Source organism: Callithrix jacchus, chromosome 15, assembly GCF_049354715.1.
Source record: "Callithrix jacchus isolate 240 chromosome 15, calJac240_pri, whole genome shotgun sequence".
NCBI lineage: Eukaryota > Metazoa > Chordata > Mammalia > Primates > Cebidae > Callithrix > Callithrix jacchus.
The window spans coordinates 67,119,422-67,401,349 of NC_133516.1; the positions used below are offsets into that span (position 1 = coordinate 67,119,422).

The window sequence follows — 281,928 nt, forward strand, 5'->3', positions numbered from 1 at the left end:
TAATGGGTAGGATGCAGCCTTCAGACAATGAACCTAAAGACTGGAATAGAAGTGGCCAAAAGCAGGCTGTGAGGCTACTGAAAGGTGGTCTAGATTGAATTACAGGAGGACAATAACAATCTCAAGATGCCTTGACCTGGTAGATGTGCCCCAAACTTTTTTTCCAGTGTGTGTGTTACCAAGGTGAGGGCTGAAGCAGTTCAAATGCTCCATGAGGGGGAGGAAGCTGTGGGATGATGGGGAGGGTTCCCACAAAGATGAAGCCTCGTCAGCCTTTCTCCAGCACCGGAAACCACAGGAAACCAGGTCAGTGCATGGGGCCCACTCCCTCTGCTCCAGGGCTCAGCTATGAGTTCTGGGGCTTCCTGATCAGGCTGTAGTGACTATTAGGTCCTTGAAGCTAGAGGCCCCTTTGGCATGGAGCCCTTTGCCTAGAAGAGCTGGACCTGGCTCATGGGTAGAGAGAGCTCGGTTGTAGTCCTGAGAGTTAACCAGGTGGGAAGCCCAGATACATATGGGGTTCATGTGCATCCTAGAGTGCTTTTTTTCCTCCCTTCTCTAAATGGTGCCTCAGTCACCTCTGTGTCTCTAGCACCCAGAGATCTGTTAATTCTCTTAGTAAAGGGGTTAAGCTCATGTCCATGGGAGACACAAGTTCAGGACTGTGCTAATGGGTGGGTCAAATCTGCAGTGTGTTTCAGGAGTAGGAGGGGCTAAGAAATGGGTGAGCCCCCCAACTTGATGCTAGCACCTTTCCTGTTACTTCTCAGCCACAGCAGGAGCCCCTTGTCTTTCAGGTGGGGGCAGTAGGGTTTGGGGGGGCACAAACCTCCTTTAGTCCTTCCACTTGGAGGGGAAGGAATGTGGCCTGGCTGGGTGGTTAGGATAGAGGAGGAGCTTTCGGGCAGGGTGGGGCCAGGGCGGGGCCAGGGCAGGCTCGGGCAAGGGCTCCAGCTGGTTCTGTGTTCTTTGCTGCTGCACAGCAAGGCCCTACCACCCACCTTCAGGCCATGCAGCCATGTTCCAGGAGCCTTAACTGCATAGAAGCCCATGGGGAGTTCCAGACCAGCAGCCCTGCTCCTGCCTCTCCTGATATTCATTCACCTCTCTGACTCTGCTGGGATTGGCTGTCCCCACCTGCCCCACTGGAACACCTGGGGTCCTCTGGCCTCCCACATGGTAAGGTGCTGCTGCCAGGTAGGGACACCTGCCTGGCACAGCCATAAAGCTCTCTGCTCCCCTGCCTGCCCTGTGCTACCTACCCGGTCCCTGTGCCACCTCCCCTGTCCCTGTGCTCTGGTGACAGCTTTGGTGTATCCTCTACATAGTCTCAAAGGGGTAGCCAAGGTCCTTTGTGCTGAAGGCCTGGACGGGGTGGAGCTGGGAAGAAAAGAGCCAGAGGGTATGGGCTATTAGCTATGGGGCTCAGAATTCACTGATTTGTGGCAAAGAACCCAGGAATGCTCCTTTTGGGAGTCCCTCCTAATAATAGCTCTTTCCTTTCTTTTCCCTGCTGGGCCCTTTGCCTCAGGATGACAGTTTCACTGGTGAGTCGCATTTCCTGCCCCATTGCTCCTCCACATACCCGCTGTTTTTCCAGATGCCCAGCAAGCCCTCCATTCTAATTTTTGGTTCCCAACCTGGGAAGTTGGGAAAGAAAAAAGTTTGGAATCATGACAAGCCTGGATTTACATTGCTGTTCTGTCAGACTCCCATGTGGCCTTAGACTGTGCACCTACCCCCTCCAACTGACCCTCAAGTTTCTGAGAGGTAGCAGCATAGTAGAAATGATTGTACACTAAAATATAGTGTTGCTTCTGATTTGTAGGGAGGATTAGATGAGAGACATGGGTAAATCTCCAGGCACTCCGTAAATGTTGCTTCCTCCCCTTAAGTGGTCCCTCACTTCTATCAGTAATACAACAATAATCCTGTTTTATGGTATGTTCTACTTCACAAGACATTTTCCCATGCACTATTTTGATTTTTATAACAGACCTGCATTATGAATGAGGAATTTGACCCTTAGACAGGTCCTGTAACCCCCAAAGTCACACTTCCAGGATGTAAGTAACAGAGCTTGGCCTCAAATCCAGCTTGTCTGAGGTAGGAGGAACCTTCTTAGACCCTATCATTTGCTTTCCCTTCCATCTTTCCCAGGAAGTTCTGCCCATATCCTTTGCCGCACCTGGTGGGCCTGCTTCTCCACAAAGCGTTGGTGTACACGAGTCTGGCACTGTTCCCGCTGTTTGTGCCAACATCTACTGTCAGGTCACTCAGGTATGAGAAACAGCCCCTTGGACCATTCTCAGTGAAGAGATGAGTTGGTGACATTCTGAGGGGCCACCTAGGCTGAGGCAAATGGGACTTACTAGAACAGGTATTTTTCTTGTTTTAACCTCAAAAGGGACTTGGATCATCCTAAAATAACATGCTATGACGGATATTCACAAGAGCAGTCGTACAATTTTGTGAAGGTATTAATTTTTTTCAGCTGAGATTCTTGGAATTAAAAGCTATGAATTTACTGTTATTACCTTCTATTTGTAAAGCAGGATCTTCTTTCTTATTCAACTCTATATTTTAATTGCTCAGCTCAGTGCCTGGTACATACTAAATGCCCTTGCATTCTTAAGAATTGGCAGTTTCTGGGCCAGGCACAGTGGCTCATGCCTGTAATCCCAGCACTTTGGGAGGCTAAGGCAGGCAGATTACCTGGTTCAAGACCAGCCTAGCCAATATGATGAAACCCCGTCTCTACTAAAAATACAAAAAAAATACCAGGGTGTGGTGGCAGGCACCTATAATCCTGGCTGCTTGGGAGGCTGAGGCAGTAGAATCGCTTGAACCCTGGAGGCAGAGGTTGCAGTGACCCGAGATTATCCCATTGCACTACAGCCTGGGCAACAAGAGTGAAACTCTGTCTCAAAAAAAAAAAAAAAAAAAAAGAATTGGCAGTTTCTGGGCTGGGTGTGGTGGTTCATGGCTCTAATCCCAGCACCCTGGGTGGCCAAGGTGGGGAGATCGCTTGAGTCCAAGAGTTTGAGACCAGTCTGGCTGACATGGCAAAACCCTATCTCTACAAAAAATAATACAAAAATTAGCTGGATGTGATGGTGCACACCTGTGGTCCCAGCTACTTGGGAGGCTGAGGTGGGAAGATTACCTAACCCCAGGAGGCAGAGGTTGGAGTAAGCCAAGATAGTGCCACTGCACTCCAGCCTGGATGACAGAATGAGACCCTGTGTCAAAAAACAACAACAACAAAAAAGAATGGGCAGTTTCTAATTTTTCTCATTGTTGCTGTTAGAAATAATGTGATAGGGCTGGGCACTATGTGGCTCATGCCTGGTAATCCCAGCACTTTGAGAGGCCGAGGTGGGCACATCACCTGAGGTCAGGAGTAGGAGTTTGAGACCAGCCTGGCTAACATGGTGAAACCCCATCGCTACTAAAAATACAAAAATTAGCCAGGCATGGTGGCACATGCCTATAATCCCAGCTACTTGGGAGGCTGAGGCAGGGGAATTCCTTGAACCTGGGAGGTGGAGGATGAAATGAGCTGAGATCACACCACTGCACTCCAGCCTGGGCAACAGAGCGAGACTCTGTTTAAAAAAAAAAGGAAACAAATAATGCTACAGGCCAGGCGTGGTGGCTCACACCTGTAATCCCAATGCTTTGGGAGGCCAAGGCAGGGAGATTACTTGAGTCCAGGAGTTCAAAACCAGCCTGAGCAACATATTGACACCCTATCTCTATGAAAAAAATGCTTTTTAAAAATTAGCAATGCATGGTGATGCTTGCATGTACTCCCAGCTACTTAGGGAGGCCAAGATGAGAGGATCACTTGAGCCCAGGAGTTTGAAATCACCCTGGACAACATAGGTAAACCCTGTCTTAACAACAACAACAAATTTAACTAGCTGGGTGTGGTGGCACATGCCTGTAGTCCCAGCTACTTAGGAGGCTGAGGTGAGAGGATTGCTTAAGCCCAAGAGTTCAAGACTGCAGTGAGCAATGATTGTGCCACTGCACTCCAGCCTGTGTGACAGAACAAAACGCTGCCTCCAAAAGAAAAAAAGGAAAGAAAAAAAGAAAGAAAAAAAATGCTAAAATGAATATCTTTGTATATCGTTTTTTTCTATACTTAAGAAATTAATCCTTTCTTGATGGCATCATAATTTTCAAGACTAAAGAACTTGACACCCTTACCCTCCTTGATTTAAAATGACTTGTTGTCTAACACTGGGCCACATCTCCAGGTAGAGGAGGGGTAATGGGGGCTAAATAGTAAATATGTCTCCCTGCCCCCCACACAGGTCTTAAGTGGGGCTTCTTCAGCCTCCTGGTGCAGAAATCCAAAAAGTCTTCCGAATTCAAGTTCTGTAGGAAACAGAAGATCCCAGCACCTGCTCAGGTACTCTCCCTGTCAGTTTCAGCCCTACCCAATGCCCCACAGACCTTTGCTTTCTGGCTTCTCATTTTGTTCTCCAGCCATGTGAGACAGTATGGAGATAAAGTATTCTGTCTATTACACAGCTAGGGAAACTGAGGCCAAAAGAGTTTGAGCAACTTGCCTGCAGTACCTCGGGTTCCAGAGGCAGAAACAGAAGCCAGGTTTCCCAGTTCCTGGCCTGAGACCAACCTTGTTCTCTGCCTTTAGAGGAAGCTGCTGCGTAGTCGTCGCCTGTCTGAGAAGAGCCATCACATTTCCATCCCCTCCCCAGATATCCCCGGATTTCACTCTAAAAGGACCCAACCTTCGGATCCAGAGGCATGGAAAAGTCTTTCTAGATTGGACTCACAAAGGCACAGAGGTGGGGACAGGGTGGAACAGGAGATGGGTTCAGCTGAATGGTACCGATGCTAAGATCAAGAGATAAGGCCACTGAGTCCTTCCTCTCCCCAGGTCCTGAGTTCTCCTTTGATTTGCTGCATGAGGCCCGGGCTATTCGGGTGACTATACCTTCAGGCCCCGAGGTCAGTGTGCGTCTTTGTCACCAGTGGGCACTGCAGTGTGAAGAGCTGAGAAGTCCCTATGATGTCCAGGTATGGCGTGTCATCCCCCTATAAAAAGCCCGATCACACAGTGCTGCTAGCAAGAGAGGCCACCCACTGTGCAAATGGGGAAATTGAGGCCCAGAAAGGGAAGGTAAACTGTCCAAGACCTCCTTACAAACTGAAGGCTCTATCAGTAAGACTTATTTGGACCTGGCATGGTGGCTTACACCTGTGGTCCCAGCACTTTGGGAGGCCAAAGCAGGAGGATTGCTTGAAGCCAGGAGTACAAGACCAGCTTGACAACATAGTGAAATCCTGCTGCAGCATTAAAAAAAAATTTAAAAGAAAGACTTCCTTGGACTAGACAGAAAAGGCAGAGGGCCTTTTCACCTATAAGAAAAGGAAAGGAGGCAGAGACCTGGAGCAGCTATGAATGACCATAAATGAGCAGAGAAATTAGTATGGTATTTACCCCCAGTAAGAGGATCCTCAGTGTGACTCAGGCATTAAGAAGCCTTTTCTTGAGCTTCAAGTTAGTAACAAGTAAGAAAAAGGAATTGTAATTAAAAATTTAAGGTCAGGCACAGTGGCTTATGCCTGTAATCCCAGCACTTTGGGAGGCCGAGGCGGGTAGATCACAAGGTCAAGAGATGGAGACCATCCTGGCCAACATAGTGAAACCCCACCTCTACTAAAAATACAAAAATTAGCTGGGCATGGTGATGCACACCTATTGTCCCAGCTACTTGGGAGGCTGAGGCAGGAGAATCGTTTGAACCCACAACGCAGAGGTTGCAGTGAACCAGAATGGTGCTACTGCACTCCAGCCTGATGACGGAGCAAGACTCCATCTCAAAAAAAAATTTTTTTGAAAAGCCTTTTTAGTTCCCCTAAGAGGTTGTTCCCCCAGAGAACATAACAAAATGGTCACATCTATCTTGGTACCCTTCCATCTCCTTCCCTTTGTTCCTGTCTCTCAGAGAATGAGATGTCCCCCATTCTTCCAACCTGGGCCCTAGCATCCCACCTCAACCTCCCTTTCTCATGAATGTCATTGTATACAGTTGGTACCATTTGCAAGGACTGCCGCTGTACCCCTGAGCCCTCAGTTCTCTACATTTTTATAACAGTGAGGATACTTCATAAGGTCACTGTGATGCTAGCATGGAATTAATTGATTTAATGCTTCTAGCACCCACCACACTCCTTGGCATATAGTAGGGCCTCAATAAAGGAATGTATTCCCAGTCTCCTTCCCCCCAGCTCCTCCTAGAGCACCTAGAGCTAATGATCAGAGAATCTTTGAGAGGAGTTCTTCGTACAAGTATCTCATATAAGAGGGAAAATATGGTGTGTTTTGACCAAGATCCCAGGTCCCTCCTGCCCTATCTATGTGCTATGATCTTTCTCAGGCATCTTTTGTCTTCCTTTCGTGCTTCATCCACAGAAAATCGTGTCTGGGGGCCACACTGTAGAACTGTCTTATGAATTCCTTCTGCCCTGTCTGTGCATAGAGGTGAGCAAAGGAAAAGGTGTGGGCTGTCCATGGCTCTGCTCCTAGGCCCCAAGGTAGTACAGTTGGTCAAGCATATCTCTAGTAAGTCGGGTTTTAAAAGGACTGGGTGTTGCTGGCATGCTTAGGAAGATTGGCGCCAGCTTGGCTGTGAGCCACGTGCTGGGTCAGAGGTGGAAGGATCCTGCTGAACAAACATTGGACCTTCTTAGGGTGATTCCAACCTCAGCCCCAACCAAATCCAGCTTTCCCTGGCTCAGACCTGGCCTCAGCCCACAGAGCCAGAATAGACAGCTGTCATCGCCGTGTGTTCTGAGGAGCCAAGGAAGGAGTGTGTGCATGGCCACTACAAGGTTCTATATGTCCCCCAGTCCTCCTTCTCTCTTTACAAATCTAAGGAACATAGCAGGAAGTTTTCTCTGGACTAGACAGAAAAGGCAAGGGAGATTGTCACCTGCGAGACCTAAGGGAGGGTGCTGGCAGAGACCCAGAGCCATGAGCGATTGCCAGGGTGGATAGCAGGTAGGCATTTGGGTATTCCAGAGTCAGGAGCTGACACAGAGCACTGGGTACCTTGGGGATGGCTGAGAGAGGAGGTCAGAGGAGGCCAAAGCTGAGAAATGTGACTTCAGGATTTCCCTCTTTCTGGGGATAGTTCTCTTTAGGAGGAAGAGGAGTCAGCCCCTCACTTGCTGATCTCTCTCCTATGTTCTGGAGTTCCTCCCCACCCTTGTCCCCACCCGACATTGCCCACCTTGTTCAGTGCCTAGCCTGCTCAAGCAGCTTGTTTCACAATAACGTAAAGCCGGAATGAGTTTTAGGTCTGAGCGAGATTGGAAAAGCCTTTCCTCTGACCCTTCCCACCTGTTCCCCTGTTCCCCCAGGCATTCTACCTGCAAGAGGACACTGTGAGGCACAAAAGATGTCCCTTCCAGAACTGGCCAGAAGCCTGTGAGTGTGGCTGACATGCACCCTTGTGCATGTACACACCCTCTGTCCCTGTCTCCTACACACACACATAAACACCCTTCACACCTGTGTTGGTGGAAGCCCCCAGAAGGTACGCAGGTACTTTCCCTGGAGTCAGTGGGGGAAAAGGGCTGCCAAGTCTACCATTCAGCTTGCCAATAGATCAGAGAGTGCTGAGCACTGCAGCACTGTAAGAAGTTTAGAAATCTGAGGCCTAGGAGATTCTGCTGTCCTAAGAGGATGGGCCAGAAGACCCGGTTCCCATCCCAGTTCTGTCAGTTGTTCTCTGAGCCTCACTTTCCTCATCTAAAATCTCAATATCTGCTCTGCCTTCAAAGTTTTTGTGAAGCTTGAGTTAAATATTACATGTGAAAGTGGACATTGATATCTGAAGTGCTGTATTCAAGTTGTTTTTCTCAAGGAGAGGCAGGACACTCAGACACAAGTGATCACACAAAACAGCTTACAAAACTTACAGGGCAGGGTTATAAATAAGGATTAGGCTGTAGGGCAATAACTCAGGAAAGGGAGAAGCCTAAGAAGGGCCATTGTAAGCAGAGAAGACCTCTTAGGGGAAGTAAGTGGCACCTGAGCTGGGGTCAGAAAAAGCAGGATTTGGAAACAGAGAGATAGGAGGGGAAGGCATTCCTGGGTCTGAGAGGACCCTAAGCAGATTTCGAGTTTGGGGAGAAGCAAGGAGCTGGCCAGAATGTAGGCCTGGGAAGGAGAGGAGAGAGACAGCTGGATAAAAAGATAATGAGGCCAGACGCAGTGACTCACACCTGTAATCCCAGCACTTTGGGAGGCTCAGGTGGGCAGATCATCTTAGGTCAGGAGTTCAAGACCACCCTGGCCAACATGGTGAACCCCCATCTCTACTAAAAATAGAAAAAATTAGCTGGGTGTGGTAGTGCATGCCTGTAGTCCCAGCTACTTGGGGGGCCGAGACAGGAGAATCGCTTGAGCTTGGGAGGCGGAGGTTGCAGTGAGCTGAGATCAGGCCACTGCACTCCAGCCTGGGCTATGGAGTGAGACTGGAGTGAGAATCTGTCTCAAAAACAAAAAACAAAACAAAACAAAAACAGAAAGATAATGAAAGGAGGCTGGGCACGGTGGCTCACACCTGTAATCCCAGCACTTTGGGAGGCTGAGGCAGGTGGGTCACGAGGTCAGGAGTTCGAGACTAGCCTGGTCAACATGGTAAAACTCCGTCTCGGCCGGGTGCGGTGGCTCAAGCCTGTAATCCCAGCACTTTGGGAGGCCGAGGCAGGTGGATCACAAGGTCAAGAGAACGAGACCATCCTGGTCAATATGGTGAAACCCCGTCTCTACTAAAGATACAAAAAATTAGCTGGGCATGGTGGCGCATGCCTGTAATCCCTGCTACTCGGGAGGCTGAGGTAGGAGAATTGCCTGAACCCAAACCCAGGAGGCGGAGGTTGCGGTGAGCTGAGATTGCACCATTGCACTCCAGCCTGGGTAACAAGAGCGAAACTCCGTCTCAAAAAAAAAAAAAAAAAAAAAACCCGTCTCTACTAAAATTACAACAATTAGCTGGGCTTGGTGGAACATGCCTGTAATCCCAGATACTGAGGCATAAGGATTGCTTGAACCTGGGAGGCAGAGGTTGCTGTGAGCCTAGATTGGACCACTGCACTCCAGCCTGGGTGACAGAGTGAGACTCTGTCTCAAAAAAAGAAAAGAAAAAGAAAAATAATGAAAGGGATGCTCATTGCTTGAATACCTGTTCAGGCCAGGAATAGTGCTGGTTACTTTTGCAAACATCATCTTCAGCTGACCCCAGGATGTGGGTGGCAAGGTAGGGCTGCAGCAGGGCTGATCCTCACCCACTGACCCTGACACCTTTCCAGATGGCTCAGACTTCTGGAAGTCAGTGCATTTCACTGACTACAGCCAGCACACTCAGATGGTCATGGCCCTGACACTCCGCTGCCCACTGAAGCTGGAAGCTGCCCTCTGCCAGAGGCAAGACTGGCATACCCTTTGCAAAGACCTCCCGAATGCCACGGCTCAAGAGTCAGAGGGGGTGAGGATGCCTCCTGCCCCCCACAGGAATAGGGTGGGCAGGGCTGGGGCCCAGGGATTTTCTCCTTGACAAATTCTCCTCTCCTCCCACAGTGGTATGTTTTGGAGAAGGTGGACCTGCACCCCCAGCTCTGCTTCAAGGTACAACCATGGCTGAGAAAAGATGTGGGAATACTGGATACTGCCTGGACTTGCTAACCTGTGCTTTCTGTATTTCTCAGTTCTCTTTTGGAAACAGCAGCCATGTTGAATGCCCCCACCAGACTGGTGAGCCTACAAGGGACATCTGCCAGGAGCTCCTGCCCCATTTCATCCTCACCCAACTGTGACCAAGCTAAACCCTAGCCCAGTCCTGAATTCATCACCTGAAGCCCAGCTCCTATCAACCTTCCCCACTCCACCCCAAACAGGGTCTCTCACATCCTGGAATGTGAGCATGGATACCCAAGCCCAGCATCTGATCCTTCACTTCTCCTCAAGAATGCATGCCACCTTCAGTGCTGCCTGGAGCCATGAAGACTTGGGGCAGGACACTTTGGTGCCCCCCGTGTACACTGTCAGCCAGGTATGGCCTCGCCCTTACTAGGTCCTATTGCTCAGAGCACAGCTCCCAATTTCCTTGTCACCTCATTGAGATGGACCCTGGAACGGTAGAAACAAATCCCTGACTCCTACCATCTGGTTACTTTATTTACATAATCAGCCTTCGTTCTGCTGACTTGCTGACAGTTAGTGGGGTCCTCAAGGAAACAGTTCCTAATCCTTTCAGTTTCTGAATTTATAGGAATAACAGAGGCAAGGGACTGGCCCTCCCACATTCAGGTATTCTCTAACCCAGGGGTCCCCAATCCCTGAGCTGCAGACCAGTACCCGCCTTTGGCTTGTGAGAAACTGGGCTACACAGCAGGAAGTGAATGGAGGGTGAGCCAGCGTTACTGCCTGAGCTCCGCCTACTGTCAGATCAGTGGCTGCATTAGATTCTCATAGGAGCACAAACCCTACTGTGAACTGCACATGCAAGGGATCTAGGTTGCAAGCTACTTAAAAGAATCTAATGCCTGATGATCTGAGGTGGTTGCATCCTGAAATCATATCCCACCACCCCTGATCCCAACCCCTTCAACCTGTATAAAAATTTTCTTCCATGAAACCAATCCCTGGTGCCAAAAATGTCAGAAACCACTGCTGTAGCCCACCCAAATAGCATTTTATATTGATGCCTTCCCTTGAACCCAGCTGTCCACTACCACTGCTCTCCTGCCTCCACGAGGCACCTGTGCAGATGTTCTCCATCCCAGGAGACAGAGCCCAAGCAGCTGACAGGCTCTTTGCACAATCCTGTAAACTATTGACAGATTTCACCTGTTTTGTGGACTAGGCGCAGTTTATCAGACTATCTATTCCATGTGTCTAATATAAAAACCACAGTCAAATACACCCTCAACACTACAGCACCAAGCTGACTAAGCATGACTAGCTCTTTCCAGTTCTTAATGCTCACTTGCAACTTACTTGTTTGTTTTACAGTGTATGAGCGCTCCCAAGCAGACAGGTGATAGCAACACAATATGTAAGACTAAATCATGCTTAAGATAGCCGGGTGCAGTGTCTCACTCCTGTAATCCCAGCTGAGGTGGGAGAACTGAGTAAGGCCAGGAGTTTGAGGCTGCACTGAGCTATGATCATCCCCCTGTACTCCAGCCTGTGTGATAGCATGAGACTCTGACTCTTAAAAAAAAAAAAGTTTTTAATTAAAATTCTATCCAATTCAGGATGCTTTGTGCCCACCCTGTAGCAGGCTCTGGGAGATACAAATATATAGCAATTAAGGAGCTCACAGATTAATAATAGCTGTTACCAATAAATGAATATACATACATTGTGTTTATTTAAAAAGACATTCATGTGCCTTTACCCATCTGATGCTCTCAATAATCCAGTAAAATAAAGATTACTACCCCCCATATAAAAATGAGGAAAGTACTCAGGTGCAGTGGTTCACACCTGTAATTCCAGCATTTTGGGAGGCTGAGGTAGGCAGATCACCTGAGGTAGGAGTCTGAGACCAGCCTGGCCAACATGGCATAACCCCATTCGACTAAAAAATACAAAAATTAGTGTGGTGGCATGGTGGCGTGGTGGCATGCACCAGTAATTGCAGCTATTCAGGAGGCTGAGGCAGGAGAATAGCTTGAACCAGGGAGATGGAAGTTGCAGTGAGCTGAGATTGTGCCACTGCACTCCAGCCTGAGCTATTGAGCAAAACTCTGTCTCAAAAATAAATAAATAAATAAAAATGAGGAAAGTGAAGCTTAGGAAAGAGAGGTATCCTGTCTCCCTGCAAAGACCACATAGCTAGGGAATACAAAGGCAATAGCTAAGCCTGAACCCAGGTCTCCTGACCCCCAAAACTTATGTTCTTTTTGTTGAGACACAATTTCACTCTTGTTGCTCAGGCTGGAGTGCAATGGTGCAATCTTGACTCACCGCAACCTCTGCCTCTCAGGCTCGAGTGATTCTCCTGCCTCAGCCTCCCAAATAGCTGGGATTACAGGCATATGCCATCACGCCCGGCTAATTTTGTATTTTTAGTAGAGACAGGGTTTCTCCATGCTGGTCAGGCTGGTCTCAAACTCCCGACCTCAGGTGATCTGCCTGCCTCAGCCTCCCAAAGTGCTGGGATTACAGGCGTGAGCCACTGTGCCCGGCAAAACTCACATTCTTTTCAATGTGATACCTTGTGATACCTTTTCAGCTGTGCAGGAGAGTAAAGTGAGGCAGCAGATAAATTAGCCTCCCAGGTTTCTGAGCCACTAGAGGACAGAGACAATGTCTGTACCCTCCTTTTTTCCTCAGGGCTTGGCACAGAGGACATACTCAGAGTCTGTCTATTGACAAGTGCTTGACTGTAGCAGGAGCTGAGCTCTGGGAAAGATCAGTGGGAGCCAGAGTGGCTGGGGAAGCCTTTTTGTCAGAGGTGGCACTTGGCCTAAGCTTCATAGGATGGTGGGGTTGGGGTGTGGTGGGGAGGAACAGCAGGGGCAAAGACCTAAGGCCGGACAGGGCCAGATCCGCCTCCCTGGGGACAGCCTTTCTGCTCTTTGTTTCTACAGGCCCAGAGCTCAAGCCCGGTGACACTAGACCTTATCATTCCCTTCCTGAGGCCAGGGCGCTGTGTCCTGGTAAGAAAACCTACCCTCACTCTACATACAGAGTCCTGGCTTCTACTCCCCCAGCAGCACCCACCCAAGGAAAATCCATTCTGCAAAAATGTTTGGTTTGGCCACCATAGTGATTTAAACCGAAATTGTTTACCACTATTTACCCTAACTATTACTAATATTACCACTATTACGCATATATAAACAAAGCTGGATTTCTGGCTTCTGTTGAAAAATCCGAAAACCTGGTGCTGTGTGTCCACATTCTGGAATGGCAACAATGCCTGGAGCTCAGTGCTGTCTGATTGTTTCAGTCAGGGCCTGTGCTCTCCAGGTCCTCACAGCAGCCTTGGTCAACTTTGAGTTTACTTTTCGAGTTTGGCCCCCTGTTTGGCCCCTGTCACACTGGAGTTTGCCACCCTTGACCTGTTCTGTGCCATGCCAGGAGCTGGAGCAGACACAAACCCATCCTAGAAGAATTCCCTAGCCAGTGCAACTCCCCTCTCCCCCAGCTCCATGCTTCACTTAGCTCCTCTGGGAGGAGAAGATGCCTGACTCACAGAGGTGTGGGGCTCTGTGCCCTTAGGTGTGGCGATCAGATGTCCAGTTTGCCTGGAAGCACCTCTTGTGTCCGGATGGTAAGTTCTTGGGGTGAGGGAGATAAGAGGGAGGTTGGACACTGAGGAACTGGATGGGCCTCACCCTACTTGACTCAGTCTCTAACAGACACCTGGGGCTTTTGATCCTGGCACTGCTGGCCCTCCTTGCCCTACTGGGTGTTGTTCTGGCCCTCACCTGCCGGCGCCCACAGTCAGGTAAGCTCACCAAAGTCATACCTGCCCAGCTCCGAGGCTAGCTGTTCCCTTACCCTCCCGTCTGAGCTTTCTGCACTCCACCCGGTCTCTGTTACCCAAGCAGGGAGCCTCTGGTACCCAAGTGGGCAGGAATGGTTAAGGTAGGGCAAAGGGACCCTTGAGCCGATTGTCACTATACGGAGTCTGTGGACAAAAGGCTAGTGGGGCAGAAATCCAGCCTGCGCTGTACTTATCTAGCCTGGAGCCCTGGCCCTCTCTTTGGAAGGGGCGTCTTTATCTAATTAGTCCAGGGGCAACCTATAGTCTAGGGCTGCTTTGTGTACCAACCGCCAGAACAAATAAGGGGTGAAGGCGAGAGGTGAGCACCCTATGGTATCCTGAGAGACTGGGGAGGAGAGGGCTGAGCTATCCCTCACCTCGCACCCCTTCATCTGTTGCTCCCCGCCACCAGGCCCCGGCCCAGCACGGCCAGTGCTGCTCCTGCACGCGGCGGACTCTGATGCTCAGCAGCACCTGGTGGGAGCGCTGGCTGAACTGCTGCGGGCAGCGCTGGGCGGCGGGCGCGACGTGATCGTGGACCTGTGGGAGGGGAGGCACGTGGCGCGTGTGGGCTCGCTGCCGTGGCTCTGGGCGGCGCGGGAGCGCGTGGCGCGGGAGCAGGGCATGGTGCTGCTGCTGTGGAGCAGCGCCGGCCTCCGCCCCGCCAGCGACCCCAACCCCCGCACCGCGCCCTTGCTCTCCCTGCTCCAGGCTGCTCCGCGCCCGCTGCTGCTGCTCGCTTACTTCAGTCGCCTCTGCGCCAAGGGTGACATCCCCCAGCCGCTGCGCGCTCTGCCGCGCTACCGCCTGCTGCGCGACCTGCCGCGCCTGCTGCGGGCGCTGGACGCGCAGCCTTCCGCGGAAGCCACCAGCTGGGGACTCCCCGGGGCGCGGCAGCGCTGGCGGAGCCGCCTAGAGCTGTGCAGCCGGCTCGAGCGAGAGGTCGCCCAACTCGCAGACCTAGGTTGAGCAGAGATCCACCGCAGTCCCGGTTGTCTGCAGCCACAACGTAACGGGAACCCCTGAATGAACCTTGGATCCTGGAATCCTTGGGGTGCCCCAGGGACGACTGGCCTTAAAGCTTTATTCCCTGCCTCCAAGGCCGAAAGTCCCAGCCCAGTCCCCGCGCGTGTCCCTCTTCCTCCTCATACTTTCCCTTGACAGAAAGCTCCCTAATCCCTGTTCTGATAGAGGAGGGCGGGCTTCCCACTTCCTCTCCAGAACTCCAGAAGGAGCAGTGTGCTTAAGCTCCAGTCCAGGCTGGAGAGGTTGGACCCGGGGTAGGTGAGGCAGGAGCCATGTCAGTTCTGAAGGAGGGTTGGCTGGGGCAGGTGAGAGAAAACCTCCTTGGGCCCCAGGGAGTCCCTTTCCCACACTGAGGCTCTGCCCAGAGGGAGAGAGGACTCCGGACCTAGGAAAAGAGGCTTTTGGCTCTGGGTGGTCAAGACAGTGGGGACTGGTGATGGGGTGGGTGGGTGCTGGCGGGGGACTAAGATCCGAAAAGATGAATAAAGAGAAACAAACATGACAAACTGGAAAACATAATGGGCCTCTCTATTGGGGCTGGGATCCACAGGAGACTGCCTGGGGGTATGTGTCAGTACGTGGGTGCAAATCCTCAGTAGCCACACTACATGGCATCTATCACATTCTTACAAGCAATGCCTCCAAAAGCAAAGGAGGATGGGGCAATCTCCTTGATCCCTCCAGTGATTCTTCCAAAAGGAGAGAGGAAAACAGAGGCTTTGCCAGGTGGTATGTCCATTGTCACACAACCCGCCCACAGCAACAGTACAGATGGGACCCCTGTCTGCCAGTCTCTGGGTCCTGGGTTCCTTTTAGCCCCCATACCACATTTGAGCCTAGGCCAGGTAGTGGTGAAAAGCCCACTTTCTGGTGCCCTTTTGGCTGTGCTTTTAGAGTGCCTGTCCCACAAAGGGTCACTGAGGCCCAAGGAGTGTGTGAGGGGACCGAGGGTGCCGTAAGGGGAGACCTAGTGGGCCCAGGACCCCAGGGCTGTGTCCTCCTTAGGGCTTCTGGAGTGAGTAAGAGCTCCCTTACTCAGCCATGATGCATTCACTGCCTTCTTCAGGGGCCCCTCCCAGCCAGGTGTCAGCAGAGAGGGAGGAGAGCCAAAAAAGGAGGAGGTACGGGCACCACACTAGTCCAAGGTTGCTGGCTCCCAAGCCTGGTGTTGGTGGGAGGGACAGAGGGGCGGGAACAGCCGGTTGCCTGCCGGGAACCAAAACGAAAGCACTCCAGGCTGGAAGTAGGACGAGAGTCTGGACTCCCAGGAGAGGGAGTGCACAAACTCTCCAGATCGGCCCCCACTGCCTCCTCTGGAGGCTGGGGAAGGATTCCAGCCCCTGCCACACACAGACACGGGCTGACTGAGGTCAGGGGTCAGGTGTCTGCCCCCCTTGGGGGGGCAGCACAGGACCTCAGGCCTGTCTGCCGCCTGGAACCTGGAAGATGCCTGTACCCTGGCTTTTGCTGTCCTTGGCACTGGGCCGAAGCCCCATGGTCCTTCCTCTGGAGAGGCGTGTGGGGCCTCAGGACGCTACTCACTGCTCACCGGTGAGTCTGGAACCCTGGGGAGAAGGGGGAAGGCCCAGAGTTCAGTTTTTGGCTCAGCAAAGCCCTAGCCTGGCTCCTGTCACTGGTGCCACTGCCAGAACTGCCCTGTCTGGTCTGTCTGGTGCTGATGGGAGAAGAGAAGAATGGGGAAGGGGCAAGAGCTGGGTCTTTCTTCTTCTGGGAGGGTCTGGGAAAACAGAATTCCAGAAAAAGATAAGTGGAGGTGTCAGGCAGAGAACAGTGCCTACATGTGGGGGCACAAACTCTGACTCTCCTTTCCCTCCTTCCCAGGGCCTCTCCTGCCACCTCTGGGGTGAGTATCCCTACTTTTAAAAACAATTTCCAAGGCTGGCTGAAGGAAGCAGAGCTGTCTCAGGCCCATGGCAACAGCCAAGGAACTTGGCTCTCCTGGGTATGTCAGGTGCCACCAAGTTCTGGGCTCAGAACAGCTTCAGCTGAGGTGTTCCAGGCTCACCTCAGCCCAGGAGAGCCAAGTCCCTTGGCTCTCTGGGTATGTTAGGTGCCACCAAATTCTGGGCTCAGAACAGCTTCAGCTCCCATCTACCCCTCCACATACAGACGATGACATACTCTGCCTGCCTGGGGACGTCATGCCTGCTCTGGGCCCCGTGCTGGTGCCTACACACCTGCAGACAGAGCTGGTGCTGAGGTGCCGCAAGGAGACCAACTGTGACCTCTGTGTGCGTGTGGCTGTCCACTTGGCTGTGCATGGTAAGCAAGTCATCCTGTGACAGTGTGTGTGTACATGTGAGCATGTCTGGGGTGGGCATGAGGGCCAGGGGATCTCTCAGGCAGTGCTGGGCATCCTCAGTGTTCTCCTGGAGGACACTGGGAGAAGGACCCCCAAGCCAACGTGGTCTCCCCAGCTCCTGCTTCCCAGCACTGGGCTTTCCAGAAGGAAGCCAGTGCCAAGACCAGTACAGAGCAGGGGCCCTCACCTGGAGCTTTGCTCTTGCGTCCTTCTAGGGCACTGGGAAGAGCCTGAAGATGAGAAAAAGTTTGGAGGAGCAGCTGACCCAGGGCTTGAGAAGCCTAGGAATGGTGAGGAGAACTTGGCTGGCCCAACTGCCCCATGCCAAGGCCTGGCCTGCCGCTCCTAGGCCTGACCGATCCCTGCCCTGTTGCCCACAGCTTCTCTGCAGGCCCAAGTCGTGCTCTCCTTCCAGGCCTACCCTACTGCCCGCTGCGTCCTGCTGGAGGTGCAAGTGCCTGCTGCCCTTATGCAGTTTGGTCAGTCTGTGGTATGCAAAATAATAACCACCTTCTAAACCTAAAATCTATAAAACACTTTCACATGCATTATCTCTTTGAGTATTACGAAAGAATTAAATGTATTGAACCCTCTCAGTTCAATAAATTACAGCCAGTATTTTACAGGTATCAACTTATTTAATTCTCAAAACAGCCATGTGAGGTAGGACTATTCTTTTTATTCTGATCAGTGCTGTGGGCAAGCCCCTTCAGCCTGATATGCCTCAATTTTTATGTCTTTAAGATGGGTATAAGAATAGTCCTACTTCGTATGCTTGACTGTGAGAAAACACCAAGCAGTTTTCCAGGGTACTGCTACTATTTCAACCTCTCCCAGCAGTGGATGGGAGTTCCAGTTGCTTTCCATCTTTGCCAACACTCAGTGATGCAATTTTATTTTGTTTTTAAATTAAATATATTTGAATTATATATATATGGGACCCTTCATGAATTTGCATGTCATCCTCGGGCAGGGGCTGTGCTAATCTTTTCTGTATTGTTCCAATTGTAGTATATGTGGAGCCAAAACAAGCATAGGTGTTATAATAGTAATAATTTTACTGCATATGTGCTGGTTTATCATTGTGGTTTTAATTTGTACCTCCCAATGACTGATGAAGTTGAGCACTTTTTTCACATGCTTATTGGCTGTTAGTGTAACTTCCTTGTGAAATATCTCTTAAATTTTTTGGGGGCCACATTAAAAAAATAGTCCCACCTCACATGGATGTTGTGAGAATTAAATAAGTTGAGGCCTGTAAAACACCGTCTGTAATGCCTGGCACTGAAGGGTTTCAGTAAATGTAATTCCTTTGTAATCCTTAAAACTACCTGATGAACTAGGCATTATTATGATCCTCATTTCCCAGATAGAGAAAGTGAGGTTTGGAGAGAGGAGATCTGTGGGCTGGATGCACTTCTTTGTACTCTTGGACCAAAAGAAGAGTCCTGCCATACATACCATGGTGTACATACCATGGTGTAAGTATCATGATGTAGGGTGTTGGGGCTTCTCCCTGCCTCAGGAGGACACATATGCTTGGAAGATCTATTTCCAACCTGGTCAAATCACTCTAACCCTCTGGCTTCCCCTCCAACCTCCAGCTCCCAGCTGATATCTTTTTATCTAGATAATTGTAGACTGGGAGAACATCTGCTTGGCCCATGTCACAAGCAGTTGTGAGGAACACTGAGGCACTCGGTCGAGGGTGAGAACCACTTCTGTGGGGAGGGGTGTCCCATGCTGCATTGGGGTGTCTCATCTCCTTGGCTTTGGCCAGGTGATTAGCACAACAGGGTTGGGGCAGGGATTTAAATGGCTAGGACCTTTTCCCACCCTGGTGACCACTGAGGACATGTGCTTTCGAACTGAGGCTCCTTAAAGGAACGGTGAATGGCAGATTCCAGCCTATATGGTATAAATACAGTCATTGGTTGGGAGAGAAGGGCAGTGAGCAGAGTGGTCCCTGAAGATGATCCCACAGCCTTTGGCCTGGATTCTGAGCCCTGCACCGCCAGCTTTCCCTACTGTCTCCTCACAGGGCTCTGTAGTATATGACTGCTTCGAGGCTGCCCTAGGGAGTGAGGTGCAAATCTGGTCCTATACTCAACCCAGGTACGAGAAGAAACTCAACCTCACACAGCAGCTGCCTGGTAAGTGGACCCCGAGTCCTGGCCCCCTACCCTCTGTCCTCTCTGGCCACTCCCCTCCTGCTTTCACCCTCTTCTAGCTCCATCAACACTCAGGCAGGGGTCTGAACTGATATCCTTCCCAGAGTCAGTCCCTCGGGCTTTCTCTCCCTGGGTGATATGGCTTTCCAGCCCCTAGGGAAGGTGTTCTGAGCATCGGATAGATGTGGGTGGTATCTAGGGGATGGGGAGCCCTTCCTAATTCCCCTCTGGAAGCCAGATTGCCCTTCATCTTTCTTTGGCCCCCAGCCCCACCGGAGGCTCTTCTGTGATCTCTCCCCAGACTGCAGGGGGCTCGAAGTCCGGAACAGCATCCGGAGCTGCTGGGGTAGGGGATAGGGCAAGTGGGCTGGGAGGAGGGAGGGGCAGGGTCTGGAGTGTGAGAGAACCTTGGAGTCCATTTCAGATATGGGCTGCCACAACTCAGAAGCTCATAGAACACATTCATTCATTCATAACACATTAATTGCAGTAGCTGCTACTCTGTGCTAAGCCCTGGAAATAGATGAATCTTGGGTCAGGCTCAGTGGCTTATATCTGTAATCCCAACACTTTGGGAGGCTGAGGTGGGAGGATCGTTGAGCTCAAAAGTTCAAGACCAGCCTGGGCAACATGGCAAAATCCCATCTCTACCAAAAATACAAAAATTAATTGGGCAGTGGTAGTGTGCATCTGTGGTCTCAGCTACTCTGGAGGCTGAGGCAGGAGAACTGCTTGAGCCTGGGAGATAGAGGCTGCAATGAGCTGAGATTGCAACACTGCACTCCAGCCTGGGTGACAGAGCAAAACTCTGTCACAAAAACAAAAACAAAAACAAACAAAAACTTGAAATAAAAGCTAAGAAAGTCAAGGGTCTGACTTTTTGCCCATGTGCCATTTGGATTTTGTTTGGGTTTTGTATTTTCTTTTTTATTGTGTATAACATAACATACATACATTAAAGTATGTAAAATGTACTAATTTTCATGTCCAGTTCAATTCATTTTTATATATTTATATATTTGCATAACTAGCACCCAGATCAATATATAAATACTGTGATGTTTTCTGAACTATTAAATTTTTTCCACTTCATTTTCTTTTTGGCTTTTTAAAATTAAACTTAGTCTGCATTCTTAGCAACTCAATTAGAGACACTCAACACCAGAGTTTTGAAAATACAGATATATATCATGCATTTCATTTCTTCCTTCATTCAGTAGACATTGATTCATTTATTCAACAGATATTTATTGTGTAATTTCTGTGTATCAGGCAAATCCCTCGACACTGGAAATATTAAGAAATCAATAAATCAAGATAACAAAAATCCCACCCTCATGGAGCTGGGTGTCAGGGTGAGGGTGGGGGTGAGCAAGGACATGACAAACACATAGAGATGTGAATAATGCAGTAAGTTAGACTGTGATTAGAGATAAAGAGAAAGTTTGCAGAAGGGGGAGAGGTAGGTTGGGAGTTGCAGAAGTCAAGGATGGCCTCACTCTGGTGAGCAGAGACCTTAAAGAGGTGAGGGAGGAGCCATGTATCTGAGGGAAGAGGATTCCATGCAGAGAGAATAGCCAGTGCAAAGGGCCTGGGTGGAAGTGTGTCAGGGGTATTTAAGAAATAGTAAGGAAGTCCTTAATAACTCTGCAGCAGAGTTAAGGACACAAGTGCCATATGCTGTGCGTGGTGGCTCACGCCTGCAATCCCAGCACTTTGGGAGACTGAGGTAGGAGGATCGCTTGAGGTCCAGAGTTCAAGACCAGCCTGGCCAACATGACAAAACCCCATCTCTACTAAAAATAGAAAAGTTAGCTGGGCACACCTGTCATCCCAGCTACTCAGGTGGCTGAGGCAAGAGAATTGCTTGAACCCAGGAGGTAGAGGTTGCAGTGAGCTGAGATCATGTCATTGCACTCCAGCCTAGGCAACAGAGCCAGACACCTCTCAAAAAAAAGGACACAAGTGGCGAAAGCTGAGGTCAGAGGTCACAGTTCTGACCAGAGGAAAAGGACTTGTTTTAAAGAGGTTACAAGATCTTTCTGGCTGCAGAGGGAGAAGCAGGGAGACGAGCTGTCCTCAGACCACATACTGGAGCCTCCTCTGGCTTGGCTCTGGGCAGTTACTAGAGACAAAGTCTGGTTTGAGATGAGGACACAGGCTCTGCCCTCCAAGAGCCTTCCAGTCTAAAGAGTTTGAAGGAAACTCCAAAGGATCAGTCAGGTCTGCAGAAGAGGTGAGGAAGTCTAAGCTGTGCTGTATTTGCCTCTTCCACCAGCCCTGCCCTGGCTCGACGTGTCTGCAGATGGTGACAATGCGCGCCTCGTCCTGAATGTCTCCGAGGAGCAGCACTTCAGCCTCTTCCTATACTGGAAGCAGGTCCAGGGTCCCCCAAAACCCTGGTGGCAAAAAAACCTGGTGAGGCCGCTCCCTTCCCAAGTCCATTCCCACTATAGGGTGATGCCCATGAAAAGGACTTAGTGCTTTATCAAAGAGGACCCTTGAAGAGGACTTATACCAAGCAAGGGAACACTGGTCGGGGAACTTCTGCCTTCCTGGTTTCCTTGACCTTGGCCTCCTCCTCTTCCTCCTTATTTTCTCCAACCTCCTTCCTTTTGCCTGTTCCACAGACTGGACCACAGATCATTACCTTGAACCACACAGACCTGGTTCCCTGCCTCTGTATTCAGGTAGGAGCAGAGTCCAGCTGGGTGACAGAAGAGGAATGGGAAGATGATGATGGGGGTGACCCCTGCCTTCCTGGTCTCACCATTCTTCAAACCTTTCATTGAGGTGGAGTCTGTGGCTCCCTGGGGTGGCTGGTTCTCCCTTGACCCTTGCTGTCCTATGCCTTCTGTCTGTTACATTCCCAGAATCCTCTCCCTGATCTTCCACAGAACTCCTATTTAAACTTCAGGCCCCATTCAAATGTCATCTTCTCCTTGAAGCTTTTCTCTACTCCTCCACTTCTGTCTTTGTGTTCCCCTGTGGGACACAGCATGTGCTATAAACAGAACAGATCCTCCCACCTTGGCCTCCCAAGTGCTGGGATTACAGGAATGAGCTACTGTGCCCAGCCCTGTTTTCATGTTTTAATGTTTTGTGGAGACAGGCCACCACACCAAGCTCAATCACTTCCTTTCTTATTTGGCATCTTCTTGTACACAACAGATGCTCAATAAATATTATGAAATGAGTGATTTACTAATTTATATACATATTTTATCCTTACTACAAGTGTGAGTTTGTGATTTCCTTGAAGGCAAGCAAAGCATATCTAATTCAAATGTAATAACTTTGCAAGAGCCTTGCACAGTGCCTGGCATATACTGCCTACTCATCGTTTTGTTTTGCTTTGTTTTTAAACAAGGTAACAGTATGAGGGTCCTCACTGTTGAATGGTGAATGAATGAATCTTACTGCCTAGCACAGCCATAGGACACAGCAGATGCTCATGAGATGTTTGCTGTGATTTAAGTGTCCTCATTGCCAAACACAATGCCTGCCACACAGCAGGTGTTTTTAATTAAAGGTTTGACGAATAAATTAATATATTATCTCTAGTGCTTAGCACAGAGCTATGCACATAATAAAAACATCTATTAAAACGTCTATTGAAAGAATAAATGAATGTGTCCTTAGAATCTAGCACATTCCCTGGCACATAGTAGGTGCTCACAAAGTGCTTGTGGAATGAATTCATATTAATTATCCACTGGGCACAGTGGCTCATGCCTGTAATCCCAGCACTTTGGGAGGCCAAGGGGGGCAGATCACGAGATCAGGAGTTCGAGACCAGCCTGGCCAAGATAGTGAAACGCTGTTTCTACTAAAAATATGAAAATCAGCCCAGCATGGTGGCTCGGGCCTGTAGTCCCAGCTACTTGGGAGGCTGAGGCAGGAGAATCGCTTGAACTTAGGAGGTAGAGGTTGTGGTGAGCTGAGATCAGGCCACTGCACTCCAGCCTGGGCAACAGAGCAAGACTCCCTCTCAAAAAAAAAAAATTAATTATCCAAGGTCCCTTGTGCCTGTCATACTGGTAAGACACATGGTAGTCATTCATTAAAAGTTTGTTGAATTAAGACATTGCCAGTGTCTGCCATTATGTTTGCTGAAAGAAAGGATGTGAGCATCTCCAGGTTTTGTAAAAGGCAAGAAGACCTGGCAAGTGCTTGCAAAATATCTGCTGAATGACTATGTCCCCAGTGTCTAGCAGAGGGCCGGGCACATGCCCATGGAGAGGTGGCTAGGTGGAACTGACCTGAGCAGACCCCCGTTTCCTTTCCAGGTGTGGCCTCTGGAACCTGACTCCTTTAGGACGAACATCTGCCCCTTCAGGGAGGGTGAGCTGACTGGCCTCGGGCTGGGCTTGGAGCTGTGTGATCCATGGGTGCCTGGTGCGCAGTGACTTTGCCCTTTCCTTGCAGACCCACGTGCACACCGGAACCTCTGGCGTACCGCCCGGCTGCGACTGCTGACCCTGCAGAGCTGGCGACTGGAGGCACTGTGCCCACTGCCTGCTGAAGCGGCACTGTGTTGGCAGGCTCCGGGTGGGGACCCCTGCCAGCCATTGGTCCCGCCGCTTTCCTGGGAGAATATCACTGTGAACGTAAGCAAAGCAGACGGTGGCTCCCGTGGTGAGGGGAGAGTGGGGAACTGGGATCCCCCTTTTGTGATCTCACCCATTCCTCTTTCCACAGAAGGCTCTCGAGTTCCCATTGCTAGAAGGCCACCCTAACCTCTGTGTTCAGGTCAGAAAGGGGTGCACAGCGTTAGGCTGGGGGCTGGACCTGGGCAGACCCCCAGCCAAAGGTGTCTTTGTTCTTGGGCTGTTAAAGCATAGTGGTTGCCAGCTTCCTCTTTGGGAGTTCCACTGTTTACTTTAGCAATGTGTGGGACCCTGGGCAAGTCACTTCACCTCTCTAAACTTCAGTCTCCTCATCTGTTTAATGCAGATAATACAGTAACTACCTCATGGGGTGGTTGTGATGATGAAATAAGAGAAGTGCTTCCCCTTAGGAATTGGTATAGACTAAATGCCCAATAAATGTAGCCACTTTTATTATTGCTATCAGTATGCTATTTCCATTTATGTAGGATGGGTTGCTCTACAGTTTCAAATGATGATTATAAGAATATTGACTCTTCAAGATGTTTTGAGCAGCATGAGTAACTGTTTTAGGCACTTGTGATAGATCCTCATGTCCCTACTGTCGGAGAACTTATCTTGTAATGGAGAAAGGCAGCCAGTAGACATTGTAAATAAATTATATAATATTTTTAAATTGCATACAAATACTATGGGAAAGGGATAGAGGATTGGGGTGTAATTTTTAGCACAGTGGTCAGGTGAGAAGGAAATCTCTTTGAGAAGGTTAGATGAAAGAGGAACTATGCTTTATAAGACATGAAAAGAGCTTTAGGGTCAGAGACCCTTTAGCACAGAGAAAGATGAAGTGACTCTAATCACCCAGCCTTGAACCCATATCTGCCTAAGGTCAGGTCAAATGTAGATTCCCAACCCAACAGGCCTCCTGTTGCCTGCACTGTTCTGGTCTTTCTGGCCTTGGCTTTTGCTTTCCTTAGTGGCCCTAACCATGGTCTCTTCCCAGCAGGTGAACAGCTGGGAGAAGCTGCAGCTGCAAGAGTGCTTGTGGGCTGGTGAGTGGGGCCTGGGGGTGGCTGAGGCAGGGCCACCTCCTAGGGGTGGTCAGGGCATAGGAGGTGGGCAAGTGGCCAATCCCAGCAAGGTTGGGTCTTGGTCAGAGTGGCCTCTCACCCCTTCCAGACTCCCTGGGGCCTCTCAATGATGATGTGCTACTGTTGGAGACAAGAGGCCCCCAGGACAACAGATCCCTCTGTGCCTTGGAACCCAGTGGCTGTACTTCACTGCCCAGCAAAGCCTCCACGGTAAGGACTGAGTGACTCTCCTCCACAGATCTCTACAGATATATCTCACACCTGGCCTCAAATTTTTACTCCATCCACCCTGTGCTGGTCTCTGGAAACATGGGGGTGACTCAGACCTGGGCCCTATTCAGTGGCATCATCAAAGTCTCCCAGTCCCCTCTACCCCATTCTACCCAGCTGTAGCCTGGTAGGTGCTGCCCTAAGGGTGCTGCCTCCAGGTAACAGTGCCCCCATCCTTTGGCTTGGCAGATGGCAGCTCGCCTTGGAGAGTACTTACTACAAGACCTGCAGTCAGGCCAGTGTCTGCAGGTGAGCAGGTAGCAGAAGGGCCCCACCTCAATGCCTAAGGGCCTCAGGCCTAAAACTAGCATTCATCTACTATCTATTTAGGTTTATTTTATGTTCAGCCCTGGGAGAGTTAAGAGTAGAAGCATAGTTCCTATCTCCAAGGAGCACATTGTTAGCTAGATACCCGTAAACAGATAACCATACCTATGAATGCTAAGTTTTGGATTCCAGGGAGAGCTCTGGGAAGAATTTCTTCCTATTAGCCAGGTTTGGCATGGAAGAAGTCATAGCCTAGGCAGTGGGCACAGCATAAGCAAAGGCAGAGCAGCTGCAGGAACCTTAGCCGGGAGATATGCATAGTTGATTATGGGAATTTGGAGATCAGGCCACCAGAGCTTGGTGAATGCTGAACACCCAACTGGTGCCCTGGATTTGGTTCTGTTTGTATCTTACAGCTGTGGAATGATGACCTGGGAGCACTATGGGCCTGCCCCATGGACAAATGTGAGTATTGTAAGAACTGCCTTTCCTTTCTGTACCAGGAGCAGGGATCTTGACAGGGACCACTCCTGGGTGCAGCACATGCAATGACCTTGTCCTTCCCTGAGATCAGATAAACCAGAGGGTCATTCCTTCATTCACTCAAAAAATATGAGAGCTTGCAGGGATCCCAGGAGCACCAAAAAATAAATAAAATCTCTGCCCACAACCCTTAGCAGACTAGCAAGACATGAGCCAGTCACTTACATTTAAAGTGTGAGCTACTGAAGCATGACCAAGTGTTCAGTGCTGTAAATGCATACAATGCAGACCTGACCTGGGAGGGGTGAGGGGCTCAGGAGGAAGGTTCCAGCAGAACTCTGAAACTGAGCTAGGGGAAGGGGGTAAAGATGCATTTTTGTGAAGACTGTGGGGTACTTTTTTTGTGACAGAGTCTCCCTCTGTAGCCTGACTGGAGTGCAATGGCACAATCTTGGCTCACTGCAATCTCCGCCTCAACTGTGGGGTACTTTTTTGAGGAACTTCAAGGTGGCCAATGTGGCTAGAGGGTCTTGGACAATGTGGCAGGTTTCTGTCATGAGATAAGGATGCAGGCGCCATGTAGGGAATTTGGATCTTACATTAAGAGCACCAGGAGCTATGATCAAATTTATATTTTTAAAAGATTTCTGAGGCTGCCATGTAGTGAATCAACTGGAGGCTAAAAAAGACAGGGCTGGGACACCAGGCAGGAGGCTGTTGCAGACACTCAGGACAGCAAGATCAAGGACCCAGCAACCCTAGCTTAGGAGAGAATAATATGAGCTGACATTTTAGCACTTAAGATGCTCAGCATTGTGTTAAGTGCTTTATATGTATTAACATATTTAGTCTTCACACCAATCCTGTGATGTAGGTACAACTTTACAGAGGAGGAAACTGAGGCAGAGGGTGACGTTACTTACTCAAAGACCCCTAAACAAATGGAGCTATATTCATCCACTGGCTCTGACACTGTGCTGTGGATTTTGCACAAATCAATTCATTTCTTTTTCTTTTCTTTCTTTTTTTTTCTTTTTGAGTGGGAGTCTCGCTCTGTAGCCCAGGTTGGAGTGCAATGGCACAATCTCGGCTCACTGCAACCTCCGCCTCCTGGGTTCAAGTAATTCTTCCGCCTCAGCCCCCGGAGTAGATGGGATTACAGGGGTGCACCACCATGCCCAGCTCATTTTTTGTATCTTTAGTAGAGATAGGGTTTCACCATTTTGGCCAGGCTGGTCTCGAACTGCTGACCTTGTGATCCTCCCGCCTTGGCCTCCCAAAGTGATGGGATTACAGGTGTGAGCCACCACACCCCGCCGTCAATTCATTTCTCTTAAGTCTCAGTTTTTCTTCTCTGTGGAGGGCGAGTGTAAGTTTCTAATTCTTCTTCCCTGGGTCTCCCAGACACCCACAAGCGCTGGGCCCTCGTGTGGCTGGCCTGCCTACTCTTTGCCGCTGCCCTTTCCCTCTTCCTCCTACTCAGAAAGGACCATGCGAAAGGTGAGCGCTTCCCGGCTCCCCATATTCCCTAGGGGCAGGACCAGAGTGGCTCTGGGAGTTCTACGAGGGAAGGCGGCAGGCGAGCTCACCAGCTGCCTCCACCCCTCTCCCTTAACAGGGTGGCTGAGGCTCTTGAAACAGGACGTCCGCAAGGGGGGTGAGTGGGCGCAAGCGCTGGGCGGGGGGCCGCCCCCGGGGGGGCCAGACCTATACCAGCTCACCTCTTCCCTCCCCGTCTCTTTTCTTCCGAAGCCACCCCCAGAGGCCGCGCGGCCCTGCTCCTCTACTCAGCAGATGACTCAAGCTTCGAGCACCTTGTGGGCGCCCTGGCGTCGGCGCTGTGCCAGCTGCCGCTGCGTGTGGCCGTAGACCTGTGGAGCCGTCGTGAACTCAGCGCGCAGGGGCCCGTGGCCTGGTTCCATGCGCAGCGGCGCCAGACCCTGCAGGAGGGCGGCATGGTGGTCCTGCTCTTCTCGCCCGGGGCGGTGTCGCTGTGCAGCGAGTGGCTACAGGATGGAGTGTCTGCGCCCCAGTGGCTACAGGATGGAGTGTCTGCGCCCGGGGCGCAAGGCCCGCACGACGCCTTCCGCGCCTCGCTCAGCTGCGTGCTTCCTGACTTTTTGCAAGGCCGGGCGTCTGGCCGCTACGTGGCGGCCTGCTTCGACAGGCTACTCCGCCCGGACGCTGTGCCTGCCCTTTTCCGCACCGTGCCCGTCTTTTCACTGCCCTCCCAGCTACCGGACTTCCTGGGGGTCCTGCAGCGGCCCAGCGCCCCGCGTCCCTGGAGGCTCCGAGAGAGGGCGGAACAAGTGTCCCGGGCCCTTCAGCCAGCCCTGGAGAGCTACTTCCATCCTCCGGGGACCCCGGGCCGGGACGCGGGGTGGGACCTGGGAAGGGGAACGGGACTTGAATAAAGTTAGACGCAGTTTTTCTACCCATGTGGCCCACACGTGTCTCCGCGGCGGGCGTGGCAAACGGCGTTCCCTAGCCCCGCGGCCCTTTAAAGCCCGGACAGGTGCAGCTCGGTGCTGCTTCTGGTTGGCTGGCGTGTGGTGACGCAATGGCACATGGCCCGCCACCATTGGCTGGGCTGCGAGCTCCGCCCCTTGGACTGCGGCGCGGGTGGGGGTTGTACGTTTTACGCAGGCTGTGGCAGCGACGCAGTGAGTAAACGGCCTACGGCACCCGCCGGCTGAGGCGAACGCTTCATCCTCTGTGGCCTACGAGGGTCTGGATCTTTCCCTGCCGGCTCATGGGCCGTGCCTCTGCCAGTCTGCGAGGCCCTGAACCTGACCCCTTCCCTTCCTAACCGGATCCGGGCTCCTCCCACCAAGCTCCGGGGTTCCGGACACCTCCCCCAAGACAACCCCTCTGGCTTCCTCTGCTTCATTACTTGGAATCTGATCTCTTCTCCCTAATTCTGCAGATCCGGCCCCTAGTGGCCTTTATTAGACCCTCAAACAAGAGGCTGACTTCTGCCCCCTTGCCAAGGAGCAAGGCCACTTTCCTCTTCCCACCCCATGCTAATGGGAATAACTTATCTCCCTTCTGGAATGGCCTATTATGCACCTTTCCCCGCCCATCCCCACAGCCCCGGCAGTACCCAATTTGGCCTCTTTTGGTTTTAATAACGCAGATCTGGGCTCCCAGCGCCGCAGCACCTCAGAACAAATCCTATTCTTTCTCACGTGGGGCCTAACTCCTTCAGTGAAGCCTCTCCACGCCCTCTATCTGCAGGTCCCCAGCCTGGGTAAAGATGGCCTCACGGCCCTCGAAGGGCCTGGTCCCAGCTGTGTTCTGGGGACTGAGCCTCTTCCTCAGCTTCCCAGGCCCCATCTGGCTCCAGCCCTCTCCACCTGTCCAGTCTTCTCCCCCGCCTCTGCCCCATCCGTGTCATACCTGCCGGGGATTGGTTGACAGCTTCAACAAGGTGGGTGCACCGGCAGCCTCATTGGAAGGGGACCCAGCTAGTGTAACACAGCGATTTAGAGTGGGGAACCCTAGGATGCAAATCTGTGTGGATTCAAGTTTCATTTTGGTCTCTTAATAGTTGTATGGCCCTAGGCAGGTTGCCTTTCTGTGCCTCAGTTTCCTGATCAGTAGAACAGTGAGTGCTATCGTATGCCAGGCACTGTACTTAGCTATTATTAATTTTCTGTTTCCAGGGCCTGGAGAGAACCATCCGGGACAACTTTGGAGGTGGAAACACTGCCTGGGAGGAAGAGAAGTTGTCCAAATACAAAGACAGGTAAGGGGCTTTTGTGGGGAGGGGTATATACCCCTCCCCACCAAATCTCTCCTCTACTGGTGGAGGGCTAGGAACTCTTGGGGAGCATTTATTCATTCAACAAATATCACTGAACTTCTAGCAGTAAACAAGGCAAGCAAAATCCCATCTTCCTGGAGCTCATATTCTAATAGAGAAGATAAGCAGTGAATGAGTAAAGTGACTAATACTAAGTCAGATGAAGAACAGTGAAGTACAGCAGACTGCAAGACAGTGGGAGGCAAGGTGTTCAAAGTGTAGCATTTGAACAGAGAGACCTGAAGTGAAGAAGCGAGCTATGTGACAATCAGGGAGGGAATTGGGCAGAGGATGGGACTGAGCTTGTGTGTTCAAGAACTGGCTGGAGTGGAGTGAGCAAAGGGGAGAGTGGTAGAAGGTGAAGGCTGAGGTTCAGGCCTTGAAGGCTCAGAAAGGTGTTTAGATTCTTTTTCGAAGTGTAATGGGAAGCTCTTGGAAGGTTATGAGCAGAAAAATGATACAGCCTTCTTTATACCTTTAAAGATTACTCACACTGCTGTGTAGCAAACAGACTGTAGGGGGCAAGGGCAGAGGAAGCAGGAAGTACCAGTTTGGGAGGCAAGTGCATTGTCTAGGCATGAAGGCAACACAAGCTAGTGTGGCATCTCATGGAGGACATGGTGAAGGGGTCACATTCTAGGTATATTTTGCAGAAAGAACAGTAGGATCTGGTGATGGATTCATTATAGGGTATAGAGAAACAGAATAAAAGATGCTTACTAGATTTTGGGCCTGGGCAACTGGGTGAATAGTGCAGCTGTTTTCTAAGATGGTAAGGCAGGGGAAACCGAGACGGTTTAGGGGAGGGGTGGGATGTGGTGTTCTTTGATCATATTGGGCTGAAATGTCCATTAGACATCCAAGTAGACTCCATCCAAGTCTGGAATTCAGAAAAGAGTAGGAATTGGAAACAGGAATTTGAGAGTTGTCTGTATATAGTCAGTATGTAAAGAAAGCCATGGGAAGGATATAGAAAGGCGAGCCCTGAGCCCTGAGTCCTGAGCCCTGCAGCTTTTCAAAGTTAAATGGAAGAAGAGTCAGCAGAGACTCAGAGTTAGACCTGGTTGTTGGTTCTTACAATTTGTAACCTAGGGAAGGTCATTTAATCTCTCAGAGCCATATAGTTTCTTCACCTATAAAATGGGGCTATTAATGCCTGATTTGCCTATTTCATAGGAGTGTGGAAAGGCTTAACTGGGATGTCCACTAGAAATAAAGGTTTTGTTATTAAGTAACAGTGGTTATTTTCTCTCTTCCCTCCATGGGCCTGAGTTTCCTTATTCAGGAATGAGGGGATTGGCCAAGACAACCCCAGTGGCACTTCTGGCTTTACAATGGCTCCTGCATTGCTTGGTTTTTAAAATCACTTCCTATATGCCAGGCCCTGTGCCAGACCCTTTAAATACAGGATATAAGGCATCAAATATATATATATTTGATAAATATATATATATATATTTAATTGTGGTAAAATATACAAAAAAATTTCCCATCACCACTATCTAGTTCTAGAACATTTTCATTACTCCCTCCCCAAAAAATCCCATACCTATTACGTAGTCACTCCCCATTCTCCCTTTCCCCCGGCTCCTGACAGTCACTAATTTGTGTTAGGCAGAAATTATGGATTTTCTGATTTCATTAGAATCATACAATACATGGCCTTTTGTGTCTTGCTTGTTTCACTTAGCATGTTTTCAAGGTTCACCCATACTGTAGCATGTATCAATACTTATTCCTTTTTATGGCTGGGTAATATTCTCATTTGGCTGTACCACATTTTGTTTGTCCATGCATCAGTTGATGGACAGTTGCATTGTTTCTACCTTTTGGCTATTGTGAATAGTGCTGCTGTGAACATTTGTATACAAGTTTTTGTTTGAACACCGGTTTTCCATTCTTTTGGGTCTGTATCCAGGAGTGGAATTGATGGGTCCTATGGCAAGTCCATGTCTAACTTATTGAGGAACTGCTTTTCCACAGTGGTGATGCCATTTTGCATCCCCACCTGCAGTGTAGGAGGATTCTAATTTCTCCACCTCCCTGCCAACACTTGTTATAGGATGTATTTTTAACCATATCAATCCAGCAAGGGTATTATATTCCATTACTCAGATGCAGGAACTGATGTATCTTAAAACAAACCTGCAGGGACAGTATTGTCCGCATTTTACAGATGAGAAAACAAAGAGGTTCAGAGAGGTTAAGTGACTTGCCCAAGGTCCTACCACTAGATTTGAACCCAGGTCTGTCTGCTTCCCAGAACCATGACCCCTTCCATTATACCTCATGGCCTCTCCTTTGATATTGTCATAGCAAGAGGAAGCGTGGAGAGAGATCTGAGGAGGGTGGTGGGTGGGGTAGAGCTTGTTTCCCACCAGCCCTTCCCTGTCCGGTCAGTGAGACCCGCCTGGTAGAGGTGCTGGAGGGTGTGTGCAGCAAGTCGGACTTTGAGTGCCATCGCCTGCTGGAGCTGAGTGAAGAGCTGGTGGAGAACTGGTGGTTTCACAAGTGAGTGGCAAGGGGGCCTTCCCTGGGAGTAGGTCACAATTGGGCCTGATGTTAAGGCCTTGGCTTGGCCAAGAAGGGGGGGGTGCATGTTGAGGGCCATGTCCTGGTTCTGCTCCTTCTAAACCCAAATCTGCTAAGGACTTGCAGGGGCACTCCACTTTGAGCCTCAGTTTACCCCTCTGCCAAATTGGGAAAGGGCATTGGTCAGATGGCCTTGTGGGTCTTATGTCCAAGCTGGGTTGAATCACAGATTCATGAGTGGGGGATTGGAAACAGCACTTGTGACACTATGTCAGCACCTCTTCCCCACCTCTGTCCACCCTGTCCCTGTCTCAGGCAGCAGGAGGCCCCAGACCTCTTCCAGTGGCTGTGCTCAGATTCCCTGAAGCTCTGCTGCCCCGCAGGCACCTTCGGGCCCTCCTGCCTCCGTGAGTTTTTAAGTTGCTCTTGGGGATGGGAGGGGACTGCCGAAGGCAGGGATCCATTGCTGGCCCTGTCCCTAGCTGGCTATGTTAGCTCAGGCTACTAAGATAACTTTTCAGGACCTCAGTTCTTGCCCACCTCACAGGGCTGGGGAGATGGGCAAATCAGTGGGAAAAGGCTTGGAGAAAGCACAGGGGCTAGACTGAGTCAGATGCAGTGTGGTTATCATCATGTATTAAAGAAATGATAGACCCCAGCCCGTTCATTTCCCATGCCAGATCAGACTAAGGTACCTTTCTAGGGAGGGGCAGGTGCTGCCCTGGAGCCCCCATGGTTGCCATCCATCCTCACACACAGTTCTGGCGCAAGAGCTGAACTTCTTCCAGCCTCTTTTAGAACAGTCTTTCCTGAAGCTGCAGATAAAGAACTAGCTACAAAGATGGCAAATTCAGTCTTTATAAAAGAAAATATTTGCTGCAGTGGCTCATGCCTGTAAACCCAGCACTTTGGGAGGCTGAGGCAGGAGGATTACTTGAGGCCAGGAGTTTGAGAGACCACCCTGGGTAACATAGCAAGACCCTATCTCTTAAAAAAAAAATAGTGGAGCATGGTGGTGCAGCCGTAGTCCCCCTAGGTTGAAGTGGAGGATTGCTTGAGCCCAGGAGTTTGAGGCTGCAGTGAGCCATGATCACATCATTGCCTGGAAAACAGAGTGAGACCCTGTCAATAAAATAATAAATAAAATGTTTATAAAACCTAATTGTTCCACAAGAGGAAACTGGTTAAGTAAGTTTCACAGTTTTATGACAAAATATGTGATTAAAATTAATTTTCTTCTCCAAAAATATTTAATGATATGCAGAGCAGAACATATTCTCTTGCATATCAAGGTTGTATAGATGACCTCACCTGGTTTGGTGTCTTCCCACAGCCTGTCCTGGGGGCACAGAGAGGCCCTGTGGTGGCTACGGGCAGTGTGAAGGGGAAGGGACACGAGGAGGCAGCGGGCACTGTGACTGCCAAGCAGGCTATGGGGGTGAGGCCTGTGGCCAGTGTGGCCTTGGCTACTTTGAGGCAGAACGCAACGCCAGCCATCTGGTATGTTCGGGTAGGTAGCCAAAATGTGTGGCACTGGGCCAGGGAAGATGGGGCACCTGGCTGCTGATCCTCATGCTGACTCCTTTCCGCCCAGCTTGTTTTGGCCCTTGTGCCCGATGCTCAGGACCTGAGGAATCAAACTGTTTGCAATGCATGAAGGGCTGGGCCCTGCATCACCTCAAGTGTGTGGGTAAGTGGGGCCCTAGCTAGGTCTGGGGAAGATGGGCAGGGGCCTGGGCTTGGTCCCTTCTTCTCTGCATTTGTTGAATACAGGCCTGGGCTAGCTTAGGCCTTCATAGAGATCTCAGCCTTGCTGGGAAGGCATAAGAGTAACCAGATAGTTACAGTCCAGTACACAGGTACTGTGCAGTACAGCCCCTGTGTACAGTGAGAGATACCTCTGATCTAGTTCAGTGGAAGCGGTGATGGGGAATCAGGAAAGGCTTTTTGGATGAGGTGTTACTTTGGCTAAGACTTAAAAATTGAGGAAGGGTTGGCCAGAAGAATTAGGACTCTGAACTTTGGGTCAGGAAACCTGGGTTCAAGACTTGGTTTGGTCCCAGCCTAGCCACTCATATAGACTAGAGAAAAAGCTAAGCTGCTATAACAAAAATCCACAAAAGACAGTGGCTTAAAGAATATAGAGGTTGGCCAGGCGCAGTGGCTCACTCACGCCTGTAATCACAGCACTTTGGGAGGCCAAGGCGGGTGGATCACCTGAGATCAGGAGTTCGAGACCAGCCTGGCCAACATGGCAAAACCCTGTATCTACTAAAAATACAAAAATTAGCCAGGCATGGTGGCAGGCACCTCTAATCCCAGCTACTCAGGAGTCTGAAGCAGGAGAGCAGGAGAATCATTTGAACCCAGGAGGCAGAGGTTGCAGTGAGCTGAGATCCCAGCACTGCACTCTAGCGTGGGTGACAAGAGTGAAACTCCGTCTCAGAAAAAAAAAAAAAAGAATCTAGAGGGCAGAGGTTTATTTTTTCCCTCATATCTCAGTCCCAAAGTGAGTGGTCCAGGTTGGCAAGGAAGCTCTGCTAGTCACAGTCATTCCAGTACCCAGATCATTCCTGTAACTTACTGCGCAGTCATCCCCTGGCGTGTTATCTGCGTGGTTGAGGCTGAGTCCTGGGCATCTCCATGTCTCATGTCCCAGCACTCAGGAAGGGAAAGAAAGTGCATTGAGGAATCCAAACCCATTGTTTTAAGACCAAGCTAACAGTGGAGCACATCACTCCTGTTACATCCTGTTCTCTAGAACTCAATTACAGGGCCACACTTAGCTTCAAGACAGGTTAGAAAATGTGTTCCCTGGCTGGGCAGCCTGAAGTCCACCTGTATGTCTGCTTCTGTGTTGTTGGTAGACAGTGTGCAGTCTCTGCCATATTTAATCCCAGGCAAGACCATTCCCCAATGGCTCTGGCCCCAGCTTGCCTATTAAATAGGGATTGAAATTCTCACCCTGCTCACCTCTCTGCAGACATTGATGAATGTGGCACAGAACGAGCCAACTGTGGAGCCAATCAGTTCTGCGTGAACACTGAAGGCTCCTATGAGTGCCGAGGTCAGTGTCTACTTCTGCAAAGGAGGGGATGTGAGGAGGGGAGGAAGCCGCCGCGGCCCCACCTGTCCCTCCAAACCTTCCCCTTCTCAGGCTTCAGAGCACCCCCAGGCCTCTTCTGGAGCATGGTTTCCCTGGGCCTAGGAGCACATCTTACCCGCATCTCTCTCTCCTCTCTCCAGACTGTGCCAAGGCCTGCCTAGGTTGCATGGGGGCAGGGCCAGGCCGCTGTAAGAAGTGTAGCCCTGGCTACCAGCAGGTGGGCTCGAAGTGTCTTGGTAAGTCTCCTGTTGATGGGACACAGGCACCACCTGGGAGTGCCTCACCCAGCATGAATGGAGAGGGGGCTGGAATATGGGCAGGCAGGGGAAGGAAGGGTGGAATGTTGCCTGGGCAAGGGCAGAGGGGAGTGTTGAGAGGTGGGCAAGATGGAGTTGGGGTGCTGGGTGGGGGGCCCTGGCAGAACTCTGACCCCTCTCTCCCCACAAGATGTGGATGAGTGTGAGACCGAGGTGTGTCCAGGAGAGAATGAGCAGTGTGAAAACACCGAGGGCGGTTATCGCTGCATCTGTGCTGAGGGCTACAAGCAGATGGAGGGCATCTGTGTGAAGGAGCAGATCCCAGGTGAGCCCTGGGGCAGGAGATGGGGGAATCCTTATTCAAAGAGAAGGCAAGCAAGTCCCTGCCCCAGATAGCAGTGGCAACTCCAGGCCCTGCCCCACTCATGCTGCCACCCAGCCCCCCAGAGGCTGCAATGAGACCGGGTTCTACATCTGATCTCCATGTTGGCTCTCAGCAGCCTTATATCTTCCAGGGTACAAAGGGAATCAAATCAGTCTGCCTCCCTAACGTATTTCCTCATCTATCCAGCAGGACCAGTGTTTGCCCTGGCCTGCTGAGAGCTGTTCTAGGCCGGGGCTGTGGTGAGATGCAGGGTAATCACGATGGTGACAGGGACCATTTCCCCAACAGTCACTGTGTCAGATGCTGTTCCAGGTGCATTCCTCATCTTTTTTAACTCCTGAAACAACCTGATGCTGGAGGTTTTATTCTCATCCTCATTCTACATATGTAAAAACTAAGATGCAGAGAGATGAAGCTACTTTCCCAGGGCTATGTGGCAAGCAAGTTGCAGAGCTGGGATCCCAATCCAGACAGTCTGACCCTGAAGTGAAACTGATACAAGTAATTAATAAATGCTCTGATCCCAACTTGCCCACCACATAGCCTTGGCAAGTCCAACCCCCTTTATCTCTCTGAGCCTCACTTTCCAATTTAGTGAGACAGGGATGATAACTTCCCCTTGCAGAGTGGTTTTGAGCAGTAAATGTGTGCCTGGCTTGCTGGGCAGGCCTGGTGGCCATGATGATCAGGTGTGTGGGAGTCCTGGGGAGGCTCCAAGAACTGCCAGGAACAGGGGTTGGAGTGCCAGGCTGCGTCTCTCCCTCTTCTGCAGAGTCGGTGGGCTTCTTCTCAGAGATAACAGAGGACGAGCTGGTGGTGCTGCAGCAGATGTTCTTTGGTGTCATCATCTGTGCTCTGGCCACACTGGCTGCTAAGGGTGACTTGGTGTTCACCGCCATCTTCATTGGGGCTGTGGCGGCCATGACTGGCTACTGGTTGTCAGAGCGCAGTGACCGTGTGCTGGAGGGCTTCATCAAGGGCAGATAATCTCAGCCACCACCTATAGAATCTCCTCCCACCCATACTGCCCCCAGAGCTTGGGCTGCCCTCCTGCTGGACACTCAGGACAGCTTGGTTTATTTTTGAGAGGGGGGTAAGCACCCCTACCTGCCTTACAGAGCAACCCAGCTACCCATGCCTGGGCAGACAGGCCCCTAGGGTAAAAAGTAGCCCTGAAGGTGGATGCCATGAGCTCTTCACCTGGGGGGGACTGGCAGGCTTCACAATGTGTGAATTTCAAGTTTTTCCTTAATGGTGGCTTCTAGTGAGCTTTGGCCCCTGTTCAGGATGAGGGGGTCCTCTGAGAGGTGGGGCCATCATAGCCCCCTCCTGCCAGCTGCATGCTGCCAGCACTTGTTCTGTGTTCACCACATCCCTACCCCCATTGCCATTTATTTATTCATCTCAGGAAATAAAGAAAGGTCTTGGAAAGTGAAAAGACTTCAGTCTTACTACCACCCGCACCTCGGGGAAATTTCCTAGAATTCTGGGAAATTGAGGGCTTCCCTGATGGCGAGTGGAGAAAAGAGAGCTTACCCCTGAAGTGGTGTTAGGAGAAGGAGGATAGAGGAACCAGCTTTAGGAGGGTTCCATGCCAGCTGTCATTTGACAAAGGACCCTGGAAAGATGACTTTTACCTCTGAACTTCACTCTTTCCTCAAATGGGCTTCATAATGCTTTCCAGTCAGATTTAAGGTAGAATTAAATGAGGTGATAAATGTGAAGACCTGGACAGTACACAGGAGATATTCAATAAAATTGTGGTCACCATTATGACCAGAGCCTCCAAGCCTCAAGCAACCTTTCCTTGAAGTCCTCCCCTCCCTCCAATACACAGGACTTAGAATGACCGGTAGGCGGGGCCTCCAATCTCTCCTTCCTCCTATGAGTACAGGATCCTGGCATGGCCAGAGGGAAGCATGAGCCAATTCCTAAGGGTTTATTTCTTTGGCACAAAGAGGACAGTCAATCTAGACAAGTGAGGCTTATCACTCCACATTGGAGAGTATGGGGCACCTGCTCCCTGTTCCTCATGCCCAAATCCATGCACATCCACCCTGTATTCCACATAGGACATGGCCTCTGTGCAAAATACTGGCTGAAAAAAAAATAGAAATATTAAAAACAAAAAATGGGGTGGGGTGGGTTCACACCTGGCTGTCCCTGGGAACTGTGGTCCAGTGGAGGACTGGGGATGCCTTTTATTTATTTATTTATTTTGAGGCGGAGTCTCACGCTTGTCACCCAGGCTGGGGTGCAATGGCATGGTCTTGGCTGACTGCAACCTCTGCCTTTCAGGTTAAAGCAATTCTCCAGTCTCAGCCTCCCAAGTAGCTGGGACTACGCACATGCCACCACAGCCGGCTAATTATTTTTTTGTATTTTTAGTAGATAGGGGGTTTCACTATGTTGACCAGGCTGGTTTCGAACTCCTGACCTTGTGATCCGCCCGCCTCGGCCTCCCAAAGAGCTGGGATTACAGGCATGAGCCAGTGGGCCAGGCCAGGATGCCCATTTTTTAAAGGCTCAACTGTCTCAGTAGGCCATGCCTTGTGTGCATCGTCAGGGTCCTGGCCCTGCGTCAGGACCGTTCCTCAAAGCTCGATGGTATCACTGGAGGCGCTGCGGGATTCCCCGGGCTTGCCGCGCGGCGGGACATCTCCCTGGCCGCCCCCGGGCCGAGCGGCGGTAGAGTCAGGGACTGGGGTAGGGGCAGGCAGTAGCTGCACAGTGCTGGGTAACTCATCTAGGGGCAGACTGTCCACCGATGACAGCCCATGGCGCCAGGGGTTCCAACTGATCTTGAGTGAACCCCTGGAGAAGCTGTCCAGGGAGCTGCCAGAAGCCGCCGCGGCCGCCCCGTCGGGCTCATCCACTACGTGCCGTGGGACCGGCCCGCGCACGCGCATATCACTGAGCGACCTGCAGCGGCCGCGGAGCGTGGAGCCCGCGTCGTCGAACTCGGCTTTGGGGTGGCTGCCCCGGCGCAGCCGCAGAGCACCTCCAGGCGGCGGGGAGGCCAGGCCGCGGAGGCCGCAGCGCTGGAACACACTGTCTCGCACCAGGTGCTCGCGGAAAAGTGCGGCGTCGATGCTGCGGCTAAGGTTGATGGGCGAGGGCGGCCGCAGATCCAGCTCGCTCAGCGATGGCACCGGACCTACACCGTTGCAGGACAGTCCTGGGCCACCCTGGGGTCCGCGACCCAACGACGCAGCCGAGCCCCAGGCGCCTGAACTGGGTGTGGCCAGCTGCCCACTCTCCGCCGGGTTGCGGATGAGGCTCTTGCTGATGTCCAAGCTGCCTGCACCAATGCCGCTGGGCCCCGCGTAGCAGTTATTGGGACGTTCCGGCACCTCGCTCTTTCCCGACGGCGCCGGGCACGCCAGACGCATCAGCTTAGCCCAGCAAGCGTGCTCCGTGGGCGGCCTGGGTCTCGCGGCAGCCACAGCGGCCAGCGCCAAGGTGAGCGCCCATGTCAGCTCCAGGAGGCGCAGCCAGAAGTGGACACCCCACCAGGCCCACGAGAAGCGGCCCACGCGGCCTGGGCCCGGGTACAGCCAGAGCGCGGCCGCCAGCTGCAAGCCGCTGGCCAGCAGCCCCAGCGCTCCCGCTACGGCCAACAGCCGAGGGCCAGGGCTGACATCCCAGCCCCGCGGCCCGTCCAGCAGGCGGCGACGGCACAGGCAGAGCGTGCCCAGAGCCACGGCCGCGCCCCAGGCGCACGACAAGCCCTGCGTCAGGAGGTTGAGTGCAGACCATGGGGACAGCAGGTCTGTTGCGAGCAAACCCACACCATGCACCAACGCCACTGCTCCCAGCAGGAGTGGGTTTTGCAGCGGTGGCGGCAGCCCCACGCCCAGGCCGAGCAGCGTCAGGGCGGCCAGCGCTGTGAGCAGCAAGGGGAAGGGCAGGTTGTAGAGCACCAGGCCAGCGCGAACGCCCAGTCGCGCCTGCGAGCCGTAAGGGTCGGTCAGCATGTAGGCGGATCGCAGCCCCGAAGCCACCAACACCAGCACTGCTGTCACCAATGCCAGCCGGGGCCCTGACGGGGCGGCTGCCAGCGCAGCCAGCGCCAACATCGCGGGCAGCAGAAAGAGCACCCCCACCCCGTAGACGTGCAGCTCCCAGGAGAAGCTCAGCACCCGCCGCAGGGGTCCCCAGCGTAGCGGGGGTGCAGTGGCATTGGCTGGGGGACTGGAGGCAGGAGCTGAAGCCATGGAGCTGGCTGAAGGCTCCGGAGGGGGAGGTTGGCCCAGGGCTCGCTGCGTGGTGACTCGAATGAGGCCCCGGCGTGACGTAGAGGGGGCCTGGACTGGGGGTGCTGGGGGATGGCTTTGGGGGCGCCCCGGCCACTCCTCGGCTTCATCTGCAATGATAACAACATTAAAATAGCCCTTTGAAAAGTGCTTTTGATTTTCTATCATCCTCTAGTGTGGTTGGCAAGTCATTTAACTTTTCCAAGCAAATCTGCAAAATGGAGATAACAGCACCTGCCTCATTGGGTTGTGGAGAAGATGGAATGTTTAGCACGGTGCCCAACACCCAGTAAGTGTTAAATGGATGTCAGCTATCATTTTTATTTAATGCTGCTATCAGGGAAGTAGTACCCCAGCAGTTCAATACATGGGCTGCATATTAGAATAATCAGGAGACCAAGGAATAAGAATTTCTTGGGACATGGCTTAGGCATTCGAATTGTTTTTTTTCTTTTTTCTTTTCTTTTCTTTTTTTCCTTCTTTTTTTTGAGACAGGTTTTCATTCTGTCACCCAGGCCAGTGTGAAGTGGTGCAATGAAGGCTCACTATAGTCTTGATCTCTAGGTCAAGCGATCTCCCACCTCAGCCTCCGGAATAGCTGGGACTACAGGTACACACCACCACGCCCAACTAATTTTTTTTGTTTTTGTTCTAAACATATCCATGTCACATATTAGAACATTCTAATCCCAAAAGGGCAAATGACTTCTCCCAAAATCCCCAGTGATATGAGTTTATTATCCTAGGTTGTCTGAAGGAAGCCCTGGGAGACTCCTTTAAGCAGGTGATTGTCTCCATTCATTCCCCGCCCTCCACCTCCATACACCCCCAACAAAGCTTCTCAGTTACTAGACAGAACACTCCCCTCTCCCCATATGCCAGCCATGCCCTCACCTGGCTGCAGGGCCCCCATGGGGCTCTCTGTTCGGTTTGCAGCTGGGCCAGGGTCTGAGGGACCAGGGATGAGGGACTTGGGGGTGCCTGGGAGCTCTACAGCTCCTCTCACCCGCTGTGGGGAGATGGGCTCTGCTCCATTCATTGCTGCTATCTCTGAAATGACAAAGCAGTCATCACCGTACCTGACCCTCCTACAGTCCCCAAAACCTAATCCCTCAGGATTGAGGCACAATCACCCTCATTTGCCACAATGAGGAAAATGAGACCTAGAGGGACCAAGGGTCAAACAGAACTGAGGCATCCAGTTGCCCCCAGAACATCATTCAGCACCTGCACTGATACCCACCTGGCTTGGACTGCCCATCAGGAGCCTCTGAGGCAGGAGGAGCCGTGGGCTGGGGTCCTGGTGAATCCTTAACGTCAGGGAGGTCACCCTGCTTAGGCGGGGGACCTGGGGAGCTGACTTCCCAGGCCGCTTCAGCTCCAGCCCTCTTGGGGGTCTCGACTGGCAGCTCCTCAACAGGAGGAAGGCTTCTGGCCAATGCCAAGTCTGGCTGGCCCCCTGGCTCCTGTGAGTAGGCCACCTCAGCTGGGGATACCGAGCCAACATCAGGGCCTGCTGGATCCCGCTGGGTGAAGAAGGGGCCTTGACCTGCCTCCTGGAAGTCTGGGAAGTACTCTGCAAACCCACCCTGTCCTTCCAGCACTGGCCTCTTGACAGTGCCTGCGTGGGGAACAAGGGTGTGGGATGGGCCCTGGTAGTCTGAGGGAGAAGTAGGTGGGACCCGGCTCTTGGTTTTGGCCTTCAGACCCTCATCTCTAGGTGGCCGCTGTCCCTCTTGGCCTCCATGCTGCAGGGAGGGAGGAACTGTGGCTACCCTGAGTTGAAGTCTGGGGGTTGTGGGGATGAAAGTAAGATGAGGGGGACCCACTGGGTGGGGAGCCACTGCTTCTTGTTCCAGAAGCTCTTGTGAGTCCAGAGGTCCTGTCCAGCCATGGGAACTTGGCCCTGGAGCCATCTGGAGGTCATCAGTTACTGAGAGTTGTTCTCTCTGAGCTCCGGAGGCTGCTTTGGGCACAAACAGGGCTGGGCCAAGGGGAGAGGCCATAGGCTTCTCAGGCAACTCTGCAGCAGGGGCATGGTGGACATCAGAGTTCCTGTAACTCTCAGCTCTGCGGTTCTCCTGGAAGATGTCTAAGTCCTGGGGCTCTGAGCCCACAGAACCCTTGGGGTGGGCTCCGGGGATCGTAGGGGTTTCAGAGTTTTCAAGTGGCCTGGGAAAGCCCCTGCCCAGGGCAGGGCCAGTCCCCAGAAGCGGCAGCAGCAACAACAGCAGGAGGCCACATATACAGCCCCATGGGCTGGAGGCCATGGTCTACTCCGATGCCTGGGCCTAAAGCCCCCAACTTCCAGTCCTCACTGGATGAGCCTAAAAAAAAAAACAGGGGGGATGACATGTGAGGGCTGAGGGTCTCCATGGCTTCCTCAAGGGGCTGGCAGGAAAGAAGAGCAACTCAAGGCAGCAACTTCTCTGCTTTTTAAAACTGCTGGCCGTGGCACTTGCCCTGCTTCAAAACCTTCAGCGGCCTCCATTTCCCTCAGGAGAGAACATAAGCTCCTCTCCTGGCCTGCCAAGACTCTGGCCACCATAGGCCATTCATCTGTCCTCCAACACCCACTGGACTGTGTGACTCCCAAGCCTTTGTGCTGCTGTTCTCTCAGCAAGGAATGCTCTCTCCCTTCTCCTTCACTTGCTGAAATCTTGTTCTTTTTTTCTTTTCTTTCTTTCTTTTTTTAGAGACAGAGTCTTGCTCTGTCCCTCAGGCTGAAGTGCAGTGTCATGATCTCGGCTCACTGCAACCTCTGCATCCCGGGTTCAAGTGATTCTCCTGCCTCAGCCTCCTGAGTAGCTGGGGCTACAGGTGTGTGCTACCACACCTGGCTAATTTTTATATTTTTAGTAGATATGGAGTTTCACCATGTTGGCCAGGCTGGTCTCGAACTCCTGACCTCAGGTGATCTGCCCATCTCAGCCTCCTAAAGTGCTGGGATTACAGGCATGAAGCACTGTGCCCAGCCTGAAATCCTATTCCTTAAAGCCCACTTCAAAAATGAGAGAGGTGGAGAGGGAGAGGAGGATGCATCTGCCTTTGGAGAGGGGCCTAAGTTTGAATCCCAATGTCTTCATTTCCTGGGGGAGTCATTTTACCTCTCTGCATTATAGTTTTTCCATCAGTAAAATGGGGATAACAAGCATCCCTAACTTGAGGAGTCTCTTACAAGACTTAAATAACAAAAAACTTATGGGCAAGGTCCATACCCAGTGCTTGAAAAGCATGAGAACCCTTTCACTTTTCCCTCTGTCCAGAAAGCTTTCTGTCTCTCCATTCCTCCTAATTCAAGTAATTTGAACACACACTATGTGCCAGGCCCTGAGAATGAAGCAGTGAACAAGACTGGCAATAATCTTATTACCCTCATGAACAGCATTCTAGGAGAGAGACAGACAATACATAATTTTAAATAAAATGTGCTATGAGGAAAATAAAATAGGGCTAAGAGATGTATGAGAGGCCATTTACACAGGGGGTATCAGGATGTCCTCTCTGAGGTGACATTTAAGCTAAATGCTGAATAAGAAGGAGTCAGCTGTTTGAAGATTTGGGGGAAAGGCATTTGTCAGAGGGAACAGAAAGGGCAGAGGCTCTGAGGTAGGAATGAGCTGGGTGAATTCGAGAAATAAGAACAGGAGTGTGGGCTAGGCATGGTGGCTCACACCTATGATCCCAGCACTTTGGGAGGCCAAGGCTGGTGGATCATTTGAGGCCAGGAGTTCAAGACCAGCCTGGACAACATGTCGAACACTCGTCTCTACTAAAAATACAAAAATTAGCCAGGTGCGGTGGCAGGTGCCTGTAGTCCCAGCTACTCGGGAGGCTGAGGCAGGAGAATGGCTTGAACCCAGGAGGCAGAGGTTGCAGTGAGCTAAGATTATGCCACTGCACTCCAGCCTGGGAGACAGAGTAAGACTCTGTCTAAAAAAAAAAAAAGAACAGGAGGAGTGTGGCTGAAGCACAGGAAATGAAAATCAGGAAGGCGGGAGCAAGGTCACAGGTGTCTTGTAGGCCTTGACACGGCACCTGAATTTTATTCCACATGCTACAGGCAGCTAGTGGGGATGGGAAGCACGGGGATGACAAAACCTTATTCGTGTTTTAAAAAGCAGAGAGAGGCTAGGTACTGTGGCTCACACCTGTAATCCCAACGCTTTGGGAGGCCGAGGCGGGTGGATTGTTTGAGTTCAGGAGTTCGAGACCAGTCTGTCCAACATGGTGAAACCCATCTCTACTAAAAATACAAACATTAGCCGAGTATGATGGTTCGGGCCTGTGATCCTGGCTACTTGGGAGGCTGAGGCAGGAGAATCACTTGAACCCAGGAGGTGGAGGTTACAGTGAGCCAAGACTGTACCACCATGCACTCCAACCTGGGCTGAACAGAGCAAGACTCCGTCTCAAAAACAAAAAAACAAAAAAGCCAAAAAAGCGGAGAGAGAGGCCAGTGTAAACACCCAGGTAAGACAGGATGGGGCTTGTTTCAGTTTGGCCATTCCTCTTTCCGCCTTCCTTCTCTTACCTTCCTGGGCACTTGTCACCCTAGCTTCATTCTATAATAATCTCCTGCCTCTTGTTTCAAACCTGCAGCCTCCAGTCTAGGTGGCTATCCCCCCAAATTTCCTGTTCCCGAGAGCCTCTTGTTGAGCCAGGGAGGCAGGAAGGGGCCCCACCACCAGGAGACGGTGCATGGAGGCTGCAAGAGCTGAAGCCTGCGTGTGTTTAGGGGAAGAGGTCCTGTTCTTTTCCTCTCTGGGAAGCAGGTGTCCCCAAAGCTTCCTGGCTCTTAACCTGTGGTGGCTCACAGACACCTTGAGAAGCCACTGAAAACCTCAGGTGCTCTCCCGGGGAAAAGATCCAGGCTCACTGAAAGTTGAGGACAATTTCAAGGAATTCAAAGATTTCTGAGGCCCATCCTCCAAACTCGAGTTTAGACTCTGTCTTAAAGCCTTGTAGTTCATTTCTCAAACACTCACGGAGCCCCATTGGCGGCTCCTGGTCTAGACTAGGTGCTGGAGGTCCAGAGACAGGGCTTAGCTCCAGGATTGGGAGTACGTAGGGGTGTGCTGAGAGGCCCCTAACACAGGTACTGGCTAAAAACAGTACTCCTGTGTTTAGCTCTCCCCTAGTTAGGCTCCTGTGCTAAGCTTAGCAACATGTCATTCCACCCCTCCCAATACGAGGTGTGGGAATAACTATTTCACAAGGGAAAGAAACTAGGGTTCAGAGAGGGTGAGCAACTCCCCCAAGGTCACACAGCCAGCTGAGTGGACGCAATCAGGGTTGTGATGCCCTCAGAGGCTCATCTTGTGCAGAGAGTCCAGAAATCGTTGCTGAGAAGACAGCTGAGTGGGACCTCTGAAGATAAACATGCAGTCTACCCACCACCGCCAACCGAAGAGATGTGGGCACCTGCGGACAAGGCGGGGGCTTGCCCAGCCCTGGACTCCCACTACTGGAGAGGCTGTGGGGGTGGGGGATCTCTCTACCGCAGGGACTGGGGAGAGGCCAGAATGGGGACAGGGCGAGGCCGCTGCAGGGGAGCCTCGGAGCTGGTCCGTCTCGGGTTACCTCTCCTCCTCCTCCTTCTCCTCCTCCGTCTCCTCTCTCCCTGGCTCCGCGCCTTCCCGCAGTGTCCAGGATGGGGGTGGGCGCCGTGTAGGCCTGGTCGCCCGCGCCCGCGAAGGGGGCAGCAGGCCACGCTCCCCGCCAGGGCCCCGCCATCGCCCCCCCTCCCTGGGCCAGCTCCTCACCTGCGCGCCGCAGCCCCCGCGTTCACCTTGCGCGCGTCCCTGCAGCCGCTCGCCGCGCCGCATCCTCCGAGATGCTCAGACTCGGCTAACAGAGCCCGGCGCTGCCGATCGCAAGCCCGCCCACAGGAGCGCAGCCCTGCTTAACTCTTTCCCCTTAGGGGTGGACTCTTCTCCCAGCCCAGACTTCCCCTCGCTCAGGGATTCTCAGGGCTCAGAGTGGAAGCGAGGTCACCTCTGAGGGATGTGGAAATGCCTTCTGCAGCATCCCTGAAAGCGAGGCAGCTAGCCTCTGCTTGCATACCTCATGGGACGGGGAGCTCACTTCCTCCTTATCTACATCCCTGTATCCTTTTAGGTAAATCCTACCTGCAGCTCGGCGTGTATCCTTCAGATCCTTTTCAATGCACAGTTACATATACATATTAAATAGAAATTACGTCATACTGTACACTTTTTTTTTAGACGGAGTCTTGCTCTGTTGCCCAGTCTGGAGCGCAGTGGCGTGATCTCGGCTCACTGCAACCTCCGCCTCCCAGGTTCAAGCGATTCTCCTGCCTCTGCCTCCCTAGTAGCTGGGATGATAGGCATGCACCACCACGCCCGGTTAACTTTTATATTTTTAGTAGAGGCGGGGTTTCACCTTGTTGGCCAGGCTGGTCTCCAGCTCCTGACCTCAGGTGATCAGCCTGCCTTGGCTCCCCAAAGTGTTGGGATTACAGGCGTGAGCCACCGTGCCCAGCCACTGTAATTTCCCTTTCTCTCTTTCACTTTACAATATATTCTGGCACATTTTTCATGTAAATATCTATAGATCTATCTCATTTCTTGTATCCACTGTTGAGAATCCCAGCATATGGTCAGCTAGTTCTTTATCCTGATCCCTGTGATTGGACACAGGTTGTTTCTAGCCTTTGACTAGCAGGGATAATGGAGCAGGGGCCATCCTTGCAGAGACATCATTGTGCCTGTGCACAAGTGCACCTACCAGGTAACTGCCTAGCTTAGGCATGGTAGTCAAATCTACAAGTCTGCACGTTTTCAGGGCTGGTAGACACTGTCAAAATGTTCCTGGTCTTTCTTTGAACATTTCTTGATATACTAAACATCCACCGCTAGGCTCAACTCATTAAGGGAAATCCACACAAGAAATATCTGTGATTATAAAAAATGAGGTAGGGCTGGGTGCAGTGGCTCACACCTGTAATCCCAGCACTTTGGGAGCCTAGAAAGGAGGATCGTTTTGAGCCCAGGAGTTCAAGACCAGCATGGGCAAGATGGTGAGATCTTTTTTAATTTTTAAAAACTAAAAAAAAAAAAAAAAAAAAAAAACTAGCCGGGCATGGTGGTGCATGACTGTAGTCCTACCTACTCCAGAGGCTGAGGCAGGAGAATCACTTGAGCCCAAGAGGTCAAGGCTGCAGTGAGCTGTGGTCACGGGAGTGTCACTGGAGTGCATTGACCACTCTGTCCATTGACCACAAGCCGTGTCACTGGAGTGCACTGACCACTGCCCTCCAGCCTGGGCAACAGAGCAAGACTCTGTCACAAAAAAGAAAAAAGAAAAAAAAGAAGAAAATTTGGCTTCTGTGATGGCTTATGGCTGTATTCCCAGCACTTTGGGAGGCCAAGGCTGGAGGATTGCTTGAGCCCAGGAGTTCGAGACCAGCCTGGGCAAAATGGCAAAACTCCATTTCTACCAAAAAAAAAATTAGCCAAGTGTGGTGGGTCCCAGCTACTCAGGAGGGTTAGGTGGGAGGATCACCTCAGGAGGCAGAGATTGCAGTGAGCCAAGATTGCACCACTGCACTCCAGCCTGGGTGACAGAAAGAGACCCTGTATCAAATAAAAACTTAAATTTAACTTAAAAAAAGAAAAAATTCTCTCCAGGTCTGAGCTAACATCTCCCTCCCAGTGGCTTTCTACCTCTGGCTCTCACAGCAAAGCGATACTCAGCCCCCAGTTGTGTCTGACGTGTTGCCGTTTGAAGACTATTCCATCCCTAAAGGCTGGTAAATGGTGGGGTCTGCATCCAGCTCTTTGACTCTGGGAGAGAGTGCAGGCCTTACCCATTTCACCACATCACCTGAGCAGCTCTGTTTTTCTTGTTGGAGCCTATTCAGAATTGTAAAGGCATCTCTCCTTTCTCTGGAGTCTTCTTTCTCCAGGACAAACCCTCCCAGTTTTTCAGCTGTTCCTTCCAAGACAGGTTTCTGGGTTCTTACCACGTGGGATCTCTCCTCTGTTTGCTTCTTATAAGCTCAACAATGTCCCCCTTAAAGTCAGACTCTTGGAAATGAACCTAGTTGGGAGTAAAAGCTGAACTTTCACCTCTCCTTTCCAGGATTCTACTCCATTCATGTGGCCTCACACTGAATTTCTAGCAGCAGTTTCACTTTGTTACCCAAGTGATTTAGCAGTATGGCCTTCCCATCTCTTCAGGTACAACTGGTTTATTGACTCTTAATGTAGGATTATACATGTCTGTTGCTTATCTTGTTAGATCTAGCCAGTTGTTCCAATCTTGTAGGAAGTGAACTGAATCCTGATTCTACGTATAATACCAAATTGACATTTTGGAGGGCTGTGCAATAACCATTTCCCTTCCTGACAGCATCCTAACGTCCTTTGGGGGACCTGTATCTTTTCCTCTGTGGGCAGTCTTGGCTGGAAGGCAGTCCTAGGGTACCCTACAGAAGCTAATGAGTCTGGATTCTTCTCACTTTTTCTTGTGAACTCTCTGGGAGCCTCCTTTGGATCTCCTCCACAGGCTCGGAGCTGGCTCAGTTCCCTTCCTCAGTTTCTCGTGAGGAGGGCGGGTGTGTGAGTGCCTGACCTCCCAGTCCATGCAGGGCCATCTGGCTGCTTGCTGGCTGCTGTCTATGGAACTAGGGGCCCCAATCTCATAGTGTTTCTAAACCATCAACCAGCAGGGGTTCTGAGATTCCAAACAAAGGCAAGAGAAATTAGGATCCCTTTGGCCAGAGGCCAAGGTGAAAGCTGATCCTATGAAAAGAGGAGACTGGCTGGGCTGAAGGTAAATGTAAGCGGGGAACACGAGGCGCAGGTGTGGATGGGGAGTATTTCAGCTCCAGATGGAGCTCCCAGCATCCTTCTGGAGACTGATACGGCGGGGATAAAAGATGACTCCATGTATACAAGGGGTGGTCAATATCTCCTGTTTACCAAGCACTTGGTCTGCCAAAAACTATGCTACACACCATTATTCTTTTTAAGTCCTCATGACAACCCTATGTGTTATGTTTTTCATTATACAACTGGCAAGCTGAAGCTCAGAGTTCAATCACTTGTTAAAGGTCATGCAGCAACTAAGAGGCCAAGCCACAGGTCTGACTTTAGAACTAGTGTTTTTTTTTGTTTGTTTGGTTTTTTTTGAGATGGAGTCTTGCTTTTGTATTTTAAGTAGAGACAGGGTTTTGCAATGTTGGCCAGGCTGGTCTCAAATTCTTGGCCTCATGTGATCTGCCCACCTTGACCTCCGAAAATGGTAGGATTGCAGGCATGAGCCACTGTGCCCGGCCAGAACAGGTGCTCTTAATAGTGATGACACCCTCCTACCCCTCTGAAACAACCTCGGAGAGGAAAGTGGGGGAGATGAAAACCTCAGGCCTTCCAGGTAGCCCTTACTGTATTAGGAGTTAATTGAGTCCATGAAACTAGGCCGTCCAGTTTGGATCTCTGTTGACTTCAAACCAACAGAGCTGGAAGTTGTTGTGACCTCCCAGGGAAAGAGACAGAAGGAAAAGGCAAAGAAGATGGGGCTGGCAATGGTGAAATCTCCTGCTCTGACAAAGCCCAGGACAGTTGGCTGGCATTTTCATTCTGGCCAGTGGCTCTGGCAGGCATGAGCAAATAAACAAAAGACAGAACAGGTAGAAGAGAGTACAGGCTGGCGAACCTTCTCTGTGCTCTGCCCACTGTCCTGAACTCTGGGGGTAAGGGAAGTTATACTCTTTTACTAAATTGGCCAAATTCGGCCTGAAGGGTTCCTGGAGTCAACCTATTCATTCTCACACTTTAGCTTCCACCAATACCAACTAAACAAACCTGATCTTCTTAAAGAGGTTTTTTGTTTGTTTGTTTTTGTTTTTGTTTGAGACAGACTGTCTCTCTTTTTACTCAGGCTGGAGTGCAGTGGCATGATCTCAGCTCACTGCAACCTCCGCCTCCAGGGTTCAAGCCATTTTCCTGACTCAGCCTCCCAAGTAGCTAGGATTACAGGCATGCACCACTATGCCCAGCTAATTTTTGTATTTTTAGTAGAGATGGGGTTTCACCATGTTGGCCAGGCTTGTCTCGAACTTGTGGCCTCAACTTCTGCCCTCCTTTGCCTCCCAAAGTGCTGGGATTACAGGCATGAGCCACCACACCTGGCCAAGAGTTGTTTTTTTGTGAAATCTGATGCCACTTTAAAATCAGCAGATCCTAATTCAAGGACATGCAAACAAAAACAGAAAAAAAAAAAAAAAAAAAAAAAAATCAGCAGATCCTTACCCCATTCCCTTTCACTCTCAATTCCCACTTTCTGGAAGTAATCATTTTCAACTCTTTCTGGTACTTCTGGCTATTTCTTCTGGTATTTATGACTATTTTCACGTCAGATTTATGCTGCTAATGTTAATTATTTTCAGTTTTGGGGGTTAATCTATTGACTACTATGAAGGTAATATGAAAATATAGCTCTTCTATTACTTTCCACACTTTTCTGTACTGTTTTTTGATATCATTAGTCTGCATTTACAATATGAGAACGGTAAAACAATTATTCACAGCTGGTTCAAGAAGTGTACTGTGAGTCTAAGAATTCCCTCCCTAGACATTCTGTTTCTCCTGCAGTAAGTACTACTTGGTTTTTCATTTGCTTAATTTTCTATACATCTGTCACTAATTCATTCCCCTTAATCTTTCTTTAAAGTGAAAAACAATCTGAAGATTTAATTTCCCATTCAGATAACATTTTCAAAGATTCACAGAATTCTACAGAGACAACAAACATGGTTTATTTGACAAATGAATGTCTTGAAAAAAAAAAAAGGGAGGGAGGGAAAACTGTTACATAAGAGATTTAAGAGACGTAGCAACCAAATGCCACATGGGGGCCTCATGGGGAGCCTCATTCAAACAAATCCACTGGGGAAAGGACATTTTAAGACAATTAGAGAAATACGAACACAGGTTGGGTCTTAGAATATATTAAGGTATAAAGCATGCTTCTATCAGGTGAGATACAAACTGCTTATGGGTTATGTGTGTTATGCTATGGGTCTTGTGGGGTATGTGTAAAAAATTCCGTTATACCTACTATTTATGTGTGAAATGACATATTTGTGACTTACTTTTAAATATCCAACTCCCCTGCTCCCTCCGCTCCCCCCACAAAAGTTATTTTGGGAGATAACATTTAAAAATTCTGGGCCCAGTGCAGTGGCTCACGCCTGTAGTCCCAGCACTTTGGGAGGCAGAGAAGGCAGATCACCTGAGGTCAGGAGTTTGAGACCAGCCTGGCCAACATGGTGAAACCCCTTCTCTACTAAAAATCCAAAAATTAGCCAGACACAGTGGTGCACACCTGTAATCCCAGCTACTTGGGAGGCTGAGGCACGAGAATCGCTTGAACCCGGGAGGCGGAGGTTGCAGTGAGCTGAGATCACCGGCCACTGCACTCCAGCCTGTTGACAGAGCAGGACTCCATCTTAAAAAAAATAGATTAAGGCCGGGCGTGGTGACTCACGCCTATAATCCCAGCACTTTGGGAGGCCGAGGCGGGTGGATCACGAGGTCAAGAGATCGAGACCATCCTGGTCAACTTGGTGAAACCCCGCCTCTACTAAAAATACAAAAATTAGCTGGGCATGGTGGTGTGCGCCTGTAGTTCCAGCTACTCGGGAGGCTGAGGCAGGAGAATTGCTTGAACCCAGGAGGCGGAGGTTGTGGTGAGCCAAGATCGTGCCATTACACTCCAGTCTGGGTAACAAGAGCGAAACTCAATCTCAAAAAAAAAAAAAAAAAAATTAAATAAATAAAATTCTGGCAAAATAGTGGTAATTACTTTATTATTATTTATATTTTTGAGACAGGGTCTCACTTGTCTTCCAGGCTGGAGTGCAGTGGTGCAATGATGGCTCACTGCAGCCTTGACCTCCTGGGCTCAAGCAATCCTTCCACCTCAGGCTCCCCAGTAGCTAGGACCACAGGTGTGTGCCACCATGCCTGGCTAATTTTTTATTTTTCACTTTCTTGTAGAGATGAGGCCTATGTTGTCCAGGCTGGTCTCCAACTCCCTGCCTCAGCCTCCCAAAGTGCTTGCAATACAGGCATGAGACACTGTGCCAACCCTATTTTACTGTTTTAGAGACAGGGTCTCAATCTGTTGCCCAGGCTGGAGTGCAGTGGTACAATCATGGCTCACTGTAATTTCCACTCCTGGGCTCAAGCAACCACCCTCCTACCTCAGCCTCCTGAGTAGCTGGGACTATAGGTATGTGCCACCATGCCCAGATGATTTTTTTATTCTTTGTAGACACAAGGTCTTGCTATGTTGCCAGGCCGGTCTTGAACTCCTGGCCTCAAGCAATCCTCCCACCTCAGCCTTCTAAAGTGTTGGGATTACTGGCGTGAGCCACCGCAACAGGCCAGTACTTGACTGTTTTTATTGCTGAATGACACCTCATTGCATGGATATACCATATTTTATTTATCCATCCATTAGCTGATTGACATTTGGCTTGTTTCCCAGTTTGTGGCTACTATGAATAATACTCTATGAATATTTATGTATATGTATTTGTGTGGACATGCTCTTTTCTTTTTGAGACAGAGTCTCACTCTGTTGCCCAGTCTGTAGCCCAGGCTGGAGTGCAGTGGCATGATCTTGGCTTACTGCAACGACTAGCCCCCAGGTCCAAGCAATTCTCCTGCCTCAGCCTCCTGAGTAGCTGGGACTACAGGAGGCTCAAACCAACTCGCCTCATTCTCCCAAAGTGCTGGGATTACAGGCATGAACCAATGCACCCAACCTGGACATGTGTTTCCTTTCTTTATCTCTTTTTTGAGATGGAGTCTTGCCTTGTCACCCAGGATGGAGTGCAATGGTGCGATCTCAGCTCACTGCAACCTCCGCCTCCCAGGTTCAAGTGATTCTCCTGCCTTAACCTCCTGAGTAGCTGGGATTACAGGCACACACCACCCATGCCCAGCTAATTTTTTGTATCTTTAGTGGAGACAGGTTTTTACCATGTTGGCCAGGCTGGTCTCAAACTCCTGACTTCATGATCCACCTGCCTCAGCCTCCCAAAGTGCTGAGATTACAGGCATGAGCCACTGCGACTGGCCAATATGTTTTCACTTCTCTTGGGTATATATCTATTTAGGAGTGGAACTGCTGAGTCATATGAAAACTCTACATTTAAACTTTTGAGGACCTGTCAGACTTTTCCAAGCAGCTGCACCATAAGATACCCTTGTGACTGATGGGTGACTGAGGCCCAGAGAGGGAAACTATCTTCTGCAAGGCAACACAGTGAGTATGAGAAAGCAGGAGCTAAAAATGGACATGGGTTCAATGCTCTGCCTTCTCCTCCGACGGCACTACCATCTCACTCTCACTCCAGTTCTCTCCATACCCATTTCTGCCCCTCCATCCCATTCCTTGACCAGCAGCAAACCCCTTCACACCAGTCCCTGCAAAGGCTTCCGGCTGCCACCATCGGGATGAAGTTCCGCCTCTGAAGAATGACTTAGATGACTGTCATCTGGTCCTAGTGCTGCCTCCTGACATTTTTGCAGCTTTAGTGAGTTATAATTCACACCCCACACCATTCACCTGTTTTAAGTGTACAATCCAAATCAGTGTCTTTTCATATTCTATACTGCAGTGTCATGCCAGGTCTTCAGTTCCATGAAAACACCAATGCCTTTGCTTCTAGGACTTTGCACACACCATTGCTTCTGTTTGGAACAGTCTGTATATTTTTTTCTGGCAAGTTCCTCATGATCCTTCACATCTTAGTTGAGACGCTTCTGCTGGAAAGCCTTCCCTGATTGCATGACCTGCAGGATGTTCCCACAGACTCCCTAGGATTGTCCCTGTCACAGCATGTTCTACAGTAGTCTGAGTTTTTAAGGTCGGTGACTACATCTTATTCATGTGCAGTGTCTGGCAACACTCAATTCACTATTGGTTGAATGAACAGAAAGATCTGAAAATATCTAGCATGGCCCTTAGCACACTGTAGAAATCCTGCAAATGTCTGCAGACCACAATTACCTTCAAGGACAGGGAGAGCACCTCCTATTGGGAACATTCCAGGTGGTTTGGGTGATTAAAGGTAAGATTTTTTTTTGGTCTGGTATCCATGCCACTTCTGGCAACAGCATCCCAGTTTTCCGTTGGGGAATCACTTCTATTCTACCTTCCGTTCTTGTAGTCTATTTATGAGAAGCTACACAGTTCCTGGAATCTGTACATGACCCAAGGCAGGTTTGTTAGATGCAATCCTAACTTATGCTAGATTTTTTTTAAAGGGGTGCTTTATTTTCATTAGAATTACTAAGCTCCCCTGGCAGCGGAAACCACACTGCAAGCCCATCCGGCGTGGGGTGCTGCCTGCTATTTGCCACTTTTAAATGGGCACTGCCGTGGTAGTGTGAATCCCATCAGTTCAGTAGCTGGGTAGGGAAATGAAGATTTCCCCCCAAACCCTTGGGCAGAAGTAAGTTTTTGATTGTTCCCCCCACCCCCCCTTTTGGCTTTCACATTTTAAATCTTAAATGTCAGGGGGGCAGGCATGACAGGCAATGAGCAGTGAAGAACCAATGGGAAAGTGTTCAAAAACTCCTGTGTTAGTAGCTAGCAGGCTTCTGAATGTATCGCTGTGGTCCACAGAGAAGGCTGGGGAAGGTAGCAAGGAGATGCTGTATCAGCTACTACAGCCTTAAAACAAAGTTGGTGTCTCTTTGGACTTTAAAATTGTTCCTATGCAGCTTATTTTATTTTTGTTTAATCAAATAAACAAGAGGGTTTTTCCATGAAAAAAAAAAAAAAAAAGAATTACTAAGCTTGTGCCTCTCTCTAGAAGAAAACTAACTGCCTGAGAAAAAAGCAGACTTGAGAACTCAACAACTGAGTCCTGATATCAGCTGGATCCAGCTGTGCCTGAAGCCAACCACTGGACATTTTAGTTATTGAGTCAATTTCCATTCCTTTTTAATTGCTTGAGTTCAGCTTGTCACCTGCAACTGCAATATTCCTAATCCAGTTAGTAACCCTCTTTCACATACACACATACCCATCGCACACCTTACAGACCAGAGTAATCAAGCCAACTCTTGTCCCTAAGCACAGGTTTACCTACTCACCTCAAATCTAAGTTGTATTTTTCTGAGTTGTGTCGTGTAGTTGACGATGAGTATTTAGCTTTCCTTGTATGGTACTTTTTATACCAAGCTTGTCTGGCCTGTGGACTGCATGTGGCCCAGGACAGCTTGGTATGTGGCCCAAAACAAATTCATAAACTTAAAACATTGCTTTTTTGTTTTTTTAGTTCATCAGCTGTTATTAGTGTTAGTGTATTTTATGTATGGCCCAAGACAATTCTCCTTCCAATGTGGCCCAGGGAAGCCAAAGGATTGGACCCCTCTGTTGTATACCATAATCAGCAAGTGGACATTTGCAGTGTCCTAAATGGTATCAGGTGTTAAGTCCAGGTGGCTAGAAGAGATGCAATTCTCATTTATAGCCTGGCCCAAATTGAACTCCAAGAACACACACAATAAGCACTGCTCCCTAAACCTGTGCGCTGGTTCTGCAAAGAGTCTACTAAAACAAACTTGGCTTTTCCTTTTGACTTGATGATGCCAAGGACAAGTCCGTGCATTTACTACCAGTACAATAAGGCAGGAAAGTCTCAAGCACTTTTTTTTTTTTTTTTTAGATGGAGTTTCACTCTTGTTGCCCAGGCTGGAGTGCAGTGGTACGATCTCAGCTCACTGCAACCTCTGCCTCCCAGGTTCCAGTGATTCTCTTGCCTTAGCCTTCTGAGTAGCTGGGACTACAGGTGTGCACCATCACACCTGGCTAATTTTTGTATATTTAGTAGAGACAGGGTTTTACCATGTTGGCCAGGCTGGTCACACACATTTTAACCACCCACCTTTGCTACAAGGAAAAAAGGCCCAAATCTTATGTGGGTGAAGAGGCAGACTCAAATGCTCCCGATGCACAGGAATGAGGGGCCTCCCACTCAATCACCAATTACCATTTGCATACTACCCAACCAGGGCATACTGGACCACTCCACTCCCTAGTTCCTTGGGGTGCAATGAATTGCAGACAGTTTAATCCATGGGCTTTTGCTGATTCTGTTTTCTCTGCTTGGAATGCCCTTCTATACTGAGGAAGTCTTTCAAGACCCAGGGCAAAGGTTAGCTCCCCTGTGAATCCTTGTTCCTTTAATATCTGGCATAAGCAGCCATTTTAACTATCTTTAAAGGTCAAGGTTTCTTAACTTGGGTCTGCAGGTCATTATGAATAAGATTTACAGGGAAATGTCTGTGTCTGTGCCCATGTATGTTACTCTAGAGGGCAGGGTCAGAGATTCCAGATTCTCAGATTCTGTGACCTCAAAAAAAGGTCTCTTTTGGCTAGGCACAGTGGCTCATGCCTATAATCCCAGCACTTTGGGGGCTGAGGCAGGAGGATGGCTTGAGCTCACAAGTTCAAAACCAGTCTGGGCAACATAGCTAGGTACTGTCTCGAAAAAAATAATAAAACATTTTAAAAAGCTCTCTCTTATGTGTCTCTCTCTTGTGAGATGAGGATAAGGTTCACATCTCTGTCATCTTACACTCTCCGGCACTGGTCCAAGATAGTCAAAACTGCTGGCAGAAGGCTGTTAGTGACTTACAGAGGCAACACTTTCACAGGCAGAAAAAACAGGATGGTTTAATTTGTGGAGTCAAGGGTTGTTTGTTCTTAATTACTGCACTCAACATGCAAATTATATTCACCTCAGTACAGAAATGGCACCCTGTCACTTCCCTGGGATCTTTAATCCAGACAGAATTATTCTTGGGCACCCTTCTCTATGTTTCTACCAACAACTACTGTCTCTCCCTTCTTACAGCAATATGTAAATTCTATTTTGTTCCGAGCAACTTGGAAATGAGGTCGTTCATCCAAAGGAGTAGCCATTTCCAGTATAGCACCACTGATCTGTCAATGGATTTGATAGATTTGATATACTGACATCCAGATCAAGATTTTCCATTATTTATAACCTGTCTCTGATGATCCCAAAGGCACTTTAGAATCTGGCAGTGCCTCAGGGTCCCTGATTTTCACTGGACAGAATTAAGGGATATAGAAGGTTTGCTGAATCTGTCCTGGCTCTGGGTATTCACTCTGAAAAGAGTTTATTTGAATACAGTTTTGACATATTTGCTCTCTATGTCTATGTAGGCTCAAAATGAACAATATAAGGAGATTCATTTTGTTCACCCATAGTTTCTAAACCTTTGGTAGTGGAAATGGTTGACTTGTGTAAAGAAAGTTAACAATACTAACAAAACTAATGGTAAAACAGAGGGTGTTTGGATCCCAAGAAAACAGGAGTTTCCTGTGGCTAGATGTCGGGCTGACTGCACATAATAATTAGTTATAATTAACGATGTTTCCTCCAAAGATTGGATTTCTGCTAAGATTTTATATATTATCAGTAGCTTGAGGTTTCCCCCTTTCTCTGCGTTTCATTACTAAAGTCACCAGAAGGAACATTTAAAACGTTTTTAAAATAACAAGTTGCCCACCATACTACTCCTATTTCCTCTAGTTTCAAACACAAAGGGGAACACAGCCCAGACAAGAACAAGCCTTGCTGCACCCCCGCCAGCTCCTGCATCCTCCTTTTTATTCTGAGAGGTGCCAACTCCAAACAAAGTTACAAGGTTAAGTCAAACTCCAAGTTCCTGACACAGCTAATCCCTGCTCAGTCTTCAAAAAATAGAAGTCTGTAATTCCTTTTTGAACATGCCTTCAAAGTGGAGGTCTTTGGCCATGAGCTCTTCTTCGACATCATCGAGTGCCCACTGGTGATCTGTCAGCTCCAAAGCTTCCCACTCTGTCTGTAATGGAAGAGAACACCCAGGCAGGGAAAGAGGGAATTGTTACTGAAACCTGTGGCTAACCTTTAGTGACCACTTACTATGGGCTAGAAGCTGGAGTGAGCTATCTGCATGTATAAGCTCATTCAATCTTACAAGGGAAATGCTATCCTCATCCTCTCCTCCCCTCTCAATGTATAGATCAGGAGACCAAGGCTAAGAGGTCAAATAATTTGTTCAAAGTCACTGGCACTAGGAACTAATGGAGCTGAGATTTAATTTTGGTCTGACTGCATAGTCCCTCCATCAGCTCACACTCACTAAGCAACTTTGTGCCCCACAGTACTCTTGAGGGATGTACAATAGACATATTAATGCTTTCTGAGTCTCAGCTCTTTCATCAAGCGACTTGTCATCTGGTTTAAATTGTGCATGCTCTGCTTTGACATAATGGCCTGGGAGATCTTCAGTAGGCCTAAGAACACTTCCTCTAACCTTATGTCCAGATCCACAAACTGCACTTCGTTACAGTTTGTGGAAGTCCAGTCATTTCTAATCATGGAAATAAAGACTTTGATGGTTTGAACTAAAACTATTTTGGCATATAATAATTTGCATGTAAACTAGTAATATGTTGAACAGAAATAAATTTGCAGAATTTTCTAAGAAATTACATTTCACAAATATTCTATTAATCTGACTACTTTGCCTTAAATTAGTGAGTGTCTAAAAAATGCTTTATAAGTCAGGTGCAGTGGCATGTATTTACAGTTGCAACTACTCTGGAGGCTGAGGCTAAGGATAGCTTGAGCCCAGGAGTTTCAGACTGGCCTGGACAACCTATCTTTAGACCAGACTAGAGATGGTAAGACATCATTTTTAGAAAAAAAAATTGTTTTAAAAAGCTTGTGAGGTGTGGTACCTCACGCCTGTAATCCTAGCACTTTGGCAGGCTGAGGCAGGAAGATCACCTGAGGAAGGGAGTTCAAGACCAGCCTGGGCAACATAGCAAGATCCCATCTCTACACAATTAAAAAAAAATTAATTGGGTGTGGTGGTGCACGCCTGTAGTACTGGCTCCTCGTGCACCAGTACTGAGGCTGAGGTGGGAGGAATACTTAAGTCCAGGAGTTCAAGGCTGCAATGAACTAGGATTGTACCACTGCACTCCAGCCTGGGGGACACAGTGAGACCCTCTCAAAATAAATAAATAAAGCTTATTTAACGTGAAATACAAATGTTAGCTCATGAGTGAGTTTTTGAGATATAATTTTCATGTCATAAAATTTACCCCTTCAATGTGTACAATTTAGTGATTTTTAGTATATTCATATGTGCAACCACCGCCACTATCTAATTCCAGAACACTTTATCATAACAAAAAGAAATCACAGACCAAATAGTAGACGGTTCCCATTATTCACCTTCCACAACCTCTGGCAACTACTACTTTATCTTTCGTGTCTTTTTTTCAGTTATTCTGGGTGTATCTGGCCTTTTGTTATGTTCTTTCACTTAGCATGTTTTCAAGGTTCTTCCCTGTTTAACATGATCCAGCACTCCACTCTTACTTATAGTTGAATAACACTCCACTGCATATATTCCACTGTACATACAACATACATTATATTCCAAAATATTCCACTGTTTATCCATTCATCAGATGATGGACATTTGGGTTATATCTACTTTTTGATTATTATGAATCATGCTCTGAGCATTCTCATGTAAGTTTCTGTGTGGACATATGTTCTCAGTTCTCTTGAGTATTTACCTAAGAGTGAAATTGCTGGGTCATATAGTAATTATGTTTTAAGTGTTTGAGGAATGGGGAAAAAACAGTTTTCCAAAGTGGCTGCACCATCATGAACTATAGGATTCCAATCTCTCCACATTCTTACCAACACTTATTATTGTCCATCTTTTTTTATTATAACCACCTGAGTGAGCATGAAGTGGCATCTCACAGTTTTTTAGTTGTTTATTTTATTTATTTTTTGAGACGGAGTTTCGCTCTTGTTACCCAGGCTGGAGTGCAATGGCGCGATCTCGGCTCACTGCAACCTCCGCCTCCTGGGTTCAGGCAATTCTCCTGCCTCAGCCTCCTGAGTAGCTGGGATTACAGGCACGCGCCACCATGCCCAGCTAATTTTTTGTATCTTTAGCAGAGACGGGGTTTCACCATGTTGACCAGGATGGTCTCGATATCTTGACCTCGTGATCCACCCGCCTCAGCCTCCCAAAGTGCTGGGATTACAGGCTTGAGCCACCGCGCCCGGCCTTAGTTGTTTATTTTTTTCAGACAGGGTCTCACTGTCACCCAGGGTAGAGTGCAGTGGCGCCATCTCTGCTCACTGCAACCTCTACCTCCTGGGTTCAAGTGATTCTCATGCCTCAGCCTCCCAAGTAGCTGGGATTACAGGCGTGCACAACCATGCCTAGCTAATTTTGTATTTTTAGTAGAGATGGCATTTCACCATGTTGGCCAGGCTGGTCTCAAACTTCTGATCTCAAATTATCTGCCTGTCTTGGCCTCCCAAAGTGCTGTGATTATAGCTGTAAGCCAGTGCACTCAGTCAAATTTTTATTTTTTATTGTGGTAAAATATATGTAACATAACATATGCTACTTTTAACCATTTTAGATATACAATTCAGTGGAATTAATGACATTCACAATATATACCCATGTCTACTATCATTTCCAAAGTTTTATGTCCCCTTAAACAGAAAATGCACACAGTAAGAAATAACTCCCCACTGCCCCCCAGCCCTTCCTCGGTAACCTCTAACCTACTTGTCTCTGTGAATTTTTCTATTCCAAATATTTTATATAAGTAATATCATGCAATATTCGGGATTTGGGTCTTTGGCCAATTTAATTTCTTTTTTCTTTTTAAGACAGGGTCTCACTCTGTTACCCAAGCTGGAGTGCAGTGGCACAATCATAGCTCACTGAAGCCTCGAACTCCTCAGCTCAAGTGGTCCTCCCATCTACAAGCATACACCACCGCATTCGGTGAATTTGAACCTGATTTCTTTTGTTTTCTTCAGCACTACACATGCCTGTTGAACCATTTGGACTTAATTTGTATACATGGTGTAAAATAGGTGCCCAGCTTCATTCTTTTGCATGTAGATATCCTTTTCCCAGCACTATTTGCTGAATAGAGACTACTCTTACCCCACTGAATAATGTTGATACCCTCTTTGAAAATCAATTGTTCATAAATGGATGGATTTATTTCTGAACTCTCCACTTTATTCCATTCATCTATATCTCTCCTTATGCCAGTTTTTATTACTGTGCAGTTTTGATTACTATTACAAAGCTATAGGTTTTAAAGCCAAGACATGTAAGTTCTCCAATTTTTCCAACATTTTTGCCTATTTTGATTCCCTTGAATTTCCATATGAACTTCAGGAGCAGACTAAATTTCTGCAAGAAAAGGCAGGTAAGATTTTCATAGGGATTGTGTTCAATCTGTGGATAAAATTTGGAGAGTATTGCCATCTTAATCATAGTAAGTCTTCCAATCTATGAACATGGATGTCTTTCCATTTATTTAATTCTTTAATTTCTTTCAGCAATCTTTCGGTTAAAATCTAACAAAAGGCATTTCTTTTGTGAAATTTGTTTCTAAGTATTTTATTTCTTTTGATACTATTATAAATAAAATGGTTTTACTTTCATTTCCAAGTCTTCATTACCAGTGTATAGAAACACAATTGATTTCTGTACGTTAAACTTATTTATTAGCTCTGTTAGTTTTCTTGTGGATTATTTAGGATGATCTACATACAAGACCATGTCATTTGCAAACAAAGATAGGTTTACTTCCTTTCTAATCTGAATGACTTTTTCTTTTTCTTGCTTAACTGCCCTGGCTAGTACATCCTGGACAATGTTGAATAGAAGTGGCAAGAAAAGACATCCTTATCTTGTTCTTGATCTTAGACAAGAAACTTTCAGTCTTTCACCATTGAGTGGGTCTGTCATAGATGCCCTTTATCAGGCTGAGGAACTTCTCTTCTTTATTTTTTTTTTAGATGGAGTCCAGGCTGGAGTGCAGTGGCACAATCTCGGCTCACTGCAGCCTCCTCCTCCCAGGTTCCAGTGATTATCCTACCTCAGCCTCCTGGGCAGCTGGGATTATAGGCACGAGCCACCCTGCCTGGCTCATTTTTGTAGTTTTCTTTTTTTTGAAACGGAGTTCACTCTTGTTGCCCAGGCTGGAGTGCAATGTTGCAATCTCGGCTCACTGCAACCTCCACCTCCCGGGTTCAAGTAATTCTCCTGCCTCAGCCTCCTGAGTAACTGGGATTACAGGCGCCCACCACCACGCCTGGCTAATTTTTAAAATATTTTTAGTAGAGACAGGGTTTCACCATATTGGCCAGGCTGGTCTCAAACTCCTGACCTCAGTTGATCCACCCACCCACCTCAGCCTCTCAAAGTGCTGTGATTACAGGCGCAAGCCATCAGGCCTGACCTATTTTTGTATTTTTAATTGAGACAGGGTTTCACCATGTTGGCCAGGCTGGTCTCAAACTCCTGACCTCAGGTGATCCACCCATCTTGGCCTCCCAAAATAAGGGAATTACAGGCATGAGTCACTGAGCCTGGCCAGAACTTCCCTTCTATTTCTAGTTTTTATCATGAAGCAAAGTGAGATTTTGTTCTACAAAAATCATACTGGATGTTGCAAATTCTAGAACCTTTTTGTGAAAAGGCTCTTAGTATTTATTTTTTTAATGCAATTTATATCTGATGTCTGTGGGGTTCAAAAAAGGTTCAAAATATTCTAAATGTTTACCTGGCACCTCTGACTGGATTATTTTACAGCATCATTGATAGTGTGGATTCAATTTCGGTGAGCATTTACAAACCAGTAAAAGTACCAGGAATCTCCAATTTACTTAATAGATGATTCTGTCTCAGGAAAAAGAGATGTGTAAAGTATCTTTTTCCTAAGTTTAAATTAAAACAATGGAACCACATAATACTCCCTGCAAGGAACCTGTTTTTAAAATAACTCTTGGTAACACCTTTCTGAGCATCACTTGGCTTTGGAAGGCAAACGGAATATATATATACCTTGAAAGCTTTGTTTGTGTCTGCAGGCATAGCCATGGCTGCTCCCGTCATCTGCTCCTGCATCATTCGTGATTGGTCAGCGGCTGCAGCATAAGACACACCTACATGAGTGCCAGGACTCAGCAAGCACCCCAGCACCCAAGGGGAAGAATGGGTTTCACAGAGGTTACAGAACTGGATGACAGCCTCACTGACTGGCTCTGTCACCCATCGGCTATGTGACTCTGGGAAAGTCACTTTGTGTCTCCTGAAAAATGGGGACGGTAACAGCAGAAGAGAGATCACTAAAGGAAGCTCTAAACTTTATTTCAAATTTCAACAATAACAACCACCTGTTATTGAGCAACTACTGTATGTCAAGTACCTCACTAAGTGCTTTGCATGTTCTACCTCATCCACTCCTAACAACCCTGCAGGTTAACTAATAAAGTCCTTATTTACAGACAAGCAAATAGAGAATTCAAAGTTAAGTAACTTGTTAAGCAACTTGTCTGAGGTCCCAGCCAGTAAATAAGAGAGCCGGGATTAGTACTGGCAAGGGCTCTAGTCAATGAACTGACTGATCAAACCAGGCCTTTTTTAAGGTTTAGGTTCACGGGCTTACACTGCTGGTGCTGGATCCCTCATATGATGGCATCATACTCTGGGGAATCAAATACTGTCCCAATCATTGCCAGAGAAAATTGAGATCTTCAGCTTGACCCCTGGAATTTTTAAGACTCTTTCAGAATACCTCAGAAACTGAAGGAAGGAGGCATTTTATTTGACTATGCTAACAAACAGCATAACCTACAAAATTTTTCTGCCTCTAACATGAAGGATTCATCTATGCAAGTATTTGCTTAGTAAACCTGACATGCTTCTTACCATTATCTTGGCCCAGAATCAGAGAGTAAATGCTCCGAAGACCAAATACATTGAGGAAGTACCAGGATGCAGAACTCACCCTGGCAAAGCAAAAGCAAAATGGTGTGGTTAGTTATATCAGAAAATAATTCAGTTCCCTCTTCCCTACCACCCAAAGTTGTTCAGTGTTTGTAAAGAAGTCACCTTGGATGGGCTATATTCACCCAAAGCACAACCACAGTAGAAATACAAGTTGTTATAGCAGTCTCACCAATACAGAACTATATTTTTAAAAATCCAGACAGGACTCCCATTCTGAATGCCATTCCCTAGAGGAAATCACAAAGTGTTGGTGTGTTCACCAACTTTTTTAGATGGAGTCCCGCTCTGTCACCCAGGCTGGAGTGCAGAAGCATAATCTCAGCTCACTGCAACATCTGCCATCAGGTTCAAGAGATTCTCCTGTCTTAGCTCCCCGAGTAGCTGGGATGACAGGCACACACCACCATGCATGGCTAATTTTTGTATTTTTAGTAGAGATGGCGTCTCACCATGTTGGCCAGGCTGGTCTCGAACTCCTTACCTCAAGTTATCCGCCCACCTCGGCCTCCTAAAGTGTTGGGATTACAGGCGTGACCCACCAGGTGTGTTCCATACTTACAAGAAAGGATAAGAGGTCAATTTCAGAAAATACAGTACTGAGGACTATAGCTACTGGGAGCCATTCCAAGTTTTGAACTATATCACCGAGGCTTTCTTTAGCTTAGGTTTCCTACTCTACCTCCATAAAATAAATATGCTTGCATATAATAAAAACAAAAATGAGTATGGAAAATGATAAGATAAATGTCAATTCCTACATAGGCTTCATAGGTTGCTATGAGGTTAAAATATGGAAAGCACCAAGCACAATGACCAGAACTAATGAAAACTATTAACATTATCATCAGTAGTAATGTACTTTGAAAAAAATAATAATACAAACTTCCACTCCTATAAGCTCCAGGGTATTACTAAAAATGATTGGCCAGAATTCCTGGCTTAAACTTTTAACTTTCTGGGGGTTGATACACTGACCCCTGCATTCTTAAACCCCTAGCTATGACAGAAAAGAGGTGACATATTCTTTCCTTTTGCTAAATTCATGTAAAAGTTGCCATAAACCACCCATGGCATTTTGAGTGGAGTTTCAATGAAAAAAAGAAACTTTGGTCAGGTACGGTTGCTCATGTCTGTAATCCCAGCACTTTGGCAGGCCGAGGCAGCTGGATCACTTGAAGTCAGTAGTTCAAGACTTGCCTGGCCAACATGGTGAAATCCCATCTCCATGAAAAATACAAAAATTAGCTGGGTATGGTGGTCCACGCCTGTAATCCCAGGTACTCGGGAGGCTGAGACCGGAGAATTGCTTGAACCCAGGAGGTGGAGGTTGCAGTGATATCATGTCACTGAACTCCAGACTGGGCAACAGAGTAAGACTCTAGTATTGAAAAAAAAAAAAACCTTTAAAAACCGATTCCAATGAAGTATGCAGATTAGAAATCCTCATCTTTAAGGGACACTGGCTTTAGATTTTGGTTTGTGTGATTTTTGTTTTCGTTTTTTTGAGACACGATCTTGCTCTGTTGCCCAGGCTGGTCTCAAACTCCTGGGCTCAAGTGATCCTCCCGCCATGGCCTCCCAAAGTGTGGTTTGTGTTTTTATTAAACTAGAGAAAGTTCTTACCAGGATGCATCTAATGTGAGCAGTTCAATTCCTTGCTGTAACATAGGCTTAAAACGGAGGGTCAGTGGAAATGGGACCTTGGCTGCAGAGAAGAAAAAGTTCACAACCACTCTAAGTTGTTTTATTTTTAGAATAAGTGTGAATCTTTCCCTGAGGAGGTGAGAACTCTGTGCCACATAGCTTTTGGAAAACAATTTCCACAAGGAAATCTGTGGCCATTTCCGAAGAAAAGACAGTAAATGACACTCGGCTCTAGTTTCCCTGAATAATACCTGCTTCTAGCTTACTGAGGAAGCAGGAACTCAAACTGAGCTATGTCCTGAAATTTGGAAAAAAACCTGCACTGATCTATTAAACCCTAAGTGGAATATATATACATAGAACTATGTTACTAAGAAATCAAAGTGATTAAAAGCGACTTACAAACAAATAGAAAACTCACCGTAACACCTAGCACATGAAGTCAAACAAAATAGAAATAGGCTTCCCTTTACCCTGCTCACCTAGAATATCATATTAGTTTTGGAAGTAAGCTAGAAAGTCACTTGCTTGAATCTAATCTAGCTAAAAAGCACCCAAATTATGAACTTAGGATCATTTTTGGGCAAAAGCCATAAAAATAACCACATATTAAATTTTTTGTTCAAAGACTGTTACCAGTTTCCACAAGAAAACATAGGACCTGTGATATTAGTGTCTCAGTAGCACTTGAATTTCTCTGAGTAACATGAAGTCTACTGGGTCTGTAACTTACTTGTGACAAAGCCTGAGAATGTCATGTTGATCCAACCACCAATAAGAATCATAGGAAGGACATTTGTTACATTCCCTTTCATCATGTCTGTCAGCATAGTAGGATCTAAGACGAAAGCACAAACAAGAAACCACTGTTACCTCTGTTTCAGGGACTTTCTGTTGATTATCTATAAATTTTTAATGTACTTGATAATTAAGTTTATTGTTTAAAAACAATTCAAATGACATAAAAACATATGATGTACAGTTCTTCTAAGCCCACTCTCTGAACACTTATCTGTTATATGTCCTTCCATCTTTCTCTCTATACATACACACTATAAATTTTATGTATATCTACACACATACAAAAGAGATACTATGTTTATTACTATTAATGTATTTGTGGATGATATTTCCACAGTGGTATAACAGCTCCCTCTCAATATTTTCTTTCTTTTTTGAGACGGTCTCACTCCATCGCCCAGGCTGGAGTGCAGTGGCACAATCTCAGCTCACTGCAACCTCTGCCTCCCAGGTTCAAGTGATTCTCAGGCCTCAGCCTCCTAAGCTAGGCTTATAGGCACACGCCACCATGCCCAGCTAATTTTTGTATTTTTAGTAGAGACAGGGTTTCACCATCTTAGCCAGGCTGGTCTCGAACTCCTGACCTCATAATCCACCTGTTTCAGCCTCCCAAAGCGCTGTGATTACAGGCATGAGCCACCTAGCCGTTTCCATTGTTTTTGCCAATAAATGATAAACGATGCTGCAGAAAACCATCTTGCACATACATCTGCATGTTTATGTGTTTCTGTAAGAGAACTTCTTAGAATTTCTAGGTCTAAGGATTTGCACATTTAAAATTGATAGATATTCTCAGACTGTCAGCAAGGCTCCACCTCTTGCCACTCCTGCCAATGGTGAGTGGGCCTAACTTCCGTGACCTTGACAACAGTGGATCCTGTCCATCCTTTCAATATTTTGACAGCTTAATGGGCTAAAAAAAAAGAGTATCTTGTTTTAATTGATATTCCATGGATTATTAGTGACATCAAGTAACTTTTCATATATTTAATGGTCTTTTGTTTCTTGTAAATTTTCTTAAAAAAACTTGTTTAAAATATTAACTCCATAAAACCTAGTCACTCTTTAAAAAAATTAATTACAGTATATTCTGTATAGGTTTAAAATAGCTGGTCATCTCACTTAAAGAAATGAGTAGTATTAAAATGAGAGGAGAGTCAACAAAGAACAACAAATTACTTTGTTTTACTTTTTTTCTTTTTTTTGAGATGGAGTTTCGCTCTTGTTATTCAGGCTGGAGTGCAATGGCGCGATCTCGGCTCACCGCAACCTCCGCCTCCTGGGTTCAGGCAATTCTCCTGCCTCAGCTTCCTGAGTAGCTGGGATTACAGGCATGTGCCACCATGACCAGCTAATTTTTTGTATTTTTAGTAGAGACGGGGTTTCACCATGTTGACCAGGATGGTCTCGATCTCTTGACCTCATGATCCACCCGCCTCGGCCTCCCAAAGTGCTGGGATTACAGGCATGAGCCACTACGCCCGGCTGTTTTACTTTTAACATGCTGTATTTTTCACATGACTGGGATCAGTGAAGTAGGAAATGTTAGAGCCACCACTGTAAGGTAGACCAAATGATCACATCTAACAACAAAATGGCAGGTCTGGGAAGCAGAACACTCTTCCTCATTCAGGCAGAAGCTGGGCAGCCACCTGTCTGCAAGGGGATCCAGGCAATGGGTGAGAGCCACGCTAGAATGCTTTTCCAACTGTGCTCCCCAGAACCCTGGGTCCTGAGAACAGCAATGAGGAGAGACGCAGGGACAATGGCTCTGGCCCTCCCAACTCCATCAGCTGAGAATTACTTTTTAAAAAAAATCCACTTTATACACTGGGATTCTCAAAAAATCTAACTGAAAAAGAGAATTCCATTTCTATAGATCCCCCTACATTAGATGATTTCTAAGATCTAAGATTACTATCTTCTGCAATTTAACATTTAAATAAAATGACACCCTCCATGCCCTCTCCCCGTCACCCCACCCCACTCAATGACCCATGTTTAAAAATCTTCCTTAAAGATGAGTGAAGGCAAACATACCAGTCATAGGAGAAGGTGGCACTACCTTCCTTTTCGTTTTTTTGAAAAATCCATCCTCTGGGTTGTTGAAATAATATTTTCGTGTCAAGAAAGACTAGTAGGAAAAAAAAGCATTTTAAGTCTAAGAACTATGACACAGCAAACTGTCAAATTATTCCCCAAGGGCTTAGTCAGAAGGTCTTTAGGATATGCTGTTCCGCTCAGAGCTGTCAGCCTACGTCGCAGGCGACCTGACACTTTAGCTGACTCACATTTAAAAACAATTTCCTAAGAAGGGTGAGTTCATCATGACAACAAACACTACCAGGCCACAGCTTAATTACTAAGTTGCCAACTTTCAGCTTGCCCCAAAGAGCCCCTTATAAAACATTCAGATACCTACTGCCCAACAGTGAATCGTGGAGCTTTTTAATAAAAGACAAATGAGTACCTGTTTGGGAATGTATTTTCCATTTTCCCTGAGGACTCTGCTTCGAATTAGGACTTGACTGAAAAATACAACCAACACAATGAGATTTTTTAAAGTGAAACACTAGAAGAAAATGGGAGAATAAAGTAGAAGACCTATTTAAACACAAGAGAGGGCCTATTTGGCAACTGCTGTGTGGAAACTTTCCAAAATACAAGTATCTTTAAAACCAATGTAAACATATTTAACCTAAAAATTAGGTTTTCAGAAAAGTATTTTTCAGAAGTGACTATGTCTCTGAACAAATAAATATTTCAGAGGAAGGTACATTTGGGACATTATATTCAGCTTTTTCTTATTTCATAATAAGCTAGGAAGACACTTTCTCTGAGTGAAAAGAATAGCAGTTGGACACTGCTCAGAAGATCTGGGATCAGAAGAAAGGGAAAAGAGCAAGGATAAAAGAATGAATTTCTTACTACCTACATAGAAATGAGAACAGGCCTTGAGAGGGTTGCTATCTGATGGACAAATAGAAATTCTACCCAGGATTCAGACTATTAGAAAGCTCTCAGTAAACATTAACTGAATAAACAAATGAAATTACTAGGTGATCTTAAATCAACTATTAGAGCCATAGTTCATCATTAAATACCATGTTAGGCTGGGTGCAGTGGCTCATGCCTGTAATATCAGCACTTTGGAAAGCGAAGGCAGGTGGATCACTTAAGCCCAGTAGTCTGAGACCAGCCTGGGCAACACAGCAGGACCCTGTCTCTCCAAAAAAAAAAACAAATTTTAGTCAGGCTGATGGCACATGCCTGTAGTCACAGCTACTCAGGAGACTGAGGTAGAAGGATCACCTGAGCCTGGGAAGCAGAGGTTACAATAAGCTGAGGTTTTGCCACTGCATGCCAGCCTGGGCAACAGTTGAGACCCTATCTCAGAAAAAAAAAAAATAGTGTTATGGGACAAATGGGTGTTGCTAAGATACAAATAAAACAGAGATCAAAATATTAATTTTTCTACGTTCTCAGGTTCATTAGAGGAGGAAAGAAGGAAAAGGCCCTTAAATTAATGGAAATTCTTCTTGAAATATGAAAAAAAATTATGGACAGAAATGAACATATAAAAACTGTGCTAGGCTTTCTCTCTGTACTCAATACAAATCACTTGTTCTAAGTAGTCAGTACCCCGGGGTCTCCCTTGTCACCCTATACATATTCTAGCTTCTCCACATGCTGGGAGTGTTCCAGTGCGCTTTCCCTTACAAGTTCTACTCCATCATGCCTTAACACCTTCTTCAAGCCTCAGCATTTCCACAAAGCTTTTCCCAATGCCTGGAGCACTCATGGAATTCTCTCTGCTTCCTCCTCCTGAGCTCATTATGCTACACAGTTCTCCACTTTATCTACAGGGCTACAGAGGTAACATGTAATATGTTCTCCCTGGGTGCTAGTCTAAAGATATTCAAAGTGTGGTCAATGTATCAATGCTGGTCTGTGATAAGCACAGACATTGGGAATAAGGATTTAGAGACTTTTATAATAATTTGACATTGTCACAACATCCAAATACATGATCAAAATATTTTACAAAAGTATTAGCCTACAATAGATTAGAAATTAAAAAAACCAAAAAACCCAAAACTGGTCCTTCACCATTGACAGTTGTAAGAAGCACTGGGTCTAGAGCAATGGGTAAAAACTTAAGCTCTGGAGTTGAACAGATGTGTTCAATCCATCTCTGCCACTTATCAGCCATGTGATCTTGGGCAAGTCACTTAAATTCCCTAAGCCTCTATTCATATTCTATACAAGAATAAATTTATTCTTTCATTGAGCAAATGTTTCTTGAACTTCAAAGCACCAGGTGACATGAAGAACAGTGATCAAAATACAAATCTCTTACAGAGGTTAAAGTCTAGTGAGGGAGAAAGACATTAATGAAATAACCATAGGAATAAATGTGAAATTCAATTATCATGTCATAGGAAGAGAGATGAATGGTATTGCAGGAGTGCATAATGGGGAGGTGATGGAGTCTGGGAAGTCAAGGTCTGAGAGACAGGTTTGCTAAGGAGGTAGGATTAAGCTGGACTCTTCAGGATGAGTGAGGATTACCTTGGCAAAGTGCTGGTGTAAACAAAATGGACAAAAGCCTCATAAAAGTAAACACTCTGCCTCTGAGGACCTAAGGAAACACCATATGGTGGAGAACTACAGAAAATGTGGTGAAAAGAAGACTTAAGAGGTGTGCAAGGCCAGACTACACAAAATCATGTGGATCCACTGTATTTTTTTGAGATAGAGTCTCACTCTGTTGCCCAGGCTGGAGTGCAGTGGCACAAACCCAGCTTGCTGCAACCTCCGCCTCCTGAGTTCAAGAGATTCTCCTGCCTCTGCCTCCTGAGTAGTTGGGACTACAGGCATGCACCATCATGCCCAGCTAATTTTTATATTTTTAGTAGAGATGGGGTTTCACCATGTTGGCCAGGCTGGTCTTGAATTCCTGACCTCAGATGATCTGTCTGTGTTAGCCTCCCAAAAGTGCTGGGATTATAGCTGTGAGCAACCACGCCCAGTTGGGTCCCACTGTATTTTTTTTTTTTTTTTTTTTTGAGACAGTGTCTCACTCTGTCACTTGGGCTGGAGTGCAGTGGAGCAATCTCAGCTCACTGCAACCTCCGCCTCCCAGATTCAGGCAATTCTCCTGCCTCAGTCTCCCGAGTAGCTAGGACTACAGGTGCATGCCACCATGCCTGGCTAATTGCTTGTATTTTTAGTAGAGATGGGGTTTCACCATGTTAGCCAGGATGGTCTCTATCTCCTAACCTGGTGATCTGCCTGCCTTGGCCTCCCAAAGTGCTGAAATTACAGGCGTGAGCCATTGCACCCAGCCCCTAATAGACATTTATATTATATTTAGAAAAATATTTTACACCGCTGGGCACAGTGGCTCATGCCTATAATCTCAGCATTTTGGAAGGCTAGGATGGAAGGATAACTTGAGCCCAGGAGTCTGAGACCAGCCTAGGCAACACAGGAGACCCCATCCTTGCAAAAAATTTAAACATTTGCTGGGCATGGTAACACATGCTTATAGTTTCATCTACTTGGGAGGCTGAGGTGAGAGGATCACTTGAGCCTGACATGGTGAGGTTGCAGTAAGCCATGACTGTGTCCCTGCATTCCAGCCAGTGTGACAGAGCAAGACTTGTCTCTTAAAAAAGAAAAAAAAAAAAGCTTACAACTAAAAAACACCTTTTTCTTGGATTTAGGCTGGTTCAGTGTGTACAGCATTTTACCCAAGTCAAATGATGACCTGATGAGGCCCAGCCACCATGTCAGAGCTGGCATAATCCAACTACCTCACTTTAGGGATGCAGCAATTATAACTAGAGACAATGAATGTTCTCTAGAGCAGTGGTTGGTTCTCCTTGGGGGGGGCACTGCCCTCTAGGGGGCCTGTGGAAATCTGTGGAAATTTTTGATTGTTAAAATGATGGAATTGAGGGGAAAAATCATGTAACTGTCAATTGTAAGATGTAAGAAATGAGTATCTCTCAGTCCTGGGGACAGTCACATAATACAAAGAATCTTCCCATGTCCCACATGACTTTTGAGTATCTCACCAAATTGTTTTGTTTTGTTTTGAGGAGTCTTGCTCTGTCAACCTGGCTGGAGTGCAGTGACACAATCTTGGCTCACCGTAACCTCCGCTTCCTGGGTTCAAGTGATTCTCCTGCCTCAGCTGCCCGAATAGCTGGGACTACAGGTGCGCGCCACCATGCCTGGCTAACTTTTGTATCTTTAGTAGAGACAGGCTTTTGTCATGTTGGCCAGGCTCATCTCGAACTCCTGACCTTAAGTGATCCGCCCACCCTGGCCTCCCAAAGTGCTGGGATTACAGGTGTGAGCCACCACACCTAGACCAACAAACTGTTATTATCTGAGCCTCAAACCTAATAATTCCATTGTGGGAAGAGGGCACAGGTCTTATATATATATATATATACTAAATTTGTAAGTATGCAAGTACTGAGTAAATAGAAGGAAAATTGCACTTTGTTTTGCTCAGAACTTTACCAAGAGTGGTACACCATCTAGGAAAATCACTTTGAGGCAGAACTGCCTTCTTTGAGTAGTTAACACATCTGTTATCTACTCAAAGATTATAAGATACAAGAACTTTTTTTGTTTGAGTTCTTGTAATCTTTGAGTAGTTAACACATCTGTTATCAGTCTACAGTGAGGCCTGTCCCAATCATGGTGATTTTATAGCTAGGTGCAGACAACCGCATTACACCTTCTAGGACAGCTGTTCACAAGCATTTATAAAACATGAATTATTTTATTACAAATTATTCTCCTTTTATTTCTTCTGATTGTTACAACTAGGGTGTTACATTCCTTTTTACTTATTTATTTACTTTTGAGACAGAATCTCACTCTGTTGCCCAGGCTGGAGTGCAGTGGTGCAATCGTGGCTCACTGAAACCTTCACCTCCTGGCTTCAAGTGATTCTCCTGCCTCAGTCTTCCAAGTAGCTGGGAATACAGATGCACACCACCACACCAGGTAATTTTTGTATTTTTAGTAGAGATGGGTTTTCACCGTGTTGGCCTGGCTGGTCTCAAACTCCTGACCTCAAGTGGTCTGCCCGCCTCAGCCTCCCAAAATGCTGGGATTACAGGCATGTGCCACTGGGCCTGGCCATTATATTCCTTCTTAAGAACACGTTTGTGGCCAGGCAAGATGGCTCACATCCTGTCTCTACTAAAATATAAAAATTAACCAAGCACGGTGGTATGTGCCTGTAATCTCAAGAGGCTGAGGCAGGAGAATTGCTTGAGTCCAAGAAGTGGAGGTTGCAGTGAGCCGAGATTGTGCCACTGCACTCTAGCCTGGGCAACAGAGTGAGAATCCGGTCTCAAAAAAAAAAAAAAGTTCTTGTATATAGACAACACTAAGTGTGAATTTCATTTTGAGGTTACAAAAGAAAGCTTTACATATTATATAATTCAGAACCATTGCTCTAATAGTGAACCAGGCACAGAAAATTTTGGCAGAGAATCTACGACAGCAGGAATCATGGTTGAAGAGGATTTAACTTGAGAGTGAGACTGACCTGAGTTCAAGTATAGGCACAATATTTCCCTACTTTGGTTACTTTGGGAAGGCTACTTAACTTTTCCAGGCTTCCTTTTCTTCAATTGTAAAAATGGGTTTAGGACTATCTACCTCAGTGCTAATGTAAGAACAAAATAAGAAAAATTTATAGGTGCCAATAAATGCTAAATGTCTGAGTTTCCCCCACTTTGCATTTTTCTACAGCCTTTCTTTCTGTGTTAAATTGACTTCTTAGAGTTTGCTCCAGGGTGGGGTGCTGGCTGTGGTCAGTTCTGAAACTAATGCCACAGAAAGGTAATGTGATTGCTGTGGTATAGTGGAAAAAGCCCCAGACCAAAAGACTTGGTGTAAAGTCCTGAATGTCACCATGTGTGACCATGGAACTTGCTAAAGCCTCAGTTTCTATAAAATTAGACAACAATATGCACCTCATAGAGTTAAATAAGTTAATGAATATAAGTGCTTAGCATAGTGCCTGATATAGAGTAAATGATTATCATTCTTCTTGGCATAATCGGGAAGAACTAACTGAAAATTTTACAGCAGTGCCTCCTAAACTTGAGTCATTCTCATGCCATGTTAGAATTTTTGCTAGCGTTGTACCATTACATATTTAATACCTTTTATGTATCAACTTTTTTCCTACCTATGTGTTCTTTACGTTTTTGTTTTTTTTTTTTTTTGAGACGGAGTTTCGCCCTTGTTACCCAGGCTGGAGTGCAATGGTGCAATCTCGGCTCACCGCAACCTCCGCCTCCTGGGTTCAGGCAATTCTCCTGCCTCAGCCTCCTAAGTAGCTGGGATTACAGGCATGTGCTAATTTAATTTTGTATTAAAGCCCAGCTAATTTTATATTTTTAGTAGAGATGGGGTTTCTCTATGTTGGTCAGATTGGTCTCAAATTCCCGACCTCAGGTGATCTGCTGGCCTTGGCCTCCCAAAGTGTTGGGATTACAGGTGTGAGTCGGCAGGTACCTACCTATATATTTTTAATTTAAAGGAATCTTTAAATTACCAGCAAATGGAAACCCAATATTACTTGTCACGAAAAAGAAAGTAACTTAAAATAAGTACAGTAGAAACAAAACAACATTATTACATTTTAACTACATACCGTTACCTGTGGAAAGTTCTTAGCCTGAGGCTTATTCTCTTTATTAAAATGAGAAATTATTAAGTGAGAGGGAGGTGCTAAAGATATAGTAGCACCTATCTGAGATTGTTTCTGAAAGTAATGAGAACAACTGACTGAAAACTATTTTCCTAAGACGACTGAAAACTGTTTTCCTAAGAGACAAGGTCTCACTATGTTGCCCTGGGTGGTCTCCAACAATCCTCCCGCCTCAGCATCCCAAGTAGCTGGGAGAAAACATTATTTTAATATGAAGGGGTACATGGCTAGATATCCACCTACAATCATCTCAAATTCCTGTCTCTGTATATAAATATTGCAATGAGGGGCTGGGCGTGGTGGCTCAGACCTGTACTCCCAGCACTTTGGGAGGCCAAGGCGGGTGGATCACCTTAGGTCAGGAGTTTGATACCAGCCTGGCCAACATTGTGAAACCCTGTCTCCACTAAAACTACAAAAATTAGCCAGGTGCAGTGGCCGCGCCTATAATCCCAGCTACTCGGGAGGCTGAGACAGAAGAATCGCTTGAACCTGGGAGGCGAGGCTGCAGTGAGCTCATCGAGCCACTGCACTCCAGCCGGAGCAACAAGAGCAAAACTCTGTCTCGAAAATATATAAATAAAAATAAATACTGCAATGAATTGTGTGAGGAACTTGCCTCCACTCTAGGAGGGGAAATGATAATTACAATTCCTTACCTCTCTAACGGCAGTTTTACAGTTTGCAAAGAGCTTAAGTACTTAGCATCTCGGCTGACCATTGCAACAGTAATTTGGTAGAACGCGGATTATCACATCGACCTGACACGATGTTACAAAGACTAAAAGCAGTAACGCACCTGGCACTCTTCCCAAAGAAAGGGTGGGATGAGATAGTTCATAGGTATACCTACCGAGGGTTGGCGACTAACTTAAAAGATTAACAGCACTGTTTTTTCCAACACTCCATACGTCCTAGATCCCGTGCTAAGAGTTTTACAAACATCATCAAATTTGATTCCCACCTGTTTATGAGGCAGGTACTGTTACCAGCCCCATCTCACAGGACAAAAGTGAAACACAGAGGTAACGGGTAAGGTCACCTTGCCAGTGGTAAGGTCACCATGCCAGTGGGGCGCGGCGTGAACCCAGGCAAATTGACACAACTGCACTTTCCTGCCCAAGGTCACGGCGGTGTGAGGTAGGCTGGAGAAGGGAGGGCGCTGACCTGTCAGACACTTGTTCCTGGGTGAGCTTCTTGTCGCTCTGCAGCAGGATGGACACGTAGTGGCGGATCATGCCTACGAAGAAAGTGATGATTACGATGGGTAGGACCACCCAGAGGCGGATGTTGGAGTCGAGCAACAGTTCTGGCCCTGCCATCTTCAATGAAAGCTGACTCCCAGCAGGGAATGGGCGAGCTTCTCTTCTCTGGGGCGCAGTTGCTTCTCTTTGACCTCGCCTCCGGGCCTTCGCAAGCCCCTTTGCCCGGCTAGCCCAGAACTCCGCTGCAGCGGTGAGCCCGCCGTACTGACTTCAGCTGTGATGCCCGGACTTCCACTTCCGGCGCAGAAGTTGACGTCACGTTGTGGCGCGCCTCGGTGGCGTCAGAGCGGCGTCGGGCTTGGCGGGAAAGTCGAAAACGACGGGCGGCGACGGCTTCTCGGTGGGTAAGTGGGGCAGTGGTCGTAGTGTCTCGAGGCCCCGCTCCCCTGCGGCCTAATCTCTAAGCCCGAGCCGCGGTCGGCGTTCTCCTCTGGGGCTCCGCTCCCGGAACCTCGGCTTCCTCATCTGCTCTGAGACGGAATAATCCCCACAGGTACCTCTCTGCGTCGTTCACATGAAGAAACGAGAAAGGCTTTTACCCTCAACCCCTTCCAGATAAACCAGTCCTGGCGGTCGGCCTCAACGCCCATCTGTTGGGCTTCTCTGGAAGCCTCATGGTATCACATGTTAAGGCCAGGTGCCTGGAAGCCGGACGTCCTGACTTACCTTAGTTTTTCCGTCTGCAAGATGGCTGATAATGGTTATGCGTATTAACCGTGGCGGCGATAAATAAAAAGCTTAGCATAGTGCCCGGTACCTCGTAAATGTTAACCATTATTATAAGTCAATATTATCATTAAGAGTAAGTATAGGTGGTGAAGAGCGCGGGTGCTGGAGCCAGACTGCCTGAGTTAGAATCCCAGTTCTGCCACTGACGATGAAAATAATAATGATACCCACCTCAGAAAGTTTTGTAGGAAATAAACGAATTATTAAATATAAAGCACTTGAAACCGTTTTTGTTAGCTTTTAGCATTTCCCCTGCCCTGCCAGCTTTTCTCACTCTGAATATTCTCAGAAATTTTCTTTATGCCAGTAAGTATGCTGGGCATTAGGGACATTGAGTAAGTCTGGGTTCCTGCTCTCAGAGAGCCCCAGTCTAGTGTGAGGTAAGTGCTCCTAGATATACCCTGTGGAACAGGGAAGCTGCAATAGCAAACGCCCTTAGGGAGAGGAGGAACATTTTTCAAGGAAGGTGACATTTGATTGAATGTTTAGGTCTGAGTAGGAATTTCCAGGCAAATAAGAGCACTTCAGATGAACACCTTTGTGCAAAGGCACTGAGACCACGAAGGTTCTGATTTACAAGATAAACTAAAAGGTCATGTGGTTCAGGCACTCCCCTACCTCTGTCTCATTTCTAACTCCACATCTCCTTGTTTCAGTATGAGTATTTATTGCCTGGATTCTGATAACTCCTGTTTCAGCCCCTCAAGTCCCTGCTTAAAAATCACTTCTTCAGGTCAGGCACGATGGCTCACGCCAGTAATCCCAGCACTTGGGGAGGCTGAGGTGGGTGGATCACTAGAAGTCAAGAGTTTGAGACCAACCTGGCCAACAAGGTGAAACCCTATCTCTACTTAAAAAAAAAATCACTTCTTCAGGGAGATTGTCCCTAAGAAATGTCCTTGCTTCTCTTTACCACCCCTTATAGCAACTAGTCTAAATTTCCTAGTAAGCCCTCACAGAACTACTTTTATAGCACTTACATAACCATAGTTCAGTACATTAAGGCTATTTGTTACTATCTGTAAACTCCCTGAGGACAGATATTGTGTCTTTCTAGTTCACATTTGTAACTCCAACACCTAGCACAGTTCCTGACATGTAATATTGAAGTAATGAGTTAAAAGAACAGGTAGACTAGGGATAGATAATGAAGGGTCTTGAATTTCAGTTGGAGAACTATATGTTTTATCCTTCAGCAACAGCGAAGTAGTCTGCCTAAGAGGAAACTAGTAAACAAAATAAATCTTGAAAGGAAGGTAGTATTGGCCAGATATAGGAGTTGAAATTTGCTTAGCACCTGGATTTAGATAGCGTTAATATAAAGATGTGAGCCACTCTGATTTTTGGATAGAGCAATTTTCTTTGAACGATACCTTTAACTTCTCAGAATTTAGCTTCTAGAGGGTAACTTCCGTTCCCTGATTTTGCTCTAGGAAGTAATTTAATTGCAGAAGACGTTGGTCAAAATGGTTTCCAAAAGAAGACTGTCAAAATCTGAGGATAAAGAGACCCTGACAGAAGATGCCTCCAGTAAGTATTTAGTCATTTGTTGCTTTATTTCCTGTAGCAATGTGTGAGGCATTTAAAGAGATAAAAAGTTTCTGCTTTTAAATTGCTGAGAATATTCAAAGTGTAATGGATAGAGCATACAGAATTAAGGGAGAAATATAAGATTTGGGATTGAGTTTCTGCCTCGAATTCTGCATATAACTTTGAGCATCCCCACAGCCTCTGGGCCTCAGTCTCCACATCTGTAAGAGGAATTACTGTTAGAGACTTTCTGCTATACATCATTTAGGTGTTAAGACACAAAGACATAACATAGTCTCTATCCTTAAAAAACTTTACAGTCTTCCTTCCTCTTGAAAAAAAAAAGACCTTGACACATACTATGATAGTGATGTATAAAGGAAAGATATATCAAAGCAAGCACACCAGAGGCAAAGAAACAATGCACACTCTGCCCATATGAGAAATGGTTGATGTCCAGATAAAAGGAGTTGATGGCTGGGAGCAATTGCTCACACCTGTAATCCAAGTACTTTAAGGGACTGAGGTGAGAGAATCCCTTAAAACTAGGAGTTCAAGACCAGCCTGGGTAACACAGCAAGACTATCGCTACAAAAAAATTTTTTTAATTAGCTGGGCGTGGTGGTGTGCACCTGTGGTCCCACTGTGGTCCCAGCTACTGAGGAGGCTGAAGCAGGAGGATCACTTGAGCTCAGGAGGTCGAAGCTGCAGTGAGTCACAGTAGCACCACTGTACTCCAGACTAGGCGACAGAGTGAGCAAGTGAGACCATGTCTCAAATAGGGATTGGGAGGCAGGGAGTTGATAGTTCATTTATGGCACTCATCTACTCTATTAAAGCAATTCTAACTTGGTTTTTGTTTGTTTGTTTTTATTTTACTAGGTTTTTAGGGAACAGGTTGTGTTTGGTTACATGAATAAGTTCTTTAGTGGTGATTTCTGAAATTTTGGTGTACCCATTACCTGAGCAGTGTATAGTGTACCCAATGCGTAGTTTTTTAATCCCTCATCCACCTCCCACCCTTTCTCTTGAATTCCCAAAGTCCATTATATCATTCTTCTTGTTTTGAAACAGGGTCTTACTCTGTTGCCCAGGTTAGAGTGCAATGGCATGATCTTGGCTCACTGCAACCTCTGCCTCCCGGGTTCAAGCGATTCTCTGGCCTCAGCCTCCTGAGTAACTAGGATTATAGGCATGAGCTACCATGCTGGGCTAATTTTGTGTTTTTAGTAGAGATGGGGTTTCTTCATGTTGGTTAGGCTGGTCTTGATTTCCAGACCTCAGGTGATCGGCCCTCCTCGGCCTTCCAGAGTGCTGGGATAACAGGTATGAGCCACCACATCTGGACTGGGTTTACATTTTAATTTTTCCTTTACTATTTGCCATATTCTTGAAAATTTTGTCTGTTTTCAGAAACCAAAAACCAACCACTTCCCAAGAAGACAAAGAAATCTCATGTTCTTAATGAAGTTGAAGAAAATGACAGCATCTTTGTAAACCTTCTTAAGACATCAGGAATTATTCTTAAAACTGGAGAGAGTCAGAATCAGCTAGGTAATATTTGAATCTATTTTTATTCTCTGGGTTTAATAAAAGAGCTTAGGACTGAATCATGGGTTTTCTAAATAGAGAGGCAATGAAGATTAGAAATGAGAGGACCATCTATCTTGAGACAAAGATGAATTGCTTTTTAGAAAATGGTACAGTCAGGCTGGGCACGGTGGCTCACATCTGTAATCCCAGCACTTTGGGAGGCCAAGGTGGGTGGATTGCCTGAGCTCAAGAGTTTCCAACCAGCCTGGGCAACGTGGTAAAACCCGTCTCTTCTAAAATACAAAAAATTAGCTAGGCATGGTGGCATGCATCTGTAGTCCCAGCTACTCAGGAGGCTGAGGCAGGAGAATTGTTTGAACCTGGGAGGTGGAGGTTGCAGTGAGACAAGATCATGCCACTGCACTCCAGCCTGGGCAACAGAGCAAGACTCCATCTCAAAAAGAAAATGGCACAGTCTTCGGTCCTCATTACTGCATGTTAAGCATTTTTAATCCTTTTATTAGAAAAATGTTATATACCGTTATTTCTTTTGTATTTTCTTATGAAAAAATAAATATCCAGAAAGCCGCTATATCAGTGTCGGAATAATTTCAGAAGAAAATTTATAAAGCCATATAAGATTTTGTTTTGGATGAACCGATTATTCTATCTTGCTAAGGTTATGGCAGGTCCTTTTTAGAACATTTAGTGGCTATCTGCTATCAAAGCTAAGTCTTTTATGTGGATTTAGAAGATTTGGCTCTGAAATTAGGTTGAAAATATTTTTATTGGTTTCATCAGGCAAGAAACTTGGGTTTTTAGAGAAGGAAAACTATGGTAGGAGACTGGTAACCAGCTCTTCTTTTTTCCGCATAGCTGTGGATCAAATAGCTTTTCAAAAGAAGCTCTTTCAGATCCTGAGGAGACACCCTTCCTATCCCAAAGTATGTATTTTCCCCCTGGTATTTTTGCTTGTGCCAGCATAACTCTGGAACTTGGAATTTAAAGACTCTGGTATAAAGTAAAATGGGCTAGAATGATTTTTAACAGCGAATATTAAACTAAAAATTTTATTATTTTGTGTTTTTTAAATCTCTTTATTAAGATAATAGAAGAATTTGTTAGTGGCCTGGAGTCTTACATTGAGGATGAAGACAGTTTTAGGAACTGCCTTTTATCTTGTGAACGTCTGCAGGATGAGGAAGCCAGGTGTGGAAAGGAGGCATGAAATCTTGCTGAAATTCAATCTTTTAAGCTAACTGCATGGGGATGGGGATGGGGAGGGAGAGCGCAGTTGTTTCAAATTTCATCTTCATTTTAAGCTCTTTTTTTCTAAGAGTTTAAACCTAACGTCAAAATTCCTAAGTTTGTGGTCATGAGGCTAAAAATCAGTGTTTTCTAGAATGTGTCTCACCTGTGTTGACAGAATTTCAAATCTCTACCTCTCCCTTGCTAAGAAGCCATCTGCTCACTTCTGTATTTCCTAACAGGGTAGATCCTCTGTAAAGATTATGTATTTAACCAATTTTATTGAGAAAATATAATAAAAACATTAAAACAAGGAAAACAAAGTAGAAAACATGTCTCTTTTACAGTATGGGTGCATCTTATTCTAAGAGCCTCATCAAACTGCTTCTGGGGATTGACATATTACAGGTGAGACTGTTGCTTTTTTTGTGAACATTTGATGGATGAGGTTTGTGGTGTATGCTCAAGGCTAAATGATGGGAACACAAGATAGAGTAGGGTTAATTGGGGAATTTGGGTTTGTAACAGCTTCACCACAGCCCTGTTGTTGTGATGGGTTTGGTAGAGCAATGTCTGTTTTAAAATTGTGCTTATTAGCCTAATACACCTGGTGGTCCCATTTATTCCCTTAGCATCTGATTCCTGTTTTTAAAGTTACATCTTGTGTACTCTGAGTACCTGGTAATCTTTATCCTATTCATATCTACATCATCTCCCATTTAGCTTTTTAGATGCCTATGTAATTTAATTTTTGTCCTTTTATTCCTCCTCTTCTCTCTCCTTTTATTTTATTATTATCATTTTTTGAGATGGAGTCTCCGTTTGTTGCTCAGGCTGGAGTGCAGTGGCATGATCTTGGCTCACTGCCACCACCACCTCCTGGGTTCAAGCGGTTATCCTGCCTCACCTTCCCAAGTAGCTGGGACTGCAGGCATGTACCACTACACCCAGCTAATTTTTGTTGTTTTGTTTTGAGACGGAGTCTTGCTCTGTCACCAGGCTGGAGTGCAGTGGTGCGATCTCAGCTCCCTACAACCTCCACCTCCCAGGTTCAAGCGATTCTCCTGCCTCAGCCTCTCAAGTAGCTGGGACTACAGGCGCGCACCACCATGCCCTGCTAATTTTTGTGTTTTCAGTTTTTCAGAAGACAAATTAAGTCTTTGTATTCCAATAGCATATTCTAACAATAAAGACGATATTCATGTGGATAACCTTTTAATAAGGTATGAACTTTTAGCAAAGTGTTTCCTCCAGGAGCTCTAGCTGGAGAGAGAATTATACATTTCTTTCTCTCTGTCTCTCTCTCTCTTTTATTTTTGGAGTCAGAGTTTCCTGTCACCCAGGCTGGAGCACAGTGGTGCGATATCCGCTCACTGCAACCTCTGCCTCCCTGAGGTTCAAGTGATTCTCATGCCTCAGCCTTCCAAGTAACTGAGATTGTACATTTCTATTGTGTATTTTGAGATCATCTCCTAACTCCCTATATCTTCTTTTTTAGCCTGCCATTATCAAAACCTTATTTGAGAAGTTGCCAGAATATTTTTTTGACAGGTAAGTGGAGTTGTTATGGAATGTTGAAACTACCCTGGTATACTTACTCTGAAGACAGTTGGTTTCTCTGTAAGTCATGGTTATCATGATGCTTTTTAAGTGACTACTAAAATTTTACTGGAGTGTCTTTGAAGTTTCATCTATTAATATGACTTTGTAAAAATAAATAGGATTACTTTTAAAAGTAACTATTGGCCAGGTTTGATGGCTCATACCTATGATCCCAACTGAGGGGTTATAGGGAAGCTGAGGCAGGCGGATTGCTTGAGTCTAGGAATTCAAGACCAGCCTGGGCAATGTAGTGAGACCTTGTCTCTATTTTTTTTTTTTTTTTGGGGGGGAGGAAGGCAGGAAGGGAGGGAAGAAGGACGGTAGGGGGGAAGGAAGGGATGAAGGAAGGAAGGGAGGAAGCGGGGAGGGAGGGAAGAAGGACGGTAGGGAGGAAGGAAGGGATGAAGGAAGGAAGGAAGGAAGGGAGGAAGCGGGGAGGGAGGGAGGGAGGGAGGGAAGGGAAGGAAGTAAATCAAGCAATGAGAGAGACATTGCCGACCTGGATCTAGAGGTTTACAAGTTGATTTCTTTTTTTTGAGAGAAGGAAAGAAAAAAAAAATAAGTAAAGGAGAGGAAGAGAAAGAGGGAGAGTAAATGGAAATATTGCTTTATTTTGGAAAAAATTGAGTATTAATAATGGCCAATCAATGTTTCATTTAAACTTACGGGTAGGTGTGATGTGGTATTGACAAGAATGTATATTTTGTGTATTTGAAGTGGAGAGCTCTATGAATATTTATTAAGTTTACTTGTTCCGGATCTGAGTTCGAGTCCTTGATATCCTTATTAATTTTCTGTCTCATTGAATCTAAGTCTCGTATCTGGGCGTTAGGATCGTTAGCTCTTGTTGTTGCATTGATCCTTTTACCACTATATCTTTGTTGCTTTAAAATCTATTTTCTCCGATACGAGAATTGCAACTCCTGCTTTTTATTTATTTATTATTTATTTTTGCTCTCCATTTGGTTGGTAAATCTTTCTCCATCCCTTTGTTTTGAGTCTTTGTGTATCCTTGCATGTGAAACAGGTCTGGATGTAAAATGCCATTGGGTTTTGGCTGTGTCTTTTGATTGGGGGATTTAGTCAATTTAAATTTAGGGTTACTGCCATTTGATGTTGACTGGCTGTTTTATCCATTCGTTGGTGTAAATTCTTCTTTATGTTGGTGCTCTTTACTTTTTGGTGTATTTTTAGAAAGGCTAATACTGGTTGTTTCTTTCTGTGTGTAATGCTTCTTTCAGAAGCTCTTGTAAAGCAGGCCTGGTGGTAATAAAATCTCCGAGTTCTTGCTTGTTCATAAAAGATTTTATTTTTCCTTCAGTTGTGAAGCTTAGTTTGGCTGGATATGAAATTCTGGGCTGAAGGTTCTGTTCTTTGAGAATGTTGAATATTGGCCCCCACTCTCTTCTGGCTTGTAGAGTTTCTGCTGAGAGATCTGCTGTAAGTCTGATAAGCTTGCCTTTGTGGGTAACATGACCTTTCTCTCTGGCTGCCCTTAGTATTTTCTCCTTCGTTTCAACCCTGGTGAATCTAACGATTATGTGCCTTGGGGTTGCTCTTCTTGAGGAATATCTTTGTGGTGTTCTCTGTATTACCTGGGGTTGAATTTTGACCTGCTTTGCTAGTTTAGGAAAATTTTCCTGAATAATATCCTGAAGGGTATTTTCCAGCTTGGATTCATTCTCTCCGTCGCATTCAGGTACACCTATCAAACGTAAACTTTGTCTTTTCACATAGTCCCACATTTCTTGGAGACTTTGCTCATTCCTTTTTATCCTTTTTTCTCTAATCTTTTCTTCACGTTTTATTTCATTAAGTTGGACTTTGACCTCTGATATCCCTTCTTCTGCTTGAACAATTCGAGTGTTTAAACCTGTGCATACTTCTCGGAGTTCCTGTATTGTATTCTTTAGTTCCATTAATTCACTCATACTCCGCTCTAAGTTGTCTATTCTCAATAGGATTTCATCAAACCTTTTTTCAAAGTTCCTAGTTTCTTTACGTTGGGCTACAACATGGTCTTTTAACTCACCGAAGTTTCTTATTATCCATTCCTTGAAGAGTGATTCTGTCATTGGGATGCGCTCGTTCTCCATCAAGTCTTGTTCCATTGTTGATGTGGAACTGTGATCATCTTTAGAGGGAGAGGCGTTCTGACTTTGAGTATTCTCAGCTTTTTTACGCTGGTTTCTTCCCGTCATTGTAAATTTATCCTCCTGTCTCTTTGAAATTACCAACTTTCAGATTAGGTCTCTTGAGTGGACGTCCAGGTTGTTAGTTCCCAGGGCCAGAGCAGCGGCGTTAAAACTTATGGTGCTTTTCTGCCCAGGATTCTCCTGTCTGGCTTCCTTCTTGTGTCCGTAGTAGGCGACTCTGCCTTCCTGGGGCTCCAAACCTCGGTCAGAAGGGAAACCGGTCCTGTTTACTCTGCGCCGAGCGCTCCCGCGCCGAGGTGCCGTCACAGCCGCTGCCGGGCTCAGGTGTCCTGCTGGGGACCCGGGCCTGTCCTCCGAACCTGTTTACTTTGCTCCGAGAGCTGCCGCGCCAAGGTGCTGGCGGAACCGCTGCACCGGCCACGAGAGTCGCACTGGCCACCCGTGTGTTTCCTCCACTGGGGGATCTCCTGCTCTGTGAGCGACCAGAATTTGTCTGAAAGTGTGGCGTCCTCTAGTTCTCCGCGCCTTCCCTGAGAGCTGCAATCCCGGGATGTTAGCGATCGGCCATCTTGGATCGTTTCTCCCTTGTCTCTATTTAAAAACAATTTTTTTTCTGCCCGTGGACGCCGCCAAAGCAGCATCGTTAAAGTGTCTCTTCTCCCTGTGATCATGTCTAAGTCAGAGTCTCTTAAAGAGCTGGAACAGCTGAGGAAGCTCTTCATTGGAGGGTTGAGCTTTGAAACAACCTACGAGAGCCTGAGGAGCCATTTTGAGCAGTGGGGAACTGTGTGGTAATGAGAGATCCAAACACCAAGTGCTCCAGGGGCTTTGGGTTCGTCAAGTATGCAACTGTGGAGGAGCTGGATGCAGCTATGAATGCAAGGCCACACAAAGTGGATGGAAGAGTTGTGGAAACAAAGAGAGCTGTCTCAAGAGAAGATTCTCAAAGACCAGGTGCCCACTTAACTGTGAAAAAAATATTCATTGGTGGCATTAAAGAAGACACTGAAGAACATCACCTAAGAGATTATTTTGAACAGTATGGAAAAATTGAAGTGATTGAAATCATGACTGACAGAGGCAGTGGCAAGAAAAGGGGCTTTGCCTTTGTAACCTTTGATGACCATGACTCTGTGGATAAGATTGTCATTCAGAAATACCATGCTGTGAATGGCCACAACTGTGAAGTTAGGAAAGCCCTGTCAAAGCAAGAGATGGCTAGTGCTTCATCCAGCCAAAGAGGTCGAAGTGGTTCTGGAAACTTTGGTGGTGGTCATGTAGGTGGTTTCGGAGGGAATGACAACTTTGGTCGTGGAAGAAAATTCAGTGGTCATGGTGGCTTTGGTGGCAGCCGTGGTGCTGGTGGATATGGTGGCAATGGGGATGGCTATAATGAATTTGGTAATGATGGAGACAATTTTGGAGGTGGTGGAAGCTACAATGATTTTGGCAGTTACAACAGTCTTCAAATCTTGGACCCATGAAGGGAGGAAGCTTTGGAGGCAGAAGCTCTGGCCCCTATGGTGGTAGCAGGCAATACTTTGCCAAACCACGAAACCAAGGTGGCTATGGCGGTTCCAGTAGCAGCAGTAGCTATAGCAGTGGCAGAAGATTTTAATTAAGAAACAAAGCTTAGCAGGAGAGAAGAGCCAGAGAAGTGACAGGGAAGCTACGAGTTACAACAGATTTGTGAACTCAGCCAAGCACAGTAGTGGCAGGGCCTAGCTGCTACAAAGAAGACATGGTTTAGACAAATACTCATGTGTATGGGCAAAAAACTCGAGGACTGTGTTTGTGACTAATTGTATAACAGGTTATTTCAGTTTCCATTCTGTGGAAAGTGTAAAGCATTCCAACAAAGGGTTTTAATGTAGATTTTTTTCTTTTTCTTTTTTTTTGCACCCATGCTGTTGATTGCTAAATGTAATAGTCTGATCGTGATGCTGAATAAATGTCTTTAAAAAAAAAATTTTTTTTTAAGTACCTATTGCTTATGATAATCCCTAGTAGAAGGGTATGCAATATACCGATAATAGTAGTAGTTTCCAAACAGGGTAGCCAGTTGGCTGGAATCAGGTATTCTCTGAATACTTTTCCTTATCTTGTACATTTTGTAGTGTATATTGAGGCAGGTCTCACCCTGTTGCCCAGGCTGGAGTGCCATGATCGTGGCTCACTGCAGCCTCAACCTCCCAGGCTTAAAGTGATCCTTCCATCTTAGCCCCCTGCGTGCCTCTGAGTGCAGGTCAGTACCACCAGGTCTGGCTAGTTTTCGTGGTTTTTTGGTAGAGATGAGGTTTTGCCATGTTGCCCAAGCTGGTCTCAAAACTTCTAGGCTCAAGTGATCCACCCGCCTCAGCCTCTCAAAGTGCTGGGATGTGGCCCTACCTGTTTTTTTTTAATTACTTAGGAAGAAAATGAACAGCCTAATAGAAAAGTAGACAAAGGTCATGAATAGTTTACAAAGAAGAAATACAAGAACATTAAATATTTTAAAAGTTCAATTTTGTTAGCAGAGGCACAAATTTAAAACACTATATTAAAATAGTAAATATTAAATAAAATATTAAACAGTAAAATTAATGCATTTTTTCCTACTCTCAAATGGTTTCCTTGTTGAGTGTAGTGAATAGGCATGCTCGTACATTGCTAATGAGCATATAAATTAGTTCAAGCATCGATTCCTAAGAGCAAAAGATTGTATGTGTCAAAAACCTTAGATTTTGCATACCCTTTAATCCTAATGTTAAGTCTCCTGATTTATTCTAAGATAATAACTGAATGAAGATGAAATAACATTAGTTTAATGCTTGCTTTGGTAGCACATATACTAAAATTGGAACAATACGGTGATAAGCATGGCCCCTTTGCAAGGGTGACACCCAAATTTGTGAAGTATTCCATTTATTTTAAAAGATTACTGTTTAAAATAAATGTAAATAATTGAGATGCTCAAAAAATTGAAATATGTGCACATTAATAACTGTAAAAAGAACTAGTTAATGTCATACATTAATTGAAAAAAACCCAGATTACATATAGCATTTATATTAGGTTGGTGCAAAAGTAATTGCAGTTTTTGCTATTAATAGTTCAGTCCAGTATTTTGTTAAGAAAAGGAAGATGCATACATAGACATATTAATAGTGTACATTTCTGGCATGACAGGATTATAGTCATTTCTGTATTATTTTTAATTTTTTCAGGGTCCTGTATACAGTAATAATAAATTTTTTTGTTGTTTTTTTGAGACCGAGTTTCACTCTTGTTACCCAGGCTGGAGTGCAATGGCGCGATCTCGGCTCACCGCAACCTCCGCCTCCTGGATTCAGGCAATTCTCCTGCCTCAGCTTCCTGAGTAGCTGGGATTACAGACATGCGCCACCGTGCCCAGCTAATTTTTTGTATTTTTAGTAGAGACAGGGTTTCACCATGTTGACCAGGATGGTCTCGATCTCTTGACCTCGTGATCGACCCGCCTCGGCCTCCCAAAGTGCTGGGATTACAGGTGTGAGCCACCGCGCCCGGCCCAGTAATAATAAATTTGAAGTTTTGTTTATTTTGAAACAGAGTTTCACTCCGTTACCCAGGCTGCAGTGCAGTGGTGCGATCTTGGCTCACTGCAACCTCCACCTCCTGGGTTCAAGTGGTTCTCCTGCCTCAGCCTCCCGAATAGCTGGGATTGCAGGTGCATGCCACCAATGCCCAGCTAATTTTTTATATTTTTAGTAGATTCAGGGTTTCACCATATTGGCCAGGCTGCTCTCAAACTCCTGACCTCAAATAATTCACCTACCTCAGCCCCATAAATTGCTGGGATTACAGGAGTGAACCACTGCACCCAGCCAATGGTTTATTATTATTATTATTATTATTATTATTAATTTTTTTTTTTTGAGATGGAGTTTCGCTCTTGTTACCCAGGCTGGCGTGCAATGGCGCGATCTTGGCTCACCGCAACCTCTGCCTCCTGGGTTCAGGCAATTCTCGTGCCTCAGCCTCCTGAGTAGCTGGGATTACAGGCACGCGCCACCATGCCCAGCGAATTTTTTGTATTTTTAGTAGAGACAAGGTTTCACCATGTTGACCAGGATGGTCTCGATATCTTGACCTCGTGATCCACCCACCTCGGCCTCCCAAAGTGCTGGGATTACAGGCTTGAGCCACCACGCCCGGCCATGGTTTATTGTTTTTTTAAATTTGTTTTAGTAAATGGCTCGTGCTGAATGCTTTATGTTCTGGCTAGTGTTTTTCAGATAAGATTGGTTGCAATAAGAAGGACCATGTTGTCAAGGAGATGGAAGTGGTCCAAAACTAGATACAGGAGGTTGGAAGGAAGGTGGAAACTATCATTTTCAGGGAAGTGATAATTGAGCCAACATTTCTTTGTATATGGTTTTTTAAAATACTTTCATGAACATAATCTAATTTGACTTTCAATTTTTTTTTTTTTTTTTTTTTTGAGACAGTCTCACTGTGTTGCCCAGGCTGGAGTGCAGTGGCAGGATTTCAGCTCACTGCAACCTCCGCTTTCTGAGTTCAAGCAGTTCTCCTGCCTCAGTCTCCCAAGTAACAGATTACAGGTTTCTGCCACCATACTTGGCTAATTTTTGTATTTTCGTAGAGACAGGGTTTCAGCATGTTGGCCAGCCTGGTCTTGAACTTGCGGCCTCATGTGATCTGCCCACTTTGGCCTCTCAAAGTGCTGGGATTACAGGCGTGAGCCACTGCGCCTGGCTTATGCTTGCCTTTTTTAAGCAGTTACTGTGTTGATGTTATTAGTGTCTTAACTTTTTTTTTTCTTGAGATGGAATTTCGCTCTTGTTGTCTAGGCTGGAGTCCAGTGGCGTCATCTCGGCTCACTGCAACCTCCACCTCCCAGGTTCAAGCAATTCTCCTGCCTCAGCCCCCCAGGTAGCTGGGATTACAGGCATACGCCACCACGCCTGGATAGTTTTGCATTTTTAGTAGAGAAGGGGTTTCTCCATGTTGGTCAGGCTGGTCTCAAACTCCCTACCTAAGGTGATCCACCTGCCTCAGCCTACTAAAGTGCTGGGATTACAGGCATGAGCCACCTTGCCCTACTTAGTATCTTATCTTTTAAAAATATTCGTGATAATTATCTTTTTAAAAATTATTTAGAGATGCTGTCTAGCCCTGTCATCCCTTCTCTTTAAACCCTCCCAGGATGTAGCTAGTGTTAATATTTAGTGTGTCTTCTAGACATCTTTCTCAACATACATAAGCATGTATCTCCTGCGTATTGGGTATCACTGGTGTGTCTAGCACAGTGCCAGATGCATAGTAGGTGTTCAGTAAATGTTAATTGAATGCTAAAACATTTTGTGTAGTATTAATGCTTGCTGTTAATATTGGCCAAAAAGGCTAAGTTTCTTGTCTTCTCTTCCTAACATTTCAGCAAGAACAGTGATGAAATCAACATACCTCGACTCATTGTCAGTCAACTAAAATGGCTTGACAGAGTAGTTGATGGCAAGGTAGGCTCATGGACTTTATCTCTTGAATTTAATAAAACTTTTGGAAGTTGTATGCTTGTTTTCTCTTTCTAAACAGAATATTTATACTCTTCCATCCATCCATTCGCTTTTTCCAATTTTCATAATTTGGGAATTAATTGTAATTTCACCCTTTAAATTTCATCAGAAACATTTATTCAAATATGAATTATTTATTAAATAAAAATTTGGAAAGATTCTTTTACAAAGTCCAGATATAACTGTATTTATTATTTATTTCTCAGATAATTTCAGTTCTACATTTCACAAATAGATAGTCTTTGTCTATTCTGGGTAATGTGCTGTAGTTCTGATAGTGTCCTCTAACTGCAGGACCTCACCACCAAGATCATGCAGCTGATCACTGTTGCTCCAGAGTACCTGCAGCATGACATCATCACCAGCCTACCTGAGATCCTAGGGGATTTCCAGCATGCTGATGTGGGAAAAGAACTCAGGTGGATAAGCACTCTCTTATCATCTAAGCGAGGCTTGATTGTAGGAGCTGTATCACTGCAGTATGCAAAGAACAGTAGTAATGTGGTCTCATATCTAAAAAGAGGATGATACCTACCTTCATGAGTTGGGTATGGGATTTGACTTAAAAAAAAAAAAGGTATATATGAATAGATCCATGTATTTTCTTTTAAATAGTATACCTGTTATGCGAATGAAGTCTGACTTAGGATTGGGTATCTAAATTTGGCCAGTGGAGAAGTTGACCATGATCCCTTAGTTTCATTAACATGTTCTTCAGGGGGTCCATAATCCTGGCTGCACATTAAAATCATCTGTGGAGCCTATTAAATATCTACATTCTTTGGGTTCCTAGATAATTCATTGTAATGCACAGCCCTGCATCAGACTCCTTGCTGAGACCCATTGCTTGCTGTCATTCATTTGTAATTCATAGGGCAGTATTAAAGAAGGGGAGAACAGTATCCCTAGGTAATAAAGCTATCTTTTTTTTTTTTTTTGAGACGGAGTTTTGCTCTTGTTACCCAGGCTGGAGTGCAATGGTGCGATCTTGGCTCACCGCAACCTCCGCCTCCTGCGTTGAGGCAATTCTCCTGCCTCAGCCTCCCGAGTAGCTGGGATTACAGGCACGTGCCACCATGCCCAGCTAAGTTTTTGTATTTTTAGTAGACATGGGGTTTCACCATGTTGACCAGGATGGTCTCAATCTCTTGACCTCGTGATCCACCCGCCTCGGCCTCCCAAAGTGCTGGGATTACAGGCTTGAGTCACCACGCCCGGCTAAAGCTTCTATCTTAATGCAACTTTTTATTATACTGGAAGTATTTTTCTAAATTCAATTTGTAATAGTTTTTTTTAACTTTTTTTTTTTTTGTATACTTTTCTATAGTCTGCAAAGCTACCTCCAAAACGTCCAATGATTTCTTGCCTTTGTGCTTTTGGGCAGGATGCTACCTCTGGGCAAAGCACTATGCCACCCACTTTACCTGCCTGATGCCAGCTCATCTCCTTTCCTAGAGCCTTCTCTTAGAATCTATCACTGTTGGTCAGGCGCAGTGGCTCACACCCTTAATCCTAGCATGTTGGGAGGCTGAGGTGGGTGGATCACTTGAGCCCAGGAGTTCAAGACCAGCCTGGGCAACATGGTGAAACCCTGTCTCTACAAAAAATACAAAAATTAGCCATGTATGGTGGTGTGCGCCTATAATCCTAGCTACTCAGGAGGCTGAGATGGGAGGATCAATTGCATATGGGAGGTCAAGGCTACAGTGAGTCTTGACCATGCCACCATACTCCAACCTGGGCATCAGAGTAAGACTCTGTCTCAAAAAAGAAAAACAAAAAAACAACAATCACTGTCCTCACTATGTTGTGCTCCTGTAGCACCATGTACATGTGTCTATCATACTTAGCGCATTTCATTGTAAATGTTTTGGGTTTTCTTTTTTCTTTTTGTGGGGAAGGATATGTGCCAAACTAAATAGCAGTGGTCTCTGGGTAGTGGGGATTGCGAAGGAAGGTTTCTATTTTTTTATTTGAATTTTTATAATGAGCGTGTATTATTTTTTGCAGTCAAAACAGTTTTTAGTGAAAGATACTAGAAAGTATAATTTAATGGCAACTAAGTATATTGTTTCTTTTCATGGTGAATGATTTTCTCAAGTGATTATCTCCCCAGCTCTGTTCAAAACATCACGGAACTTTTTTCTTTTTCTACCATTCACAGTGACCTACTGATAGAGAATACTTCACTCACTGTCCCAATCCTGGATGTCCTTTCCAGCCTCCGACTTGACCCAAACTTCCTGGTGAAGGTAGGAAAGACTTTCTTTCCAGAAACAGCCAGCTTTCCAACTTTCTGGAACAAATGTTAGTCAGTCATTGCCTTGGGAAAAATCTTGTGTAATGAACATTTCATTTTGAAACTATTGTGTGTCATATTTGATTTCCCTTTTTCTCTTTTTTTTTTCTCAACAAGTTTCATATGCTGTATATGATAGATTCATAGGTCTGTTTTTAAGCAGTAAGTTTTGAATGGAAATCTTCTGTATTGCTTGAATTGTACCTGCTTCCAAGGAATAATACTTTTTATGCCTTACTGTAGCCAGTTGAGAATTTAGGCTCTAAATGTAAGATAATAGTTCTCTTTCACATTTATTGCCTGTTTTTGACGAAGCTGTGGTATTAACAACTAAAAGATTGTAATTTGGGGGAAAATCAAAAGGTTTTTTTTTTCCCCCCTAAATTGTAAGTGGGAAAACTGAGTGAGAGAAGTGATTTTTTTTTTTCTAATTTTACCTAATAGTTCAGGATAAAGCTGAGATAGTGACATGAAAATGTATAGTTTTTGTGCTTGTGATTTTTAGGTCCGCCAATTGGTGATGGATAAGTTGTCATCAATCAGATTGGAGGATTTACCTGTGATAATAAAATTCATTCTTCATTCCGTTACAACCATGGATGCACTTGAGGTATGCTGTTATAACTCATCATACCTAGATAAAGGGACTTAAATTAATAAGTCCCAATTGCTCTTCTCTGTCCCCAGACTGAGAATACTGACTAATCCAGATAGCATGTAAAGAAGAGAATGAAGCTGTTCAACAGATTCATTACTCTATATAAGCTGCTGTAAGTTATATTTACTCTTTTTTTTGTAGTACCTCACAGAATTCTGAAATTTGAGGTATGGCATTCTGTGACATTGCATTAGCTATTCTCATCAACTCTATTTTTCATAATGTCCAACGTTTACAATTTTTTCTTAGTGTTTCAGGAGATTGTTATGGTTGAGAGACTGGACTGTGCCTACCCACTACGAATGAATAGAACACCATAGCTAATATTTACTTTCTGCAGGTAATTTCTGAGCTTCGGAAGAAGTTGGATCTGCAGCATTGTGTTTTGCCATCACGGTTGCAGGCTTCCCAAGTAAAGCTGAAAAGTAAAGGACGAGCAAGGTAAAGAGCTGATGGATAATTGCCACCCTTTTCCTCACATAGGATGTCACAGTTTTCTGATATTTCAAAGTCAGAGTTAGAGCTTAATACTTACAACTACAAATAATGGTACTATTATGACATTTACATCTAGTATTATATAGTTATTCAAATTACATATATGTATGTGAGTATGTATGTGTTTATATGTTTTCTTAGCAATTCAGATTAATCCTAGACAGATTACAGTACAAGTTTATTAGCCATCTTATACGTGAGGTTGTCATTTGCTCCAGGATACATAGCTACTGAGCAGGAACTCAGATCTTGTAAGTTCTTTTCTGGTAGGTAGAAGAGTAATTTTCCTCTCTGCTACTTGTAGTTCCTCGGGAAATCAAGAAAGCAGCGGTCAGAGCTGTATTATTCTCCTCTTTGATGTAATAAAGTCAGCTATTAGATATGAGAAAACAATTTCAGAAGCCTGGATTAAGGTGAGATCTTTGGAACTTTGACTATCAAGGAGGAAATTAGTGGCAATTAGTGACATATATAAATAAGGTAAATTGAAATAAAAATCTCAAAAGTTATTCAAGTGGAAATGATAGCCGATAGTTGCCATATAGACACATTGGCTCTCAGATGAGATAAAAAGGCATGCTGAATAAGGTGAAATGTGTTTCGCTGCTGTGTCATAATATTTTTGTGATTCTTTTGTTTTTTCAGGCAATTGAAAACACTGCCACAGTGTCTGAACACAAGGTAATATTTGTGTACTATGCATTTTAAGTATTGCAGACGTAAAGTAATGACAGTGGCTAGCTTGCCTTCCTGCTTTCTTTTTCCCCTCCTTCCAGTCACCCTTTTCTTTCTTCTGTAGTTGCTGTAATAAACATTAGCTGTCTGGAAAAGATAATCTGAGGTGGTGACTGGCCAGATAGCCTGCCCCTACTCACTCTGGCTATAAAATAAGCTTACAGTATCCATAAGGGGAAATACTAACAATTTAAACAAGCACATCAAGATGCAGTCAAAGAAGCCAAGTCCCCACTGATGAGATGAAGAAAATAACCACCTACGTCTTAGGTCTCTATATCTGCCTAATTGCCCTTCCTTCCATCCAGCACTACTGTCAAGATAATGGCATTTCATGTTTTTCTTTACTTTGCCCAGGTAGACCTGACTGGAGTAAAGACCTGACTAGATCTTATGTCTTTCTTAATTCTAGAAATACCTTACATCAAAAAGCCAGATGATTGGCTGGGCACAGTAGCTCATGCCTATAATCTCAGCACTTTGGGAGGCTGAGGCAGGTGGATTGTCTGAAGTCAGGAGTTTGAGATCAGCCTGGCCAATATGGCAAAACCCCATCTCTACTGAAAATACAAAAAAAAATTAGCCTGACCTGGTGGCATGTGCTGCTGCACTCCAGCCTGGGAAACAGAGTAAGAAACTCTGTCTCCAAAAAAAGCTAGATAATTGAGTTTCTTAAGTGCTGATTGGGGCTTTTAAAGATTTTTCTTTGGTTGGAATCTGTTTTGTGGGATTTTGGTTGTGTTGTCTAATTTTTGGATGACTATCTTAAAAGCTTTTATAATGCTGAATAGAGCAGTGAAAAAAATTTATAATTTTTCTGTGGTGAAAAATATCAAAGTACTCCAACACACTGTTTTTAGTTTTGCATAAACATAAATTGACCACCTTGGTTGCCTGCATACCTATTTGTACATATTTGTAATCATTGTATAAATATAGTTTGTATTCTTTTTTCTTTTAACATTTTTTCTCCTGTCATAAATATTTCACGTGCTTCTGCATTGTCTTCATTGTTATTTTTAATGACTGTATTCTCATCTAATGTTTCTCAATTTCAGTGTCTTAAGGAGTGGAGCATTCAATTAAGAGAAGTAGTAGAATTTGTTTTGTTTTTTTTTCTTTTTTTGTCCTGCTTGCCTTTTTTTAACTTTTTTTTTTTTTCCTGGAAGCATAGACTCAAGATGCCCTGAATACACTCCCAGCTTTTTCTCTCTCTCTCTGTCTTTTTTTTTTTTTTTTTTTAAGAGGCAGGCTCTTGCTCTGTTACCCAAGCTGGAGTGCTATGGCAACATCATAGCTTACTGCAGCCTCAAACTCCTAGGTTCAAGTGATCCTCCCACCTCAGTCTTCTTCGGAGTAACTGGGACTACAGGGAAGCACTAACAGGCCTGGCTATTTATTTATTTATAAGGTGGAATTTTGCTCTTTTACTCAGGCTGGAGTGAAGTGGCACAATCTCAGCTTGCTACAACCTCCGTCTCCTGGGTTCAAGCAATTCTCCTGTCTCAGCCTCCCTAGTAGCTGGGATTATAGGTGCCTACCACCACACCTGGCTAATTTTTATATTTATAGTAGAGACAGGTTTTTGCCATGTTGGCCAGGCTGGTCTCGAACTCCTGACCCCAGGTGATCCACCCACCTCGGTCTCCCAAAGTGCTAGAATTATAGGCATGAGCCACCACACCTGCCCAATTCTTCTATTTTTTGTAGAGATGTAGGTCTTGCTGTGTTTTTCAGGCTGATCTCAAATTTTTAGCTTCAAGTGATCCTCCTGCTTGGGCCTCCCAAAGTGTTGGGATTATAGGTGTGAGCCACTGCACCCAGCTCTCAAATTTTTCTTTTTTAGGTAAACAAGCTAATTGTGGAGAAAAACCCACAAGGAATCTACAGATGTAAAAAGTACAGTTTTAAAGGGCTGGGCGAGAATTGCCTGAACCCAGGAGGCGGAGGTAGTGATGAGCCGAGATCGCACCATTGCACTCCAGCCTGGGTAACAAGAGCCAAACTCCGTCTCAAAAAAAAAAAAAGGGCTGGGCATGGTGGCTCAAGCATGTAATCCCAGCACTTTGGGAGGCCAAGGCAGGTGGATCACAAGGTCAGAAGTTTGAGACCAGCCTGACCAACATGGTGAAAGCCTGTCAGTACTAAAAGTACAAAAATAAGCTGGGTGTGGTATCACATGCCTATGATCCCGGCTACTCAGGAGGCTGAAGTAGGAGAATCGCTTGAACCTAGGAGGCAGAAGTTTTGGTGAGCCAAGAGTGCACCATTGCACTCCAGCCTAGACAACAGAGTGAGACTCCATCTCAAAAAAAAAGATACAGTTTTTCTTTACTCTCTTCCCATTCCTCAGGGATAATCCTTTCAAATTTTTTCTGTCCATAGGCAAGCTGTAATTACATGCAAGTACAGGTATACTCTTATGCCTACACATATGTATGTTTATATTGTTTTTGCAAAAGCAGAATCTTAACTATGATTATGGGTGGTATTGTTTAAAGAGACAGGGTCTCACTCTGTCACCCAGGCTAGAATGCAGTGACACGATCATAGTTCACTGTTACCTCAACCTCTTGGGCTCAAGTGATCCTTTCTCCTCCGCCTCCCAAAGCAGTGGGATTACAGGCATGAGCCACCATGCTCAGCCTGATTATTATTTTACAGGTTGCTCTTTTTCCTACTTCATGTCAGGAATGTCTTTTCTCTGTCAAAAAATATAATCTAGCTCAGCAGTCTAACCTTTTTGGCACCAAGGACTGGTTTCATTCAAGACATTTTTTTCCACAGACAGTGTTGGGGCATGATTTCAGGATGAAACTGTTCCACCTTAGATCATCGGGCACTAGTTAGATTCTCATAAGGAATGTGCAGCCTAGATCCTGTGCACGTGCAGTTCACAATAGGGTTCACACTGCTATGAGAATCTAATGCTGCCGCTAATCTGACAGGAGGTGGATCTCAGGTGGTAATGCCCACTTGACTGCCCCTCACCTCCTGCTTTGCAGCTTGGTTCCTAACAGACCACAGACTGTGGTCCAGGGGTTGGGGATCCCTGATCTAGCTTATTCTCTCTTTCTTTTTTTTTTTAATTTTTAAATTTTTTAATTTAAAAACTTTGACAGTCTTGCTCTGTCACCCAGGCTGGAGTGCAGTGGCATGATCTTGGCTCACTGCAACCTCCACCTCCTGGGTTCAAATGATTTATCTGTCTCAGTCTCCTGAGTAGCTGGGATTACAGGCCCCTGCCACCATGACCATCTAATTTTTTTTTTTTTTTTTTAAGTAAAGATGGGATTTTACCATGTTGACCAGGCTGGTCTCGAACTCCTGACCTCAAGTGATCTACCCACCTTGGCCTCCCAAAGTGCTGGGATTACAGGCGTGAGCCACCATGCCCAGCTTGTCTTGTTCTTTTTGATGACTCTAATATTTTAAAAATTAAAATTACTCTATGATGATTTATTGAACTTTTCCCATATTGATGGACATACAGTCTTTCCAACTTTTCACAAAGTAATTTTCCTAATAATAGTGAAAATACATACTGGAGTTGGCAAGTGATTGAATTTTTATTTTAATAAATGTGAAGATGTTCAAAGTTACTTCTATAGTAATATCACTTTCATGTATATTGCAATGTATTCTTAGGAGATACCAGTGGTTAATAGTTGTGATACTTTATTTCTCTGAAAATTATTTCTGGGTTTTGTGAAAAGTATAGATACTTCCAGAGGAGTTTGTTGAACAAATGAGTATCATCCATTCTGTGCTTTAATGGGAAAAAGCTGCTGTTTTGTTGTAGCAAATGTACTGATTTACTGACTGTTTTTCTATTGCATATTTGACAATAGGTTTTTGACCTGGTGATGCTTTTCATCATTTATAGCACCAATACTCAGACAAAAAAGTACATTGAAAGGGTGCTAAGAAATAAGATTCGATTAGGCCGCATTCAAGAACAGCTACTCCAGAGTACATTCTCTGTTCATTACCTAGTAAGTGTCAAAGATTATTGACTTTTAATCTAAAAAGGAAAGCTTTACAACTCCCATGTAAAATTTTATCTTACTTCAGTCCGTTGTTCACACCCATTGAGATTTTTGAATATTATTTTTGCATTAATCATTTTGATTGTCTATCTCAGTGCAGTTTGCAACTTTGACAAACTGGCCTTCCATATCCTGTTCTAAGTAGCTTACAAAAACCTTGAGGGGAATAGGACCAGCCTGTAGAAACTAGTAGAAAAGGAATATGAACCTATTTGAACTGTCACTCTGGCCATTCAAAACTGTGGACTTAAGGTAATCAGTCCTCTAGAAATGTAAATTATTCAAACTGTAATTTTGTAAGCTGGGAATAGTGTTTTTCTGGCTGAACATTCAGTATATTAGCAGTATAGAATTTGGAAAACTGGATGAGCCAGTGGATTGGGGTTTGGGCTAGGAGCTAATGAGAATACCTCATTGAGTCTTAAGATTTTATATTTAGGAATAGATTTAATGTTTGTGTTATTTTATATTGCAGTTCTTTCTGTGTTTATTTCTGCCAATGATAAATGTTTTGGGCTGTAATTTTCTATAGGGTAAAACCCATATGTAATTTTTCATTGCATTTTCCCTAATAGAGGATTATACCCAACTTAGTACTAAATGTAGGATTTTTAAAATTATGACATCAATAAGGAAGCTATGTTTATTAACTGGTTATTTACTCTGGGTCCATTAATGTCTGTGTATGTTATTGGTAGGACATGATCACTTCTCTCTTGATCTTCTTTTTAAAAAAAATCAGTTTAGTTAACACTGAACCTTAATATACCGATTTCAAATTATAACCAAGGTGGAGCATTCCTGGTGGATAGTGTGATTGTGTAAGGAAACTGGAATTTAGAAGATCTGGCCTCCAATTCCAAATTGAGCAGATAGGAATGTACTGTTAGACTTATAATTTAACTTATTTGAGCTTAAAGGTTAATTATTATCCAAATGTGCAATCCCATTGATCCTGAGAGAAAACTCAGAATGGTGAAAGATTATTCTATGTAAAACACATATTAAGATTTCTTAAGTTAAAATGAGAGGGAGGAGAAATCTGATATTCCAAAAGGATAAGCAACTCTTAGGCTGTGTACTAACTGTTTGCTACAGCTTCTTTTCTCTCTCTCCTCTTCCCCACTCAAGGTTCTTAAGGATATGTGTTCATCTATTCTGTCGCTGGCTCAGAGTTTGCTTCACTCTCTAGACCAGAGTATAATTTCATTTGGCAGTCTCCTATACAAATATGCATTTAAGTTTTTTGACACATATTGCCAGCAGGTATGTTGAAACATTTATTTTGGTAAGGAACGGGGGAAGGGAAAATAATCTGATGTTTATTTCTTGTTGGTTGGAACTTACTGAAGGGGAAGAAACTCTGAACTGGGTCTCAGGAAAGCTCAATTCTAGTCCCAGCCTTGATGAAATGAAGAGACTTGACTGGTGGACCTAACTCTGTGTTCTGAGCTCTAAGATCCTCTATCTGAAATCAAGATCCAGATCCAGGCTATTTCAAATCAACTTTGGCTTAAAGTATTGGGGTCATCAGTAGGTAGTTTCCATAATACAGGAATGGCAGTTAAATTTAGCTGTAAATAATTCCAATCTTGGAATTGTTCTCTAGAAAAAATTGCAGCAAAAAACAAATGAACAAGAAATGCTTGAGGTTCTAACCCTATTTCCAAGAACATGAGACACTTTTTTTTTTTTTTTTGAGTTGGAGTTTTACTCTTGTTGCCCAGGCTGGAGTACAGTGGCATGATCTTGGCTGACTACAGTCTCTGCCTCCTGGGTTCAAGTGATTCTTCTGTCTCAGCCTCCTGAGTAGCTGAATTACAGGCGCGTGCCATCACTCCTGGCTATTTATTTATTTTTTGAGACAATTTCATTCTTGTTGCCCAGGCTGGAATATAATTGTGCAATCTTGGCTTATGGCAATCTTCACCTCCCAGCTTCCAGTGATTCTCCTGCCTTAGCCTCCCAAGTAGCTGGGATTACAGGCATGCACCACCGGGCCCAGCTAATTTTCTATTTTGGGTAGAGATGGGGTTTCTCCATGTTGGTCAGGCTGGTCTTGAACTCCCAACCTCAGGTGATCGGCCCACCTTAGCCTTCCAAAGTGCTGAGATTACAGGGTGAGCCACCACGCCCAGCCTAATTTTTTGTATTTTAGTAGAGACAGGGTTTCACCATGTTGGCCAGGCTGGTCTTGAACTCCTGACCTCAGGTGATCTACCTGCCTCCACCTCCCAAAGTGCTGGAATTATAGGCATGAGCCATCACACCTGGCCGAGACGCATTTTAATAGCATATGTCCAGAGAGGGAGTACTGTACTTGTGGAAAATGTTTATGAAAGCAAGTACAGAACAGTGTCTTTATTTAGTATTTTTACATATATTCTTCCTGTTATTAGCAATGTTAAAATGCATTTGAATAGAACTTTTAAAATGAAGATTTGTAAAAAAAAATTTTCAAATAGAGCCATAGTTGCAGCTGACATGCGCTAGCTGTTGCAATTGAGAATATAATTCTGTTATGACTATCATGGAGTGATGGTATAAAGGAAGAATGGCATCTAAGACATTTTTGAACCCTCTTAATATCTTAGAGACACTATCATGATTCCATGTTTTCTTGGAAACATGCAAGTCTAGCCTGTACTATATGGAGAAAATCTTTAAAGCTTTTAGCTCCTTGAGTGCCATAGTTTTGAGAAATTTCAACTGATCTTGTATAACCCCAATTTAAAGGGTAAATTTAATCCATATGAGAAAAAAGAAAGAGGAAAACCATGCCAAGGAGCAAAATCAGGAGGGCTTAGGTAATGCTCACTGATAGATTATGGGAAATAGGTCAAGAATGGATGATAATAGTTACATTGCTTATTCCTAAATCTCCTGAAGCCAGCACTAATGAAAACTAAATAATAGATGATGGGATTGGGTTGATTGTTATTTTAACAAAGTAGAGATTGAAGAGGCCTTGGGGTAAATCCTTTTAGAGCAGCCATCCCATATTTTGTTTTACACTGTCTATTGACTCTCCCCTGTATAGGAAGTGGTTGGTGCCTTAGTGACCCATATCTGCAGTGGGAATGAAGCCGAAGTTGGTACTGCATTGGATGTCCTCCTAGAGTTGGTAGTATTAAACCCATCTGCTATGATGATGAATGCTGTCTTTGTAAAGGTATCTCATTGGCTTCTTGTACTTTAGATATTGAATACTATAATTGGTGGGAGGAGGTGGGAAGGAGGTGAAATAATAGGCAAGTAGTATAAGGTGACTATTCTATGTGTTAATTCATTCAGTAAACACAGTAAACATTCTGGGTGCTGTGCATGTAAAGTAGGTCTTTGCCTTTGATGTTAAAGACTAAGACACATAAGCAAGTCACTATAAATACAACACGGTAAATTTTCCAGTAATGTACTATAGATGCAACAGAGCAAGAAAAATTAAATTTAGCCTGGGAAGCTGGAGAAATCTTCAAAGAGGCAATTTGAGTGATTGTTGAAGGATGGGAATGATTGACAAGAGAAAGTAAGGGAAGTGGATTCTAGACAGAGAAAAGTTTGAGCAGAAGCAAATTGGTGCCCAAGTCAATGGTGTGACTTGGAGGAATGAGACGCAAACAAGCATGACTGAAGTATAGGATATGTATGGAGAGGAGTGGTGGGAGGTGAGGCTGGTAAGATACAGGACAGGCCCATGTTGCAAAGGGTCTCAAATAACCTGCTAAAGAGTTTCAACTTTATTTTCTAGGTAATAGGGAGCTATTACCAGTTTTTAGATAGAGTTGACCTAATCTACTCGACTTTGACAGATAACTCAGTAGGCTATATAATGGGTGGATTGGAGACCGCTGAAATGGTCTAAGGGAGTGAGAGTAGGGTCAGATTTTTATTCATGGGAATGTAGAAGAAATGATGGTTTAAGAGACAATTTGGTGTTAGAATTAACATGACTTGGTGAACTTGGTAACTGTTAAGAATATGGTGGCAATAAGAAACAGGAAAACTAGGTCTGAGTTTATCATCTTAGGAAACTAGGTGAATGGTTGTGTCATTTCCTGAGACTAGGAGGGAGAACATCATCTGTAGGAAGTATGTTGAGTTCATTCTGGGATAGCCACGTGTAGATGGTTAGTGGATAGTTGGAAATTCTGGTTTGGAACCCTGTGGGGCACCCTTTGGTAGAAGATTTAATTTGGGTATTCATAACCATATAAATGTGAGCTCAACTGAGGCAGAAGACCATAGAAGCTTAGAAGAGCACAGACATTTTGAGAACGTTACAGTTTAAGTGGCAGACTAATGCAAATGTTCATAGAAGGAAAATGAAAAAACTAGAAGATAAATAATGTGAGCTTGAAGGATGTCAGGTAGCAAAAGCCTAGGAATGAGTTTCAAGACTGAGGGATTTATCTCCAGTGTTATACTGTAGGAGTTGAAGATGGAGCATAGGTTATTGGCTTTGGTAATTAGGATAACTCTGGTAACCTTTGAAAGAACAGTGTTAGTTGAATTATAAGGATGGAAGCCAGAGAGTAGTAACTTGAAAACTGGGGGAATAGAGTCAATATTGAGAAGCATCAAGGAGGAGGAGAAAATAAGAAAAGGAGCTTAAGAGAAAAGCTGGTTGCAAGAGAGATATTTTTTAGATGAGGAGGTTTGAGATTGCTTTTTTTTTTTTTTTTTTTGAGACAGAGTTTTGCTCTTGTTACCCAGGCTGAAGTGCAATGGCGCGATCTCGGCTCACTGCAACCTCTGCCTCCTGGGATCAGGCAATTCTCGTGCCTCAGCCTCCTGAGTAGCTGGGATTACAGGCACGTGCCACCATGCCCAGCTAAGTTTTTGTATTTTTAGTAGAGACGGGGTTTCACCATGTTGACAAGGATGGTCTCGATCTCTTGACCTCACGATCCACCTGCCTCGGCCTCCCAAAGTGCTGGGATTACAGGCGTGAGCCACCGCGTCCGGCCTGAGATTGCTTTTAGGCTGAGAGAAGATTCAATAGAGAGGAGGAAATGGAAATTTTTTAAAATTAAAAGTTTACAAAGCAGTTTTATTACTTTTTCCTCAGACAAACTATGAACGGTAGTATAGCTGTTACTGCCATGTTACAGATGAGAAAAGCGGAGGCATTTCCCAAGGTCACAAAGTAGATAGTTTCCTTGTGACTCCTTCCAGATCTGTAGAGAAAGAAGAAAAAATTCATTGAGTAGAACCTGGGAAGGCAAGGAATAGGGTAAAGACATAGCTTTTGATAGAATACTATTTTCACCGAAAATAAAAAAGCGGGGGAAACGTCAGAGGTAAAGAATACAGAGAACGGAGAACTTGAAGATGCATTAGAAGCAGTAGATGATTAAAGCCCAGGATTATTGTGGTTCAGAGTGAAAAGGACAAAGAAAACATCTTTCCTGATATTTGTTCCTACTCTCTGATAATAAAAGATTTAGAAAGCTTTAAGAGTTTTCTCAGTTTATATGCGGTCTATCAAACCTTTGGGCTCTGAGCAGAGCTTTTAGAACTTAAGCTTTTCTTTTTTTTTTTTTTTCTTTTCTAAAGAGACGGGGTTTCACCATGGCCAGGATGGTCTCCATCTCCTGACCTCATGATCCACACGCCTCAGCTTTCCTAAGTGCTGGGATTACAGGCGTGAGCCACTGCACCCAGCCTAAAATTTAAGCTTTTAATTAAACTAAAAAGTTTTAGATACCTGGCTATCTATGTGTGCCTCTCTTACAGGGATTTTAATTTTTTGATTTTTAAGGGAAAAAATATCAGTTGCTATCGTCATTGTTGGTATCATTTTTTTCCACAGGGCATTTTAGATTATCTGGATAACATATCCCCTCAGCAAATACGAAAACTCTTCTATGTTCTCAGCACACTGGCGTTTAGCAAACAGAATGAAGCCAGCAGCCACATCCAGGTAAGGGGCAATATGTTGGGAAAGATTTTTTTTTTTTTTTTGAGATAAAGTCTAGCTCTTTCACCCAGACTGGAGTGCAGTGGCTCACTGCAACCTCCGCCTCCTGGGTTTAAGCGATTCTCCTTGCCTCAACCTCCCAAGTAGCTGGGACTACAAGCACATGCCACCACAATACTAATTTTTGTATTTTTAAACCTCTTTACTTGAAATTTGCTGGACAAAACCAAGCAAATGATAGATTTGCTAGTCTGTGTAGTAGTGGAAATAGAGTACATAGCCATAGTTCCAGCAATTTTTTATTCTTACCACAAACATTAAGGGCCTACTCTGCCAGGCACTGATAAATTAGATCGATCCTCTGCCCTCAAAAAAAGCTTTGTCTGTTAGGGTAGAGATGGGTCTGTGATCAGCTAATCATGAAACTATTCAGGTTCTGAATGCAGTGAGGGCACATAATTGCCTTGTTTTCTGAGAAACATCTCCATCTAATGTGAACTTCACCTGGGCTTGCTTTTGTTCGTGGGCATCATCCACTGAAAAAGCGAGGCCGTAATCCCAGCACTTTGGGAGGCCAAGGCAAGTAAATCACATGTGCCCAGGAGTTTGAGACCAGCCTGGGCAACATAGTGAAACCTGTCTACAAAAAAATAACGCCCAGCCTTGCCTCCATATTTAAATCTGTACCTAAGTATTTTATTCTAGTTCAGTATTTTAGCTGAGCTGTCATCAACATTATGATAATTTTCATATCCTTATAGAAATAATAATAATAAAAACTATTATGATTGAATGTCTTATCATGTGCCAGGCACTGTTCTAGAAGTTTTTGGTAATTCATCTCTAATCCTTAAAACAACCTTCCCCATTTCACAGATGTAAAAATTAAAACTTGGAGAGATGAAATGACTTGCTAAAGACACAGAGGGGTGGGCGTGGTGGCTCATACCTGTAAACCCAGGACTTTGGAAGGCCAAGGTGGGCAGCTCGCCTGAGGTCAGGACTTCAAGACCAGCCTGGCCAACATGGTGAAACAAAATTAGCTGGGTGTGGTAGCAGGCACCTATAATCCCAGTTACCCAGGAGGCTGAGGCAGGAGAATTGCTTGAACCTGGGAGGCAGAGGTTGCTGTGAGCAGAGATTTCACCGTTGCATTTTAGCCTGAGCAACAAGAGCTAAACTCTGTTCTCAAAAAAACACACACAAAAAAACTAGTAAATAATAGAACCCTTTATGGTCTAGCTGTATGACTCAATATCCATTCATTCTTTTGCTGTGCCATGCCAGCATTTTCATTTTTCTTCATCGTCTCATTGCAGGATGACATGCACTTGGTGATAAGAAAGCAGCTCTCTAGCACCATATTCAAGTACAAACACATTGGGATTATTGGTGCTGTCACCATGGCTGGCATAATGGCGGCAGACAGGTACACATGGAGATTCTGACTTCTCTGGTTTAAGATCAGTTAATCTTGCTAACTAACAAAGTGTTACATCGCATAGACATTTTAACAGTAGATGTTACAACTATAAGAGAAATGAGCAAATGTGTTTTGCAACTTTTCCATGTTCCCTTCTAATTGTGACCATATATGATACCATGTATGTTTTTTGCTGGATTGTGATCCTAGCCATTACAATCTGTGGTTAAAAATCAAGGATTGCCTAGAGGTAAAATTCTAGAAATCTTTGCACAAAAAGGGAACCCTGATTCTTTTGGAATGTATTTTTCTGTATCTGCTCCTGATATAGGCACTAGACAACTCAGGTGTCTACGTTGCTGTGTCATTTCTGTCTGGAACTTTATACAAAGTTCAGTTCGCAATTCAGTTCATGCTCCTGGGAAATTATTTTCTGAGACATCAGAAGACATCTTTAGAATCCACATTGTGGAATCCTAATTAGGGAAAAGGAGTCAGACTAGTGGAAGCAAAGAGAGAAAATATATAATTCTGCCTTTTTTCATAGTCCAGGACATGCAGCCTTCCTGTGTCCAACTTATCACCAAGACACCTGCAAGTTAGCTCACCGCAACCTTGGCATTATCAGTACTGCACATTATCAGGTCTTGAACTCCTGATCTCAGGCGAACTGCCCACTTCAGCAAATAGCATACCTCATAAATACTGTTCTATAAATCCCCAGCAAGCCTTTGTTTCCTTGCAGTCAGCTCCTCTGTTGCTGGCTGGCCATTGCTTTCTTGCAACTTATTTTCATACTTTCTCTCTTTATTAGAGAAAGTATTCCTTTCTTATTATCTGCCTTTCTTTACCTACAGCTGTCTTGGTAAATTCTCCCTAGCTCCCCTCCCGCTAGCAGCTCATATAGTATTTGCTCCTCTGTGACACATTAATGGAAAGAGGTTGCAGAGTGTACTGGTTAAGAGTTCGTGCACTGAAGCCATACTGCTTGCCGGGGTCAAATTCTGGCTCCATTGTTTATTAGCTAAATTACCCTGGCTAAGTTACTTTATCTCTGCCTTTGTAGACTCACATCTACAGGATAATAATAGTATTTACTTCATAGAGTTGTTGAGAACATTAAAGGGTTAGAGCGATGCCTAGCACATAATATGTACTAAAGAAGCACTTGCTCTAATTATTACTAATTTGCCCTTAAACTATATATATAAGAAAAAAGAAAAAAAGAGATAATGATTCTTTGCTCTAGTCTGTTTTGTATGGACAAAATAAATACTCTTCTCTGTCTTCATGCACTTTTATCTTTACCCTACTTCAGAGAAGTCAGAATTCTTAAACTTATTGCCAATTGTTTTAAAATATTGCATAAGGGAAATTACAATTCTTTGTTTTTAGAAGTGGATCATCTAGTTCAACCCAAGAGAGAGCCAGTCTGAGCGATGAGCAGTGCACTCAGGTGAGTTCTTCTTCTTCCTCCTCCTCTTCTTCTTCTTCTTCCTCCTCTTCTTCTTCTTCTTCCTCTTCCTCTTCTTCTTCTTTCTTCTTTTTTTTTTTTTTGAGACAGAGTTTTGCCATGTTGCCCAGACTCTGGAGTGCATGGCAAGATCTTGGCTTACTGCAACCTTCACCTTCCAGGTTCAAGTGATTCTCCTGCCTCAGCCTACAGAGTAGCTGTGATTACAGGCACTGACGACCACACCTGGCTAATTTTTTATATTTTTGGTAGAGATGGGGTTTCACCATGTTGGCCAGGCTGGTCTTGAACTCCTGACCTCAAGTGATCCACCTGCCTCAGCATCCCAAAGTGCTGGGATTACAGGCCTGAGCCTTGGCACCCTGCCGAGTTCTTATAATGTAATTGGATATGTTAATGAGTAACTGAGGAATTGCTTCTAGTCACTGTCAGTTCACCGGAAAGTGCTTCTTTTGAAAAAGAAGTTTTCCTGAACTTCTTTTATGTTTATTTATTTATTTATTTTGAGCCTGGATCTTAACTCTGTTGCCCAGGCCGGAGTACAGTGGTGCCTCCTGGGTTCAAGTGATTCTCCTGCCACGGATTCCCAAGTAGCTGGGTTATAGGCTTGCGCCACTGTGCCCAGCTATTTTTGTATTTTTAGTAGAGACGGAGTTTAACCATGTCGGGGTTTCACCTTGCTGGCCAGCCTGGTCTTGAACTCAGGAGATCTGCCCACTTCAGCCTACCAAAGTACTGGGATTATAGGCGTGAGCCACCTCGCCCAGCCCCATTGCATTTATTTCTATATCCATTTAATCTCTCTAATTAAATTACAAAGTCTTAGCAAGCAAGATTTGCCATGTTTATGGAATAACACTTTGGTTGAGCATGGGGACAAATAAGTGTATGGTTGGAAAGTAGGATATAAAGCTAGTTTAGGCAGGGCACGGTGGCTCAGCCTGTAATCCTAGCACTTTGGGAGGATGAGGCAGGAGGATCACTTGAGGGCAGGAGTTTGAGACCAGCCTGGCTAACGTGGTGAAATCCTGTCTAATAAAAGTACAAAAAATGAGCTGGGCATGGTGGCAGGTGCCTGTAGTCCTAGCTACTCAGGAAGCTGGTGCAGGAGAATTGCTTGAACCCAGGAAGCATAGGTTGCTGTGAGCCAAGATCACCCCACTATACTCCAGCCTGGACAGCAAAGCAAGACTCTGTCTCAAAAAAAAGGAAAAGCTAGTTGAGAGAAAAAAATGTATTGCTTTGAATGCAAAGCAATACATTTTTATTTCATTCTTTAGGCAGAGATATTTCCTCAGGATTTCTTGGCATGGAAATGGTTAAATCAAAGCTTTGCTTTAGAAAAATTAATCTGGCTGCAGCATCTGACAGATTGGAAAGGGATGATACTGAAAAGAGACAGACTGGTCAGGACGTTCAGGAAAACTTCAAGTGAGAAATAGAGCTTTGCCAGTAAAATCAGAAAGTGAGAAACTTCGTCTTGAATGGGGCGAATGGAGTTTAGGAAGGATTGGCAGCCCAAGGTTTAAACCATTCTTCCTCTTTGCTCCAGGTGACCTCCTTGTTGCAGTTGGTTCATTCCTGCAGTGAGCAGTCTCCTCAGGCCTCTGCACTTTACTATGATGAATTTGCCAACCTGATCCAACGAGAAAAGCTGGATCCAAAAGCCCTGGTAAAGCCAATTGTCTTAAAGCAATAAAGCATGAGAGCTGCTTTACTATATTCTTCAAGTCTCTTTCTCTTTCTCCAGTGCAAAAATAGAGAGATCATCCTGTGAGCTCTTCTAAATTCTAATTGGGAAAGGCTATTCTGCCCTACCCTGCCTCGGGGCACTTCTCTGAGGCCCCCTTCACTTAATAACAATGACAATAGTAAAGAAGAGATTGAGGTTGTTAATGATGATGGCTACTATCTGTCTGAGAGCTCTATTCTATGTTAGGCCTTGTGCTAAGTGCTTTTTATGCACCCTCTCTTTTCTGTTTCTCAATAATGTTTAGTTACTTCCTTTTTAGAAATGAGGGAACTGAGACTTAGGTTAACAGTAATTTATATGGGGCTCTACAGCAAGTACACCCTGCACTGCCTTTTTTGTTTGTTTGTTTGCTTCTTGAAGGAATGGATTGGGCATACCATCTGTAATGATTTCCAAGATGCCTTCGTAGTGGACATCTGTGTTGTTCCGGAAGGGTAGGTATTGTTTACCTGCTGGCTTGGTTGTACTGGTGAAGTTACATTCTGTCAGTAGCTGATACAAACTTTAGAATACCCTTGACCTCAGCCACAGCTTCCCACTCCCACAGCTTCTTTCCTCCCAAACCCAGCACCCCTGTACCCTTAGCTACAAAATTCCTAAAAGGTTCACTGTTCTGTTTCTAATTTCTCCCCATGATAGTTGTGTTTCAAATTGGTTTGCTCTAGTAGTTTCTCCCATAGCCTTGTGTATTCCTGAGCTTCAGCATCAAATTCTGGGTTTTCTCCACAGTGACTTTCCATTCCCTGTGAAAGCTCTGTATGGACTGGAAGAATACGATACTCAGGATGGGATTGCCATAAACCTCCTGCCACTGCTGTTCTCTCAGGAGTTTGCAAAAGATGGAGGTCCAGTGACTTCACAGGAATCTGGCCAAAAGTCAGTATAATTTTCCTTTTCTAAACTTGTTAGTGTTTTGAATGTTCACAGGGAATTCCACAGTTCTTTCAATATGTGAGGAACTTGAGTCAAAAAGTTTCTCTTGGGACAAATGGTATTTGGAGAGGTTAGGGAGAATGGGGAAGATTCCTTGTTTTTTCCTGGATCCTTGGCTTGAGATTTATAGTGCCTTGTGTGAGCCAACAGATAATCTGAGACTACTTTCTTTTCTGTTTCTTATTCTTTCCCCCACTTGAACATCCTTGGCTACCTCTGCTTCTCTTACCTTCTCTTTATCTTATTTCTGGTTCTCCTAACACATGGACTTTCATTCCTCATACCTCTGCCTTCCTACAGTTCAGCTCATTATATTTATTTTCTTAATGGAGCATCCATTAAGTTCTGGGTGAATCACTTGAGGCCAGGAGTTCGAGACCAGCCTGGCCAACATGGCGAAACCCCATCTCTGCTAATAATACAAAAATTAGCTGGGCATGGTGGTATCCGCCTATAATCTCAGCCACTCAGGAGGCCGAGGCAGGAAAATTGCTTGAATCCAGAAAGCAGAGGTTGTAATGAGCTGAGATCGTGCCACTGCACTGCAGCCCGGGTGACAGAGCAAGACTGTCTCAAAAGAAAAAGTTGCATTTCCCATGTATGTGGAGTAATATACCTATGAAGTATGGTCTAGAAATTGATTTTTCCTTTTTAGATTGGTGTCTCCACTGTGCCTGGCTCCCTATTTCCGGTTACTGAGACTTTGTATGGAGAGACAACATAATGGAAACTTGGAGGAGATTGATGGTCTACTAGGTATAGGATGAAGTCATCAGATCCTTTCTTCTTTATACTCTTTGGTAAACTTAGAGAAAGGGCAGATCAATACATGGTATATGTGGGGAGGAATTTTCTAACTTCAGCAGAGTAGGTTAGCATTGGAATTCCAAAGACAAAATAGTACATACAGAATCCCATTATGTTAACAAATCAATTGTTGTAGAAACTTTCTAATTATATTTGTTGGTTGCTATATGATATGCAAATATTTTAATCAGATCTTGGCCTTCAAATATGAGTTAAAGGGGAAAGTAAGTAGCAAGGAGAGCTAGCTCTAGAGGCAGCTTCCAGATTTTATTGGCTTGAACTAAAGGTAGTTGGAAATGTTTGTTCTCTCTCAGATTGTCCTATATTCCTAACTGACCTGGAGCCTGGAGAGAGGTTGGAGTCCATGTCTTCTAAAGAGCGTTCATTCATGTGCTCTCTCATATTTCTTACTCTTAACTGGTTCCGAGAGGTAAGCAGAGTTAATAAGATGTTTCATTTATTCTCCATAGTTTTTCTCAAAACTATTTTTTGGTTCCCGTAAGACTCCCTAAAAGTCTCCACCAAGCACTGTCCCACCACCCCCCAATTAGATATACCTCCTTATGTAGCCAAATCAGAAACTTAGAATTCACTTCACATTGCCTATGCTTTCTTTTCTCCAAGCTGCCTTCTGCCTGGAATGACCTCACCTTCTCCACTATAAAACTACTGGTCATCCTAGCACAGGTGTATGCTTACTGTTTTGATTTTACTGTGCTGGTAGTTTCCCTCCCATTAGAACATATTTGTGTTTAATGATAATGACAATGATGGCAACAACTTACATCTCTATCTCACTGCCTTCCCCTTACATATTATTTCAGGAATGTTTGTGCATTTGAATGAGCTTATTTGATTACCACAGCTCTGTTATGATGTGGGCAGGATAGGTATTGCCCTCAATTTATACATACTGAATTTGAGGTATAGGGAGTTCAAAGTCATTAAAAAGTTTTAAGTACTTTCACTATACCAAGTGCTAGACTCATTTTTTTCTGAAGAAATACTTAGAAAGGTTAAAGACTTAGCCAAGGTCACACAGCTAATAAATAGCAGAATAGAACTTGTTTCATTAAAGTGTGTGCTCTCTGGCTATTCCACCTGGTAACATAACTAGTAATAAGTAAAACTAGGATCTCTTTTTTTTTAAGATGGAGTTTTGGTCTGTCACCCAGGCTGAAGTGCAGTGGCACAATCTTAGCTCTCTGCAACCTCCACCTCCCAGGTTCAAGCAATTCTTGTGCCTCAGCCTCCTGAGTAGCTTGGATTACAGACTTGCGTCACCATTTCTGGCTAATTTTTGTATTTTTGGTAGAGATGGGCTTTTGCCATGTAGGCCAAACTAGTCTTTAGCTCCTGGCCTCAAGTAATCCTCCTGCCTCGGCCACCCAAAGTGCTGGGATTATAGGAGTGAGCTGCCATGCCTGACTGAATCTCCTGTTTTTGGCCCAGAGATTTATTTATACCACCTTGCTGAGGACACTTCTATTACAGACTAAACTCAAAAGATCCTGCTGTTCATAGACATCGCTCAGCTCTGGATAAATAATACAAACAAGGTTAATATCTGAACATTTGGAAGTATAAGAATGTAATTTGTACATTGCAGATTGTGAATGCTTTCTGCCAGGAAACATCACCTGAGATGAAGGGGAAGGTGCTTACCCGGTTAAAGCACATTGTAGAACTGCAAATAATCCTGGAAAAGTACTTGGCAGGTAAGGGAAGTGTCCTGTACTCATAGTACTGCTAGGCCAGTAGTGAGGTGATAAAGCACTTAGCTTTCCCTGTTACCAGAACCAGACAAAGACACATCACAAAAACAAAACTGCAGGCCAATATCCCTGATGAATGTTGATACAAAAATCCTAACAAAATACTAGCAAGCCTAATTCAGCAACACAATAAAAAGATCAGCTGGGCGTGGTGGCTCACACCTGTAATCCCAGCGCTTTGGGAGGCTAAGGCAGGCAGATCACTTGAGGTCAGATATTTGAGACCAGCCTGGCTAACATGGTGAAATTCTGTCTGTATTAAAAATATAAAAATTAGCCAGGCTTGGTTACAGGTGGGCATCTTTAATCCCAGTTACTTGGGAGGCTGAGACAGCAGAATTGCTTGAACCTGGGAGGCAGAGGTTGCAGTGAGCCAAGGTCATGCCCCTGCACTCCAGCCTGGATGACAGAGTGAGACTCCATCTCAAAAAAAAAGAGATCATTCATCATGACCAAATGGAATGATTTATCCCGGGGATGCAAAGATTGTTCAACATATGTAAATCAATGTAATACATCATATCAACAGAATGAAGGACAAAAACCATGTAATATTCAAATATATGCTTAAAATTTTTTTATAAAACTCGGCATCCCTTGATCATAAAAAAAAAAACCTCAAAAAACTGCACATATAAGGAACACAGCTCAACACTATAAAAACTGTATGTGGCAGATCCATAGTTAATATTAAACTGAACAGAGAAACTAAAAGCCCTTTCTCTAAGATATGGAACAAAACAAAGATACTCACTTATGTAAAACCACTATTATACAACATAGTGTTGGAAGTCCTAGCTAGAACAATCAGACAAGAGAAGGAATAAAGGGCATACAAATTGTAAAGGAAGATATTAAATTATCCTTGTTTGCAGATGGTATGACCTTATATTTGGAAAAGCATAAGGATTCTACCAAGAAACTATTAGATAAATTCAGTAAAATTGCAAGATACAATATCAACATATAAAAATGAGTAGCATTTCTGTATGCCAACAGCTAACAATCTGAAAAAGAAATCAAGAAAATAATCCACTTACAATAGCTACAAATAAAATATGTAGAAATAAACTTAACCAAAGAAGTAAAAGATTTCTACAATGAAAACTGAAACATTGATGGAAGAAATTGAAGAACACACACAAAAAAGGAAGATACTTCATGTTCATGGATTAGAATAATAACCCAACACAATCTGCAGGTTCAAGGCAATCCCTATCAAAATACCAATGATATTCTTCACAGAAATAGAAAAAAAAATCCTAAAATTTATACAGAACCACAGAAGACCCAGAATAGCCAAAGCTCTCCAGAGTAAAATGAATGAAACTGGAAGAATTTTTTTTTTAATTGCATTTTAGGTTTTGGGGTACATGTGAAGAACATGCAAGATAGTTGCATAGGTACACATGTGGCAGTGTGATTTGCTTCCTTCCTCCCCTTCACCTAAATCTGGCATTTCTCCCCCTGCTATCTCTCCCCAACTCCACACCCCCAGCTGTCCCTCCCCTGTTCCCCCCAACAGACCTCAGTGTGTAGTGCTCCCCTCCCTGTGTCCATGTGTTTTCATTGTTCAACACCTGCCTATGGGTGAGAACATGTGGTATTTCATTTTCTGTTCTTGTGTCAGTTTGCTGAGGATGATGGTCTCCAGGTTCATCCATGTCCCTACAAAGGACACGAACTCATTGATTTTGATGGCGTATATGTGCCACATTTTCCCTGTCCAGTCTATCATCAGTGGGCATTTGGGTTGTTTCCAGGTCTTCACTATTGTAAACAGTGCTGCAGTGAACATTCGTGTGCATGTGTCCTTATAGTAGAAGGATTTATAGTCCTTTGGATATATACCCAGTAATGGGATTGCTGGGTCAAATGGAATTTCTGTTTCTAGGTCCTTGAGGAATCACCACACTGTCTTCCACAATGGTTGAACTAATTTACACTCCCACCAGCGTGTAAAAGTGTTCCTATTTCTCCACATCCTCTCCAGCATCTGTTGTCTCCAGATTTTTTAACGATCGCCATTCTAACTGGCGTCAGATGGTATCTCAATGTAGTTTTGATCTGCATTTCTCTAATGACCAGTGATGAAGAGCTTTTTTCATATGTTTGTTGGCCTCATGTATGTCTTCTTTTGTAAAGTGTCTGTTCATATCCTTTGCCCACTTTTGAATGGGCTTGTTTTTTTCTTGTAAATATGTTTTAGTTCTTTGTAGATTCTGGATATCAGCCCTTTGTCAGATGGATAAACTGCAAAAATTTTTTCCCATTCTGTTGGTTGTTGATTCACTCTAATGACTTTTTTTTTTTTTTTTTTTTTTTGCTGTGCAGAAGCTGTGGAGTTTGATTAGGTCCCATTTGTCTATTTTGGCTTTTGTTGCCAATGCTTTTGGTGTTTTGGTCATGAAGTCCTTGCCTACTCCTATGTCCTGAATGGTTTTGCCTAGATTTTCTTCTAGGGTTTTTATGGCATTAGGTCTTATGTTTAAGTCCTTAATACATCTGGAGTTAATTTTAGTGTGAGGTGTCAGGAAGGGGTCCAGTTTCTGTTTCTGCACACGGCTAGCCAGTTTTCCCAACACCATTTATTAAACAGGGAATCCTTTCCTCATTGCTTGTTTTTGTCATGTTTATCAAAGATTGTATGGTTGTAGAAATGTTGTGTTGCCTCCGAGGCCTCTGTTCTGTTCCATTGGTCTATATCTCTGTTTTGGTACCAGGACCATGCTGTTTTGATTACTGTAGCCTTGTAATATAGTTTGAAATCTGGTAGTGTGATGCCTCCTGCTGTGTTCTTTTTGCTTAGAATTGACTTGGCTATGCGGGCTCTCTTTTGGTTCCATATGAAGATTAAGGTGTTTTTTTCCAGTTCCGTGAAGAAGGTCATTGGTAGTTTGATGGGGATAGTGTTGAATCTGTAAATTACTTTGGACAGTATGGCCATTTTCACGATATTGATTCTTCCTAACCATGAACATAGAATGTTTCTCCATCTGTTTGTGTCCTCTCTTATTTCGTTGAGCAGTGGTTTGTAGTTCTCCTTGAAGAGGTCCTTTATATTCCTTGTTAGTTGTATTCCTAGGTATTTTATTCTCTTTGTAGCAATTGTGAATGGCAGTTTGTTCTTGATTTGGCTCTCTTTAAGTCTGTTATTGGTGTATAGGAATGCTTGTGATTTCTGCACATTGATTTTGTATCCTGATACTTTGCTGAAGTTGCTTATCAGTTTCAGGAGTTTTGGGGCTGAGACGATGGGGTCTTCTAGATATACTATCATGTCATCTGCAAATAGAGACAATTTGGCTTCCTCCTTTCCTATTTGAATACCCTTTATTTCTTTTTCTTGCTTGATTGCTCTGGCTAGAAGTTCCAGTACTATATTGAATAGTAGTGGTGAGAGAGGGCATCCTTGTCTAGTGCCAGATTTCAAAGTGAATGCTTCCAGTTTTTGCCCATTCAGTATGATATTGGTTGTTGGTTTGTCATAGATAGCTTGTATTATTTTGAGATATGTTCCATCAATACCTAGTTTATTGAGGGTTTTTAGCATAAAGGGCTGTTGAATTTTGTCAAAAGCCTTCTCTGCATCAATTGAGATAATCATGTGGTTTTTGTCTTTGGTTCTGTTTATGTGGTGAATTACATTTATAGGCTTGTGTATGTTGAACCAGCCTTGCATCTCCGGGATGAATCCTACTTGATCATGATGGATAAGCTTTTTGATGTGCTGTTGCAATCGGCTTGCCAGTATTTTATTGAAGATTTTTGCCTCTATGTTCATCATGGATATTGGCCTGAAGTTTTCTTTTCTTGTTGGGTCTCTGCCGGGTTTTGGTATCAGGATGATGTTGGTCTCATAAAATGATTTGGGAAGGACTTCCTCTTTTTGGATTATTTGGAATAGTTTCAGAAGGAATGGTAACAGTTCCTCTTTGTGTGTCTAGTAGAATTTGATTGTGAACCCATCTGGACCTGGGCTTTTTTTGTGTGGTAGGCTCTTAATTGCTGCCTCGGCTTCAGATCTTGTTATTGGTCTATTCAGGGTTTCGACTTCTTCCTGGTTTAGGCTTGGGAGGAGGCAAGTGTCCAAGAATTTATCCATTTCTTCCAGGTTTACTAGTTTATGGGCATAGAGTTGTTTGTAATATTCTCTAATGATGGTTTGAATTTCTGTGGAATCTGTGATTTCTCCTTTATCGTTTTTTATTGCATCTATTTGGTTATTCTCTCTTTTCTTTTTTATTAATCTGGCTAGTGGTCTGTCTATTTTGTTGATCTTTTTGAAAAACCAGCTCCTGGATTTATTGATTTTTTGAAGGGTTTTTTTGTGTCTCCATCTCCTTCAGTTCTGCTCTGATCTTAGTTATTTCTTGTCTTCTGCTAGGTTTTGAGTTTTTTTGATCTTGCTCCTCTAGCTCTTTCAATTTTGACAATAGGGTGTCAATTTTGGATCTCTCCTTGCTTCTCATATGGGCACTTATTGCTATATATTTTCCTCTAGAGACTGCTTTAAATGTGTCCCAGAGATTCTGGTATGTTGTATCTTCATTCTCGTTGGTTTCGAAGAACTTCTTTATTTCTGCCTTCATTTCATTGTTTATCCAGTCAACGTTCAAGAGCCAGTTGTTCAGTGTCCATGAAGCTGTGCGGTTCTGAGTTAGTTTCTGAATTCTGAGTTCTAACTTGATTGCACTATGGTCTGAGAGACTGTTTGTTATGATTTCAGTTCTTTTGCATTTGTTGAGGAGTGATTTACTTCTAATTATGTGGTCAGTTTTAGAGTAGGTGTTATGTGGTGATGAGAAGAATGTATATTCTGTGGATCTGGGGTGGAGGGTCCTGTAAATGTCTATTAGGTTTGCTTGGTTCAGGCTTGAGTTCAAGACCTGGATATCCTTGTTAATTTTCTGTCTCATTGATTTGTCTAATATTGACAATGGGGTGTTAAAGTCTCCCACTATTATTGCGTGGGAATCTAAGTCTCTTTGTAAGTCATTAAGAACTTGCCTTATGTATCTGGGTGCTCCTGTATTGGGTGTGTATATATTTAGGATTGTTAGTTCTTTTTGTTGCATTGATCCTTTTACCATTATATAATGTCCTTCTTTGTCTCTTTTGATCTTTGGTGCTTTAAAGTCTATTTTATCAGAGACAAGAACTGCAACTCCTGCTTTTTTTTGCTCTCCATTTGCTTGGTAAATCTTCCTCCATCCCTTTATTTTGAGCCTTTGTGTTTCCTTGCATGTGAGATGGGTTTCCTGGATACAGCACACCATTGGGTTTTGGCTTTTTATCCAATTAGCCAGTCTGTGTCTTTTGATTGGGGTGTTTAGCCCATTTACATTTAGAGTTAATATTGTTATGTGTGAATTTGATCCTGCCATTTTGATGCTAGCTGGCTGTTTTGCCTATTAGTTGATGCAGATTCTTCATTTTGTTGATGCTGTTACTTACCATTTGGTATGTTTTTGGAGTGGCTGGTACTGGTTGTTTCTTTCTATGTGTAGTGCCTCTTTCAGGAGCTCTTGTAAAGTAAGCCTGGTGGTGACAAAATCTCTGAGTACTTGCTTGTTTGCAAAGGATTTTATTTTTCCTTCACTTATGAAGCTCAGTTTGGCTGGATATGAAATTCTGGGTTGAAAGTTCTTTTCTTTAAGGATGTTGAATATTGGCCCCCACTCTCTTCTGGCTTGTAGGGTTTCTGCTGAGAGATCTGCTGTGAGTCTGATGGGCTTACCTTTGTGGGTAACCTGACCTTTCTCTCTGGCTGCCTTTAGCATTTTCTCCTTCATTTCAACCCTGGTGAATCTGACGATTATGTGCCTTGGGGTTGCTCTTCTTGAGGAATATCTTTGTGGTGTTCTCTGTATTTCCTGGACTTGAATATTGGCCTGCCTTGCTAGGTTGGGGAAGTTTTCCTGGATAATATCCTGAAGAGTGTTTTCCAGCTTGGATTCATTCTCTTCGTCACATTCAGGTACACCTATCAAATGTAGATTAGGTCTCTTCACATAGTCCCATATTTCTTGGAGACTTTGTTCATTCCTTCTTGTGCTTTCTTTCTCTAATCTTGCCTTCTTGTTTTATTTCATTAAGTTGATCTTTGACCGCTGATATCCTTTCTTCTGCTTAGTCAATTCAGCTGTTGAAACTTGTGCATGCTTCTTGAAGTTCTTGTATTGTGTTTTTCAGCTCCATCAATTCACTTATATTCCTCTCTAATTTGTCCATTCTTGTTATCATTTCGTCAAATCTTTTTTTAAGGTTCTCAGTTTCTTTGCATTGAGTTAGAACATGTTATTTTAGCTCACGGAAATTTCTCATTACCCACCTTTGAAGTCTGATTCTGTCATTTCATCACACTCATTCTCCATCCAGCTTTGTTCCCTTGCTGGTGAGGAGTTGTGATCCCTTGTAGGAGGAGGTGTTCTGGTTTTGGGTGTTTTCCTCCTTTTTGCGCTGGTTTCTTCCCATCTTTGTGGATTTATCCACCTGTTGTCTTTGTAGTTGCTGATTTTCAGATTGGGTCTCTGAGTGGACATCCAGATTGTTGAGGATGAAGTTATTTCTGTTTTTTAGTTTTTCTTCTAACAGTCTGGCCCCTCTGCTGTAGGACTGCTGAGATCCACTCCAGGCCCTGCTTGCCTGGGGATCACCTGCAGCAGCTGCAGAACAGTAAGGGTTGCTACAGTTTCTTCTGCTGCTATCTTTGTCCCTGAATGATGCCCACCAAATGTCCGTTTGATTGGTCCTTTGTGAGGTGATTCTTTGGATATACCGGGGTCAGGGAGCTGCTTGAGAAGATAGTCTGTCCTTTATAGGAGCTCAAGTGCTGAGCTGAGCTCCGTTGTTCATTCAGAGCTTCTACGCAGGTACATTTAAGTCTGCTGCAGAACTCATAAACCCCTTCTTTTTTTTTCCCAGGTGCTCTGTCCCAGGGAGTTAGGGCTTTATTTATGAGTTTCCGTTGTGCTGCTGCCTATTTTTTTTCAGGGTGCCCTGCCCTGAAACTGTCTGCCTGCAGAGACTTTGCTGAGCTGCTGTGGGCTCCGCCCTGCTGCCGTGCGAACTTCCCTGCAGTCCTGTTTGTATGGGTGTGGTTAGAACTGCCTCAGCAATGGTGGCCCGCCTTTGTAATGGCGGACTCTCTGTTATGGCGGGTTGCCTCTGCAACGGCAGGCTGCCTTAGCAATGGCGGACTACCTCCGTAGGGGTGAAGTGCCTCAGTATTGGCGGATGTCCCTCCCCCACAGAGCTGCGCGGTCCTGGGTTCAGCTGTGCTTGTCGTGAAACTCTCAACCCCGAGTGTTTCCAATTGTTGTTGTTTTTGTTTTGTTTTTGTGGGGGTGGGACCTGCCGAGCCTGATCACCTGGCTCCCTGCCTCAGACCCTTTTTTTTTTAAGTTGATCGGTTGACTCTCTTCCAAGTGTTCTGGTCGCCTGCTGAAAAGGCGCCGGGATCTGTGTGATTTCCTGTGCAGCAACCCACTGCGCTGGCTGAAACAACGGCGCTGAGATTCGTGGCACTTTTTTGCCTGGGAATCTCCTGGCCTGGCTCCCTGTTTCAGACCCCTGTTTAATCAGATGAATGGGCGAATCTGCCTTTCTGGAGCTCCAATTGCCAGCTTCAAAGGGCAACCAGACCAGTGTGTTTTGTATGGAGAACGGTCGCGCCGGGGCACCGGCAAAACAGCCACACCGGCCAAAACAGTTGCACTGGCGACCCATGGGGTTCCTCCACCTGGGAATCTCCTGGTCTGTGGGCAATAAAGATCCGTCTGGAAATGTGTCGTCCACTCACCCTCTGCACTTTCACTAGGAGCTGCAATCCTGAGCTGTTCCTAACCGGCCACCTTGCTCCATTTCCTCGAAACTGGCAGAATCTTATTACCTGACTTCAGATTATACTACAGAGCTGTAGTAACCAAAACAGCATGGTGCTGACATAAAAACATATGCATAGACCAATGGAACAGAAGCGAGCCCAGAAATAAATTCATACATCTACAGTGAACTCATTCTCAGCAAAGGTGTCAAAAATATACAGTGGGGAAAGGCACTCTCTTCAATAAATGGTGTTGGGAAAACTGGGTATCCCTATGCAGAAGAATGAAACTAGACTTCTATCTCTTGCATATGCAAAAATCAAATTGAATTATAGACTTAAATCTAAGACTTCAAATTATGAAACTACTAACAACAATAACATTGAGAAAACTCTTTAGGGCAGAGATTTCTTGAGGAATACTGCACAGGCAACCGAAGCAAAAATGGACAAATGGGATCACATTAAGTTAAAAAGTTAAGTTTCAGCTGGGTGTGGTGGGTCATGCCTGTAGTCCCAGCATTTTGGGAGGCCGAGGTGAGTGGATCATCAGATATCAGAAGTTCAAGACCATCCTGGCCAAGATGGTGAAACCCCATCTCTACTAAAAACACAAAAATTAGCCAGGTGTGGTGGCACACACCTGTAATCCTGGCTACTCAGGATGCTGAGGCAGAAGAATTGCTTGAACCCGCGAGGTAGAGGTTGCAGTAAGCCGAGATCATGCCATTGCACTCCAGCCTGGGCAACAAGAGCAAAACTCCATCTCAAAAAAAAAAACATTGAGTTTCTCTCCTTTGCATAGCAAAGGAACACCAAAGTGAAGCAACAACCCACAGAATGGGAGAAAATATTTGCAAACTGTCTGATAAGGGGTTAATAACTGGAATATATAAGTATAGGGAAAATATTTATTCTGATTGAAAAACAGGCAAAAGGTCTGAATAGACGTTTCTCAAAAGAAGACATACAAATGATGGATATGTGAAAAGGTGCCCAACATTAAAATGACTTTTATCCAAAAGACAGGCAATAACAGATGCTAGCTAGAACATGGAGAAAAGAGAAGCTTTGTACACTATTGGTGGGGATGTAAATTAGTACAAGCACTCTGGAGAACAGTTTGGTATCTCAAAAAATTAAAAATAGAACCACCAGATGATCCAGGAATGCCACTGGTAGAAAGGAAATCAGTATACCAAGGAGATATCTGCACTTCATGTTTATTGCAGCACTATTCACAATAGCCAAGATTTGGAAGCAATCTAAATGTCCATCAGCTGGTGAATGGATAAAATGTGGTACATATATACAGTGGAGTACTATTCAGCCATAAAAAGAATGCGATCCTGTTGTTTGCAGCAATACAGATGGAACTGGAGGACATTGTGTTAAGTGAAATAGGCCAGGCACAACATATTTTCACATATTTGTGGGAGCTGAAAATTAAAATAATTAAACTCATGGAGATAGAGTAGAAGGATGGTTACCAGAGGCTGGGAAGGGTAATGGTGGTTGGGAGACTAGGAGAAATGGGGTTGGTTAATGGGTACAAAAATATAGTTAGATAGAATGAATAAAATCTAGTTCTGTTTTTGTTTTTTTGAGATTGAGTCTTGTTTTGTCAACCAAGGTGGAATGCAGTGGCATAATCTCAGCTTACTGCAACCTCCACTTGCTGGGTTCAAGCAATTCTCCTGCCTCAGCCTTCCAAGTAGCTGGGACTAGGGTTGTGCACCACCACACCCAGCTAATTTTTGTACTTTCAGTAGAGACAGGGTTTTATCATGTCGGCCAGGCTGGTCTTAAAACTCCTGACCACAAGTGATCCATCTGCCTCAGCCTCCCAAAGTGCTGGGATCACAGGCATGAGCTAGAGCACCTGGCCAAGATGTAGGTGTTGGTAGAACAACAGGTTGACTATAGTGAACAATTACTTACTGTACATTTTAAAATAACTAAAATAGTTTAATTGGATTGTTAGGAGGACAAAGAAAGGATAAATGCTTGACGTGATGGATACCCCATTTACCCTCATGTGATTATTATGCATTGTATACCTATATCAAAATGTAGCTCATGTACTCCATAAATACATACACCTTTACTTTTTTTTTGTTTTGGAGACAGAGTCTCGCTTTGTTGCCCAGGCTAGAGCGTGGTGGTGTGATCTTTGCTTACTACAACGTCTGCCTCCTGGGTTCAAGCAATTCTTCTGCCTCAGCCTCCCAACTAGCTGGGATTACAGGTGCCCACCACCACCAGCTAATTTTTGTATTTTTGTTAGAGACAGGGTTTCACTACATTGGCCAGGTGATCCGTGCACCTCAGCCTCCCAAAGTGCTTGGGATTGCAGTCATGTGCCACCCTACCTGACCACCATTTAAATTTTAAATGTTTGTTTTAGTCCTTATCTTTTTGGTAGTTATAGATCATTATTTAGAATGGGTTTATGATAGTTTATCATAATTAATATTATATTTCTATGTTATCTCTGGCCAATTTGCTATGCCAAAACAATGTCAGATGACTTGGATATGTCATAAGCATTCAGCCACACTTGGTAATTTTGGAAACTAGTTTTTAGCCAATTGAGTGACTGAATTTCAAGTCTAATGGTGGTGTGTAATTGGTACACATTGAGCTTCAGCCTGCTCTCTGTTTCAGTCACCCCAGACTGTGTCCCTCCTCTTGGAAACTTTAATGTGGAAACTTTAGAAACAACACCTCATACTGGTACTGCTGTTTCAGCAAAAACCAGAAAGAAAGGAAAAATAGGTAAGCATGTTCTTTTCCTCCTGTCTTGTGTCTCTAAATGAGCTGCATTGAATTAGCCTAAAAGTTTATGTGTATTATGGCATCAATAATTGGAGCAATTGTATAATTAAACCCTCTCTTTATTAGATTTATAAATACACTGTAATTTAGATTTATAAAATTATCTCTTCTACCTCTAGGCAGTTTCCAACAGGTTGCTTTCTGAGGGCAATGATATTTGGCAAACATGATTATTAATTACTTGAGTCACTTTTCTCGTTTTACTATAAAAGAAAGGAAACAAAAAGCAGGTGGCAGCAAGACATCCTCCTCTGACACATTTTCAGAAGATAAAAATGCAGAATGTGACCCTACGCCATTAAATAGAGGCCAGCTAAACAAGGTATTGAAATGATGGGTGTTGATGAAGGTTTGTGACATCCCTAGCTTTATTCTCTGCATTTTACAAAGAAAAACAGCAAGGCAAAACTTTCTTAGGCCTTAGAGTAATCTCCTTAGTAGCAAAGTTTGGATTAGACTCTAGGTCCTTATTCCTGCCACACACTGTTGACTCTCTTTTTAATTATTCTCTTGACTGTTTTACTCCCTTTTTTGTACCCCAGCAGTACATTGAATTCTTTCTTGAAGTATTTGATTAACAGTAGTGCCCTTTTGCTTTACATTTGTACTGTTCACAGAATGAATTTCATGTGTTTGTAAAATTGCCTGGACCACATGAATCCCAATTATTTCTGTTTATCAGCTACCATTTATTGTATATTTATTAGGTATAGTTTCTGTAATTCTCCTACGTGCCCAAGTTTAATATTAATACCACATTTAATAAATGAGGAAACTAAGACCCAGGGAGGGCAAGTGACTTGCCTGAAGTCACGCATTTAACAAGTGCTCGAGCAAGGATTTGAAGCCAGATCATTCCGGCCCCTAAGCTCATAGTTTTCTATATTAGACCTTAATGCCTTGATTTGCTTAATAGATCATTCCTAAATAGAAACCAGCTAAGGATCTTGATGTGTGACTTGTATCCCCATCTTAAATTAGGTGCTCTCTCTTGGGAATATTTAGGGACTTGGGCTAGAGGAAGTTGTTGTCATAATGAAAATGTAATTTTTGGCCGGGCGCGGTGGCTCAAGCCTGTAATCCTAGCACTTTGGGAGGCCAAGGTGGGTGGATCATGAGGTCAAGAAATCGAGACCATCCTGGTCAACATGGTGAAACCCCGTCTCTATTAAAAATACAAAAAATTAGCAGGGCATGGTGGTGCGTGCCTGTAATCCCAGCTACTCAGGAGGCTGAGGCAGGAGAATTGCCTGAACCAAGGAGGCGGAGGTTGTGGTGAGCCGAGATCACGCCATTGTACTCCAGCCTAGGTAACAAGAGCAAAACTCCATCCCAAAAAAAAAAAAAAGAAAATATAATTTTGGCATTAAATCATTGCATATTTGCACTTTAAAATTTTTATTAAAATTAGATTAATACTTATTCTCTTTGTTGCTATGACTTCTCTGCAGGAGTTCACAGGGAAGGAAGAAAAGACATCATTCTTATTACATAATTACCATGCTTTTTTTCGAGAGCTGGACATTGAGGTCTTCTCTATTCTACATTGTGGACTTGTGACCAAATTCATCTTAGATACCGAAATGCACACTGAAGTAAGTGACAGGCTGGGATCGCAAAACTTAGTCTTCTTTCAGAAAGTTTCTCAGTTCTATTCTTATTTCAAAAAAAACACTGTGACACTGAGGAGAGAAGTTAGACTGGCTTTGCAAGCCTTTTTATGTGAAAGTAATGATGAATAATCATCCTCAGCATACTGGCATTTGTAAGTCATAAGGTTTTTAATAATGTGTTAGACATAAAATATCATGCCAATGATGTGATACTTCTGTTTAGGTTACTACTACTAATAAACTGGCCAGGTGCAGTGACTCACGCCTGTAATCCTACCACTTCAGGAGGCTGAGGTGGGCAGATCACGAAGTCAAGAGATGGAGACCATCCTGGCCAATATGGCGAAACCCCATCTCTACTAAAAATGCAAAAAAAAATTAGCTGGGTGTGGTGGCACACACCTGTAATCCCAGCTACTCAGGAGGCTGAGGCAGGAGAATCAGTTAAACCCAGGAGGCGGTGTTTGCAGTGAGCCAGAATCATACCACTGCACTCCAGCCTGGTGACAGAGCAAGACTCCGTCTCAAAAAAAATAAAAAATAAGCTACTTTGATTATTTTTGTAGAGGAGCACTCTTCTGGTTTTTAGAGGTCAATTCCCTTTTTACTTTTTCATCACATTTGTTCAGCATTCAAAAGATGCTTGCTGAGTCCTATTTTGTGTTTGCCACTAATCAAGGCACTTGCAATTCAGTAGTACAGAGAGCATGACCCTTGCCTTCAAATAGCTTATAATCTAATCAAAGAAGTAGAAACAGCTAGCAGTACCTTCTTTATTGATGCCAAATACCGTATTAATGGTCTGAACCAAGGACTAGTGAAATTTAGTGAGAGAATGATATTTATATTGAAGTTGGGAGTAGAGAACATTTTCACAGAAAAAGTAAATTTTGAGATGGGATTTCATCAGAGTAGAATTTCTCCAGGTTAAGAGAACTTGAAATACCATTGATTTTTACCTGAAACTTACACAAATGTAGGTACCTTCAGAGCAGAAATAATATCTTTTTTTTTTTTTTATCTTTCTACATCATCTCGCCCTTAGGAGATTCCACATAAATGTGTATTGAGTGAACAGTTTACAGTGAGACTATATGTCACCCATTCTCCTTCTGGCAGTGTAATACAATTATTACACTGGGATCACTCTGGGATCCTGCCCAGAGTTAATAGTAGCAGAACATTAGAGGAAAAGAAGTATGAAAGAATTATTTAATAAATAGAGAAAAGTGAAATTCCCTTGAATTAGTCTTTTTTTTTTCCCAAACCCTGCATGTGGCTTTCAAACTCATTTTTTTAATCACAAGATATTTAGGAAATGCATCTTAGAGTCACAGTTGGAAAGGTATACAGAGGAATTTATAGAGAAAAAGTATGTCTTCTAAAGTATACTGTCTTGAATTCCTATTTTATTATTCTGAATATTTATTTTGGACATGCTTGACTTCATTTACAGAGCATAATAACTATTTCTTATATGAAATGGATGAAATTTCCTCCTTTGCCTCTTTTTAATTTTTAGAGACAGTCTTGCTCTGTCACCCAGGCTGGAGTGCAGTGGAAAGACCATAGCCCACTGCAATCTTGAACTCCTGGGTTCAAGGATCAAGTGATCCTTCCGTCTCAGACTTCCAAGTATCTAGGGCCACTGGCATGCCCCACTACACCTGGCTAGTTATTTTGTTTGTTTATTTGAGATGGAGTCTTGCTCTATTGGTCAGGCTGGAGTGCAGTGGTGCGATCTTGGCTCACTGCAGCCTCTGCCTCCCGAGTCAAGCAATTCTCCTGCCTCAGCCTCCCAAGTAGCTGGGATTACAGGTACCCGCTACCACACCTGGATAGTTTTTGTATTTTTAGTAGAAAGGGGATTTTGCCTTGTTGGCCAGGCTGGTCTCAGACTCCTGACCTCTAGTGATCTTGCCTTGACTTCCCAAAGTACTGGGATTGCAAGCATGAGCCACCGCACACAGCCAGTTTTTTGTTATATTTGCTTTTGTTTTAATAGAGACAGAGAGGTCTTGCTGTGTTGCTCAGGCTGGTCTTGAACTCCTGGCCTCCCAAATTACTGGAATTATAACATGAGTGACTTCAGACCTTTTTTGTTAAAAGTCAGATTCTTGGCCAGCCATGGTGGCTAACACCTGTAATCCCAGCACTTTGGAAGGCCAAGGTAGGGGAATCACTTGAGCCCAGGAATTCGAGACCAGCTTAGATAACATAGTGAGACCTGTCTCTACAGAAAGTTAAAAAAAAAAAAAAAAAAGTAGCCATGTGTGGCAACACATACCTGTGATCCCCAGCTACCTTGGGTGGCTGAGGTGGGACCATCACTTGAGCCTAGGAGGTTGAGGCTGCAGTGAGCTGTGAATACAATATTGCACTCCACCCTGAGAACAGAGTGAGACCCTGTCTCAAAAATAAGTAAGTGAATAAATACAAATCAAATTATTTACCCAGCCAGGCACAGTGGCTCACGCCTGTAATCACAACACTTTGGGAAGCAAAGACAGGTGGATCACCTGAGGTCAGGAGTTCGAGACCAGCCTAGCCAACATGGTAAAACCCATCTACTAAAAATACAAAAATTAGTCAGGGTTGGTGGTGGACACCTGTAATCCCAGCTACTCGGAAGGCTGAGGCAGGAGAATTGCTTGAACCTGGAAGGCAGAGGTTGTAGTAAGCCAAGATCATACCACTACCCTCTAGCCTGGGTAATAGAATGAGACTCTGTCTTAAAAAAAAAAAAAAAAAGTTTTCACCCTGGCTATTACCTGTATGTAATCCCAATACCTTGGGAGGCCAAAGCAGGAGGATTGCTTGAGCCCAGGAGTTTGAAACCAGCCTGGGCAACAATATGAGACCCCATCTCTTTAAAAAATTTAAAAATTATCTGGGCCAAGGTGTGTTGGTTCATACCTGTAATCCTGGCACTTTTGGAGGCTGAGACAAAAGGATCATCTGAACCCAGGAGTTTGAGACCAGCTTGGACAATATAGTGAAACCTCATTTCTTATTAAAAAAAAAAAAATTAGCTGGGCATGGTTGCATGCACCTATAGTGCCAGCTACTCAGGAGGCTGAGATGGGAGAGTAACTTGAGCCCAAGAGTTCAAGACTGGAATAGCTATGATCTTGCCACTGCACATTTATAAAAAAGAAAAAAAAAAAGAGTTAACATGAAATGACTAGGACATTCTTGAAACTAATCCTTTTATCCATGTGACAGGCTACAGAAGTTGTGCAACTTGGGCCCCCTGAGCTACTTTTCTTGCTGGAAGATCTCTCCCAGAAGCTGGAGAGTATGCTGACACCTTTTATTGCCAGGAGAATTCCCTTTCTCAAGGTTAGTATAGGCAGAAGCATAGGACTTGGGCTTAGGGGATTTGGAAACAAAGGAGGTATTAGTGCTGAAAAAGTTGTCACTTTATCTGGCATTGTGTTTGGGTCACTGGGTAGCATGGGTGCAGCTGTATTGCCAGATGATATCCATCTTGCTTTGAAAAGGAAGTCTGAAGGCTGGGTGTGGTGGCTCACGCCTGTAATCCCAACACTTTGGGAGACCAAGGAGGGCAGATCACTTGAGTTCAGGAGTTCCAGACTAGCCTGGCCAACATGGTGAAACCCCATCTCTACTAAAAATACGAAAAGAACTAGCCAGGTGTGGTGGCACAGCTGTAGTCCCAGCTACTTGGGAAGATGAGGCATGAGAATCGCTTGAACTGGGAGGTGAAGGTTGCAGTGAGCTGAGATAGCACCACTGCACTCCAGTCTGAGCGACAGGGTGCGTCCCCCGAAAAAAAGGAAGTCTACCAGTTCAGTGACTCACCCATAATCCTAGAACTTTGAAAGGCCAAGGCACGTGGATCACCTGAGGTCAGGAGTCCGAGACCAGCCTGGCCAACATGCCAAAAGCCCGTCTCTACTAAAAATAAAAAATGTAAAAAAAAAAAAGGCCAGGCCCAGTGGCTCATACCTGTAATCCCAGCACTTTGGGAGGTCAAGCCTGGCGGATCATTTGAGGTCGGGAGTTTGAGACCAACCTGACCAACATGGAGAAACCCTGTCTCTACTAAAAGTACAAAAATTAACTGAGCGTGGTGGTGCTTGCCTGTAATCCCAACTACTCAGAAGGCTGAGGCAGGAGAATCGTTTGAACCCAGGAGGCAGAGGTTTTGGTGAGCCAAGATGGCACCATTGCACTCCAGCCTGGGCGACAAAAGTGAAACTCTGTCTGCAAAAAAAAAAAAAAATTACATTATCTGGGTATGGTGATGCATGCCTGTAGTCCCAGCTACTGTGGAGGCTAAGGCAGGAGAATTGCTTGAACCTGGGAGGCAGAGGTTGCAGTGAGCCAAGATTGCACTACTACACTCCAGTCTGGGCAGTAGAGCGAGACTATCTCAAAAAAAAGGGGGCGGGGGCTGGACGTGGTGGCTCATACCTGTAATCCCAGCACCTTGGGAGGCCGATGCTGGTGAATAATGAAGTCAGGACTTCGAGACCAGCCTGGCCAACATAGTGAAACCCTGTCTCTACTAAAAATACAAAAAATTAGCCAGGTGTGGTGGCAGACGCCTGCAATCCCAGCTTCTTGGGAGGCTAAGGCAGGATAACTGCTTGAACCTGGGAGGCGGAGTTTGCAGTGAGCCGAGATCATGCCATTGCCTTCCAGCCTGGGCAACAGTGCAAGACTCCGTCTCAAAAAAAGAAGGAAGTCTGAAACAGAAAACAAAGGCACCTAGAATAAGAAATCTTATTTCTTTTTTTTTTTTTTTTTTTTTTGATGCGGACTCTTGCTCTGTCACCCACGCTGGAGTGCAATGGTGTGATCTTGGCTCACTGCAGCCTCCACCTCCCAGGTTCAAGCAATTCTCCTGCCTCAGCCTCCTCAATAGCCTGGATTATAGGCACACACCATCATGCTTGGCTAAATTTTGTATTTTTAGTAGAGAGAGGGTTTCACCATGTTGGTCAGGCTGGTCTCGAACTCCTGACCCTGTGATCCTCCCACCTTGGCCTTCCAAAATGCTGGCATTACAGGCATGAGCCATAGCGCCCAGCATGAGAAAGATATTTCTAAATGCTCTGAACATTCCTGAATCCTGTCCTCCCAAACTAAGCCTGGGCCCATTCCTCAGTATAGTAGTAGGCTGTCTGGAGAGGCCAGAACTTCAGATGTGTATACAGTATACAAATGTGCACCTAGGTGGTGCATATAACAAAACATGAAAATCTTGAGTATACGCTTTTAAACACTAATATATCCAGTTGATTCATTCTTCTTTGTATTCACTGTTGGCTCTATGTAGGGTCCAGCCCTGCAAGGTTCATGAGTTGCTCCTGGATGGTGCGGAGACAAGAAATTGTAGAAATAAAAGACACAAGACACGGAGATAGAGAAGAGAGACTTTGGGCCCAGGGTTCCACTGCTACCCAAATTGAGGAAACCAGCAGTGGCCCTGAATGCGGGGAAACTCTCACTTTTATTGAGTTGCAAATCTCGGGGTAGGGTAGGTAGGGCGTGGCCTTGGTGGTTGAAGACTGGGGGCAGAGTAGATAGGGCATGGCAGTGATAGGGTCAAGTACCTCATGTGTCATTCAGGTAGGGGCTTAGGAATTTCTGGCACCCGAATTGAGGTAAGGAGCATAATGCCTCAGTACCTTTTCCATACTTATCAAGAAAGAACTAAAACATTAAGATTTATATTACTATTACTGATTATCTTTTCTAAGACAAAAGGAACCAGGTGCAGAAGTAGAACTTAAGAGTAGACATGGAATGTGACCACCAAAGCACAGCATCACATAGAGACAGTTAAGCCCCCAGATGTCTGTGAGTCTGCCTGACAGACGTCAGGCCTTACCACAAGAGCTTAGAGAAGCAGAGTTTTCTCCAAACTTCACCAGGAAGGAGATGTCTCAGCCATTTTGGATATCTCCTTCCCTAGCTGGCTAAACAGCAGGCGCATTCACAGTGCTGGCACTGCCACACAGCCAAGGTGCCCTCCAACAGCCGTTATGCGGGCATGACAGAGGGCTTAGAGCATCTTGCCTTAGTGTCATTCATTTCACAATGTCACCCCAGGTTCACACTTCCAACCTGATAGGCATTAGTAAAGGAATTAAAATCACCTGTGAATAACTAAGATCACATATGAATAACTAAGATCACACATATGAATAACTAATAACTACTATGGTTATATTTCTAGTTAGTTTCTTCATTATTTACATGGAAATAGGCTGAGGCCTTTTGCTCCTGCCTTGGCTCTTGTGGGATTTTCCCACTACAGCTCTACTTTTTCTTTTTGAAACAGGGTTTTGTTCTGTTGCCCAGGCTGGAGTCCCGTGGCACACTATTGGCTCAGTGCAACCTCCACCTCCTGGATTCAAATAATCCTCCCACGTCAGCCTCCTGAGTAGCTAGGACCACAGGCTTGTGCCACCACACCCAGCTAATTTTTGTATTTTTTGTAAAGAAGAGTTTCAGCATGTTGCCCAGGCTTCTTCTTCTTTTTTTTTTTTTTTCAATTGTAAGAGGGAGGTTGAGCATGGTGGCTCACTTCTGTAACCCCAGCACTTTGGGAGGCCAAGGTGGGTGGATTGCTTGAGCTCAGGAGTTTGAGACCAGCCTGGACAATGTGGTTAAACCCCATCTCTACAGAAAATACCAAAACTAGCCATACTTGGTGGCATGTGCCTGTGGTTTCAGCTACTCAGGAGGCTGAGGTAAAAGAATTGCTTGAGCCCAGAAGTTCAAGGCTGCAATGAGCTGTGATCGTGCCATCGCACTCCAGCCTGTGTGACAGAGCAGGACCTTGTCTCAAAAAAAAAAAAATTATAAGGAGTCTATTTTATATTTGTCAACCTAAATGATTTCTACTTTTATATGACCCTTATCTGATTAGTTACGATAGGTCTATATGTCTCAATCAAACACTGTTCCTACTCTTCAGAAGCCAGTTTCTCAGTTATTGAGAAATAGAGCAGGATTTTTATGCCTCTATCAGAATATAGTCATAGGTGTACAACTCATTTCTCCCATATGCTCCTACCTAATGACAGGTGACTTGACTCCATTGCAAACCCTTAGTTTCTGAGAAGCTGTCCAGCAGTGTCTTCACCCATAACTCTGAATTTATTATAGAACAAAGGAAGCCGGAATATTGGATTCTCACATCTCCGTCTGAGATCTGCCCAAGAAACTGTTCGTTGTGTTTTTCAACTGCTGACCCCAATGTGTAACCACCTGGAGAACATTCACAACTATTTTCAGGTCAGAAGCCTAGACTTAGAAGCCACTAAGTGAATATAAGATTTCATTTTTGGTTGAGAAAAAGGAAAATGAGGATAATTACTGAAGCAACTATCCTCAAATCATTTTTATTTTTAGTGCTTAGCTGCTGAGAACCATGGAGTGATGGTAGTTGATGAACCAGGAGTGAAAGTTTCAGAGTACCACATAATGTCTTCCTGCTATCAGCGGCTGCTGCAGATTTTTCATGGGCTTTTTGCTTGGTGAGTATGTGGGAAGTGTGGAGAGAAATAAGTATATACTTGCTTTTACTTGACAATCAGTTACCAAGGCACTGAAATGCAGAAAAGAAAGAAAAGGCTCAAAAACCTTATGTAAATATGGCACTTTAATTTGGGGGGAGTGTTTTTTGTCTGTATTATTCTGTTTGATCTTGTACCTTCTGAGTTCTTTGGAGCCACTATTGTTAACCCATTTGACAAATTAGGTTACTTGCTGATGAGCTCACGTATAACAAATCTGGCCATCTGATCCTCAGTCCAGTTTCCTTTAGCATGCTTTAATTCCAGATTGTTTGGTTACGGGCTGAACACAGTGTAAGCTGGACTATTTCATGATACCTTCGTGGAAACAGTGAGACTCGAGGGAACCCTAGAAAGGTATATGGCGTTTGGAGAGAGGAAAAAAAAAAAAGAAAGAAGGTGGAAGGCACAACATAGACAATAGTAGAACTAAGGGAGGTGTGCCTCTTAAATACTTTTGTTCCTCAGGGATGGGCCTTGGGCTCTCTGTTCTCATTATATAAGATTTCTGGTCACTTCTGCCCAAGCTTAAATTTAGCCAAAATTTATCTTCTGAGCTATAGGCATTTATATGCAACTGCCTACTCAACACCTCCTTAGATGTGTCATTGACACCTCAGACTCCACATCCAAAATGGAATGTGTCATCCCTAGCACACTCCTTCAGCTTTTCCTGGCTTAGTAAATGGTACCGCCAGTTGCCTAAAGCAGAAACCAGGAATTATTCTTTGTCCCTCTCTCTGTTCTCCACCATCTTTTTCCCACATCTGATTCCTGTTGATTTTATTATAAATAGCATCTAGATAGTCATCTGTCCCTGTTTCTCCACTGCTTCCAGACTCCCATCATCTCTCAACCTGGCTTGGGCTAGGTTCACACTTGACCTCTCTCAGTCCATTCTTCACACGGCAGTAAGAGTGATCTTCCTAACACAAACCCAATTTGATCCTATCCCAATTTTGATTTCTGATTGCTGTTAGATTTTTCTTGAGTTATAACTCTCTTACCTAGCTTCTAGGTCTTCTTCTGACTCCTACTATTCCACTTACTGTCTTACACTCAGCCTCCAGCCTCACTGAGTTAATTTTAGCACCCTATATAACTTTTACGTGGGAGGCTTTGCACATGTTCATTCTTCTTCTAGAACCCCCACTCTTTTTGATCCACAACTTTTTCTGACTCATCACATCTCTTGAGATCTGGACTTAAGCATCCATCCTGCCTCTCTAACCCCCAGTTCTCTCCTAACACTCTGGTATCCATTCACGATAAAACTTAATCACATTTTATTATAATTACTTGTTCATCCAGTCTTACCTGCTAGACTCTGAGCTCCATGGAGGCAGATATCTGTCATTTTTATATCCTCAGTACTTAAAAGCAGTGCCTGACAAAAAGATTGAACAGTTTATCAAGGAGACTTATAGATGGTTAATAAACATGTGAACAGGGCCTGACATGGTAGCTTATGCCTGTAATCCCAGAACTTTGGGAGACCGATGTGGGCGAATCACTTGTGCTCAGGAGTTTAAGACCAGCCTGGGCAGCATGGTAAAACCCTGTCTCTACAAAAAATACAAAAATAAGCTGGTCATGGCTTGAGCCTGTGAGGCAGAGGTTGCAGTGAGCCGAGATTCCAACACTGCACTCCAACCTGGGCAACAGAACCAGACCCTGTCTCAAAGAAAAAAATTCTGGGCACCATGGCCCAGGAAAGTTAACACAGAAAATAAACCATCTCTAAAAATTATAAAAACAAAAAATAAAATAAATACATGAAAGGTTGTTTATTATTATTATTAGGTATTAAGGAAATGCAAATTAAAAGCACAATGAGAGTATAACACACTCACTAGCACAGCTACATTAAAAAGACTTAGCATGCCAAGTGTTGGTGAGAATGTGGAGCATCTAGAGCTCTCATATGCTGCTAGAGAGACTTTACAATGGTATATCCATATTGGAAAATAGTTTGGTAGTTTCTTGAAAAATTAGGCATGCACCTACCAGGTGACTCACCCATTCCATCCCTACATATTTACCCAAGGGAAATGAAACCATATGTCCACTAGGGTCTGATATAGGAACATTTTTAGCAATTTGGCTTGTGGTTTTACATAGTATATTCTAAACTTGTTTCCCATCCTCTTTTTTTTTTTTTGAGACTGAGTCTCACTATATCACTCAGGCTGGAGTACAGTGGTGTGATCTCAGCTCACTGCAACCTCTGCCACCCAGATTCAAGTGATTCTTCTGCCTCTGGCTCCTGAGTAGCTGCTTTGCATTTTTAGCAGAGACAGGTGTTACCACCTTGCCCAGGCTGGTCTTGAACTCCTGACCTCGATATCCACCTGCCTTAGCCTCCCAAAGTGGTGCTGGGATTATAGGCTGAGCCACCTCCCTAGTCTTTTTTTTTTTTTAATTCCCTGAGATAGGGTTTTGCTCTGTTGCCCAGGCTGGAATGCAGTGACACAAATCACAGTGTTGCAGGATGAGCTGCTGACAGAACCCCTCAGAAACCAGAGTAAGGAAGGAAGAGACTTTATTTAGCTAGCTATGGAGCATCGATGGACTTGTGCTTAAAAGCCAAGCTCCCCAAAAAAGCAGATTTTTTTTCTTTTTAAAGACCTACAACCCAAGGGGGAGCAGAGGTGAAACTGTGTTATTGCCCATTGGCCAGGCAGCCGACCTTACAGTCTTTGGCCTTCATTGATTTACTAATTTACATGTAGTGCTCACCGGAAGAGGCAAAGAGGGAGAGCTATAGAAGTTGAGCAAAGGCAATAAATTATTTAATGTTAGAGGCATTTTTAAGTAGGGGGGAGTCTGGTTTGTGCCAGCGTGACTTAAGGAAGGTCCTTGGGCAGCAGGAAAACCTTTTCTTTTTTTTGGCCACATTTTTAAGGCTTATAGATAACAGGCACCAGTTAGAGAGGGGAGTTATTTTTTTTAGCCCTCGGGCCCTGCTGTGGCCAAGCTGGTGAAGTCAGCATCTTGCCTGACTACTGACTTCAACTTTTTGTTGTTTTACTTGTTTTACCAGCGAACAGCAGGCTGGAAATTAATGCTTCCCCCAACAACAGCTCACTGCAACCTCTGCCCCCCAGGCTTACATATCCTCCCACCTCAGCCTGCTGAGCGGCTGATCTAGGACTACAGGGATGTACCACCATGCCCAGCTAATTTTTGCTTTTTTTTTTTTTTTTGGTAGAGACAGGGTTTCACCATGTTGCCCCCAGGCTGGTCTCAAACCCCTGGGCTTAAGTGATCCACCACCTCAGCCTCCCAAAGTGCTGGCATTATAAGTATGAGCCACCATACCTGGCCTAAATTCAACATTTTTTTTTGACAAGTTCTATTTTTCAGTACAGTAAATTCAACATTTTAAATAAATGAAGTTTATTGTACATCAGCTATACCTCAATGAAGCTATGGTAGACAAAACTGACACCTAATAGGCCCTCAGAATACATTTATTGAAAGGAAGAATGACTATCACTGGTGATGGGGAAGATGCTTCTAGAGGAGAAGATCTAGGAAGTCAGACTGTGCTAGGACTTGAAGATCAGGCAGAATAATTTAAATGTTGTCCAGGGAAGCAATTTTGGAGTTTTATGATCACAGCCATGTTACAATGAAAGCAGTGGTTTAGGAAAACCTTTCTGGCAGGAGAGTGCAACCTTTCTGCCAACAGAGTACAGGCAGATTGAAAAGGGATGCAAAAAGAACACTCAAGGCCGGGCGTGGTGGCTCACACCTATAATCCCAGCACTTTGGGAGGCCGAGGCGGGTGAATCACGAGGTCAAAAGATCGAGACCCTCTTGGTCAACATGGTGAAACCCCATGTCTACTAAAAATACAAAAAATTAGCTGGGCATGGTGGTGTGTGCCTGTAATCCCAGCTACTCAGGAGGCTGAGGCAGGAGAATTGCCTGAACCCAGGAGGTGGAGGTTGCGGTGAGCCGAGATTGCGCCATTGCACTCCAGTCTGGGTAACAAGAGCAAAACTCCGTCTCAAAAAAAAAAAAAAAAAAAAAAAGAACACTCAAAAGCTGTCACTATGGGCCAGGCGCAGTGGTTCACTCCTGAATCCCAGCACTTTGGGAGGCCGAGATGGTGGATCACGAGGTCAGGAGATTGAAACCATTCTGGCCAACATGGTGAAACCCCATCTCTACTAAAAATATAAAATTAGCTAGATGTGGTGGCATGCCCCCGTAGTCCCAGCTATTCGGGAGGCTGAGGCAGGAGAATCACTTGAACCCAGGAGGTGGAGGTTGCAGTGAGCCAAGATTGCACCACCGTACTCCAGCCTGGGCAACAGAGCAAGACTCAGTCTCAAAAAAAAAAAACGTTGTCACTGTGATCTACACATGTGCTGATGGGGCCTGACCAAAATGATGGTCTGGGCTTGGAAAGGAAGGAACAATATGAAAGGTAATCCAAAGATAGAAATGTCCAGCTTTGACTCATTAATGTAGAAGAAGGGGTAAGTACCACTATGGGCTGGACATTGTTTTAGCAGTTTGACAAAATTAATCCTATGTTTTTGAAGAAGGCTACACATCTCTAAAATGTAAGCTTTTTGCCCTTGAAAATAAACTTCAGGAAAGATTACTTTGGATGCACTTCAATTTCTAATCTGATACTTAGAGCTGTGATTGAATTTGGTACTTTAGTACTTTTGATTCTTTTTTTTTTTTTGAGACAAAGTCTCACTCTATTGCCGCCGGGCTGGAGTGCAGTGGCGCAATCTTGGCTCACCACAACCTTTGCCTCCCAGATTCAAGTGATTCTTCTGCCTCAGCCTCCTGAGTAGCTGGGACTATAGACGCATACCACCACATCTGGCTAATTTTTGTATTTTTAGTAAATACGGAATTTCACCATGTTGGCCAAAATGGTCTCGATCCCTTGACCTCATGATTCGCCCACCTTGGCCTCCCAGGGTGCTAGGATTATAGACATGAGCCATGGCTCCCGGCCTCTCAATTCTTTTTTCAAACTGATGAACTATTGATGGTACAAACTGGAGGCCAGGATCCTTAAATACTATCCAAGTAGTTTTCCAGAAACTGAGCTAACCCCTCTTACCTTGACTTCCTTAGGAGTGGACTTTCTCAACCTGAAAATCAGAATTTACTGTACTCAGCCCTCTGTGTCCTTAGTAGCCGACTAAAGCAGGGAGAACACAACCAGCCTTTGGAGGAACTGCTCAGGTGAGTCAGACTGCATAACCAAGATTGTTGTCCCAAGAAAATCCTAGGAACAGGATTGGCAACTTTCTTTAAAATAACCTGGGTGTCTTTCAGTAGTTGTAAAGGAAATTATTTTCAGCTATTCTACTCATATGTGAGCTTTCTCATCTATGTATTCTGATAAATCTTTAAGTATTAGAAACCTTGAATAATCAGGCTTAATCTTCATGCATGCATCAGCCCATAAACCCAGCCTTTTCAAGTAATAATGATGAAAACATTGACCATCTGTAATCAACTCTTGATTTACTGTCTCCTAGCAGGGATGGGTAATTAGGCAACAGCTAGTTATCACTAATAACCTGTTTCTTTCCCCTTGTCTTATAGGAAGATCTTATATGGCTGAGGGGTAGGCAGTGAACAAGGGAGATGAGATGATCTCAGGGGCATGGCTTTTAGCCCCCTCTCCCTTCTGTCAGAGTGACTTGGTTCTTCTCTCACTTCCCTTGATATCCTAGACCATCACTGGGTCATCAGTGCTTATCATCCCTGTCTATAGGTCAGGACCTTATTTCTTTCCTTCTTTTTTTCTTTTCTTTTTTTTTAGGGAGAGTCTCGCTCTGTCACCCAGGCTGGAGTGATCTCGGCCGGCTGCAACCTCTACCTTGTGGGCTTAAGTGATTCTCCTGCCTCACCCACCCAACTAGCTAGAATTACAGGCGCGTGCTGCCACACCCTTCTAATTTTTATATTTTTGTAGAGATGGTTTTGCCACGTGGCCAGGCTGGTCTCTAACTCCTGAGCTCAGGTGATCTACTGGTCTCAGCCTACCAAAATGCTAAGATTATAGGCCTGCGCCACCATGCCCGGCCTGTGAACCAAGATTTTTTAAATTATTGGCTGGGCTGGTGGCTCACACCTGTAAACCCCAGCACTTTGGGAGGACAAGGCTGGTGGATCACCTGAGGTCAGGAGTTCAAGACCAGCCTGACCAACATAGTAAAACCCTGTCTACTAAAAATACAAAAAATTAGCTGACTGTGATGGTGCATGCCTATAATCCCAGCTACTCTCGAGGCTGAGGCAGGAGAATCGCTGGAACGCAGGAGGCGGAGGTTGCAGTGAGCTGAGATCGCGTCATTGCACTCCAGCCTGGGCAATGAGAGCGAAAATCCATCTGGAAAAAAAAATTTTTTTTCAGCGTATTACCTAAGGGTTTAAAGAGTAGATAATTTATCTAGGATTGTACATATTAGCATGGTGTTTGGGTTTCTTGGCATACATGACCCCTTCAAGGCCAACATTCCATTCATGGGACAATCTTCTGCCTTTGCTTTTTCCATACAAAGATATGGTTTTCTACCAAGATCCTTGAAAAAGGTTGATACTAAAGCACCTGAGAATAAGGAGGATTGTGATTAGGCCATCAAACACTGAAAAGGGACCTGAGCACGTCATGTGGATTTAAGTATCTCTGTAATACATAGGATACTATTGCATTTGTTTGTTTGTTTTTTGTCTCCTTACAGCCAGAGCTTCCATTATTTGCAGAATTTCCATCAAAGCATTCCCAGTTTCCAGTGTGCTCTTTATCTCATCAGACTTTTGATGGTTATTTTGGAGAAATCAACAGCTTCTACTCAGAACAAAGAAAAAATTGGTGATGGGCCCAGATCCTTTTTTTTTTTTTTTTTTTTTTTTAAATGAATAGGATTAATATCTCACAGTTGTAAACTTGGGGCTTCCCAGGAAATTTTTACATGTAAATCCCCATATAACCTTGGACAGGCCCTCTTGCTATACCAAGAAGGTCATTTTCCCAGAACAACCTGACTGATTTCTAGTAACATTGCTTATTCTGAATTTGGTTAGGCAAGCTATTCAGATAGTTTTCTCTTTGGCTTAAGTTTAGTCATGTTGTTCCTTTCTAAAAAAAAATCTGAGACATTTAACAAAAAGAGATATAAACCATGAAGTTAATAAAGTAGGAGTAAAAGAGGAAATCCGGGTCAAGTGTAAAAGAAATACTAGCCTCTTCCCTGGCCTTTTTCTTTAACTGTCTTTTATTATAGCTCTTAGAATACAGCTCATCCTAGTTGGCAACACATCAGAAAGCCAGATAAAAATGCAAAACAAACCTTTATATTTCCCTATTGATTAAAAGGAGAAGGTTTGGTCTGAATCTTGGAGGTGGCCATTTGCTGTTGGCCAGCCCAGGAGGGACAAGATTGGCCTTCCCACTGCCCAGCAGCATTCCTTTTCTCTGTGTGTCTGTATTTATGTTCATGTTTGCGTGTTTCAGGATGGGGTTGGGGTAGGGCATGTTAGGCCTTAGACAAATGAGTTTATGTCTGACAAAAGGGCCAGTGGAGCAGGAACATGGCAGCTTTTTATAAATTGCCTGTTAGACTGGGAACTTCTTAGTAAATCTAAACTAATAATCCCTTTGACCAATAATCATCTTGTAAAAGCCTGAAAAGCAAAAGTGAGGTCAAGTTCCCATATGTAAGATTTTTTTTGTCTTTTCTAACAGCTTCACTGGCCAGACAGTTCCTCTGTCGGGTGTGGCCAAGTGGGGAGAAAGAAAAGAGCCACATCTCTAATGACCAGCTTCATGCTTTGCTCTGGTAAGATGTTTGGTTTCTTCCAATGAGCCAGCTAACCTTTTTCTATTTTGCTACTGTTGTTTGTCAGAGACTGACAAATGACCTTTTTTAGTGGGAATTTGAAAACACTGATAGGTTAAAAATTAATTTAACCTACCTGTTAAATTGTGAATTTAACACAATTTGGAATACGTGGATCTTAAGATTCTCTAGTTCTGTTTTATACTGTTAGCTACTGCTTGTTGTTAATTCAGATCATAAAGGAATTAGAGGAATCTGCAGTTGTTTTCTACTTTGTTAATCAGTGGGTCAAACATTTGACTCTTAATGCAGTATCTACCTGGAGCACACAGATAGCGTTCTGAAGGCCATAGAGGAGATTGCTGGTGTTGGTGTCCCAGAACTGATCAACTCTCCTAAAGATGCATCGTCTTCCACATTCCCTACACTGACCAGGTAAGGGAGTTATTTCCTTAAGATAGAATCATAATCAGGCCAGGCACAGTGGCTCACGCCTGTAATCCCAGCACTTTGGAAGGCTGAGGCAGGTGGATCACCTGAAGTCAGGAGTTTGAAACCGGCCTGGCAAACATGGTGAAACCCTGTCTCTATTAAAAATATATAACTTAGCCAGGCATGGTGGCACATGCCTGTAATCCCAGCTACTCAGGAGGCTAAGGCAGAAGAATTGCTTGAACCCAGGAGCAGAGGGAGGTTGCAGTGAGCTAGGATCACACCATTGCACTCCAGCCTGAGCAACAAGAGTGAAACTCTATCTCAAAAAAAAAAAGAAATCATAATCACACTGTCCAGTGTTTGTAGCTTCCATGCAACTGCCTTACTCCTCCTCATCTAATTCTGATATACATGGTAGATATAATCATTCATTCAATAAAGAGAGCCTGCTATGCATTCCTTTCAAGGGCTGTCAGCTAATACATGTGAGAGGACCTTGGTGGGTTTTTGGGGGTGGGTGGGTTGGTGGGTTGGTTGGTTTGTTTTGAGAAAACTCTTGTCACCCAGGCTGGAGTGCAGTGGCATATCTTGGCTCACTGCAACCTCCGCCTTCTGGGTTCAAGCGATTCTCCTGCCCCAGCCTTTCAAGTAGCTGGGATTACAGGCGCCCGCCACCATACCTAGCTAATTTTTGTATTTTTAGTAGAGATGGGATTTCACCATGTTGGCCAGGCAAGTCTTGAACCCGGCCTCTCGTGATCTGCCTGCCTTGGCCTGCCAAAGTGCTGGGATTAGAGGCGTGAGCAGCTGTGCGCAGCTGAGAGGACCTTGTTGAGGAATGAATTTACAGTCTTCAAAGGCAATGAACATTTAGGTTTAGTCACCAGACTTCTCCTGTCCATACTTTAATCCTTAAATTTGATATTATTCCAATATTTTAACCATCTTGAGAACTGGGTGATCACATGTGTGTCTCACTTAATGGGTTTGTGTCTCAGAATTCCAATAGTTATTTTAACACTTAAAGCCTTTTCAGTTTTAAAGCACTTTCATTTTATCTCACTTGATTCTTTGATAATTCTGTGAGGTTGGTATCATTGCCCCTATTTTATTGCTGAGGAAAATGCGAGCTAGGGAACTTCTCAAGTTTACACATGCAATGAAATAGACATAGAACCAGGACTCAAACTCAGATCTTCTCACTGTTACTTCACTGCTTTTTCCATACTACCATACTACTTCCTTTCATAAAGTTAATTCCATTGTTTGACAGGCCATCTTCTTAGGCTTATTACTGAATCCTTTCCCCTCCCCCATCCTCTTAGAAAGGACCCTAGTGAAAGGACATTTAGAGAGGTAGGGAAGGACGCTACATTTGGTTCCTGATTCTTCCCAGTTAGTTCTAAGCAGTGCATCATGATGTGGGCACGCATGCTTTTCCCCTCTTCTAGGCACACTTTTGTTGTTTTCTTCCGTGTGATGATGGCTGAACTAGAGAAGACAGTGAAAAAAATTGAGCCTGGCACAGCAGCAGACTCACAGCAGGTGAGTAAGATACAGTCACCCGAAGTATACTGGATTACTTGGAAGTTGCTGATTCTTCTGTTTCTTGGGTCCAAGTTTTCTCCCAAGCTGTTTTTTGTTTTTATTTTGTTTTGGCTTTCTGAGATATAGGAATTTTTCCAAAGAGTTCCTAGTTTAATTTCCTCTCCCTCTAGTTGGAGGTGAGGAATGGACTCTCTTTTCCTTGGCTACTATTCATTTTGCCTCCTGCTAACTGGCATGAGATAAGTCAGCCTGTTTGAGATACTGTGGATCTTGGCAGCCTCCTAACCAGAATGGTGCTAGACTAGTAACAAAGGGCTAACATAGGGAAGCAGAGAAGCTATAGCCAGTATATGTTTTTTCTTTTCTTTTCTTTTTTTTTTTTTTTTTGAGACCGAGTTTTGCTCTTGTTATCCAGGCTGGAGTGCAATGGTGCGACCTCAGCTCACCGCAATCTCCGCCTCCTGGGTTCAAGCAATTCTCCTGCCTCAGCCTCCTGAGTAGCTGGGATTACAGGCACACGCCACCATGCCCAGCTAATTTTTTTTTTTGTATTTTTAGTAGAGATGGGGTTTCACCACGTTGACCAGGATGGTCTCAATTTCCTGACCTCGTGATCCACCCGCCTTGGCCTCCCAAAGTGCTGGGATTACAGGCTTGAGCCACAGAGCCCGGCCGCTTTTTTTTTTTTTTAAGACAGGGTTTCACCATGTTGGTCAGGCTGGTCTTGAACTCCCCACCTCAGGTGATCCGTCCGCCTTGGCCTCCAAAGTGCTTGGATTACAGGCGTGAGCCACCATGCCCGGCCGGTTTTCTTTTTCTTTCTTTTTTTTTTTTTTAAAGACAGTGTCTGAGTCTGACATCCAGGTTGGAGTGCAGTGGTACGACCTTGATTCACTGCAGTCTTTGTCTTCGGGGCTCAGGTGATTGATACTCCTACCTCAGCCCCTCCTACCTCAGCCTCCCTAATACCTGGGACCGCAAGTGCATGGCACCATGCCCAGTTAATTTTTCCATTTTTAGTAAAGGTGGGGTTTTGCCATGTTGTTCAGGCTGGTCTTGAACTCTTGGCTCAAGCAGTCCTCCCACCTCAGCCTCCGGAAGTGCTGGGATTACAGGCATGAACCACTGCACCTGGCCTAATGGCCAGTATGTGTTGCAAAGGCTTTTACCTATTTGGGTATTGCTGAAAAGGAAACTTTTTAGAAAGTCTTTATCTATGAAGTATTCTGATGTTACTACCACATGTGCAGGCCTCAGAACCTTGTGGATGCACTGGTGCTACATCTCTTTGGAAGGATAATTGGCTTAAATCTCAGAATAGCTAAGTAATTCAAGAACTATATCTTAGTGGGAATGCAGTAAGGGAAGTATTTGGCTGTGACTCAGAGGTGCCTTTATATTTGGCTGCTCCAGATTCATGAAAAGAAGCTCCTCTACTGGAACATGGCTGTTAGAGACTTCAGTATCCTCATCAACTTGATAAGGGTGAGTGTGGAGGCTCCTTGACCCATCTCACCAAATCACTGCAGAAACTAAGTGTACTGGCTTTCAGAATGGACTCTCCCTGCTCCTCTTCCCACTCATCCTTGGGGCCTGCTATCCCTGAGTCGTTGTCTTCCTTTGTCCCCCTACTCATCCTGGATAACCCCTTTTCTTAGTAGGCATTATTATTATTTATTTATGTTTTGAGATGGAATCTTGCTCTGTCACTGAGGCTAGACTGCAGTGGCCTGATTTCAGCTCACTACAACCTCCTTTTCCCAGGTTCAAGCAATTCTCCTGCCTCAGCTTCCCAAGTAGCTGGGATTACAGGCATCTGCCACCATGCCTGGCTATTTTTTGTATTTTTTTGTAGAGACAGGGTTTTATCATGTTGTCCAGGCTGTTGTTAAACTCCTGAGCTCAGGTAATCCGCCCACCTCGGCCTCCCAAAGTGCTGGGATTTCAGGCTTGAGCCACCACACCTGGCCAGTAGGCATTATTTAATGACTCCTTCTGTCTGTAATTCCCTCTTTTTCATCTTGCCTTGGGTCATCTATGATCTGAGCACATATTCCCTCTTCTAATCCTGAATGCCCTCGGTCTTCTTTAAACACACTGTACTCTCACCTACTCAATTGTAGTTTTGCTCCACTTATGCCCCCAGCCTGAAGTGTCCTTTCTTTTCCACCTCCACCTCTTTCGTGCCCTTTTTTTCTTTTTCTTTTTCTTTTTTTCTGAGGCAGGGTCTCACTCTGTTGCCCAGGCTAGAATGCAGTAGGGTGATCACAGCTCACTGCAGCCTCAACCTCCTAGGCTCAAGAATCTTCCCACCTCAGCCTCTGGAGTAGCTAGGACTACAGGCACATGCAACCACAGCTAATGTTTTATTTTTTTGTAGAGACAGAGTCTCATTCTGTTGCCCAGGCTGGCCTCGAACTCCTGGGCTCTAGTTATCCACCAGCCTCAGCCTCCCAAAATGCTGGGATTACAGGCATGAGCCAGCATGCCTAGCCTCATTGAGTCTTTCTTAAGTCTTCAGATCAAGGTTTTGGACTTTGAATAATGCTATCTTCTCAACAGCCCCAGTTAGAATCAGTTTGTTTCTCTTTGTCTCTTTCTTTTCTTGAACTTCCGTTGTGATGATTACTTTATTCTGCTTGGTAATATTAATTTAAATGTTGACATCCCTCCAACTTAGAATTCTCTACAGCACCCAAAGCTGTGCTTTGTGCAGTGGGAAAGAGGCTGGAGTGCCCAAAGGAGCAGATCTCAGCCTTGGTTTCTTTTCTTTCACCTCTTCAGGTATTTGATAGTCATCCTGTTCTGCATGTATGTTTGAAGGTGAGAGACTTATGGGGCCCTATTTCATATTTATTCTTCCTGTGGATCCCTCTAGAGAGGACCTCAGCTGAGATAAATTCCTCAATATCTTCCCCATATGCCAGAGTTTCCAGAATCTATGCCAATGTAGGGAAGACAATGGATACATTTTCCCACCCTAGATAGATGATTGGAGAAGCCAGTTTTCCTATGAATTTGAAAATTTTGGGTAAGAATCTTAGTAATAGGAGGAATGGCTTCAAATTGAATCAAAAATCCATTTGATTTTTGAGTTGTTAAATTCTCCAAATAAACCTTTTGGACCCTTCTCAATTTGGATTTTATATATATAAGTAAGAAAATAAAAGTTTGGGAGCAGTAGTTACTTTCCCTGCCATTCCTTATCAGGCAACATGGAGGAAAGAGGAGTGGATGATTCTTCTTTAAAGTCTGTGTGGTGGCCTTACAAATGTGGGATCTGATATCCTGATAATTGCAAACTTCTCTTTCGTGGGAATAGTCTGTATTAGCCCTAGATTTGATGGGAAGCCCAGTCGGAATGTTATGGGGAGAATGCTACTTCCCCACTCCTGAAGTTTCCATTCAAGTGGATGGCGCCCCATTGTTGTTATCTACTGGTCTCTCTCTCCCTTGTTACTCTATCCTGTTTAGTGTGGGAGATGGGTGAGTTGGAGAGAGGAGTGATTTATCTGACTGGGAAATTTAGAAATTGGACATTTGCTTCCTCAGCTTTACCCAGTTTTTCCCTCTTGGGAATAAGTTACCCTCAGATAGAGTTCCCCTCTACTCTATGCTCTCACTCCTAAGCTGAGCAAGTTCCTTGTCCATTGACTGTATCTGTGGTAGGTAAGTCTGCCTAATTCTGGGGCTTATTAACAGGCCTATTTGATTTTTTTCTTAAGTTACATTCTCCAAATAAACCTTTTGGACCCTTCCCAATTTGTTTTTTATATATATAAATAAGAAAATAAAGTCCTTGGGCTGGATGAGGCTGTTCTGCCTCAAAAAGGGGCCTTCCAGTGAGAGACCGCAGCTAGAGATAACAGTGTGTCTCTCTTCTTCAGTACGGACGTCTCTTTGTGGAAGCATTTCTGAAGCAATGTATGCCGCTGCTAGACTTCAGTTTTAGAAAACACCGGGTAAGAGCTAAGAGCGGACAACAAAGATATGCACTGAAGAGTTGCTCAGAAGATATGTCCATGGTGACTCCTGGGTGAGGCTGGGAGTGTTCTACCTGGGCTCCTCTGGTCTACTTCAGCTACAGCCAGAGATGTCCAAATGAGACTGAATATTCCAAAGTAGGCTGAACTACTGAGACTCACTCTGGATCAGACCCACCGTTCTACTTCTCCAAATCTGACGGTGGTTTTCCTTTTAGCATGATTCTGTTGTGCCACTGTACTCTAGGATCTCATGTATCAGTGTGTCATTTGCTTATTCTTTTATGCTTCTGTGGATTAAAACAAAAAAGAAACTCATTTGTGTCATAAAACCCTTTGCTGTGGTAATGAACAGTCCTGACACTTTTAGCCAGTGACAACCACTAGAGTGGTGAAGTAAGGACAGAAACAGATAGTTTCCAATACATTTTTTTTTTAAGCTATGCAGGAGGCTGAGGCAGGAGAATCGCTTGAACTCAGGATCCAATACATATTTAACAAGTTGAACAAAACATTCACCATAGTTGGTTGATCCCTCATAGCTCTGAAAGAGAAAGGGGAGGTGTTATTTTATCCTAATGTTGCAGAAGGGAAAACTGAGACATGGCAACCTATGTAAAACTAAAATGCAGGTCTTACAACTCTCAGATTTATACAAGGGACAGAAGTGGGAGAGTTGAGAATAAGAGGTAGTCATCATTTCTCCTACTTGAGGGCCAAATTAAGATGATTATCAGCATAGGCTGGAACCTGCAGAGTTTATTCTCTTTGGAGCTTTTGATTGCAAGGGTATCTTGCATCTGCGATGAAATCAGGACATTTCATAGAGCATGTATAAACTTATTGGTTATAGGAAGATGCTCTGAGCTTATTGGAAACCTTCCAGTTGGACACAAGGCTGCTTCATCACCTGTGTGGGCATTCCAAGGTAAGGAGATCAGGTCCTGTCAGCAGCCTGCCTTTTGGCTTAATCTGCAGTTGTTATTGAAGTATTCATGGGCTACTGTCCTGCTTCCTTTATATCTGGGAATGTGTCTGTCCAGAGGCAGGTTTTTGTGTGGTATGTGTGTGTGTAAAACCAAAGGCAGTTTATTCAGAGCAAGTCCTTTAGTTGCTGCTTGAGATTGGGCAGTCCTCTAGAGGGGAATGTCTGCATCTGAAATGTGACTCACGCTCCAGAGCTCTTTTTCTCCTAGAAACTTCCTGGGTGAGAGAAATAGAATGCTGGTATATGTTTACTTCTGCACAGTCCTCTAGGTGGGAAGTCTGTGTTATAAGTGATGACTCTGCAGGAGGCAGGAGGTGGCTCTAAAGCAGCCATCTTTAGAGACTTTCATCTGTGCTACTTTCAAGGAATGCATCTATGTCTTATGAGAATATCTTAGCATTAAAGGATTTTTCCACTTGAAGCCTTCTTATAGTTCATGGAGTATTGTCACGTTTTATCTGAATGAACACAGAACCTGAGAGTTCTTTTTTTTTTTTTTTTTTTTTTGAGACCGAGTTTCGCTCTTGTTACCCAGGCTGGAGTGCAATGGCGCAATCTCGGCTCACCGCAACCTCCGTCTCCTGGGTTCAAGCAATTCTCCTGCCTCAACCTCCCGAGTAGCTGGGACTACAGGCATGCGCCACCATGCCCAGCTAATTTTTGTATTTTTAGTAGAGATGGGGTTTCACCATGTTGACCAGGATGGTCTCGATCTCTTGACCTTGTGATCCACCCGCCTCGGCCTCCCAAAGTGCGTGAGCCACCGCGCCCAGCCAGAACCTGAGAGTTCTACAGTCACTGGCAAATCAAGTGATTCTTCAGTCCAGTTTCTGTTACTTACTTTCTCCCCTCATTCTTAAATTTAGAAGGTGTTGAACAGTGATTTTTTTTTTTCCTTTTTGAGACAGTCTCGCTCTGTTGCCCAGGCTAGAGTGCAATGGTGCAGTCTCAGCTCACTGCAACTTCCGCCTCCCAGATTCAAGCTGTTCTCCTACCTTAGCCTCCTGAGTAGTTGGGATTATAGGTGCCCTCTACCACGCCTGGCTGATTTTTAAGGATTCTCTTAGTTAAACAGGGCTACTCTCTATTGTTTAATATCAGTATAATATATATTAAGAACCTTTTAGGTAAATTCATTAATGATTGACCAGTAAGAGCTTATGAAGAGGAACTAGAGGTGTTGGTAGTGTGTTTTCTAGGCTTTCAATTCTTTAGCTACCATTCTCTTTGGATTAGTCTGCCAAACTATTTCTGTTTAATGGAACATACCTTTGGCCCATATTGGCAGGACTTACATTCTTATTCAGTGTTCAAAAGTTTCTATAAGAAATGTGAAGGCATGGTAATAAACTCACAAAAGACGGATGTTATTTGTTTCCATCCAGATTCACCAGGACACGAGACTCACCCAACATGTGCCTCTTCTCAAAAAGACCCTGGAACTGTTAGTTTGCAGAGTCAAAGCTATGCTCACCCTCAACAATTGTAGAGAGGCTTTCTGGCTGGGCAATCTAAAAAATCGGGACTTGCAGGTAAGCCTTGGGTCCTGCCAGTGACAATCCCCCACTGTCATTCTTTGTGATAACATCAAACAGTATATAAGACAGGCCGCACTCCTCATCTTAGGCAGGAAGGCACCAAAACATGCCATTGATATAAACAGTGGCTCTGAGATAAAGGAGCCAGAGCAATACAAACCTCTCTCCATAGCCAGAGGGGCTCCTTTAAGCCCCACTGAGGGTAGATTCATAATAACATTTTTGTATAGGGACAAACATTTCTTTTGTTTAGTTATTTTTTTCCCCTAAGCCAGTCTGTCTTATACCTGAAATTAAAAATTAATCTCTAATTTTAACTAATGAGCATTTCAAAGGTTTTTCACTTGTCTGATTAGCTGAAATCTTGTGTTATTTATGCTACTACTTTGGAGTTACCGCATTTTTTATATAAGGTAGTATAAGCCCTTTTCTTTCATGCTTACAATATCTGAGTTTTCTAGTAAGTTATATATGAAATATATAAAATAGCACCACAGAGAATTAGCTTCCTTTCTTCACATCAGCCTGATGAGGTAGATACTATTGTTTTTGTGTGAGAATTGAAGCTAGAAGTTAAGTAATTTACCTACTGTCATTCAGCAATAAGTGAGTAGAACCAGGGTTTGAGTCCAAACAGTCCTAATCCAGAGTTGATGTTTTTAAATCACTTCACGGTACGGTCCTTTAGCCTCCACATGGCCATTTGTGGTTGGTGTGATGGTGCTTATATACCTTAAGGTATTTGGGAAATTTTAGAACCATGTTCAGCAACAACTTAGAGTCACCAATACAATCTAGCCTTGTAAAATCTAGTTTGATACTAGCATACAAAGATGAACCTTTTGTTCCATTACTTATTGTGTCAGAGCCACAGACATCTCAGAAACCTGGAGTTGAGTGTCCCTCTCTAGATACTGAATTACAAGTCAGTATCCATGTTTGACTGTGTTTGGAATGGCTAGAATATCTTCCTTTGCATTGCCTATAAACTCAGCCTTCTCTCCTGATCCCTAAATGTGATCATTATAACCCACCATTTTTCTTTGTCCATTCACATTTAGGGTGAAGAGATTATTTCCCAAAATTCCCAGGAGAGCACAGCAGATGAGAGTGAGGATGAGGTGTCATCCCAGGTCTCCAAGAGTAAAGCCACTGAGGTATCTCTGCAAAAGGCACCAGAGTCTGGCACTGATGGTTGCATTTTGTTAATTGTTCTAAGTTGGTGGAGTAGACCTTTGCCTGCTTATGTTTATATCAAATACTTCTATCCCATTTTCATTCCCTCCATAAAAGCTTCTGTGCTTATATAATTTTGTGGACCCAGAAAAAACAACCACACAATCTTAGAATCGCTCCTGAGTATCTCAAGTTATGGCATTTATTATGGATTTGACAATTCTCTCTACATTATAGCCTCTCATTTTTCATGAATTCATATCTGAAGCCATTTTAGAAGGGAAAAAAGAAGTCATCAAAGTATTTACTGAGTCTTGAGAAGAATGAGTTATACCATTTAAACACATTTGAAACATACAAAAATAGAAATGTGAAAGCCAAAGCACAGAGTCAGAAGCTGACACCTTAGAGAACTGAAATAAAAATAGAAGTTCTTACTCTTTTGTGGCACAGATGCTTTTGAGAATTTAAAGAAAACTAAATAAAAATGTATACGTGACTGTCACAGTGGCTCATGCCTGTAATCCTGGCACTTCGGGAGGCCAGGAGGCCTCAGTCAGGAGGATTGCTTGAGCCTGGGAATTTAAGACCAAGCTGGGCAACAACATAACAAGACCCTATCTCCACATAAAATGAAAGCCGGGCGTGGTGGCTCATGCCTATAATCCCAGCACTTTGGGAGGCCCAGGTGGGAGGATCATGAGGTCAAGAGATGGAGACCATCCCGGCCAGCATGGTGAAACCCCATCTCTAATAAAATAGAAAAAAATTAGCCAGACATGATGGCGCATGCCTGTGGTCCCAGCTACTCGGGAGGCTGAGGCAGGGGAATCACTTAAACCTGGGAAGTGGAGGTTGCAGTGAGCCAACATGGTGCCACTGCACTGCACTCCAGCCTGGCAACAGAGTAAGACCCCGTCTCAAAAAAAAAAAATGAAAAAGCCAGGTGCGGTGGCTCACACCTGTAATCCCAGCACTTTGGGAGGCCAAGGTGGGTGGATCATGAGGACAAGAAATCAACACCATCCTGGCCAAATGGTGAAACCCCTGTCTCTACAAAAATTAGCTGGGCATGGTAGCACACACCTGTAATCCCAGCTACTTGGGAGGCTGAGACAGGAGAATCACTGGAACCCAGGAGGCAGAGGTTGTGGTGAGCCGAGATTGCTCCACTGCATTCCAGTCTGGGTGACAAAGCGAGACTCCATCTCAAAAAAAAAAAAAAAGTGTACATTTATAAGATTTTGTTACCATTCAGGTAGGTTATAGACACCAAAAAGCTCAGATTTAAGAACCACTGCTGTGGGGCCTCTCTGTAATACAATATGAGTCTGATGCAGAATGATCATTTAATATGAAAAGTCTGGCCTGGTGGGGTGGCTCCCACCTGTAATCACAGTACTTTGTGAGGCTGAAGTGTGGAGGATTGCTTAAACCCAAAAGTTCCAAGACCAGCCTGAGATCTCATCTCTACAAAAAAAATTTTTTTGGACTAGCCAGGCGTGGTGATACATCCTGTGGTCCCTGTACTCAGAAGGCTGAGGTGGGAGGGTTGCTCAAGCCCTGGAGGTGGAGGCTGCAATGAGCCATCATCACACACCAGCCTGGATGACAGAGTGAGACCCTGTCCCAAAAAAAAGTCCTTTATTTACATCGTCTCCAGTTTTGTTTGTTTAATATACCTCTTCTACCTTTTTCTCAGAGAATTTGAGGCAGACAATAAATATCCTTAGTTTGGTACTTTAAGCAAATCTCTTGTATTAGAATTTTAAGCGAGACAATTTTATGCTAGATTCCTGTTGAGATGCACCAGCATTTCTTCTTTTTTTTTTTTTGTTGTTGTTGTTGTTGTTGCTGCTGTTGTTGAGATGGAGTCCCACTCTGTTGCCCAGGCTGGAGTGCAGCGATGCAGTTTTGGCTCACTGCAACCTGCATCTCCCGGGTTCAAGCGATTCTTCCACCTCAGCCTCTGAAGTAGCTGGGATTACAGCCATTTTTCTCTGCACCTGGCCACACCAGCATTTTTAATAAATATTTCATTCTATATTGAATGCCCAGTTTGTTCCTGTGTCATATACATGCAGTAGAGCTGGAGGACCATGGCTCGTTTAAAATTATGCAAATTGAGCCCAGCACAGTGGCTCACACCTGTAATCCCAGCACTTTGGGAGGCCAGGGTGGGTGGATCACCTGAAGTCAGGAGTTTGAGACCAGCCCATCCAACAAGGAGAAACCCTGTCTCTACTAAAAATACAAAAATTAGCTGGGTATGGTGGCACTCGCCTGTAGTCCCAGCTACTTGAAAGGCCGAGGCAGGAAAATCGCTTGAACTTGGGAGGCGGAGATTGCAGTGAGCCAAGATCACCCCACTGCACTCCAGCCCGGGGTAAAAAGAGTGAAATTGTGTCTCAAAAAATAATAATAATATATCCTGAGAGAGACAGTGTAAAAAAAGAAAGATAATAATAAAGCAAATTGGTTAGGTTGCAAATGGCATCAATCAGTATTAAAATGACCAATCTCCCTCTCTGGTCCTGGCTTACAGTTCCTGATATCAAGAAGAACAAATTTATTTACAAATGGTTTAAAGTCTTCATTAGTTTTAATAGTGATAATAGTACAGTTGTGTATCCCCTGGGAGCTGTATCACCCAGAGCAGTGACCTAAAATACTTATTTGTTCTCCCTTAGGATGGTGACGAAGAGGAATTAAGTGCTGGAGAAAAGGAGCAAGATAGTGATGAGAGTTCTGGCGACTCTGATTAGACCCCAGACAGATTTTTGTCTCCTTCTGTTTCTCTGCAAGCCTCTGACCTTTTGTGTTTAGTTTGACATCCACTGTTTGCCTTTCTTACTGGAAGCATCCTATTTTGTTCCTTTTCTTTTAGACGGAGTCTCACCCTGACGCCCAGGCTGCAGTGCAGTGGCGTGATCTCAGCTCACTGCAACCTCTGCCTCACAGGTTCAAATGATTCTCCTGCCTCAGCTTCCTGAGCAGCTGGGAATATAGGCACACGCCACCACACCCAGCTTATTTTTGTATTTTTCGAAGAGACGGGATTTCACCATATTGGCCAGGCTGGTCTCAATCTTCTGACCTCATGATCCACCCGCCTCAGCCTCCCAAAGTGCTGGGATTACAGGCGTGAGCCACTGCACCAGGTCCTATTTTGTTCTTAAAGTGGGGGCTTTATTAACTTAATTGTGGACATCATGGATTGTCTAACATCACCACAATCCCTGGATCAATATTCTAATATAGCATTATTTATTGGTTTGGATAAACCCAGCCTTGCTACACTGCAGAGTAAAATCTCTTGAGTCATTATTCTGGACTTAGGGAGCTAGTTTTGAAACTGATTTATTCTAGAACTTAGGTTTGTACCAGTTTTACAAATAAATTCTGTTCTAAGTGTTGCCTCAGCTGCCTCATTTGTCTTTCTGGATTTGCTTTACTGTTCAAGGATTAGGTGAAGTTGAATTGAGATTTGTGCAGAGAAATTATGGAGACTGGTGCTAACATACATAGTTCTGTCGATTAAAATCACATCTCCTATTGTAAGAAACAACTTCATTTGAGATGAGATATATCTGATCTTTCTGGAAGATTGACTTGAACTTCCTTTTTTTTTTTTTTTTTTTTTTTTTTGAGACAGAGTCTCACTCTGTCGCCCAGGCTAGAGTGTAATGGCACAATCTTGGCTCACTGCAACCTCTGCCTCCTGGATTCAAGCAGTTCTCCTGCCTCAGCCTCCTGAGTAGTTGGGACTACTGGCATGCGTCACTACACCCTGCTAATTTTGTATTTTATAGTAGAGACGGGGTTTCACCATATTGGCCAGGCTGGTCTTGAACTCCTGACCTTGTAATCCTCCCGCCTCGGCCTCCCAGAGCGGAATTACAGGCATGAGCCAGCACACCTGGCCAACTTGAACTTCTTGTCAATGCCCAAAGAAAGTCAAAAGGAATGTTTTGGCTGCTTTTTAAATTTTTTTTTATTGGTGTGTTAGTGTAAGATCAAAAATAAAAAAGCAGCATCACACTCATGTTGACATTGTACATAAAACGTTTTATTTCCATATTCTGAGTTATACCTAACATAGTTATAAGAATGCTACAAAGGCCAGGTACAGTGGTTCATGCATTTAATCCCAAACACCGGGGGATTGCTTGAGCCCAGGAGTTTGAGACCAGCTTGGACAACGTGGTAAGGCCCCATCTCTTAAAAAAAAAACAAAAACTAAAATTAGCCAGATGTGGTGGCCCAGCTACTCAGGAGGCTGAGGTGGGATGATCACTTGAGCCTGGGAGTTTGAGGCTGTGGTGAGCCAAGACCATACCACTGCACTCCAGACCAGGTGACAGAATGAGACCGGTCTCCAAAAAACAATGCCACAAAATTACTTGTAGTTTATGAGAAATCGAACATTAGAAGTGCATTTCAGCTAAAATGGAGACACTCTTGAGTTCCATGTAGCCTATCAGAAAGCCTAGTTTCAATGGTGCTACCAAGATTTTCCTTGACAGGCTGTAAATATTGTTTAATATAAGTATTTCTACCCACCTTTGTACACTCCAGTATCCAGTGGTATTAGGGTGTGGTTAGTTAGGAGTTTTTTGTTGTTGTTTTTGTTTTGGTGGGGGGAGGTTTTTTGTTTGTTTGGTTTTTGGTTTGGTTTTGTTTTTTGAAATGGAGTCTTGCTCTGTTGCCCAGGCTAGAGTGCAATGGCATGATCTCCGCTCACTGCAACCTCCACCTCCCAGGTTCAAGCAATTCTTCTACCTCAGGCTCCCAAGTATCTGGAATTACAGGCGCCTGCCAGCACACCCTGCTAATTTTTGTATTTTTAGTAGAGGCAGGGTTTCACCATGTTGGCCAGGCTGGTCTTGAACTCCTGAGCTCAGGTGATCTGCCCTCCTCAGCCTCCTAAAGTGCTAGTATTACAGGAGTAAGCCACTGTGCCCAGCCGGGAGGTTGTTTTTAAACGAATCCTTGACCTATATATATAGAGATTTTTTTTTTTTTTTACATCCTCTAGTACATAGAAATCCATACATCTTTCTCCTCAGCCCCCTTTTCCCCCCAGTCATTGTGGTCTCAGTTGTTTACATGAGTTCACACTAGGCTCATTGGTTTATATTATTTAATGGTTATCACATGTACACGTCAATGCTAGTTTGACTCAAAATGGTTCAACTTTACAATGGAAATTTTCTCCCTTGTTCTGTATCATTGGTCCTTTTTTGGAGGGGAAGGGATATAAGGGCTCCTGAATCACCACTGCCTGACAAAAGCAAGACGGCTGGGGCAGTGTCACAGTTTCATTTACGTGGACAGGTTTCTGTAAGCTTCAGGTACATACATACCAAAGGGCATGGTATGAAGAAATGGGGATCAAATGAGGACCCTTTACTTGGAGTGCTGCAAGGCAAAGGTGCACTTTTTGTAAGTTGCGTACAGCAAGAGGATAGAGCGCAGCATCTGTTTGCACATAGTCACTGTCATCTGAATTTGAGGCTCCTTAAGTCCAATGGGCCACTGGTGCTCCCTGGTAATGATTTTGCAAAAAGCTGACTTGTCTGAAACTCTGAAAGTCCCAGTCCACTTTGGTGGCTGAGCTGTGATAACCCTGCCAAAGACAGAATCTACTCCACTGAGGCGTATGGGCTGGGGCTTCCTGACCAGTCCTTTGTTGTTCCTGTTTCGCAACTCTGATGTGTGGCAGGGTAACCTGGGACTCAATCCAGATTCCAGACTGTCTAGGACTAGAGTGACCTCTTGAAAGCACAGCTGCACTTCTAGGTCAGACGGTGTGTGTGGGAAGCAGGGGGAGGCCCTAAAGCGGTGCTTGGAGGAAGGTGTAGGTGTTGTGTGCCGCAGCCATTGGAAGCTTTCATCCAGTGGGGTCCATGGTGACCAAAGCTGGTATCCTGCCATTGACAGTCCTAAAGGAGAGAAATCAGAACATGGAATTTCCCTGGCATACTTTTCATGAGGGTATGGCCTTTCAGATTCCCATCTCTGTCTTACTGTTGACATAAACTTAATCTGTAGTTCCCATGAATAGATTCCAACAGGTGTTAGGATATTAATTCTTCTTTTTTTTTTTTTTAATTTAAAAAAAGACGGGGTTTCCCCATGTTGGTCAGGCTGGTCTTGAACTCCCGACCTCAGGTGATCCGCCCACCTTGGCCTCCAAAGTGCTTGGATTACAGGCATGAGCCACCATGCCCGGCTGGATATTCTTAATTTTTTGAAACAGTCTCACACTCAGGCTGGAGTGCAGTGGTGAGATCTCAGCTCACCGCAACCTCTGCCTCCTGGGTTCAAGCAATTCTTCTGCCCCGGCCTCCTGAGTAGCTAGGATTACAGGTCTGCACCACCATGCCCAGCTAACTTTTGTATTTTTAGTAAAGACAGGATTTCGCCATGTTGGCCAGGCTGGTCTCTAACTTCTGACCTCAAGTGATCCACCCATCTTGGCCTCCCAAAGTGCTGGGATTACAGGCATGAGCCACCACACCCAGCCTAGGCGTAAGTAATTCTAATAAAGAAAGTAGGGAACGATTACAAGTATTGAATGTGGCCACTGCTATGTGTACTAAAACTTACTTTTTAACAAGCCATTTTATAGATGAGGAAATGGATTTGTCTGAAATGAATATCCCAGTCCACTCTTAGGACCCATGCTGTGTTGTTAGCTGCTAATGACAGAATCTGTATCTTCTGGGGTGACAGAAGCTACTGGGACTTCATGATGAGACTTTATTACTTGATATTAGAAGAAGCTCAGAGAAGTATGTCTCAAAAATATTTGTGGCCGGGCACACTGGCTCACGTCTGTAATCCCAACACTTTGGGAAGCTGAGGCAGGCGGATCACTTGAGGTCAGAGTTCCAGACTAGCCTGGCCAACTTGGTGAAACCCTGTCTCTACTAAAAATATAAAAATTAGGCTAGGTGCAGTGGCTCACCCCTCTGATTCCAGCACTTTGGGAGGCAGAGGTGGGTGGATCACGAGGTCAGGTGTTTAAGACCAGCCTGGTTAAGATGGTGAAATCCCATCTCTACTAAAAATGCAAAACTTAGCCAGGCATGGTGTCAGGAGCCTGTATAATCCCAGCTACTTGGGAGGCTGAGGCAGGAGAATTGCTTGAACCAGGGTGTCAGAGGCTGCAGTGAGCTGAGCTCAAGCCACTGCACTACACCCTGGATGACAGAGTGAGACTCCATCTAAAAAAAAGTACAAAAATTAGCCAGGCCTGGTGTTGCACACCTGTAGTCCCAGCCATGTCTCGGGAGGTTGAGGCATGAGAATCTCTTTAACTCGGGAGGTGGAGGTTGCAGTGAGTCAAAATCGCACCACTGCACTCCAACCTGGGCAAAAGAACAAGACTTGGTCTCAAAAAAAAATTTGTGAGGTTCTCAATGTATGAACCCTGGACTAACAGCTTCAACATCATTTGGGAACTTGTACAAGTGCACATTTTGGGGTCCCATCTTAGACAAACAGAAACAAACTCCAAGTGGGGCCCAGCAATCTGCATTTATATAAGCCCTCTAGGGGACTCTTGTATTGTCTATTATGAGAATTTCTTTTGCTATTCCTTTCAATCAACTCCAGCTTTCACTGTTCATTACTGAGATCATCTCCTGGCCCAAAAGCCCTCTGTATTTTCTAGCATAAGGGAGCAACTTGCAGACACCTGGGCTATTTATATACTACCTCAGAAGAGCTACACCAGGCTGGGCATGGAAAACTTTTCCAAAGTCCAGTCAAAAAATTGCGAAACATTTTTGTTTCTCTAGGTGTGGGTGTTTTTTTTTAATTGTTTTTCTGTTTTGTTTTCCTTCTATGAAAGACCTACTGGTTCCATAAGACATTAATTTTCTTTTTCTTTTGAAGATTAAAAAGGGCTGTGAGGATATTGCTAAGTCAAAATTTATCTGAGTAAAATTCGAATTATCCATGATTCTCCTTCAACATTGCCAGTATATGAGAAGTTTTACTGAATCCAGAAGCCAATTTTTTTAACACCTACATTTTATGTTAGTGGGCATAGCAGATCCCCTTTCTTTTTTTTTTTTTTTGAGACAGAGTTTCACTCTTGTTAGCCAGGCTGGAGTGCAATGGTGCGATCTCGGCTCACTGCGACCTCCGCCTCCTGGGTTCAGGCAATTCTCCTGCCTCAGCCTCCTGAGTAGCTGGGATTACAGGCACGCACCACCATGCCCAGCTAATTTTTTGTATTTTTAGTAGAGACGGGGTTTCACCATGTTGACCAAGAGGGTCTCGATCTCTTGACCTCGTGATCCACCCGCCTCGACCTCCCAAAGTGCTGGGATTACAGGCTTGAGCCACCACACCCGGCCGGATCCCCTTTCTTTGTAGCCAAGTGTATTTCTCTGCCTCTTCTTTTCCCACAGAAGATAGAAGGAGATAGATCCCATCCTGTCCAGTAATTGCCCCAGAAATACCGTGAAAATGTTGACACCTTCACCGCTGTTTGTGAGATGGAAAAGTTCATTTTAAAAAAAGAACTATTGGCTGGGCACAGTGGTTCATGCCCGTAATCCCAGCACTTTGGGAGGCTGAGGCAGGTGGATCACTTGAGGTCAGGAGTTTGAGACCAGCCTGGCCAACATGGTGAAATCCCATCTCTACTAAAAATACAAAAACTAGCTGGGTGTGGTGGTGCACACCTGTAATCCTGGCTACTCAGGAGGCTGAGGCAGGAGAATCACTTGAACCCAGGAGGCGGGGGTTGCAGTGAGCCATTGCACCCCAGCCTTGGCGACAAAGCGAGACTCTGCCTCATTTAAAAAAACAAACAAACAAAACTGTTGGTGACATTTCAGACCAGAAGACCTGCCCCTGATAATGCTTAGTATAGAGGGATTTGTTGATTTTCTCCAACTAGTATGTTTCTCGTGATCTATACAGGCTCTTTGCAAATTACTAAGTGTTCAAATATCTGGGCGGTCTTAGAATGAGAAAGGGACAATCAAGGGACAGTTATCTATTCCAAACAGCTTGTGAAAGGTTTCTTGACCTTCAGAGCACACCCAAGAGAGGGACTACTCTGGTACACTACAAGGTACCAGAAGGTATGTAGACAAGGTGTGTAGAAGGTATGAATGCTGCCAAGCATATGATCAAAAAAAGTGTTTAATCCCAGGATCCTTTTCTTACCACGTCTTCTAAGAGGAAATAGAGGCAGAAGTATAAGGCTTTGTCACAGCCGGGCGCGGTGGCTCACGCCTGTAATCCCAGCACTTTGGGAGGCCAAGGCGGGCGGATCACGAGGTCTGGAGTTTGAGAGCAGCCTGAACAACATGGTGAAACCCTGTCTCTACTAAAAATACAAAACATTAGCCGGGCATGGTGGCGTGCGCCTGTAATCCCAGCTACTTAGGACACTGAGGCAGAATTGCTTGAACCTGGGAGGCAGAGGTTGCAGTGAGCCGAGACCCGGCCATTGCACTCTAGCTTGGGCAAGAAGATTGAGAGTCTGTCTCAAAAAAAAGAAAAGAAAAAAAGGGAGAGGGGGGCTTTGTCAAATGCCCAGCCTAGGTCGGGACATGGTGGTTCAGGCCTGCAGTCAGCACTTTGGAGGCCGAAGCAGGCGGATCACTTGAGTTTAGGAGTGTCTAAATATTCGGCAGAACCAACACGGGACGGGAGGGCTTCTAAACCTAGGGCCCTGCACCACTTCGCACAAAGTTTAAAGATAGTTCACCCCATCCCCACCGCCCAGAAGTCACTCTCAACTACTCCAGAAGGGCTTGAACCTACGAACTCTGCTCAAGCTGCTCAATAGGTCCCAGATAGGGAACACCCGATTCTCCTGGCCAAAAAGTTTTCCCCTTCACACCGCACTTCCAGTTCCAAGGAATCCCATCTCTTGATTTCCCCACCTGGGAAACCCGGCAGGCGATAGCGCCAAAGTGCAGCTGAGGTCGTGAACTGTAAATGGAGATCCCTAGGGTTCGGAGCTGCCCAAAAGAGTGCGAGAGGCTCCCACTCCCCGTCAGAAGAAGGGGTCCCTACCCGGGGGCAGGGACCAGACGGTTCTGGTTGAGGCAGAGGAGACGGTGGGAACCCCAGCCCAGCTCCACCATCCAGGCCCGGGGTTCACGGGGCTGAATTCTGAGGGTCGCACGCTCCACAGTGGCCGCCGCTGTTTCGTGGCGCCCTTTCTCCACCTGGCGCCTGGCAACCGCCTTTGTGACCCAGGACCGCGGGGGAGCCCGGGCCGAGGCGCCTTGCTGGGAGGCGTCAGAGCCGCACTCCCCCCACCCACCTCATTGGAATGCCTTATCCAGGACTCGGTCTTCAGGAGGGCTGGTTCGAATCCTGTCCCCTCCATTGTCCTCCTCCCCACCGCGCCACACCTGTGTGCCTTTGATCAAGCCACAGAGAACAGGCGACCCCTACTTCAAAGGCTTTGGTCAGGGGTCTGCATAAAAGTCCCAGGACCTGTAGTTAGTGTTAAAAATTAGTCCCAATTCATCACACTCTGTGGGTACTCAGGCAGAGTGACCCAGAGCCCTACCAGGTTTTGTTGCTCTATTTGAATGATCCCAGTGCAAGGAAAGATCATTAATAAATGTTCACCTGTCAAGAGCAGGAGAAAATGCACGTCTTTCCTTGATTTTCAGACAGAACACCTTTCTTAGCCTTCTATTTAACCTCAGAGCACCTGTAATCCCAGCTATCTGGGTGGCTGAGATGGATAGACTGCTTGAGCCCAGGATCCTGTTCAAGACCAGTCTGGGCAACATAGCTAGATGCCTGGCTCAAAAAGAAAATAAAAAATCTCAGAAGAATGATTTTATCTCATTCTTACAATGCTGAAATACTGACATTTTTGCTGTATTAGTAAAGGAGTGATTTGACAACTTCGTAATCGTCACTTAAAATAATGACCCTGGATGGCTGAGGGAAGGGAGGAGTCTACCCAGCTGACGTCTGTATTCCCAGTACCTGGCTATTGCAGTGTCTGGCAGTGTGCAATATTTGTTGGGGGGAGTAACTAATGGCCTAATGGCCTACTTGCCCTTGCCTTTTACACCCAGAATCATCCGTGCATTTTACAAACTGCAGAACACACACCACAAATAAGACTTGTCACCTTTTGTTTTTTTGGGTAAAGCTGATGGAGAGAGATTGAGGGCCTGAGAATAGGGTCAGGCCAGATCCTGATTTAGAAGACCAGAGAGTCGTTAGGTACTTGTCAAAAACTGTCAAATACCCACTGTGTGTGCATGTGCACCTTATGGGAGAAGAGATAAATGCAGAAGAGTTTGGAGGGATGTCAGCAAATGAAGAAAGGGGCAGAGAATAGTGACACTTGGAAGAGACACAAATGATTTTGAATCAAAAAACTTTTTTCCTAGTTCATTTTTTTCCCTCCTTTTTTTTTTTTTTTTTTTTTAGACAGAGTCTGACTCTGTCACCCAGGCTCATTGCAACCTCTGCCTTCCAGGCTCAAGCGATTCTCCTGCCTCAGCTCCTGAGAAGCTGGGATTACAGGCACAAACCACCACACCAGGCTAATTTTTGTATTTTTAGTAGAGACGAGGTTTCACTATGTTGGTTAGGCTGGTTTTGAACTCCTGACATCAGGTGATCTGCCTGCCTCGGCTTCCCAAAATGCTGGGATTACAGACATGAGCCACTGTAACCGGCCTTTATTTCGTTTTTAATTGCACAGTGGTGGTTTTTTGTTTGTTTGTTTGTTTGTTTTAGATGGAGTCTTGCTCCGTTGCCCAGGCTGGAGTGCAATGGCCCCTCTGAGCTTACCACAACCTCTGCCTCCCAGGTTCAAGCAATTCTTCTCCCAAATAGCTGGGATTACAGGTGTGCGCCACCATGCCCGGATAATTTTTATATTTTAAAGTAGAAATGGGGTTTCACCATGTTGGTCAGGCTGGTCTCGAACCCCTGACCTCGTGATCCACCCACCTCAGACTCTCTAAGTGCTGGGATAACAGGTGTGAGCCACCATGCCCAACTGGGTTTTTTTTTTTTGTCTAATGAAAGTCCTCAATGCAAACTTGTATGTTTAAAAATTATTGAATAGATAAGGCTTCATACTGTTATAAGAATTTGTACAGGCCAGGCACAGAATTTGTACGGTGGCTCACACCTGTAATCCCAGCACTTTGGGAGGCCAAGGTGGGCGGATCACCCGATGTCAGGAGTTCAAGACCAGCCTGACCAACATGGTGAAATCCTGTCTCTACTAAAAATACAAAAATTAGCTGGGTGTAGTGATGGGTGCCTATAATCCCAGCTACTCGGAAGGCTGAAGCAGGAGAATCGCTTGAACCAGGGAGGTGGAGGTTGCAGTGAACCGAGATTGTGCCATTGCATTCCAGCCTGGGCGACAAAGTGATCTGTCAAAAAAAAAAAAAAAATAGAATTTGTACAACAGTCCTCTGTGCAGTCTGCCCAGCTCTAAGGGACACGTGCCACTCACCATCACCTCCAAGTCCAATAGCCTGCTCCATACGGAAAAGCAGAATGTGGTCTGTATCATGTAGTGCTCAACATTCTGGTTGCAATGTTCAGGGATTCTCATAATCCCTGAATTATAATATAGCCACTATAATGTGGCTATATTGTCATAGCCACATTCTATGGTGCACATGCTATCTCCACCCTTCTATGATGTCTCAGTTACGTTTATTGTGGCACAAATATTATGTCACAAAGTGTTAGTAGGAATTTGAAATACTGACCTAATGGGCCCAGCTGTGCCAATAATGGTCCAAGTGCATATGACTGCAAAGGAAGCTCAAACGACCAGGCTTAATGCAAGCACTAAATTTCTTTTTTTTTTTTGAGATGGAGTTTTGTTCTTGTTACCCAGGCTGGAGTGCAATGGCGCAATCTCAGCTCACCTCAACCTCCGCCTCCTGGGTTCAGGCAATTCTCCTGCCTCAGCCTCCTGAGTAGCTGGGATTACAGGCATGTGCGACCATGCCCAGCTAATTTTTTGTATTTTTAGTAGAGACGGGGTTTCACCATGTTGACCAGGATGGTCTCGATCTCTTGACCTCGTGATCCACCCGCCTCGGCCTCCCAAAGTGCTGGGATTACAGGCTTGAGCTACTGCGCCTGGCCTGCAAGCGCTAAATTTCTTAGAGGTTTGATTCCACATTGATTCTTTTTTTTTTTTTTTCCTGAGATGGAGTTTCGCTGTTGTTACCCAGACTGGAGTGCAGTGACACGATCTCGGCTCACTGCAACCTCAGCCGTCTGGGTTCAAGCAATTCTCCTGCCTCAGCCTCCCGAGTAGCTGGGACTACAGGCACGCGCCACCATGCCCAGCTAATTTTTGTATTTTTAGTAGAGACGGGGTTTCACCTTGTTGACCAGGATGGTCTCGATCTCTTGACCTCGTGATCCACCCGTCTCGGCCTCCCAAAGTGCTGGGATTATAGGCGTGAGCTACCACGCCTGGCTCCACATTGATTCTTATACCTGAAGTTATCAATGAGATCCCAAGTTCCATGAAGTGTATGACCAACTCAAAGTGAAGACAGGGGCTGGGCACAGTGGCTCATGCCTGTAATCCCAGCACTTTGGGAGGCCAACGCAGGCAGATCACTTGAGGTCGGGAGTTCGAGGCCAGCCTGGCCAACATGGCGAAACCCAGCCTCTACCAAAAAAATACAAAAATTAGCCAGGTGTGGTGATGCAGGCCTCTAATCCCAGCTACTTGGGAGACTAAGGCAGGCAAATTGCTAGAGCCCAGGAGGCAGAGGTTGCAGTGAGCTGAGACTGCACCACTGCATTCCAACCAGAATGAGACTCTGTCTCAAAAAAAAAAAAAGGTGAAGACAGGGACCTGGTTTCACTATGTTGACTGTAGCGCTCCTGGTTGCACTAACAACATTCCCAAAGCTGGCCTCTGCAGCCCTGTGTCACTCATCAGAAACAATTCCTACAGTGAAAAACTACCATGCTAGCAAACCCATAACTGGAGGACTGTTTGACAGCAGTTCTGTAAAGCATTTAGGAAAAGGCTCCTGAAGTGCACAGGAACCATCTTCACTCAAGAACAGCATCATATCCTTGAGTCATTTGGAATTACAGGGGAGATTCTGGAACAGGTGTGCAGGAAGTCAAGCAAAAGGACAAGACTTGAGTCTGACTTGTCCGTGGAAGATGACATTAAAAAAATTGTCAGATAGGTTTCTGCTGTCTGCACAATAAGAAAATATAAACTGATCCTGAGTGCATGCTGTATGACGAGCTAGGCATTGTGCTTAGTGTTTTATTTATACTTTCTCACATAATCCTCCAACAATCCTAATTCATCAATGTTGTTACCCTTGAATTACACATAAAGGAACCAAAGCTCAGAGAGGTGAAATGAATCCTGGTTGGTAGATTTAAGATTTGAAACTATGATGCAATGTCTTTATTTTTTATTTTATTTTTTGCGACAGAGTTTTGCTCTTATCACCCAGGCTGGAGTGCAATGGTGCAATCTTGGCTCACTGTACCCTCTGCCTCCCAAGTTCAAGTGAATCTCCTGCCTCAGCCTCCTTAGTAGCTGGGATTTCAGGCGCCAGCCACCGTGACTGGCTAATTGTTTTTTTGTTTGTTTTTGTATTTTTAGTAGAGACAGGGTTTCACCATGTTTGCCAGGCTGGTCTCAAACACCTGAACTCAGGCGATCCACCTGCCTTGACCTCCCAAAGTGTGCTAGGATTAGAGTCCCAAGCCACCACACCCAGCCAATGCAATATATATATATATATTTTTTTTTTGAGATGGAATTTTGCTTTTGCTGCCCAGGCTGGAGTGCAATGGCGAGATTTCGGCTTACCACAATCTCTGCGTCCCAGGTTCAAGTGATTCTCCTCCCTCAGCCTCTCGAGTAGCTGGGATTACAGACATGCGTCACCACATCCGGATAATTTTGTATTTTTAGTAGAGACGGGATCTCTCCATGTTGGTCAGGCTGGTCTTGAACTCCCAACCTCAGGTGATCTGCCCGCCTCAGCCTCCCAAAGTGCTGGGATTACAGGCATGAGCCACCGTGCCCAGCTGAGGCAATTCCTTAAAAGAAAAAGTAGGTCTATCTGACTGTGATATCTGAGCAAAATGCCACTTCAATAGCATCACTTAGAATACAGGGCCTTGAATGGCACATTGCCTACTGCATGCTTAGGCTTTCCTAATTATCTATATCTATTATTTATTTTAGAAATCATGTATATGTATATATAGGGGAGCTCAAATGGACTTTAACCTGTTTTCAGAGTGGTATAGTGAAGAGATAATGAAGTCTGGAATCAGCTGATTAGGGTCTACCATTTAATTGGCTTTGTTGCCTTGAACATCAGATTTCTGATTTCTGATTTATGAAATGAGAAACTTCTTCCTGGCTTCCTTCCACTGGGTTTGTGAGAGTCCAGTGAGGTAACAGCTATAAAAGCATCTTTATAGGTTATAAAATCCTCTACTGGTATAAATAACTGTTAGTAATGGTTTCTTCCCAGTTAATGCCAGTGCTAGAAGTAATCTGACTCTTCAGCCATTTGGTTTTTTTTTTTTTTTTTTTGTTTGTTTGTTTGAGACAGGGTCTCATTCTGTCACCCAGGCTGGAGTGGAATAGTGCAATCACTGCTCACTGCTGCCTCCATCTCCCTGGGCTCAGGTGATCCTCCCACTTCAGTCTACTGAATAGATGGGATTACAAGCACGTGCCACCATGCCTGGCTAATTTTTCTACTTTTTGTAGAGACACAGTTTCACCGTGTTGGGCAGGCTAGTCTTGAACTCCTGGCCTCAAGTGATATGCCCACCTCAGGTTCCTAGAGTGCTAGGATTAACAGGTGTGAGCCTGTTAAGAAAGAAAAATGTGTATTTAGTTTTTCCCTTCAATTTTATTTGTGTGTTTTCATGTTGCTTGTGTTCATAATTAGCATTTAAATGACTGCATAATAGGCCAGGCATGGTGGCTCATGCCTGTAATCCCAGCACTTTGGGAGGCCTAGGTGGGTGGATCACCTGAGGTCAGGAGTTTGAGACCAGCCTGACCAACATGTTGGCCTACTAAAAAATATGAAAAATAGCCAGGCGTGGTGGTGAGCACCTGTAATCCTGGGAGGCAGAGGCAGGAGAATCACTTGAACCCAGGAGGTGGAGGTCACAGTGAGCCAAGATTGCACCATTGCTCTCCATTCTGGGCATCAACAGAGAAACTCTGTCTCAAGAAAAAAAAGAAAGAAAGAAAAATGTGTATTTAATTTTTCCCTTCATTTATGTGTTTTCTTTTTTGAACAGAGTCTCGCTCTTTCTCCAGGTGCCAGGCTGGAGTGTAGTGGCGTGATCTCGGCTCACTGCAACCTCCACCTCCCAGCTTCAAGCAATTCTGCCTCAGCCTCCCGAGTAGCTGGGACTACAGGTGTGCGCCACCACACCCAGATAATTTTTGTATTTTAGTAGAGACGGGGTTTCACTATGTTGGCCAGGTCTTGATTGACCTCGTGATCTGCCCACCTTGGCCTCCCAAAATGCTGGGATCACAGGCATGAGCCACCGCGCCCAGCCACTGTTTACGTGTTTTCATATTGCTTGTGTTCATAGTTAGCATTTAAATTACTTCATAATAGGCCGGGTGTGGTGGCTCATGCCTGTAATCCCAGCACTTTGGGAGGCCTAGGTGGGCTGATCACCTGAGATCTGGAGTTCGAGCCTGGCCTAGCCAACATTGTGAAACACCCTCTCTACAAATAACACAAAAATTAGCCAGGCATGGTGATGTGAGCCTGTAATCCCAACTACACTGGAGGTGGAGGCTGGAGGATAGCTTAAGTGCAGGAGTTCGAGGCTGCAGTGATCCATGATCATGCCATTGCATTCCAGCCTTGATGACAATAAGACCTTGTCTCAAAAAACAACATAAAAACACAAACTTCCTTCTGCAAGGGATTGTGCCAGTTTGCAGTGTGCCCAGCTATTTATGACCATATAAATTTGGACTCTATCCATTAATGGCTGTTGTCGTTAAAGAAAAAGTTATTCATTTGATAAATGTGAGGCAGACATCATGTGTCATTGGAAGGAATTTTATTTTATTTTTATGTATTTTTTTTTGAGACGGAGTTTCGCTCTTGTTACCCAGGCTGGAGTGCGATGGTGCGATCTCGGCTCACGGCAACCTCCACCTCCTGGGTTTAGGCAATTCTCCTGTCTCAGCCTCCTGAGTAGCTGGGATTACAGGCACACGCCACCATGTCCAGCTAATTTTTTGTATTTTTAGTAGAGACGGGTTTTCACAATGTTGACCAGGATGGTCTCGATCTCTTGACCTCGTGATCCACCTGCCTCAGCCTCCCAAAGTGCTGGGATTATAGGCGTGAGCCACCGCGCCCGGCTACTTTTAGGTATTTTATTTTGAGACAGGATGTTGCTCCGTTGCCCAGGCTGGTGTGCAGGGGGGCGATCTCAGCTCACTGTAGTCTCGACTTGCTGGGCTCAAGTGATCCTCCTGTCTCAGCCTCCCGAGTAGCTGGGGCCACAGGTGTGTGCTACCACGTCTGGCTGGGAAGGCATTTTAAAAATGACTTGTATTTAGGCTGGGCATGGTTACTCACACCTGTAATCCCAGCACTGCACTTTGGGAGGCCAAGGCGGGCAAATTACTTGAGGCCAGGAGTTCGAGACCAGCCTGACCAACATGGTGAAACCCTGTCTCTAGTAAAAATGCAAAAAAAAAAAAAAAAATTACGCGGGTGTGGCGGCCTGCACTTGTAATCCCAGCACTTGGGAGGCTGAGGCAGGAAAATCACTTGAACCTAGAGGCGGAGGTTGCATTGCCACTGCACTCTAATTTGGGTGACAGAGCAAGGCTCCGTCTCAAAAAGAAAAAAAAAAGACTTGTATTTAATGTGATTTAGTGCCCATATTACTGCTGACACTGACTGTGCAACCTGAGCCTGGAGCATATGAGGGAGACGGCGAGACCCCACGCGCCCATTTAACGACCGTAACGCGCATGCACTATAATCTCGCCGCTGGAGTCGAGGCTTCTGTTTCTATAGCGTGGGAGCAGAGAGCAAACGCCGGCGAGGGCGTGACGTTGCACGGGAGTATCACAGTGCCGGAGAATTCGTGGGTGCCCAAGAAGATGGGTGTGGGCTGGCGGCGCAGGCGCACTGGAGGCCTATGGGGTCGGGGCGCCTGCGCAGTCGTTTTTCCTCTGGCTGCCGCCATGGCGGGACAAGAGGATCCGGTGCAGAGGGAGATTCACCAGGACTGGGCTAACCGGGAGTACATTGAAATAATCACCAGCAGCATCAAGAAAATCGCAGACTTTCTCAACTCGTTCGGTCAGCGGGGCGGCAAGGGGAGGCGGGGAGGAGGGAGGCCGCTGAGGCTGTTGGGCTGGGGCGCTGGGGAGATGCTTTGAGAGGATTCCCGGAGCCTTCGGCTGTTGCGGGTTTTCACTTCCTCCTTCAGGTCCCAGCTTCCCCCTTCCTCCCTGACCCTCAGGCTCCGCTGGACCGTCTCTGTAGGGTCATCCTGCCCTACGCTGAGCTCATGGCTTCTTGCCATCCCCCTGGACCCATTCTACAAGCCCTTTTCCCGGACGCGTCAGGTAGCGTCATCCTCTCTCCGTGGTTCTTCTAAGTGGTCTCCCTGCCTCCTTTATGCTCTGCTTCCATCCCAGTCCCCACTTTGCATTCAAAGTGCGCACCCGAGACCGTGTCAGTGCTCTGTTTCTAGATTGTTGACGGTTTCCCATCTTTAGGATCAAATCGAAACCCTCTAGCGTCATGCCTTTTAGTTGCACCCTCAACCACTCTCTTGTCCATTCCTTCCTGTCTCCTGTGTCTGCTGCCCTGAGAGGGGTAGGAGATGAGGTCGGAGTGATTCCAGGATCTTGTAGAACCTTGGAAGTCCTCTCTGTATTGCTGGTATATAGCTTATAGTAGGTGTTCTGTCTGCTTCTAGCCTGTTCTCAGAGCTAACACAGATCAGGTCCCTTCAGCAGAAAGACATCTTTACCAGAATCTTTCCTAGGCATGGCCTGCTTGTGACAGTCTTAAATTTTTCCTCTGAACAGCAAGCAAAGTAATCGAGACTCCTATCCCTTCTTCTCCAAGCGTTTATTTAAGAGAACTTGGCACTGATTAGATTTTCTTGTGTAATTACAGGATATAGGGACACATCTAGTGAACTTTTCTTCAACTAGTATACTTTGGAAATATTTTTAATGAATTAATTATTTTCTAGCTAAAGGACTGATGGCCTTAGGAGTATAAAGGTGACAGAGCAAGAGATTGTCAGAAAGCATCAGCTGAGAGAGGCTAGATCTTCATATAAGGTCCTCTCTTAAGGCACTGTGGGAGACACAGAATAAGAACCACTTCCTACATTCAAAGAAGTTATAATCTTGAAGATGAAATAATGACAACTTTAGGACAAAGAAGAGCATCATTTTTGTATTAAAGTATTTTCATGCAGGATATATAGGACTGTAATCCGTGGCTGGGTGCAGTGGCTCATGCCTGTAATCCCAGCACTTTGGGAGGCCAAGGTGGGAGGATTACTTGAGCCCAGGAGTTCAAGACCAGCCTAGGCAACATGGCTAGATTCTATCTCAACAAAAAACAAACAAACAAAAAAAAAATTAGTTGGGCATGGTAGTTCATACCTATTGTCCCAGCTGCTCAGGAGGCTGAGACAGGAGGATCACTTAAGCCCTGGAGGTAGTGAGCCATGTTCTTGACACTGCACTCCAGGCCTTGGCAACAGAGTAAGACCCTGTTAAAAAAAAAAAAAAAAAAAAAATTCTGACTTGGATCCTAGTAATGTGATTTTATTTCTGAGAACAGAATTATACTAGTAAACGTTTATTTTTTTATTTTATTTTATTTTTTTTTTAGAGACAGGGTTTCACCATATTGGCCAGGCCGGTTTCGAACTCCTGACCTCAGGTGATCCACCCGCCTTGGCCTCCCAAAGTGCTGGGATTACACTGTGCTTGGCCACTTGTAAAGTTTTAATTCATTATATTTATCTTTGACATAAGTCCTTGTATATCATACCCATTAAATTTATAGTGGATGTGTTTTGGGACTTATCAGGTTGCCTAAGGAGGGGTGCCACCGGCCCAGGTCGGAAACAGAGCAGGTCAAAAATCCTGTGCTGATCAGTAGTGGGATGGCACCTGTGAATAGCCACTGCACTCCAGCCTAGGCAACATAGTGAGACCCCGTCTCTTAAAAAAAAAAAAAAAAAACAGGATTTTTTTTAAAAGATAGGGTCTCACTCTAGCCCAGGCTGGATTACAGTGGCATGATCTCAGCTCACTGCAACCTCTTCCTCCTGGACTAAAGCGATTCTTGTGCCTCCACCTTCTGAGTACCTGGGATTACAGGTGTGCACCACCATACCTGGATGATTTTTTTGCTTTTTAAAGTAGAGATGGGTTTTGGCCATGTTGTCCAGGTTGATCTCAAACTCCTGAGCTCAAGTGATCTGCCCGCCTTGGCCTCCCAAAATACTGGGATTACAGGTATGAGCCACTGTCCCTGGCCCCCCAACAAATTCTAAACTAAGGAATTAGACATACAGAAGCCTAAGTTTTTGGCTCCAAAAGAAATGATTTCCCTTAGCTTAGATCATTATCCTCCCTTAAAGGGATGATAGTGGGCAAATGTTTGGAGTAATTACTAGGTGGTTTTTTAAGATTTTAGAAAGTGAATTTAGAGAAAATAACAATTAATTACAAGTAAATAAGACAGATTTTTTGAGACAGATTTTCACTCTGTCACGTAGGCTGAAGTGCAGTGGTACAATCTTGGCTTACTGCAACCTCCACCTCCCAGGTTCAAGTGATTTTCTTGCCACAGCCTCCCAAGTAGCTGGAACTACAGGTGTGCACCACCACACCTGGCTAATATTTGTATTTTTAGTAGAGACAGGTTTTGCCATGTTGGCCATGCTGGTCTCGAACTCCTGGCCTCAAGTGATCCACCCCTACTTAGCCTCCCAAAGTGCTGGGATTATAGGCATGAGTCACCATGCCTGGCCAGAGGCATATTTTTTTCAATAAAAGTTATGCTATGCCTACCTCTCCTGCCTCCCCTACCATCTCTGCCACTCATGAGATAGCAAAACCACCCTCTCTTCTTCCTCCTCTTACTCAGCCTACTCAGCAGGAAGACAATGGGGATGAAGACCTTTATGATGATCCACTTCCATTTAATGAATAGTTAATATATTCCTTTTTCTGACTTTTTTTTGTTTGTTTTTGAGATGGAGTCTTGCTCTGTTGCCAGGCTAGAGTGCAGTGACGTGATATTGGCTCACTGGAACCTCTGGCTCCTGGGTTCATGTGAGTCTCCTGCCTCAGCCTCCCGAGTAGCTGGGACTACAGGCATGCACCACCACACCCAGCTAATGTTTGTAGTAGAGACAGGGTTTCACCATGTTGGCCAGGATGGTCTCGATCTCCTGACCTTGTGATCCACCTGCCTCAGCGTCCCAAAGTACTGGGATTACAGGCATGAGCCACCATATCCGGCCTCCTTTTCCTGATTTTTTAAATAACATAGTCTTTTCTCTGGTTTACTTTAATGTATATCGTACGTGTGACATCCAAAATATGTGTTAATCAACTGCTCATATTATCAGTAAGGTTTCTAGTCAACAATAGGCTATTAACAGTTTATTTCTGGGGAGACAAAAATTATATGCAGATTTTCTTTTTCTTATTTATTTATTTAAAACAGAGACAAGGTCTCACTATGCTGCTCAGGCTGTTCTCGAACTCCTGAGCTCAGGCGATCCTCCCACCTTGGCCTCCCAAAGTGCTAGAATTACAGGCGTGAGCCACCACACTGGCCTATGCAGATTTTCAACTGCACAGAGGGTTGATGTGCTTAACCCCTGAGTTGTTCAGGGGTCAACTGTAACATGTTTATGATGATATGGTTTGGTGGTATAAAGATTCAATAAGAATTTATTTTGAGGCCAGGCACAGTGGTTCATGGTAATCCCAGCACTTTGGGAGTCCGAGGCAGGTGGATCACTTCAGCTCAGGAGTTCGAGACCATCCTGGCCAACATGGCAAAACTCCATCTCTATAACAAATACAAAAATTAGCCACATACAAAAAAATCTGCCTTTGGCCAGGCACAGTGGCTCATGCCTATATTTTTACAAAATACAAAAATTAGCGCAGTGGCACATGCCTGTAATTCCAAGCTACCTGGGAGGCTGAGGCTGAGGTGTATCACTTGAACCCTGTAGGCGGAGGTTGCAGTCAGCCAAGACTGTGCCACTGCACTCCAGCCTGGTTGATGAAGTGAGACTCTGTCTCAAAACAAAAAAAAAAGAATTTGCTTTGAGGGAGCATGTGAAGTACATGTACAGAATATGTTAGCAATTCTGGAGTCCTTACCCTGACCACAGAGAATCTGCATGGGCCATGTGTTCTGGAGAGAGAACTGTTTTTCTAAGATAGCTAATGACTTTTCCAAATATCATTTACCCTGTGATTCCAGCTGGTGAGAATAGAGTCACAGTCTCCCATGTGAACTTGAGGACATACAATCATAATGTAGTAATAACATCCTAACACTAGGCCTATTCTGTAATTTGGAATTGGTGAAGCTTCTAAAAATAGATGGTTAGAGATTATCATTTTTTATTTTTATATAATTTTTTTCTGGTTTGAGGGATAATATATGCAGAGAAGTATAGAGAAAAAAGAGAGAATGTGGCTATGTTTTAGAAATCTCAGCTTTTATACTAAGCCAACAAATAGCCTGTCTGGTGTGTGTGTCAGATGCTGTGAGAGAGGAATAAATATGAATAAATGGATGTGATACCCACTCCTAAGAGATTTAGAATTTTGCTGGAAAGTAAAACTTAACTACAAAAACAATCCAAAAGAAAGACAGTATTCTTTTTGAGACAGAGTCTTGCTCTGTCGCCCAGGCTTCAGTGCAGTGGCGCGATCTCAGCTTACTGCAACCTCCACCTCCTGGGTTCTAGTGATTCTTCTGCCTCAGCCTCCCGAGTAGCTGGGACTGTATGTGTGCGCCACCATGCCTGGCTAATTTGTTCTTTCTTTCTTTTTTTTTTTTTTTTTTTTTTAGGATGGAGTCTTGCTGTGTTGCCCAGGCTGGAGTACAGTGGTACAATCTTAGCTCACTGCAACCTCCGCCTCCCGGGTTTAAGTGATTCTCCTGCCTCAGTCTTTTGAGTAGCTGGGATTACAGGCACATGCCACCATGCCCAGCTAATTTCTATATTTTTAGTAGAGATAGGGTTTTGCCATGTTGACCAGGCTAGTCTCGAACTCCTGACCTCAAGTGATCTGTCCACCTCAGTCTCCCAAAGTGCTGGGATTATAGGCATGAACCACCGTGCCTGGCCTGACAGTTTTGATTTTTGTAATGCTAAAGTTATATGCAGTAAGTTCAGAGAAGGAGCTGTTTGATAACAGCATTTGTTCCCTAACGAGAACTGGTATTTTGAGTTAAAGGCTGGTGATAATGTTCACATACTTGTGCTCTGGTTTCAGATTTATCCAGCCGCTGAATACTTTTACAGTGTTTTTTATTTGAACCAGCATATACTTACTATGATTTGAAATATGACAAAGGTTTTTGGAGTTGAACATTTTCTATTTCTCAGCAGTGTTTATCCATGTAGGCCAGTTGCATAATATTGTTCTTGAATTCTAATTCTTTACCAGATTGACTGCTAAAACAGAATAGCCATCCAGGAAGGAACCTTCCCTCTCACCTCCTTCCCCAATAATTTTGGTATGTCTCTCTTGATGGGAAATGACAGGTTGTCAGAGATAATATTCATGCTCTTACTCAGTAGCATACCTAATGTGCTTTCAGACTTCCAAGAACCAGACCGAAAAAAGGCTTGGTCCCGTTGGGAGGTTCCGACAGAAAGTGGCATCCGGGAAAAAGGGGATGCTGAAGTGCTCATAGTTAAGCTAGACCTGGGAATTCGAGGAAGCAGCATAAATATAAAAAGAAGAATGAAGAATGTCCAGAATAGGCAAGTCCATAGAGACAAAGATTAGTGGTTCCCAGGGAGCCAGAGGGGTGGCAGAACGGGGAGTGACAGGACTAAGAGGTACAAGGTGTCTTTGGGGATGATAAAAATATTCTAAAAGTAGATTATGATAATAGTTGTACAACTCTGGAAATATACTGAAAACCATTGAATTGTATACTTTAAGCAGGTGAAAGAATGGAAAGTGGCAGAGTTGGGCTGTAAACAGATTTTAAGAAACCTGGTGCAGAAATTACAGCCCCGGAGGCACAGAAGGATGGTAGCAGTATGCATTGGAACAGTGTGATGGGGAAGAACGCCATACTGGGCAGTGAGAGAACTGGGTTCTAAATTCAGCCCTGCTTGGTATGTCCCATCAGTGACCCAACATCGGCCTTCAGCTTACCTAGGCCTCAGTTTTCCCACTTGTAAGGTGAATGGAGTTACACTAGAGTCAATCTTTTGTTCCACTAACATACCAGAATCCATCTTCCTTTTTTTTTTGAGTAAAAATCTATGTACCAGGCAAGATGCTAAGGTTACAAGATTAATAAGAGGCAACATGTTTTTTTTATTCTTGTTGTTTTGTTTTCCAAATGGAATTTCGGCTCTTATTGCCCAGGCTGGAGTGCAATGGCCAATCTCGGCTCACCGCAATCGCCACCTCCTGGGTTCAAGAGATTCTCCTGCCTCCGCCTCCTGAGTAGCTGGGAGTACAGGCATATGCCACCATGCCCAGCTACTTTTTGTATTTTTAGTAGAGATGGGGTTCACCATATTGGCCAGGCTGGTCTTGAACTCCCGACCTCAGGTAATCCTCCTTCCTTGGCCTCCCAAAGTGCTGGGATTACAGGCATGAGCCACCCACCCAGCCAGCAATATGTACTTCTTTTGATTTACTTGTTCTAATGGTGAAACAGACATATAAATAAATTGTGAATTACAAGTACATAAATATTGTTTGGCTTTATAACATGAACAATTTCCATTTCATTAAATATTCCTCAAACTTGTAACTGTTAATGGCTATTTTAATAGTCTCATACATATACTATACTTTTTCAAACAATTCCAATCATAGGCATTTGGTTTTGTTGGTTTTTCACCATCTTAAGTAATAGTGATGCACATTCTTATTTGTAAAATCTTTATCCAAAGGGGGAAGTGATAACCAAAGACCGAGTATGTGAATAACTTACAAATTAGAAATTCAGAGGCTGGGCACAGTGCCTTATTCCTATAATCGCAGCACTTTGGGAAGTCACAGTGGATGGATTGCTTGAGCTCAGGAATTTGAGACCAACCTGGGAAACAAAGTGAGAACCCCATCTCAGCCAAAAAAAAAAAAATTGGCACAGTGGCATCCACCTACTGAGTAGTAGCTATTCGGGAGGCTGAGGTGGAAGGATCACTTGAACCTAAGAGATGGAGGGTGCAGCAAACTATGATTGTGCCACTGAACTCTAGCCTGGGTGACAGAGCAAGACCATGTCTCCTTTAAAAAAAAAAAAAAGCCAGGCGCCGTGGCACACTATTGTAATCCCATCATTTTGGGAGGCCCAGGCTAGTGGACCACAAGGTCAAGAGATTGAGACCATCCTGGCCAACATAGTGAAACCCCATCTCTACTAGAATTACAAAAATTAGCTGGGCGTGGTGGCACATGCCTATAGTCCCAGCTACTTAGGAGGCTGAGGCAGGAGAATCGCTTGAACCCGGGAGGTGGAGGTTGCAGTGAGCAAAGATCAAGCCACTGAACTCCAGCATGGTGACAAAGCGAGACTGTGTCTCAAAAACAAAAAAAAGATATTCATCCATAAATGTTTAGATAAATACAGAAGAGGGAGAATTATCATGTCCATCGGGCAAGACCTCTCAGAGATAGAATTTGAACTTAGCCTTGAAGGAGAATGTTTAGGCAGGCAAGATAAGTAAGATTTGGGCCTAATCAGATGAAAGTCGAGGCAAGATCGGGGTGTAGGATTTGTCAAAATGAATGCTGAAGTGCTTTTGCCAAACAGCCAGGAAATAGATGAAAAGGAAACTCGTTAGCTAAGTGTTAAATCATCGCATGGGAGAGTCTCAACAAATGTTTCAGCCTTAAAAACTTAAGGTTTTTGAGAGATGACCGAACAATATTGGAGGAAAGTAGGAAATAATTACCATGCTAAGATACCTTTTCTCTCATATGTTGCGAATAGTTGGAAAAAGAGTAGTTTCTGTTACAGAAGTTTACAGAGATAAAGATGTTTTAGAGGAAATCTGGTTTCATTTTGGATGAGGTGGTAAAAGAAGATTGGAAAAGCTAGAGGAAGAAAAAGAGTTTTGGCTCTTTTCACAGATGGAATGTGGGCTTTATAGGGTATTTGATGTTCTCCAAGTTTTCTTTAGTTCTAAAAGGCCTTTGCCTCAAGGAGGAGCAGTAGCGATGTGACTTTAATGAGCTCAGAATTCTCAAACCTTCCCTTCCCATATTTTCTGGGGCTTCCTTTTTTTTTTTTTGAAATGGAGTCTCGCTCTGTCACCCAGGCTGGAGTGCAATGGTGCGATCCTGGCTTATTGCAGCCTCTGCCTCCCAGATTCAAGTGATTCTCCTGCCTTGGCCTCCCAAGTAGCTGGGATTACAAGTGCTCGCCACCACACCCGGCTAATTTTGTATTTCTAGTAGAGATGAGGTTTCACCATGTTGGCCAGGCTGATCTCAAACTCCTGACCTCAGTTGATCTGCCCACCTTGGCTTCCCCAAATGCTGGGATTACAGGGGTGAGTCACCTCGCCCAGCCTTGTGTCTTTCCTATTGAGATTCTTTTCTTGTTTTTTATTTTTTTGAGACGGAGTTTCGCTCTTGTTACCCAGGCTGGAGTGCAATGGTGTGATCTCTGCTCACCACAACCTCCGCCTCCTGGGTTCAAGCAATTCTCCTGCCTCATACTCCTGAGTAGCTGGGACTACAGGTGCATACCACCATGCATAGCTAATTTTTGTATTTTTAGTAGAGACAGGGTTTCACCATGTTGACCAGGATGGTCTCGATCTCTTGACCTTGTGATCCACCTGCCTCGGCCTCCCAAAGTGCTGGGATTATAGGCGTGAGCCACTGTGCCTGGCCGAGATTATTTTCTTTTCTTTTTTTTTTTTTGAGACAGAGTCTCACTCTGTCACCAGGCGCCAGGCTGGAGTGCAGTGGCACAATCTCGGCTCACTGCAACCTCTGCCTCCCGGGTTCAAGCAATTCTCCTGCCTCAGCCTCCCGAGTAGCTGGGACTACAGGTACACGCCACCACGCCCAGCTAATTTTTTTGTATTTTTAGTAGAGACGGGGTTTCACCATGTTGGCCAGGATGATCTCGATCTCTTGACCTCGTGATCCGCCCGCCTCGGCCTCCCAAAGTGCTGGGATTACAGGCTTGAGCCACCACACCCGGCCGATATTATTTTCTTACTCTTGCCATGTCCCCAGTCTTGAAACTCTTAGTTTGCCCATTAGTAAATGGCTATATAGCCTTGGTGTATTCATTTGCTATTGCTGCCATAACAAATTACCACACATTTTTTGGCTTAAACCACATAAATTTATTATTTTACCATTGTGTAGGGTCAGAAATACAACACTGGTCACTGGGCTAGCAATCGTCCTACGTTGGCCTTCCAAAGTACTAGGATTACAGGCATGAGCCACTGCTCCTGGCCTGGCTCAAATCAAGGTGTCAGCAGGACTGCCTTCGTTTCCAGAGGCTCTAGGAGAGGGTCTAGTTCCTTGATTATTGGGTTGTTGGCAGAATTTGTTTTCTTGTGGTTGTAGGACTGAGATCTCTGTTTTCTTGCTGGCTGTCAGCTCAGGGTTGTTCCCAGCTTCTAAAGGTCACTTGGATCCCTTGGCTCATGGCTCCCTTCTTCCACTTCCAAAGCCAACAGTGGCAGATTGCATCCCCTTCTCACTTCGAATCTCTTTTTCTTCTATTTCATCTCGACCCTCTTCCTCTGCCTTTCTCATCTACATTTGTGGACTTATGATTAGATTGGGCCCAAATGGACAATCCAGGACAAACTCTAGGATCTCAAGGTTCTTAACCTTAATCATACTTGCAAAGCCCTGTTTCCTCATGTATGATCCATATTTGCAGGCTCCAGGAATTAGGGAAAGGATATTTTTGTGAGACAGACTTTTGCTTTTTTACCCAGGCTGAAGTGAAATGACATGATCTGAGCTCACTGCAACCTCTGTCCCCTGGGTTTAAGCAATTCTCCTGCCTCAGCCTCTCAAGTAGCCGGATTGCAGATGTGCCACCACGACTGCCTAATTTTTGTATTTTTAGTAAGAGATAGGGTTTTACCATGTTGACCAGGCTGGCCCTGAACTCTTGAAATCAGGTGATCCACCAATCTAAGCCTCCCAAAGTGCTAGAATTACAGTTGTGAGCCATTGCGCCAGGCGGTAAAGGACATTTTTATGGGGCCATTATTCACTACTTGCCACACCCGATAGGAAGTTCAAGAGATCCACTCTAAGCAACTGTGCTAAGATACTTCTCACTTACCCACTTCCATTTGTATTCTGTGTATTATATTATTACTCCTCACTGTATCCACTTCCATTTGTATTCTGTTTATTACATTATTACTTCTCACTGTATCCACTTCCATTTGTATTCTGTTTATTACATTATTACTTCTCACTGTATCCACTTCCATTTGTATTCTGTTTATTACATTATTACTCCTCACTGTATCCACTTCCATTTGTATTCTGTTTATTACATTATTACTCCTCACTGTATCCACTTCCATTTGTATTCTGTGTATTACATTATGACTCCTCACTGTATCCACTTCCATTTGTATTCTGTGTATTACATTATGACTCCTCACTGTATCCACTTCCATTTGTATTCTGTGTATTATATTATTACTCCTCACTGTATCCACTTCCATTTGTATTCTGTTTATTACATTATTACTTCTCACTGTATCCACTTCCATTTGTATTCTGTTTATTACATTATTACTTCTCACTGTATCCACTTCCATTTGTATTCTGTTTTTTACATTATTACTCCTCACTGTATCCACTTCCATTTGTATTCTGTTTATTACATTATTACTTCTCACTGTATCCACTTCCATTTGTATTCTGTGTATTATATTATTACTCCTCACTGTATCCACTTCCATTTGTATTCTGTGTATTATATTATTACTCCTCACTGTATCCACTTCCATTTGTATTCTGTGTATTATATTATTACTCCTCACTGTATCCACTTCCATTTGTATTCTGTGTATTACATTATTACTCCTCACTGTATCCACTTCCATTTGTATTCTGTGTATTACATTATTACTCCTCACTGTATCCACTTCCATTTGTATTCTGTGTATTACATTATTACTCCTCACTGTATCCACTTCCATTTGTATTCTGTGTATTACATTATTACTCCTCACTGTATCCACTTCCATTTGTATTCTGTTTATTACATTATTACTTCTCACTGTATCCACTTCCATTTGTATTCTGTGTATTATATTATTACTCCTCACTGTATCCACTTCCATTTGTATTCTGTGTATTATATTATTACTCCTCACTGTATCCACTTCCATTTGTATTCTGTGTATTATATTATTACTTCTCACTGTATCCACTTCCATTTGTATTCTGTGTATTACATTATTACTCCTCACTGTATCCACTTCCATTTATATTCTGTTTATTACATTATTACTTCTCACTGTATCCACTTCCATTTGTATTCTGTGTATTATATTATTTCTCTTTTCAGTGTAGGAGTTATGTGTGTCTGTGTTTGGAGTGACATTAGTCCTAAATGCCAGTCTCTTTTTCCCAGATATGTCATGTCGTTCAAGACTTGCAACACTAAACGAGAAGTTGACAGCCCTTGAACGGAGAATAGAGTACATTGAAGCACGGGTGAGTATGATGGGCAAGGCCATTCCAAGAGAGAATGCATATTTCCACTTACTGCTGACAAAAACCTGAAAGCAGAAACAGTCTTAGGAAACTTAAGCACCGGCCAGACATGGTGGCTCATGCCTGTAATTGCAACACTTCCACTTTGGTAGGCTGAGGTGGGTGAATCACCTGAGGTCAGGAGTTTGAGACCAGCCTGGCCAACATAGTGAAACCCGTCTCTGCTATAAATACAAAAATTAGCCAGCATAGTGGTATGCACCTATAATCCTAGCTACTTGGGAGGCTGAGGCGGGAGAATCACTTGAAGCCGGGAGGTGGAGGTTGCAGTGAGCCAAGATCACACCAGGGCACTCCAGCCTGGGTGGCATAGTGAGACTCGGTCTCAAAAAAAGAAAAAGTTAAACACATTGCCTGGATTTGAACAGGTTTCTGTGACTCACAGCTGTGTTCTTTTCTATTTCTCACTGCTTAGGATCTAAAGTATGATTTTTTTTTTTAAAGATCCCTCTAATATATTTTAATTTATCTAAATGTCAGTTTTCCTTTCCTTTCACAGGTGACAAAAGGTGAGACACTCACCTAGAACAGTGCCGTCCTGCTGCTGGGGAGTTGCTTTACAGAACACAGGCCACATGGGAAAGGCCCCAGCAGCCTTCAGCTCCTTCCTTTCTCCTTAAAGAACAACAGGGCTTATTCTTGTTTTTCTTTTTTCAAAAGTGTGACCTTTGGTCTCTGCCATCTGGGATGTGGTGTGGTATGTGGGGAGAAGTCCAGAGGAACTGTTGGAAACAACATTAGGCATTTTACCTTTTCAGTAACATTTTATAGATCTACTTGTCAATGTATTTGAAATATTCACAGCCAAAAGCCTGGGACTCTTTGTGAAGGTCCTCCCTACCTCTGTCCTTTCTCTCTCTCTCTCTCTCTCTCTCTCTCTCAAACTTTCCTTAAAATTCTCATTGCCTTTGCACTGCTTCTGTGAACAGTCTTTGTCTCCTCCCCACCTTTGGTGGGAAGTGGGGGGCAGTCCTGGCCAAAACACACATGCCCTGGCAATGTGGCTGCCAGAGAATGTTGTTGCTAACCCACCAGTTTCTTGTTGATTTGGGGAGGTCAAGACCAGGCCCCCACTTGGCTTGAAGGGACATTTTCAAACTTTTCTTTCTGTCACTTGGGGTGTCCGTGCCTCTTATATTTCCCTAATAAACTCCTCAATTTTATCTGACTGCTGTGATTATGGTGGGGAGAGGAGCTAGAGATGGGCTTGCTTATTCCACAGAAATGTATATATGGCATTATTATTCTAACATAAAACTTTCAGATATAGCTGTTTGATTCAAAGCCTGGGTGGCTTACCAGCCCAAGTCCCCATGTTTGGACTTTAAGCTGACTAGTGCATCCTGGGAATCAATTCATCATTCAGCACATTTACCAAGTACTTACTATGTAGGCATGTTAAACTCCAATAAAAGATACAGCATTGAATCAGACATGATGCTTACAGTCTGTTGAAATACCAGCATTTACACAATTTAGCCACAATCCAAGGCAGATTATTAGTTTTATAAGGTACACGCTAAATGTCTACTTCTTTGAAAAACAAATGGTTTAAACCAAAGCTTACTTGTACCAACCTACTTGTTAAGGCTTATCCACTATATAGAATCTCTGTTTTAGTCATACAGAAGTCATTATGCTCTGTATACATTAATTTCTCTCAATTCAAATCATGTTTGCCATTCAAAGTCTAGCTCAAGGCAAACTTCCCCCTGAAAGTTCTCCTGGACTTGATTTTTCCATTTAGTATTGCCCTGTTCCTCTTCTTAGTTCCTCCCCATCCTAGCATGCTGATAGTGTGCTTCAGCTCTGGATTTGATCTTGGTATGAATTATTCTCTGATTAGCATAGGCATCTTAGAACAGATATGGACATCTTTGACAAGTGCAGTGGCTCATACCTGTAATCCCATCACTTTGGGCAGGTGGATCACTTGAGGTCAGGAGTTTGAGACCAACCTGGCCAACATGGCGAAACCCAGTCTCTACTAAAAATATAAAAATTAGCTGTGCGTGCTGGCAGGTACCTGTAATCCCAGCTATTCAGGAGGCTGAGGCAAGAGAATCGCTTAAACCTGGGAGGTGGAGGTTGCAGTGAGCCAAGGTCACACCACTGCACTCCAGCCTGCTGGGCAACAAAGCAAGACCATCTCAAAACAACAACAAAAAAGAGTTCGAGACCAACCTGGTCAATATGGTGAAACCCCATCTCTAAAATTCAAGTTTTAGGTTATCTGGTGTAGTCAATTTAAAATTGATTGAGTAGCAGACAGGTGTTTAAAATAAAAAGCATTGAGGCTGGGCTCGATGGCTCATGCCTGTAATCCCAGCACTTTGAGAGGCTGAGGCAGGTGGATCAGGAGGTCAAGAGATCGAGACCATCCTGGTCAACATGGTGAAACCCCATCTCTACTAAAAATACAAAAAATTAGCCAGGCGTGGTGGCATATGCCTGTTATCACAGCTACTTGGAAGGCTGAGACAGGAGAATCGCTTGAATCCAGATGGAGGAGGTTGTGGTGAGCTGAGAATGCGCCATTGCACCGCAGCCTGGGCAACAAGAGTGAAACTCCAACTCAAAAAAAAAAAAAAAGCAAAAAGCATTGAGGCCGGGCACAGTGGCTCATGCCTATAATCCCAGCACTTTGGGAAGCCGAGTTGGGTGAATCATGAGGTCAAGAGATTGAGACCATCCTGGTCAACATGGTGAAACCCCGTCTCTACTAAAAATACAAAAATTAGCTGGGCACGGTGGCGCGTGCTTGTAGTCCCAGCTTCTCAGGAGGCTGAGGCAGAGAATTGCTTGAACCGGGAGGCAAAGGTTATAGTGAGCTGAGATCACACCACTGTACTCCAGCCTGAACGACAGAGCAAGACTCCGTCTCAAAAAAAAAAAAAAAAATTAGCTGGGCTTGGTGATGTACACCTAGGAGGCTGAAGCACAAGAATCACTTGAACCTTGGAGGTAGAGGTTGCTGTGAGTAGAGATTATGCCACTGCACTCCTGCCTGGGTGACAGAGCAAAACTCTAACAACAACAATAATAGCAGCAACAACAACTAATTTCTAAAGGCCATATGGCTGTTAAGTAGATTACACAATAAGAAAGGCTGATTTTGATTCTTAGGTTTCTTTTCTTTTTCTTTTTTTTCTTTTTTGAGACAGGGTCTCACTCTGTCACCCAGACTGGAATACAGTGGTGTGATCTTGGCTCACTGCAACCTCCTCCTCCCATATTCAAGTGATTATCATGTCTCAGTCTCCCAAGCAGCTGGAATTACAGGTATGAGCCACCAGGCCTGGCTAATTTTTGTATTTTTAGTAGAGACAAGGTTTTACCAGGTTGGCCAGGCTGGGGTTTCTTTTCTTTACCTAATTTTTCTTCCCTTATTTATTTATATTATTTATTTATTTTTTAGAAATAGGGTGTAATTATGTTGTCCAGGCTGGTCTCAAACTCCTGGGCTCAATCAATCTTCCCATTTTGGCCTCCCAAAGTGTTGGAATTACAAGGATGAGCCACCATGCCTGGCTGGTTTATTTTCTAAAGAAAAGTTACCTTGGAGGATCACTTGAGGCCAGGAGTTTAAGACCAGTCTGGGCAACATAGTGAGACACCGTATCTGCTAAATTAAAAAAAAAAAAAAAATTAAGCAACCCTGTGCACTAAGTTGGCAAAAGATTAGAACTAGCGAGAATTAAAACTCATAGAACATTAGGATGAGAAAGAATCTTAGAGATAATCTAGTCTGCTCCTGCCATTCTAGGAATGTAGAAGCAAACCCAGACAAGTTGAGGGACATGCCCATCCTGGTGGCAAAGCCAAAACTAAAACCTTATTCCCGAGGTCAGTGCAGTCACTCAGGGTCACAAATCAGTTTTGTGTTTTCTGTACCATACTGGCTTTCTAGTAGCCTCTCCCTGGATCTCACTGATATCTTGAGAGTGCGAAAAAGCAATTGTTCGTTATGTTTTTCGAAGTAGTGGTATCCATTGGCATCAACGCTTGCATTTGGATAAAGTTATCCTTGGTACCTTTGAGCTTGCTAAGAATATCAAGTGTGAAGTTTGCATTGTGCCTCAATCTGCATCTTCCAACCACAACAGTTTTTTTTTGTTTGTTTTTGAGATGGAGTTTCACTCTTGTTGCCCAGGCTGGAGTGCAATAGTGAGATCTCAGCTCACCACAACCTCCGCCTCCTGGGTTCGGGTTCAAGTGATTCTCCTGCCTCAGCCTCCTGAATAGCTGGGATTACAGACATGTGCCACCACACCCAACTAATGTTTTGTATTTTTAGTAGAGACAGAGTTTCTCCATGTTGGTCAGGCTGGTCTCGAACTCTTGACCTCAGGTGATCAGCCTGCCTTGGCCTTCCAAATTGCTGGGATGAAGAACGGAATTAAATAATAGCAATAATAGTAACAACAAAACCTTATAATTTGTAGTTGCTATATAATAAAGTAAATTTTGCTGTGTTGTATGCTGTTTAATATAAAACCTATCCCCCAGCTCTGCTTAAAATTAACTAACTCCCTGTAAAACCTACCTTATCTATTCTGCCCACATTCTCAGCAAGTTCCCAGGCATCTCAAGACTGCTGTTTTTCTTGCTGACCAGCTGCAAGGTCACAGGGCAAGATAACACCCAAAGAATGTGCAATGTGTTTCTCAAAATGCTATTTTTAAATGTAACATACATCACAAGACATGTTGCAAATTAATTAACTGTTCTTTGTTCCGACTTCTGTAAACCTGTTAGCTGCTACGTCATCCTGAATGTATAAAAGTACCCCATTTTCTTTCTCTGGGGCTCAGACTTGGGATGCTAATCCTCTGAGCTAGTGGCCAACTTAACAAAATCCTCCTGTTTCACCCATTGGACTCTCTGGTCTCCTGGATAGTCTGTAACAGGGATTACAGGTATGAGCCACCATGCCCGACCAACAGTTTGTTTTTTTTTCCACATCTGCAACATTTATTTTTTAAAGGAATGGATTTTGAGAGAAAACAATGTGGTACAGAAATATGGAATAGAAAATAAATACAAATGTAGGCTATTTTGCTAATTGTTTTATAACCACAACTAACTAGTGCAGAGAATGCCCTGTACAAAACACAAAGGTTCAAACATCAAGGTGTTCCCTTAGCAAGGCTGAAAATTTCAGTCTCTGGTATTTGGAATTTAGGCTGCAGTTCTTGTTTTTGGATGGATCACTGCGTGTGTGGCACGACAGTCCATGCTTTTTTTTTAAAAATGAGATGGAGTCTCACTCTGTTGCCCAGGTTGGAGTACAATGGCCTGATCTCAGCTCAATGCAACTTCCACCTCCCAGGTTCAAGTGATTCTCCTGCCTCAGCCTCCCGAGTAGCTGGGATTACAGGTGTGCACCACCAAGCCTGGCTCATTTTTGTATTTTTAGTAGAGATGGGGTTTCACCATATTGGCCAGGCTGGTGGTCTTGAACTCCTGACCTCAGGTGATCCACCCACCTTGGCCTCCCACAGTGCTGGGATTATAGGTGTGAGCCACTGCATCCTGCCTAAAAAAATTTTTTTTCAAAGAACAAAACCCCAAACCTGATAATACCAACGGTAGACAAGAATGTGGAGCAACTGGAACAGTCATACATTGCTGGTGAGAATGCAAAATGATACCACTGCTTTGGGGAAACAGGTTAGCAGTTTCTCATGATGTTGAACACATGCTTACCATTTAAATGCTTACTTACTATTTGACCTAGCAGTCTTGTAGGTGATTCTCACACAAGAGGAACAAAACTTATATTTGTAGGAAACCTGTACTCAAATGTATATAGCAGCTTTAAGGCTGGGCGCGGTGGCTCACGCCTGTAATCCAAACACTTTGGAGGCCAAGGCGGGGAGATCACCTGAGGTCGGGAGTCCAAGACCTGAGGTCGGGAGTTCAACACCAGCCTGATCAACACGGTGAAACCCTATCTTTTTTTTTTGAGACAGAGTTTCGCTCTTGTTACCCAGACTGGAGTGCAATGGCACGATCTCGGCTCACTACAACCTCCGCCTCCTGGGTTCAGGCAATTCTCCTGCCTCAGCCTCCTGAGTAGCTGGGATTACAGGCATGTGCTACCATGCCCAGCTAATTTTTTGTATTTTTAGTAGAGACGGTGTTTCACCATGTTGACCAGGATGGTCTCGTTCTCTTGACCTCGTGATCCACCCGCCTTGGCCTCCCAAAGTGCTGGGATTACAGGCTTGAGCCACCACGCCCGGCCGAAACCCTATCTTTAAAAAAAAAAAAAAGCAGTTTTTTAATTGCTAAAAACTGGAAACAGGGCATGGCTCACACCTGTAATCCCAGCACTTTGGGAGGCCAAGGTGGGTTGATCACGAGGTCAGGAGTTCGAGACCAGCCTGGCCAACACAGTGAAATCCTGTCTCTACTAAAAAAAAAAAATTAGCTGGGCATGGTGGCACATGCCTGTAATCCTAGCTATTCAGGAGGCTGAGGCAGGAGAATTGTTTGAGCCCAGGAGGCAGAGGTGAGCTGAAATTGTGCCATAGCACTCCAACACTCCAGCCTGGGTGACAGAGTGAGACTTTGTCTCAGAAAAAAAACAAAATACAAAAAACAAAAAACAGAAACAAACCAGTATCTTTCCATTGGTAAGTAGTGTGGAATACTGTTGGCAATAAAAAGGAATAAGTTGTTATGTACTACAACTTTGATGAATCTCAAATGCATTATGCTAAATGAAAAAAAGACTCAAAAGGCTACATATGATATGATTTTGTTATGTGATATTCTGAAAAGGCAAAACTATAGCGACAGAAGACAGATCAGTGGTTGCTAAGGATTAAGAGTGGGCAGGGTTTGACCATGAAGGAGTTTTGGGGGTGACAAGATTTTTTTTTTTTTTTTGGAGACAGGGTCTTGCTTTGTTGCCCAGGCTGGAGTGCAGTGGTGCAATCTTGGATCACTGCAAAAAGTGGAAACAAAGGAAGTAAATATGACAACGTGCTAATTATATGTCATGAGATTATCAGTGTTTGCTTTATTAATGTACTTCTACTTTTTTAATTGGTCAACATATAAACTACCAAAATATATCCTCCTTAGAGAAAATTTAGAAAAGACAGAAAAGCAGATAGAAAAAAGTCACCAGGCCGGGTGCGGTGGTTCACACCTGTAATTCCAGCACTTTGGGAGGCCAAGGCGGGTGGATCACGAGGTCAACAGATTGAGACCATCCTGGTCAACATGGTGAAACCCCGTCTCTACTAAAAATACAAAAAATTAGCTGGGCATGGTGGTGTGTGCCTGTAATTCCAGCTACTCAGAAGGATGAGGCAGGAGAATTGGCTGAACCCAGGAGGCGGAGGTTGTGGTGAGCTGAGATCGCACCATTGCACTCCAGCCCGAGTAACAAGAGCGAAACTCTGTCTCAAAAAAAAACAACAAAACAAAATAAAAAAAAGAAAAAAGTCACCAGTTGTCTTTAGACACTGTATTTTTTATTCTTTTCTACATGTCTTTTTGCATAATGAAAAGTGTACAATGAGAAAAATTTACCCTGTGGTGGTTTTACTTAGTATATTCTAAACTTATTTCCTTTGGTTTTTTTTAAGACAGAGTCTTGCTCTGTAACCCAGTGCAGCAGAGCAATCATGGTTCACTGCAGCCTTGACCTTCCTGGGCTCATGTGATCCTCTAGCCTCAGCCTCTTGAGCAGCTGGGATTTCAGGTGCACCCATGCCCAGCTAACTTTTTGTATTTTTTGTAGAGATACGGTTTTGTCATGTTGCTCAGGCTGGAACTCCTCAGCTCAAGTGATCCACCTACCTTGGCCTCCCAAAGTGCTGGGATTACAGGTTTGAGCCACTAGGCCTGGCTACCCCTTTGTCTTAAATGATCTTTGAAACATTATTTGCAATCTCAAAGCCTGCATTTATCTCACCAACTGGTGTCACTGGAGATGCAGGCATTTCTGTAATATTAAACTGGTATATTTCACCTCTCTAGCGTTGGAGTACAAATAAGGGGATGTTTGCATGAATCCTGTGAATTTAATTGCTCTGAGTCATTGTAATTTGATTAACAGAAGTCCTACTTTGGGGTTTATTTATTTATTTATTTCAGACAGAGTCTCACTGTCACCCAGGCTAGAGTGCAATGGCGCGATCTTGGCTCCTGCAACCTCTGCCTCCTGGGTTCTAGTAATTCTGCCTCAGCCTCCTGAGTAGCTGGGATTACAGGTGTCTGCCACCATGCCTGTCTAATTTTTGTATTTTTAGTAGAGATGGGGTTTCACCATTTGGCCAGGCTGGTCTTGAACTCCTGATCTTATGATCAGCCCATCTTGGCCTCGCAAAGTGCTGGGATTACAGATGTGAGCCACTGCGCCCAGCCCAATTTTTTTGTATTTTTAGTAGAGATGGGGTTTCCCCATGTCAGCCAAGCTGGTTGTGAATTCCTGACCTCAAGTGATCCACTCACCTCAGCCTCCCAAAGTATGGGATTACAGGTGTGAGCCACTGTGTCTGGACTACTTTGGAATTTTTCTCTACGATGTTTTCATGTTGTTAATGTAGCTGGGGGTCTAACATCACTTCTGGTCACTTAATCCTGCTGGAAGCCACTAGGATATGCCATCTCTGTGCAGTATACTGTCAAGGAGAGCCATAGCAAAATAACTTAGGTTCATGCTGTCAGTGCTTTTGTGGAGATGTCCACCTCCTAAGGTTCACTCCTATCATCATTTTCTCCTAAGGCATCAGGTGATGAGCCACTCGAATCCAGCACTCACTACCCTTTTCACATTCTTTTTTTTTTTTTTTGAGACAGGGTCTGGCTCTGTCACCCAGACTGGAGTGCAGGGCATGATCATGGCTAACTGCAGCCTCGACCTCCCAGACTCAAGTGGTCCTCCTGCTTCAGCCTGTAGCTGGGACTACAGGTGCATGCCACCATTCCTGGCTAATTCTTTCATTTTTTGGTAGAGACAGGACCTCACTATGCTGTCCAGGCTGGTCTCAAACTCCTGGACTCAAGTGATTGGCCTGCCTCGGGGTCCCAAAGTGTTAGGATTACAGGCATTTGCCACCTTGGCCTTCACATTCTTATATACCCTTCTGTTTCCTTAGCTGTGAAAAGGAGATAATGACATAGATTTAATTCATGTGGAATGCTTAGCACAGTGCCTGGTACTTGATGGATTTTTTTCTTTTTACTTGAAATTTATTTTTGAGCCAGGTGTGGTGGCTCATGCCTATAATCCTAGCACTTTGGGAGACCAAGACAGGCAGATCACCTGAGGTCAAGAATTCAAGACCAGCCTGGCAAACATGGCGAAACCCCGTCTCTACTAAAAGTACAAAAATTACCCAGGCGTGGTTGCCACACACCAGCAACCCAGATACTCAGGAGGCTGAGGCACAAGAATCACTTGAACCCGGGAGATGGAGGTTGCAGTGGTCCAAGATCATGCCACTGCACTCCAGCCTGGGCAATAAAGTGAGACTCTGTCTCAAAAAAAAAATTTATTTATTTTTGACTAATATAAAACTCTCTAAATCCTTCTTTTTCTGAGCTGCTTCTCCACTTGAGTGCATCCCACATCATTGAATATTTAATTACACAGAATTGTGTACCATCTTCCTTGACCTCCAGATCTTTCCCCTTCCATAGTACCCTGTCTCTTTTTGTTGTGCTAGTCGTAGTTGCAATTTTATTTCTTTTGTGTAATTGATTACCATATGACCCTTTTATTGAAGTACTGTGAAGGCAGGAAACATGACTGGTTTTTACAGTATTTTCAACATCTAGCACCATACGTGGTACATAGTAGGGCCTTAATAAATATTTGTAAAATAAAGTTCGCGAATGCTAATGTTTGTAGTTTCGATTGCTCTAAAGTAAGTATCTTGCCTGGCACGGTGGCTCATGCCTGTAACCCCAGCACTTTGGGAGGCCGAGGCGGGTGGATCATGAGGTCAGGAGATCGAGACCATCCTGGTCAACATGGTGAAGCCCCGTGTCTACTAAAAAATTAGATGGGCGTGGTGGTGCATGCCTGTAATCCCAGCTACTGGGGAGGGTGAGGCAGGAGAATCGTTTGAACCAGGGAGTTGGAGGTTGCAGTGAACCGAGATCGCGCCACTGTACTACAGACTGGCAACAGGGGGAGACTCCGTCTCAAAAAAAAAAAAAAAAGTAAATATCTCATTTTCCGATTTCCACCAGAGTGCTCTGCACATAGTAGGTCTAATTAATTTTTCTTCTTTACTAATCACCCATACCTTGTAAGAATTCAGTTAGCTGACTTTTTATAGTTTATAAGCATGATGATTGGGTGTTCCTCTGTGTGTGTGTGTGTGTGTGTGTGTGAGATGTGCCATCCACAAACCTTGTTATGAAGTCAGCACATTGTGCATCTGACATGAAGAAAAAGAAACAAGAATTCAGTTAGTGGGCCAGGCACAGTGGCTAAAACCTGTAATCCCTGTACTTTGGGAGGCCAAGGCAGGAAGATCACTTGAACCCAGGAGATCAGCCTAGGCAACATAGCGAAATTCCGTCTCAAACAACAAATAAAAATAATTAGCCAGGCATGGTGGTGCGCGCCTGCAGCCAGCTACTCGGGAGGCTGAAGTGAGAAGCTCGCTTGAGCCCGGGACGTCAAGGCTGCAGTGAGCCGAGATGTTGCCACTGCACTCCAGCCCGGGCGACAGAGTGAGACCTTGTCTCAAAAAACAAACAAACAAAAAACCCCCCAAAACCCAAACCTTAGAGGGATGAAAAAAAATTTATAGTGTAAATGCTCTAAATGAGTTGGCCTAGCGCTGGCTTCGTTCAGTCTCTGCCTCCGTTTGAACGGCCCCTGGGACTGAGGATCCTTTTGCGCACGCGCACAGCCTCTAGCCAGCTATTTCCCCCGAGTGGGTTCCATCCCCTTCCGAGCGCGCGCGAAGACTACGTAGGTCGGCGCGGGAGCGCGCACGCAGCTCCGCCCCGCGACCTGCCCGCAAATCCCGCGGCGTCCGGCCTGGGTGGTCTGGGCCGCTGAGGGAATGCCCCGGAGGGCGGAGAATTGGGACGAGGCCGAGGTGGGGGCGGAGGAGTCGGGCGCCGAGGAGTCCGGCCCGGAAGAGTCCATCCCCGAGGAGCTGGGCATCCAGGAGAAGATGGAGCCCGGGCGGCTGCGGCCGGTGCTGCGCTCGGTGAACTCGCGCGAGCCCTCCCAGGTCATCTTCTGCAATCGCAGCCCGCGCGTCGTGCTGCCCGTGTGGCTCAACTTCGACGGCGAGCCGCAGTCCTACCCCACGCTGCCGCCCGGCACGGGCCGGCGCATCCACAGCTACCGAGGTATGGGCCCGGCGCTTAGGCCTGACCCAGCAGGGACGTTAGCACGGTTTCCTGGAGCCCTTTCGCCCCGGGGTCCATTTTGCAGATGCGGAACTGAGGCTCCGAGAGGTGGAACACATCCAGGGTGACGCTGCTCGCAAGCGTCACAGTATTCTTTTTTTTTGAGGTGGAGTTTCACTCTTGTTACCCAGGCTGGAGTGCAATGGCGCGATCTCGGCTCACCGCAACCTCTGCCTCCTGGTTCAGGCAATTCTCCTGCCTCAGCCTCCCGAGTAGCTGGGATTACAGGCACGCGCCACCATGCCCAGCTAATTTTTGTATTTTTAGTGGAGACGGGGTTTCACCATGTTGACCAGGATGGTCTCGATTTCTTGACCTTGTGATCCACCCGCCTCGGCCTCCCAAAGTGCTGGGATTACAGGCGTGAGCCACCGCGCCCGGCCCACAGTATTCTTTTTAAGGCTGAATAGTTTGCATTTGAAGGTGGCTTCCTCCCAGCCCCCCCGCCCCCACCGCCCCATGTGTATTTTCCCCTAAAAAGCTCCATCCTTAACGCCCTATCTGTTCAGTCCTGATGACCCGAGTGGGCCAGTTCTGCGTAGTCCCTGCCCCCATGGAGAACACATTCCTCCTGGGGAGACAGCCAGATGCATAAGCAGACAGGAACAAGCCAGGGTCGTGCTGGCGCCGGAAGAGCAGAGCGTGTGTAGCCTGGGAGCTTCACCTACCGTCCTGCTCGGCGATGGAGGGGTTGCGGTTGTGTGGTTTCAGTTAAGGGCCGCTTCCCAGAGAAGGAAGGGAGCAGGATGGAGTAGGAGCTAGCCAACCTAATAAAGAGGCGAGAGTTCTAGACATGCATATGTTGAGACCTGGAGTCTTGAGAGGACGCTCAAAAGGTGATTTTACCCCTAGGAATATGGGGCCGTTGATTTTTTTAATCTTTTTAATTATTATTTTTTAAATTATACTTTAAGTTATGGGGTACATGTGCAGACCGTGCAGGTTTGTTAGGTATACACGTGCCATGGTGGTGGTTTGCTGCATTTATCACCCTGTCATCTACATTAGGTATTCATCCTAATGCTATCCCTCTCCGAGAATTTTTTTTTTCCTTATGATGGAGTCTTTGCTCTGTCGCCCAAACTAGAGTGCCGTGGCGCGATCGCGGCTCAATGCAACCTCCGCTCCCTGAGATCGAGTGGTTCTCCCACCTCAGCCTCCCGAGTAGCTGAGATTACAGGCGTGTGCCACCATTCCCAGCTAATTTTTTGTATTTTTAGTGGAGACGGGGTTTCACCATGTTGGCCAGGATGGTCACCATGTCTTGATCTCGTGACCCGCCTACTTCAGCCTCTCAAAGTTCTGGGATTCCACACCCAGTCCATTTTAAGTTTTTAATCAGGGTCGTGATATTGACAGATTTACACACTGAAAACCTCACCCAGCTTGCAGAGTAGTTTGGAGGGGGAAGACTACTGTTGAGGAGGCAGGTAGTTGTGAAAACCCAGATGAGGAATAACTCGGCCTTATCTAAGGTGCTGGCGCTAATCTTCCCATAGCCTTCAAGCAGAGAAGTAGTCCTAGTCTCACTGAATCGTTTTTTTTTTGAGAGGGAGTCTCATTCTGTCGCCCAAGCTGGAGTACAGTGGTGCAATCTTGGTGGCTCACTACAACCTCCGCCTTCTGGGTTCGAGCGATTCTCCTGCCTCAGTCTCCCCAACTGGAATTATAGGCGCGTGCCACCACACCTGGCTAATTTCTTGTATTTTTAGTAGAAACGGGGTTTCAGCATGTTAGTCAGGATGGTCTCGATCTCCTGACCTTGGGATCCCCTGCTCAGTCTTCCAAAGTGCTGGGATTACAGGTGTGAGCCACCATGCCCGGCCATCTCACTTAATTTTTACAGAGGCTTTTTGCAAGCATCTGGATAGATCTTTTCTTCCTTGAGGGTGGTATACGTAATAAACTTTCACACCAGACTTCTAACGTTAGACGAGGAACACAGTATTTCCAGGGATCAACATTTCTGTAGGCTCCTGTTTTACATAGGAAATTGTATGAATTTTGTATTTTACTCCAAAACTTTTCTGTGCCTGATTTAATATGAAATATGAAAGTTTATTGAGGCTGGGTGCAGTGGCTCATGCCTGTGATCTCAGCATTTTGGGAGGCCATGGCAGGAGGATTGTTGGAGACCAGCCTGTGTAATATAGCGAGACCCTGTCTCTATTTAAAAAAATAATAATAATAAAGACGGGCGTGGTGGCTCATGCCTGTAATCCCAGCACTTTGGGAGGCTGAGGTGGGCAGATCACAAGGTCAGGAGTTTGAGACCAGCCTGACAAGAGACCAGCCCAGCCAATATGGTGAAACCTCACCTCTACTGAAAATAAAAAATTAGCTGGGCACCTATAATCCCAGCTACTTGGGTGACTGAAGCAGGAGAATTGCTTGAACCCAGGAGGTGGAGGTTGCAGTGAGCCGAGATTGCGCCATGGCACTCCAGCCTGGGTGACGAGTGAGAGTCTGATGCAAAAAACAAAAACAAAAAACCCCCAAATTCTTGAAAAATTAGCAGGGCGGATGCCTGCTTATAGTCCCAGCTACTTGGGAAGCTGAGACAAGATCACCTCAGCCCAGGAGTTGGAGGCTACAGTGAGCTATGATGGAGGCTGCCGTGAGCTATGATGGTGCCTCTGAATAGTTACTGTCCTCTGGTAACATAGCAAGACCCTGTCTCTCTCTCTTTTTTTTTTTTTTTTTTGATACAGGGTGTCCTGCTGTTGTCCAGGCTGGAGTGTGGTGGCATGATCACGGCTTATTACACCCTTAACCTGGGTTCAAACAGTCCTGGAGCATCAACGTCCCAAAGTGTCTGGGACTACAGGCATGCTGCACTATGCCTGGCTAATTTCTTTTTTTATTTTTATTTTATTTATTTATTTATTTATTTTTGAGATGGAGTTTCGCTCTTGTTGCCCAGGCTGGAGTGCAATGGTGCAATCTCAGCTCACCACAATCTCTGCCTCTCAGGTTCAGGCGATTCTCCTGCCTCAACCTTCCAAGTAGCTGGGATTATAGGCAAGCGCCACCACACCCAGCTAATTTTTCGTATTTTAGTAGAGATGGGGTTTCTCCATGTTGGTCAGGCTGGTCTTGAACTCCCGACCTCAGGTGATCCACTCACCTTGGCCTCCCAAAGTGTTGGGATTATAGGCGTGAGCCACGGCACCTGGCCTTTATTTTTATTTTTAGTAGAGATGAGGTCTTGCTTATGTTTCCTAGGTTGAGATCCTGAGACTCCATCTCTCTCTTTTTTTTTTTTCTTGAGACTATTCTTGCTCTGTCACCAAGGCTGGAATTCAGTGGCACGATCTCGGCTCACTGCAACCTCTGCCTCCCCGGTTCAAGTGATTCTCCTGTCTCAGCCTCCTGAGTAGCTGGGATTACAGGCATGCGCCATCACTCCCAGCTAATTTTTTTGTACATTTAGTAGCGACGGGGTTTCACCATGTTGGTCAGGCTGGTCTTGAACCCCTGATCTCATGATTCGCCTGCGTTGGCCTCCCAAAGTGTTGGGGTTATAGGCAATAGCTCCCGTACCCAGCCTGAGACCTCATCTCTTAAGAAAATGAAATTACTTTTGAAGGTACTTAATGCCACTGAATTGTACATTTAAAAATTGTTAAAATGGTAAATTTTCAAGGCAGGTGGATCCACCTGAGGTCAGGAGTTCGAGACTAGCCCGACCAATAAGATGAAACCCTGTCTCTACTAAAAATACAAAAATTATCTGTGTGTGGTGGTGTGCACCTGTGATCCCAGCTACTCGTGGTCCCAGCTATTCATGGTCCCAGCTATTCAGGAGGCTGAGACAGGAGAATTGCTTGAACCTGGGAGGTGGAGGTTGTAGTGAACCAAGATCCTGCCACTGCACTCCAGTGTGGGCAACAGAGCAAGACTCTCTTTCAAAAAATAAGTAAGTAAGTAAATGGATAAAATGGTAAATTTTATGTATATTTTATCAAAATTTAAAAAAACTACCAGTTTACATTTTTAAACATACTGCCCTAGGAATAAGTGCTGTATTTATTCTGAGACAACCTCCTCCTACCTTAAACAGAATCTTAGGGCTGGAGGCTTGCTTCCTGCCCTCTTTTGTATGTGATGTATTTCTTTTGAAAATTCTGTTATAATTTACACCCAGTAAAATGCACAGATCTTAGGGTTTGATGAATTTTCTCTCAACATGTTTTTGCACTTGTTTTTAAGAAGCACTGATTTGAGGAGTCAGTGGCTTTCTCTCTTTAGTTTGCAGGGTTTGCTGTGATTTGTAATCACATACTTCTTCCCTTTTATACCATGGTGGCAGAAAGAGCATGGGATTTAGAGCTTCAAGTATGTTTTCTTTGCTTACTGTCTTGTACCTTGAGTATGTCACTTGCCCTCTCAGACCTGTTTTCTAATCTATAAATGGATCTGTTGTGAGGACTGACAGATAATGTTACTAGAAGGGCTTTGCATGCCATGTAGGCAGAGTAAGAGGCAAGCTTTTTGTGTAGGTCAGGGGAAATGGAGAAAATAGGTGCCCTGACTCAGACTAGTGTGGCTCGTTAACAACCTTTGCTTGTCCTAATAGGTCACCTTTGGCTCTTCAGAGATGCAGGGACACACGATGGGCTATTGGTTAACCAAACTGAATTATTTGTGCCATCTCTTAATGTTGACGGACAGCCTATTTTTGCCAATATCACACTGCCAGGTACTGATGTTCAGTCTTACTTTTTAAAAAGATAACGTTGTTTGTTGTAATAAGTATCAGATAGGCCACTTGAAAAATTAAGCCCAGTCTTTAATTTTTGCCTGATGACAGGCAAAGTATCCAATCTTTCTGTATCCTATTCTGTGCCATCAATAAAATGGAAGTGATGTATTTGTATGTTCTGTGTTAAACAAAAATGTTATGGTGTCTCAAAAGCACCTTGGGCTCTTAAGAAACAAGTGAGATAGGAGGCTGAGGCAGGAGAATTGCCTGAACCCAGGAGGCGGAGGTTGTGGTGAGCCGAGATCGTGCCATTGCACTCCAGCCTGGGTAACAAGAGCGAAACTCCATCTCAAAAAAACAAAAAAAAACAAAAAAAACCACAAGAAACAAGTGAGATGAAGGTATTACACCATAGCTTAGTTTTGTAGAATTGTAGAATTATGAATACCTTTTGTTTCCCTGGCCAAATTGTGACCTGGAGACCCAGGAGAACAATGTGTAGAGCATGAGATATTTTGGCTTATTTCTTGTTGACTTATAATTTTTTTTTTTTTGAGACGGAGTTTCGCTGTTGTTACCCAGACTGGAGTGCAATGGCATGATCTCGGCTCACCACAACCTCTGCCTTCTGGGTTCAAGCAATTCTCCTGCCTCAGCCTCCCAAGTAGCTAGGACTACAGGCGCACGCCACCATGCCCAGCTAATTTTTGTATTTTTAGTAGAGACAGGGTTTCACCTTGTTGCCCAGGATGGTCTTGATCTCTTGACCTTGTGATCTACCCGCCTCGGCCTCCCAAAGTGCTGGGATTATAGGTGTGAGCCACCGCGCCCAGCCTTTTTTTTTTTTTTGAGACTGACTCTTGCTCTGTCATCCAGGCTGGAGTACAGTGGCATGATCTCAGCTCACTGCAACCTCCACCTCCTGGGTTCAAGTGATTTCCTGTCTCAGCTTCCCGAATAGCTGGGACTACAGGCACGTACCACCACACCCGGGTAATTTTTTTGTGACAGGGTTTCACTGTGTTAGCCAGGATGGTTTTGTTTTCCTGACCTCATGATGTGCCCGCCTCAGCCTCCCAAAGTGCTGGGATTATAGGCGTGAGCCACTGCGCCTGGCCTATGTGTTTTTATTTAACACAATCAAGCCCACAGTGCCAATCAGAATTAGTTTTTTTTGGGGGGTGAACAGTCTCGCACTGTTGCCCAGGCTGGAGTGTAGTGGCGTGATTTCGGTTCACTGCAACCTCTGCCTCCCAGGTTCAAGTGATTATTCTGCCTCAGCCTCCCGAATATTTGGGGTTATAGGTGCCTGCTACCACACCCGACTAATTTTTGTACTTTTAGTAGAGGTGGGGTTTCACCATGTTAGCCAGGCTGGTCTTGAACTCCTGACCTTAGATGATCCTCCCACCTTGTCCTCCCTAAGTGCTGTGATTACAGGCATGAGCCACTGTGCCTGGCCTGCTTTTTTTTTTTTTTTCTCACACTGTCGCCTGGGCTGGAGTGCATTGGTGTGATCTTGGCTCACTGCAACCTCTGCCTCCCGGGTTGAAGCTATTCTCCTGCCTCAGCCTCCTGAGTAGCCGGGATTACAGGTGCCTGCCACCAGGCCTGGCTAATTTTTTGTATTTTTAGTAGAGATGGGGTTTCACTATGTTGGCCAGGTTGGTCTCAAACTCCTGACCTTGTGTTCTGCCTGCCTCGGCCTCCCAAAGTGCTAGGATTACAGACGTGAGCCACTGGGCCTGGCAATTTTTTTTTTTAATCATTGAAGATTGGCATAATACTTTACTAATTGTTTGAAATTCAAATGATTTTTATCATGGTAAACCCTAAGAAACTGATGTTCCTGTGGGTTAAAAGGAAAACAGTGTGATAGCTCATGCTTATAATCATGCCTGTAATTCCAGCACTTAGGGAGGCTGTGGTGGGAGGGTTGCTTGAGACCAGGAGTTCTTGACCAGCCTATACAACAAAGTGAGACCTGAGCTCTACAAAAAAAAAATGTTTTTTAATTTTCTGGGCATCTTAGCATGTGCCTATAGTCACAGCTACTTGAGAGGCTGAGGTGGGAGGATCCCTTGAGCCCAGGAGTTTGAGGCTGCGGTGAGCCATGATCACACCACGGCACTCCAGCCCAGGTGACAGAGTGAGACCCTGTCTCAAAAAAAAAAGAAAAGAAAAAAAAACAACCCACAAATCTCCAAAATACATGGATTCCATAGGATTTAAACTAATGTGTATGTATAGATTCTGTTTTAAGGAAGTAGATATACAAAAATGAGCATTGATGAATTAAATTTGGTAGATTTTGCCTTACAGAATACCCTTAAAGAGTACGTTTCCAGTGAGTGTAAAATAGGAATTGGGATACCCAATTCAGTTGTACTAGATTTTCTAAGTACACATAGTTTTAGTTATTTGTTCTGTGACTACCACCCCAAAACTAATAACTACCTCTTTTTTTGAGACAGAGTCTCACTCTGTTGCGCAGGCTGGAGTGCAGTGACCATTATCTTGGTCAACCTTTGCCTCCCGGGTTCACCTGCTTCAGTAGCTGGGACTACAGGTGCACGCCACCAAGCCTGGCTAATTTTTTGTATTTTAGTGGAGATGGGGTTTCACCATGTTGACCAGGCTGGTCTTGAACTCCTGAGCTCAGGCAGTTCACCTGCCTCGGCCTCCCAAAGTGCTAGGATTATAGGTATGAGCCACCGTGTCTGGCCCACCATTTTATTTGTTCATAATTCTGTAGTCTAGGCTGGGCTCAGCTAGGCAGTTACTCTGGTGGCAGTAGTCATTGTTGTGGCTGCCTTTTGCTGGGGGCTGGATCTGTCCCTCTTTTTGTTTTTTTTTTCCTTTTCTTTTTTGAGATGGGGTGTCATCCTGTCACCCAGGTTGGAGTGCAGTGGCATGATCTCAGTTCACTGCAACCTCTGCCTCCAGGGCTCAAGTGATCCTCCCACCTCAGCCTCCCCAGTCGCTGGGACCACAGGTATGTAACACCATGAGTGGCTAATTTTTTGTATATTTGTTAGAGATGGGGTTTCACCATATTGCCCAGGCTGGTCCTGAACTCCTGAGCTCAAGTGATCTACCCACAACGGCCTCTAAAAGTGCTGGGATCACAGGCATGAACCACTGTGCCTGGCCAGGGCCTCTCCCTCTTTATATAGTTTCTCCAGCAGGGTAGCTCAGGGCTTCCAAAAGTATAAAATCAGAAGTCGACAGGCCTTTTTAAGGCTTGGGCACAGAATTGCCAGTGTCATTTCATCCACATTCAGTTAGTTAAAGCATTCACAAGCCCAGCCAATTCAAGAGGAAATTATTACACAGAAGCATGAACACCATGAGGTTTTCCTGGGCCATCAGCATAACACACTGCCACATATATGCGCTCACTCTTTTTCTTTAACCTGAAGTGAGATGCATCTGTAGTAAAGTAGTTGTTGTTAAAGCCTCTTGCCCATTCCTTGTACCGAAACCCTAGTCTGTCACTGAGGATTTGGCTTTTGTCCTTCCAGTGTATACTCTGAAAGAGCGATGCCTCCAGGTTGTCCGGAGCCTAGTCAAGCCTGAGAATTACAGGAGACTGGACATTGTCAGGTCACTGTACGAAGATCTGGAAGACCACCCAAATGTGCAGAAAGACCTGGAGCGGCTGACGCAGGAGCACATTGCAAATCAACGGATGGCAGCGGAGATTTAAAATTTCTGTTGAAACTTACACTCTTTCATCTCAGCTTTTGATGATACTGACAAGTCTTGATCTAGATATAGGACTTGCTCCTTACTCAGTTTCAAAGTGTCTCATTCTCAGAGTAAAATAGGCATCATTTGTTTAAAAGAAAGTTAACTGACTTCACTAGGCATTGTGATGTTCAGGGGCAAACATCACAAAATGTAATTTAATGCCTGCCCATTACAGAAGTATTTATCAGGAGAATGTGGTGGCATTTTTGCCTCCCAGTAAGTCAGGACAGTTTGTGTGTAAGGAGGTTTGTATAAGTAATTCAGTGGGAATTGCAGCATATCATTTAAGAAGGCAGTGGCACCAGCTTTTAATGGATGTATAATGTATCCATTTTGCATCCATAATGGTTGGTGACTTGTCCACCTCCTGCTTTGGGAAGACTGAGGCATCCTTGAGGAAGGGACAAGTCTTTCTCCTCCTTAAGACCCCAGTGCCTGCACATCATGAACCTTCAGTCAGGGTTTGTCAGAGGAGCAAACCATGGGACGCTTTGGTAGAAAGTGGCTGGAGGTTCTACCTCTATTTTTGTTGGGGGGTGGGAGATGGGGCCTTAAAATGTGTACAGTAAACAAATGTCTTAAAGGGAATCATTTTTATAGGAAGCACTTTTTTATAATTTTCTAAGTTGCACACTTTTCTTGGTCCAGTCTTGTTGAAGTGCTGTTTTATTTGTTTCTAAACTAGGATTAATTTTCTACAGTTGTGATAATAGCATTTTTGTAACTTGACATCTACACAGAAAAATAGGAGAAAATCTTTGTGTTTGATTCTAGTATTAACGGGCTACTATACTATAAATAAGTTTTTTGCCAAATGTGGGTATTCCTGTTCCTTTTTGTAAATATGTGACATTCCTGATTGATTTGGCATTTTTCATCAGGCAGGACCTGGTGCCACTTCCACTTCCAACCTCTGGCAAGTTACTTGTACCAGTGGATTCATGGAGTAGCCTGAAATGTTTCATAGTTTTCTAAATGTACAAATTCTTATAGGCTAGACTTAAATTTATTAACTCAAATCCAATACTTCTCTCAGACTCAGTTTTTTATAACTAATAGGTTTTTTTGTTTTTCAATTTTTATTCTCGTCCCCAATAGCTTTTTTTTTTTTTTTGAGATGGAGTCTCGCTCTTGTTACCCAGGCTGGAGTGCAGTAGCGCAGTCTCCGCTCACTGCAACCTCTGCCTCCCAGGTTCAAGCAATTCTTCTGCCTCATCCTCTTAAGTAGCTGGGATTACAGGTGCCCGCCACCACACCCGGCTAATTTTTGTGCTTTTTTTTTTTTCTTTTTTTTTTGCTCTTGGCATCAAGATGATCTTGTTGCGTTTTTCTTTTAATTTTTTTTCTTCTAATTTTTGTACTTTTAGTAGAGATGGGATTTGCCATGTTGGCCAGGCCAGACTGGTCTCAAATCCCCTATAGCTTTTTTTTTTTGAGACAGAGTCTTGCTCTGTCACCAGGCTAGAGTGCAGTGGTGCAGTCTCGGCTCACTGCAACCTCTGCGTCCTGGGTTCAAGCGATTCTCCTGTCTCAGCCTCTTGAGTAGCTTTTTCAGAAATCTCCCCAGTAGAGAAAAATTTGGAAAAGACAGAAAACTAAAAAGGAAGAAAAAAGATCTCTACTAGGTGCACTTCTTAAATACAACCACAATTAACATCTTGAACTATTTTCTATCAGCCTTTTTAGGGCATATTTTGGTTGGTGGTTTTTTACATAGTTGAGATTGTACTGTTTATACAGTTTTATACCCTACTTTTTCATTTAACTTTGTAAAAAATATTTCTCCATGTTATTATAAGCTTTTCATAAACATTAGTATAGTCTTTTATAATTAATTTTTGTGGCTATTTCTTGACATCGTTAATTTCTTATCCTAGCCTTTGGGCACAATTCCTATGCCCACAAACGAGAGTGATGGCTGGCATGATGGCTCACACCTGTAATCCCAGTACTTTGGGAGGCCAGTGTAGGAGGATTGCTTGAGCCCAGAACTTCAAGATGAGCCTGGGCTCATGGTGAGACCCCATCTATACAAAAAAAAATTTTTTTAATTAGCTGAGCATGGTGGCACACATCTGTAATCCTAGCTACTTGGCAGGCTGAGATGGAAAATATTTGAGTTCAGGAATTTGAGGTTACAGTGAGCCAGGAGTATGCCACTGCATTCCAGCCTGGGGGACAGAGCAAGACCCTGCCTCAAAAAGAAAAATCAGGCTAGGTATGGTGGCTCACGCCTGTAATCACAGCACTTTAGGAGGCTGAGGCAGGCAGATCACCTGAGGTCAGGAGTTCGAGACCAGCCTGGCCAACATGGCGAAACCCAGTCTCTACTAAAAATACAAAAATTAGCCAGGTGTGGTGGCAGGCACCTGTAATCCCAGCTACTTGGGGGGCAGAGGCAGGAGAATCGCTTGAACCCATGAGTCGGAGGTTGTAGTGAGCTGAGATTGCACCATTGCACTCCAGCCTGGTTGACAGAGCACGACTCCATCTCAAAAAAAAAAAAAAAAAAGCAGAGTGAAGTGAATGAAGACACTCCACAATTTTCCTTCTGATTTTAGCTCCTTCTTTGAACATTCAACAAATAGTCTTTTTTTTTTTTTTTTTTTTTTAGCATGTGGTAATAGTTCTCATTCAGTCACACACCTCTAAATATTTACATGTTTGTTGAAATGTTGGGTAGGGATGAAAAACTCTGGAAGCAGAGAGCTTCCTGTGCTGGAGTGGAAGGCAGCTGTGTGAGTTCCAGAGTGGGACAGGGTGCAATGTTTAAAGAAGTCTGCTGGTGCTGGAGTGGAACAGGGTGCAAGGTTTAAGGAAGCCCACTGGTGCTGGAGTAGTTCCACATTGGCTTTATTTTTTTTTTTAACCTGTCTTTGTGTCAAAATGAGAGTTCATGTTCCTCTTTTTAAAACATGCAGTTTGAGTGTTGTGTTTTTGATGTCCAAGTAGCATGAATAATGTATGTTTTTCATCTGAAATCTTGTGAATGTATGAAATGTATCGCTCTTAAAAGACTGTGAAGTTCCTATTTTAAGTTCTTTTTTTAAAAGCTGTTCTTTTTTTTTTTTTTTTTGAGATGGAGTTTCTCTCTTGTTACCCAGGCTGGAGTGCAATGGCGTGATCTCGGCTCACCACAACCTCCGCCTCCTGGGTTCAGGCAATTCTCCTGCCTCAGCCTCCTGAGTAGCTGGGATTACAGGCACGCGCCAGCATGCCCAGATAATTTTTTGTATTTTTAGTAGTGACGGGGTTTCACCATGTTGACCAGGATGGTCTCGATCTCTTGACCTCGTGATCCACCCGCCTCAGCCTCCCAAAGTGCTGGGATTACAGACGTGAGCCACCGTGCCCGGCCTAAAAGCTGTTCTTTAATACAGTAAATGGTGCTGCGTAAAGGAAACAGGTAGGGTGTGTTGTGTAGTGTTTTAACCAGGCACTTTTCTCTCAGAGAGTATCAAAACCTGTTTACATAAGGCCCAGGATGGGAAGGAGATCCAGACATAAGCCACCAGCCTCAATCCAGGGATGGAAAGAAAGTCTCTTCTCTTTCCATCCCTGGATTTTTTTGTATTTAACATTGTTTCTTTTAGCTTTATTTTTCTTATAAAAGTAATATATCATTATAAAAAAATTAAACACTACAGAAAAATATTAAGAAGAAAAACATTCACACTGGAAAGTTTTTTTACCATGAAGATAGAACCCAAAAAGGTAAGTGGTTAAAATTTCACCAGCAATTAATCATGTTGAGAATAAGGCCAGGTGAGGTGGCTTGTGCCTGTAATGCCAGTACTTTGGGAGGTTAAGGTGGGCGGATCACCTGAATTTGGGAGTTTGAGATCAGCCTGGCTAACATGGTGAAACCCCATCTCTACTAAAAATAATGAATTAGCAGAGTGTGTTGGCATGTACCTGTAATTCCAGCTACTCAGGAGGCTGAGGCAGGAGAATTGCTTGAACGAGCTACTCAGGAGGCAGAAGTTGCAGTGAGCCAAGATTGCACCATTGCTCTCCAGCCTGGGTGACGAGTGAAACTCGGTCTGAAAAATAAATAAATAAATAAATATGGCTCACGCCTGTAATCCCAGCACTTTGAGAGGATGAGGTGGGTGGATCAAGAAATCGAGACCATCCTGGTCAACATGGTGAAACCCTGTCTCTACTAAAAATACAAAAAAATTAGCTGGGCATGGTGGCGCATGCCTGTAATCCCAGCTACTCAGGAGGCTGAGGCAGAAAAATTGCCTGAACCCAGAAGGCGGAGGTTGTGGTAAGCCGAGATCGAGCCATTGCACTCCAGTCTGGGTAACAAGAGTGAAACTCTTGTCTCAAGAATAAATAAATATATATATATGAAGTATTGACAATGGGAGATTATAGAATTAACATAAGACAAAAGTTTGCCAAATTGCAGGGTCTTTATTTTTGGCGACCACAGAGGACACGTCTCTCCAACCCATGGCCCCGAAGGAAGGGTGACAAAACTCTTATACCCCTAAACCACCCCGGGGGTGGGGGTGAAGGGATTCAGACATTCTTAGGGCCAGGGGATTCCGTAAATCACCTCCCGGGCAGAGAGGAGGGAGCGGGTCTCCGGACATTCCAAGGGCTAGGGAACTTGTCACTTCGATTGTTACCTAAGTGCACAGATCTTAGTTCGCAGGAGCCAGGATGGAGTTAACCTGGGCTGCTTATTCTGGTCATTACTGGTAAGCAAAGGCCAGCAATTCTGGCAGTTACTGATAAGAAAAGGTAAGCAGCTTTACATAGTGAGCACTTTGCAGAGCAAACTAGCAGTTTTATTTACAGAAGCCAAGGCCAGTAGTTATTGTGAGGAGAATGGGGCAACCGTTACAACTTATTTTTGGAAAACAGCTTTGTCTTTTATAAAATGGCAATGCTCAGTTTCCAGCTATAGCATATATATATATATATATATAGAGAGAGAGAGAGAGAGAGAGAATATGAGAGAGAGACACTACAACAGTGAGGGCATGTGCTAGGAATCAGTGCACTAAGGATATGGAAGATATCAATGTTTTACACCTAATGTGTGAACACCAGTGTGAACTTTTCAGATACTTTCACCCTGGGTATCCCATTCTTAGCACCTCAGTCCCACTCTTTGCTAGTCATTGGCTTCCTGATACCCCTTCAGTATAGGTTGAGTGTCCCTAATCCAAAAATTCCAAATCCAAAATGCTCCAAAACCCAAAAGTTTTTGAATGCTGACATGATGCCACCAGTGGAAAATTCCACATGAGTACTTAATACAAACTTTGTTTCATGTGCAAAATTATGGAAAACTGCTTAAAATTACCTTCAGGCTGTGTTTATAAGGTATATATGAAATTGGTGTTATGATGTATATGTTTTCTCTTTTTGTTCCTGGCTCAACTCCCATAGTCCTTGTTACAGAAGTGAGCCACCTTACTTGGCTCAATTTTTCTTTTTTTTTACTCTTTATTTTTTCAGGAGTTTTGCTCTTGTTGCCCAGGCTGGAGTGCAATAGCATGATCTTGGCTCGCCCCTGCCTCCTGACTTTAAGTGATTGTCTTGCCTCAGCTTCTCGAGTAGCTAGAATTATATGCATGTGCCACCACTCCCGGCTAACTTTGTATTTTTAGCAGAGATGGGGTTTCTCCATGTTGGTCAGGCTGGTCTCGAAATCCCAACCTCAGGTGATCCACCTGCCTCAGTCAGCCTCCCAGAGTGCTGGGATTGCAGGTGTGAGCCACTGTGCCTGGCAATTTTTTTTTTTTTTTTTTTGTATATGGATGAGAGGTTTCAAGGTTTCTGTGTTGCCAAGGCTGGCCTTGAACAACTAGCCTCATCTCATGCTCCAGGACAACAGGCCTGAGCCACCATGGCTCCCTGCCTGGCTAATTTGTAAGTTTTTTGTAGAGGTGGGGTCTTGCTGTGTTGCCCAGGCTAGTCTTGAACTCCTGGGCTCAAGCAATCCTCCCACCTTGGCCTCCCAAAACCCTGGGAATATAGCCCTCATTTTAGGGTATGGTGGGACCACCCCATACCCTGGGGGAAGGAATGGTGACATAATGAAGCCTCATTAAAACCCATGAGGATGGCCAGGCACAGTGGCTCACGCCTGTAATCCCAGCACTTTGGGAGGCCAAGGCGGGCAGATCACGAGGTCAAGAGATCAAGACCATCCTGGCCAACATGGTGAAACCCCGTCTCTACTAAAAATTCAAAAAAATTAGCTGGGCATGGTGGCACACGCCTGTAGTCCTAACTACTGAGGAGGCTGAGGCAGGAGAATTGCTTGAACCCAGGAGGCAGAGGTTGCAGTGAGCCAAGGTTGTGCCTCTGCGTTCCAGCCTGGCTCCTGGTGATGAAGTGAGACTCTGTCTCAAAAACAACAACAACAAAACAACCCACGAGGACTGTAGAGAGCATCAGGATACCTGAACATGTAGAGGTTCCTGGAGGGTGGTGCACCCAGGGAGGGGATGGAAACTGCATCTCTTACCCCATTCCTTGGCCTATGCATCTCTTCAGCTGTATTCTTTGTAATATCCTTTATGATAAACCTGGCAGCCCGGGTGCGGTGGGTTACACATATAATCTCAGCATGTTGTGAGGCTGAGGTAGAAGGATTGCTTGAGCCCAGGAGTTCAAGACCAGCCTGGGCATTATACTGAGACCCCTTCTCTACTAGAAAAAAAAAAAAAAGCCAGAAATGGTGGTGAATGCCTGCAGTGCCAGCTGCTCAGTTTGCACTCTAGCCTGGTTGACAGAGCAAGACCTTGTCTCAAGAAAAAAAAAAAAGAAAAAGACTGGTAAACATGTTTCTCGGAATTCCGTGGGCCACTCCAGCAAATTAATCAAACCCAAAGAGGGTTGTGGGAACCCCAACTTGAAGCTGGTTGGTCAGAAGTTCTGGAGACCCAGACTTGCTATTGGTGTGGGGGTGGGGCCAAGTCCTGAGGACTGAGCCCTCAACCTGCAGGATCTGGTATTATTTCCAGACAGATGGTGTTGGAAGTGAATTAGAGGACACCTAGTTGGTGTTCAATGCAGAATAGATTGCTTGCTTCTGGCAGGGAGAAATCTACACATTTGGACACAAAAGTGTTCTGTGTTGGTATTATGTTAGTATGAAATCTAGAAGAGAAACGCAGTGTGAGACTTTTTCTGAAACAGAAAGTTTAATGAATTTTGCCTTTTGTTGGAAATAGATGCTTGGTGTCTCAAAGAAAAATTATCACTGAGACAAAGGATCTCTCAGCAAGCAATTTTTACTTCCTGGACTGCAGGAAGGGTACTCTCACTAGCCGTTTTGTCACAATAATACAACGAACAAAGGAAAAGTAGACATATTTATCCCTTATGTATTTGGGGTCCTTACTGCTGTATCTGACCTCCGTTGGCTGGAGCCAGATCTCACAATCTAAACTAAAACCCAATTGGCTAACAACTTAAAACTCTTCTAAACAGGTAAAAGCAATAACGAGCACAGATATCTTGGTTAAAGTACAAGGACATAGAACGTATCAAGTGCCTGTAAGCATGGCATGTCTAACAGCTACATAGGATAGGGCTACACAAAGTTATTAGCACACTTATGATTTATTCTTTAACAAGAAAGGAGTCTGGGCGCAGTGGCTCACGCCTGTAATCCCAGCACTTTGGGAGGCCGAGGCGGGTGGATCACGAGGTCGAGAGATCGAGACCATCCTGGTCAACATGGTGAAACCCCGTCTCTACTAAAAAAATACAAAAAAAAAAAAAAATTAGCTGGGCATGGTGGCACGTGTCTGTAATCCCAGCTACTCAGGAGGCTGAGGCAGGAGAATTGCCTGAACCCAGGAGGTGGAGGTTGCGGTGAGCCGAGATCGTGCCATTGCACTCCAGCCTGGGTAACAAGAGCGAAACTCTGTCTCAAAAAAAAAACAAGAAAGGAAACTTTAAAGGGGAACTTTTCTACTTCCCACACCTTTAGACTTGGGTCCCATCCTCAAGATACCTCATTATATATATGCATATATTCCAAAATACACACCAAAAAAATCTGAAATCAGAAACACCTCCAGCCCCAAGCATTTCCAATAAGGGATACTCAACTTGTTTTTCCCCTTTCTTTCTGCACACTACCTGCCCCAACAAAACATTTTCCTGCTCCCACCCATCACCACACACACCCAATAATTCATTGGCAGGTCACAGAAAAATGAGGTACACATATGATGGTCATGAGAAGGACTGGGCAGTAGCACTGGATATAGGAGAGGGAGAAAAACCCACAAAACGTGTTCAAAACTCAAAACATGAAACCGCAGGAAAATAATAAGTCTGCTTGACATACAAACTAATGTCAATAGGCTCTCTCCCTGTCTGTCAGATGGAAAAACATGAAAGGTTGTTTCGTTCTGGTTGGGAAAATTTGAATCCTAGAGGCCTGGGGCTGGACCCACAAATGTTAATAACAGCTGAGGTTACTGAAAAACTGGGAGGAAGTCCTGCTGATCCATTTCATCTTAAGTTGGAGGAGAGTTAATCTGGCAAAGGACATTTTAGCAATTTGCTTGATGGGGAGTGACATGAGATGGTGGTTCTTCCCTTGTAGGAGTGTGTTCATTACCTAGGCCCAACCCAAGAATTTCGAGAACCCTTGCTATAGCTATCCCATGCTCAGAAACTTCAGATAGAAACTGTGGTAAGGGCTCGTATTAGTCTGTTCTCATGCTGTTATGAAGGAATACCCAACACTGGGTAATTTATAAAGAAGAGGTTTAATTGACACAGTTCCACATGGCTGGGAAGGCCTCAGGAAACTTATAACTTTGGCAGAAGGCACCCTTCACAGGGCGCCAGGAGAGATGCCAGATGCTTATAAAACCATCAGATCTCTTGTTTATACCCATTACTGGAGATAGGAAAAAAAAAAAAAAACCATCAGATCTCATGAGAACTCAGTCACTATCATGAGAACAGCATAGGGGAAAACACTCCCATGATTCAGTCACCTCCTACCAGATCCCTCCCATGACATGTGGAGATTATGGGGATTACAATTCAAGATGTGATTTGTGTGGAGACACAGCTAAACCATATCAGGGCTGTCCCAGCAGGTCTGGGTTACCCTGTCCTGGAGCAACTCCCGGCAGTAGGGAGGATTTTGAGAGGGTCTGATGTGCCTCTGAGGCAACTGTTTTCTAAATACTGGTTTATACTTGGCAGACTTCAGGACTTCCACTCCTCTGATAGATGCAGAAAGCAGATCCCTCTGGAACAGACTCCAGTGATGGAAGTAAATGTATATCCAGGGGATATTGGCCAGCTTAAGTATGGCACTCCTAACTAAGCCATTAAAAAGGATAGTGGGCCAGTTGCTATGGCTCAGGTCTGCAATCTCAGCGTTTTGGGAGGCTGAGGCTAGAGAATCACTGGAGGACAGGAGTTTGAGACCAGCTTCAGCAATACAGTGAGACCTCCATCTACCAAAAAAAAAAAAGATTACAAGGGTAGGTCAGAGGTTTATTGATCTTTCCAAGAGGGAGAGTAAGAGTAGCCACATTCTTCCTTTTTTTTTTTGAGAGAGAGAGTCTCGTTCTGTTGCTGAGACTGGAGTGTAGTGGCACGATCTTGGCTCTCTGCAATCTCCCCCTCCTGGTTCAAGCAATTCTCCTGCCTCAGCCTCCCAAGTAGCTGAGATTACAGGTGCCCACTACCAGGCCTAATTTTTATATTTTTCACAGAGACAGGATTTCACCATGTTGGCCAGGCTGGTCTCAAACTCCTGAACTCAAGTGATCTGCTCACCTTGGCCTCTCAAAGTGCTGGGATTACAGGCGTGAGCCACCATACCTGGCCAAAAATTTTATTTTTTAAATTGTAATAGAGACAGGGTCTTGCCATGTTGCCCAGACTGGTTTTGAACACCTGGGTTAGGGCAGTCCTCCTGCCTTGGCCTCCAAAAGTGCTGAGATTATAGATAGGTATGCATCAGCACACCCAGCTTTATGTTTATTTTTCTTATATTTTTTTGTTTGTTTCTGTTTTTTGTTTGTTTGCCTTCCTTCCTACCTTCTTTCCTCCTTCCTTCATTCCTTTCCTCTCTTTCTTCCTTTCCTTCTTTCTTTCATCTTTCTTTCTCTTTCTCCTTCCTCTTTGTTTCTCTTTCTCTTTCTTTCTTTCTTTCCTTCCTTCTTTCTTTCCCTTCCTTCCTTCCTCTGTCTGTCTGTCTGTCTGTCTGTCTGTCTGTCTGTGTCTGTCTTGCTCTTGTCACCCAGGATGGAGTGCAATGGCACGATCTGGATTCACTGCAACCTCCGCCTCCTGGGTTCAAGTGATTCTCCTGCCTCAGCCTCCGGAGTAGCTGGGATTACAGGCAACCACCAACACGCCCAGCTAATTTTTGTTTTTAGCAGATGTGGGGATTCCACAATGTTGGCCAGGCGTGGGATTACAGGTGTGAGGCATCGCGCCCGACGGGAGGCTTTCTTATTCAGGTATCGCCAACACCTAGGGCAGTGCCTGGCATACAGTAGGTAATGAATGGAGTATTTGATGAGCACATGCTACATGATGTAGTGCCGATGGAAGTGGAGTCAGATGGCCGCCTGCCGCTGCGGCGGAATTCCCGTGTGGCCTTCTCCCCGCAGGGCCTTTGTGTCCCCTAGCAGTTTGGATTCTCTGGCCGGCGGGGCCATCGTGCCGCCGGTGGCCTCTGGGGGCGCTGGTGCCCTCTCGCCCCGCCCCTTCCCCAGCCGGTCGGCCCCCGGCTAGAGAAGCCCGAGCCCGCGGTGTCCGACCCAGTCGCCAGGAGCCAAATCCGGCTCCGCAGCGCGCCATGGCTTGCTACATCTACCAGCTGCCCTCCTGGGTGCTGGACGACCTGTGCCGCAACATGGACACGCTCAGCGAGTGGGACTGGATGGAGTTCGGTGAGTGCAGCCCTGGGCGGGGAGGGGCCAGGGCGACTGAGGACCCCAGCGATCCCGGCTACAGCCGGCGGCCAAGCCCCCTCGGGCACCTGGGTTAAGCGGGTCCCGATCCGAGTGGTCTCTGAGGACATCTATCGGGAGCTCTGTCGCTGATCAGGGGCCGCTGCCACTGCGCCCTGAGTCCGAGTTCAGAGAAGGGTCGGTGCGGGAGCCCTCCTGTCACCGCTGCTGGCTCGGCAACGGCCCCAGATCGTCCACCCAGCCCACAACGCAGCCTGGACCTAGTCCTGCAGACAGCGCTGGCAAGTGCGCGGGGGCTTGGTGGCCGAGTCGCAGAGGGACTCCCACCTGGGCCCCGGGACACACGGTGCTGTCACTCCCTGATGTGTGTGTGTGTGTGTGTTTAGTTTTAGTGTATATTAGAAGGATCTATTATTTAACACACATGTGTTTGTGTGTCTGTGTGTATGAATATGTGTATATATATATATATATATAATTTTGAAACAGAGTCTGGCTCTGTTGCCCAGGCTGGAGTGCAATGGCACAAACTTGGCTCACTGCAACCTTCACCTCTCGGGTTCAAGCGATTCTCCTGCCTCAGCCTCCTGAGTAGCTGGGGTTACAGGCGTGTGCCTCCACACTGGACTAATTTTTGTATTTTTAGTAGAGACAGGGTTTCACCCTGTTGGCCAGGCTGGTCTCAAATTCCTGACCTCAGGTGATCCGCCCATCTCAGCCTCCCAAAGTGCTGGTATTATAGGATTATAGGTATGAGCCACCATGCCTGGCCTTATTGTCACCTTTTTGATGGTAGTCACCCGAGCCGGTGTGAAGTGGCATTTTACTGTGCTTGGATTTGCCTTTCCCTAATGATTAATGCTGGGGAGCATCTTTTCCTGTGCTTATTGGCCATGTGCACATCTTTTTTTTTTTTTTGAGACAGAGTCTTCTGTCGCCCAGGCTGAAGTACAGTGGCATGATCTCGGCTCACTGCAACCTCCACCTCCTGGGTTCAAGCAGTTCTCTTGTCACAGCCTCCTGAATAACTGGGATCACAGGCAGTTGCCACCACGCCAGGCTAATTTTTTATTTTTAGTAGAGACAGGGTTTCACCATGTTGGTCAGGCTGGTCTCAAAACTGCTGACTTCAGGTGATCCACCCGCCTTGGCCTCCCAAAGTGCTGGGATTACAGGTGTCAGCCACCGCACCCTGCTGCACATCTTTGGAGAATACCTGTTCAAGCCTTCCCACTGGGAAGAATATGTTCTATACACCTTGCCAGACCTGTCAGTTCTGACACATCTGCCCAGTGCTGGCCTCTCTGACTTCCTCTCCTTCCACACCCAGTGTCACTCCTCGGCTTCAGCCATACTGATGTCCCTGGGCCAGACACAGGTCCTCTGCATGTGCTGTTCCCTCCACTTGGGACGCTCTTCTCCTGTGTTACCCGGGGCTGGCTTTCTGGTCTGCTAGTTTCCTCCTGCTGTAGTTACAGATTACTACAAAGTTTGTGGCCTATAACCCCACAAGTTTATTGTCTCAGCATTCTGGAGGTCAGAGTCCTAACTCAGGGCGGCTCTAGGCGGGAGTGGGTCTCCTTACCTTGACTGGCTTCCTGAGGCCTGCAGCATCCCATGGCTTGTGGCCCCTTCCTCCATCTTCAAGGCCACTGGTGTAGTGTCATCACATCTGTCTCTGTGACCCCTGCTTCTGCCATCATCTCTTCTCTGAATCTGATGTTCCTGCCTCCCCCTTACAGGGACCCTGGTAATTACCATGGCCACACCCAGAGAATCCAGGATAATCTCATCTCAGAATCCTTAGTTTAATCTAATCTGCAAAGTCCCTTTTGCCACATAAGGTACCATATTCACAGGTCTCGGGGCTTAGGATGTGAATGTTTTCCAAGGGTTTTATTCGGTCTGTCATAATCCTTCAGGGAAGCTCCCATGGCACCTCCTTTCCTGCCCCCTGTTCCCCTCTAGCCCATCACCGTGTTTCATTTTCCTCATTCCACTTCACAGCCTTTGATGTCCCCTCGTTCCTTAATTGTTTCCACCTGTCTCCCTGTGGAGTGGAAGCACCATGTGGGTAGGGGCCTTACCTGTCTAGTTTTTCACTACTGTATTCCCAGAGCCTGGGACAGTGCCTGGTTAGAGGGCAGGTGCCAGGCCTCGGTGTGGTGAGGATGTGGGCTGCCCACTCTCAGCCATTGGAGCTGGCTTGGAGCCTCTGGTCAGCCTGCTTCCGACATTGGATCAGAGGCTGTGGGGCTGGAGCCAGCTGTGCCCCCAGCCTGCTGCTCCGCGCCCAGTCCCAGTGCTCTGGTTCCCTCTTTAGCCAAATGAACAAGTGACTATGATTGTCCCTTCAGTCCTAAAAAGTCTGGGGGTCATTTTAGAAAGAAGATGGTTCTTTGGAGCTGATGGTGGTACTGGAAGAGGGTAGAGAGAACACTACAGTGATTCAAAAGATTCCGCAGCCACAGACAGGCACACGCTCTTTCCGACATGACCCTTGTTGGCAGATAATCAGGCCACCCCTGGTTCTTGTCCCGTGATGGCAGCTGCCTCTGTTGGGATTTGCCTTAGCCTTTGTAAAATGGGCTTCCTACTACAGCTTCAGCCCCAGGCACGTGCAGATGGGCTCCACGCAGGGGCTCCTCTGTGACCGCTCCCTGTCTCATTCACTCATGTATGTACCAGCCTCTGTGCACAGCCCTGCTTTGCCCCTGCCTGGCTATGTGACGTCAGTGAGGTGACTGCCTCTCTCTGAGCCTTTAGTTTCCTCATCCATGAAGCACCTTCACAGAGTTGCTGAGAGGCTTAGGAGACTCAGCCGGTTGAAAAGGGTCAAGTTAGGGTTTTCCTCATCCCCCACTCAGGGAGGGTGTGGTTAGTCTGGAGAAAGGGCATTTGATTCTAAGATGGGGCATTTCAGGAGGCTGTGCCATCTCTGCTCTGGAGGACTTTGAAGATAGGCAAGGTTTTCTACTGCCTCGGGTGAACTCCTGCAGGATTCAGGAGCTCAAGAATGATAGTCCCTGTACTGTTAACCACTGGGGATAAAAACATTCTCAGGCTGGATGCCATGGCTCACACCTGTCATTTCAGCACTTTGGGAGGCTGAGGTGGGAAAATCTCTTGAAGCCAGGAGTTTGAGACCAGCCTGGGCAATGTAGTGAGACCTTGTCTCCTAAATATAAAAAATAGGCCAAGTGTGATGGCTCACACCTGTAGTCCCAACACTTTGGGAGGCCTAGGTGGGGGGATCACTTGAGGTCAGGAGTTCGAGACTAGCCCGGCCAACATGGTGAAACTGTCTCTACTAAAAATACAAAAATTGGCTGGGTGCGGTGGCTCATGCCTGTAATCCCAGTACTTCGGAAGGACAAGGTGGGCAGATTGACTGAGCCTAGGAGTTCAAGACAAGCCTTGGCAACGTGGTGAAACCCCGTCTCTACTAAAATTAAAAAAAAAAAAAAAAAAATTAGCCAGGAGTGTCAGCGTGCATCTGTAGTACCAGCTACTCAGGAGGCTGAGGCAGGAGAATTGCAAGAACCTGGCAGGCAGAGGTTGCAGTGAGCAGAGATTGTGCTACCATGCTCCAGCCTGGGCAACAGAGCGAGACTCCATTGCAAAAAAAAAAAAAAAAAAAAATTAGCTGAGACTGGAGGAGTGGTGGCACATGCCTGTAGAGTCCCAGCTACTCAGGAGGCTAATGCAGGAGAATCGCTTGAACCCAGAAGGCGGAGGTTGCAGTGAGCCCAGATCGCGCCACTGCACTCCAGCCTTGGCAACATAGAGCCACTCCGTCTTAAAATAAATAATAAAATAATAAATAAATAAACAGGTTTTCTTTATTTGAGATGGAGTACTGCTCTGCCACCCAGGCTGGAGTGCAGTGGCGCAATCTCAGCTCATGGCAACCTCCGCCTCCCAGGTTCAAGCAATTCCCCTGCCTCAGCTTCCTGAGTAGCTGAGGTGCATGCCACCCCGCCTGGCTAGTTTTTGTATTTTTAGTAGAGATGGTCTGGGTGTGGTGGCTCATGCGTGGATCACAAGATCAGGAGTTTGAGACCAGCTTGACCAACAAGGTGAAACCCTGTCTCTACAAAATACAAAATTAGCTGGGCATGGTAGTGTGTGCCTATAATCCCAGCTACTCAGGAGGCTGAGTCAGGAGAATCGCTTGAACCTAGGAGGTGGAGGTTGCAGTGCACCGAGATCACGCCACTGCACTCTAGACTGAGTGACAGAGCGAGACTCCATCTCAAAAAAAAAAAAAGTAGAGACAGGCCTCAAGTGATCTGCCTGCGTCGTTCTCCCAAAGCGCTAAGATTACAGGCATGAGCCACTGTACCTGGCCACGAAACAAGTTTTCATAGAGTGTAGATAGTTTAACACTTACAGCTAACACTTATATCATGTTTATTGTGTGTCAAACACTGTTCGAAGTGCTTCTGTACATATAGCTATAACTCATCTAATCCTTACAACAATCTCTGAGGCAGGTGCTACTGTTATTCTTGTTTGACACATGAGGAAACTGAGGTTCAGGGAGAGATGACCAGGCCTTCTCTAAACACATACCAAGTAAGCAGCAGAGACAGGATTTGAACCCAGGCCCCGAATCCCAAGATCTGGCCTCTGAACAACCACTGCTGTCCTGCTGACCTTCGTACATGTTTTCATATCTGTAGAAAAAGTCTGGAAGATTAGACACCAAAATATAACTGGTGGTTTCCTTGGGGTCCTCCAAGTGGGAGGATCATGGGGACTTTGATTTTGTTTCCCAAATGTTGTACGATGACCAGGTGTTATTACCTGTCCATGTTGAGAAAAAGCTGTGGACTTAGCAGGAGGCCTCGGTAGTGACTCATCCCCTCAAGATCTCTATTGTGTCCTGACCCTGTTTAAAGGGTCTGGTTGAGGCTGGGTACAGTGGCTCATGACTGTAATCCCAGCACTTTGAAGGGCTGAGGAGAGTGGATCACTTGAGGTCAGGAGTTTGAGACCAGCCTGGCCAACATGGTGAAACCCTGTCTACTAAAAATACCAAAAAATTAGCTGAGAGTGGTGGCACATGCCCTGGCTACTTGGGAGGCTGAGGCAGGAGAACCGCTTGAACCCGGGAGGTGTAGGCTGCAGTGAACCGAGATCATGCCACTTCACTCCAGCCTGGGCAACAGAGCAAGACTCCGTCTCAAAAAGAATAAATAAAATAAATAAAGGGTCTGGTTAAATGCTGATTGGTTAACACCTTAAGATATGGCACTGTCATGGAACAAAAATGTCTAAATTGAAAGGCAACTCAGAGTTTAATTCCTCTTTCTCTTGTATTATCATCACGAGTAAGGAAAGTTCAGCCCACGGAGGGTCAGGCTGTGGCTGAGTTCCTGCCACCACCGGCCACCAGTGGTGGCCCTGGGCTTCTGTTTCCCCATTACATCATGCTGCCTCACAAGGGGCGTGTGTGGATGAACACTGCTTTGTAGGGGGAGATGGTCCTTCCTTTTCCCTCCATTCCCTTCTCTGTTTTGCTGGAAGCAGTCCCTGACCCAGCTGACATCACTTCCCACTGACAGGCATCTAGCCTGGAGTTTCCAGTGACGTAGCAATTTAGAAACTTTCCATCCTAACGGGGCACTTCTCCTGGAGGCTTTCTGTGTGCAGAAGGCTGTCACCAGCCCATTTTGTCCAAAGGGTAGGGGATTGTGCAATCTGGTCACAGCACTCCCTGGCTCTGAAATCTTCTGTGGTGCCCCGCAACTCTTAGAATCAAGTCCAAACTCTAAAGCCGGACATTTGCTTGAGAGTCTTAGTTATATGGTCCTGCGCTTCATCTCTTGCTTTTCCTTCTACTTGGCCCACCTTTGTTTATATTTTCTTTGTTTGTTTGTTTGAGATGGAGTCTTGCTCTGTCACCCAGGCTGGAGTACAATGGCATGATCTGAGCTCACTACAACCTCTGCCTCCTGGGTTCAAGTGATTCTCCTGCCTCAGTCTCCCAAGTAACTGGGAGTACAAACATGTACCACCACACCTGGCTAATTTTTGTATTTTGGGTAGAGGTGGGTTTCACTATATTGGCCAGGCTGGTCTCGAACTCCTGCCCTCAGTTGATCCACCCACCACAGCCTCCCAAAGTGCTGAGATTACAGGCATGAGCCACCACACCTGGCGTATTTATTTTTTATTTTAAATATTTATTTATTTATTTATTTTTTGTGAGCTATCACCCAGGTTGGAGTGCAGTGACACAATCTTGGCTCACCGAAACTTCCGGCCTTCCAGGTTCAAGTGATTCTCATGCCTCAGCCTCCTGAGTAGTTGGAACTACAGGCATGAGCCACCGTGCCTGGCCTCAATTTTTAAATGTTTTTATGAAGAGCTTGTAACAGTTCAGAAGATGCCTATAGTATTTATTTATTTATTTTTTTTTTTTGAGACAGAGTCTCCCTTTGTTGCCTAGGCTAGAGTGCAGTGGTACAATCTTGGCTCACTGCAACCTCCACTTCCTGGGTTCAAACGATTCTCTGGCCTCAGCCTTTCAAGTAGCTGGGATTACAGGGGTGTACCGCCACGTCCAGCTAATTTTTATATTTTTAGTAGAGGCAAGGTTTCACCATGTTGGCCGGGCTGGTCTCGAGCTCCTGAACTTAGGTGATCTACTTGCCTCGGCCTCCCAAAGTGCTGGGATTACAAGAGTGAGCCTAGTCCCTATGGCATAATGTTTTTTTTTTTTTAAACTCCCTTCTTACCCTCTTTTTAAAAAAAATTTATTATTATTTTTTTAAAGACGAGGTTTCACCATGTTGATCAGGCTGGTCTTGAACTCCCCGCCTCAGGTGATCCACCCGCCTTGGCCTCCAAAGTGCTTGGATTACAGGCGTGAGCCACCACGCCCAGCCGGCATAATGTTAATAAATAAGACCAGGATGCAGAATCTCAGGTGAGTCACGGTGGCTCACACCTGCAATCCCAGCACTTTAGGAGGCTGAGGTGGAAGGATTGCTTGAGGCAAGGAGTGCAAGACCAGCCTGGGCAACTTAGTGAGAATCCATCTCTTAAAAAAGTACAAACTGTTACCTGCAGTGTGGCAACAACTGCATTCAAAGCCACATCTATGTAGAGGGGGTGATTTTTGGAAAGGGGAAGTACCCTAGTGGCCTTAGGGGGATTGTGGGTTGCTGTGTAACTTTTCCCCCAGTATTGTCCATGTTTTTTTGTTTTTTTTTTTTTTGGTGAACAACCACTAATTTTATGGTAAAACACAAAAAGAAAGAATGCATTATTTTTATTGTTACCAGAGGTAGCGCCCTGCAAGTTTTGACCCGTAGTTCAGAAGTGGCAAAGTGTTTTTGTATCCATGGCTTTCTTGATCCTTGTAATAGTTCTCTGAAGACAATGTGGCATAGGTTTGTGTTTTTTCATTCAATCATTCACATGGTATAGCTTTTTTTGTTTGTTTTTGGAGACGAGGTCTTGCTCTGTTGCCCTGGCTGGAGTGCAGTGACATCATCGTGGCTTGCTGCAGCCTCCAACTCTTGGGCTCAAGTGATCCTCCCATTTCAGCCTCCTGAGTAGCTGAGACTAAGATGCATGCCACCATGCTTAGCTACTTTGTTTACTTTTTTTAAAGACAGGGTTTTGCTATGTTGCCCAGGCTGGTCTTGAACTCTTCAGCTCCAGCAATCCCTCCTTGGCCTCCTAAAGTGTTGGAATTACAGGTGTGAGCCACTGCACCCAGCCTCACATGTTTGTTGAGTTCCCCTGACCAGGACTGGGACTTAGCTGAGAGGAATGAGATGCCCAGGGCAAAATGTAAGGAGGCTCGGATGCTCAGGGTCCTGCAGTGCCACCTGAAAGTCATCATCTCCTGCATTGTCCTTCCTTAGGTGCCTCACCTGACTCATGTCGTCCTGGCTCCGCCTCCACTCTGAGCCAAGCACTATTCTCAATTCTGGGGAACTAACAGTGAACCAAACAGGTAGCGCTCCCTGCCTATAGGGGCCTTCCATCTAGAAGGGGAGGCAGGCAGAGCTGATACTCACCGAGACTCCCCTGGGCATGCTGACTGCCCCAGGCATAGCAGAGCTAGTGCTCAAGGCTTGACCCTGCTGTCCCGTGGTCTTTCTCCTAAGTCTTGTGTGCTGGACCCCATGGGTGTCCAGCAGAGTCGGCATTGTAACTTGGGCCACCTGTGGACCTCAGCTTACCGTGGTGTTTCCAGTGTGGAGGGGGCATTTGAGGAGGATGTCCTGAAAAAACCCAGCTAGCGTGAGGACCTCTTCTGGAGGGACTGCCTCTTTGACTCTAAGCAGGGTCCTCTCCATCCGTTCCAGCCTCCTACGTGATCACAGACCTGACACAGCTGCGGAAGATCAAGTCCATGGAGCGGGTGCAGGGCGTGAGCATCACGAGGGAGCTGCTGTGGTGGTGGGGCATGCGGCAGGCCACAGTCCAGCAGCTCGTGGACCTCCTGTGCCGCCTGGAGCTCTACCGGGCTGCTCAGATCATCCTGAACTGTGAGTAACTCAGGGTCCTCCCTGGGTGGGGCCCATTACGCTCCTGAGCAGTTTCCATTCATGTGAGCTCTACTCTCTGGCCTTGACACTTTTTTCCTCTTTTAATTAAAAAAACTAATCTAATGAGTGAGTTTACGGTGCACCTAAGAAACTGATAACAGGCTGAGTGCTGTGGGTCACACTTGTAATTCCAGCATGTTGGGAGGCCAAGGTGGGTGAATCACCTGAGGTCAGGAATTTGAGACCATCCTGGCTAACATGGTGAAACTCCATCTCTACGAAAAGTACAAAATTAGCCAGGTGTGGTGGTGTGTGCCTGTAATCCCAGCTACCCAGGAGGCTGAGGCAGGAAAATCACTTGAACCCAGGAGGTGGAGGTTGCAGCGAGCTGGGATTGCGACACTGTACTTCAGCCTGGGTGACAAGACCAAGACTCCATCTCTTAAAAAAAAAAAAAAGGAAAGAAACTGATAACAATGGTTACCTGTGGCAGCCAGAGAACACAGTGTTGGAGGGAGACTTTACTGTAAATTGTTTCGTACCTTTTAAATTTGGGCTGTTTAAAAAATAAATACATTAGTTAATTTTAAAAACCTCAATAGCTATAACAGAAATTCAAAAAAGCCTGCAGTAAAAATGATTCATATTGTCCTCCTTTCCCCACTTTACATCCCAAGAAGTAATGACTGGTAACAATTTCTGGTTTGTCTTACTAGAAATTTTCTCTGCATGAGCAAGGATATTATGTATCTGCAATCCCTTTTTAAACAACTTTTGGGTTTTTTTTAGACAGAGTATTAGTCTGTTGCCTAGGCTGGAGAGCAGTAGTGTGATTAAAGCTCACTGCAGCCTTGATGTCCTGGGTTCAAATGATCCTCCTGCCTCAACTTCCTAATTGGGACTATAGGCACATGCCACCAGGCCTGCCTCATTTTTCATTTTGTTTGTAGAGATTGAGGCTGCTCTTGAACTCCTGGCCTCAAGTGATCCTGCTGCCTTGGCCTCCCAAAGTCCCGGGATTGCAGGCATAAGCCACCTCACCTGCCTGCAACCCCCTTTTGATACAGATACTATTGTGAATCTTGTTTTCACCTAGCAATAGACCTTGGGGACTGTTTCAGATTGACAATTGACACATTATTTCTAATAGCTACATTGTATTCCTTTGACAGATGTTCTATGATTTGTTTAGCTTGCCCCAATTGAGAGGTGTTTAGGTTCCTTCTAGTATTTTTTGGTTCCTTTTTTTTTGAGATGAAGTTTCTCTCTGTCACCCAGGCTGGAGTGCAGTGATGTGATCTCGGTTTACCGCAACCTCCACCTCCCATATTCAAGAGATTCTCCTGCCTCATCCTCCCAAGTAGCTGGGATTACAGGCATCTGCTACCAGGCCCAGCTTTTTTTTTTTTTTCTCCATATGGAGTCTTGCTCTGTCACCCAGGCTGGAGTGCAGTGGTGAGATCTTGGCTCACTGCAGCCTCCGCCTCCTGGGTTCAAGCGATTCTCTTGCTTCAGCTTCCTGAGTAGCTGGGATCACAGGCACCCACCACCATGCCCAGCTAATCGTTGCATTTTTAGTAGAGATGGTGTTTCACTGTGTTGGCCAAACTGGTCTCAAACTCCTGACCTCAAATGATCCACTCGCCTTGGCCTCCCAAAGTGCTGGAATTATAGGTGTAAGCCATCATGCCCAGCCAACTTTTCTTTTCTTTTTTTTCTTTTTTTGAGACAGAGTTTCGCTCTTGTTACCCAGGCTGGAGTGCAATGGTGCGATCTTGGCTCACCGCAACCTCCACCTCCTGGGTTCATGCAATTCTCCTGCCTCAGCATCCCGAGTAGCTGGGACTACAGGCATGTGCCACCATGCCCAGCTATTTTTTTTTTTTTTGCATTTTTAGTAGAGACGGGGTTTCACCATGTTGACCAGGATGGTCTCGATCTGTTGACCTCGTGATCCACCTGCCTCAGCCTCCCAAAGTGCTGGGATTACAGGCTTGAGCCACTGCGCCCGGCCCAACTTTTTGTATTTTAAGTAGAGATGGGGTTTCACCATATTGTCCAGGCTGGTCTTGAATTCCTGACTTCAGGTGATTTGCCCACGTTGACCTCCCAAAGTGCTGGGATTACAGGTGTGAGCCACCATGCCTGGCCATTTTTCTCTTCTGTATAGTGTCACGATACACTCCCTTGGACGTATAGAGCCTGTTTTGCACACATGTAAGTGTAGCCATTTTTTCAAATTTTAAGTGTTGATTGATATTGATATCAGTATTAATGAGCTACTGTCCTCTGAGAGAATAGGATCACGTGTCGTGGGGACATATTTAGCCGGTAGTACCTCCCTACCTTGAAGGGTGGCTGTGAAGTTGAAGAGCAGAATGTCAAGTACCTGGTGTTCAGCCAGTGCTCAGCAGAAGGCAGGGGGAAGAGGGGTCTGGCTACCCCCACCCCTCCTCACATCCCCAAAGAGACCCCCTCAGTGTGGGGCAGGGGGCTGGTCTTCTGCAGGTACTTAACTGAGCACCTACCTGGTGCTATCCTAAGTTCTGGAATATAGCACAGGCAAAGCAACTCTGCCCTCACAAGGGCACAGTCTTGTGAGGAGACAGTTAATGCACAGGAAAACAAGTAAAGCAATGGGCAGGCAAGATACAGTGACCAGACAGGGGAGCCTCCTAGGACAGGGGGTCAAAGAAGGCCAGTGTGAGGACATGAACCTGGAGGAATAGGAAGAAGACAGCCGTGTGACACGTTGGGTAAGAGCCCAGGAGAGAGGGGCCAGTATGTGCAAGGTGCCTGGGGAGCCAGTGGTAGGAGCCCCAGACACCCAGGGAAGAGCTGTCCTGTCTGGGATTCCTGAGCTGGGAACCACCTGGTTGGACCAGGATACCAGGGTCAGCACCTGCCTATCCCTCAGGTCTTCTGGAGTCAGAAGGCTTCCAGGAGGAGGGACTGGGAGCAAGGGCCTGAGGGTAGGGGCCTAGAGAGCGCCACCCTCTGGGATAAACTAGGAGAGCAGGGGATGCTGGGGAGGCCCTGCAGGTGGAGAGATCTAGAACTCCAGCCCAGGCTGGGCTTCTGGGGGCATCATGGGGCAGACCACATTAGGCACAGGGAGGCCAGTGGGGCAGCTACAGCATCTCCTTTCTTCAGCTGCCAAACGACTTTCAGGCCTTCCTGTCTGGGGCAGGGAATGGGGTGATCTGGTTCCCAATGTGAGTGACACTCCAGCATGACTCCCCTGTGTCCCCACATAGTGGTGGCTCCTGCTGAGTCATGGCCCTCCCCACCCTACGGACTTCTGCTGTCTAACTAAACCGACCTTCCTCCTCAGAGTGGAGGGGTCAGCTGCTCAGGCCACAGCCTACCCACTCCTGGAACCCACCTGAACCCCTCCCGGCCTGGTTCTCCTGAGCTGCCGCTGTTCCTCTCCTTACATTCCCCCTGCAAAAGTTGTCAGAATCAACGTGGAGTCATTTTGTGTTAAAAAAAAAAACAAAACAGGGGTCCAAAGTGGCTCCCGCCGGAGGTCATGGCGCTCGCGAAGGCGAGGTCATCAGTTCAAGGCTAACCTGAGCAACCTCATAAAGCTCAAACTGATTGGCAAAAAAACAAAACAAAACAAAACACTTGGCTAGGTGTGGTGGCTCACACCTGTAATCCTAGCACTTTGGGAGGCCGAGGTGGGCGGATCATTTGAGGTCAGGAGTTCAAAACCAGCCAGATCAACATGATGAAACCCTGTCTCTAGTAAAAATACAAAAAAATTAGCTGGGTATGGTGACACACACCTGTAATTCCAGCTACTCAGGAGGCTGAGACAGGAGAACTGCTTGAACCTGGGAGGCGGAGATTGCAGTGAGCTGAGAATGCACCAGTGCACTCCAGCCAGGGCGACAGAGTGAGACTCGGTCTCAAAAAAAACCAAAAAACAAAAAACAAAATAACCCTGACAAATAGAGCTGGGGAAGGCCATGAAGGAGGGCTGTCATGCATAAATGCCTGACAATAATAACTGTCACGGACGAGTCTATGAAAACCACAACCTTACATAAAGACCATCACAGCCACACAAAAAATACTTCTGGGAGGACATCTGTCCAGCAAATGCCTGCCTGACCCGGGAGACTGGTATCACCCTCGTTATCCAAGGACAATTACCTTCAAACAGTTACGTTATCCTCCTCAGTTTTTCTTTGAAAAACCTTTCTGGGGCCGGGCGCGGTGGCTCAAGCCTGTAATCCCAGCACTTTGGGAGGCCTAGGCGGGTAGATCACGAGGTCAACAGATCGAGACCATCCTGGTCAACATAGTGAAACCCTGTCTCTACTAAAATTACAAAAAATTAGCTGGGCATGATGGCGTGTGCCTGTAGTCCCAGCTACTCAGGAGGCTGAGGCAGGAGAATTGCCTGAACCCAGGAGGCGGAGGTCGCGGTGAGCTGAGATCGCACCATTGCACTCCAGCCTGGGTAACAACAGCGAAACTCCGTCTCAAAAAAAAAAAAGAAAAACCTTTCTGGATACCCTTAGTTTACTATGGCACGTGTATTCTCATTCCGATGCCCTATTCCTGAGTAAGCAACATTTTCTTGTAGAGACCCTCTCCTTGTTTGTAATTTAGGTTGATACCCTGAAGGCCAAATCCTCATTCTGGCCCGACAGAGAGGCCAGGTGGTTTCACAGTGCAGTGGTGGGCGGTGGGCCTGAGTTTTCAGTTCAGGCTCAGCCTTGGCTGTGTGGCTCTGGACAAGTCCCTTCCTTTCCCTGGGCCCTGGATGTCTTGACCCCATCGTTGTCCAGCTTAAGTGTAGTCAGGAGCAGGCGCAGGAGTTCCAGCAAAGTCCAGAGTGGAGAGGGCAGCCAGTGGGGTGGGGCTGGCACCAGACCCCGGTGTTGCCCCTGCAGCTCAGGCTCAGAGGTTGCAGGGGAGTCCCGAAGCCTGAAAGCAGAGAAGCACCAGGGCTTGAGACACAGCCTCTGGTTGGACACTCACCATTGATGTCAAAACCTGTTGACTAATCTCATACAGATTCTTAGCAATGTGAGGCCAACAAACAATAGAGTGTGAAATTTCCAGAAATACACTCATCTCAGTGTGATCCCTTTTTAGGGGAACACTGAGCACTTTTGAGGTGGTGACACTCCCCAAGGGTCTGCTCAAAGGAACCCCTTCTCCACCCAAGGAACCTGGCAAAGAATGGCCAAAGGGTGAAGGTCATACTCAAGAGTCTGGATCCAGAGCCATCCTGCTTAGCTTCTTTTTTTTGAGACAGAGTCTCACTCTGTCGCCCAGTCTGGAGTGCAGTGGAATGATCTTGGCTCACTGCAACCTCCACCTCCCGGGTTCAAGCAATTCTCCTGCCTCAACCTCCTGAGTAGCTGGGATTACAGGTGCCCGCCACTACACCCAGCTAATTTTTGTATTTTTAATAGAGACAGGGTTTCACCATGTTGGCCAAGCTGGTGTCTAGCTCCTGGCCTCAGGTGATCTGCCCACCTCGGCCTCTCAAGTGTGGGGATTACAGGCGTGCACCATCTCGCCTAGCAGTCCTACTTAGCTTCCACATGGGAGATTCAGCTGCACCAGTTGCCTCTGAGTGCAGTCCTTTGGTGTCAAGGAAACACTCGTGATACTTTTCCTGTTGGCCTCTGTTCTGCTTAGAACTTTACTCAAGATTGGTGGGATGAGGTGGCTCATGTCTATAATCCCAGCACTTTGGGAGGCCGAGGCGGGTGGATCACCTGTGGTTGAGAGTTCAAGACCAACCTGACCAACACGGAGAAACCCCATCTCTACTAAAAATACAAAAAAAATTGGTCGGGCATGGTTTCGCAGATCTGTAATCCCAGCTATTCAGAAGGCTGAGGCAGGAGAATTGCTTGAACCTGGGAGGCAGAGGTTGCAGAGTCTCAAAAAAAAAAAAAAAAAAAAAAAGAACTTTACTTAAGATCTGTGCTGTCCTGTTCTCCTTTCTTGTTCCCAGACCTCCTGTTTCTTCCTCTTAGCCTTGCTGATCAAAATTGCCTGAGGAAGAGTGATTAAGGCTGGTTTCCACATCCAGAAAATCCCTTCTGTTCTTTTGTTATGGGGGTCTGGTGGTGTGTTTCTATTGGTTTGAATTCTCAGGCAAGGCACTTCCCCTTTCTGTATCTTTTTTTTTTCATTAGAAAAAAAGTGCTGTAGCTGGCACGGTGGCTCACACCTGTAATCCCAGCACTTTGGGAGGCCGAGGCGGGTGGATCATGAGGTCAAGAGATCGAGACCATCCTGGTCAACATGGTGAAACCCCGTCTCTACTAAAAATACAAAAAATTAGTTGGGCATGGTGGTGCATGCCTGTAATCCCAGCTACTCAGGAGGCTGAGGCAGGAGAATTGCCTGAACCCTGGAGGCAGAGGTTGCGGTGAGCCGAGATCGCGCAACTGCACTCCAGCCTGGGTAACAAGAGCGAAACTCTGTCTCAAAAAAAAGAAAAGAAAAGAAAAGAAAAAAAGTGCTGTAAATCCTTGTCACTTTTTGGAGGTGAACATAGAGACGCATTTTAAATTTCTTATTCTATCTGTTCGAAGCCTCTTCCCTTCCCAACTGCTTAAGGTTTAACATCAGATAAACGTGCCTCTGCACTCACTTGCTCATGAACTTGCTCATTGTCTCTGGCAGTTTGGGAACCTGATCTCTGCCCACTGCTGTATTTATTTTATTTATTTGTTTGTTTGTTTATTTATTCATTCATTTTTTGAGACAGAGTCTTGCTGTGTCACCCAGGGTAGAGTGCAATGGTGTGATTCAGCTCACTGCAACATCCACCTCCCAGGTTCAAAGTGATTTGCTTGCCTCAGCCTCCCAAATAGCTGGGATTCCAGGCATGCTCAACCACGCCTGGCTAATTTTTGTATTTTTAGTAAAGACAGCGTTTCATCATATTGGCCAGGCTGGTTTTGAACTTCTGACCTCAGGTGATCCCACCTCAGCCTCCCAAAGTGTTGGGATTACAGGCAGAGCCACCGTGCCTGACCCTTATTTTTCTTTGTTGTTGTTATTGCCATAGTAGTTCAAACAGATGCCCACTATTTGTTTTTTTTTTTTTTTTTTTGAGATGGAGTCTTGCTCTGTCGCCCCATGCTGGAGTGCAGTGGCACAATCTTGGCTCACTACAACCTCGGCCTCCCAGGTTCAATAGAGTCTCCTGTCTCAGCCTTGAGCAGCTGGGACTATAGGTGCACACTACCACGCCCAGCTAATTTTTATATTTTTACTAGAGAAAGGGTTTCCCCATATTGGCCAGGCTGATCTGTAACTCCTGACCTTGTGATCCACCCACCTTGGTCTCCCAAAGTGCTGGGATTACAGGCCTGAGCCACTGTGCCTGGACAGATGCCCCCCACCTCTTAAAGGGCATTAACAACAAATTTGAAGGAAACAGTACTTGAAAACCCCACATATTAAAAGTCCTGGATATGAAGTGGCTTCCTCAGGGACTGACTTCTCCAGGGGATGTGCCTGTATGTGACTGTGGCCTTTTGAAGCCATGCTTGAACTCAGTGGTATGATTAGGGCCCACTGGGGGCCTTGTTTGTGCACAGTCTCTTGAAATTGTGGACTGCGGTGGCTTCTGGTCTGAACGGGTAGAGGACTGGGTCTATGGGTCTTTGTTGCTTGATATTTCCTCAGCCTTAGTTGCCAAGGCCATAGTTATTTAATTTGTCAAATGCTGAATATTCTAAGAATTAGAACTAATCAGTATGGAAGGCTTAGAACAGAAAACAGCTACCCATTCCTTGCCCTAGCAAATCTGCTGCCCAGAGTCAGCCCCGTTTTCCTCTTTTAGCCATCCACATCTTGGTCCCCTGTATTAGCCTTCCAGGTTCACTGCTGTTAAAGAAGCACAGACCACAGTGGCTGAGAGAAGACAGTGTTCATTTCCTTCTCCTGTGACTGCCAGGCTGCCCTGGGCTCATGTGGCAGCTCCATGGTGTTGAGGCCCAGACTGTGTCTTCTTTATCATTCTGTCAGCATGGACACAAGGCTTCTCACATCTGAGATGGCCCCTCTGTGCCCCCACATGCACATCCCAGTCAGCAAGAAGGGGAAAAGAGGGAAAGAGTGGGCACGACCAGGAAGTTGCTCACTTACTTTCCCTCACAAGCTATTGGCCAGAACCTGGTCACAGAACCACACCTGCTTCTGAGGGTGGCTGGGAAATGTAATCTTTAGCTGGAAGGTTATGTGTACAACTGAAGCTCTAGTACTCTATAAAAGGAGGAAATCGGTATTGGAGGGACAATTAGCAGTTTCTGCCATAATTCCTTGTGGCCAAGCAGATACCCATATATACTTGTCTTGACATGCATAAAATGTCTGCTCTCCACAAGGGAGACAGGCCTGGGGGCCTAAAGTAGCCACCTCCTTTAGGGCAAGTCTGGGATGTGTGGGTGATGTGTAGCCTTCTTTAATGGCCCCAGTGACCCAGGGCCTCTCAACCAAAGGGAAGTTGTCTGTATCCCCTTCCCCCAGCACACCCAGATTCAATGGCGGATTTTGAACAGGAAGCCACAATGAAAACTTCCATTTTAGATGAGAAACATTAGTTTCTTGTCTATAGCAGTCAACAAAACAACTGTAAAACTCCATTCCCTGTTAAAGGAGTAAGTTCTTTGCTTGGCCCATCCTACAGCCTTTGGTTCTCAGTGATCTGTGATTCTCAAAGCATCCTAAGCATCAGTATTACCTGGGAACTTGTTAGAAATGCAAATTATTGGGCCCCATTTCATCTGCTGATTCAAAAACTAGGGGTGAGGTCCAGCAGTCTGGCTTAAGCCCTCCAGGTGATTCTGATGCACCTTGAGGTTTAAGAACCACTGCTCTGGCTGGACACACCTGTAATCCTAGCACATTGGGAGGCTGAGATGGTTGGATCACTTGAGGTCAGGATTTCGAAACCAGCCTGGCCAACATGGCGAAACCCTGTCTCTACTAAAAATACAAAAATTAGGCAAGGTGTAATTAGGTAAAAATACAAAAATTAGGCAAGGCTTACGCCTATAATCCCAGCCTCTTGGGAGGCTGAGGCAGGAGAATCGCTTGAACCTGGGAGGCGGAGGTTGCAGTGAGCCAAGATCATGCCACTGCACTCCAGCCTGGGCCAACACAGTGATACTCTGTCTCAAAAATAAAGGAAAATACAAAAATTAGCCAGGTGTGATGGTGAGTGCCTGTAATCTAAGCTACTTGAGAGGCTGAGGCAAGAGAATCATTTGAACCTGGGAGGTGGAGGTTGCAGTAAGCTGAGGATGTGCCACTGCACTCTAGCCTGGGTGACAGAGCAAGGCTCCGTCTGAAAAAAAACAAACAAACCTCTGCTCTGATACCTGATCCTCTGTGATTTCTGGCTATCTTAAGAGGCAGGGGAAGTGGCTTCCATGTTCATAATTCTCTGTGGCCTTATCTGAATGGAACTGGAGAGAATGTGCTTTCATTTAGGGCTACTTGGCTTTCACGAACCACCTCCTGCTGGTGTGGGTTTGGGGGCTTGAGTGGAGCTGTAGGAGTCAAGTCATCACCAGCTTTTATCAGATTCAGCTGTGGTTTCTTTGGCACCCCCCCCCCCCCGCCTGCCAATTCTGTCAAAAAAACTAAGTTTCTGCTCTCTTGGCTTCTAATCAGTTCTGCTGTGTGGTAATCACAGCCAAAGAACCAGCCTAGACACATCTTTTTTTTTTTTTTTGAGGTGGAGTTTCACTCTTATTTCCCAGGCTGGAGTGCAACAGTGTGATCTCAGCTCACTGCAACCTCCGCCTCCTGGGTTGGAGAGATTCTCCTGCCTCAGCCTCCTGAGTAGCTGGGATTACAGGTGTGTGCCGCCATGCCCGACTATTTTTGTATTTTTAGTAGAGATAGGGTTTCCTCATGTTGGTCAGGCTGGTTTTGGACTCCTGACCTCAGGTGATCCACACACCTCCGCCTCCCAAAGTGTTGGGATTACAGGCGTGAGCCACCACTGCCAGCAAGACACATCTTAATTCTTAGCCCTGAAGTGTTTGGTCTGTTACTTCCTGGCTTCTGTGCTCAGTCTCCCCTGACTCATTCCCCAATTTAATGTGCTTACCTGGAACTCCCTTGAAGCCACCTGAAAGAGTAAGTTGGATGGAAAGGCAGCACTCTCGATTTGACTTTTGCCTTTGAACTCTCTGTATTTGGCAGAGAACCTCTTCTGAGGGTCAGTAGTAGAACCGAGAAAGGTAGAACAGAGGTTAGATCATTAGAAAGGTTGGTACCATGGTCTTCCCTGCTGCTGAGGCTGACTTTTGAGATCCCCCAAAATGGGGATTCTTAGTCGACTTGGATTGTTAGCTACAGTCTGTGTCTTCGTTTTCTTTCTTACCTATTTTTTTTTTTTAAATAGAGACAGGGTCTTGCTGTGTTGCCCAGTCTGGAATGCAGTGGTGCAATCATAGCTCACTGCTGTCTTGAACTCTTGGGCTCAAGCAGTCCTCTTGCCTCAGCCTCCCAAGTAGCTAGGACTATAGGTGCAAGCCACCATGCCTAGCTAATTTGTTTTTTCAGATTTTGGAATTTTTGCATTACATCCTTAGTGGCTGAGCATCCCTAACTTGAAAATCCAATATCTGAAATGCTCCAATGAGCATTTCTTTTGAGTGTCATGTTGCTACTCACAAAGTTTTGGATTTTGGATTTCAGGGTTTCAGATTAAGGCTATTCCACCTGTATCACTATTTTTAGTCCCTCCGTAGGTTGGCTTTGCACTGTTAACAAATATACTTACATTTCTTCTATAAGCTATAGGCAATGTCTCCAATGCCCCGTTTTGTAAGATGAAGCCCTTCTTTATCCTCTCCTCTTCAGTTTCACCTCCCATCTTCTGGCAAAGACTAGCTGAAAAATAGTCATTTGTGCATGTTGTGACCACCGAGCCTCCAGGGAAGAACTGAGTCTTTGATGAAGATTCACTCTCTGGGTCAGACAGGAAAGTGGAATGCTGCCTTTGCGTCCTAGTTGAAAGCTGCCTCATGATGATGGGGAGAGTATGACATGCACAGGGCATCTATAGTGGCAGGTCATGGTCTAGAGTAGCATTTCCCACACCATGTGCCTCAGAAGAGTGGTCTAGCAAGATACCCTGCTGCAAACAAAAGGGTCCGTAAATAACTAAACTCTGGAAACCATGCATACGTTATCACTGCCTCCACCTTTGGAGATTTATAATGCACACCAACTGTGAAGGCTCTGATAAGTCCTGCAGCAAGGAAACTGATTCAGGCCATTGTTTCCCATTCATATTTGACCATGGTACTCCTTTTCATTTGATACTTACTAATATGAGATCAATATACTTTGTGAGTCACTGCTCTGGGGAAATGGTGACCATCGTGATGGTGCCGGACATCTCGGGGAAGCCCCATGGTGGAGAACCTAGGGGGTCAAAGGCAGTACTTGTATATTCAGACCAGCATTCAGAGTCTGTTTCTGGGCCTAGGGCCCAACATCACCTGGATTTTTCCAGATGGCCAGGCTTAGCAGGGGACTGTGGACCATGCTCCAGACCTTGTATGCTGGCGTCTTGGGGCTTAAGACCAGGAATTGAGGCAGAGGTGAGTATCCCAGCTGTGGCTCCCAGGCAAAGGAATCCACTATAATCTATGCTGAGCTCTACAGCTGATTAAATGCCACCAAAGGCTGGGTTAGGCACTGATCCTGTAGATGGTGGGGAGCAGATGGCTCTGGCTCTGAGGATGGAGGCTGGAAACCACGTACACTGCCCTGTGAGGTGAAATTCTCCCCCGGCCCTGCCACAGGGAGTTAGCTATGCAGGAACTGGACAAGAGAGTTAATAAGAACTAAAAATACATTTTGTTTTTTTTGAGATGGAGTCTCGCTCTGTTGCCCAGACTGGACTGCAGTGGCTCAATCTTGGCTCACTGCAACCTCTGCCTTCCAGGTTTAAGTGATCTTTGTGCCTTAGCCTCTGAGTAGCTGGGATTACAGGTATGCGCCACCATGCCCAGCTAATTTTTGTATTTTTAGTAGAGATGGGATTTCGCCATGTTGGTCAGGCTTGTCTTGAATCCCTGACCTCAGGTGATCCACCTGCCTTGGCCTCCCAAAGTGCTGGGATTACAGGAATGAGCCATAGTGCCTGGCCTAAAAATATGTTTACAGAGTGCCTGCTGTGTGCTAGATGCTGGGGATGCAATCAGGAAAACACAGCCAAGGTCTCAGTCCTCAAGGAGCTTGCAGTCCAGTGAGAGATGAATTGTAAGGACCTAACACACAGATGCAATGTCACCCACTGCAGTATGAGTGTTCAAACGATAAATATAGGTCAGGTGGGGAGGGCACGTAGGAGAGTGCAAGATAGGGGGATTTTTTTTTTTTTGAGACAGACTCTTGCTCTGTTGCTCAGGTTGGATTGCAGCGGCGCGATCTCAGCTCACTGCAACCTCCGCCTCCTGGGTTCAAGTGATTTTTTTGCCTCAGACTCCCAAGTGGCTGGGACTACAGGTACGTGGCACCATGCCCAACTAATTTTTTGTATGTTTTAGTAGAGACAGGGTTTCACTGTGTTAGCCAGGATGGTCTCAATGTCCTGACCTCATGATCTGCCTGCCTCGGGCTCCCAAAGTGCTGGGATTACAGGTGTTAGCCACCACCCAGGGCCCAAGATGGGAAAATTTGATCTCATCAGGGGAAGTTTCCCTGAAATAGTGAAATTCGAGCCTCCTTTCAAAGGAATAGTGGACTAAGAAGTGAGGGCTCACATGGACACATCTAGCCAGGGGGAGCAGCATGTACAAAGGCCCAGGGATGGGCTGAGGCTAGGGATAGGGCAGGGTCAGGCCACCCAGTGCCATGCAGGCCACAGCCAAGAGTTGCTTTCACCTGGGAGTGAAGGGAAGACGTTGGAAGGCTTCCACTGGGGAGTATCCCCTTGTTTTGGCTGCCACATGGGCTAGACTAGGGAGCCGGCCTGTGAGGTTCTAGATGTCAACTGAGTAGGACAGGGACTGTCAGGAATCTGAAGGGATTTAGAAGGTGACCAAGGTTTTCTCTTCCTATCTGTTGCTACCATCTTCCAGGGAGTCTTCAGTTTCACAATTTTCATGCAGTTTTTTCTTGGTTGTGCAACTCTTGACAGTTTCTAACTTTGGGTTTGGCATCTCAGCCAGAGTCATTTCCTTCCTGGAGCTGGGCTCTCATTGAGTGGAAAATTTGGGGCTGCTACGTGAAATGAAACAGAAGAGAAGGAACCCTCCCTCTCCGGAAGGGGCCGGACTGTGCCATGTCCAGACAGGGCTTGTGTGCCTGCCCTCTTGGAAGGCTGCCCCGCCTCTGCCCCTTTCCAGCTGCTAGGGCACAACAGAACATGCCTACATCCAGACCCTGGCCCACTGAAGACTTGCCACTTGAGGTGGCACTGTTGTGAGCCAACACTCCACAGGCCAGGGATCAGGGCACCTGGGTTCTAGTAGTAGCTTGTATTTAGCACCTGATATGGGCCAGGTAAGCGTATTTTCTCATAACTCTTATTATCCTTATTGTATAGAAGGGAAACTGAGGCTCAAAGATTAAGTAATATACCAAAGCCATATAGCCTGAAGTGATGAAGCCAACATGGGAATTCAGGTCTGTCTGACCTTACCCACTTCTTGGGTAGGTTACTGGTTTGCAACAAGCCTCACTTTTTCCATCTGGAAAATGGGTGAAGACATTGCCCCATCTGCTTTTCTTGTAAACGGGAAGGCTCAAAGCCTAAGAGATGGTGAGGTTTTCTTAAAGTTAATTGCTGAGTGGCTCAGGACAGGTCACTTGACCTTTTCCTTCCATGCGTGCATTATTCCATTGGGAAAAAGCAAGGCTTTAACCATTGTTGGTCTCTTGAGAGTGGTGTTAGAATGAACAGAGTGTGGAATGCCTCTAAACCAGTTCCCAGTTTTGTTTTGTTTTGTTTTTTGGTTTTGAGACAGAGTCTCCCTCTATTGCCTAGGCTGGAGTGCAATGGCACAATCTCGGCTCACTGCAACCTCTGACTCCTGAGTTCAAGCGATTCCCCTGCCTCAGCCTCCCAAGTAGCTGGGACTACAGGTGCGTGCCACTGCACCCAGCTAATTTTTTTTGTATTTTTAGTAGAGACAGGGTTTCACCATATTGGCCAGGCTGGTCTCAAACTCCTGACCTCATGATCCACCCGCTTCAGCCTCCCAAAGTGCTGGGATTACAGACATGAGTCACCATGCCTGGCCAGTCCTCAGTTTTTCAGAGAGGAAGGGTAAGAGCTGAGGTGAAGTGAACAGTCCTTTATTGAACTCCTGCTAGATGCTTAGCTCTTTTTTTTGTTTGTTTTGTTTCGTGTTTTTTTTTTGTGCCGTGACTCAGATTCGAACCGAGGTTGCTGCTGCCAGATGCTTAGCTCTTACAAGTAGGCTCCTCCAGTTGCAAGTTTCGGACACATACTGAGATGATGCATTAGCCAGGATAGGCTTGGTTATGCTGCAGTAACAGATGAACCTTGAAATCTAGTTGCTCAATGCAACAAATATTGATCTTCCACTCACCTGAAGTCCAGTATGGGTCACACAGCCTCCTGCTTTCTTGTAGCCAGCTATGTCATCGAGAACATGTGGCTTCCAAGATCACTGTGGCCGGGGAAGACAGGGATGGAAGAGGCTCACTAGCTGTTAAGTGCTTTGTCCAGGAAGTGATGGATAGTATCTCCACTTAAAATACTCTGGCTAGAACCAGTCATGTGGCCCAGACTAGTTGCAAAGGAGGCAGGGGTATGAGAGAGGGAGCAGATGGTTATTTGGTAAGTACTCTCTCAGCTACAGGTTACCTCAGTTCCAGGGCACTTATGGTAAGGTTCTGCCTAACTGTGGCCTACAAGGCCCTGCATGGTCTAACTTTGCCCAGGTCTCCAACCTCATTTCTCTCTTTTTTTTTTGAGATGGAGTTTTGCTCTGCTGCCCAGGCTGGAGTGCAATGGCACGATCTCAGCTTACCGCAACCTTCACCTCCCAGATTCAAGTGATTCTCCTGCCTTAGCCTCCTGAGTAGCTAGGATTACAGGCGTGCACCACCACACCTGGCTAATTTTGCATTTTTAGTAGAGATGGGGTTTCTCCACATAGTTCAGGCTGCTCTCGAACTCCTGACCTCAGGTGATCCGCCCGCCTCGGCCTCCCAAAGTGTTGGGATTACAGGTGTGAGCCACTGCGCCCAGCCTCCAACCTCGTCTCTGCCATTTTCCCCCTCAGTCATTCCCCTTAGCCGTTAAGGTTATCCTTCACTTGTGGAGATATGCCATTGTTTGCTGCCTAAGGACCTTTGCCCATGTGTTCCCTCTCCTTGAAATGCTGTCCCCCCCAGCTTCCCTCCATTCTTCCATGGCTGGTCCTTTTCATGCTCTGGGTGTCTGCGTACACGGCCCCTCCTCACAGCAGCTTTTCCTGGCCGGCCTATGGAAGTAGGTCCATCAGGCATCCCTCCCTCAAGTTTATTTTCAGCATAGAGCTCCTCCCAGTTTATAATTAGGTGTCTTTTATTTAACTAGCTTAATGTCAGTATTATGTCAGTTTTGATAAAGTGTTCCCTGTTCCCTAACACAATGAATGAATTTGAAAGAATGAGTCATTTCAGCAGCTGGTAGAGTCCAAGTTCACGGGAGAACCAGGGACTGTACAATTAGGAAGGCAGGCTGTGCTCAGGTTTGCCTCATTTCAGGTCTAGCTTGAGTTGGGAGTTTTGAGTGTGTGTGTGTGTTGTGTTTTGTGTGTGACTGTGGATGGCCTGGAGGGCCAAACCCAGGGATTAGGAGGGAAAGGAAAAGAGAGGGCGTAGAGAGCTGTGTCTGCCCTGATAGGGCCAGCTGGCATGAGGTTTCTTTAGTTACAGTTGAATCACTTTTGTTTGTTCTGGAAGGGATCTATTCCGGCCATATGAGTCAGCTTAAGAACAAATTACTGTTTAGTTTGATGGGCGTGAAGAGTTAGGGGGGATTTCCAGAGTGTGCTCACCGAGGAAAGACCTCGTTGCCAGCTCTGAGTCCCCTCTGCTCCAGCAGCCCCTGGATTTGCCACTGTGTGAAATGTTCTCAGGCAGCTGGCATGACGGGACCCATCAGCCAAAGGTCCAGCACCCATAAACATCCTTTATTTCTTCTCCCGAAGGAAGTAGGGCATAAACAAGAAGATTATAAATAAATCTGCATTCGTAAAAAAGAAAAAAAATTCCTCTGAAACCACCTAAAAAAGAAAAAATAAATAAATAAATCTGCATTCTAGGCTTCACTTTCTTCAGATATAAGACAATTACCTTACACATGGTAGCACTTGTCCCAGAGCTGTTATCTGAATTAAATAGGCCACAGATAAGGGAAAGCACTTAGGGAAAAAAGCCTGGCCTAGAATTAGAGATGGTCATTATAATAACAATAGCAGGAGGCAGAGGAGGAAGGATCACCTGAGGTCAGAAGCTCGAGACCAGCCTGGCCAATATAGTGAAACCCTGTTTCTACTAAAAATACAAAACTTAGCTGGGTGTGATGGCTGGTGCCTGTAATCCCAGCTACTCAGGAGGCTGAGGTAGGAGAATTGCTTGAACCCGGGAGGCAGAGGTTGCGGTGAGCCAAGATTGTGCCACTGCACTCCAGCCTGAGCAACAGAACAAGACTGTAGCAAATGACGGTAGCTTAGATCTGCTGGGCTTTTACTTTTTTTTATCTTCATGGCAAGTCTTGGGGTCAGGGGTCCACTTCCACATCTCATTTGTTGGACAAGGAAGCCAAGGCTTAGGAGGGTCCCCCTGCTGGTGAGCCCGGCTGCAGGACATGCTCCAGACTTCTGAGAGTTCATTCGCCTTCCATGGCGTCGGTGATTCATGCTCATGGAGAACAGACATTCTGAAAACAAATCAGAGAGAAAAAGAAACCATGCCTGTCATTGAGCTCTGGTGAACCATGACAAGGGCACAGAGAAGTGCTTCTGCCCCTCCCCCGTTTCCTCCTTGTACCTAGGACTCAGCCCTCATCACTGTGGGTTCTCAGCCTCAGCAAGGCAGTTTTCAAAGACACCCAGATTCCAGGCTGGGCGCAGTGGTTCATACCTGTAATCCCGTAACTTTGGGAGAGGCCAAGGCAGGTAGATTGCTTGAGCCCAGGAGTTTGAGACCAGCTTGAACAATATGGCAAAACCCTGTCTCTACCAGAAAAAAATAAAAACAAACCCAAAACTGAAAAAGCCAGGCCTGGTGGCGTGCTCCTGTAGTCTCAGCTACTTGGGAGGCTGAGGTGGGAAGACTGCCTGAGCCTGGGAGGTAGAGGCTGCAGTGAGCTGTGGTTACACCAGTGCACTCCAGCCTGGGCCATAGAGCAAGACTCTGCCTCTTTTTCTTTTTTTTTTTTTAAGTGAACCCTGTCTGGGGAAATGTGAGATACAGGACAAAGTGTTTCAGGAGATAATTGAACTGGAACTTTTTGGAAAGAACCTTCAAACTAGTAAACAGACCTTTGTTTTTTCTATTTGAATGCACCTCCAAGAAATACCAAAGTCAGGATATTTTTGGAAACACAGAAAACAGCAACATTTTCCTAAAAATAGCTTACATAGTCATGTGACTACTTAGAGTAATAGGCATGGATAGAGCCAGGTTTTGTGGAGCCTGAAGCTCATATAATTTCAGGAGATGCCTTTTTTTTTTTTTTTAAGAAAGAAAAAAAGAAAGAGAGGAAGAAAGAGGAAGAGAAAGAGCGAGAGAGAACGGGAGTGTTGCTTTATTGCCCAGGCTAGAATGCAGTCTAAAAATGGGTATTGAAAACCTCTTTTATGCCAATAATTGTGCTTAATAATGGAGACAGGAAAAAATGAAAGATTCTGCCTCAAAAACAAAAACAAAAAATCCAGACTCTGTCTGAGAACCACCATGTCAACCTCCTGTGGCCTATGGCCACCTAAGCTATAGGAGATCAGCGGTTCCCTTAGTCACCTGCATCCCCTTCCCATGCGTGGGGGTCCCGGCAGGGAGAACCCTGGGCTACCCGCCTCCAGTGTGTGACTGAGGCTGGCTGTCAATGGCATGGGTGGGCAGGCGCAGGCCCCCACCTCTCCTGCTGCCAGGCTCCTGTGTTACTTTGCCCCCATGGTCTCTGTGTTTCTTGGGACTGTGCACCAAGTTGCTGCCCACCTAGAATTGGTTTCCATTAGCCTGTTTAAAATGTTAAAAATAGCCTTCCACCCTAAATGCCTCCTTCCTTCGAGTTGGGAATCAGAAGTTCTTTTCTATCTGCACCTTCTGGCAGCACCAAAAGACAGTGGCTCTTTGCACAGCGTTTGGGGCCCCTCCCCTGGGCCAGCGACTTCACATTTATCATCAAGAAGCCCTGCGGCCGCCCTGACAGGTGTGGGGTTATTATTCTGACTCCACAGGAGAGGCATGTGAAGCTCAGAGGGTTAGGAGGTCTGTGCCTGGGCGTGAAGCTGGAATTGTAGAGCCTGGGTCTGGTTCAAGCCAGAGCCGACGCTTCCCCTCGATTCCTCTCATGATCCCAGCTCTACTCTTTGATCAGTCTGTATTTTTGGAATCAACTTCATGTGTGGAATTCTCCTGAGAATTTAATCCTGGGAGGAGAGAGTGCTGTCTTGGAAGCCTGAGGCTGCCCCTGTCCCTCTGTGATAAAAAGCCCTCGAGCAGCTCACTCCTGAACCTTGACCTTGGTAGACAGGAAGCTCAGCATGAGCATTAAAGCTCGTCACAGCCCTTTCTTGTGGGCATTTGGCTTCCTTGGCCTCATCCTGACTTTAGTGTTCTATTTTTATTTCACCAGTTCTCTGGTGTGCCAGCCTGAACGAGTGGGCATTGCGTCTGTCTAGCTGGCAGGGACCAGGTTTGGAGGGATGAGGACAGAGGCCATTTTCTCCATCTTCAGGTTTGGACAGTGGGACAGGCATACATGGGCCTGCCTGCCCCCCAGCTCAGACCACGCCGGCAGCTCCAGAGCAGAGATGAGGGTGGTTCATGTTTATACACATCATTTATTGCTTGCATTTTAAAGACATCTAGAAACTCAAAGCTCACTAAGATGGGGCTTTCACAGGAAACCAGAACTTCTTGTTGGGGCTGACATGGGGCTCTGTTAGCTTACATCCATGCTGCTGCGACCCAGTGCTTTGCGTGACAGAGTGGGCATCAGCCCCAAATGTGCTGACACTGCCCCTCCCCATCTGCTCCCCATTCCTGCCCACTTCCAAGTCCCCTGCAGTACCAGGTGGGGCTACCGCATGTCACTGAAGAAAGAACGAGAAAAAGAAAGAGAAAAGCTGGACTCTCTTTAGGATGAAAACATAATGACACTCTTACTCTTCCCAATGGGTGGAGCCCACAGAGGTCGGCCACAGATGGGTTGGTGGCCTTGATGTTCCTACCAAACGTGTTTTGACAGGCAAAGATTTGTGCTGAACGAAACCTCATCCTGAATAGGACACTGGGCCGGGTGCAGTGGCTCATGCCTGTACTCCCAGCACTTTGGGAGGACAGGGTAGGAGGATCACTTGGGCCTAGGAGTTTGAGACCAGCCTAGGTAACATAGTGAAATGCTGTCTCTACAAAAAATTAAAAATTAGCCGGGCTTGGTAGTGGATGCCTGTAATCCCAGCTTCGTGAGAGGCTAAGTAAGGAGGATAGCTTGAGCTCAGGAGTTTGAGACCACAGAGAGCTGTGATCACACCACTGTACTCCAGCCTGGGTGACAGAGCAAGACCCTGTCTCCAAAAAAAAAAAAAAGAAAAAGGAACAGGACACTGAAATCAAGTATGGCTGTGAATATCACCCTCATCCCCATTTTACTGATGAGACCAATGAGGCTCAGCTAGGCCTCAGATAAGGAGAAGGTACCTCATTTGCTTGAGTCATGAGCAGTTCTGGGTGTCGGTGATATCTTTAGAGAGGATTTTATATCGTTGCAAGCTTGGCCTCTGCAGGACGTCCCTGTTGAGAAGTGACTTCACCAGTGAGCCCAGCTGGCCCTGAGCCAGGGGAGCCACTGCTGCCCTTTTGACACAGATGTCAAGAGGATGAAACGACTTTTCTAGGAAGAAGGGTTTCACCTGAGGTGTGGTTTGAGGAGGAAGGGCGGAGGGAGAGAGGGGAGGCTGGGAAAGACGAGAACTGGGAGTGGCAGGGGGCGGCCTTCCCAGGGGGCACAGGCAGAGCTTTCACTTGTGTGCACCCTGGGAGCGACAGCTCTATTCCAGACCTGTGCTTGAATCAGCACCCCGACATTGTTCATTGTCATTCTGTACAAGGGACTGGTTTTTTGTTTGTTTTTTGAGACAGTCTTGCTCTGTTGCCCAGGCTGGAGTGTAGTGGCATGATCTTGGTGCACTGAAAACTCTTGAACCTCCTGTATTCAAGCGATTCTGCTGCCTCAGCCTCCTGAGTAGCTAGCTGGGACTACAGGCATGTGCCACCATGCCCAGCTAATTTTTGGATTTTTAGGAGAGATGGGGTTTCGTCATGTTGGCCAGGCTGGTTTTGAACTCCTGACCTCAGGTGATCGGCCCACCTCAGCCTCCCAAAGTGCAGGGATTATAGGTGTGAGCCACCAAGCCTGGCCTAGGGACTGTTTATTGTCCTCCTGGGCCTGTGGAAGGCAGTGGGATGCCATGGGGTGGACGGTGATTCCTACAGGCAAGCCCTTTGTTGGAGAGAAACTGTTTTCTAAACTTCAAGTTTCAGCCACTGAGGCCTCGGCCTGATGGCAGTCGAGGATGGGGGCGTGGCCTGTCGAACCAACGAAGTGCCTGTGGAGTCCTACTTGGGAGAGAAGTGCATATTCTCTGTGTCCCCCTCTGTCCCTGGTTCTGGGAGGAGACCTCGCTTTCCTGCCTCAGTGCTGCCTGCCTTCCTATCTCCCTTGAGCAGGTCTTGTTCCCCACAGAGCCTCAGCTTCCTGACTTGAGATCTCCCAGGCTATGGGGAGGATACTTGAAGTGAACGTATCAGTACATGACGTGGACAGTTGTTGGTGAAAAACAGAAGTGAGGTGGATCTGAATCTCACGAAGGGCTGATTCATTGTAAGCTCACTGGAGCCAGAGGGGTCCCCAGGGCAAACGCTATTCATATTAGCTTGGAAGTTCTAGTCATTATTTTAGCTAGCTTGCTAACTGATTTTTCTTTTAAAGAAGTATAATTTACTGTGCAAATAATGCATAATCATTTCGTTGAAAAATTCTATGATATAAATACATCACAAGGAGAAAAACCTCACAATATAAAATCAGGCCAGGTGCAGTGTCTCACGCCTGTAATCTCAGCACTTTGGGAGGCTGAGGCAGGTGGATCACTTGAGATCAGGAGTTCAAGACCAGCCTGGCCAAAATGGTAAAACTTCATCTCTACTAAAAAAAAAAAAAAAAAAAAAAATTAGCTGGGCATGGTAGTGCATGCCTGTGATTCCCAGCTACTTGGGAGGCTGAGGCAGGAGAATCACTTGAGCCTGGGAGGCAGAGGTTGCAGTGAGCCGAGATTGCGCCACTGCACTCCAGCACAGGGCGACAGTGTGAGACTGTCTCAAAAAAAGGAAAAAGAAAAAGATAACTAACTCCCGTCCTACTCTTCTTATAATCAATATGTGAACTATTTAAGAGATAACCAATATTTTAAGACTATAACCACCACAGTAATAAAGGTCTCATATTTTGAGCTAAGCAGTGTCTCCATTAGTCTTCATAAAAGTTGGCCAAAGTAACCACAGCTGAGAAGTGATGGAGCTAGCTTCCATTCCAGAGCTTTAACTCTAAATAGCTAATCCCTGCTGCTGCTTTTATAAGATAGGCTTAATTATGCCTGTAGTCCCAGCTACTCAAAGGCTGAGGTGGATTCCCTTAAACTCAGGAGGTCAAGACCAGCCTGCACTGTATGGCGAGACCCTATAGTTTCTTTTTAAAAAGAAACAAAGTGTATTTAAAATGTCAGTGACAGTAAAGAAAACACAAGGAAGAAGCCACTCTCACCCCTTGTGATTCAGACTGGTTGTTATTTTTGTTCATTCCCGATGTCTCCCCAGCTCCTCTCATCCTGGGGAAGTCCATGATCACCCCTTTGTTCCTGTTTGTCCAGGGATTTGGGCATCTGCCTTTGGGGGTATTCAGGCTGGTGGTGGCAGTGATGGCAGTGGTTTCGGTAGTTCTGCCCTGGCTGGGTGGGAAGACAGTGAAACCAGTCCCAGGTTTGACTGTTATTGGCTGTTTTACTTGACACAAATCATTTCACTTACCTGAGCCCCAATATGCTGAAAAATAAAATGCAGATAATCCTATGAATGACCAGAGATTGTTGTGAAAATTACATAAATCTGCATGGTGCCATACCAGTGTGGTGCTATGCAAATTTAAGTCTTATTGTTTTAGCCCAAACGCTTGGGTTTGAAAAGCGAAGTCCCAGGTAACAATTGGTTTTGTTCAGAGAGGCGCAATTCACCAGTTCAGAGAAATGCCGCTGGAGCTGGAGATGTTTTGTCCCAGCCCTATCTGGGACGTCTGTGTGACATCCCCTGTGTCATGCTTTCTGTTGTGCTCTGTGTGACATCGAGCGAGTCACAGCCTTCCCTGGGACTTCAGTGCCCCAGTTTTTGTCATTCTCATACATGAGTCTATCCCAAACCACCAGAGAGTGAGGGCCTTGATTGCAGGGCTATAGGATTGGGTTTTATCTGGGAGGCAATGGGGATTCAGGCTAAAGAGTGTGGACATTATCTAGGCAGTGGAGAGCCCCATAAAGACTTCAAGCAGGGAAGTGATGAGGCCAGATGTGTACTTTAGTAAGAGGCAGGCTGACAAGGGTGTGGAGGCTGCCTGAGCTGGCAGCTGGGCCTAGCCGGAAGGGATAAGATCAGGGCCCAGTGGAGGAGGGGAGAGGAAGCTGTTCCACAGAGCAGCTCTGAAAAGCTGGCTGGAAGCTGAGGTTAACACACCCTCAAGCACCTTTGGGGTTTCCCAAGTTGATGTAAAGAGGAAATGATTACTCTTGAGAAGTCAGGAGACTTCTTCAGCCATTCCTGCCTGCCTTTGGCCATGTGATCTTAGCAAGTCATTTAACCTGCTCAGGCCTCAGTTTCCTCATCTCAGAACAGAGATGAGATGCAGAGATAGTGTGAGGATTCATGTCTGTGCAGCTGGGCCTGGGCCCCATGCAGCCCGTCCTCAGTGGCCATGGCTGCTGTTTTTGGGATTCCCATCCATGCAAGAGGGAAGGATACACGTGACTCTACCGCGTGGAAGGGAGGCTATAAGACAGCCAGAACTTTTATCCCTAGGGGCTGGAGTGGGGACTTAGTGGGATGGTATCTTTGACCTGCTCACATGTTCAGGGAAATATGCAGTCTACAGCGCCCTTCCCCATCTCTACCCTCCTTTCCCCTCACAACAACCCAGGGGGAGGCAAGCGGACACCATTATCATTACCTTCATTTTATAGGTAAGGAAAGGAAGACTCAGAGGAGGATGGTGACTTTTTGGAGGCCACACAGCCGGCTGGGTGGGAAGCAGGTGTGTGGCTCAGCACATCAGAGCTCTGCCCTCGCTGGGACTGCAGTGTGCAGCCATGGCCTTTTTTTTTTTTTTTTTTTTTTTGAGATGGAGTCTCGCTCTGTTGCCCAGGCTGGAGTGCAGTGGTGCCATCTCGGCTTACTGCAACCTCTGCCTCCTGGGTTCAAGTGATTCTCCTACCTCAGCCTCCCAAGTAGCTGGGATTATAGGCACCTGCCACCACGCCTGGCTAATTTTTGTATTTTTGGTAGAGATGGGGGTTTCACCATGTTGGCCAGGCTGGTCTCGAACTTCTGACCTCAGGTGATCCACCCATCTCAGCCTCCCAGAGTGCTGGGATTACAGGTGTGAGCCAGTGCACCTGAGCCACCACATTTTACGGATGGGGAGGCCGAGGCCAGAGAGGAAAAGACCCTCCTGCCCTGTAACACCATGCATTTGTGGCAGAGCCAGAATTAGAACCCAGGTCTCTGACTTGCAGATGCAGTCTCTCAATGGCTACCCCACTTCATGGAATAGTAATAACGTTCTTTCCACCTTGTTTTCAGGGAAACCGGTTCCTGAAATCAGGTGTCCCATTCCAGCCTTCCCAGACTCTGTGAATCCAGAAAGGCCTTTGGCAACTTCTGTAAGAAAGGCTGAGGATGAACAGGAAGAGGGGCAGCCTGTGAGGAAAGCCACCTTTCCGGGCCCAGGTATTTTAAATTTGATTCAACTTTTTTACTTAAAGCAAATTTATTTGAGGAAATGAAGACATATTTATAAAGATATTCAGCTTAGCATATAAGAGCAAAAAATTGAGGCTGGGCATGTGTCTCTTGCCTGTAATCCCAGCTTTTTGTGAGGCTGAGATGGGAGGATGGCTTGATCCCAGGAGTTTGAGACCAGCCTAGTCAACCTGGTGAGACAAAACATTAAAAAAAAATTATCCAGGCATGGTGGCATGTACCTGCAGTCCCAGCTCTTCTGGAGGCTGAGGTAGGGAGATTGCTTCAGCCCAGGAGTACAGGTCTGTGGTGAGCTGTGATCACACTGCTGTGCTTCAGCCTGGGTGACAGAGTGAGACTGTTCCTAAAGAAAGCAAAAATCTGGCAACAGCAGTGGCAGATGGCAAAATTAATGTCAGACAGTCACAATAAAGTGTGTCAGTAATGCTGTGGACATGCGTATGCACATGGAAACATACTCAAATAGAGGGAGGTGGAAAGGTGGAAAAAATCAGGTAACAAAACATATGTGACACCTATTACCATTTTTGTGAGCAGAAGAGAAATGACTCGGTAATGAAGGCTTTCTAGTGCCAGACACTATTCTAAGTACCGTACTTCAAAGACATTGACTCATTTAATCTTCACTAACTGTGAATTAGGTATTGTGATTATGCCCATTTTACAGAGGAGAAAACTGAAGCACAGAGAGATTAAACAGCTGGGCTGAGCTCATGTCCTGCCAGGTCCCTGTGTTTCACCCATGGTCTCCCGAGCCCCCTGCACAGGTTGGCCCTTCCTGCAGGCTTTGGGCTGAATGTCTGACCATTTCTCTGTCCTTCTTAGGTCCTGGCCCTCGCAGCCATGCAGAGGGGAATTGAAGGGTGCTTCCTGCCCACCACTTTCCTCCCCTCCATCAGTCACGGGTCTGCTGAAGCCCAGAGAGGAAGAGCAGTTTGCTTAAGGTCACACAAATAGGAAATAGTGTCTGAGCTGTGTGACTTGAACACTCACCTCCCTAACTGTCGCACTCACTGCTATCCCAAAGCCTTTCGGGCCACTTCAGATTTGTCTCCCTCCTCTTGTGCCCAGGCAAGGGCTTGGGGACAGTTTCCAAATGACAGAATGGCTCAGCCAGCAGATGACTTCCCCAGGGGAGCTGCTGCCCTGCCCAGTCTCCATTCTTACCGCCTCACCCCTGGAGCCCAGCCTCACTTCCTCTGTCCTGTGGCCTCCTGAGTAGCAAGCTGGAGACCCCAAATCCACGTAATCTCAGTTCACTGCTGCCATTCCTGAAGCCAGCATCAGCTGAGAGGAAACTGTTTTGTGGGCTTTTGTATTAGACAGACTCATATTTGAATCCCAATGCTGCTGTTTTGTAGAAGAATTACCTAGCCTTTGCACCTCAGTTTATTCATTTGTAAAAGGGGGAGAATAATAGACCCTATTTCATTCGATTGTGAGAAATCCTACCCTGAGTGTTGTACCATGGAGGTGCTCATTAAATATTATTATCTGATCTTATGAACATTCCAGACACTCCAGATATGCTGAATCTAGAAAGTTAATTCTAGGCCAAGGAGTCTGGATTATTTCCTGTAGCTAAATATTTTCTTTTTTTTTTTAGACGGAGTTTCCGCTGTTGTTACCCAGGCTGGAGTTCAGTGGTGCAATCCCGGCTCACCGCAACCTCCGCCTCCTGGGTTCAAGCAATTCTCCTGCTTCAGCCTCCTGAGTAGCTGGGACTACAGGCGTGCGCCACCATGCCCAGCTAATTTTTGTATTTTTAGTAGAGATGGGGTTTCACCTTGTTGACCAGGATGGTCTCGATCTCTTGACCTTGTGATCCACCCGCCTCAGCCTCCCAAAGTGCTGGGATTATAGGCGTGAGCCACCACGCTCAAGATTTTCTTTTTTTAAGTGTAGACCTTTGATCCGCAATTAAAGATAAGGGGAAATGGTCCTGACCAAAGGGAAAATTATAACAAAATGCAGGAATTGTAGGTGCCTGCTGGTCAGGATGGAGGAGGTAGTAGGCATAGCAGTTCCTTCTGATATTCCTTATCTAGGTTACTGTAAAGATAAACGTCACATGCCTCTGTCAGCCTTTGCTGTTTACTTTCTTCCCTTTTTTCTTTTTTTTGAGATAGGCGTTGCTCTGTTGCCCGGGGTAGATCACAGTGGCATGCATCATCATAGCTCACCTTAGCCTCAACTTCCCTGGCTGAAGCAATCCTTCCACCTCAGTGTCCCAAGTAGCTGGGACTACAGGTGTGCACCACCATGCCCAGATATTTTTTTATTTTTGTAGAGATGGGATCTCATTATATTGCCCAGGCTGGTCTCGAACTCCTGGGCTCAAGCAATTCTCCCACCTTGGCCTCCCAAAGTGTTGGGATTATAGGCATGAGGTACTGCACAGAGCCTTATTTTCTTTCTTTCTTTTTTGGTGGGGGGATAGAATCTCTGTCACTCAGGCTAGAGTGCAGTGCCACAGTCTCAGCTCATTGCAACCTCTGCCTCCTGGGTTCAAGTGATCCTCCTGCCTCAGCTTTCCAAGTAGCTGGGACTATAGGCATGCACCACCATGTCTGGCTAATTTTTGTATTGTTTTATACAGATGAGTTTCACCATGTTGCCAAGTCTGGTCTTGAAAGGGCTCAAGCAATCCACCCACTTTGGCCTCCCAAAGTGCTAGGATTGTGGCGTGGACCACTGCATCCAGCCCGTATTTGCTTTCTTGATGGCACTTGGAACAGATGTGCCCAGGCAGGTCAAGATGATAACTACAGTCTGCAGACAGAGACAGGAAGTTGATTATCTATCTTCGCCTAAATTGAAAATAAGAAATCGTTCATTTCATCAAATCACCCAAAGCTTGTCTCTTTTGGGAAAACCCCAAGGTTCCACTGAGCCCCAAAGTTCAAACTGATCAATTATCTTGAAGGGTTTTGGTAGGAGTGGATGATGCTGAGCCCACATCTTGACCCCTGTGATACCCTGGCTCCCCCTTGCAATATGGGAAGGAAATGGGAAGAGACATGGAGGAGGAAAACATGTGAGCAGAGGAGCCACAGACAGGCTATGAGCACCGCAGCAAAGGAGTCTCGGAGCTAGAATTAAGATAAAAGGGTTTTGAGCAGCTGAAATAACTATCACAAAGCCTTAGCTGTAGGAGAGGCCCCTGGGCTATCAGTCAGAATCTGTTTACCTATTCTACACATAGTTTCGCCAGCCTTGGTAAAATAACAAATACTGCATGTATCACAGCCCGACCTTTGTGCTTTATAAACATCAGCTCTTTTAACCTGGACAAGGAGCAGATTGTTATTGCTCTTTTTTTTTTTTTTTTTTTTTTTAAGTGGAGTCTCACTCTGTTGCCAGACTAGAGTGCAATGGTGTGATCTTGGTTTACTTCAATCTCTGCCTCCCGGCTTCAAGCGATTCTCCTGCCACAGTCTCCCATGAAGCTGGGACTACAGGCATGCGCCACCACACCCAGCTAATTTTTGTATTTTTAGTAGAGACAGGGTTTCGCCATGTTGGCCAGGATGCTCTCTATCTTTTGACCACCTCAGCCTCCCAAAGTGCTGAGATTACAGATGTGAACCACCACGTCTGGCCTGTTATTGCTCTTGTTCTTTTTACATTTGAGAAAGCTCAGAGAAGTGAGCCACAGCTCATCTGAAGTCAGATCTTGAGTAATGCTGGAGCCAGTGCTTGAGCCAAATTCTGTCTGATACTAATAAAGGAGACGGGGCAGCTGGGAGTAGACCCGCTGCCAGCGTCAGGGCAGGACATAGAAGACCCATGTCAGATATAGTACTGCTGCTTCTGCAGTTCTCGTACTTGCAGTGACACAGCTCGGCGGGACCAGAGGTAGTGCATTCTGCTTGAGAAAGCAGGTGTATTAGCCTGGGTAGAAAAGCAAGAAAAAGGCCACGGCAGGCTGATCACCGAGGTCAGGAGTTCGAAGACCAGCCTGGCCAGTATGGTGAAACCCCATCTCTACTAAAAATACAAAAATTAGCCAGGCATGGTGGCAGGTGCCTGTAGTCCTAGCTACTCGGGAGGCTGAGGTAGGAGAATCACTTGCACCCTGGAGGCAGAGGTTGCAGTGAGCCAAGATGGTGCCATTGCACTCCAGTCTGGGCAACAGAGTGAGACTGTCTCAAAAACAAATAAAACAGAACAAAAAAGAAAAGCAAGAAAAGGAAAGCTTCTGGAAGGATTTCCATAGGAAATGGTTTGTTTTTTAGCTCAGTCTTGGCACTTGAAGGGTTAACTCTCAGTGTTTTGGAAACAAGATTACACAGAAGCCCTAAGGCCCATCCATCACCCAAGTATCCCATCTTGTTCATCTACTCTCCTGCCCCATCTCCCTTCTCTACCTTAGCCATTATTTTAAAACATTTTTTAAATGAAAAAATTACAGACATACAAAAACCAAGAGCCTAATGACCCTCCATGTCCCCATCAGCTGGCTTCAGCAATGATCCACCCATGGCCAACTTCTGATTACTATGTACTAAATCCAGGGAGATTTTCATATCCTTGATGACAGGAGAATTCCTTCTTATTCTCCTTTGTCTGCCCTTGGACATATAATGGGGGCCTTTAAAGATTATGGTTGTGAATTTCTCCTACAAAGGGCCAATCAGTTTAGGTCCCAGAGAAGGGTAGGGGTGGGTAGGGAGAGATGGAGAATAATGGCTGTTGGGTCCTGTCTGATTTTCCAGACTAGACTCCATTCCTTTTCCCTAAAACCACAGGGATGAATAAACCCAACTAGAAGCCCTCGTGTGTCGCAAGAGCAGGCCTCAGGGATTCCCCCAAACTGAGAGGCCTGGGGCAGCTTCCTGAGCAAACCCCAGGCAGTAAGTCAGATAGGAAATTCATGACTTATATGAGGTAATCTCTGACCTCAGACTCACTGGGCACAGAAGGACCCTGTGTGCAGTGAGAGCCCTGCCCTGTGGCCAGGCATGGCAGCAGGATGGAACTCAAGTTAGTCTGGAGCAGCGGTTCCCTGAGTGTGCGGCCCACACCTGCAGTGGTGCACAGAACCTGGCTGTCAGCACAAATATCGATCATGTGTAGAAGAACTAGAGACTTCATAGATATTACTGTTTAACACAAGGCTGAATACCTAACACTGGAATTAAAGTTGGTTGAAAGAAAACCATCAAGTGACTCATAGTGAGATGCCACAGATATGGCCAAACACTTGGAGATGGATGAACAGAACTGCAGTCTGAGGGATGCGGGCCATGGGTACTGAGCTGAGGCCAAGAGAAGGAAGGGCAAGGGTGGAGGTGGCCGTCACAGAGCAGCCCTTCTGCAAGACAGGGGCCCTGTGCTGTCCAGCAGAAGGCTGCATTAGTCCAGGTCTGCCTCTTGGTGAGAGGCAGACACCAAAATAGGATTCAACAGGTAGGATTTCATTAGGACGAATACTTGCAAGAAAATGGAGAGGGAGCTGGGCAAAGCTGGGAGAGCCTTGGGACCATGGTGAGCTGTTTTGGAGGAAGAGTGGGTGGGCACTTGCTGGCCTGCCTTTGGTGTAAGGCAGACTCTCCAGGGTGTCTGTTGTCCATCACAGTCCTGTGTGGTCTGCCTGAGTGTCACCTCTGCACACAGTGCCTGGGGAGCAGCCCCTGGGAAGCATGATTGGGATGTAGATGCAGGGATTGACTGGAGCCAGCCATAGCTAGGGCTGCAGACAGCCAGGCTACCAGCAGCTGGGGGTCTACAGCTCACATTCTCCTGCCTGCTAGACTCGAACAGCAGCAGAGCAAAGATCCCAGGAATGAGACTGAAGGCAATCTCTAGACAGGCCCTTGGCCTTCCCTCAATTGATTTCATTTTATCAGCTATCTGTGTGGGTTTATCATTTAGCCAGGCTGATTTTATTTTCAGTCTTGGGAACATTTTTTTGTTTGTTTGAGATGGAGTCTCGCACTGTTACCCAGGCTGTAGTACAGTGGCATGATCTCGGCTCACTGCAGTCTCCACCTCCTGGGTTCAAGCAATTCTTCTGCCTCAGCCTCCCCAGTAGCTGGGACTACAGGCGTGCGCCACCACACCCAGCTGATTTTTTTTTGTATTTTTAGTAGAGACGGGGTTTCACATGTTGGCCAGGATGGTCTCCATCTCCTGACCTTGTGATCCACCTGCCTTGGCCTCCCAAAGTGCTTGGATTACAGGTGTGAGTCACCATGCCTGGCCAAGTTTTTTTTTTTTTTTTTAATTCCAAGTCTCACTCTATTGCCCAGGCTGGAGTATAGTGGTATGATCTTGGCTCACTGCAACCTCTGCCTACCGGTTTAAGTGATTCTCATGCCTCAGCCTCCCAAGTAGCTGGGACTACAGGCATGCATCACCATGCCTGGCTAATTTTTGTATTTTTAGTAGAGACAGAGTTTCACCGTGTTGGCCAGGCTGGTCTTGAACTCCTGACCTCAGGTGATCCATCTGCCTCGGCCTCCCAAATTGCTGGGATTACAGGCATAAGCCACCATGCCCAGCCCAAAATAAATTTTTTTTTTTTTGAGACGGAGTTTTACTCTTGTTGCCCAGGCTGGAGTGCAATGGCGCAATCTCAGTTCACTACAACCTCTGCCTCCCGGATTCAAGCGATTCTCCTGCCTCAGCTTCCCAAGTAGCTGGGATTACAGGCACCTGCCACCACACCTGGCTAATTTTGTATTTTTAGTAGAGGTGGGGTTTCTCCATGTTGGTCAGCCTGGTCTCGAACTACTGACCTCAGGTGATCTGCCTGCCTTGGCCTCCCAAAGTGCTGGAATTACAGGTGTGAGACACTGTGCTCGGCCAAAATAAATTTTTTAATAGCCAAGTTCCAGGTGAATCACTCCTCTCCTGACGTTGTAAGCCAGAAATACCCGAAACAGGTAGATTTATCCAGCAATCCTGGGGTCAAGACCAGGTTCCTTTGGAAGGGTCAGGTCCCCAGTTACTCAGAAGCTATCCTTGCCATGGGGCTCCCTGGGTATTTCCAGATGGTGACATTTGAAGCATCTGACCTCTGGCCAAGGCCTGCTTCTGTGCGGACCAGCCACCATGGCTTACCTCATCTGCAGCCTGTATCTGCGCTCACCCAGGAGCCCTCCCTACCCCCGCTGATGGCCTCTTTAGTCTTCGGATTCCACGTGGGGCCTAGTGAAGAAATTTCACCCTCTGTAACCTCATGTTCACCTGACCCTAAACTACTTGTCAAGCCTTCTGTCTTGTGACTCTTGTTCACTTGCTAAGGGATTAAGAACAGGCGCTGGAACCACTATGTGCCCTTGGAAGTTACTTAACCTCTCCATGCTTCAGTTCACCATCTGCAAAGAGGCAATGAAAATGGTACAGTGGTACTTTATCTCCTGATCAGTGTGTGGATTAGATAAGTTAATGCAGGTGAAGCTTTTTGTTTTGAGACAAGGTCTCATTCTGTCTCCTAGGCTGGAGTGCAGTGGTGTGATCACGGCTCACTACAGCCTTGACCTCCTGGGCACAAGTGACCCTCAGCCTCCCAAGTAGCGGGGACCACAGGTGTGCACCGCCATACCTGGCTATTTAAGAAAAATCTTTTGTAGAAACGGGATCTTGTCATGTTGCCCAAGCTGATCTCAAACTCCTGGGCTGAAGCAATCCTCCTGCCTCGGCCTCCCAAAGTACTGGGATTACAGACATGAAGTATTTAGAGCAGTGCCTAGCATGGTGTTTGCTAATTAATGTACCTAGACATTAACTTACTACAGCGGTGGGCCCTTCTACTGCCCTACCTCTGCATGGGCTGGTTCCACTGCCCCATATCTACTTGTTGAAAACATTTTTCCATCTTTCAAGCCCAGGTCAGGTACCACTTCCTCTGTGAACCCAGCCTGCTATGGTCTCTCTGCCTCTGATCTCACTTTCCTGTGGGAGGTATCCTGGGAAATGGTTATTGAATCCCTGCCTTGGTGGAGGTTTCTGGAAGACAGTCTCGGTAGCTAGTTCACCTCTGTGTCTTTCTCTGCTCTGTAAGGGGGTGAGATAGTGCAGGGCCTAGAAGTCAAAAAGATTTCCATTTGAATTTCAGTGCTGTCATCTACTGACTGGGTGGTCCTGAGCACTGCATCCACCTCTGGTGCCTCCATGTCTCCGCTTGTCAAATGGGATGATAAATAGGCCCCAGGTCATAGGGGGATCAGAGGCTTATCCTGAGGTGACCCTTGAGGAGAGTGTTGGCCAGCACGTGGTGGGCGTTGGGAACTGGCAGCAATCAATGTTTGAGGAGTGAACAGGACATTGGCATGGTCTGAGAACTAGACCAGGATCTCTCCTCTATTCCTCCTCTAGGCTGCGTCTTGACCCACAGTCCCTCCTTTCCAGGTTCCTCTCCAGCCAGAGCCTACCAGCAGGCCTTTCTCCAACCTCTTGAAGAAGATGCTCCTCATTCCTTAAGAACCAACCTCCCCACTTCATCTGATTCACAGGTAAATCCACCCCTTGGCTGCTACCTCCAAGCCATGGCTCCCAGTGTGTGGTTTCCTCTAAAAATGCAATTTCTCTTTTTTAAAAAAATTTTAAATTGTATTTGGGCTCCGGGGTACATGTGCACATCCTTTATCCTGCAGGATTGTTGCTTAGGTACATACATGCCAGGTGGTTTGCTGTCTCCATCCCTCCCACCCCCTGCCCGGTTGCCTACATCAGGCATTTCTCCTGGTGTTATCCCTCCCCATCCTCTCTGGCCCCCCTCACTGTCCCTCCCCTCCACCCCCCATCTAGCCCTGTGAGTATTGTTCCCTTCCCTGTGCCCAAGTGTTCTCATTGTTCATCACCTGCCTATGAGTGAAAACATGTGGTGTTTGATTTCCTGTTCTTGTGTCAGTTGGCTGAGAATGATGGTTTCTAGATTCATCCCTGTCTCTACAAAGGGACCATAAAAAAAGAACTCATCATTTTTTATGGCTGCACAGTCTTCCATGGTGTATATGTGCCACATTTTTTTTCGTCCAGTCTATCGTTGATGGGCATTTGGGTTGGTTCCAGGTCTTTGCTATTGCAAACAGTGCTGCAATGAACATACGTGTGCATGTGTCTTTATGTATGATAGAACGATTTATAATCCTTTGGGTATATACCCAGTTATGGGATTGACGGGTGAAATGGAATTTCTATTTCTAGATCCTTGAGGAATCGCCACACTGCCTTCCATAATGGTTGAACTAATTTACACTCCCACCAACAGTGTAAAAGTGTTCCTGTTTCTCCACATCCTCTCCAGCATCTGTTGTCTCCAGATTTTTTAATGATCACCATTCTAACTGGCGTGAGATGGTATCTCGATGTGGCTTTGATTTGCATTTCTCTAATGACCAGTGATGATGAGCATTTTTTCATATGATTGTTGGCCTCATATATGTCTTCTTTTGAAAAGTGTCTGTTCATATCCTTCACCCACTTTTGAATGGGTTTTCTTTTTTCTCGTACAACTGCTTTAGTTCTTTGTAGATTTCTGGATATTAGCCCTTTGTCTGATCCTTGAGACCAGTTTGAGGGTGGGGAGGAGAAAGGAAATTACCACCAAATCACCCCAAGTTTCTAAGACTGTAAGTAGAGGAGGTCAATAACAGTGGGGAGAGGGAGGGAAGGCACTTCAGTGAGTACACTTTTGCTTTTAAATTTATGATTATTATTTTTCTTAGATGGAGTCTTACTCTGTTGCCCAGGCTGGAGTGCAGTGGTATGATCTTGGCTTACTGAAACCTCCGCCTCTCGGGTTCAAGGAGGCAGGATTCTCCTGCTTCAGTCTCCCGAGTAGCTGGGATTACAGGCACCCACCACCACGCCCAGTTATTTTTTTTGTATTTTTAGTAGAGATGGGGTCTCACCATGTTGGACAGCCTGGTCTCAAATTCCTGACCTCAAGTGATCTGCCTGCCTCGGCCTCCCAAAGTGCTGGGATTACAGGGATTACAGTGAGCCACTGCGCCTGGCCATTATTTTATTTTATTTTTGACCTGTGGTCCCAGCTACTTGGGAGGCTGAAGTGGAGGATGGCTTCAGCCCAGGAGGCAGAAGTTGCAGTGAGCCGTGATCCTGCCACCACACTCCACTCTGGGTGACAGAGTGAGATCCTGTCTCAAAAAATAAATAAACAAGTAAAAATAATTTATGACCATATTGGTATGAAGATAATTAAAATCCAAGCTGGATTTAAAATGAGAACATTTCTTAGACTCTAAAAGTTCATTTATTTTCTTCTGATTTTAAAATAAATTAAAATGTTTTCATGGCCCCTAAAAGTGTTGTGAGTCTGAGACCCTTTGCATCCAGTGTCTGGGGGAGAAGCCAGCTTTGCATGAGTGTGGTTAATGAAGCTCTTCCATGTCCCAGGTGTGGTGTCACATGCCTATAGTCCTGGCTACCCAGGAGGTTGAGGTGGGAGGATCACTTGAGTCCAGAACTTGGAGACCAGCCTAGGCAACATAGAAAGGCCCTATCTCTAAAAAATAAATAGATCATCTTTCATGAAGGATAATCCCAGCACTTTGGGAGGTTGAGGTGGGAGGATCACTTGAGCCCAGGAGTTTGAGGCCAACCTGGGCAACAGTGTGAGATTCTGTCTCTACAAAAAAGCTTTTTTTTTTTTTTTGAGAAGGAGTCTTGCTCTGTTGACCAGGCTGGAGTGCAGTGGCGCAATCTTGGTCACTGCAACCTCCGTCTCCCGGGTTCAAGTGATTCTCCTGCCTCAGCCTCCTGAGTAGGTGGGATTACAGGCACATGCCAGTACGCCCGGCTAATTTTTTTTGTACTTTTAGTGGGACCACAAGTGCATACCACCACGCCTGGCTAATTTTTGTATTTTTAGTAGAGACGAGGTTTTGCCATGTTGGCCAGGCTGGCCTCGAACTCCTGGACTCAGGTGATCCACCCACCTCAGCCTCCCCAAGTGCCGAGATTATAGGCATGAGCCACCACACCCGGCCAAAAAGGGTTTTTTTGAGACAGAGTCTCCCTCTGTAGCCCAGGCTATCTTGGCTCACTGCAACCTCCGCCTCCCTGGTTTAAGCAATTCTCCTGCCTCAGCCTCCTCAGTAGCTGGGATTACAGGTGTGCACCACCAAGCCTGGCTAATTTTTGTATTTTTAGTAGAGACGAGTTTCACCACGTTGGCAAGGCTGGTATTGAACTCCTGGCTGAAGACAATCAACCCGCCTTGGCTTCCCACCATGGCAGGATTATAGGCGTGAGCCACTGTGCCTGGCCTCTACCAAAAAGTTAAAAAATTATCCAGGCGTGGTGGCACATGCCTGTAGTCCCAGCTACTTGGGGAGGCTGAGATGAAAGGATCTCTTGAGCCCAGGAGGGCTGTGGTGAGCTGACGTCATGCCACTGCATTCCAGCCTTGGTGTCAAAATGAGACCCTGTCTCAAAAAGAAATCAATACTATGTGTGTGGCATGATCCCAGTTTTTAAAAATAAATCCTCGTATATCTAATTGGCCAGAAATACACTAAATTTTAATAGCAGTTAAGTGGATAATAGGATTATGGATACTAATTTTCAAAAACTGTTAAAAGCATATGTAACTTTAAAAAGTTTAAATTTGGGCCGGGCGCGGTGGCTCAAGCCTGTAATCCCGGCACTTTGGGAGGCCGAGGTGGGTGGATCAGGAGGTCAAGAGATCAAGACCATCCTGGTCAACATGGTGAAACCCCGTCTCTACTAAAAATACAGAAATTAGCCGGGCATGGTGACGCACGCCTGTAGTCCCATCTACTCGGGAGGCTGAGGCAGGAGAATTGCTTGAACCCAGGATGCAGAGGCTGCCGTGAGCCGAGATCGCGCCATTGCACCCCAGCCTGGGTAACAAGAGCGAAACTCTGTCTCAAAAAAAAAAAAAAATAAATTTAAGTACATCTGGTTTAAAGAGAGAAGTTATTAAAAAGGGAAGTAGAACTTCTTTTATTATTTTATTTTTTTTCTGAGAGGTGTCTTGCTGTCGCCCAGAGCTGGAGTGCAATGGGGGTGCTATCTCAGCTCCCTGTAACCTGTGCCTCCCGGGTTCAAGTGATTCTCCTGCCTCAGCCTCTCCAGTAGCTGGGACTGTAAGTGCATACCACCATGCCTGGCTAGTTTTTGTATTTTTGGTAGAGACAGGGTTTCACCATGTTGGCCAGGCTGGTCTCCAGCTCCTGACCTCATGATCCACCTGCCTTGGCCTCCCAAAGTGCTGGGATTACAGGCGTGAGCCACTGTGCCCAGCCCAGAACTTCTTTGTATAGGCTTATATACATATGCAGTCTCTGCAGTTCTGTTTAGAGCAAACTTGTCCACCTCCTGGCCCATGGACTGCGTGCAGCCCAGGATGGCTTTGAATGTGGCCCAACACAAATCTGTAAAGTTTCTTAAAACATTATGAGTTTTTTTGAGATTTTTTTTTTTTTTTTGAGATTTTTTTTTTAAAGCTCATCAACTGTCATTAGTGTTAGTGTGACCCAAGACAATTCTTCTTCCAGTGTGGTCCAGGGAAGCCAAAAGATTGGACACTCCTGGTTTAGAGAATCGTGTTTGGTTATATGAACTTGTATCCTAGTTCCCAGGAGTCTGGAACCCAGTATCTATCCTGTGGATCAGGCCAAGGGCACTGAGCTCGCCCACTGACCTGCCGTGTGACCTCACGTCAGCTGTTTATTTCCTCGGTGCTCACTTCTGTAAACTGAAGTAAAGGAAACACCAGCCACTTGCTAAGAGTACTCACATCTTAGTCTTCATAATTGCTCTTCAGGCTATTACTGTTATCTTCATTTCAGCTTATGGAGAAAAACTGAGGCTCAGAGAGGTTAAGTAACTCACCCAAAGTCACAGAGCAAGACAGAGATGGAGCTGGGATTTGAGCTTGGGCCTATCCAGATCTTTTTTACAGTTTCCATTGGATAAGATGATCCCCTCCACTCCTTCAGCTCTAGTGTTCCAAGATCCCTTGAGGTAGCAGAGAAAACCAGATTCCATAGTCAACTCCATCTCTTCTCTCTGAGTCTCCAGGGCTTTAGCACCTCCGTTCCTAAACAGGAAAAACTTTTGAGCTTGGCTGGAGATAGCCTCTTCTGGAGTGAGGCAGATGTAGTCCAGGCAACTGATGACTTCAATCAAAACCACAAAATCAGCCAGGGGACCTTTGCTGATGTCTACAGAGGGCACAGGCACGGAATGCCGCTCGTCTTCAAGAAGCTCAGAGAGGTGAGCACTTCTTGGTTTCTAGGGGGGGTGGAAGCTGCAGGGGTGAGGTGGGATATTCATGGTTCGATGTCTTTCTCCACAGACAGCCTGTTCAAGTCCAGGATCAATGGAAAGATTCTTCCAGGCAGAGCTGCAAATTTGTCTTAGGTAAGCCTCCCCTTTGAAAAATCCTTTGTTTAGTAATAATGATAGGTAACCCTTATATAGTGCTTCCTGTGTTCCAGGAATGTTTTAAATACTCTATCATATATAAACTCATTTAGTCCTTACAAGAACCCTATAAATGTAGCTACTATTATCACATTATTTTACAGATGGGTAAACTGAGGCACAGAGGGGTTAAATGTCTCATCCAAGCCCACACAGCTAATAAGTGGCAGAGCCAAAATTTGGATCTATGTGGTTTGGCTCCAGAGTCCATTCTTCTCCTGTGTAGCGATTCCATGCATAGATGAGAATTATAAAGGAACCTTGGCTTACTCCAGTTCCTTCCTTCCACACGAGAAGAAATCTGCTTCTCTCCTTTTGTTTTCTTTTGTTTTGAGACTGAGTCTTGCTGTGTCACCCAGGCTGGAGTGTAGTGGTATGATCTCAGCTCACTGCAAACTCTGCCTCCTGGGTTCAAAAGATTCTCATGCCTCAGCTTCCTGAGTAGCTGGGACTACTGGCATGTGCCACCACACCTGGCTAATTTTTGTATTTTTGATAGAGACGGGGTTTTGCCATGTTGGTCAGATGGTCTCAAATTCCTGAACTCAAGTGATCTTCCTGCTTTGGCCTCACAAAGTCCTGGGATTACAGACATGAGCCACCTTGCCTGATTTTTTTTTTCTTTTCTTTTTTTTCTTGCTCTATTGCCCAGGCTAAAATGGCTTTGGAATGATTGTAGCTCAGTGCAGCTTTGAACTCTTGGGCTTGTGATCCTCCCACCTCAGCCTCTGAGTAGCTGGGACTACAAGTGTGCGCCACTGCACCCAGTTCATTTAACTTTGTGTGTGTGTGTGTGTGGAGATGGGATTCTCACTATGTTGACCAGGCTGGTCTCGAACTCCTGGGCTCAAGTGATCCTCCTGCCTTGGCCTCCCAAAATGCTAGGATCGTAGATGTGAGCCACTGTGCCTAGCTATGTGTGTGCTTTTTAAAAAAATATTATTTTTCATTTGAAAATAATTAACGTGCACCTTATATTGTAGTTTATTTCAAGAAATAAAGAAGGCCATGGGTGGGGGCTCATGACTGTAATCTGGCAGTTTGGGAGGCAGAGGCAGGAGGATCACCTGAGGTCAGAAGTTCAAGACCAGCCTGACCAACATGGTGAAACCCCATCTCTACTAAAAATACAAAATTAGCCTGGTGTGGTGGTGCATACCTGTAATCCCAGTTACTCAGGAGGCTGAGGCAGGAGAATCACTTGAATCCTGGAGGTGGAGGTTGCAGTGAGCTGAGATTGCACCATTGCACTCCAGCCTGGGCAACAAGAGTGAAACTCTGTCTCAAAAAAAAAAAAAGAAAGAAAGAAAATTGAATACCTGTTAATTCAGGAACCAGTGTTAAAAAATAAAGAAAATTGACTGGGCACAGTAGTTTATGCTTGTAATCCTAGAACTTTGATGCTGAGGTGAGAGGATTGCTTGAGCCCAGGAGTTTGAGACCAGCTTGGGCAACATAGTGAGACCCTGTCTTAGCTGGAAAACATATATATACAAAAAAATTTTTTTGGCTGGGTGCAGTGGCTTACACTCATAAGTTTGAGAGGCATTTTGAGAGGCTGAGGCGGGTGGGTCACTTAAGCCCAGGAGTTTGAGATCAGCCTGGGAAACTTGGCAAAACCCTGTCTCTACAAAAAATACAAAAATTAGCTGGATGTGGTGGTACATGCCTGCAGCCCCAGCTATTCGGGCAGCTGAGGTAGGAGGATCACTTGAGCCCAGGAGGCGAAAGTTGCGGTGAGCCAAGATCACGACACTATACTCTAGCCTGGGCAACAAAATGAGTCCCTGTCTCAAAAATGAATAAAGGCCGGGTGTGGTAACTCACACCTGTAATCCCAGCACTTCAGGAGGCCGAGATGGGAAGGTTAGTTGAGGTCAGGAGTTTGAGACCAGCCTGGCCAACATTGCAAAACCTCGTCTCTACTAAAAAAAAAATACAAAAATTAGGCCTGGCATGTTGGCATGTGCTGATAGGTCCAGCTACTCAGAAGGCTGAGGCACAAGAATCACTTGAGCCCAGGAAGTGGAGGTTGCAGTGAGCCCAGAGTGCGCTACTACACTCCAGCCTGGGCGACACAGTAAGACTCTGACTCAAAAATAAATAAATAAATAAATAAATAAATAAATTTTTAAAAAAGTAAAACAAATTTAAAAAGGAACAAAGAAAATTATAAATAAGAAAATAGAAACCATGTGTTTTCCACAGCATCTGTAAATAAGTACTACTATTTTAATATTTTCATATACTTTCTTTTTTAATTGTTAAAACTTTTTTGTGGAGACAGGATCTCACTATATTGCCCAGGCTGGTTTTGAACTCCCTGGCTCAAGTGATCCTCCTGCCTAGGCCTCTGAAAGTGTTGGGGCTTTAGATGTGAGCCACTGTGCCAGGCCCATATTTTGATATGTTTTCTTTTTCTTTTTTCTTTTTTTTTTTTTTTGAGATGGAGTTTCGCTGTTGCTACCCAGACTGGAGTGCAATGGCACGATCTCGGCTCACCGCAACCTCTGCCTTCTGGGTTCAGGCAATTCTCCTGTCTCAGCCTCCTGAGTAGCTGGGACTACAGGCACGCGCCACCATGCCCAGCTAATTTTTGTATTTTTAGTAGAGATGGGGTTTCACCTTGTTGACCAGGATGGTCTCGATCTCTTGACCTCGTGATTCATCCACTTTGGCCTCCCAAAGTGCTGGGATTATAGGGGTGAGCCACCGCACCCAGCCTGATATGTTTTCTTTAATGCTTTCTCTATTCATACATGTATATGAATACTCACATGTAAACACACACACACACACACACACACACACACATCTAATAAAAACCGAAGTGTGATTCCCTTTCTACTGTGACTTAGTGCCCTCATGGAGATGGCAGTCACTCCTTCATTCATTGAATCAGAAAATGTGAGTAGTCAAGCCCCTTCCTAGGCTCTAAGGAGTGGAGGCTGGATGCATACATAGTCCCTGCCTTGGGGTTTATGGTCCAGTGGGGAGACTGACATGTAAGTAACTGTAATGAGTGTGCAAAAGCAAGTAAATAGGATGGCTTGGGGGAAACAGAGGAGGGCAGAGAGATAAGGCAAGAGGCCATTTACGATAGTCTTGGGGAGGGTTAATCAAAGACTGACCCAATCTAAGTGACCCAAGGCAGAGGAGAGGGGAATCAGGGGACATTAAAAAAGTTATTTGTGGCAGTGAATGGTGACTGATTCTATATAGGAGGTAAGAAGGTTTCTAGGATACTGGGTGGGTGGTGATGTGCTCTTCTGGGATAATAAATATGGGTGAAGAAGCAGGTTTGGGACTTGTTGAGGCTAGGATAATGTTGACCTGAGCATCAGGATGCAAGCTGACATTCAGGTCTGGAGCTTAGGATGGGGCTGGAGATAAGAGATTTGGGAATGTTCCTCATAGCAATGGGAGGTACCTGGAGGAGCAACATACAAAACAAGATGAGGAGTCCAGCTGGCACCAAGAGGAAGGCAAAGGAGGGGAGTCTTAGTGAAAAGGGCCAAGAAAGTGGTCAGAGAGGTAGAAGAAGAGTCAGGAGAGAACGGTGACTGAGAACCCAGTGGAAGAGGATTTCAGGGAAGAACACCAATGCTAGAGTCAGACAGACGTGGGATCTGGTCTGGCTTCACTGCTTGCTAGTTTGTGACCTTGGGCAAGTCCCTTAACCTCTCAGTATGTTTCTGGAGATGGGACGGTTAAGGTGTCATGTGCTGCAGAGCAGTAAAGCAGGATAAGGACCACCACACTCCTTGAAGGCAGGCAGTTTTCATCTTTTTACCCTGGCACCAGGCTCCTAGGGGTCAAAGCATGTGCTACCTGGGAGGTTACTGGTGGCCTTGCAGGAGGAGAGGGCAGAAGAGGGGTGGTACATGAGGAAGTAGATCATTCTTTCCGTCTGACTCTCACCCCTGCACTGACGCACGATTTCAGATGCTGCCACCCCAATGTCTTACCTGTGCTGGGCTTCTGTGCTGCAAGACAGTTTCACAGCTTCATCTACCCCTACATGGAAAATGGTTCCCTACAGGACAGACTGCAGGGCCAGGTAAGTGACTAGATCATGGTCAGAGAATGGGACCAGGCTGCACCCAGCTGTGGAGCCAAGGGTTAAGGACTTATGGAAGTTCAGAGGGGAGAGGGGCCATCTGGGTGCGACCAGGGAGGCTTTAAGGAGAGAAGCGGGGCCAGGATACCTAAGATCTGGTTAAATGCTCACTTTGGCAGCACATATGCCAAAATTGGAACAATACAGAGAAGATCAGCCTGGCCCCTGAACAAGGATGACAACATATAAAAAAGAAAAAGAAATGCACAAAAAGATCTGATTAAACATCTTCAGGAAAAAAATCTATTAAAAATTATTTGATAAGAGGCATTTCATTCAAATCAGGAGCAAGACAAAGGTATCTCATAGAACTAGCTTCATTCATCGTGGTTGTGGAGGTGTTAGCCAGTGCAGTAGGACAAGAAAAATAATTAAGAGGTAAAGAATACGGAAAAGTAGAGGTGAATTTTTGTTATAAAATGTTCTTCTAATATATACATATTTGCTTATGTGTTTGTGGAATATTTCTGGAAAGATACACAAGAAACTGGTTCACTGGCTGCTGCTAGGGAGAACTAGATGGCTGGGGCCCAGGATAAAAAGCAAACTTACTATTAGAGTATTATATCACATGAAGGTAATCCTTAATACAAATTATAGTGTTTCAAAATAGGCCTTCTGTTTATCGTATCCTCAAACAGAGGGGAAAGAATTATTCCATAACAGAATTATTGCTTCTCATGGCACGGACCAGACAAAGGAGTTATTCATGGCATACTTATGATTGTTAGCTTCTCTGAGTACTCATTGTGTGCAGGTTGCCATGATACGGGTTTTACACAGGTCATCTCCTCCAGGCCATGCCATAATCAATGCAGTTTCTTCCCTCCATTTTTCAAAAGAGGAATCTCTGACACATAGAGACAAAGTGGCTTGCCCAAAGGAACACAGTGGACAAGTGTCAGGCCAGGGCTTACATTGGGTTCGTCTGGCTCTAGGTTTTAGAGTTTTTGAGAAGAAATTAGCAGGGATTGTCCAGGCAAGTTCTTAGAGGATGTGGGACCTATGCCAGGGCTTAAAAAATAGGTGAAGAGGCCAGGTGTGATGGCTCACACCTCTAATCTCAGCACTTTGGGAGGCCAACGGGGGTGGATCACTCGAGGTCAGAAGTTGGAGACCAACCTGACCAATATGGTGAACCCTGTCTCTACTAAAAATACAAAACTTAGCCAGGGGTGGTGGCACATGCCTGCAGTATGAGCTACTTAGGAGGCCGAGACAGGAGAATCATTTTAACCTGGGAGGCAGAGGTTGCAGTGAGCTGAGATTGCACCACTGCACTCCAGCCTGGGTGACAGAATGAGACTCTGTCTTAAAAAAAAAAAAAGTGATGATTTAGCCTGAGAGAATCAGTCTTAGAACAACAGTAGGAGCAAATGAGAGGTGTTAGCCCACCCCAACCAGTCTCTTGATAAAAATAACTGTTGATTGAGCACCTAACGTGTGACAGGTGCTATGCTAGGGGTATCCCATATACTCCCGTGAATCCTTACAGCAACCCTAAAATGTTGGGATTAACATTTCCATTTTAAACCCAAGGAAACTGAGGCTCAGAGATGTTAAGTCTCTTTTTCCAAAATTACACAGCTAGTGCATGTCTGAATTGGGAGTTACACCAAGATATATCTGATGTCAAAACCCATAGGATAGGGCCAAGCACATGGCTCATGCCTGTAATGCCAGCACTTTGGGAGGCCAAGGTGGGCGAATCACTTGAGCCCAGGTGTTCGAGACCAGCCTGGCCAATATGGCGAAATCCTGTCTCCACCACAGATACAAAAATTAGTGGGGAGTGATGGCCTGCACCTGTGGTCCCAGCTCCTCGGGAGTCTGAGGTGGGAGGGTCACTTGAGCCTAGGATTTTAAGGCTACAGTGAGGTATAATACTGCACTCCAGTCTGGGTGACAGAGCAAGACCCTGTCTCAAAACAAACAAACTAACAAAAAAATGAAAAAACCCGTAGTGTCATGCTCAGCCCTGTGGCAGAGAACGTGAAGAGTGGGAGGAGGGCCCGGAGCCTGGGACCCTGCCATCAGGACTTTAAAAAGGTACATGGTGACTGTTTGTCCATCTGCTTTTCTTTCTCTTAGGGTGGCTCTGACCCCCTCCCCTGGCCCCAGCGTGTCAGCATCTGCTCGGGGCTGCTTTGTGCTGTTGAGTACCTGCATGGCCTGGAGATCATCCACAGCAACGTCAAGAGGTGAGAGAGGCGGGCTGGACCCTGCTGGGGTCTGAGCTGCAAGGGTGGGACCGGAACCTATTCCTGGCTCACTCCCCCAACCACTCACCCTGTCCCGTTCTTCTTTCCCTACCTCCTCTCCCCTGCCTTCCCCTGGGTGCCTTTTTCTCTGTTATGCCCTCAAAAATGAGTGTTTCTGGGCTGTGCTCTGAGTCCAGTTGCTCTCAGCATGAGTCACCTACCTGTCACCACATTTGTCTCTCTGAGCTGCTGTTTTCCCAACAAGCCCTCCACACTCTGCTGCATCTCACTGTCCACTCAGCAACTGGCCTGGACCTCATCCTTGAACTTTGGCCCATGTCTGCCAACTCCCTGGCATTTCAAGCTACTCGTTCAGTGTCTTCTCTAAGACCCGTTCCCTCCTTGTGTAGCTGTTGGTGTCAGCATCTTGTCTGGAAGGCTTCCTCCAGGTTAGGCCTGCACCCCAGCATCTCAGTGCCACGCAAGCTGAGGATGGCTAGGATAGGGAGGGATTCCAAAGATATCAGAAAATCTGGCAGAACTGGCTCCAGAGACACAGAACTCATATTTCCCCAAGGTTCTCTTTCCATTTGATTTGTGGAAGTCCTTTCTTCTTTTCACTCCCCCAATTTTTTTTGTTTTGTTTTGTTTCTTGAGATGGAGTTTCACTCTTTTCACCTAGGCTGGAGTGCAGTGGTGCAATCTCAGCTCTCGGCTCACTGCAACCTTCATCTCCCAAGTTCAAGTGATTCTTCTGCCTCAGCTTCCTGAGTAGCTGGGATTACAGGCACCTGCCGCTATGCCCAGCTGATTTTTGTATTTTTAGTAGAGACAGGGTTTCACCATGTTGGCCAGGCTAGTCTCAAACTCCTAACCTCAGGTGATCCACCCACCTTGGCCTTCCAAACTGCTGGAATTATAGGTGCAAGCCACTGTGCCTGGCCCTCTCCCCCAGTTTTTATTTGATTGCACCAATAATTATAATAGCAGGCAAGGAAATGAAAGGGTGAGAGAGGTCACCACTGACCTACCCCTATCCTGACTCATCAGTTGGCCTCTAGCTTTTTTGTTTTATTTTCAGTTCCTGACCACACAAATCCTTAGTCCCAAGGTAGCACCTGGGTACCAGTTGACATCCTGTTTTCTACCCCTTCATTTAAATATAGTAAACATTGCCCTACATTATAGGGCATGTCATGTTTTTTAGTGACTTCTTAGTCTTTCCTTAAAGGAATTTGTCCATAATATACTTAGCCACTGCTAATAGTGAATATTGGAATTTGGTGTCTACTTTTTAAAATATTGTTTTTTGGAGTTAGTTCTACACTAAATACACACACATGTATGCACATACGTGTGCGCGCGCGCACACACACACACACAAACACACACACACACACACACAGCTTTTTTCTGAGACAGGGCCTTGCTCTGTTGCCCAGGCTGGAGTACAGTGACACAGTCTCGGCTCACTGCAGCGTCCCATCTCAGCCTCCCAAGTAGCTGGGACCACAGGCATGCACCACCATGCCTAGCTAATTTTGTTTGTTTTAGCAGAGATGAGGTCTTGCTATGCTGCCCAGGCTGGTCTTAAACTCCTGGGCTCAGGCAATCCTCCTGCCTCAGCTTCACAAAGTGTTGGGATTACAGGCATGAGCCACCATACCTGGCCTGCACTAAATATCTGTACACATGTGGCTTAGCTTTTTTCCCCTTTTTGAGATATTCTCAGCATTTGCTCCTGTGGGTTAGATGACTCGGTCAAATGATTTTTTTTTTTTTTTGAGACAGTGTATCACTCTGTTACCTAGGCTAAAGGGCAATGGCATGACAGCTCACTGCAACCTCCACCTCCCACGTTCAAGCGATTCTCCTGTCTCAGCCTCCTGAGTAGCTGGGGCTATAGGCGCCCACTGCCACACCTGGCTAATTTTTGAAATTTTAGTAGAGATGAAGTTTTGGCATGTTGGCCAGACTGGTCTTGAATTCCTGACTTCAGATGATCCACCCACCTCAGCCTCCCAAAGTGCTGAGATTACAGGCGTGAGGCACCATGCACGGCCAAGATGAATTTTTTGTTGTTGTTCTTGTTACTTCCCATGATCTAGGCAGGTTTAGTCAAAAAGGATGCTGGCCACTTAGACATGAGTCAGCCGGGCCAGAGCTGGGGGTTGAACAGTTGCGGAAGAGACTGAGTCAGCACAGCCTATAGGCTTGGCAGGCTGAGGATAATCAGGGTTGGCATCTGTGGGGATCAGGGAGGCTGTACCTCTTTGGCCAGGTTCCTGGGGCAGCAAGAGCAATTTGGAGCTCCATCTCCATTTGCTGGAGGGAGAATGCTCCTGATGCCCTCTCTTCCCCAGTCAGGGCTGGCTCAGAAGCTCCATGCTGAGGGTTTTTGGAGACCCCAACTTGCAGGAGCTGATGTTGCTCTACTGCTTTGTCATCTCCCCAGAGGGTCTCCATGGCAACCTGTGGTTATCCAGCTCAAAATGAGAAGGTTCTCTCTGCTTTTGTTTCCACAGCTCTAATGTCTTGCTGGACCAAAATCTCACCCCCAAGCTTGCTCACCCAATGGCTCACCTGTGTCATGTCAACAAAAGGTCAAAATACACCATGATGAAGACCCACCTGTTCCAGGCATCAGCTGCATATCTGCCAGAGGATTTCATCCGGGTGGGGCAGCTCACGAAGCGAGTGGACATCTTCAGCTGTGGAATAGTAAGAGCGTCCTGCTCTGCGTAGGCTGGGGCTGTCCTTCCCATGGCTCCTTCGTAACCACAGAACACAGTAGAGGCACACAGACACATTCCATCAAAGTGCAGCAGGCTGGCAAGCCTGGCACACAGGCCTATTTTGTGTGGTCTGTGATCTAAGAGTAGTTTTACATTTATGGAGGATTATATTTTTAAACACAAAGAAAAATATGTGGGCCGGTTGTGGTGGCTCAAGCCTGTAATCCCAGCACTTTGGGAGGCTGAGGCAGGTGGATCATGAGGTCAAGAGATTGAGACCATCCTGGCCAACATGGTGAAACCCCGTCTGTACTAAAAATACAAAAACTAGCTGGGTGTGGTGGCAGGTGCCTGTAGTCCCAGCTATTCAGGAGGCTGAAGCAGGAGAATCACTTGAACCTGGGAGGTTGCAGTGAGCTGATATTGTGCCATTGAACTCCAGCCTGGTGACAGAGTGAGACTCCTTCTCAAAAAAAAAAAAAAACATGTGACAGAGACTGAACATGCTTTACAAAGGCTCACATATTTACTGTATGGCCTGTTACAGAAGAAATTTGCCAGTCCTTGAAGGGAACCACTCATGAGTGTCCAGGTTCTAGTAGGCTGCAAATATCCTCTCCTGACTTCCCTAACTCCCATCCAGCCATCCACTTGTCCATACAGGTGTCTGCTTGTTCTTGTTTTTTCATTGCTGTCTGATCATCCATCCAGCCTTTAGCTGCCCATCCATTCAGCGGCCGTCCTCCCATCCAGCACCCCTCCCTACCGCCACCACCATCCTTATCTGCCATTACATCGTGCCAGGAACTAGGAATATGAATGTAACAAAAACACAGTCTCTCCCCTCAGGAGCTCATGGTCTGCATGTAGCAGTCTCCAATGTATCTTTCTGTAGAACACCAATTCCTTTGGACCTCTAGGATTGATGTGTTAAAAGGGTTTGTGCCCGCATAGGCTTGGAAATACTGCATTAGGCAAAGTCAAGCAGGTTTCTTTACCACAAGATTAATTCAAGCTGGTAGGATGGTAATGAGCCTTTAATCTGGTACTTGTGAATTCACCACAGAGGGGGATGCAGTATCTCCCAAACTCATTCGACTGTGGAACCTCGTTTTCTTAGAATATCTGTCCTCATCAGTGTTCCATGGAACCCAGTCTGGGAAATGCTGGTTGAGAAGAGTGGCAGTCAGGTTGGCTTCTGCCAAGTGCATACAGCTGCCCCTTGGGCCTCACCCTCTCTTCTCTAGCCTTGAACTGTGCACTTCGTCTCACAGAACACAGTCTCCTGTCTATCTCTGCCACTATAACCGTAGCCCTGAGTCACCTCTACCCTCAGCCAGTACCCCAGATTCTGTGCCCCTGTGTCTTCCAGCTGGTTCCTCTGCCTTTCTCAGCCCCACTGCGAGTTTTTCAGTGAAGCTCAGCAGGGCTCGTCCAGGCTCCTGCTCCTTTAAGAACCAGGGGGATGGAACCCCTAGGCCCAGCTCAGTTACTTTCAGCTGTGTGACCTACACCGAGCACCTCTATCTCTGGGCCTCAGTTATGCCTTCTGTAAGGTTGGGTTAACAATACATATGGAGATGAATGGAATAATATATATAAACTGGTAAGCACAGTACCCTGCACCTACCAAGAATATTATGATGACTGTGCTTATTGTTATTCCTACCTTTACACCCTCCTTCTGATATCTGTTTACTCTTGACCTTCTTAACTGTGCTGCTGGTGTCACAGATGACTTCCTTATCCTTCCATTCACCCTCCCACCCATCCATCCACCCTCCCACCCATCCATCCACCTACGTACCCACCCACCCACCCACGTACCCATCCTCCCACCCATCCCCCCATGAGCCCATCCTCCCACCCACCTAACCATCCATCCACCCACCCACCCATCCATCCATCCTCCCACACATCCACCCATGCACTTACCCAGCCACCCACCCAAACATCCATCCATCCTCCCACCCACTCACCCATCCATCCACCTACCCACACATCCACCCATCTATCCATCCACCTACCCACACATCCACCCATCTATCCATCCACCTACCCACACATCCACCCATCTATCCATCCACCTACCCACACATCCACCCATCTATCCATCCACCTACCCACACATCCACCCATCTATCCATCCACCTACCCACACATCCACCCATCTATCCATCCACCTACCCACACATCCACCCATCTATCCATCCACCTACCCACACATCCACCCATCTATCCATCCACCTACCCACACATCCACCCATCTATCCATCCATCTACCCACCCATCCATCCATTCATTCATTGAGTGCCCACTGGCTCCTGCCACCCTTTTGCTAAGCCCTGTCTCTGGTTGACCGATGTGCTTTTGAACTTTGGTTCCTCCTGTGGGGAGCACAGTGCATTGCTCAGTGTTTTTTGATGAGCGCTAAATGACCTCTGTAAAGGACTTGACTCAGAGCCTGCCCTGTGGGAAGAGGCACAGGAACTCTGTTTATTCATATCCGCTTGTTCTTTCCCTTCCTGGCAAGGACGAGTCAGAAGTTCCTTTTCAATTGACTCCTTGTCCTGCTTGCTGCAGTGGTGCCCTCTGCTGCCCCCTTCTGGCCACTGCCAGTCTGTTATTAATCCTGGGTGGTTTCAAACCTTTTATCTTTTCCTTCCTCCAGGCTTGGAGGGATTCTTGGCGATAAATGGGACCCTATTACAACTTTCAAGAGATGCTGTGGGAGAGAAATTCCATACTAAATGTGGGGTATTCATGCCTTTAATATTCACAACTGCTAGTCTCCATTTAAAGATGAGGACACTGAGGCTCAGGTTTTAGTTATGTGCTAAAGATCACCTGCGCATGTAAGGAACAGAGTCAGAATTTGAACTCAGGCCTGATTGTAGAGCCCTTAACCATCATGCTGTTGTTTCCTAAGAAACCCTGTTCAAAGCACGTCTTCCATTTATTAAGATGTATATCATGATTTGTCAATTTTGTGGTGACTTACACGGACACAGGGCTGTGCTGCTTCTGCAAGTGGATGCATTAATGAATAACTGCAAGTGGATGCATTAATGAATAAATAATGTTAATAAAGGCCTGAGATTGAAACATGCTATGGATGCTGTGAGATTTGTCTAGAATAGATACCTGCCTGCACACAGATGCCTTCTTTCCCTGAGATTGACACAGCAATGCCTGCTTGCCATAGCTGAAGGATTTTTATTTATTTATTTATTTATTATTAGTTTTTAGAACTGGGGTCTTGCTATATTGTCCAGGCAGGTCTCCAACTCCTGGGCTCAAGCTATCCTCCCGCCTCTGCCTCCCTAAGAGCTGGGATTATAGGCATGAGCCACAGTGCCCGGCTAGCTGAAGGATTTTTAAACAAAATAATCTTTAAAAAATAGTGTGTATATATGTGTGCATATATCTGTATCTGTTGATATCTATATCTATACCTATATATCTTATGGTAATACACATAAACACACACATACACAAACATGAATTTTTGAGAACCATCTTCCCTGCCTGGCTATCAATTAATTACAAGCTTCTACTGGTAGCTAGGTGGCCTCTTTAATTGGAGGAAGTGTTTAGTGATATTCCCACGTGGGCAGGTATGTCTGCTGGCAATGAAGAGTAGCACCTGGAGCTCAGACTTTGCAACTGAGAAGACAGAATCTGCTGCCTGGCCGTGTGCATGAGTGTCTGAGCCGTGCTAACTCACGTTCTGTTCTCTCCAGGTGTTGGCTGAGGTCCTCACGGGCATCCCTGCGATGGATAACAACCGAAGACCAGTTTACCTGGTAAGGGAACTTGTCACATCTGGCTGGGTGGTATATTTGGGCCTCACAGCTCTGTGGGTAGAGAGGGAAGTGACCTCACCTCTGGCTAGTTTCATTCACACAGCTAATGAGGCCTGGTTCAAGGTTCCATATGCATCCCCACAAAGTAGCTGTAACCTCCCATCCCCACCTGCCAGCCAGCCATGGCTTTTTCATGATCATAGCATTTGGGGCTTGGTGCTGTGGGTCATGCCTGTGATCCCAGCACTTTGGGAGGCTGAGGTGGCCTGATCATTTGAGATCAGGAGTTCTCGAGACCAGCCTGGCCAACATGGTGAAACCCTGTCTCTATTAAAAAAAAAAAAAAAAAATCTTACAGAAAAAACTCAAAATTGTCCGGATGTAGTGGCATGCACCTGTAATCCCAGCTACTTGGGAGATTGAGGCAGGAGAATCTCTTGAACCTGGGAGGCAGAGGTTGCAGTGAGCCAAGATCATGTCACTGCACTCCAGCCTTCCAGCCTGGGTGAGCGAGCGAGACTCCATCTCAAAAAAAAAAAAAAATTAAAAAAAAGAAATTGGAATGTTTACAGAAAGCACACTTCTCTACATATCAGGCAGTTAGGGATTTTCCTCAAATTGATTAAAATTTTAGCTCTTTCAAACAAGTTTCTTTTTTATTCTTTTGAGATAGTCTCACTCTGTCGCCAGGCGCCAGGCTGAAGTGCAGTGGCATGATCTTGGCTCCCGGGTTCAAGCAATTCTCCTGCCTCAGCCTCCTGAGTAGCTGGGACTACAGGTGGGCGCCACCATGCCCAGCTAATTTTTGTATTTTTAGTAGAGACGGGGTTTCACCATGTTGGCCAGGATGGTCTTGATCTCTTGACTTCGTGATCTGCCTGCCTTGGCCTTCCAGAGTGCTGGGATTATAGGCGTGAGCCACCATGCCCAGCCACAAGTTTCTATAATAAAAACAATTTCCATTTTATAGGCCAAAGATCTGATATACATTGTCATTTAAAAAATATAACAACCTGGCTGGGTGTGGTGGCTCATGCCTCTAATCCCAGTACTTTGGGGAAGGCCAAGGTAGGCAGATCACTTGAGGCCAGGAGTTCTAGACCAGCCTGGGCAACATGGTGAAACACCGTGTCTATTAAAAATACAAAAATTAGCCTGGTGTGGTGGCACAAGCCTGTAATCTCAGCTACTTGGGAGGCTGAGGCGGAGAATCGCTTGAACCCAGGAGATGGAGGCTGCAGTGAGCTGAGATTGCACCACTGCACTGCAGTCTGGGTAACAGAGTGAGACCCTGTCTCAAAAAAGAATAAAAATGTAACAACCTACCCTGACTTTGTATTAAGTACTTCCTATACATTATCTTTCTAAATCATCTCAACCTTTCCATGATAAAGTCATTATGTTCATCCGCAGATGAGGAAAGCTGGTTCTGAGGTTGGCCTGGCATCTTGGTTGGAGTTACCAAGTGTCAGAGATGGAATTCTGAGTCAGATCTCCCTGACCTGAGATCTTGAGTTCTTAACTACAGCAGTCTCCTGCCTGTTTCTTGTGACAGTCCAACCATACAAATTCAGTATTATCATCCCCATTTACAGCTGAGAAAACTGAGGCCAGGCTGAAGTGACCCTCAGTGAGATCAGTGGTGGAACTGGGATTTAATTGAACCCATGGCTCCTGCAGAGTTGCAAATCTTGTGAAGGCTCTAGTTTTCTTCAACAGTTTGAGAGGGGCTACCTTTTCCTCCTAGATGTTGAGGCCATTGGAACAGACAGATTTTTTTTTCTGGTGACTGGGCCCCAGAAGGATTCCCTGGGCTCTGGAGTAGGGAGGCTGAAGTCCTCTCCACTACATGCAGAATGTCATGACATGTCCCTTTGCTGAACTCTGTGAGTTCACCCCTTTTGGGCAGTCAATCCCATATGCTGCAGAGAGGTCTGTCTGGGCAGCTCAGATGTGATTTGGGCCGTTTGGGGGCAGTTTCCCATCTCTGGACTCTTTTCTTAAGATGCATTTCCCAGCAGTCTTCTGGGGCTCTCCACACAAGTGTCAAAGGAGGCTTTTAAGGCACTGACACGAAATGTCTAGATTTTTTTTTTTTTTTTTTTTTGCTAATGATTTCTAAAAATGTGGAAAATAACGATTTTTAAAATTTTAGTTTATTTCTCTTCCTCTAGACTCTTATATGGTCTCTTATGTTCTGTTGGGGTAAGTGCAATCTGATGGTTAATCAGGATTTGAGTCAGGGAGGAAAGCTTGCTGACTTCCTGTGGCCCAGGGTAGGAGGAAGCAGGCCTCCCCCAGGCTCGGGAAAGTGTTAGTTGCCATGGTGTTTCCTGAGGGGATTTGATGGTTTCCACCAAAATTAAAAATATGGGTACCCTCTCATGCGGCAATTCCGTTTGTGACTAGAGAAACATGCAGACAGGTGAGGAGAGACACATGAACAAGGATATTTGTAGTAGCATTTTTTTTTTTTCAAGACAGAGTCTCCCTCTGTCGCCCAGGCTGAGTACAGTGGTGTGATCTTGGCTCACTGCAACCTCTGCCCCTGGGGTTCGAGCGATTCTCCTGCCTCAGCCTCCCCGGTAGCTGGGACTACAGGAGCATGTCACCACACCCAGCTAATTTTTGTATTATTTTAGTAGAGACAGGCCAGGCTGGTCTTGAACTCCTGATGTCAAGTGATCCACTTGCCTCAGTGGTCTCCCAAGTAACTGGGACCACAGGCATTTGCCCTCACACCCAGCTAATTTTTAATTTTTTTTTTAAAGAGACAGGGTCTCACTATGTTGCCCAGGCCGGAGTGTGTTGGTTATGCACAGGCAAGATCCCACTACTGATCAGCACAGGAGTTGTGACCTGCTCCGTTTCCAGTCTGCGCCGGTTCACCCCTCCTTAGGCAACCTGGTGGTCCCTCACTCCTGGGAGGTCACCATATTGTTGCCAAACTTAGTGCGGACACCTGATCGGCATAGCGCACTACAGCCCAGAACTCCTGGGCTTAAGTGATCCTTTCACCTCAGCCTCCTGAGTAGCTGGGACTACAGGCATGCCCCACTGCACCCGGCAATGTTTTTTTTTGTTTGTTTTTTTTAGATGGAGTCTCACTCTGTTGCCCAGGCTGGAGTGCAGTGGTGTGATCTTGGCTCACTGCAAACTCCGCCTCCCAGGTTCAAGTGATTCTCCTGACTCAGCCTCCTGAGTAGCTGAGACTAGACATATGCTATCACACTGGTCTAATTTTTTATTTTTAATAGAGACAGAGTTTCACCATGTTGGCCAGGCTGGTCTTAAACTCCTGACCTCAGATGATCCTCCCGCCTCGGCCTCCCAAAGGGCTGGGATTATAGCCGTGAGCCACTGTGCCCAGCCATTTAAAAATTTTAATTTGTAGAGATGGAGACTTGTTATGTTTTCCAGGCTGATATTGCTATTATTTTAATAGCTCTTAGGATACTGTTTTAATTATTATATAAGTAAATATATAACCAAAATAATTATATGTGTATACCAGAAAGTATTATAATCAAAATTATTAGCAGGGGTTACCTTTGGAGTGTAGAAATGAAAGGAAAGGTAAACTTTTGCCCCCAATTTTAACCACTTATGTTTAATTTTAATTTTTTTTTTTGAGACAGAGTCATGTTCTGTCGCCAGGCGCCAGGCTGGAGTGCAGTGGCGCGATCTCAGCTCACTGCAACCTCCGCCTCCTGGGTTCAAGCAATTCTTCTGCCTCAGCCTCCCAAGTAGCTGGGACTACAAGCACATGTCACCACACCCAGCTAATTTTTATATTTTTAGTAGAGATGGGGTTTCACCATGTTGGCCAGGATGGTCTCGATCTCTTGACCTCGTGATCCACCTACCTCGGCCTCCCAAAGTGCTGGGATTACAGGCATGAGCCACTGTGCCCGGCCAATTTTTTTTTTCCCTCTGTGGTCCAGGCTGGAGTACAGTGGCATGATGTTGGCTCACTGCAACCTCTGTCTCCCAGGTTCAAGCAATTCTCCTGCCTCAGCCTCCCATGTAGCTAGGATCACAGGTGTGTGCCACCATGCCCAGCTAATTTTTTTGTATTTTTAGTAGAGATGAGGTTTAACTATCTTGGCCAGGCTGGTCTCAAACTTCTGACCTCAAGTGATCTGCCTGCCTTGGCCTCCCTGTAAAGGGATTACAGGTGTGAGGCACTGCGCCTGGCCCACAGTACATTTTTTTACAATATTGAACACAGTGTATTTGTAACATTTATATATATGCTAATCATATATACCATATTACTCATGAAATATACAACATATAACTTATATTAAATAAATATACATATTTGTATAACATTATATAGCATATATTCTATTGTATGCATAGTTGATTTCTGCGTTTTATGTCATACAAAATATTATATGTAAATACAAAATGTATAAAAAATATCAATAGACATAATATTTTCTTTATAGTGGCTCTCCTGTTATATATACATAGGTCAGAATCCTATATTTGAAATGTTTATATCATAAGAGATTGTCCATGTATTTGTTAATAAGATTATGTAAGTGCTCATCATGTAGTAAGTACCATATAAATGGTAGCTGTTGTTACTATTAGTTATTATCACTAAAAGACTATTGAATATTCTGTGTCAGGTGTTAGTCTTTGTGCTTTAGGTACACTGTTTCATTTCATGGTGTGTTATTCTTAGGTGTAGTTATTTTATGTTATTTTTAAGACTGAATTTCCCTGTCGCTGAGGCTGGAGTGCAGTGGCGTGATCTCCACCCACCCTCCCTCTGGGTTCAAGCAATTCTGCCTCAGCCTCCCTAGTAGCTGGGATTACAAATGTGTGCTACCACGGCCAGCTATTTTGTATTTTTAGTAGAGACGGGGTTTTGCCATGTTGGCCAGGCTGGTCTCGAACTCCTGACCTCAAGTGATCCACCTGCCTCGGCCTCCCAAAGTGCTGGGATTACAGGCATGAGACACCACGCCTGGCCCTGGTGTAGGTATTTTTGTTCCTAGTTTCCTGATGAACCAGCCGAGGCCTAGAAAAATGAAGAACTCGCACTTGTTCTTCATTGCGAGTGAACTCATTACATGAGTTCACTGTGGAGTGTCCTGTGTAAGCAATTGAGTCCTTCTCCATTTCTTGGGTGTTTCACTTGTTTCTGAAATCCTTGCATTTATTCTTAAAATGTCCTGTTGCTTTTCCGAGCATTTTATGCAGCTCTGGAGGTGAGTGGGTCGCGTGCGTTGGCTCTCGCAGACCAGCAGCTCACACAAGGGCGTTTCCACCCTTCTTCCCACAGAAGGATTTACTCCTCAGTGAAATTCCAAGCAGCACCACCTTGCTTTGCTCCAGGAAGACGGACGTGAAGAAGGTGATGGCAAAGGAGATCTGCCAGAAATACCTGGAGAAGGGCGCAGGAAGGCTGCCGGAGGACTGCGCGGAGGCCCTGGCTATGGCCACCTGCCTGTGCCTGCGGAGGCGCAATGCCAGCCTGCAGGAGGTGAGCCTCGTTGGCAGCGGCCTAGTGCCTGGGTGCGCGGTCCGCCTCATCCGGACTGCCCCTTCACAGAGGCCTGGTGCACAAACCAGGGCTGTGTTTGCTTGCAAGCAGCAGAACCTCCCGGAGCTCTCATCAGCCACAGGCCGTATAGGGATGGATAGTGAGGAGCCTAAGGACAGGGGAGGTGCAGGGCCTCAAGGCACAGGACCAAGCCTGGGGTGTTAACAGAACTCACTGCGAATCGGGTTTATTCCCCCTTCCCTACAGGCGCCTTCTCCTTTCCTCCGTGCTCTCTGGGATGGAACGGCTCTGCCCGCAGGTTATAATGGAGGGAATGAGCCTCCACCCTGTGTCCGACGGCAGAGGAAGAACCTGATTGGCTGAACTCAGGTCAGGTGTCCACCACTTGGCCAGTCAGGCATGGTGTAGTGGGTCCAGCGTGAAAACTTGGCTGCCCAAGGCTCCCTCCCTGGATAGTGTCCAGAATCTCGCTCTGTTCTCTAGGTTAGAGTGCAGTGGTGCAGTCTCTGCTCACTGCAATCTCTACCCCTTGGGTTCAAGCAATTCTCCTGCCTCAGCCTCCCGAGTAGCTAGGATTACAGGCGTGCACCATCACACCCAGCTAATTTTTGTATTTTTAGTAGAGTCGGGGTTTCACTATGTTGGCCAAGCTGCTCTAGACCTCTCGACCTCCTAACGTCAGATGATCTGCCTGCCTTGGCCTCCCAAAGTGTTGGGGTTACAGGCGTGAGCCACTGTGTGTGGGCTCACTAAGGGTTTTAAGGAGAGGTAGAACATAATTGGCTGGGTGCGGTGGCTCACGCCTGTAATCCCAGCACTTTGGGAGGCCGAGGCGGGTGGATCACGAGGTCAAGAGATCGAGACCATACTGGTCAACATGATGAAACCCCGTCTCTACTAAAAATACAAAAAAATTAGCTGGGCGTGATGGCGCACACCTGTAGTCCCAGCTACTTGGGAGGCTGAGGCAGGAGAATTGCTTGAACCCAGGAGGCGGAGGTTGCGGTGAGCCGAGATCGCGCCATTGCACTCCAGCCTGGGTAACAAGAGCGAAACTCCGTCTCAAAAAAAAAAAAAAAAGAACATAATCAGGTTTATATTCTAAACCTTCAACCAGTTATTCTTTCAGTAAGACTTTCTTCCCTTCTTGGAGCAGTTTTCAGCTACGCTCAGGCAAAAAAAAAAAAAAAAAAAAAAAGACTTTAATCCTTTTAATAATCCCATTATTTTATTCAATGTATCACTTAAGGTGGAGGTGAAACTGCTATAACAGGGAAACTGCAAAATGCGGTGGTTTAAACAAGATACGTGTCTGTTCTCTTTAGTGTAACAGTTTGAATTTACCCAGTCTAGTGCTAATGTGGCAGTGCCATGGTATTGGGGACCCAGGCTCCTTCTATATTGTTGCTCTGCTATACTTACCATGTGGCTTCCATTTCAGGGTCTAAGATGGCTGCTCTTACCCAGGCCATCACACCTGCATTCCAGCCAGTGAAAGAGGGTTAAAAGAAAGAAGTGGACACACTCCCTTTCTTTTAAAGATGTGATCTGGAAATGCATTTTTCTCACATAATGGAGAGCAGAACCTAGTTACATGGCCTCATCTAGCTACAAGGAAATGCAGTCTTTAGCTTGGCAAATATCTACTGTAAAGATTTATCTTAAGAAATAATATGTGACCTGGGCCTTGAAGGATGAGAGGGTTGCCATGTAGAATAAAGTGGATAGGGCACTTTAGGTGTACAAAGAGGTAGGAGATGGCCTTTGCTCTTAGTAGATCACAACCAAGCTAGGAAGATGAGAGACCAGCAGGGTCAGGGACCAGAAGATAAGCAGGCCTGGGTTTGGTGGTGACCTTTGCCATTTAGTGGACTGGCTGGGTGGCTTTAGGCAAGGAACTTTTCTGACCTTTTAATTTTTTATCTATAAAAGCTCATGAATTGTGTATGAAATGGATACATTAGTATACTGAATTTTTTGCAAGGCACTGAGATGAGATTTGTTATTGTTATTACGAGTATATGAGTATATGTGTGTGTGCTTTATGTGTGTGTGTGAAGAAGAAACATTCCTTCCTTGCTTCCCTCTAATTTTCCTAACCTCCCTAAACAGAAAAATCTTCCAGGGCAAAATCTATATTATTTGTGTTTTTCTGATTGAAAGTGTTAGGAACTTAAACTCTTATACACACACACACACACACACACACACACACCCCTACATGTGCACACACACAGACAAAGGGAGAGGGGAAAAATATGAATGAGTGAATTAGTGAATGAACGAACTTAGTGGCTCATTTAACCAAACAGCAGAGAGGACAGACATTGCTTTGGTTTCAGGGAAGTTAAACCGAGGGTCTCAAACACCACAGGTACAGCCATCATGTCTCTGTGTCTGTGGCTCTCTCTCTCTGTTGCTTGCTCTGCTTTATTCTGTGTTGAGCTTTCATTTTCCCCTACTGTAAATGGGTTTTCTGAGTGTGGTGGGGCGTCTGGTTTTACCACTAGAAAGGAAAGGCTGGAGGTCTTTCCCCAATAAGCTCTAGGTGGAAAAGTTTCAGGGAAGGATTCTGATTGGATCACATGCCCAAATGTAGACTAATCCCTATGGCCAGAGGAGTGGGGTACTATGATCAGCCCACATTGGGTCATGTTGTCTCATCTATGGCAGGGCAGGTGGTGGGCAAGTGCAGTTCTTTTCAAAGGAATGGTGCTGCTTTTTCAGACAAAGCAACCAGCATTTGGTTCTTCAGTCTACCCCTGGCCCCCTCTCTGCTGGGAGGCCAGGTGTTAGCATTTTTATTTCAGAGAGAATTCCTGATGAGCTCCCTTGTCCCTCTTCTCCCAAAGGTGCGTGGCTGTGTGGCTGCTGTTGAAGAGCGGCTCCGAGGTCAGGAGACCTTGCTCCCTTGGAGTGGGCTTTCTGAGGCTACAGGCTCTTCTTCCAACACCCCAGAGGAAACAGATGATGTGGACAATTCCAGCCTTGATGCCTCCTCCGTCAGTGTGGCAGCCTGGGCCTGGGCTGCTGCCCCACTTCTCCCCATAGAGAATGGGGAAGGAAGGCTGCGGGCCATCGTGGGAAGGGAGGCCGACTCCTCCTCTGAGGCCTGCGTTGGCCTAGAACCTCCCCAGGATGGTAAGCTGGAGGTCGGAGTGCATATAGATGCTCATGTGTATCCCCCCAACTTCAGGCCATCGTTTTTTCTTTCTGTTATCCTCATTCACTCCTTCATTTGGTTATTCAGCCATTCACCAACCAGCCAGTTTTTCATAGAGAAACCTTGGAGGCATCCTTGACACCTCCCTTTCCTCACTGTCCTGGACCACGTCCAGTCAATCACCCAGTCCTGAACATTTGCCTCCTAAATCTCTCTCACCTCCATCTACTTCTCTGCATTCCCCCTTTGTCTGAGCTTCTGTCCTCAGGGGATTGCACCCAGAGTCCTCCACCATCTACTCTGGCCCCTCCCTCACCAGGTCCTTCTCCAGGAGCCAGCCAGAGTAGTTTTTAAAAACACAATGTGGGCCAGGCTTGGTGGTTTATGCCTGTAATCTCAGCACTTTGGGAGGCTGAGGTGGGTGGATCAGCTGAGGTCAGGAGTTCGAGACCAGCCTGGCCAACGTGGTGAAACCCCGTCTCTACTAAAAATAAAAAATATTCGCCAGGCATGGTGGCGCGTGCCTGTAATCCCAGCTACTTGCCCCAGAGACTGAGGCAAGAGAATAGCTTGAACTTGGGAGGCAGAGGTTGCAGTGAGCCGAGATCGAACCACTGCACTCCAGCCTGGGTGACGGAACGAGACTCCGTCTCAAAACAAAACAAAACAAAACAAAACAAAACAAAAAACACAATGCATGTCATCCCTTGTTTAAAGTCCTCAAGGCCCCATGTGGTCTATTCCTGTCTGCCTCTCCATCCTCACTTTATAACACAAACACCATCCTCACCAGTCACTTCTAAAGATACCTTCCATACTGGGCGTGGTGGCTCATGCCTGTAACCCAGCACTTTGGGAGCCTACGGTGGGTGAATCACCTGAGGTCAGGAGTTCAAGACCAGCTTGGCCAACTCAGTGAAACCCCATCTCTACTAAAAATATAAAAATTAGCCGGTTATGGTGGCGGGTGCCTGTAGTCCCAGCTGCTCGGGAGGCTGAGGCATGAGAATCTCTTGAACCCGGGAGGCGGAGGTTGCAGTGAGCCAAGATCATGCCATTGCACTTCAACCTTGGGCAAGAGAGTGAGACTGTCTCAAAAAAAAAGATACTGGCCAGGCATGGTGGCTTATGCCTCTAATCCCAGCACTTTGGGAGGCCAAGGTGGGTGGATCATTTGAGGTTGGGAGTTCAAGACCAGCCTGACCAACATGGAGAAACCCCATCTCTACTAAAAATATAAAATTAGCCGGACGTGGTGGCACATACCTTTAATCCCAGCTACTTGGGAGGCTGAGGCAGGAGAATCACTTGAACCCAGGAGCCAGAAGATTGCGGTAAGCCGAGATTGCACCTTTGCACCCCAGCCTGGGAAACAAGAGTGAAACTCCACCTCAAAAAAAAAAGAAGATACTTCTAGTTGGGTGGCTCACACCTGTAATCCCAGCACTTTGGGAGGCCAAGGTGGGCAGATCACGAGGTCAAGAGTTCGAGACCATCCTGGCCAAAATCGTGAAACCCCCGTCTCCACTAAAAATACAAAAATTAGCCAGGTGTAGTGGCAGGTGCCTGTAATCCCAGCTATTGGGAGGCTGAGGCAGAACTGTTTGAACCTGGGAGGTAGAGGTTGCAGTGAGCCGAGATCATACCACTGTACTCCAGCCTGGGTGACAGAGCAAGACTCCATCTCAGGAAAATCAAAAAAAGATACCTTCCATTCCTGCCATTCAGGTCCAAGGATACCAGGTTTCTTTCTGAAATAAAAAAAAATAGGAAGGCCCTTTGAATGCAGTGTCCCTGTCCCTTAGTAAACATGGTTCAATGAATGTCCCAGGCTCTGACCACTTCTGTTTCTCCTTTTACTCCTCCTGCCATGGGGAGGGGAGAGGAAGAAGACAGGATGTGAACATATTTTTCACTCCACCCTCCCACCCCTCAACACCATAAAGACGAACAGGGAAACCCTCTCCTTTCTGGAAGGTCAGGGTAGGTTGCGGGGCTTCCTGCAAAGGCAGAGATGAAAATGCTTATTACAACTGGGTGCAGTGACTCATGCCTGTAATCCTAGTACTTTGGGAGGCTGAGGTGGGCAGATTGATTGAGCCCAGGAGTTAAAGATCAGCCTGGGCAACATGGTGAAAACCCATCTCTGCAAAAGATGCAAAGATTAGCCAGGTGTGGCTGGTCAGGCACAGTGACTCACGCCTGTAATCCCAGCACTTTGGGAGGCTGAGTCAGGTGGATCCCTTGAGGTCAGGAGTTCTAGACTGGGCTGGCCAACATCATGAAACCCTGTCTTTACTAAGAATATATGTATATAAAAAATAGAAAATTAGCTGGCTGTGGTGGCACACATCTATAATCGCAGCTACTTGGAAGGCTGAGACAGGAGAATTGCCTGAACGCAGGAGACAGAATTTGCAATGAGCAGAGATTGCTCCAGCCTGGGCAACAGAGTAAGACTCTGTCTCAAAAAAAATACTGGCTGGGCGCAGTGGCTCAGGCCTGTAAGCCTAGCACTTTGGGAGACTGAGGCAGGTGGATTACTTAAGCTCAGGAATTTGAGACTACTCTGGGCAACACTGTGAGACCCCATCTCTACTAAAATGCAAATAAATTAGCTGGGTGTGGTGGCGTGCACCTGTAATCCCAGTTACTTGAGAGGCTGAGGCAGGAGAATTGCTTGAACCTGGGAGGTAGAGGTCGCAGTGAGCGGAGATTGCACAATTGTGCTCCAGCCTGGGCAACAGAGTGAGACCCTATCTCAAAAGAAAAAAAAAAAACAAAAGAAAAGAAAGGG

General features: G+C 45.6%; 10 protein-coding genes, 2 non-coding genes and 3 pseudogenes across 40 annotated transcripts in view; 11 read left to right on the plus strand and 4 right to left on the minus strand.

Annotated features, from left to right (window-relative positions):
* The first annotated feature begins 230 nt into the window (after positions 1-230).
* On the plus strand, positions 231-15,079 carry IL17RE (interleukin 17 receptor E). Its single transcript, XM_035276264.3, has 17 exons — positions 231-306; positions 1,008-1,179; positions 1,532-1,547; positions 2,161-2,280; positions 4,323-4,420; positions 4,667-4,820; positions 4,913-5,052; positions 6,452-6,520; positions 7,402-7,468; positions 9,358-9,533; positions 9,626-9,673; positions 9,754-9,799; positions 9,943-10,097; positions 12,646-12,714; positions 13,280-13,331; positions 13,410-13,508; positions 13,960-15,079. The coding sequence occupies exons 2-17, from the start codon at positions 1,051-1,053 to the stop codon at positions 14,514-14,516; spliced, it is 1,995 nt and encodes a 664-aa protein (XP_035132155.1). The 5' UTR covers positions 231-306; positions 1,008-1,050; the 3' UTR covers positions 14,517-15,079.
* Positions 15,080-15,791: 712 nt separating this feature from the next.
* On the plus strand, positions 15,792-28,226 carry IL17RC (interleukin 17 receptor C). Its single transcript, XM_078351629.1, is given in 20 exon segments — positions 15,792-16,124; positions 16,416-16,437; positions 16,704-16,856; positions 17,112-17,186; positions 17,277-17,386; positions 18,938-19,049; positions 19,369-19,413; positions 21,346-21,485; positions 21,698-21,757; positions 23,357-23,411; positions 23,496-23,677; positions 23,769-23,819; positions 24,684-24,729; positions 24,857-24,978; positions 25,228-25,287; positions 25,722-25,770; positions 27,193-27,288; positions 27,407-27,445; positions 27,541-28,152; positions 28,155-28,226. Coding segments are annotated over 20 exon segments (2,178 nt in total). The 5' UTR covers positions 15,792-16,019; the 3' UTR covers positions 28,199-28,226.
* Positions 17,825-17,927, minus strand: LOC118148131 (U6 spliceosomal RNA). The gene has a single exon (XR_004734922.1). It is a non-coding gene; the product is annotated as a U6 spliceosomal RNA (small nuclear RNA).
* A 186-nt stretch (positions 28,227-28,412) lies between the features above and the next one.
* On the plus strand, positions 28,413-37,662 carry CRELD1 (CRELD disulfide isomerase 1). 2 transcript variants are annotated; one of them, XM_003734888.6, is made up of 11 exons: positions 28,413-28,516; positions 29,026-29,218; positions 29,454-29,536; positions 31,994-32,104; positions 32,441-32,532; positions 33,459-33,635; positions 33,720-33,815; positions 35,109-35,192; positions 35,372-35,467; positions 35,679-35,813; positions 36,646-37,662. In XM_003734888.6, exons 2-11 carry the CDS (start codon positions 29,045-29,047, stop codon positions 36,858-36,860), a joined length of 1,263 nt encoding a protein of 420 aa, XP_003734936.1. In that variant the 5' UTR covers positions 28,413-28,516; positions 29,026-29,044; the 3' UTR covers positions 36,861-37,662. The 2 variants fall into 2 exon arrangements, with proteins under 2 accessions (XP_003734936.1, XP_008980381.1); XM_008982133.5 differs by having other exon boundaries at positions 28,413-28,451.
* Positions 37,663-37,797: 135 nt separating this feature from the next.
* Positions 37,798-45,981, minus strand: PRRT3 (proline rich transmembrane protein 3). Of its 2 annotated transcripts, XM_002758615.6 has the most exons (4): positions 45,895-45,981; positions 41,373-42,456; positions 41,024-41,179; positions 37,798-40,239 (listed from the first exon to the last, which is right to left on the minus strand). In XM_002758615.6, exons 2-4 carry the CDS (start codon positions 42,397-42,399, stop codon positions 38,468-38,470), a joined length of 2,955 nt encoding a protein of 984 aa, XP_002758661.4. In that variant the 5' UTR covers positions 42,400-42,456; positions 45,895-45,981; the 3' UTR covers positions 37,798-38,467. The 2 variants fall into 2 exon arrangements, with proteins under 2 accessions (XP_002758661.4, XP_017820560.4); XM_017965071.4 differs by lacking the exon at positions 41,024-41,179.
* Positions 45,982-56,827: 10,846 nt separating this feature from the next.
* On the minus strand, positions 56,828-76,753 carry EMC3 (ER membrane protein complex subunit 3). The gene is made up of 8 exons (XM_002758616.7): positions 76,421-76,753; positions 68,972-69,029; positions 68,542-68,635; positions 66,434-66,538; positions 65,680-65,761; positions 63,976-64,055; positions 63,109-63,191; positions 56,828-58,032 (listed from the first exon to the last, which is right to left on the minus strand). The coding sequence occupies exons 1-8, from the start codon at positions 76,573-76,575 to the stop codon at positions 57,904-57,906; spliced, it is 786 nt and encodes a 261-aa protein (XP_002758662.1). The 5' UTR covers positions 76,576-76,753; the 3' UTR covers positions 56,828-57,903.
* Positions 76,754-76,798: 45 nt separating this feature from the next.
* FANCD2 (FA complementation group D2) lies at positions 76,799-153,938 on the plus strand. 12 transcript variants are annotated; one of them, XM_078351628.1, is made up of 45 exons: positions 76,799-76,862; positions 78,681-78,777; positions 80,191-80,331; positions 81,187-81,254; positions 81,416-81,519; positions 81,906-81,966; positions 83,057-83,109; positions 89,563-90,230; positions 90,736-90,814; positions 91,166-91,290; positions 93,036-93,123; positions 93,676-93,780; positions 94,169-94,269; positions 94,631-94,739; positions 94,972-95,007; positions 98,913-99,056; positions 100,242-100,376; positions 102,151-102,282; positions 104,923-105,033; positions 106,350-106,459; positions 107,849-107,909; positions 109,480-109,599; positions 110,041-110,114; positions 110,410-110,556; positions 111,269-111,369; positions 111,735-111,850; positions 113,030-113,138; positions 123,691-123,801; positions 124,074-124,183; positions 125,313-125,456; positions 128,700-128,816; positions 132,621-132,749; positions 132,867-132,991; positions 138,140-138,250; positions 139,759-139,889; positions 140,763-140,856; positions 141,169-141,291; positions 142,743-142,836; positions 144,253-144,324; positions 145,624-145,662; positions 146,727-146,801; positions 147,676-147,750; positions 149,196-149,342; positions 150,410-150,505; positions 153,215-153,938. In XM_078351628.1, the coding sequence occupies exons 8-45, from the start codon at positions 90,124-90,126 to the stop codon at positions 153,287-153,289; spliced, it is 3,978 nt and encodes a 1,325-aa protein (XP_078207754.1). In that variant the 5' UTR covers positions 76,799-76,862; positions 78,681-78,777; positions 80,191-80,331; positions 81,187-81,254; positions 81,416-81,519; positions 81,906-81,966; positions 83,057-83,109; positions 89,563-90,123; the 3' UTR covers positions 153,290-153,938. The 12 variants fall into 12 exon arrangements, with proteins under 12 accessions (XP_078207754.1, XP_008980379.2, XP_035132158.1 ...); XM_008982131.5 differs by lacking the exon at positions 89,563-90,230 and having other exon boundaries at positions 76,799-77,011; XM_035276267.3 differs by lacking the exon at positions 89,563-90,230.
* LOC144579574 (heterogeneous nuclear ribonucleoprotein A1-like) lies at positions 85,922-87,067 on the plus strand (annotated as a pseudogene).
* On the plus strand, positions 88,127-88,226 carry LOC118148136 (U6 spliceosomal RNA; annotated as a pseudogene).
* A 1,715-nt stretch (positions 153,939-155,653) lies between the features above and the next one.
* FANCD2OS (FANCD2 opposite strand) lies at positions 155,654-163,098 on the minus strand. Of its 4 annotated transcripts, none has more exons than XM_035276272.2 (2): positions 163,009-163,098; positions 155,654-156,469 (listed from the first exon to the last, which is right to left on the minus strand). In XM_035276272.2, exons 1-2 carry the CDS (start codon positions 163,037-163,039, stop codon positions 155,934-155,936), a joined length of 567 nt encoding a protein of 188 aa, XP_035132163.1. In that variant the 5' UTR covers positions 163,040-163,098; the 3' UTR covers positions 155,654-155,933. The 4 variants fall into 4 exon arrangements, with proteins under 4 accessions (XP_035132163.1, XP_035132162.1, XP_002758663.1 ...); XM_035276271.3 differs by lacking the exon at positions 163,009-163,098 and adding an exon at positions 160,575-160,675; XM_002758617.6 differs by lacking the exon at positions 163,009-163,098 and adding an exon at positions 160,442-160,675.
* A 5,643-nt stretch (positions 163,099-168,741) lies between these two features.
* BRK1 (BRICK1 subunit of SCAR/WAVE actin nucleating complex) lies at positions 168,742-182,004 on the plus strand. The gene is made up of 3 exons (XM_008982139.4): positions 168,742-168,880; positions 180,431-180,513; positions 181,073-182,004. Exons 1-3 carry the CDS (start codon positions 168,763-168,765, stop codon positions 181,097-181,099), a joined length of 228 nt encoding a protein of 75 aa, XP_008980387.2. The 5' UTR covers positions 168,742-168,762; the 3' UTR covers positions 181,100-182,004.
* Positions 182,005-190,868: 8,864 nt separating this feature from the next.
* LOC118148216 (small nucleolar RNA U13) lies at positions 190,869-190,988 on the plus strand (annotated as a pseudogene).
* A 568-nt stretch (positions 190,989-191,556) lies between these two features.
* Positions 191,557-202,266, plus strand: VHL (von Hippel-Lindau tumor suppressor). Of its 2 annotated transcripts, XM_008982140.5 has the most exons (3): positions 191,557-191,913; positions 196,553-196,675; positions 200,203-202,266. In XM_008982140.5, the coding sequence occupies exons 1-3, from the start codon at positions 191,619-191,621 to the stop codon at positions 200,385-200,387; spliced, it is 603 nt and encodes a 200-aa protein (XP_008980388.1). In that variant the 5' UTR covers positions 191,557-191,618; the 3' UTR covers positions 200,388-202,266. The 2 variants fall into 2 exon arrangements, with proteins under 2 accessions (XP_008980388.1, XP_017820563.1); XM_017965074.4 differs by lacking the exon at positions 196,553-196,675.
* An 8,945-nt stretch (positions 202,267-211,211) lies between these two features.
* IRAK2 (interleukin 1 receptor associated kinase 2) overlaps positions 211,212-281,928 on the plus strand; it is a 72,479-nt gene continuing 1,762 nt past the window's right edge. Inside the window, exons 1-13 of one of the 12 annotated variants that reach the window (XM_035276274.3) lie at positions 211,212-211,341; positions 219,246-219,337; positions 219,693-219,875; positions 243,981-244,127; positions 252,486-252,622; positions 257,181-257,375; positions 257,458-257,522; positions 261,531-261,645; positions 263,797-263,906; positions 266,432-266,627; positions 270,385-270,447; positions 275,747-275,947; positions 278,821-279,109. In XM_035276274.3, the coding sequence (XP_035132165.1) occupies positions 219,262-219,337; positions 219,693-219,875; positions 243,981-244,127; positions 252,486-252,622; positions 257,181-257,375; positions 257,458-257,522; positions 261,531-261,645; positions 263,797-263,906; positions 266,432-266,627; positions 270,385-270,447; positions 275,747-275,947; positions 278,821-279,109 (1,777 nt within the window). In that variant the 5' untranslated portion in view covers positions 211,212-211,341; positions 219,246-219,261. Of the gene's footprint in view, positions 211,342-218,177; positions 218,300-219,245; positions 219,338-219,692; positions 219,876-243,980; positions 244,128-252,485; positions 252,623-257,180; positions 257,376-257,457; positions 257,523-261,530; positions 261,646-263,796; positions 263,907-266,431; positions 266,628-270,384; positions 270,448-275,746; positions 275,948-278,820; positions 279,110-281,928 lie in introns of those variants that run through there. The other 11 variants (XM_078351638.1, XM_035276275.3, XM_078351640.1 and 8 more) reach the window with 11 other exon arrangements.
* On the plus strand, positions 261,809-261,913 carry LOC118148137 (U6 spliceosomal RNA). Its single transcript, XR_004734928.1, has one exon. It is a non-coding gene; the product is annotated as a U6 spliceosomal RNA (small nuclear RNA).

Coding starts and splice junctions, on each gene's coding strand:
- IL17RE (XM_035276264.3), top strand. CDS start 1,051: ATGGGGAGTTCCAGACCAGCAGCCCTGCTCCTGCCTCTCCTGATATTC. Junction 4,421..4,666: donor AGATCCCAGCACCTGCTCAG/GTACTCTCCCTG, acceptor CTCTGCCTTTAG/AGGAAGCTGCTGCGTAGTCG. Junction 7,469..9,357: donor CCAGAACTGGCCAGAAGCCT/GTGAGTGTGGCT, acceptor ACACCTTTCCAG/ATGGCTCAGACTTCTGGAAG.
- CRELD1 (XM_003734888.6), top strand. CDS start 29,045: ATGGCCTCACGGCCCTCGAAGGGCCTGGTCCCAGCTGTGTTCTGGGGA. Junction 32,533..33,458: donor CTTCGGGCCCTCCTGCCTCC/GTGAGTTTTTAA, acceptor GTCTTCCCACAG/CCTGTCCTGGGGGCACAGAG. Junction 35,814..36,645: donor TGTGAAGGAGCAGATCCCAG/GTGAGCCCTGGG, acceptor CCTCTTCTGCAG/AGTCGGTGGGCTTCTTCTCA.
- PRRT3 (XM_002758615.6), bottom strand. CDS start 42,399: ATGGCCTCCAGCCCATGGGGCTGTATATGTGGCCTCCTGCTGTTGTTG. Junction 41,180..41,372: donor TGATGGGCAGTCCAAGCCAG/GTGGGTATCAGT, acceptor TTGTCATTTCAG/AGATAGCAGCAATGAATGGA. Junction 40,240..41,023: donor CATGGGGGCCCTGCAGCCAG/GTGAGGGCATGG, acceptor TTATCATTGCAG/ATGAAGCCGAGGAGTGGCCG.
- EMC3 (XM_002758616.7), bottom strand. CDS start 76,575: ATGGCAGGGCCAGAACTGTTGCTCGACTCCAACATCCGCCTCTGGGTG. Junction 65,762..66,433: donor ATTCTCAGGCTTTGTCACAA/GTAAGTTACAGA, acceptor TCTTCTCTGCAG/CCAAGGTCCCATTTCCACTG. Junction 63,192..63,975: donor GATTCTGGGCCAAGATAATG/GTAAGAAGCATG, acceptor CTTATGCTGCAG/CCGCTGACCAATCACGAATG.
- FANCD2 (XM_035276266.3), top strand. CDS start 78,714: ATGGTTTCCAAAAGAAGACTGTCAAAATCTGAGGATAAAGAGACCCTG. Junction 81,255..81,415: donor GACACCCTTCCTATCCCAAA/GTATGTATTTTC, acceptor CTCTTTATTAAG/ATAATAGAAGAATTTGTTAG. Junction 149,343..150,409: donor TAAAAAATCGGGACTTGCAG/GTAAGCCTTGGG, acceptor ATTCACATTTAG/GGTGAAGAGATTATTTCCCA.
- FANCD2OS (XM_035276272.2), bottom strand. CDS start 163,039: ATGGAGCAGGCTATTGGACTTGGAGGTGATG. Junction 156,470..163,008: donor TATTGGACTTGGAGGTGATG/GTGAGTGGCACG, acceptor TCTCTCCTTTAG/GACTGTCAATGGCAGGATAC.
- BRK1 (XM_008982139.4), top strand. CDS start 168,763: ATGGCGGGACAAGAGGATCCGGTGCAGAGGGAGATTCACCAGGACTGG. Junction 168,881..180,430: donor AGACTTTCTCAACTCGTTCG/GTCAGCGGGGCG, acceptor TCTTTTTCCCAG/ATATGTCATGTCGTTCAAGA. Junction 180,514..181,072: donor TAGAGTACATTGAAGCACGG/GTGAGTATGATG, acceptor TTCCTTTCACAG/GTGACAAAAGGTGAGACACT.
- VHL (XM_008982140.5), top strand. CDS start 191,619: ATGCCCCGGAGGGCGGAGAATTGGGACGAGGCCGAGGTGGGGGCGGAG. Junction 191,914..196,552: donor GCGCATCCACAGCTACCGAG/GTATGGGCCCGG, acceptor TTGTCCTAATAG/GTCACCTTTGGCTCTTCAGA. Junction 196,676..200,202: donor TGCCAATATCACACTGCCAG/GTACTGATGTTC, acceptor TTGTCCTTCCAG/TGTATACTCTGAAAGAGCGA.